General features: G+C 42.2%; 5 protein-coding genes across 12 annotated transcripts; 4 read left to right on the forward strand and 1 right to left on the reverse strand.

Moving 5' to 3' along the window:
• The first annotated feature begins 28399 nt into the window (after positions 1 to 28399).
• ABHD17C (abhydrolase domain containing 17C, depalmitoylase) lies at positions 28400 to 58719 on the forward strand. The gene is made up of 3 exons (XM_065688437.1): positions 28400 to 29759; positions 53150 to 53329; positions 57201 to 58719. Exons 1-3 carry the CDS (start codon positions 29227 to 29229, stop codon positions 57418 to 57420), a joined length of 933 nt encoding a protein of 310 aa, XP_065544509.1. The 5' UTR covers positions 28400 to 29226; the 3' UTR covers positions 57421 to 58719.
• Positions 58720 to 61878: 3159 nt separating this feature from the next.
• On the forward strand, positions 61879 to 118489 carry LOC136019045 (inactive cell surface hyaluronidase CEMIP2-like). 7 transcript variants are annotated; one of them, XM_065688794.1, is made up of 25 exons: positions 61879 to 61952; positions 62023 to 62118; positions 64198 to 64713; positions 68945 to 69085; positions 69206 to 69767; positions 69979 to 70148; positions 70613 to 70801; positions 71154 to 71323; positions 72139 to 72348; positions 76120 to 76325; positions 77911 to 77980; positions 78600 to 78728; positions 79748 to 79833; positions 81189 to 81320; positions 81439 to 81474; positions 82290 to 82442; positions 84235 to 84412; positions 90251 to 90466; positions 97960 to 98168; positions 109377 to 109559; positions 111469 to 111682; positions 112421 to 112522; positions 114528 to 114688; positions 115948 to 116057; positions 118139 to 118489. In XM_065688794.1, exons 1-25 carry the CDS (start codon positions 61928 to 61930, stop codon positions 118357 to 118359), a joined length of 4485 nt encoding a protein of 1494 aa, XP_065544866.1. In that variant the 5' UTR covers positions 61879 to 61927; the 3' UTR covers positions 118360 to 118489. The 7 variants fall into 7 exon arrangements, with proteins under 7 accessions (XP_065544866.1, XP_065544869.1, XP_065544867.1 ...); XM_065688797.1 differs by having other exon boundaries at positions 118312 to 118489; XM_065688795.1 differs by having other exon boundaries at positions 111469 to 111664.
• On the forward strand, positions 64721 to 180403 carry CEMIP (cell migration inducing hyaluronidase 1). Of its 2 annotated transcripts, none has more exons than XM_065688801.1 (29): positions 64721 to 68413; positions 125587 to 125694; positions 128657 to 128809; positions 129483 to 129621; positions 130420 to 130656; positions 131038 to 131217; positions 135236 to 135306; positions 136042 to 136137; positions 136767 to 136888; positions 139085 to 139226; positions 140040 to 140231; positions 149729 to 149904; positions 150478 to 150687; positions 155341 to 155546; positions 158774 to 158843; positions 159702 to 159830; positions 160408 to 160493; positions 163203 to 163334; positions 165203 to 165238; positions 165327 to 165482; positions 167012 to 167192; positions 168924 to 169139; positions 170027 to 170238; positions 170694 to 170879; positions 171569 to 171773; positions 172606 to 172692; positions 173010 to 173167; positions 175816 to 175916; positions 176830 to 180403. In XM_065688801.1, exons 2-29 carry the CDS (start codon positions 125619 to 125621, stop codon positions 176955 to 176957), a joined length of 4083 nt encoding a protein of 1360 aa, XP_065544873.1. In that variant the 5' UTR covers positions 64721 to 68413; positions 125587 to 125618; the 3' UTR covers positions 176958 to 180403. The 2 variants fall into 2 exon arrangements, with proteins under 2 accessions (XP_065544873.1, XP_065544874.1); XM_065688802.1 differs by having other exon boundaries at positions 172609 to 172692.
• Positions 180404 to 186281: 5878 nt separating this feature from the next.
• MESD (mesoderm development LRP chaperone) lies at positions 186282 to 195304 on the reverse strand. The gene is made up of 3 exons (XM_065688562.1): positions 195042 to 195304; positions 190637 to 190869; positions 186282 to 189759 (listed from the first exon to the last, which is right to left on the reverse strand). The coding sequence occupies exons 1-3, from the start codon at positions 195198 to 195200 to the stop codon at positions 189495 to 189497; spliced, it is 657 nt and encodes a 218-aa protein (XP_065544634.1). The 5' UTR covers positions 195201 to 195304; the 3' UTR covers positions 186282 to 189494.
• An 8573-nt stretch (positions 195305 to 203877) lies between these two features.
• TLNRD1 (talin rod domain containing 1) lies at positions 203878 to 207249 on the forward strand. Its single transcript, XM_065688278.1, has one exon. It carries the CDS (start codon positions 205401 to 205403, stop codon positions 206466 to 206468), a length of 1068 nt encoding a protein of 355 aa, XP_065544350.1. The 5' UTR covers positions 203878 to 205400; the 3' UTR covers positions 206469 to 207249.
• The last annotated feature ends 50649 nt before the right edge of the window (positions 207250 to 257898 follow it).

Here is a 257898-nt window from a genome sequence, read left to right on the forward strand (position 1 = left end):
GCTGTGGGATTCCTTCCTTCATGTAAATCACAAACAAACGTCATGACTTTGTGGTTCGAGTAATTCTGAGCTAAAGACATCAGGAGGCAATGCTGTACAGTGCCAGTGACTGAAAAATGGAATTATTGTTCATTATAGAATGGCACTCTCAATGGGTATGTCACATCCTCCCTCCATCACCTGCTCCAGCCACCAGGAGAACACAAAGTGCTCCGGGTGAGAATTTAGGGCTGCTTGAGGTAGTCAGTGCTGGGCGCTGGGTATGAGTGAAAGATGCAGTGGGAACCAGGAGTGAGCATGGAGCATCCCCCGTTCCGAAGAGGAATCTGTAAAAAACAGCTCCTGACCCCCCCTTGCTTTGTCCCCTTGGCACCAGTTCACAGCGATGCAGGAATGGACTCACAGTCCTCCCTGTGCTTCCTGTTCCCCCTGCACCCTCCAGTATGTGACTGCTCACACCCCGAGATCTGGCAAGGCTCCCATTCCAAAACAGAACATATGCTATAGTGAAAGAAAATCTCGGTTTGGACATTAATTTTACACAGCATCGTGGCCTCTTAATACCAGGCACATGTGTCACCGTGGTTGTCTTGTGCAGTCAGGAAGAGTTCTTGCCTGATGATTTATTCAGTGATGTAGGAAGGGATCTTTGTCATTGTACCCGTGAAGCTCAAACACTGAATGTTTACACCTACCCTGGTATGGTGTGGAAAAATGTCTTCATTTTATTCTGTGCAACCCTAAAACCAGACAGTTACGGCTTTATGAAGAATTTGCAGAACTGATACCTTCTGAACTTGAAGTGCTTCTCTTTCCCATTGTCTTGCCAAAAAAATTATTTGGTGAGGTTGAGGCAAAAAAGGTATTTATTGAAATCTGTGAAATTCCTATGAAGTGCGTTAGTTCTTGAGAAACTATAAAGGGTTGTGCACTTCCTTTAAGCCATATTGATGCCACCACTGCACAGAGATGCTTAATCTAGAGGACTTCTGAATTGGAGTTTATTTAGATTCTTAACATATTTTTTGTGACCTCCATGATTTAAGGGCAGAGACCTCAGCAGGGAGTCCATGCAAGTTGTCACTTTAATCATTTTAGTTCTAAAGATTCATCAAAGTTATGCAAATTGACCTAGATTTTCAGGCCCTGTTGAGGGAGGGGGGTTCTGCACTAACCTGCAAGGGTTGACCTGGATACATCATCTGGTAATGAAATACCTGAGCAAACCCACTGAAGTAAGTGTCAATTAGATTAATAAGGCTATTAAAAGGCAAAACCCCTAATTCCCTAAGTGGTAGTATCGGGTATTTATAGATCACTGTAGATGCCGATAACACTTCATGTCAGACCGTGCACCCACCCCGAGCTCGGGCAGCAGATTTCCTCTGTCAGGTCTGTAAAATGCCCATTTATCCCTTGCACCCATGTTCATAAGGTGTCACTTACAAAACATAAGGCACTTTTACTGTTTCAAAACCAGCCCAAGACTTCAGCGTTGAAAAGAGAACTTTATTAGCAGGGGTGGGAATATCCCATAACACAGTCCTGTTTGCTGTTGGGTTTGTGCTTGTTCTCCCATCAGGAGTATCTTTCACAGTCATTTAAACACTCGAGCTGAGCTCCCAGCAGCAAGTCCATTAATAACTCCTGCTTCCAGGAGGTTCTACTATTGGGTTAAAGATACCTTGAAGACTCAAATTCCTTTGCTGTTAAGGTCTGCCATCCAGAAGAGGAAATCTCTGTTTCTTTTGGCTGTTCCTCATGAAGAAAATACACTCCATTTTAAAAATCTTTCCCCACCACCTATGAAAATGAGTTAAAAACCTGTACTTTTCTCAGATGTGTCCAGAAATGCTGCTAAGATGGTTGCCACCTTCCTCTGTTCCTCACCGGCCTCAGAGCTTAGCAGTAACAGAGCAGAAGGTCTGATTCCTGAACCTTGGATTGCAGTGGGGCTTTGCAGTTACAGTCTGTGGCTCAGGAGGTTCAGTTTGGACATTTGGGAAAACTTCTTCACTCAGAGAGCTTGTGCAGCACAGGAACAGGCTGCCAGTGGGGTCCTGCTGTCTCCATCCTTGTCTGGACAGAGCCTTGGTTGACCAGGTATGAAGTTGAGGAGAGCCCTGCTTCACCAGCTTGGAAGAGTCCATGGGTCCTGTACCTCCAGTGTTCCTGGGATTCGGTGGGGTCAGCACCAGTGTTTGGCACAACCATGGAGTCAGAGGAGGCACCAAGACCCTTTGCATGGTCACTGACCCCGAGTCAGTTACAAAGTCCCATGGCCTCCTCAGCAGGTTAGAGCAGCTGAACAGACACAGCCTGCAAGACTATCCTGGGCTTTGGCCACCTCCAGTTCTCTCTCTCTCATGCCTTGACCCATCCTCTCCCTGTATCCAGAAGCCCTGAGAAAGCGCTTTGTGCCACGCTGCGTGTCTGATTTTGTGCTGTTCCCGCTCCCATCCTCCTTTGCAGAAGTTTGCTTTACAAAGAGCAGGCCAGTTCTCTAAAGTGACTCAAGCTGTTGACAAAAATCCCCTCAAGCTGCTGACAAAACTCCAGATACAGTCTATCAGCAAGGCCAGTCCCCGAGTTTTGCAAGGAACTTTTCCTTTTTATTACAGGCCCTGAGAAACCAAGGGGGGGAAGAAAGGAACCGGAGTGAAGCAACAGAATAGCTCTTGCCTGATTTGGAACATTTTTTGCTGGATGATCTCCAGTATTCCATCACATAAACCGATTATTAACAGCAGAGTGAAACACAAACAAGGCAGTTACCAGACGTAACAACAGTGGGAGAAGTAAACAACAAGGATGTCTAATGGGTAAGATCACAGTTTAGCTACCTGCCAAAACATCTTCCTGTAGGATTATTTCCATCGTTGTCACCCAGAAGTGACATGGATTGGTGAACACGCAGTTTCCAGGTCAGATGTGGTCTATTCTGTAATCTCGGTGTTATGGCAAAAGTATCCTGAATTGAAAGAATCTGAGAAGGAAGGCTCTAATTTCCAGTGGTGTCACAGGATAGGCCCTAGTTCAGTATCAGTTTAGAGTTTGATTTTTAACTGTCTGAGCTAGAACAAGAGCCAGTTCTTTCACAGTATGTCCAATCCCATCACCATGCAAGCTCCTGTTCAGGTGTAGTATTTGATATGCTCATCAGCTTTTTGGAAACTGATGCTTTTCAATCATTAGTATTCCGTTTTCTGAAAGTGAGTGCTGCTACTTGTTTGCTTTCTCACTTCACTGAGGATCCACAAAGCTGTGGTGGGCTTACCAAGAAGGCTTGTGTTCCCTCCCTGCTAGGAAAAGTGACAAACTTTTGCAGTGCAGTTACGGATGATCTCAGTTTGGAGCAGATAGACTTGTGCAAGACCATGTCAGATGCATCATTTCTGATTCAGAGACCAGCTAAGCCAAATCCACAAGAGGTGAAGACAGAGAAGAAAGTTATTGCCAGTGTATCCCTCTGCTGTCTTTATTTGATGACCCTGGGTGCCACATCAGGACCTTAGTCCCCTCGTGCCCCAGGACTACCACACTGATCCCCAACATCAAGCTGTGATGAGGAAGTATCTTTCTGGGACACTGACATACACAGGGGTTAAATGACTCTCTCTGAACACCAAAGCAAATCACTGGTGACCCAAAATTACAATGTGGGAGTTCCTGACTCCTAGGCCCATGCTCATTCCACTAGACCACACTGCCTCCTGAGAAAATATGTTTTAATGGTATCTGTCCAGCTGTGTAAACATGAAGAAACAACCATGTAAAACTGAACTGCTCCCATTATGCAAGTTATATTCTATTTTATTTGTAAGCACAAATCTTAAATCCCTCCTCCAAAACAATACTTTTGCAAACAAAAAACAGGGAAATGAGGAAAACCAAAATAATCCCTGAACTTTTGATGTTTGGGGGCTCTGGGTGACATGGCCAAGGTCACTTTCCCTTGAACAGGGAGCCTTTTTCCCTTTACAAGCCTCTAATTTCCAACCTGGCTTCCCTGAGACCTGGTTTTGGGGATGGATGGGCTGATGCTGATACAGCAGATGGGAAAGGCACCTTTCTTTTCACCTTATGAGGTTTCCTGGGGTTTCCTTAGCCATTGAACAACTCCTTCCCCGCTTACTGTAGGAATCAAAGCTACCAATCAATGAGTCCTGAACAACAGTGAGAACTGACCACCCTCAATGTTCAGTATGTTTTCTCATTTTGCCTGTGTTATGGGAAGACAAAGCTTTGCCTGGTGTATTTTGCCTGGATGGACACAGCCAACCACCCAACAAGAGATCTTTATTCTTTTATTAAAATCCTCCTTTTCTGCCTGAGCATTGCAGGGTACAGAAGAACAAGGGATGTATTTAACACCAGCACGACCCATCCTCCAAAACACATCTGATGCAATGAATTTTTGCTGGGTTTTGTTACAAAAAAGCCAGAGGACGGGTTGCTATTTACTACCACTCTGACAGGATCAAAAGCCGTGGTGTGGGGTAAGTGCAGTGCCCCAGCACTTGCTTGAGCTGATTCATCTCCCACAAAATGTTTCAGATTTCAGTGGGACTCATGGATGATTTAAAACTAAAATCACTGCTGTACTTGCTCCCTAGGTCACTGCCAAGGGCCCTTTGCTTGGCTGTGTAGGTGGCACGGGCAGTCCAGGACTCAAATCACTTCCCTTTGCTCCAGTGCGTGGCACAGCTGCATCAAAGAACAGTGAAATTTCTCACTTTCAAACAGTTCAGTTCAGGCTTTGGTGTTAAAGCAATCAATGAGTGACAGCATTTCCCTGATCCCACCATTCTGTACTCTGCTCTAAAGCAGCAGAAAGCTTCATCCACAGGAGCAGACTGTGACAGCGTGTCTCCGCTCTCCGCTTTGCTCTCAGGCATGTCTCGCGTTGTTTCTGCAGTTTATCAGTAGTATTTTCTGTTCCTCTCCAGCAGTTACATGCAGAGCTGGGTTCCCCAGAGAGGACCCCCTGTGTGGGGCTGGAGATCCAATATGCTGTTCCTGTGCTGCCGGCTGCATGGTGACAATGTGAAAGAGAAACATTCACCTTCTGTGTCACTGGCAGCAAGCTTATCCCACAGGGTCTTTAAGGTCCACAGAGGTCTTCTGGGGCTGGAGTCTGAATGACAGCAGTAAGTGATGAGCCGAGCACTGTGAAAAGCCTAAGCTCAGCTCAGCTCCTGCTCTGATTGTTGGTAATGTATTATTTCATTCTTTGTCCAGTGTGATTGTGTGGGAGCTTGCGAGCCCTGCTCCTGCTCTTGTTTTAGGCAGTGGACAATAATAATGAAAAGGCAGTCTCTGTCCCAGTGAAATAATTGAAAGGTGGTTCAGAAATTCCAGGTGTGTTAATTAAGCAGGAATACCTTAGTATGGGCAGGAAGAAAGGTTGAGTGCTGGAAGCTAAAGAAAACGCTGTGTTGGCAAGGCTGAGAGCGGATATTTCTCATAGAGCATATCCCAGGGAGGGAGTTTTCATGGCCAATTTCTTATCTGTGTTTTCCTGCTGGGACCATCGCTTCCATGATTTTCCCCTTTTCCTTCCCTCCCTTTTCCCATTCCCAGCCCCTTCTGGTCTGATCTGTCTCTAGGGGGTAACCCCACCCAGTGGGTGAGAAAGTGCCTTTCTGCCTGTGTTCAGTGTGATGTGTGCCCTGTGTGCAGGGATTTGGAGCTGATGTTGGCTGTGCAGGGCCCCAGCATTAGTGGTGCAGTGGATGCAACCTCTTATCCGGCCTTGGTACATCAGTAGAGTTGTTCAGCTCACCCAGGGGGCAGGTCTGGGCCTCTCCTGTATGTTATACCAGGGATAAAGATGAGCTTCACATGGTGTGAAGCCTTGCACAGTGGGATGGGGAATCTGTGCTGGGTTCACAGGGAGATGCTGGCTGCTCACCAGCCCCATCCCCACTGGGCAGCTGTTGGCAGCTGTTGCTGATGGGTCTGTCACAACCGGCTTTCTCATGTGAGGCTCCTCTGCTCTGCCTTACACTGAGGTTGGAGGAAGAGCACCCAGCTCCCTCACATGCTGTCCGAGGTGATGGACTGGCTCTGAATTTTGCTGACAAGGACTGTGGTGGAAGGTTTCTGTAGAGGCCCCAGCTGAGGGCAGGATTTTAGCAGGTGTTGAAGTCTCCCTGAGGCCAGTTTCCGGCAAGCTGAAAGCAGCCTTTCAGTGTTACCAGTGATGACATTGGATGAGAAAACATTTTCTTTTAAATAGTAGGTTCTTCAAAGCAAGATGTGAAAAGCAAGAAGTCCTTCCCAAACTAGAATTTGCTTCCTAGAGTAGAGCACCGACAGCTAATGAAAGCCAGATGCCTTGGCCTGTCCCAGGAACAGGAAAGGGAAGAAAAGCCGACCTCAGCAGCCTGAAAATCTACAGTTACAGGAACCTGCTCCTGGAGCCAGGGTCTCCCAAGCAATAGAGGAGTTTGGGAAGTGCATGTGTTTGTGACACTGAAGGATGGTGCATGCAGGCAGCAGAGGGGACCTGTACTGCTGACACAAACTGAAGCAGCTTCCAGCGGCTGGATTGCTTCCAGGATTTGCCTGTAGGGGAGGGAGGATGTTGAAAGCTGCTCCAGGGCACCCAGGGCTCTGCTGCATTAAACAAAGCTCCGGAGAACCCAAGAGCCTGGCCTGAAGGCTCGCTGTTGCAAAAACTCTGTAGGTGCTCAGGGTCCTTCCTGGATGGAGACAACAACTAGGAGCTGAGCTGTGACAAGCTGCTTACACACCATCAAAGACAAGCCCAGGTTGGCCATGCATTGCCCGGTACAGCTTTCATGTGGCGGTGCCAGTGTGAAAGGCAGTGCTGGGTTACGCTCCCACGGTGTGTTCATCCTACCCTTCTGCGTCATCATTCTGCAGGAAAAGTGGTGGGAGTTGTATGTTTGTGGATGGAAATACATGAGCATGCAGAAATGAGTCTGACGCACTTTCTGAAGGACCAAGGTCACCATACAAGTGTGTGTATATGCAGGAATACAAGTCTAAAGTAGGCATGTGTGCATGTATAAATGCGTACACGTGTCTGTGCATATATACACACTCAAGCAAAACTGGAATACGCTGGAAAGTACCTGAAAGAGTTACGAATAGTACAGTGGGCAAGAGAAGCAAGTGCCCCCTTTCCCTGGGCTCCCACAGCCAAAGACAATGGCAGGAAGCCAAAGTGAAAGAAAGGGATGGGGGGAGGCAAACTAGGCTGGGCATCCTCTGATTCACAGTGGGAGTACGGAAACACAGGGTTTTAAGTCTTTTTATGAGCCTTTCATCTGGACTTAAAGGGCTGGTACAAGCCATGCTCACTAGCCATGCACCTGGGCTTACATGCAGGCCTCAGACTGTGGATTTGATCCAGTCCTGCTGATTTTCTGGGTGGAGATGAAACACTGGTTTCCTCTCAGGAAAGCTTATCTCTTCCTTGGAATGGTTAAGTAGCGCTGACAACGCGTATACCTTCTGGGAGGAACAAGAGAAGAACAAACCCAGCCAGTTCCAGGTTTTGCAAGTGGTGCAGACATCAGAGAATAATCTTTAGTAATGAGAGACTGATAAGCACTTTGTTACAGCCGCTCAGGGCATGTGCTTGACTGATCCTGAGGTTGGTTATTCTGCCCTGGTGTCCTGGTTCAGACCACAGGAGGATGCCAGATCCAGGCAGCCACAAGTCTCTGTGTGCTCTGGATCTGGCTCATACTAATGCTGTCTGAGAGGTGGATCAGCACAGGCAGCACTTGGCATGGGGAGAGCCTCTTCCTGCTCCTCTGCCTGCCCCAGCTGACTCTTCTCACTGCACCATCCTGGGCTCAGCTGTCAGATTTTGATTAATGAGTGATCCATGCCAACACCCCACAGGTCCTTCAGTTACAGCTGGCTCCTAAAAGGCACATAGTCCAGTAGATGCATGTACGTTATTAGTAGTGCAAGTCCAGCAGAACAAACAGCTCTTCATCATATGCGGCTTTCACCAAGATATTATAGCACAGTTTCCACTTCATGGCAATTAATGCAGTCTTTCCTGTTCAACAACAAGCACTACTGTCACAGATAGATAGGTCTGTATAGTTTGAGAGCTTCTTATTCCGATCTGGAAACCCCAGAAAATTGCTATGCCAAAACATTTTTCCTGTCATTTAAGCATGAAGAAAAATAAAATATTTCAGGAATGTTCCATAAAGGGTTAATCTCTCCTCGGTTTTCTTCCCCCTTATCACTCTTAAATAAATATAGCAAGCCTAGTATCATGCAGGCCTAGTATCAAGCACATACTAGTGACTTTGAAATTAAATAGAAGTGGGATTGGTTATTGATGGTATTGATGGATACCGATGGATATCTGACAATGCTTCTCTATATAGCTAGTTTTTTGCAATTTTTGTCATAAATGAAGTACCAACTTGTATTGTTTTATATGGAGAGGTGAAATGAAACTGAACCTTTCTTGTGTACTCTTGTACAGGTTTGAGGAGTATAAAAGATATCAGTAAGAGGGGGAAGATCTGGCAGAACCTAATCCCAAACTGTTTTCTTTGCCTTGTATCTTACCAGGAGAGTCACTGGAGCAGATGCCTGGATTTAATGTGAATTATTTTAAGCCTTTTTTTTGAGGAAGCTGCAGAAGCACAGCTACAGTCAAACAACTTTTCAATGCCATCATCACCAGCAACAGGTATTTACTGAAAAATCAAGCGAACCCTTTTCTAAATATGTAAGTAAAAGACTTGCAGGCTGATAAAGCATGAGAAGTGGTGTTGCTCAGCAGGCTGGGCACAGGACTGAGTTTGAGATGACCTAGGTTCAGCCCTTGGCTGTGCTGTGGACCTTGAGTTTAGGTCCTTCTCTCTTACCCAGCCTCAGTGTTTATCTAGCTTTGTTATCTGTGGGAATTACTAAAGATGATGTGTTTAAGCATCAAAACCGTAAGTCAAATGAGCTATTGGGGAGGGAATGGAGGGCTGAAATTACCTGAGTTTCTTCTAGCTTTGCTGCTGTCCTTCCAGGTACTGGCTCAGTAAAGTCCTCCACAGTCAAGGACTGGACTTGGACTAGACCGGGCAGGTTGCACAGTGATCCCTGGTAGACCTGGCTAAATGGGAAGAGCCTAGCCCTTTAGCTGTGGGTCTGTTGGTGGAGCAGGCCCTATTTATTCATGTAGTTGGGTTCAATTGCAAGGTCTTTGCAGCCAGGACTGTTTTCAATCTGGTGGCTCTGCCCAGAATAACAGGAGCAGGATGTCAGTGGGAGCCTCTAGAGCTTCTGTAGCACAAAACCTGATCAGTCCCTAATAGATAATGTTTCCTGTCTCCAGCTTTTAAGGGAGCCTTGTGGGCCAAGCGGATGGAACTCTTCCTCTGTTTTACTGGTTGCGGTCTCCAGTTCAGGCAGGTAGAACAGGGAAGAGCCTGTTCTGCTCCCTCAGCTCTGGATGCTCTCCAGATGCCATTGGGGAGACCTGGTGGCTCCTGAAAAAGAAAATATGCCCACAAAGGCTCAATGGAGTGATTACCAGCTATCCCACACATTGGGAAGCCAGTGCTATCTGTGGCTCTGCCCTGATGAAGCTAGGTACTGGCTGGCAAAGGGCCAGGCCTGGGCAAAATGGTCAGGCAGAGTGCAACAAGAGCGCCAGAGGAAGGAAGTGAAGTCAGGCTGTGATCCACACCAGATGTACACTCTAGAGCTCATTACCCCATGACCATGCGCTGCCCTCATCTGCAGCTACAACTGCTGGGGAGATGCCAAACGTGGCAACGATCCGGCCCATTCCCAAACCTCTCTTTAGCCCTTTCCACAGGACCCTGTGCTGGCTAAATGGGTAATACAGAAATCTCCCTCCATGTCCAGCTATAGTGTAGTGTTGAAGCATGGTGATTTGTAGGGACCGGTATGATCCCTCCTGGGCTTGGTGGACAGCCAAGGCTGAAAATGTTGGGTGGGTAGCAATCACAGAAAATATTTGCATTGTTAATGAGCATATGAAGAGTCATGGGGTTTAAAGGATATACCCACCCAGTACAACCAGTAAGTAGTTGCTCAAGATAGTCTGCTGCTGGGACAACCAAATCATGGCTTCAGGGAGAAGAGGGAAGAAGATCCTGTTCCCTCCTGGCAGCAGCCTTCCCTCTGTCGTGAAATCCTACAGGACCGGGAAGACTGAGGCTCTGATCCTAGGGTCATGGCTGACGAAAGAGGAGGTGAGCTCAGAGAGGTGGCTCCACAGGAGCTTCTGACACCAGGAGATGAGGTGAAAGAGCTGGAGCTTGGCCTTGTCATGACTCTTAGTAGCACTGATTTGTTCGAAGAAGTAGCAGTTGGAAAGAAAGGGAGCAGAGCAGACACAGCTGTGGGGTAGGAGGCCAAAGAAGAAAGAGGCAAGACAAGGGAAGACCACTGCTAGGACACTAATTCAGCCAAGACAGCTGCACATCTCCTGGTGTGTTGTTTTGGTTTTTTAAATCGATTTTTATACTAACAGACAATTAAGCTGATTTTTTTTTTTTAATGTTTCTCTAGTTCTGAGTCATTTCCTGGGGGGCTGGAAGAAAACAGCATTTTTCTCAAACCTTTAAAACAAAGTTTTAGGGTTTGGGTTGAGGGTTCCTTGTTTCTTTCCTTTCTTTCAGTGAAACAGCTACATTTAAAAAATGTAGCGTGAAAACCAAACCCAAAGGTTGACAACCCTTAAACTTCTGCCAGAGTTGCTCTTCGCTCACAGCAATGGGTGTCCATAATGAGTAGGCCAAAGCAGCGTACAGGGTGAAAGATGAGACCTGCCAAAGCAGCCCGGCACCAGACTGCTGTGTCATCATATTCACCCGCAGAGGTTGATGCTTTTCCCAGCTCCTACACACGTCACTGGTGTTGATGCCTGTCTGCTCAGCAGCATGCTGACCTTTCTTCTGGTTTACACATCAAAATGGACTGCTTTGGCAGTGGTTTCTAGCTCAGTAAGCCACAAGCATTTGCACTGTAGTGGACATAACTGGCTATAGCCTCCAAAGCACATGTATTAGTAGATGCTGTTGGTCTGGAGAAGCCTAGTGTGAAACAATGGTGAGTCTGGATCTTTTTTTTTTGGCAGAAAGCTGGAAGTACAAAGTGTTAGTTAGATCTTTGACTAATAAAAGTGGACATCTGCAATCAAGCTAATGTGCTAGAGACTGGAGCCTAATTGAAACCAAAGAAGCAAAGGGGCTGCCAGCCTCAGAGCAGCACGCATTGACAATTAAGAGATGCGTTGGCTTTTTGAAAATAAACTGTAGTTAACCACCTTGAAGGAGAAGTTACATCACCCATGATGCTCTCAAGCACCAGTTCTGTCTTGTCTTGCCTGTGGATTTGGGACAGAAGAGCTATCAGCAATGGTGAAACGAACGGCAAAAACCTCCACTCCCACATCAGTGGGTCCTGGGCTCATTTTCTGGCCTTTTTTGTTACAAATGTCCTGTAGTACTTGGTGTCCAGAATGTTTTATACCTAGTTTCTTGACAGAGAAGGAAAAAAATATACCCTTTCAGAGTTATTGCTTGTACATCATGCAGTTAGCATGAGAAGGACCATTGCTCTTGCTTAAGCGTTGGTGTAATTAAGCAGGAAGTCAGAGGCAGTGCAGTTACCTCAGATCCAGAGAGGCTTATCTCACTGCAATATTTAGCCAGTTATCCTCCCTAAATAGTATGCAATGAAGCCAGTAGTGGGAGAAAACTTTTAAAGGTATGCTCAGTGATACAGTGAATATGGCAGAAAAATACAAAAGGTATGCTGCGACCATGCACAAAGCAAACTTGATCCTGCCTCTGCCACCAGTTTGTCATGACTGTCTTTCATGGCACTGATGCTTGCTTAAGACCCTTAGCACTTCATGATGTGTAGTAACACCTGGAATTAGATGCTAGCCTGAAGCACTAACCCTTGAAAGTCAACAAGCACATGGTCAACATCAGGCGCCTGTAAAATACAGCCTGGCTGTCGGAAACAGCTTGATTTCTTATTCACAACAGATTTTATTAACCCATTCTCCACTAAATTGGCAAGAGGCAGTGATCTGACATTTTAAAACAAAAGGAAGCAAGCGGATACTGGTGACTAATTTCCTCCAAACAGCGTCATGTGGGTCATCTTCCTCACATCTTGTTTGTTCTGCTGATTAGTCTTTAGGTAGATATTCATATATCAACTATTATTTTTCCTCTGTGAATTGTGGTTTTCTGCCCTGCTGCAAGTTCAGTTTCCAGTGTAACTGGGAAGCCAACTCCTTCCTAACTACGCAAAAGATGAACTGTGTTTCCTGCAACTTCAACGTCTCTAATGCTAGTGGTTGAGTAATAGCCGGACACAGCAGTGTCTTCTGTAAGGAAACATGCCAACAGTTGTTGCTTAGAACTGAATAAAAGTTACTCTTTTTTATAGTAAAAAAAAAAAAAAAAAAAAAAAAGAAAAAGTGTTTTGAATGATTTGAAGCTGCAATAACAGTCCTTTCCAGTCAAAGCTTACCCTTCACAACAACAGGATGCACTGCTCTGTTTAAGCAAGTAATAATATTGGTTTTAGTCACTACACACACTTTGCTTCCTGTTGGGGGTATTGCACAGAAAACTAGTTCATTGCGTACCAGATAACTAATTCATTGTGTATTTACAGATTTTATATACAGAGATGTTTTCTAATACCATCTGTGTGTAAAGAAAATGTATCTTTGCAATAAGTTAGCATGATCTGTTTATTGGCTGTATGAGCTACAACGAAATTAAGGAGAGGAGCCTCTACAAGTCTATGTTGCTTTGTTAGGATTAACAAGGCTGTGTGTATTTAGGGTCTCTATGCTTCTGACTTACAGTCAGAAAAACTGACTGTCACAAAGTGTTCATTCTGGTTGCACAAGACCTTTCACCCAAAAACTCCCAGTTGCTTAAAAGGCAATTACTGGGAGCAATGGCAAGATCTAGCCTAAGGGCTTCTGCATTTGCCCCCTGCTAATGATCTGCTGGAATTCTGTCATCTCACAAAACATGAGCACAGCAGCAGTAATTCTGATGTCTGTCATTGCTTCCTTACTTATATTAACAGTTTATTTCATGGCTGACATCCCGTCTTGCTAAGTTAGTTTCTCCATGTCAGGCTGTACTAATGAACAGAGAACAGATTCTGACCTCTCTCTTTTCCAGGGAAAAAAACACAAGCTCAGCTGAAATCAATAGAGCTGCTCTGCTTTGACCCGGGTGTAAGGAGAATAAGGAGGATCCTCATCTGCCTTCAGGTAAATGCCCTGGGGCTTTTCTTTCAGCCAGGCAAATGCTGCGGCTGACATTCTCCTAGAAACAATTAACATTTCAATCATCTTCGTATTTCAGCAATGCAGTTCCTGTCATAGCGCTGAAGCAATAAGACATGATAGGCGATGCCCCATGCCTCCAAACTGAGAGGCTGTTATGAGATCCCGAGGACTTCCCTTAAGGTGGAGGATAGGCTGGATCACCTTTAGAGAGACATTGGGGAAGGAAACACTTATCAAAGCTGGTGACAACTTTTAGCGTGCATATGTAAACCAAGGCTGTGCTGTGGTTTCTAGATTTGTAGAGAAATACAAAATTTTTTATCTATCTGTATGTCAGTGGAGGGTTTTTAATCAGAAAACTATCAACATTTGCAGATCCAGGGTTTCATTCATCATCTGAAGTCAGATTGAACATCTGCCAGCCCAGACAATTGTTTTAACATCTTCCTGCTGAGCTAGCCACTGCTGGGAAGAGGAAGGTGGTGTTAAGACACCATCTAACCCTAAGGGACACATTTCCTTGTCAGTGTAAATCGGGAGCCTCCTTTCAGTCCAGCAGAGTTAGAAATAAAACTGTGATCAGAATGGACCGTGCTTTTCCCCAGTGCCAAAATGGGAACTGGGTCACACTAAATAGTGCACATAAAGGGGAAAAGAGGCTCAAGGGGAACCTTGTCACTGAACTTCACCTTTATCCTCTTGTCACATGAATTACGGCCCCTGAACACTTCAGCTCAAGCCATGTTTAGCTCCTTTATCTCTTACACCCCTTCACCATCCTGTTTGTTCCTTTGGCCAGGTCTTTCACTGCAGTTAATTGACCTGGTTTCACTGATTTCTGTGAAGATCTGCCAAGCCTCTCAAGCTGGAGAAGTGGGTCACCATGCACCATGTACACCAGGGCTTTAAGGGGAGGTTGCCTTGGGTCCCTCTTAACTGAGGAACTTTTTTGTTGACACGTGAAGCTGCATTTTCTCCTCTATTTCATCAGACTATGATGCTTCCGTAGGAGGAATGCCTAGGAAGTGGCGTGAGGAAAAGGAGGCTCTGGTGACTCAACATCTGTGCAAATCCTGCGTATGTTGGTTCAGATAAATTTAACTCGAGACTTCTTCAGATTGAGAAGCTTCAAACAGAAAACAACAACAGCGGATTGTAGCTCCCCAATGAAGGGGTTATTGCCAAATGGATGCGCTACATCAAGCACTTACAAGAAACAAACGTATCCAAGAGGGAGGAATAATCCTTCTGTTAAAATTACTGCAAACAAAACTGTGAATGTTGTCATCTCTGTTGAAATTTGACAGAATGGAATTTCCATCCCTCAAAAAACTTCATTTTGCCCAAAGTGGAAAGCAGAAAGCTTTTTATTTAATAAAAATAAAATAAAATAAATAAATAAATAAATAAAAAGGATCTACCCTTCAAACCCATTTTCTTTTAAGGCCAGGCTAAAATTATACTTAGAGTTGTATTAATTAAGCTAAATGATCAGCTCTGAAAAGACCCAGTCCAGAAAAACAGGAAAGTAACTTAGTGGACAATTTTATTCATTGCAATGGAAGTACTGGACTGTTTCAAGCTAAGCACCAGATTAAGTACTTAAGCAGTTCAGAGCCAAAATTCATCCAGTTTCTGTAAAATAGAAACCAATCCCATTTCAGTAGAACTAGTGTGTTGTATCAGCTTCCTTCTGAAATACAAACCATAATAGCAATTTGTGAAACAGTCACCTCCCAGGCTGAATCACAGAGATGCTTAGAAATTAGCAACAGAATTCTGGTAGTGATATTTGCTATAAAACAAAGGATCCCAATGAAAATTATGTTTCACACAGGAAGTTTTCCAGTGTCTTCCTGAACTTGTCAGACCTTCCTCTTTTGCTTTTCAACTCCGCAATGCATGTTGGTAATGGCTATGGTTATACTGAAAAAGGATGGCTAAATGGTGCAGCAGATACTTAGAGCTACGTACCACTCTTGGTCCACCTAATTACCAGTGCCTTCACTACAGGATGTACCTTCAGTGACAGTAAGAAGCTAGCAAGCCCCTGGTCTAGAATGCAGCTCTGGCATTTAACATGATCACTGAAAGCCTTGCTGGTGCAAATCAGGCTGATTCAGAGGTGTCTTGATAACCAGCGCACACAGATCTGTCAGCCTGGTCACTACTCTGAAGGGATGTGAGGCATCATGTACTGTGGCATTTATAGAATCCAGTCTTTATTACTTGCTAACAGACTTGAGCACCAAACTTGTTTTACTACTCAATGATGTGAAAGCAGTGAGATACTCAGATTCTCTGGTTGTGGGAGAGTAAGGAATGTGTCCTTAGCTGTAGGATGGTGCTCAGCAAATTGTGATGGTCACAGAATTGTTCCAATTACACCATCAGTATATCTATGATTAATACGTGAAAGCCAAGGCAGGCAAACATATGCTTTGGGTTTTATCTTCTGCACAAGCCTCTAATCTTTCCTCAGGATATTACCATGTAGTTTATCAGGACCTTGGCACTAATTTTTAAAACCTCAAGATTTCAGCCAAAAAGATCTGGCCATTTGTTGTTTTACTTTCTTATAAAGGCAGTTGTTGTTGTTACCTCATTAACTATTTAGCATCCTGCAATGAGCTTAGCTTAGCAAAACCTCAGCATTGTAAAACCCTGAAGGGAAAATGTCATTGTTCTCCCTAAACTGATACATTTTGTATCAGTTTTAGTAGAGATTTAAAAGCAACAGTAACAAACCCTTAATAAGATATGGTTGGCTAGAAGATACAAAATGATTATTAAGCTGGTTTACATCTGTTGCCTTTTGCATTTATTTTGCCTTATCTAATTGCATACTTAACATTAATCTGCTATCACAGTAACTTGGATTATTCTGTTTCTGTGTTTAGCCTCCACGTCACTGTCACCGAATTCCATTACTGCTACTTCACCAGCAAATAATGAGTGTCTTTTTAGTTACATACCAGACTCCTTCAGTCAAAGTGATTAGCAGAACATCTCTTTAAAAACCTCTGTCAGACAGAGGTATGAAGAATGACTGTGCTAGCTCCAGTCAGTTCTGTATTGCCAGGGAGTTCAGATGCATAGAGTCTGGTAATTATATATAAAGTAGGATGATATTCTGAACGTTTGGGTACAAATCTGTGGAAAGCTTTATACGCTTCAGAAAAAAAAAATATCTTTTGAGCAAGCACATTTCCCTTAAAGTGCTTCATATATAACAGTGAATGTTGCACAGCAGGTTCAGCAAAAAACGGGGAAAATTCTTTTTTTTTTTTTTTTTTTAGTAGGATTGTAAATAATTTTGGATGGGTTTTTTTTTTATTTTCCTTTTCTGGCAAAGTTGAGTCAAAAAGATGGTAAATGTTTTTTCCCTTTAAAGGCACCTTCTGCTCATCATTTTTCAATGCTGAGGTGCAGAGGGCTCACTCATGGGGTATGGGCTGCAGTAGGATTGGCATTTTGCTACACAGAAGAGCACTTGCCCACCCACAGCAGTATAAGAGGCTCTCAAGGAGACCCTCTTAGCCATCCTGGCTGGCCAACATCCGTGGCAAGATATGACATTTAAAGACAAAATGGGGCCTGAAAAAAGAATATTAAGTGCTTCCTGAAAAGGGAGGGCTGACCTGAGCATGGCCTCTGTACTCAGCGCTGTTTGTTTGCAACTCTGCAGGTGCCAAGTGTGTTGATTGTATTAGAAGAGGATAAATGCAACCTGATAAGCACAACTGCAATGTTCTGTGTGTTGGTGAGAACAATCAATCGCAAAGAAATGGAGTGCAGAGCCAACAAAGCGAGCAGTGGTTGGCTGAAAAGGTATTGCGGTTGGAGTGGCCAGCAGTGTCATGCAGCTCTTCGTAACAAAAAAAACCCCAAACAACAAAGAGTAAAAAAAGGCAAACATCATACTGGGATAGATCAGTGAAAGTGTGTTCTATAAGCTGTGAGATCATCCTACTATTCTACTCAGCATGAGTAAGGCCACAGCTGGGGTGCTACATCGATCCTGGGGCTATGCACTTGAGGACAGTTGAGATCAGCTTAAGAGATGTGAAGAACAGGGATAACTCAGAAAGAGAAGTGACAATGAAAAGTTGAAGGGACATCTGAAGAAATGACTGACAGAGGCAGTGACAAATTTGTAAATATGAAGACGAAAACAGACTAATCTTAATGGCAATTGCAGGAAGGGTAGTGGTGGGGCTAAATAATATAAATATATAGCTTGGAAATTAAAAGAATTGCCAATGGGAATAATGGAGGCACAATGGAATAAGTTGTCTGAGGCTGCCCCACTAGACATATTTAAGAACAGGTTAAAACATGTTAGTTAGACATGGCATGGGTTTGCCTCCAAGCAAGACTGGGTGACCTCCTAAAAGGTCACTTGATTTTATTTTTTTAAGCTTCTGTTCTTGGCTGAAATTGTACTGTTTTTTTAAACGTTAGGGACCAAAAGAAGACTTTTCTAGGAAAGTTCCCCTAGATGATGAACATCAGGGCTTGATCTTTCAGAAACCACAATGACTAAAAGCCATGTGTGGGAATTCCGTTTGCCAGCAAAATGCCTGAGAGCAGGGCACTCTTTTAGTGAAGTGCCACCTCTTCTCCTCTCAGAAGGTGTGGAGCTAAAAGGCGCAATATTCGGTTTCAAGTAATGGCAACAGTTGCAGGGAGCTGGTGAGGAACAAAGCCAGAATGTGTCATTTCTGCTGCCTCCATTTGCTCTTCTCATAGAGAGGAGCATCTCTGCTCATCTTCTCCTACCCTGAACAGCTGCTTTTCCCAGATGCCTAATCCATTCAGCCACTGCTGCATACAGAGTACACTTGTGCTTACAGCAGCAGTTTTGGTAGCTTCATCTCTTCCCTCCAGATTAATTTTTGTCAGCATCTAGTGACAGGTAAAGTAACCCCCAGTAGCACCATGAGAGAAGAAGAGGGAATATGTTCCACAGTTCAGTTCCCTGCTTCCTTATGCACTGATAAAAGCATGTTTCCAGAACACAGGTTTTATCTTGGCTTTCTAGGGAGAACAGGGAGATAACAGCTTAAAGAGCAGGAAGGGAGGAGCAGGTAATGCTTGAGAATTGGGTGATCTGGTTTCCAGCCTCAAAGGCACACTCCAGGTGAAAACATCGGACCTGCTTTTCAGATTTACAACTCTTTCAGTGAGTCCAGGGATGGTCTCTGACCAATGGCATTTTTTTGTTTGTATGATTTGAAAAAAACAAGTTTGAATGATGTTGAGAGAAAAAGTCTATCTACCTCCAATAAGGAATAAAAAACCCCCACCCTTTGCACTTCTGTGCTTGCACTTTTAACAAATTAGAGAAAGAAATTCAAGCTGACTGTTAGAAGTTTATTCCAGCTGAAGAGTATGTTTCAGAGTTTGGATGCGAAAACTATCTTCATCTGACAGACAGCTGGAAGGGTACACATACTTCAGTAAAACACTGCTGATTTCCAACAGGCAGTCGCATGCATAAGCCTAAATATACTTTTCTATTTTAATTACATGACCAGTACTCATGAATGGGAACCTGAGCTTTATCTCCACTGACCCTGAAAATCACCTGGAGGTTTATGATGAAATGAAGCACATGTTTTCTGTGGGGTTTTTTTCTGGAAAATGAGGAAACACAGAAAACTTGTTCTAGTTTTTATTTTTTCAGGAAACAATGTGATACACCATCACAGCTTCATTATTGTGAGAAAATTTGGAGGTTCTCCACTTTGGTTTCTGTGACATACATGAGATTTGGCAGTTGTACACAGATACTCAGATCAAGATTCCATGCATGACAGCCTCTGCCCTGAATATCTGCATGAGTATAAACCACACGAGCAGTAATTCTGGCTCCTGCTGATAAATCAGATCATCTTAATAGATGAATTATTGCAACAAATGAAAATTCTGTCTACACCTCTGTCACAGTAATGACTGTAGTTGTGCCGAAACACACAAAAAAGCTTTTAATTGATAGCTTGATTATGGGTCTAGCCACAGTGATACAGAGCTCTGGCTCTGTGCAGATTTTGTCTGGGAGCAATGCCTCAGTGCTTACTCCAGTTTCAGACCTGAACAAAGGCACCTGTTATAGAGTGACAGAGGTCCTAAAAAGTCTTTACAGTGCGCATGCTACATGGACACTAAATGCGTGGATAGGAGTGGAGTGTGGATCAGCTTTCTCTGAAGGGCATCACGACTGCTGGGAGCCCACAGGAAGCCAGGGATCCTAGTGAGCATCCTGGATGTATCAGCAGAATAAAAATTCTCACAAAGGGATAGGATGGAAAATGGTGGACAAGGGACAAGGAAATGCATGCAAAGAGAAATACAGCTACGTGAATGTGCTCAGCAGGGACCAATTTGCCTTCCACCCCCAATATTAGATGACTGCATGGTAGGTAGAAAAAGTGATTTTGATGTGGTCTGCTACAGTTAGTATTCCTTTCTTTCCCACTCACCCCCGGGCTTTCTATTGTTGGGTTTTTTTTCTCAGTTTTTCTCTCTCCCTTATGCATTGTCTTCACATCCGTGTCTTAACTATTTTCCACAATTCTTTTCCCTAAGGCTTTCACTATGCTTCATCCCAGTTCTTCCCAATACAGCTATGCAGATTTACAAACCCTTTCATTTCCCATGACACTGCTTACATTCATAAGGCAAAATTCAGCCTTTTCTTGCCAGGTTACACAGCCATCCTCCCTGCCACCCCTGAATGGCTCTAGACTGCTGTTCCCTTGAGGACTAAACTAGATTAGGATTTATTAAACCCTTAGCCCCAGTTTGAATGATATATGGCCTCAGGCAGTAGGCACTAAGGTGAATGCACACTGCTTCTTTGTAAAGGTACAGTAAACCATGCTACAGAGTGCACTGCCCCAGGCATTTCTAAACTATCTTGTCCTGTGTCAGCAAGATGCCTTAAAAACTCTCTATAGAGCTTTCATTGCTCCATTGTCCCTCGGCTCCCACCCTGTGCGTTTAAATACAGTAAGGAAAGGACTTCATCCTTAATTGAAATTCCTTTCATCAGCCCTGATATAGTCTGAACAAAGATACTGACATGAAAAAGCAGTCAAGAACATATCTTTAAAATGTCAATTTGCCAGTGACAGGCATAAAATGCAGTCACTGCAAATCAAGACTCTAAACCCTCATTGTATATCACAAAGCTGCCACTTCCCCGTCTCCCTCCCCACCCTCCCATAAGTTTTGATGTTTGTACATCTTTGTTTTCCTTTCCACATTCTTCTCATACTGAATTCACAGCAAATCTGAGGCTAGCTGTGTCTTGATTAAACTCCTGCAAACCTTAGAGCAAGCCCTTTTAAACCCTGAATAGTACCATTTATCTTAGGTTCATACTTCTGAAGAAATTGATCGTTCAAGCTCTGTGGGTTTCTCTGCCTTTATTATTATTTTTTTATTATTATTCATTCTGGTAAAGTAATTGATACACTTTTGTCCATACAGACCTTTAAGTTTATTGCTACATGGGTTTACATGGGAGGAAATTGCTACGATCTTGCTCACCTGCAGCAAGAGAAATAAGAAATGAAAGTTTCTTCCACTGGTACAATGTAGGGAAGGATACACCCAACAGAAAAAACATAAATATGGGCCATCTACTGGAAGTTATATTTAGTTTGCTTACCCTGGGTGACTAATGTAGGTGTTACACCTCAAAATCTTGACCATACAGAGACCAAGGTCTGGGACTCTGGCTGCTTGTGTGATCGGAAACACCCACCACCTTCTTGAGCTTCAGGGCCAAGCTAAGCATGAGAACTAGCTTAAGCAATTTGCAAAGGAGGCTGCTGTGTTGGACTGCCAAGGATGGGTGAAGAGCCATGGCCCCAGTGCCTGCTTTGTTCATGGCAGCATCTTGACAGGGACGCAGTGCACTCTTGCCAACAGGGAGGCTAGTCTCTGCTGGGTGGAGGACCCGTCATATCCAAGGAGTAGCAGTTCCTCCCGTGACTCTCCCTTCCTCCTGGCAACAGAAGGATCAGCAAGGCCAGCCCCAGGGGACTCAGTGTCTGGCTCCCCTTCCTTGCTCTATCCCTTCCATCTACTCTCTGTTTCCTCTGCAGCAGTGGTTTAGCATTAGCCTGGCACCAGTTTGCTGGGGACAGCAATATTAAATTTTACACACTCATCTGAGAAACCTGAAACTGGCTTTGTGTTTCTGGAGAGCTGTTCACTTTAAAAGATCTTAAAAGTTATCAACACCTTTTTCTTACTCCTTATTAGTTATAGAAACAGCTCAAATTAAAATCTAATTATACAACTAAAGACAAGCAAATGGAAGAACACATAGAAACAACAAGATGCTGCTGGCCAAAGTGCACAATGTAGGTATAATTTTCAATACCTGATTCTCTACCAGCTTTGGCCTGGTTCAGTTTTTGCAGGTTCTCTCTTGAGGCCTCTCTAAACCATCCCCATCATATGATCCCTCTCTTTTTATTAACTCCACTGGCCAATGCTGTGCCAGTAGCACATCCCATACAGCACCCTTAACTTCATTGACAACATTTTTACAGTTTCTCACACAATCTTTCATCTTCTTTTCACTAGCCCTAGAGTGGTATGTCTCCAGTGAGTTCTTGATGCCACCATCTGTTGCCTGTGCATTGTCTTTTTCAGACACACCACTTCCTGCTACATCTGTTTCTCTTACATTTGGGAAGGTCCCCTTCCATCCCCAGAGCAAATTTTTTCTCTTTCAAATCCTTCCTTCGAGCACACCTTCACCCAGAAACTGCAAATAATGTGACAGCAATTTGGCTGATGACAGTACTGCCAAGTATGCTGATTAATGGTGCTTCGTTATTTCCCCACCACCTCAGTTTGTAGACTACAGTGTGATGTCTTGCTTTGTGCTTCAGCTTGGGGGGGGGGGGGGGGGGGGATACTGTATTTCAGTGTTGCTACTGATTTAACATGTTCTAGAAGAACATGTGAGTGGTGCCCCTCAGGGATCGGTGTTGGGATCGGTCTTGTTCAACATCTTTCTCGATGACACGGACAGTGGGATTTAGTGTGCCCTCAGCAAGTTTGCGAATGACACCAAGCTGTGTGGTTTGGTTGATACGCTGGAGGGAAGGGATGCCATCCAGAGGGACCTTGACACGCTTGTAAGGTGGGCTGATGCCAGCCTTATGAAGTTTAACCATGACAAGTGCAAGGTTCTACACCTGGGTTGGAGCAATCCCAGGCACAGCTACAGGTTGGGCAGAGAAGAGGTTCAGAGTGGCCCTGAATAGAAGGACGTGTGGGTGTTGGTCGATGAGAAAATGGCAGTGTGTGCTCGCAGCCCAGAAAGCCAACCGTATCCTGGGCTGCATCAAAAGGAGCGTGACCAGCAGGTTGAAGGAGGTGATCCTGCCCCTCTACTCTGCTCTCGTGAGACCTCACCTGGAGTATTGTGTGCAGTTCTGGTGTCCTCAACATAAAAAGGACATGGAACTGCTGGAACAAGTCCAGAGGAGGGCCACGAGGATGATCAGGGGACTGGAGCACCTCCCGTATGAAGACAGGCTGAGGAAGTTGGGGCTGTTCAGCCTGGAGAAGAGAAGGCTGCGTGGAGACCTAATAGCAGCCTTCCAGTATCTGAAGGGGGCCTATAGGGATGCTGGGGATGGACTCTTCGTCAGGGACTGTAGTGACAGGACAAGGGGTAACGGGTTAAGACTTAAACAGGGGAAGTTTAGATTGGATATAAGGAAGAAATTCTTCACTGTTAGGGTGGTGAGGCACTGGAATGGGTTGTCCAGGGAAGTTGTGAATGCTCCATCCCTGGCAGTGTTCAAGGCCAGGTTGGACAGAGCCTTGGGTGGCATGGTTTAGTGTGAGGTGTCCCTGCCTGTGGCAGGGGGGTTGGAACTGGATGATCTTAGGGTCCTTTCCAACCCTAACTATTCTATGATTCTAAGAGGCCTGGGACACACAGGTACTAACTTACATGTTAAGATATAGTATGTGCACTATTTGTCCAGGGAATATGCAAAAATGCATGGGAACTTTTCAGTCTGAATGTGGAATTTGTAACCAGTCCTGCAATCAGACAGCTGCACGTGTGCAGGTACTAGATGTGGACTGTTTATCCAGCTGTAACAGTCACAGATTTGGCAAGCAGCAGCAGGAAGTCAGGCATGGTTAATGTTTAAGATACATAATCTTCACAGTGCTGCTGCCAGGTGTCTTCTTTGGCTTCAATCTCACTGTCTCCTCTCCTTTTGTCTATCTAGGGTTCAGGAAAAGGAAGTAGAGTGTGAAGTGCTCTGCCCGTGCAACAGGGATGGTGACTACACAACATGGTCAAAATAATCAAGCCATAACCAACCACTGCATGCTCTACTTGTTGTATTTACCTTTTTGGTAACTATCTGAAAATTTTCCCTGCTCATCTGAGACATCTTCCTAGGTCCATCAACAGTTAATTAAAGGCTGATGGTAAAAGGCTCATAGACTACATGTCTTCCTGTGGGTTACTTCACATCTCTTAGTAGGATTACAATTTGTTTATTATCAAATGCTTATCTATTCCACCCTTGCAGGCCATATATTAATATCTAGTGAAGAAGCAGGGTACTTCATGAGCCTTAGTGTTGTGTTAGTTACAAGGCACAGCAGTAGGGACATCTTAATTTACAGATCATTAAAAAGATGAGTTGTGTGTTAACAGAATAAGCAGAAATACTTGTTTTTCCTGAGTATTTTCACAGCATTTGGTCAAGTGAAAACTATGCAGATGCCTGCTGGCTACAAAATGAAAAGGAGAAAAAAGAGCAAAGTATGGAGTTGGAGCAAAAGAGGAGATTTGAGATGAGGGACTGCTGGACTGAAGCAGTAGCTACAAGGGGAACACACAGAGGAAAGATCCAAACCAGCCATTCTTCAAGCAGTAATTTCAGACGTTGAGTACAATAAATATTGGCATACTCTATCCATTGTCTTTCTGCTCCCACCATAGCTGCATACCTGGACATAATGATATCAGAAGATCTGCACATCCTGGAAACATCCTCATCCCAGGGCAAGTGGAAGATCTTTCGCAGAATAGGTGGATGAAGAAAGGAGTGAGCAAGCTTTGAGGAACAGAAGCTATCTACAGTGGTAGAAGTACCCAGTGTGGTTGTTTTCTTACTTCTCTGTTCTTCTCATTCAGCATGATTTCTGTTTCAACCCCTCCTTCTTTACTTCTTTCTTCATTTTGTTCTCCGAAACTTTGTCAAATATTATCTTTCTGGAGGAGGCACCCACTGTGCAGGAACTCTTTTACTGTACACGAAAAGGACTGAGATTAATGTAAACTACAGAATACATATGATGAAAACAATGAGGAAACTCTAACAACTAATAAGGTTTGCATAGCCCAGTTCACTCAAGGAGCAGATTTCATGACACTTCCCCCTCGATTCAAAGAGGACACTTTAATCTCACTACTATAAACATGACCGAAGGAAGGACCAGGGTGGAGCATGGGAAATACTGTCCTTTTAATTGTCTATTCTTTGGAGAAGCAATCTAATCCTGATATAACAGCCTCTGCTGGCTCCAGGCAAGTCATACAGCCTTTGAAAGGCTTCTGAGAAATGTTAGTTTCAGTTGATGCTACATGCCCAAATTAGAGCTCTTATCTTGGCTTCACGGTGTGTGCAGTGAGACGGACGCATAACGGCAGCACTAGGCAGGCTTTACTTGGATATCATCAGCCAAATTACTTCTCAGGGTATATCCAGGGTTTTCTCAGGGTTGTATCAGTCTTCCCACAGAATATCAACAGTGCTTCTTCTAACAGTGCAGGTGGAGCTTCAGGCCATTTGTGATCCCCAAGGAATTTCACAGGGCTCCTCATCTCTCTCTTCTGTATTTTCTTTATTCAGGTTTTTCTATCGCATTCTATGGAGTAGGAGGCCCTTTCGTCATTTAATCAGATGACCAAACAGCCTGCACATTGGCTGTGTCTGCTACCTGAAAGAACCCAGCACCAGCAGGTAGGACTTGCTTCATCACTCTACTCGACCTCTAGGCCGTGACACCCTCCCAGAGGGACACACCTGGGACACGTGATAACCTGGATGTTCTATCCCCTCTACAGGAAACAACCCACCCATGCCAAAGGCCATGCTTTCAAGCTGGTTGGAGATATGCAGCCTTCATTTTCTTCCTTAACAATCAGTGTAGACACAATACAGATGGCTAATTCCCACTGTAAGTAAAACTAAATATTGATGTGGCTGGATGTCTTACTGTTGACAGTCTAAAGACAGCAATATCACACGCGACTAACTCTTCTGTATACAAGTTTTGAACTAATTTTCTTGGACTTGGCAAATATTAGCACTGAAGGAGTTCTTCTCCGGCTTGTTGATAATGAAGTGCTCACAGCTCAGTGTTCTTCTTGAGCTCTTGAAACATTTTTCCATTTAGGTAACCAGTTGGGTAATGGACACACATTAGGAGAGCTCTGTAATGCTCCATGGACGCCGTGCCTGAAGTCAGGGCACTAGTTGGATGTACATGAATTACACGTAAGTATGCACAGGCTGCACAGGTGTAATTTTCCGTATAATTTCACTTGAGCTACATCACAGTGTTTTGTTATTTTTTTGTTTTGTTGGTTTGTTGTTTTTTTTCTCAAGCACACAGGGCTACTTATCCATTCAGGGCTACAGTTATAACTTGCATTAACACATAAATACATCATTTGCCCACAATCATTTGCATTCTGCTCTCTGGGTCAATGAACGTGTTATAGAGACACAGCTCCACAACCACTTTGTGAACCACCACTGCTTCTGCCATATGCCCTAAATTATGTGCTGATTTACTCAATGAATTATTTGGTATATGGATTGTTATAGAATCAGCTAGGCTGAAAAAGACCTTTGAGATCACAAAGTCCAGCCATTACCCCAGGACTGCCAAGCCCAGCACTACCTAAACCATGTCACAAAGGGCAAACTGCTCCCCGCTCAGGATCTACCCTTATGGCTGCCCCTCATGATCTCCACTCCCAGCCACTCCTCATCTGCCCCCTATAAGTGGCCCACACTGTATGGCTGCCGCCCCTACCCCCCATGGCTGCCCCTGCTCTCCTCTCATGACCACCCCCCACATCCCATGGCAGCCCCTGCACTCCCCTCATGACTGCCCCTCAGCCCTCATGGCCACCCCTCAAACCCCACGACTGCCCCTGCTCTCATGGCTGTCTCTCCTGTCCCCTCATGACTGTCCCTCACCCCTCATGGCCAATCCTCACACCTCATGGCCACCCCTTCTTTCCCCTCACCATCTCCACTCATGGCTGCTCGTTCTCTCCCTTCGTGATCTCCCCTTATAGCCACCCCTTCTTTCCCCTCATGATCTCCTGTCGTGGCTGCCTCTTCTGTCCTTTTATGACTGTCCCTCAGCCCTCATGGCACTCCTCACACCTCATGGTTGCCCCTGCTCTCCCCTCATGATCTCCTGTCATAGCAGCCTCTCCTCTCCCCTGATGATCTTCCCTCATGGCTGCTACTCCTTTCCCTTATGATCTCCATTCATATCTGCCCCTTCTTTTCCCTCATCATCTCCCCTCATGGCCACCTCTCCTTTTCCCTGATGATCTACCCTCATGGCTGCTCCTTCTTTCCCCTCATGATCTCCACTCATGCCCGCCACTTCTTTTCCCTCATGATCTCCCCTCATGGCTGCCTCTCCTTTCCCCTCCCGATCTCCCCTCCTGGCCGCCTCTTCTTTCCCCTCACGATCTCCCCTCATGGCCGCCCCTTCTTTCTCCTCACAATCTCCACTCATGGCCACCTCTCCTCCCCTCTCATGATCTCCACTCATGGCTGCCCCTCCTTCCCCGCCACGATATCCACTCATGGCCACCACTTCTTTCACTTCACGATCTCCACTCATGGCTGCCCCTTCTTTCCCCTCACAATCTCCACTCATGACTGTCCCTCCTTTCCCCCCATGATCTCCACTCATGATCTCTCCCTTCTTGATCTCCCCTCATGGCTGTCCCTCCTTTCCCCTCATGATCTCCACTCATGGCCATCCCTTCCTTCCCTTCACGATCTCCACTCATGGCTGCCCCTTCTTTCCCTTCACAGTCTCCCCTCATGGCTGCCTGTTCTTTCCTCTCATGATCTCCCCTCTTGGCCATCCCTCCTCACCCCTCATTATTTCCCCTTATGGCCAGTCCTTCTTTCCCCTCATGTTCTTCCCTCACAAAATCATTGAACGGTTTGTGTTGGAAAGTACCTTAAGATCACGCTGTTCCAGCCCCCTGCCATGGGCACGGGGGACACCTTCCACTAGACTATGTCGCCCAGGGCTCTGTCCAACCTGGCCCTGAACACTGCCAGGGATGGAGCATTTACCGTATCTTTGCACAGCCCATTCCAGTGCCTCACCACCCCCACAGTAAAGAACTTCTTCCTTGTATCTAATCTGAACTTCCCCTGTTTTAAGTTTGAACCCGTTACCCCCTGTCCTGTCACTACAGTCCCTAACGAAGAGTCCCTCTCCAGCACCCTTGTTAGGCTGCCTTCAGATACTGGAAGGCGCTCATGGCCGTCCCTCCTCTCCCCTCACGATTTCCCCTCATGGCCGGCCCTTCTCTCCCCTCATGATATTCCCTCGCCAGCCTGGACAGCCCGGGAAAGTCGACGCTGACAGGCAACCCGGACGGCTGCTATGCTGTGAGGGGCTCGGGTGGCCTCAGCCCCAAACTGCCTTTTGCTCAGGGTGACCCCTGCGTGTTGGAGTTGCGGGGCTCGGGAGCGGCGCCAGAGGCTCCCGAGAGACCGCGGGAGGTCAGAAAAGCCCCCGCCACGTTCCCCAGACGCAGCGACACATATCCGGACATATCGCGACAGAGCCCCCCAGCCCCGGCCCCCGGCCCGTCCGCGCATGCGCGGGAGGTGGGCGGCCGTGACCGCGGCAGCGGCAGGGGGGCTCCCTTAAAGGGCCAGGCGTGCGCTGCCGGCTGGCCTGCGCGCTGCCGCTCACCTCCAACCGCGCCCCGCCCCTCCCGCGCACCTGCGGGCGGCCCGGAGCACGGCCTAGGGGGCAGCCGCGAGCCGCGGCGGGCGCCGTGGTAGCGCCGGGCTCCCGCTCGGCCCCGCCGGCACCTGCGGCGGGCGGTCGCGCTCCGCGCCCGTAACCCGGAAGCGGTGCGGCTGCGAGGAGGGGAGAGCGCCGGGACATGGCCGCTGCCTGCTCCTGTCTGCGCGCCGCAGCCGGCATGGCCCTGCCCGCGGCGACGCGCAGCTGAGCATCGACCTTGCCTTCCCCTTTTCCTCCACCTCCTCCTCCCGCCGCCGCTCGGACGCTGCCTGGGCCGGGGCGGGGCCGGTAGCATTGAGGGGGGCCCCTTGCTGCCTGGCGGGGGCCTCGGGGCCGGTGGCGGGTGGGGCCGGGCCGGGAGGGGGCCGCGTGTGGTGCTGGGGGAAGGGCCCTTCCTGGCGCGGCTGCATGTTCCTGGCGCGGGGGTGCCTGCGCTTAGTGCTGAGCGCTGCACTGCGCCGGGGGGTCTGCGTGTTCGTCTTGTACATGTACTTGCGATCTGTTTCCTTTGAGGGCATCTAGGGTGGTGCTTTAGAGTTGTATTTACTGTAGCAGTAGTTGTGGGGTTTGAAAAGGCTGGTTGTACTTCACTTATATCTTGTGGGGTTGTTTTTTTTTAAGTTGGGTTTTTTTTTATAGGCACGTTGTCAGGCTGTGAAAAGCTGAAGTATTTTTGCTGAACTGTAGTTCCTCCAAGGCTGTCATTGTTTGCATTTTGGGAGGGCAGCTGGTGGCCTTGCAGGAAGGCGTGCAGGTTGTGCTGGAGGAAGGCACTGGGTTGGTTCAGTTTTGATTTCTTTCCAGTATAGGTTAGTTTTTCTCCGGTGTCTCTGATGCCAGAACAAGGCCCCAGAATGAACGGTTTCTCTTTGGGCGAGCTCTGCTGGCTGTTCTGCTGCCCGCCTTGCCCCAGCCGCATCGCTGCCAAGCTGGCCTTCCTGCCCCCGGAGCCCACCTATACTGTGCTGCAGCCTGAGCAGCAGCAGGAGGCTGGGGCAGCAGCTGGGGCAGGGACCCCGACGGGATCAGGCACCTGCAGTCTGCACTTGAGTGAGCGGGCGGACTGGCAGTATTCGCAGCGGGAACTGGATGCTGTGGAAGTGTTCTTCTCCCGCACGGCTCGAGATAACAGGCTGGGCTGCATGTTCGTACGTTGTGCCCCCACTGGCCGGTACACCCTGCTCTTCTCACATGGTAATGCTGTGGACCTGGGCCAGATGTGCAGCTTCTATATTGGCCTTGGCTCCCGCATCAACTGCAACGTCTTCTCTTATGACTACTCTGGCTACGGGGTGAGCACTGGCAAGCCCTCTGAGAAAAACCTGTATGCAGACATTGATGCAGCCTGGCAGGCCCTCAGGACAAGGTAAATGAATATTTGGGCACAAGGTATTTCTGTATCTCTGTTTAATCCTAATGACTCCAATGTCTGCACAGTTGACCTGCTGAGAGGTGGAGGGGAATGGGTTTGTAGATGGTTTGAGTTATTTCGATGGCCTCACCAGATGTTCTGTCAACAGCTACAATGTGATTTGCTGGATGGCTTTATTTGTTAAAAGGTTTAGGGGTTTATTATACAGCTGAATATGTTAGTCATTGCTCTACCACTAAAAAGCTCCATTTTAAGCAAGAGGTACTGCACTGGTTGCAGTTTGAGCTTGCAGGGTACAAAAAGATCTTTTGTTTGAGACTTGCCCACCATGGTCTGTGCCTGGAGGTAACCCAGTGGAGCCAAAGCTTTGACTGAATTTGGTAGTAGCCTAGATTAGAGCTTATCAAGAAACTGCTGGTGTTCTGTGATGTGCCTGGGGTTTCACGCATGCTTACCCGACGTAGACATCTTTCAGACAACTGTTATCAACTGGGTAGGGTAGCAGGGTGGAAGGAAAAAGTGTTGACAGGTGGAAGTAGAGCCCGGGATTCTGCCAGGAGGAGGTGCCAAAGTAGGTGGCATCCAAAGGGGTGGAGCATCAATGAAACAGCTCTGGCAAGGTGGCATAGCCAGTAGAAACACGGAGGCCATGTGTTATAGGAAATCCCAAGCAGATATGCTGCCCCTGGCTCCTTGCTATAATTGGTTGTCATCCATGGGCCTCTGTTGCCTCTTCTGTCCACAGAAACCATGAGCTCTTCTTGCTGTTGCATAAGTGGTTCTTAAAGTAGGACCTTGCAGAACATATAAAGAGAGGGCTTTAAAAGGCTTAAATGGTTGTAATAGGACAGGAGAAAAGAGCAATGGAGGTTTTCTTTTCTTGGCTCGGGGGTTGCGTAGATGAACTTAGCTTCCATGAAATAAGTATTTAATGTCTATCTTAGGGATATGTGCCAGCTTCAAAAATAGTGACAGGAGTTGTTGCTAATTTAGATAATTGGCTTTTCAGGGATCTGGGGATTGGTCAATCATGGAGTCCAACGTCAAGAGCATGGGGAAGAAAGGTGTAGGGGGAAAGACGTTTTGTAGGAGGTGTTCTGTCTGGTGAGCAGGCCAGGTTCTGGGTACATTTTCCAGTTCACTCTCTCGTAAAAAAAAAAAAAAAAAAAAAAAATTCTTGTATATAAATAAGGAAAGAATTTTAATGTGCTGTATGCAGAATAAATTACTAAATGCCACTATTCCACATATGGATTGCGTAAATGATGTCTAGGGAAGGAACAGAGCTGTGGCTGAGCCAAGCATAGTTAATGTTTGTCCTTTAGTTGCTGTGTTTTCTGTCTGTTTCTCTTTGTTTAGTTGATCGTGTTTTTTCATGGAGGTATTCTAGAGCTCTGGAAGAGTGCTTTCACATCTGCCTTTAAGTGCTCCTTCTTGACAAGCATTTAGTACATGTTTAAGGTCTACACATATCCAGAAATAAGGGGTTCCTTCACATAAATATTTCAAGAAACCTGACCCAGTAGGTGATGCCCACACATGCCCAGCTTGCTCTGAGAGGATCAGGCTCCATCTATTAAAGTGTGAGTGGAGAAGTTTATAGTTTTACATTAGAGCTTTTTACGTGGTTTTTGCAAGATCTAGGTTTTGCTTTCCTCCTTAAATTGAGGGATTTTAAAAGTTCACCAACTTTTACTTTATCGTGTTTGTAAATCCCATGTCTTAGTGCTACCTTGAGAGTACTGTTAGAGAAGTTGTGTTATTGGTTAGATTTTCAGGAGCCAAAGGAAATATTACAGTATTTTAGGTGCTGAGTAAAGAAATTGGTTCCTGTAAAATGTAAGCTTAAAAAACCCCCCAAGAAGTTAATTGATTCTAAACAGATGGCAGATGTCTTTTGAGCAGGTATGAACCAAAACAATAGTCTTTCTGCTGATGAATTCTCTAAGCAGTAGTGTGAACTTTGATCATTTCTTAGCCCTTCTTGATAAGTCCAGGTGGCTCACAATTAAGTGAAATATTCTGCTGTAAGAATTCAAGTCTTCCTCTTGAGATGTATTATACCACCTCTGCTGCAGTGGTTCACTGATATCTTCCAAGAGTTTGTGTATGCTTTCATTCTTACTGCAAATTCCCAACATTTGGCCTGTAGCCATATGGTGGTGAACGGTAATGCAAAGTTGAAAGTGAAGTCTTAAAATAGAGGTTTACTATGCTATCAAAAGCATTTAGTCATCTGTGCTAAGTTCTGTGGGAAGCTGTTGTTCTTCTGAATCCACCAGACATTCCACATGGCAGTAGGAAGGAATTATTAAAATGTTGGAAGTCTGAGATACTTTTTTTGTTTTTTACTTTTTTTAAATTGTGCCCATGAAGTACCACTGATACTTACAAATATTAATTTATCAGTGTATTATGAAAGTTGCAGTGTTTGACACTACAAAAAGAGACTGCTGCCAAACTTTAGAAATGATAGGGAGCTGCATGTGTTTGCAAGCATAGCTGCAAATTTTGAGTGTATATTTTCAAGGTACTCAAATGAGGATCTCGTGATCCCATACACATTTAGATATCAAAGCTTACATAACAGATGATTATAAAACCATCCTTTAAATACTGGATGGAAAATAATAAATTTTGTCTGTTTTCAATTATCATCTGTCTTGGGTGATATCATCCAATTATCATCTGTCTTGGAGGAGAATCTGTCAACTGTACTCTTAGTCTTTGTGAAGAGTAACTTATTTTCCTTAGTTCTAATTAAAAGAGCATCTCTTCTCATGAATTAAGTACACTCTTAAATCATAATTTTACTAATTATTTAGTTTGAATGTCGTCTTTCAGCCCAGGTGAAGATGTTGATGTATAATTTTATTCCCTTGAAATGAGTTTTTATAGATGTTCCTTCAGAGGCCTAGCTGTAGCACCTGGAGTATTGTGTGCAGTTCTGATGTTCTCAACATAAAAAGGACATGGAACTGTTGGAACAAGTCCGGAGAAGGGCCACGAGGATGATCAGGGGACTGGAGCACCTCCCGTATGAAGATAGGCTGAGAAAGTTGGGGCTGTTCAGCCTGGAGAAGAGAATGTTGCATGGAGACCTCATAGCAGCCTTCCAGTATCTGAAGGGGGCTTATAGGGATGCTGTGGAGGGACTCTTTGTCAGGGACTGTAGTGACAGGACAAGGGGTAATGGGTTCAAACTTAAACAGGGGAAGTTTAGATTGGATATAAAGAGTAAGTTCTTTCCTGTTAGATTGGTGAGGTACTGGAATGGGTTGCCCAGGGAAGTTGTGAATGCTCCATCCCTGGCAGTGTTCAAGGCCAGGTTGGACAGAGCCTTGGGTGGCATGGTTTAGTGTGAGGTGTCCCTGCTCATGGCAGGGGGGTTGGAACTAGATGATCTTGAGGTCCTTTCCAGCCCTAACTATTCCATGATTCTATGATTCTAGTTCTAGTATAAACTGTTAATTGGTAATTAATTTGGTCTTTTATATATATTTATTTCCACTCAATGAACAAATTTCCATCTGGTATCTGAATGTTTCTCTGAGAAGTTTCTGTTTCATTGCTTCGATAACATTTTTTGTGCATGTGTTATTTTAGGCAGGTTGGTCTGGTTTTGTTCTGTTTGTTCCAAAGCCAGTACCATGTTGAAGAGAAGCTGTATTGGACTCTCTCTTCTATCATGGTCCATATGGTTTTAAGTTGCTGCTTTTTATTCAGATGTGATTAACTCTTATCCTGATATCTGACTGACTTAGTCTAACATCTGCACAGACTGAATTGATTGTTGTCCTCCCCCTTCTTTCCTGAATTCCACATGGGAAGGTTGAACTTTCAAACATGTTTACATTAAGACAATGTACAGTACTTAAAAACAGGATGCACTCTTTGGATCTAGGTACAGTGCTTAAGCACAAAACCATGACTGCTTTGTTGACTGCATGCTATTTATATTAAAATCAATTTGTATGTTCTCTAAAAATTTGGAGAAGCATTGTGAAATGTTTTAAACCCCCAGTCAAATGAAGAAGGTACTGCTTCCCCACTGTCTCTGCTTCTGGAGTAAAGTATCAGAGAGGAGAACCTAATAGTCCACCTTTTGGATATTGAAATGAGGAGAAGAAAAGATAGTTAATAAATACAAGAGGAAGAGCTGTTCTTGTTGCATTTAACAAAATACAGCTAGATGTATTTTCAAGGTATACAAAATAAGATAGTATCTTTCTTTTTTTCCTGTTTAAGCTTTTGATAAATGATAGATGTTACTGCAATGTACATTTTGAGAATGAGGGATTTATACATTTGAATTTGTCTTTCAGTTGATAGGAGAGCATTGATTCACTTCCATTTTTCATTATGGTTCTTGGCATGATGAAAGGAAATGGATTGTGAAATGGTATAGTAAAATGCAAGGGCTTTTGATCAGTGGGTAACAGGTAATTTAGAATGTTTAAATAGATTTTTAAACTTTCCCCCAAATATAATGTAAAAAAAGATCCAAAACTAAGCCTTTTATTATATATGAATTTTACTATTTGTGGTGCTGATTATTGGTCTCTTCACATGGCTGTTTCATTTGCAGAAGTTAATGGAAAAATATTACGGTTTTCTTTGGAGTAAAATTGAGAAACACACCTAATTGGATTAGAGCGATAACTAATCTTCTAGGGTTATGTCAGTTTAGTTTGTCTCCATTCTGATTTGCTGCAGTGGTTACAGCTTTCTAGGTGAATGATAGTTTCAGGTTGTTTGATTTGTCAAAATACTTATTTTGTACTTTAATTTTCTTTGCTACAGAATCTTCTTTCGCTATCACTGTATTTCTGAGCATAATCTAAACAGAGTTCTTTAGGTTGAATACTTAGAGGGTTTGGTAAGAAGATACCAACTAAATTCCTGATTTAGTCAAAGGCAGGGGTTGGCAGAGTCATGATAAATAATACAGGAGTAATAGGCTTCTCCCTGTTGATGGTTCATCACCTGGTAGATTTTTCTGTCATTGACTTTGATAGGGTATTTCCCACTTGCAGCTTCTTAATAGTTGCTATAGTGTCTGCAAAGGATTGTTTAAAGAGTCTGTTCCCTAAATCTTAACTTATTCTACCTGCCACGGTCAGTACATCAAGAAAAACTGCATACAACTTTGCAAAATAGAAACACACAGAATAGTCTCCTGTTGTTTATGCAGTGAGCAGAGATTAAATCAGATGATGAGCATCGCAGGGACAAATACCAACAACTGTTTAAAACAGGTGCTCTGATGTTCAAAGTTACTCAGAATGTTTACTGAGCTTTGGCGTGGTATTACATAGTTAAGTCACTGAAGTAAAAGTGGTTTTGTTAAATGTTTCCCTATTTCTGTCAGGACTACAAGATCAAAGCTTGGTTTTGTTTTTGTTGTTTGTTGTTGGTTTTTTTTGTTTTTTGGTTTTTTTTTTTTTTTTAGAAGATGATTTTTCACTGTCAAGAATGTTTTGCATCTAGTGTTAATTGGGAAGTAAAATAAGCTGCCAAAGAGCCTTTGACTAGCAACACTTGTTAACCCAGGTGTAGATAGTCCTGAAATTCAGCTGCCTGAACTGGAGATGTTGGTTTACCCTGCTATACAAAGGTTGTAGGACCTGGTGCTCAGTATCATCAGAGCATTGAACATGAAGGTTTCTAGGCAAACATGTTGTTAAATCCTACTTGCTGAAAGAGCCAAAGGTTTCTGTCTGCTTTTTAGCGCTAAATTGTGTGAAGCATACAAAAAAGAGAAAGGCAGCTCTTTCCCTTTCTCACTCTGCATAGAGAAGTGTGTCTTCTCTGGAGACTGAGCTGATGGTTGTTACACAGTGGCTGTTTGACCTGTGCATGCTGCTGGCAGCGCTTAGATTTGTTCACTTTGGTCGTAACAATGGAGCATGAGCTGTACTGTGTAAACCACAGTGTTTTTGCTCTGAAGCCAGGGTCAATCTTCGGTCTATTGCAACATCAAAACCAAAAAATCCCTTCAAAATTCAACCTTTATCCTTTGTTACTCTCCTGTTTTGGTGTGTTTCTAAGTGGTGAGGTAAGTTTATGCTAGCTCGTTACTTGTGAGCATAGGTAAAAAGAGCAAATTAAAAAACCAACAGAGAACAGTTCAATCTATGAAGGTGGGTCATCTGCCAGCAACTGGTTTTCTGGGGAAGACTGACACTTCTTGAGCAAACGGATATTTGTTTTTTTCATACTGAATGATGGAAACGAGTTCTTTTTTTTGATTTTTTTTTTTTTTTTGTATCTTGTTTTGCCCTGTGATGCTTCCTCACATGGACATAATCTAGTACAAAGGCAGTGCCAAGCAACTAGTTCTGTAGCATATGTTGAATTTTGTATTTCATTTTATGGTAATGTTTGTCTGGTGAAGAGGGCAGTGTGGTTGTAGTAACTTTTAAACCCTGTCCAAAACCATTTTTAAGCAAAATATCAAGAAGTTAGTTCTTCAGTTGCATCCTCTGTTGGCTTTAAAGCCAACCATCTCAAAATTATGTAGCACTAATAAAACTAAGTGAAGAAATATCGTAGCCCTTCTTTATCCCTAAAACCAGTAATAAATTTGATGAATAACTAACACTCCCTTCTGCCCTCCCTCACAAATATAAATCAATTACAAGGCTGCCTTGGAAGAAGTTGAAATGAATTGTAAAATAAGCTGCAGATGTGTTGTATCTAACATGCTTGTGCACATACATGCTTGCTTTTACCAACTGCTCCCTAAAAAGGGCAGAAATCTTTCTCTGCTGGTTAGGAGATAGTTTCAGTTGCCACTGCACTTGAGAAAAGTTGAAGGCACTTACCTGTGTGCAGGAGGATGGGTTCCTTGTGGTCTTGCATGCTCAGACTGACATCTTATGATGAAATTGAATTTCATTCCTACTCTTAAACTGTTCTGTTGCTGTGGGTTTTTAAATGTCAGGTTTTGCAAGCACTGGAATTGTGTGATTGTAAACCCAGGAAACTCTCTATGAACGCAGATGAATGAAGATGCTTTTAATAGAAGGCTAAGAGGGTTGGACTAGATGACCTTGAAGGTCCCTTCCAACCCAAACTATTCTATGATTCTATGAATATAGAGTGGGATGGGTAGTGCATAGTGTCATCTTAAGGGCTGAGGAACATCTTTGCGTTCTTTATTCCAAAGGATAATTTGAGAAAAATGGATTATTGTGGCATGTTTGCACATTAAGCTTTGCTGCTCACAAACAGTCACAGAAGGGTGCAAACGTCGGCCAGTTGTGTAGTGTTATACTGGTGTTATCTATATCCATATCTTTATATTTTTTCAACCACTATGCTAACTTTACAAACTTCTCCTATTGGCATTAAACATTGTGGTTGGATTTGCTGACTACAAGACCAAATAATACAACAGCACAAAATTGTGCTAAACAGGAGGATCTGGCTTAGTGCCCCCCCACCTTCCCACCCTTGTTTTCATGTCTCCTGATGAGCACATGCACATCTTTGAAAAAATCCCTACTATCATTAAATAAATCTGTAACATCTCAACTTTCAAAAAGGGGAATTCCATTTGGGTTCACAAATGAAGAATGGTGTTGATGTGGAAGATGAGGTTTTATGTTAATATACTTGCCTCAAAGTCCAGAGGGGAAAATTTAAATTAGAGGTAATCTCAAAATAGTGCCTCTGGTTTATCTGTATTGCATATTTGTTAGAAAAGCTTCATGTATGCTTTCCTGACGGTAATATTATTTATTGGTACAGTCTCTTGAAATTTTTTCTAGGTACACCTTCAAGACTGCTGATTTGAAATTAACTGTGGTTTAGACAGTTTTGGGTATGCTTCTAAGCAGATCTCTGTTACTGTGCCTGATTAAAAAGTCTTCCTTACATATAAAAATGTTACTTTAAGAACTTTGAGTTTTGTTTATCAGCCAAGGCATGCTGCTGGAAGAAGCTGCATACATCAGTGTCTGGCAAATAACCTTTCTCAAGGCATTCAGTGTCAGCCAGTAGCTCAGAGATTTTTATTACTAATTTTTTACAGGACGCTGCCAAATTTCTTGAAGTGCCAGTATGTTAGACCAGTGACATGGAATGGCCCTCTCTTTGTGTGTGCAGTAAATGACCAGCTATAGAGTAATGGATAATGGGATCCAACAAGTCTGAAAATTCTGAGACCAACTTCAACTTGTTTCTCAGGAAAACACCCTTAAAATAGTATGGCTTAAATATTTCTCTTTTAGTAAGGTTGTTTCGAAAGGGGTTTGCTCTGATTATAGGATTTTTCTGGACATTCCTCCCCTCTGCTGACTTTTAGTTAGCTTTGCTTTGAATGTTCTCACAGAAGTTGAAAAATGGTGTTCAGTATCAATGAAGAAGCAAAACCAGCTATATATTTTTTCCAGTATACAGATAAACTGAGATAAGCTTCAGATTATTTTGTCATTATTCCATGAATCTTAATAGCTATTTATAATAAAGTTAACAAGACACTTTATCTTAACTATTACACTATACAGTAAATTGCAAGCCTTAATAATATACAAAATAAAAGGGAAGCCAACAGCAATATGTGGGCAGACTTCTGTTGAGCATTTTGCAGCCAGAATGGTGTATGGAGCCATCTATACTTTAAAGGAAACTTTGAGTAGTTAACTTACTGCCTTAAGCATTGGACTAGTTTGTTTGTACAGATTTTAATCTTTGTCCCATCTCTGTATAGTCTTCCCCAACATCTGATGAATTTATTTTTGTAGGATGTTGGCTGTATGACAGCCTGGGGAAAGTGCCATCTTTCAAGAAAATGATCTTGCTTTTGAAGCGTGTTCTCCAGTGCAAATTTATGAAAGTCTTCTCCAGCAGGCTTTTTGTTCTTTATAGCTTCAGGTGTGTGTTTTGGTGTGTTGTTTTGGGGTTTTATAAATGAAGTAGCTAATTTGGTATATTTACCTTGGAGGTGTTCCCTGGACAATTCTTACCTTGAGGCAGCTCGGTCAAGAGCCAGTCAGACTGGAATGTACCTCAGTGTGTGTATTAAGTTGTATTACACATTTTTTTCATAATATCTTTTTGTTGTTCCCTACCATAACATTGTCTGTTTTTCTAGTAAAGCATGTTTCTTCACGTGTCTTAATAATTCTACAGAAAAATTTAGTAGTTTAGTATGGCTATGAGCATCTTACCAGGTTTAACTGACTATAAAAGTACCACAGTTTTAGGAAGAGGTGGGGTCAAGAAGTGTTTCAGCTTCAGTTTTGCTATTTTTATGCATACTAGTTTATGAGTATGTAACCTTTGCTTTGGACTAGTTAATAAGTACACTGTGGGTTAGCATACATTGCAGGCGTCTCTTTCTGATGCAAGAAACACCCTTCAGGAGTCAGTACAGTAGTTAAAGATATTACCTGATGTTTTAACCTCAAGTCTGACCAGGATGCCTAAAAGGTTTTGACTTTTGCTGAATCTCTGCCAGCTTCCAAGTTTCTGTTCCTCTGATACAGAAACCCTCTGCCCTTTCCCCTGAGCTCTTGCTAATTATGCATGGACTGTGATGTTCACTTCTAAAGCCCCATGCATGAAACCAGTGCAAGTAGTTCTTTATCCTGTTTTTGAAATTTGTACTAAAAATCAATCTAATAATGCAGAAACTATCTGTGAAGGAATACAGGCACAGATATAGTTGCCTTTAGAAAGAAATCCAAGAATTTTTTCTAATTTGTATTTGCATTAACAAAGATGATAGAATGTACTCAAATACTACTTGGATCCAAGTACTTGATATTAAAGATAAGATTGCCATAAATCCACAATGTTCACTCAGTTTTGGAGAGGGTGAAAGGGTGGTAAAGTCTCCTTGGTTTATCGAGTTCTTTTTTATCCTGAAACTAAGGAAGCTGGTGCCAAATGTACCACCCTTGCAAACTGGATGCCCTTCTGTCAAAGCTCATCTAAGATCTGAGACCATATTGTGTAGAGCATTGAACAGACACTATTGATATAAATAAGATCTGTCAGCTTCCAATTATTTTAGGAAATTACCCTTTCCATCCAAAAATCCACTTTAATGATGTTCATAATGAGGAACATTAAACCTAAGGATCTTGGATGTTTCCTACCTGGATGCAGTTCTAAACCTGTTGCATTTCAGCAGCAGGAAAAACTGAACTAATATTCACAGCAATTTTCTCTTGTTTTGTTTTTGTTGTTTTGTTTTTTTGGTGTTTTTTTTTGTTTTTTTTTTTTTTTAATTATGAAGTATGTGTTAATTCAGAATAAAGGAAGCAATGTTAGCTTAAACTTAACTGTGATTTTTTGAAGGCTGTAGTTAGCAGGCATTGTTTGCCATTTGTTATGCTGCTTTTTATTCCTTCTGCTATTCCCAGTGCTTCTAGGCAGTAGTTTAATGTGAGCTATGTTTTTACCTGCTCTTCACTATAAAACTGATCAGACTTCCTTTTTAAATATTTTTTAAAGTTCTCATTAAATATTTCTATTTTGCCTCTGTCTTAGAAACTTTGAGGTACTTGGACAAAGGGAAACACTGTTCATTTGAGAAATGTAATTGTTCAGAGATAGATATGAAAAACCTGTGTTGAGGAAGAGCAGTAGCTGGTAACTACAAGTACATGTCATGAGATGGTAAACTGCAGGAAACATACATAGCCAAAACATTACTATCCAGATGGCATTTGGCCATAATGTAGGCATTAATACGTGTACTTTTCCAAGCACTGCACTGTTATCTGCTATTTCAGAAATAGAAACTTCAACAGGACAAGACTTCTTTATGCTATGCAGGTTTACTGGTAGGCAGTTAAGTTACCGGTGTGGCCTGTACTGGAATTGCTAACATTTTTTCCTGCATAACCAGTTGTTCTGTGATACTGCAATCAAATTAAGAAGCCTGCTTGCTTTACAAGTACTGCATTGGAAACAGAAGCAAATAGGATGCTGAGTAACATCAGGAAACTGCTGCTCTTTTTTCTTTTTCTTGTATTATTTTCTTTAATTTTCTAAGGTGCATCTGCAGGTCAGTTTCTACCTTTACATATCAGCTGAAATAATGACCTTAAGTGCTTGCATTAACAATTAAACACTGTCCGTGATCCACAGCTAGTTACTTCTGCTTCTTGTCCAGAAGCTAACTGGTAATTGGTAAGCATTCTTTTTTGAGGGGGAAAAGGCTGACTAGCATGAAATCTTTTGCCAAAAAGACTACAAGAACAATTGGCCCCATTAACTAGGTATGTTGGCAGAAACTAATCTGCAAACATGCTGTTTGGCAATTGTCAAAACCTTCATTTGCACGGTATGGGCAAAATGCCTTTTACTACATAGCAGCTTGAATGAGCCCAGATAAGATATCTGGACAAGTATGTATGACCTGGATTTTCTGATATGAGGTTAGGAAAGTTTTGAGAAGTTAATGCTTTTCTAAATGTACAAAAATTGCAGTTCAGCATTTCTTAGATTAACATTTGTTACTTGAAGATAGGTAAAATTTCTGATAGAAAATATTTTTAACTATAATTAAATGCAGATATCTGTTTCTGTAATAAATTACTTTTTTGTGCTGTCTTTCCATGTTTCTGGAGAGCACAAGACGGGTTTCATGAGCACTTCCAACTGAACAGAAGTGTTCAGGAGAAACTTTGTGTCAAATTTTATTGTTCACAGTTCTTAGCAGTATTTACTGGTAGAAGGAAGAAAGGATTTAGCCCCTGGGTTTATAGTGATAAAGGCTTTGGCTAGGAAATTTGATTTTTAAGCTCTGAACTAGTTATCTGTGGTCTGCTGGTTTAGAACATCTGGTGCTGCTAATCCTGGTGACTGCTATATATTTTTTTTAATCAGCTTTATGTTGACTGTTGCTGGGGCCTGAGCATTCATTGTGCTAAAGTTCATTATAGGAACATTTGCAAGAGGAAAACAAAGTGTAAACCAGTGTGATAATGTATAGATTTTGTGGAGCAGCAGATCTGTAATCCTGGTAGAGTCAAATCAGACCATCTTTGAGCAACAGGAATGGAAGAACTTGAGGATGCGTAGGAGAAAGAGATTAACGAGTCTGATTTTTTTATTTTTAATTTTTTTAAATCAGAGTGCCAATACAAAAATGGCACAGAGAAAGAAAAAGCAGTAGGTTTCCTAATTTCTGAAAAGATGCTGGAAGAATATTTTCTAGTTATAAATTGCTTTTGTAAAATGTCTGTCTTCCATTTGGCAGTTATCGCTTTGGTATTAGAATATTTAATGAATCTAGTTGAAAATGGATCACTTGGAGAAGGCAGGAGGGACTCATCAGGAGGATACTGTTTCTCTTCGAGGCTGTGGATTTGCCAGTTCTTTGAAAGCAGATGCTGAAGTGCATACAGATTCACCCTGTAATAAAGCTCAGTGTCTGGAGCAGTTAGAAAATTGGTATGTGTTGCCTCCACTTACCTGGGGATTGAGGGAAAAATAAAGGTTACAGTGTCGCTTACCCAAGGAGGATTTCTTCTTATTTATGATTCACAAGACATGTCAGTGCAGAGGAATCACCTATTGTTCTGATTTTAAAATTAAAATACTGCCTTTCTTTGTTTTTTCAGTCTGTGGAATTGGTTAGAGTAACTCAAAGAAACACTAATCGTTTTCGGAGAATTAAATAGGACTTATCCAAGTGTGGTGGTCGCCTGGATAACACAGGCCTTGACGCTAGTTGGCTTCTGCGTACAGCCCTTCAGTGATTGAGATACTGCATATCTTTGAGAGAAGCCCAGTCTTATTTAATAACTTTCTTTCTTCTTCTACAGTGCTTGAGCATATTAATGTAGGTATATAAAGGAAAGAGAAATCCTACTGCCAGCTGAGTCATCTTCGTATAATGCTGGCTGATAAAATATTCATATACTGGGGACAGATGCATTCATCTGCAGTCGGTTCTTTTTAGGGGTATTAGACCTGTTCATTGGTACTGATCACTTTTGAATCAGGACCTTTCCGCTGTTCGTGTCCTCAATGTGCCTTTCTGCCCTCTCATGCTCTTTGTATTGGAGACTCTCAGATCACTGCAAGAGCTATACTAATGCTTCTGGATGGGAAGATGTGATGTGATGCATCCAGTTTGTCTGCCTCCATACTTGCAAGGGTTTATCCATTCCAGCTCCCACATAATCCTCTCAGACGCTGGCTCTGGTGTTCTGTAAGAGAGACTACATTCAGGTTTCCAGGGATCTTTGAAGAACTGTGTGAAAATGGCTTTAACTTTGTCTATTACAGTAGGATTTTGGATACAGACACCTGCTGTTTGTTGAGGTGGTTCAACTTTTTCTCTGTCCTCCTCTGTCAGCATTGTGGGGATGATACTTAAATCTTTTTATATCAGCCTGTTTTCTAGATACAGTTACGATTGTCTACAAGTGACATAAAGAAAATGCTCTATCACTGCCACATTTCACATTTAGGGGCTTGTAAACTGTATCAAAGAATCATAGCAAAACTGGAGAATTAAAGCTGTTATAACTTGAAAACATGAGGTTCTTTGTAAAATCTGTAGAGACTGAAATGTATACAAAATTACAATAAATCCTTAGGTTGGGAATACTTTTTTTTTTTTTAATTAAGTTACAATGTGTATAGCTAAGCAGCTGTGCAAACCTAGAAGTGTGAAATTTTGGGTGAGCTTTGCAGTTTGATTGCAGTTTAGGGTTGGTGTAGTTTCATTATATGTTTATCCAGTTGTAACTCAAATTTCAGAAAGTACAGCCTGATACATTTAAAGAAAACTGGTGCCATGTCTTTTTGTCTTGACTTGTGGTTTGTGTGCTTCAGCAATTATTCCCTGCTTTGGGAGCTGTGCCTGGAAAGAGGGTAGAAGTGTTGGAGATGGGTGGAGCAGGCAGCAGCTTGGGTCAGAAGCCACTGCGCCCCTCAGATAAGTAATCCTAACACATGAGTCAGAGGCTTAAGTCTTGCATAGGTGAGCTCATGACAATTATTGCTGCTGCAGGACAGCCTTGAACTATTGCATGGTGCTGTAGGTATGTAGAGGTAGGGGAAATACATCAGAAAGTGTTTGATGTGAAGAGGAGGCAGGGTAAGAGCAGTGCTCAAAAGTAACATGTCAGAGGTGCTCCAATAAGTAGGTGGGAGTACTAGCAGAATAATACTGTGCTCCTGAACAAAAATGCTTTGCGAAATGTTGGAGAGCAGCAAGATTGCTTCCTCCAGGCTTGTAAACCCTCAGTCTCCCAGTGCTGAGCCAAGGGTGGTGAGGAGGGTTATGTTGATGGGCTTGGGAGGTGAGCCAGAATGCCCTGGTTCACAGAATTTTCAGCCTTGGGATTAAGGCAAAGCACTCCAGTTTGGAAGTAACTGAAATTTAAGAGACAGCTATGAAGGCACAGAACTTGCGGAAATGCATAACCAGTATTAATATTTGCACATGGGTTTTTTTAATGTTTCCTAGGGAACCAGTTTCTGTGTTCGTTGACACATACTTGTTTTAACTGAAGTCTTTATATTAAAAGATACTGTGTTTAGGTACATGGATATCATCAAATCTTTTTTGTTCTTCATAACAGTCCTTAGAGGGTTCTATGAAGTAGTTTATTTTTTTTTCAGCTTTTGAGTGTAGGATGTCCAAAGTGAAAGTAAAAGGACTGGCAAAGATTTTTATGTCATGTTGTGAGGACTTTGCTCATGTGTCTTAGCTCTGCTGTATTATAAAACAGAGTATGATGTGTACAGCTGAAAACAAGAATACCACAGCAGGATAGAGATGAGGTAGAAGGTAGGGGTAAAGATAATGAATTCTTTACTCCAGAAGATATACTATAGGCTGAGCTTCTCTGTCAAAGTAACAGAAATTTCTCTGATGTCTCAGCTTATTTAAATGTACCTCAGAGGCTGGCTATATAGATTTTGTACACTGGTTACAGTAAAGAGTTTATAATAGAATGTAGCTGACTCAGTTTTTGTGAATTATTGATGCTGTGGTCATGAAGATAGTTCTTAGCGGCCAGTAAAAGTTTTCATCTTTGATAAATAAAGCTTAAGACTTCTGTATTCCATGTTTATTTGCTACGGAGCATCTCAATTAAACGCAAAATACTTTAACTTAACTCCAGTACTCTGTTTTTAAAATAACTGGAGTGAGAGATTCACTTTGGTATGCCATCAACACGTGTTCTGGGACTAGATGATGTAAATCAAGATTGCTTTGAGAAGGCACTTTGGGAGAAGGAAACTGAGGAGTAGAGAGCATGTGTGTATCTTCAAAACCAAAACCTTGTCATACAGTGCTGGCTTCAGAACTCTAGTTGATTACTAAGGTTGCTAAAGCAAAGAAAATTGGGGAGCAGGAATTACATTTGAATATATCCCAGTGTTTAACTGCTGTTTCCACTATTACTAGCTTCTTGTATTAAGAGTTTACAGTGGATTTGGATTGCATTTGCTGCTGTGATTAGGGAAATAAAATAAACCTCCAGTGTTTAGGGGTGTTTATTTAGGAAAATGCTCCCTTCCTTTCATTGCATGCATGCACACCAAGTATTGAAGTGTTACTCACCTTTCGTCATAAAGTAGAAGAACGATTGAGTTCAAACAGAAGGTTCAGCCGCATCATCGCTCGTTTTGCTGGGTGTCCTGTATGAGTCTGGTTTTGCTTGTCAGTGGCCTTCATGCTTTCACTCAATATGAAAGAATTAATGATTGTAGAGGCAAAGTTACTCTGTTCTCTTATATCAGTGTGCCCATGGCACAAGTTCCTACTTAAATTTAAATGTACATTTAATAAAAAAAGTTTCCTTTTTCCCTGCTATCTAAGAAAAACCCAAAACCCTAAAAACCTCAGTCAGACAGAAGCAACTGTGCCAAATCTGTTTGTTGTTTATGCATACAACTGCTGGTTCGTGTGGTATATAAATGAGCAACCCAGCATGAGCCAAACACCAAAATTTAGTATTCTGGGTTATTGTGGTGGTGAGAGTCATGTTAGAGGTGCAGTTGAGTTCTCAGTACAAAAGAAAACAAAAGGAGGTTTTACTTTGTAGCTCCCTAAGAAATAAGAAATAGGTCTGCAAGCACAGATTGCAGATTTTCTGCCTATTCTGTCTTTTGCATCACAGTGTTCTGGTACAGTTCAGTTAGCTTGGATGAGATCTACCCCAGAACACAAGTTTGCAGAAGCCTTTTTTCCTGGCTGGTGGTGCGTACTGTCTGGTTTGGTTTTGTTGGGGTTTTTTTGTTTGTTTGTGTTTTTAATGCTTTTATGTTTCATTTCTCTTTTAATTCTTGAAAACATTAGAATGGATAGATGCAGTCTGATTGCAGTTGTCAAATGGTCTCTGCTGTGAGATCATGAGCTATAAGCGGTTATGAGGGTGTAGAGCCTGATTGATGAGGCTCTAACAAAAGGATACCGCAGGCTGGACCTGCTACCGGCCAGGCTGCTTCACTGTAGCTGGTGGTGGTAAGTTGTCTCAAATGTGTAGTGGAAGTGCTGCCATGGTGTGGCTTGAAATCCTTCAACAAAATGGGTGTTGAAGAGGGAGAAGGAACTCATTTATAATGGTGAAGCTGGGGGGGGTGCGGGGGGGGGGGGGGGAGAAGATGAGTGGATTTACTGTTCAAGAGTGCTTGGTTTTGCTGAGCCTTGAGCAGATTTACATTAGTTAGGGAAGGTGTTTCCCACTTTGAAATATGACATCTTCAGGAGCCTGTGTTCAAGGCAGATGAGCACAAGGTAATTTAAGGCTAGATATGAAAAAGGAGCAACTTTTTAGTGGAATTAGTATTATTTGGATGTTATTAATAAAAAATAACCCCAAAAAACCCAAAACCAAAACAGCACTCAACCCTTACCCCAAAGCTACTCTGTGCAGATTAGCACAATTCAGTTAATTTGAATTTCATTTTCATTCATGCAATTTCATTACAGTTCATAGCAGACAATGCCATGAAACAGCCTTTCTTTACATACCCTGGTTCTTCAGGGCAAACTTGCAGTGGTTTCACTACTTGTCATTGTGTAGATCACCTGCTTTTGTCATGGGTGCTTGAGCTCACCAGTGATATTTAATATCCTCGTTTAGGACTTGCTTGAACTTCCAGCACAGTTCTCAGTATTTAGTAACCGATTGCTGTTTGTCACAAGACAGTAATTAAGAAGCAGTTGTAATGATTCATTCTTCAGTATAATTAAGTTACTGCAGGGCAAATGATCATTGTAAGAAGTGCCTAGAAGTTGTTTCTTTCCAATTGATCCATTTATTTATACGGAAAGAGGAGCGCACATCTCTGGATTAACACTACAGCCACATAGATCAGCAAGCCTGGAGCAGTGTGATACTTGCAGATAATGTCTTCCAAAATAACCTTTAAGAGGGCATTTTCAAGAGCCATAGGTTTATTCTGTAATTGTATTAGTTACCTTATATTGATTAGCACTGGGGTTTCTCTGTTGTGTAAGAAAATGTCTGGTGTGGCAGTGAAATAATAGTCATATAAAACTGTGGCAGATTCCTTGATTAAATTTCTCTGGCAGCCATTGAAATTATTTTGAGTGTGAACACATTTGTGGAATTACTTGTCTGCTCCTGTGACAGTGTGCTGGGATATATGCCAAAAAATTTGTCTTTTTTGCAGCTTTATAAGCCAGAATACTATGCAAACTGGTTTTGCCTCTTACTACAAGGAAAATGTGAAGTCAGAGAGTCTGCTGTACCTGAATTTAAATCACATAGTACTAGTAGACTTGGTCAAGAAGGAGGCAGAGGGGAAGAAGACATCTCATAATTTAAAGAATCGGTTTCTATTGTGCTAAGTAAAACAGTGAAGAATTTTAGACCTATGTTTTTGTGAATTCAAGGAAATTGGAGTGAGAAACTGGTACAGGGACTCTTGCTGTGTGCCAGGGTTTCCTGGAAATCTTGAAATAATTCTGTTTTTTCTCATTTGAGAGTTGTTGTTATTGTTAACCAAAAATCCTTCATCTAATGCTTTGCTTTCAGTTCAGTGTTGGCATTTAAGCAGAAAATCTGCTGTAATTTCTGTGGTGTTCTGACTGACATGCTGGAGTGGTGCTGAAGCACAATGTGAAATTCAGTGTTTTTGATTTTTTTTTTTCTGCTATTCTAAGTTACTTGCAATAATATTTATTGGCTGACTTTTGTTGAGGTTTTGTGGGGTTTTTTAACATAAGTGTCCTACAACATAAAGTCTCATTCAAGTTATGCAGTCTGCATGTGGGATTTGTACTTAGTCGAGGATTTTTGGTTTTTGTTTCTACCCCAAAAATTAAATTTTTAGGCTCATGCTGGACTAAATAACCACTTTTATCTGAAAATGTAGATGCATATCTTATGGAAGTGTATAATGTTGCTGTAGTAAAACCTATCTGTGTTTCTTAACAAGCAATCTAAATTTCTCTGGATTACAAAGTTTGGTGATAATGCATTTTGAAAAGGCAATAAATAGTATGTTGTGACAAACGGCATTGTATGAAGAGGAAGAAACAGATTTGAAGAATAGCTTATGAAGATGTTATTGTAACTGAGCAAATGTATGTTCTATTAGAAATACTCTAGAAGTCACTGTTTCATCCAAATGTGGCATGAATTTGTGTTGTTCCTGATGTAAGCTGGATTTTCTTTGTGTCTTGAAGATGAATTATTTAATTGGTGTTTCCCTTGAGGGGTGAGTGCATAGTTTCAAACTCATTCTCCTTGCAAGAACGTGTAAGCTAGTTAGCTTGTTTTCCTTCTTTTTTGTCTTTATATACTGCGTTGAAAGGAAGAACTTGACCACCAGTAGCTGCTTTAGTTTAGTAGCGTTTAAAAAGTAGGCTTCAACAGCATTATGAAATCAGGTTTGTTTAGTCAAAATGCTCTTCCTAGATAGTTACTGTGATTGTTTTTGAAAACTGATTTGTTGCTGTTGCTATATCCATACTGTTCTATATGTTTTTCAGTTTAGGTAAGGGATATTGGGACAGCAAATACACTAAAACTTAAAAACTGAAAATACAAGGTGTCATTAACTTCACTACTTCAGTAAGCCTGGAAAAAACCTGGCCTCATTATGAATATGTATTTCACACCTTTGAGGATTGGCACAAATGCTGTAGCTTTGGCTGTGAACATTGCAGGGCTTCAGCTGTATGACACGTGTGTCAGCAGCATTCCACTAGTGCTTTCAACTGAGCAAGGGGAGAATAAAAATAGCAATGGTAAACTTTCCGTCTGTTTCACTCAAAGCTGAAGCCCAGGAGGGGGGAGAATTGGTATCTTATAATTAAAGTTGTTTTATGATAATAAATAGTTTGTACATAGTGCTGTCAGCCAGAAAGTGTTAAGAACTTTACAAAGGCAAATGATACTACCATCTGTGTTGTCCCTCCTCAGTTTCCTCATATGTGGCCCAAGCCACAGCCACACAGCTAAGCAGTCTGAACTAGAAGTAACTGTGTCCCATCCTCCAGTTGTACTGTGTGTCAGCAATATTCCCAGCCTCCTCTGTCCCACTGACCTGTTGGTGTCGCTGAGGTCTCCACTTACTCAGTGCAGGAGTAAGTAGAAGAGTTTGGGGTGTGGATTCTTAATAGCCAACTTCTGTGTGCATAATTCATGCTAGCATAAGGAGACCAGAGTTGCTGGTAAACCTAATTTTTATGAATTAAGGCAGTAACACAGGGCAAAAATAAAATGCTCTGTTACTAGTGACTGGAGTATGTTGGTGCATTAGGTATACCTGGCCTGAGTTGGGAAGTTGTAGGTACAGATTCTCTACGGCGTGTGAATGTAGCTGAAGACAGTACGTAAGAAATGTTATCTTTAATCAACATAATCTACTCATAGGCTGTTGAGAAAAGACTAGGCTGGAGAATTTTTCCACCTGAAGAGTGTTTGTGGGTAAGGGGGAGCAGAAATGCATCATTTTGAACAGCAGATTTGCACTTATCACTGACTTCCCTTGAGGAAAAAAACAGTGCCTGCCTTTTTATCTCCCTTGTCAAACCAGTGTTTTGCATAGGCCAACAGTAACTGTTTGGATTGCTTCCTATTTTGGTTTTGCTGGTTTGGAAGCTGGTTTCGACATTGCAGTGTTGCCCTGCTTGTTTTGAACTCTGATGGTCTCCGCAGGAGAAGTGCAGGAACATCCCACCCAGGCATTTGACTTGGGTCTCCCGCTCTGTAGAATGGATCTCTGTTTCCACAGAGACCAAAGCTGGTGTGTTTCAGGGAAGATATTTTTAGGAGCTGCTGTTTCACTGGTGGAAGGACTTTCTTCCTTAATAGGAGAGCACGGTGTAACAGGATTCCTCTTTTCTCTTTTGCCTTTTTCTATGGCATTCTTTCTTCTTTTTTTTTTTTTCTGTGTCACTTAGTTTTCCTTTCATTGCTGCCCTCTTACCCAGGTGTGCTCTTCCTCTTGACTTTCTTTATCACTGTTCCTGTTGCATAACAATCTGATACAACAAGGGAGTTGGCAGAGAGTGGGGAAGGGTCCCAGCCTCTGCTTAAATGGAAATTTAAGTATTTTTAAATTATTTTAAGTGTTTTTAAATATTTTAAAGCTAGCATCCCCATATTGTACCACTGTTGAACAGTGCTTGCTGAGTCACCAGCTGGGCAGTGTTATGAAGACTCAGAGTATCACAGAGCCAAGCCTTAGCTTTCAGCTCCAAGAACCTCACATGTGTCAATTATTCATGGCCCTTGCTTATGAGTTGTCATATGGCCTTTGGCCTTGGAATAAATTTTAGATATAGTTGTTCCTGCTGATGTTTGTGGTAAGCTTGATGTCTCACCTTCTGATTGATGGTGTAATAGTAAAGGGCTTAAGAAGATAAATCTGTTACAGTAACTGTTCTGTCTTGGAAAGTTGGACTGTCTCTAACTAAAACAACCCCAGAGATCTTTTCAGTTGGAGTACAAAGTAGAAAAGACATTTGACCTAATGACAGGCTACAAGAGCACTAACTGAGTGTTGTCATACTTTTTATGATTTGGGGTGGTTTTGGTCAAAATTGCCATGTTGGCTTTCTGAGGAGTTAAGACACTGAGTAGTTGTAGCATTTATTTAGTGTTGAAGGGCCACTTTAAATTTAGAGATCTCTTGTGCTGGTTTTGTGGTTTTGTTTTGTGGGGTTTTTTTGTTTGTTTGTTTGTTTTTGTTTGTTTCTGGTTTTGTTGTTGTTTTTTTTTTGATGGTGCTATAGGTTGTATCTGATTTTAACTGGCATACAATGAAATCGGGGTTTTTTTCTAGAGTACCTGTTGCCACAGCAGCAAGGTGCTTCACTTACAATGAGAGTTGATTTCAGAAACAGAATAACATCAATAGGTGTGAATCCAAAGCAGATCAATACTGAAGAAAACTGCAATGCTAAGGCAGTTGTATGTGGTGAAGGAATTCTCTTGCCACCCTATGCTGTCCTGTTATCCTGTGATTGTCAAACATTTGTTTCCAGTTTCTACTTAGGTTGTAAACCATTTAGGGAGGATCCTTTATATTTATCATGACAGTAGGGTTCAGAATGGTATTGCAGAGCCTACCAGCATTAATATAATTTTAGCCCCACTCAAGTGCCATGTAAAGGATCTGATTCCAGTCCCATTTTCCTGTATTCCCTGATGTTGATGCATTTTTGCCAGTCTTTGTTACGATGCCACAGCCAGTAGATCAGCAGATCGAGTGCATATGCTGCCTTCAAAGGTATATACCTCCAGCCCTCCCCACCCAACAGCCAGAGTGAAGTCTGTGAGGACAAGGTTTTGCTCCAAGATCCTGTTAACATGCATAGCAAAATCATCTAGGCTGTACTGTGTGCTGAACTATTTCTAATAGTAAGGGAAAAAAAATTCTCCTAAAAGAGCTTCACAACATCTCTTTAAAAACATGAGGCTATGGCTGTGGTGATAGACCACCAACGTGAGCTGCTGCTTGGTTACCAAGAGGATAAAATTTTACTCCAGGGAGATATTTTTATACAGTTGCTTATTCATATTACAGCAGATGCCAAAAGCACCCTTATGCTCAGCAGTATAGAAAGTTCCAGTTTCACAGGGGCTACAATCCAGTCTAGTTTTACTTCCTTGTAAAACTAGGCAATCTTGACAGTCTGTAGTCGGATGTTTAGTATTAGTTTATTCTTTTGGTGTATTTTTAATTATTAATTGATTAGTCTTCAATTGTAATTTTCTCTCTTTTGCACATATATCGTCACTGAGCTGCTTGAAAGTCAAGTACTACCCAGGCCTGCCATTGCTGTCAGCTTAGTGAGGAAGTTGAAACATTCCAGGTGTACCCTGGGTATAGCCTAAACTGTAGGGTTTGATTTTCGTTGTCATGGCAGTGACAGCAGAACTGTAGACAGTGTAGACAGCAAAAAGACATGTTCTCATTATTTTCTACTAGAAATGTGTTCTTTTCTGCACTCAATTGTTCTTTATACAACTTGCAATAGGAAGTGGGGTTATACATGGAAATCTTCTGGATAAATATTTTGTAATTAACGAAGTAACAGCTTTAATTTGCAGCTTTCCTAACAAGTTGTGGTGGCCAAATACTTTTGTACTCCTCAGTCCTTCCTAGACACTGTCGCTGCTTCCTGTGCCCCTTCCAAATTCCCATATCTTTTGCACATTTTAAATAAAAACTGAATTAGTATATTCCTCAACAGCATACAAGCTAGGACAGCTTTATAGACTGGATGGGAATAGTGGGCAGCCAGCCAGCCAGGACTCCCTATGAACACTTGAGTTTTATGGAATTATGTATCTTAATAGTTACAAAATGAGCTTGATGTATTTTTAAACTGGAAAAAAAAAAAAAGAGGAATAATTTACACTCATTAGAAAATGGAAAAATGAACTGTACTATCCTTTCAAATTTTTATCCTCTTTAGTGTCTTCAGCTACACTAACAAGGCAGTATAGTCTTTTTGTTCCAGCTGCATGGAAAGGTGAGCAGAGGAATAACTATCTTGATTAATAGTGGAAAGGTTGTTACTTTCCAGAATATCTAGTTGATATTCTGGAGAGTTACTCTGCAATGGGGGGGATGAAGGGGGAAGTCAGATTTATAACTTGCTGTGCCGTGGAGTGAAAGATAAGAGATGTTCATGAAGATGGTGAAGATTAATGAACAAACCGGCATTCTTTCTTTGGGGATAGTTCTTCTCAGCCTGTGCAATGTTTTGATTGTTTACTTTACTGGACTGTTTTAAAGTTTAGACTTGTAAATTCACATCTCTTAGGAACAGATTTTAAAGAGCTACAGTGGGTAGGAGGGAAGGTTTGTTTTTTGTTGGGTTGGGTTGGGTTTTGCTTTTGTGATGCAAATTATGTTGTAAACTGGGTTTTTTTGTTTCTTTTCTAAAGGGATGTTTCTTGTCTCTGCAGGTATGGTGTTAGTCCTGAGAACATTATTCTGTATGGTCAGAGTATCGGTACTGTCCCTACAGTAGACCTGGCATCTCGGTACGAGTGTGCGGCAGTAATCCTTCATTCTCCCTTGATGTCTGGATTACGGGTAGCTTTTCCTGACACTAGGAAAACCTATTGCTTTGATGCTTTTCCAAGGTATGTATAAACAGTGCAAAGAGGGTTGTTCTGGACTCTGCACGCTCCTTAGGTGTTTAAAAAGGAACTTTATTGAATTATCACCTGCATTTTAAACTTTTGATATGCACACCTTTTAAATCCAAGCAGAGATTCACCATGTAAGAAAGAGGCTGATGTCAGTCTCAAACTGACATGATAGTTCAATGAACAAAAGAAGTCTTAGTATTTACAATAGGTTTTTCTCCTGTTGTTTGTGTTGTTAATATCAGAATTTTTGTGCTCTCAAGTTTGGAGTAATAGCTTACTGACTGATAATACTGAATTGGGTCCTTCAGGCTAATGACTCATTGGTAATTGTACACTCTTAATATCTCAGTCAACTTTGATTTAGAAGATAATATGATATCATGAAATGGATGTGCTGTCTTCAAGCTGCTTGTTGAAATATTTCTGTAGTTTTACCATATCAGCAGAGAAACAGGTATAGGTAATTGCTGCTTTTAAAGGGAGAAAACAAGACAGGGTCAGAGGCTAGAGAGTTGGACTGGTATGGTTCACTTTTCAGCTTGGTAATGCATTTCATGTATGATCTTAAGGAAATTAATTTAGTGTTCCTTTGCCTTTGGCCTGTGTAAGTAAAAATATTTTTACATCTTTGGCATCCTGTCATTATAAAATCACTAAAGGTAGTGAGACTTGTGCTTCCCTGATGGAGATCATGTAAGGTCCTCACGTATGTGACAAAAATAAATTACTTTAAGAAGCTCTAGAATATTTTAGGTACAGAAACCTATATATACAACTGGTTTCAAGATAAAACAGTGCATTTATAGCCTATTGTTTCATTTGAAAAGCAATTGCCACAGACCTAAATTAAAATATCCAACTATTTGAGAATAGTATAGGTCCTGGGAATAGCAGATGTTCTAGGCATCTTTTGAAACTTCTTATCAGACCCAGTTTAAGGGAGAATATTAGAGGAGGAAGACAGTCTCCTTATAGCAGTGTATGTAGACCTGGCACGGGGGTGAGAGGAGGCACAGATAAAAAGCTAACAGGTCTGTTGAAGGGAGAGGACAAGAGAGACACCCTGAAGTCTTGTGCAAAGCTTGGCTTTGCTTCAGAAGGTCATGTTTGCAGTAAGTGTAGTAGGGGATACTCGCAGCATTCATTTTGTTTTATTTTGGTTACAACAGATTAAAATTAGAAGGTGGGGAAGGCTGTAGATGTAAATCTGTATGCCAAAGCAGCTATAAGTAGTAGCAACCAATAGTGGCGCTCACAGTATCTGTGTCCAGTCCCCATGTTTAGAATCCTTCCAAATGGGTTATGAATTAAATAAGTAATTAAATTGTTGAAGATTCAATCAGGATTTGAAACCCTTATACTTATTTGAAACACTCATTCATGGTCCTCAAACCTGAAATCCAATATTTGCAAATGCTTCTGTGAGAGGGGAAAAAAACAAAGCCTTAAAAATAGCTCTGATGACAAAAGTAACAGCGATTAGCTGATACCAGCCAAATCAAATAACCATTTTAAAAGGAAAAAGTGGGAGGGGGGGAACAGTGACAACAGATGTACTGTAGCACTTGAGTATTTTGTTCTTACCCTACTGAGCTGTTCATTGCTGTCAGTCTGACTTCACTTGCACTGTAAGCAGTGAAAATAAACAGCAGTGCACTTTTATGAATGTGTGCAGCTCAACTGTCTGTCTTCATGGTGGGAGACAAAACAGTTCAGTGTGCACCTACAGTGAATCGCTATTATGTGCATTTTATGCTGGGAGTCCATGAGAATTGGGTCTCTGTAGATTTTTCTAGCTGCAGAGCAGTGTGGCTGAGAATACTAAGTAAGTCTAATGTGCAGTTTAAATACTGCCTTATGAGTTGCTGAGTTGGCAATGGGATGCTTTCCAATTTTCTGCAAAACACAAATACTACCTGGCTTAATGGTCTGTGGATATACGTGAAAAAATAGTTTTGGTATCTGAATACTGAAGTCAAAGGGATTTCCTGGCTTCCTACAATAAGTGAGAACTTAGTATCTAGCCACTAAAATTAGGCATAAACATCTCTAGCTTTATGTAGCTGACTTGTCTGTCACATGGTGGAGCTTGGGGGCAGACCCTTTATGGGCTTAAGACTTTATATAGTATGTTGATTGTAAAGGATTTACATTTGTCTATGATATTAATTTGGGTATGAAAACGGGGTGGGGGGGGGATCTGCTTTATTCCAATGTTTCTCTTACATTCTTGGGATATTTTTCTGTATTCAGCGTAGTTGTACACAACTCGACTTCCAGGCAGGAAAAGAGAAATAGGCTTCGTTTTAATTTTAAATAACACTTTTCCTCTTCAAAAGACATGAAGCCTGGGATTTTTTTTTTTTTTTTTGAGATATATTGAGACAGAAATGTGTTTACACTGAGCTGTTTACTGAAATACCAGTAACGGTTCTCTGGAATACTAAATGCTGAGACTTATATGCATGAGGCTTAGTGCTTCAGTCTACATCTTAATTTTTAATTAACTTTGTATTTTCATAAAGCTTCTTTAAACCTGTTTTTAAGTCAGTGTAAGTTGGCATCTATAATTTTTAATCATTTTAAGCAGTCTTGATTGCTTTGTAAAATCTCTAGTCTTACCAAAATTGCATGCTTTCTTGTTTTTCAGGAGCAGGAATATCCAAACACCTTTTATTAGATAGCATAAAGAAATAGACTTCAAGGCCAGGCTGGATAGGATTTTCAGCAGCCTCATCTAGTGGAAGGTGTCCTTGCCTGTGGCAGCAGAGTTGGAACTGGATGAGCTTTAAGGTCCCTTACAGCCCAATCATTATGATTCTGTCAGATGGAGTGTTACTGATACTCATTTTTCTACCTACTTCATCCCATACTCTGCATAATGCCCTGAGCCAGTTCATCCATTTGTTGATGAAAGTGGAGCTGGTAGGAAGCTGAGAGTTCATTAGCACTTGGTGTCTATATACTGGTTTGGAATTATTGGTAACTATGAACATGAAATTGCTGATTGGAAATAAAAGCTGGTGCCTACATGAAGATGGAGAAAACTACCACTTGGAAGTTACTTCATAATTGAAATTTTCTGGCCCAAACTCTTAGGTGTGAAGGTGCCTTTGTCACTTTTCCCTCTCCTCTGAACCTGTTTTCCTGTGAGAGGTATCCACTAGCCATATTGGTCTGCTAAGGTAGCTGGAGCAAATAGAAAAAAGTTTTACACCACTTTGCAGTGAGAGCTGGCAGAGAATTTGGTTACATGGAGTAAAATCCTGTGAGTTTTTTCTGGTTAAATATCCTTGTGTAGCGCTCTTGTCCCACAGCTTTCTCTTTCGTCATTTGAACTTAAACAGTCAGTGGAAAGAACAGATTTTCTCCAGCTGAGTCTACCTAATTTGGGGGTTCAAAGACAGGTTCAAACTTCATGAGCTAAGGCTTTTTTTTTTTAATGAAGTCTTATGGAATGTAGTTAATTACCACCTTACAATATAACAGATTAGGAACTGATGTGAAGAGTCCACACTGGCAGTATGTCCTGTGGAATCTTCCTTGCCTCTCAGTGTTTTTTGTGATAGATATACTCACTGTTTGGGGGTTTTTTGGTGCCAGACTTTATTTGCTGTTGCCCATTTGAGCTTCTTGTCATCAGAACTGGTGGGATGATGGGGATGGCAGTGCAGGCTCCTGTTTAATACATGAGTTTTGAGAGTGAGCCTTGTTCCATATCACTTGGGCACAATTGCAATGTTTTGCAGCCATTTAAAAGCATGCTGTGGTAACAGAATAATGTATAGATAGTTAAGGTTGCTTTCTTTATATGTAAAAGATAAAGCCACAAACTGAGCTGTGTTTTCTTTTGCATCCACAGCATTGACAAGATATCTAAAGTGACCTCACCGGTGTTGGTAATCCATGGTACCGAAGATGAGGTGATTGATTTCTCCCATGGCCTGGCCATGTACGAGCGATGTCCACGAGCAGTAGAGCCCCTTTGGGTGGAAGGGGCTGGGCATAATGACATAGAGCTTTATGCACAATACCTAGAGAGACTAAAACAGTTCATATCTCATGAACTTCCCAACTCCTGAAGAAGCCTACCTGATTTTACCTCAGTTACTGTGAACGGAAGAAATTACCTGGTTTTGCACATGCTTTAACTGGATAGCTGTAATAGCTTTATACTATGAAGAAATACCCTGTCGTCAGGGTGTTCTAATCAAACATCTGATGAAATTTGTCTTTTATATCTGGAAGTTATTCTACTAATGCACACAAATATGGTCAACTACTGTAATTCCAACAATTTTTAGCTTCGTTGCCCTGGAGGAAGTGGGAATACTAGCTGCTTATGGGGACACTTTTTACCTAGTGCTGTATTAATCGAAGATCGGTTTTCTCTGTCTCACTTCAGATTGTTTGTAATTCTGTCCTTACAAAGACTTATTTCCCCAGTGTTCTCGGTGTGGAGAACACACTGTTATGAGCTACAGCTTGTTCTGAACAATCAGTCATGGGTTCAATCCAAGGGAGTACTTTCTCTGTAAAGTTTCTAGCTGTGGTATTTTAACTGGAAAGTTATTGTGATGAAGTTCCCCCTCCTCCCTTCTAGTGTTCTTTTGTTAACTTACTGATCTTCCCAAGTAAATTATTTAAATATTACTTTTTCCTGAAAATAAACTACTATATGGGGCTAAACTCTGTAACGACCTCTCCATTTACCTGTATAAATGTAACTGGAATTACTCTTAAAGGAACTAGGGACAAAAATTGCTTTTGTTTAAAAATAAATGTGTAAATTTACTACTAGAAAACTCATTTTAATATTCAGATGGTCTGAATAATAGCCATAACAGACATTTCCTTCTGTAAAGCATTCCTGTAGACTTTTTAAAAGTACTGTACATATTTGAATTTACATTGTGCATAGATTCTTAATTGGTAGTTTTAATTTAAGTCTAGTTACAATAAACTGCAAAATTCTGGTTTGTATATGATTGAATACATTTTGTTAAAATGTGTTTTTATCCCTATATTATTTTGCTATTAAAGTTTTATAAAGTTTCCAGGACAAAAAAAAAATAATAAAAATTTACACATTTATGTTTTGATGAATTTATGTAACTAAACTTTCATTGAGCTGATCTTTTTAGTTTGGAAGTAATTTGATTCTTTGACACTGGAATCGCACAGATTATGCATCAGAAATGCAAGACACTTAAAAATTGTTACACTACTAGCATAGGTCTAATTTTTCCAAATTTAAAGGCCTTAAATGTACTGTAAGCCTCAGATTGTTGTATAAATTGATCGCGATTGATTGCAGTTTGTGTCCTGTTGCTAGAATGCAGCACAGTGATTGTAATGGAATAAAGGATGCATGGATTAGAGCTTACTGAATTTCTGAATCTTATTTGTCACATAATTTTCATGCATATGTATGTATGTAAGTATGAAGTACAGATTATTTGATAGAGTAACTTGAACTTCATTATTTAATTCCTTCCTTTCAAGGAAAACTCTCCTCAGGTACAAAGCCACATTCCCATGAAGCTTGGTAGGTAAATAAAATGTAAAAGAGGTTACTTTTACATGGTGTTCAGCTGGTTTTAAGTAATGAAAAATCATGATTCATTGCTTGGGAGAAATGTTTGAACATTGTTGTCACGAGTCTTTATAACAGGCCTGCAGCTAATTTTCAGCACTGCAAGTGTGTCTATTGTCTTTGATTATTGACTTGGCCTTGTTACTGTAAAAGGAGAAAAACTGGTATTTTCACTTACAGAGGGGGGGAAATGAGGACACCCATCCTGCCCCGCATCATCTGGATCCTTAGAATCTGGATCTGTGCATCTGTGTTGCCCAGTTGTGAGTTTTAAATGCCCAAGCAGCAGGGCCCTGGCTGTTCTCTTGGCAAGCTTTGCCTAATCACCACCTCAAGCTTGCTGCTTCTCCACTTTGTGTTCAGATATGTGTCTTATCTCTGTATTTGCTTTACACCTTCATAAATTTGCAGTGGATATGTTCTTCCATTTCTACATGTGTTCTTGTGGAAACAAAGCTGGTGTCTGTGGTATAGGTGTTCAAGGTAATGTTTGAGAGTGTCAGCTTGTCCATGGAGTCACTTGGGGAATTTCACTTAATTAGGCGTTGTCTTTTGATACCCACATTGAACTTTGTGCTGCTCTGAAAACTTAAGCCTATAATGTTTCTTCTCATCACCCCTTGTAGCTATGCTTTCCCTTCAACAAACTGATATCTTTAACCTTTTCGCTATAAATCAGTATTTTTTTTCAATTACTACTGTTCTAATTCCTGCAGTCATATTGTGACTCGTCTTTGCATTTGCTTTGCTTTTGTCAGTATTCTTCTGTTAATGAGAAGTCCAAATCTGGATTCATCATTGTCACCTATGTCCCATTGTCTCTGTACGTGCAGACTGAGTTCTCTGTGTTCTGGCTGGTTGTGAATTTCCACTTGTGCTGTCTTTTATTTGTCCAAATTCCTGCCTCACTAGTTCGCAGAGGTGCTTGGCTGTTCTTCTGGCTGCTGCATTGTCTGTTTGGCTTTGTGAAGTTTATCTACATTTAACTAATACAAATGTTTTGCTGTTAATTAAAATGTTAATGGCTTATCAGTGATCTGCTGGTATGGATCCTCTTCCCTCTAAGTCAATAATTCATTTATCTGTTTGGTCAGTCCCTAAAATAGTTTTGCTTGTGACCTTGTTCCCATTCAGTAGTTCTTAAATGAATTCTGAAATTGTTATAATTCTTTATATTGCAAACTTGTATCAAAGCATCGCTATTTGAGGCGTTTCAGAACACCACTGCTGGGCAGCAGTAGAATTGTTGGTTGAAAAAACCCAGTGGCCAGCTTGTGAAACTCCTCACAAGACAGTGGATGTCAGGTCCCAGTTATTTTAAAGAAGAAAGGTTAGAACAGAATTTTTCACTGATGATGGGAATAGGGGTGATGTGAGCTTATGGAAGAGAAACTTTGGGCTAAGAACGCCTGTTCCAGGAGACTGCTGACATTTTGGAGCTACCAAGGTGTCTGTGTAAAAATGGCTGGCTGTGCCTGGGTAAATCATGCAATGGGGCTTCCAAGACTCTCTAACATGTTTATTTGCTTGATGTGGATGCTCCATCCGTTTGTTTTGTGTGACTTAGCGTTGTTTTTCATATACTACAGCCATACGTGATGTACTTCTGGTTTTAGGGGAGGTAAGATGTGGCATATATGTCAGGAGTTGTCTGTACTTTTACAGAGGAAAATAGTTGTTACAACGTTAGAGGTGGCATTTTCGGAGGTGTTTGATAAGCATCCTTTTGAAATATATGTAGTTGTTACAAATTTAACTTACATTCACATGGAGACTTGTTGCCTGTGTTGCCTCTGCTGCATTTCAGTTCCTTGTTCTCCCATGTTGTTCCTGTAGTTTGTGGCAGTTGTGCTTTGGGCACTGGCCCAAACCTGTATTCACACTTAGTACAGTTCCCATCTTTTATAAACTCTGCATCATATATGCTTTTTCTAAATTATGCTAAACACAGAAGTAAAGAACCAATGTGCTTTCTTCCTCTGGTTATTCGTTCAGCAGTAAACTGTGATTGTTCTCATTTGGAAGATGTTTTCTTCCCTAGGTCTTTTTCATGAATGTAAATTAATTCTTATGAATGTAAATTAATGATCTTGTTTAAATTAATTTAACTTATTTCTCTGTATCCTTCCCTGTGTGAAATTTCTTGTGTTGCAAAGGTTTTGTACCCCTAGTGCTGGTTCAGGGTAGGCTGATCCTTTGGTGGGCACCCTTTGAGTGGGAATAAGGTCAAGCACAGAAACTACCTGCTTAGCATGTGGTGTTTTCAGATTCCAGCAGCAATTCTTAGATGGTGTAAATTTCGAAGCAGGAGGTTGTATTTCAACTGTGCTGTATTTTGGTCTCATAACTTTGCCACAACAGTAGAAAGCACAAGCTGGTCCTTGCAGCAGGAGTGTGAGCACTGCTCCTTTGGCACCATGCCTCTGGCAAGGTCTGGTTCAGGAGGTGGGTTCCTGCGAACTGATTTTGCAGAAAGTATTTGAGTAAAATGCCTGCTGGCTTAAAAAAGGAAAGAAAACCCAAGTTCACCTCTCCACCTTAAGCACCTCAACTGTAAATTGTCTTCTGGTTCCTGTATAGGTGAACACGCTTTGTGCTGGTTTCCTTGCAGCACGGCGGGGATAGGCAATAAGCCGGCACACGTTGCTTTTTACAATAGATCTCTGGGCTCCTGTAGGTCTGCCGGGCAGCGGGCACGTTCTGTACTGGCCCCTGTCCCCTGTGCTTGTAGCTGCGCTTGTGCTGCTGAACACAAAGGTGCGCTCATTCCTTCTGGTGTGGGACGTGGCCGAAGCCGTTCCCCTGGGCAGAGCCCGCAGCATCTCCGCTCTCCTGCCCGCGAGTGCCAGCCGGGCCGCGCTCCGCGCCGCACAGCCAGCGCTGTGCCCCCAGCTCGGGGTCCATCCCTCCCGCCGCGGCCCGCCCAGCCCCGGGGCCGGGCTGAGCTCCGCGGGGCTCAGCGCCCCGGGCCGGCAGGAGGGACGGGGGCAGCCATGCGGCCCCGCCAGGCCCCGCCGGGTGAGCCGCGCTGCTGGCGGGGTGACGGGGGGCTCCGCGGGGCTGAACCCTGACTCTGTGTCTGCTCCAGGTGCCCCGGGTCCCCCGAGGAGCCCTCCCGGAGCCCGGCTCCGGCTGATCCCGCTGCTCCTGCTGCTGCTGCTGCTGCTGCTGGCGGGCGGCCACGGTCAGTAGCGACGCGGGGACGGGCTCCCCGGGGGTGCCCGGAGGTGGGGTGGGCAGGGCGGGGGAGAGGAAGAGGAGAGGGGAAGGCGGTGCTGCAGCAGTGGGTGTCGGTGCCCCGAGGTCCTGGCTGTGCGGTCCCGGGAGAGGGAAGGAGCGTGGCTGTTGTCTGAACAGCAGACGGAAGGGGAGCGCGGCTCTGGTTTCCAGTTTGACTTCCAGACGCAGACAGATGGCATGATTTGGCTGGGGCTTTGGAGGTGACTGCATGCAACGGGCCTTTAATGTATTTTCTTCTTCAGTTCCTCAGGCCTTTTTTAGTGTAAGGGCTGCCTCTGAAAACAAGACATTGATCCAAAGTTTCGTTTATGCTAAATAACGTTTTACGCAGCAGTTTATTCTAGAAAGCTTGCAGACATACTTAAAGATTTAACACTACTTACATTTTAAGCCACTGTACTGCAACAGTGCCATTAGGTGCAGTTAGGGAGGCAGGCTTTTGAGTCTGTCCCAAAGCCCTTTTCTCTTTGGGTCTGCCCAGAGCCCTTTCCCTTTGGCTTACTGGATGGCAGGGGTGCATGCACTCCTCCTCGGCATGAATCATCCATCCCCCAAGATGTCTGTGCAGGAGGAGGGGGTAATACAGACCCCATATTGCTGGGGTCCTCCTGGAGCTGGCTCCTTCCTCTTCTCTCCTTGTTTGCTCCCCTCACATTAGCTCATCAGTAATCTAGTGGAACAGCTCATTGATCTCTCCAGGGCTTTACGAACAGGGCTTTTGGAATGACTATTGATTCCTTGGAATGAAAGATGCAGTGAAGATGCAAAATGCTGCTTTTGCTATGGCATGTCCCTGAGTTATCTGCTGCCATCTGCTCGTATCAGTCGCATTTTGTAGTTTCTAAGTAATATGTTATACTTCAGGGATGAATTACAGCCATAAATTAATAGAATACTTCACTAATATGATTACAATATGCAAGAAACCCCTGGACCATAAGTCACAGCTCCTTGCAGCTGATAACCTTGAGGCAAATAAAAATAAATACCTGAAGCTTCTGAAATGTGCTGGGCTGGGATCCACCTCTCGGAAATAGAAGAACATTCCTTAAAATCTTGTTCTCCGCTTAGAATTGAAAGTGAGGCTGCAGGCACATTCCAGGGCGCCCAGGACGTGACCTCCAGCCTTTAGCTGTTACGTTACAAAATCAACTGTTTCAAATACTTTTGGCAAGGTGCAATTACATTTGGGGTTCCTTTGTCCCTTCTAATTATTAGAGCCTTCTCGTGTGTTTGTAGCCCTACTCCTCGTCAAGTCCCAGCCTACTTATGTTGCCTTTAATTGTTTTATTGGTCAGTTCTCAGAGTGTAAATTCAACCTTCAGGCTCAGCCTGGATGAGGGAGAGCTGAGCATGGCTCCAGAGAGTCCCAGTTCTCCCATACCAGCACCTTCTTGTCCATAAGGTGAAGCTGCTGGGGCCTCAGAGCAGCTGCAGCTTAACCCTGTTACGGCAGGCTGATGATTTTAATCAGCAGGCAGAAACCAGAGACATCACCTAGAAAGCAAAACCAAGGCTTTCATTTAAACCTGACCTATATCTGTTGGAAACCTGGAGGCTGTGCTGGGCCCTGGGGCTGGACCCAAAAGGCAAATGGTCCAGAAGGAATGTAAACATTTTCTTGCTTAGTCTCATATCAAAAAGGCTTTTGTAGTCTTTGATAGAATAATTATTTTTCTCAATGTTTTCCAGAAAATTTCTATGAAATAGTACATACTCTTGGTGACAAGTTTTTTAGGAATCTGGAGTGTCTGTATAAGTAACAAAGATAGTTTTCCTGAGGATTACAAAGAAAAAGTAGTTTCAATTATAAATAACCAATAATTGTTATTATACTATAACATTTAAACCCCTATCTATTGCAAATCTATTGACTTGGCCTGTCAAAACATTCAGTGAGTTTGTCAAAGCAGCATAGGGGCCTGCACTGTACCCAGGGCTACAGCAGAACTCTGGTAAATGTGTGTATTTATAGGTATATTCTAAAGAAAGCCATTGGGATTCTTTGCTGTTTGTTTAATAGCTTTCACTGTATTTACGATTATTCCAGAAAACAGCCTGAATCCCAACACTTCTTTGTGGGATATGGATCATGAAAGACTGTTTCACAGTAAGAAAACCCTTCCTGAGACTGTGGGCTCCTCCAGCCCGCTCAGGAGCCGCTCTCTCCTGGGCCATGAGGGAAGGAAGAGCTTAACTCAGAACCTGGGCCAGAAACCACAAGAAAAGCAGCTGTCCTGTGACATGCTCCTTAAACTTTCCAGATATATTTTAAAGGATACCTTTGGATCTAGCTTGGCCTGGAATCTTTTTAGGTTTTATAACTGTGATCAAGAAGTTAACCTGCCCAAAATCCGTATCGGTACTCTCAAGGTGGTCCAGCACAAGGTGAAGCCGTTCTTGCTGCACAGGGTGCTGCAGCTCCTCAGGAATATGGGAGTGTTGTCCGAAGCTCAGCAGTCCAAGGCCTTCAATCTGCTCAAGAAGCAAATGCTTAACCCAAGGAAAGCACCACTGAAGCCTGAGAAGGAACAAAGTGGTAGGTATATAAGGAGGAGACATCGTTTTGGTATCTCAAATGCTTTGTGACGAAGGTTGAACAGAGCCATAGGGCCAGGCTCTGTGCCGCCAGTGCGAGGGGTGGATGTCACTGCTTGCAATTGGGTACGTAGTTGTCCTGGGCACTCAGCGTTCAGGCTGAGCTAGAGCCAGGCTCAGCCCAAAGCAGAAGTTCTAGGATGGGGCAGGTTGGAAGCAGTTGCCTCCTGCAGAGGAGTGCATGCTAGATGAAGGCTGGTATGGAGTCGTGTTAGACAGTCTGTGGGGGTCAATACAGGCACTGAAAGCCCCGTTGTGGTATCATGGGGCCCAGAGCATGGCTGTTGCAGTAGGGGTGTGTTGTCCATGGCTCCTCCATCTCCGGATGGAAGCAGGTGTGCTCTGTCCCCTGCTCCGGGCTGGTGCTTCCCTGTGGAAACACAGCTGCGGCGCGCTGAAAAGGTGAACGGAATTTAGAAGAACGAGTGGGGAATTGCGGGATCTGTGGCTGGGAGGAGAAGGAAAACCAGATCCGAGTCGTTAATTAACTAATGAGCGCCGGCAGGGGGCGTGGCCTCGAGGGGCGGGCAGCGGCTGTGCAAGGGCGGCCCCTCCCGGCAGGCCGCGGTACCGCACAGGGAGCCCGCGGAGCGCCTGTGCCGCCCGCTCCCCGTTTTCCCTGCGGACAAGCGGGGTGTGCGCCCGGAACGGGCGTCCGGGCGGCGCGGCCTGAGCTGGGACTGGCCCTGGCCCTGGCCCTGGCCCTGGCCCTGCTGCGGGCGCCCCGGGGTCATCCCGCGGAGCCTCTAGCTCGGTGGGAACGGGCGTTGCCCAGGGGATGCTGACTCCGCTTCTCCTTCCTTTCCCTAAGAGCAAGAAGGAAACGGGAAACCGTCTAGCGAGGGAGTGTGCCCGGGGGAATCATTCACAGAGGAGGACCCGTCCTCTCTATGCATTCATGCGCGAGAGCTGTTTCTCCTGGAAGGGGCGGCTGTGCTCGGAAGCCAAACCCTGAGCTGCCTTGTTTTCTGCTGTTTTGCCTTAAAACGGATCCTCTCCGGTCATTGATCCTCGTGACTGAGCGTTTTGGTCGTGTTTGGAAGCAAAGCGCCACAGTCACTGTGTCACGGGGTGGGAGAGGTCACCTCATGCCTGGCAGCCCCTTACAGAAAATGACCCGATTTTGTTTGTTAGAAAGGTGAACTTCAGTTTATAACCCACAATAACGCCTGAAGGAGGGGTTGGGTTGGTGATTTTTGTGAGGGAGAGTTTAACAGCTGTTTGTTTGAGGCAGGATTAGTCAGAATTTCCCACTTGCAGGTGTGAGGATGTCTGGGAATGTTCTTGCTCTGTGGATGCATCCTGTAGCAGAGCGTGGTGGTGTGAGCTTCAAACAGGCAGTGTATGCTTCAAACCAGTGCTGCTGCAAAACAGAAATCATCTTGCAACATGCAGTCTGGAAAAGAGTGGAAGGAGAATAGTCTAGCCCCCGAGCATCACTCTACAGATATAGGTGCTTCTGTGTTTTCCTTAAACAAAGACAGGAATCTTCAGAAAAGCAGGATGATGTGGCCAGTCTCATTTACTCTGAAGTCTTCTTCCTCAGGCCCCTGAACACTTGATACAATGGGAAATAGCACTGAAATAATTCTCCTGAATGTAGTTTTTTCAGGAGAAGTAGCCAACCAGTGTATTTCTGTGGATTTTGAGACTAAAGACAGAAACTGGCTGAAACAGTGCTCACACCTCAAAAATGTGGAGTTCTTGTTCAGGAAAGCCCCATGTAAAAAGGAGCGGCTTTGGCTTCCCTGATCATTTCACAAGGCCAGCACAAGGTTTAGTGTGAACCAAAGCCTGTGTTATGTTTATTTCCACTATTTCTATGTCAGATTAATTGTTGCCTTTTATTTACATTGCAAGTCCATGAAATCTTTTGCACAAAATACTCCAATTTGTCTTTTCTTGCCTGAAATTTCCAGTGGCAGATAAAACTTTCTGCCTCCTATACCTCTGATAACAGCTCTGCTTTCCCATGACCTGCATTCATATGTGTCATATTCAGATAAGAATGAGGTATGATGCTGAGTAAGGCCGCTTTTTTTGGAAGGAAAATGACAAAAGATATTTGAGACAGGAATAGAAGTGCCAGCACTAAATGATGGATGAACAGCCGGCAGCCGAGGTGGCAGCTCTGATGTTCCCCTGTATTTATGGAGTATTGAAATGAGGGAGGGTTATCTGATGTGTTTCTCTAGGCTGGATGCTTATCTTCACATTTAGCAGTGCTCTGGCTCACAGGACAGGGTGTAAGAGGGTGAATGGGTCATGTTTAACACAAGTGAACGTTGCTCCCTCTCTGGAGCTGCTGTGTGGAGCGTGGGGCATGGCTGTGCCCCTCACCCACCTCCTGCTTCCAGTCTGTTCCCATATTTTGTCTGACAGCACTTGCTCCTTATTAACATGACTATAGGCTCTTTGTGCCCTCTGTCAGAAGAAATCCTGCACCAGAATAAATTTCAGAGGTGACAGATTGGAGCAGTTTGGCCAGATGATGGCACACAAATGTCTCTGAGATCGGTGCCTGTGTCTTTGCACCCGTTTGGCTTTGATGATGGGCAGGAGCAGTGGCTGGCACTGTCACTTTACCACTTCTGGCCTTATCCTCTCTGCATGTGGGGCTCTGGAGTTGAGATGAAGGGCTCTGTAGACTCTGGAGGGAGAACAGCACTTACCTGTTTTTACGTGTCAGCTGGAAGCTCAGCTGAGCTGTATGGTATAGTTATTCTGGTTCATGGAAAACGAACCAGTGTCTGATGGTCCTTCTGTGGGCAGTGCCATGTCTTCTGAGACTGGAATCCAGACAGGAACTTGCAATAGTCAGGAACGCAGTCCTAGGTTGTGTGGGTTGAATCACACGGGTTTCTTTGAGCCCATCTCTTATCGGAGCACCTTCCAAGGCTTCCCCTCTCTTTCACCACAGGTTGAGTACAGGTTGATTTGTCAGGCTGGGAGGTGAAGTAGCAGATACCCCTCTGCTCACCCACTGTCACGGGAACTTTAGCAACTGCCAGCTTACAATGTTCTCCATAGATCTGCCAGACACAGGCAGCACGCTGCGAAACATCCCCACGGGAAGGTGGCAGAAGGGCCAGCAGCCTTCTAAGATGGGCCAAGGCATGCCAAGCCCCGGTGACCAGATCCGGGGCTGGGGCACCTCAGCCCCCTGCCCTTCCTGAGGGGCACCTGGCACCCCAGACACATGCTTTGTTTTGGGCTTTGAACATAGCCGGGGCTCCGCGGGTCTGCGCAGAGCCTTCGGGCCGAGACTCGCCCGTCACCCTGGGGCGTCCGGTAGGGACCCCGGGGGCTCGGGGCAGGGGAAGACTTTTGGTTGCGGGTAGCAGTACTCCCCCGGCCATGGGACCGCCGGTTGCAGATATACGTCCAGGCTGGAAGGATCGTCCCCGGCTGGGAGGAGCCAGCAGCTCCGCCGCTGTAAACAGTGCGGGCACCGCCAGCGGTTGGGAGATGGATATAAAAAGGGAGACGGAGGGGAGGCAGCCGGAGCGGAGTAGCGGGAGCTGCCTGCGCCTTCCTGCTGCTGCCCGCCCCTGCTTTCGCCGACGGGGAACCCGGCAGCACGGTCGGGAGCTCCCGAGGGGCGGCGAACAAAGTTCGAGACTCGGCGCTGCCGGGGATAGGTAAGCGGTCTTTGCAGCTCAAGTTTGAAACTCGATGTTGTCTCTCGTACATCCGCCGCTGGGGTTTTCTCCTCGCCAGCTCTCTGCTCTTGCTGCTGTTGTGGTTGCCTCGCCGTGTCTGGGATTGTATGGAGCCGGGGACGGGGGGGTTGTTAGTTTTAATCTCGCTACTTTAAGCGGAGAGGAGAAAAGAGGACAAAAATCCCAGAACACATCAAAAGCAAAACGTGCCTTTGCGCCGGCCCCGTGCGAACCCGCGGGAAGGAGCCGGCGCGGCGGCGCACGTGTTGCGGCGGGGATGCCCGCTGCTGTGGGCGGCAGGTAGCTGCTGCTGGGCTCCCTGGACACGGGGAGCAGCGGCTGCTCCTGCCTTCTGCTCCGGAACCGGACCTGGAGCCGGTCCGGGTCTCGGCGCCGCCGCGGGACGCATCGGGGAGCAGCGAGCGACGGCAGCGCATCAGGTTGGTACCGCGCCCCTCCGCGCCTTTCCGCGCCCCGCCGCGCCCCGCCGCTGCCGCCCGTCTCTTGCAGGGACCTGCCCGGAGGCCGACCAGCACCTCGTCCCGTGGCGACCCGGCTCCGACACCAGCCGCACCGCCGTGGTGGGCCGGGGGGCTGCTCTGCGCCTGGAGAGCTCCGCTGCCTTCCACTCCCTCGTCATCCGCGATGGAGGTAAGCGGGGCCGCCGGACCCCGGGCGAGCTGCCGGGAGGTGGCTGCCGGTGGGTGGCACCTCCCGGCCCCGGCCGTGCGCGCCCTCAGCCCCGCTCGCTCTCTCTTCCCTCGCCGGCAGGGATGCTGGTGTTCGCCGACTGTCCCCGCGGGCCGCCCATCACCCTGCGAGCCCGCTACATCCTCATCCACGACGGCGGGGAGCTGCACGTCGGCTCCGAGCGCTGCCCTTACGGCTCGCGGGCAACTATCTCACTGTACGGGCGGGCCTCCGACGGGGCGGCCGTGGAGGGCTTCGGGCAGAAGTTCCTGGGCGTCGGGCGCGGCGGCGTCCTGGAGCTGCACGGCCGGCGGACTCGCTCCTGGACTCTCCTGGACAAAACGCTGCACCCCGGCGGGCTCCGCTACGGCCCCTACTTCTCCGAGAGGCGGTGGGGCAGCCGCGGGCTCAACCTCCGCATCTTGGACGCCGGCACGGCGCGGGTGCTGGCGGCGGCGCGCTTCGACACGCACCTGCGGCACGGCGAGTGTGGGCGGCTGCGCTCCTTCCTCGCCACGCAGCCCCCCGGCACGGTGGTGGCGGCCGCCGTGGGGGACTCCGCCGCCCGCAGCCTCACGCTGGAGACGCGGCTGCTGCTGCGGGACCGCCTGGGCAGCGCGCACATCTCTCGCCTGCGACACAGGTAAGGGGCGGCGGGCGGGGGGAGCGGGCCAGCGGCAACACCATGGACAGCTCCGGAGCGCCGGGGCCGCCGCTCCCGCCCCGGGGGCTCGGAGCGGGCGGGGATCGGAAGGGTGAAGAGGGAGGGACACACTGCCCGGCAACCCGCTTCTGCTAGAGCTCCTCTGGGGTGGAGGGTTCGGGGTGTCACCGACTCCTTCCATCTCCCTCAGGCAGCCCTGGGCGCTGGTGGGTATCCTAGGAGGGGATCAGCCTTTCGCAGCAGAGGATAAACGGGAGTACCACGGGAGTGGAACCACGGGGTTAGCAGTAGCCCGAAGAGAATTCCTCACTTACGACGGGACGGGGTTTACAGTTACTGCTTTCAGTGGATGGATAAAAGGTTCAGTCTGCCCCGACAATTGCTTGTCTTCGGTTGCTTTGCTCTGCTTTTTCCGGCTGCTGTGAATCCAAACAGTGCAATGCTAATCATAGAACCACAGAATGGTTTGGGTTGGAAAAGATCTTAAAGCTCTTCTAGTTCCAATCCCCTGCCATGGGCAGTGACACCTTCCACTAGACCAGGTTGCTCAAAGTCCCACCCAACCTGTCCTTGAACACTTCCAGGAATGGGACATATGATAATACCATAGTCATGCTTCCATAGACGATGACCAAGCTAACGACACCACTCTTGCAAAGTAAAGTTTTGGCTGCCTACAAAGATTTACACTGGCATATTTAATGGCTAGATCCCTTCTATTACACCCAGTTACCTACATAAAAATTAAATCGATATGCTCTTCCACTAATTGCATGATTGTGTCACATACAACTGCAAAAATAATTGTTTGCTTCATTTTTCAGGAGTGCCTCATAATGGATTTAAAGTGGAAGCATCCAATGGAATAATTCTCCACTTGGTGGATGAGGTTACCAGTTGGTTACCTGGTGACCGGATCGTTGTTGCCAGTACAGATTATTCTATGCATCAGGCTGAAGAGTTTAATCTCCTTCCTTGCCCCGAATGTAAAAGCAATCAAGTGAAAATTGATGGTATGGAATATTTTTATTAAGCTACTTATTTGTGGTAAATATTTACATTGTCTTGTCTCTTACGTTTTACATTTACTTGTCCTTTTAGCTAGATTTTTGTCCCATAAACACATGAACACATACAAGAGGCGAAGCCCACAATATTATATTTGGACTTGAAAGCTTCACCAGAAGCATCAGTCATTTGTAGAAGCCAGGGGAACTGCTGATCTCCTCTGGGATTAGCTACTAGCAACTGGGCATGTCTCTGGACTTGGCGACTGCTTAAATTCAAAGTGTGCACTTGCTTAGAACAAGGCAGTAATGAAGATGCCATGCTCGCCCTGAATAAAGAGGTTTCTGATTTTCACAGGCAGCCCACTTTATCTTCACATTGGAGAGGTCATAGATGGTGTCGATATGAGAGCAGAGGTTGGCCTTCTGACTAGGAATATACTTATTCAAGGAGAAATGGAAGACTCCTGTTATGGACAAAATCAATGCCAGTTTTTCTCCTTCGATACATTTGGAGGACATATTAAAGTGAGTCCTTTTTTAATGCACATGCCTGTAGGTGTTTTCAGATGGTTCCTTTCCTGTTTTGTAAAACAAGCAATATAGTGCATGAAACTACCATTGTGTCTGGGGAAAAAGGTATACTTGTCTATGAAGAAGGGAATCTTGCAAAACTAGCCTTGCAATGAGTCTGCGCTGTTTTCTTCACTGTGTATGCAAACACATACTCTTCTCTGGGTTAGTGGGGATTCTTTAATGGCATTGCTGTCGGTAGGGTTGGTATGAAGTTACATAGGTCACAAGATGTCACTGTAGAAACTGTGCTTTCTGCAGAGCTTCCCCCACCCGTCATGGCTCAGAGAAGTGCTGGGTATCACCCTGTTGTGCTCTGTCTCCTTTTGGTTGTCCCATGTGTTCTTGGTGGAGGTGCAAAGCCTTGCTGTTGAAGGAGCTTTGTGTAGAATTACTTCTCTATCAGTGGAAATCAGGGAGCTGGGCAGGTCTGAACTCACTTGACAGAGATAAAGCTGCCAGGAAATAGAGGCTGGTGGTAATCACTGCCCCTTTCTGTAGCTGGCAGGAGTCCCTTGTCATACACTGCTGTTGCTAAACACTGCATATGCTGCTTGGCAGCTGGTCCTTGGCAGCCCCTTGCCCGTAGGTGTGCAGCCTCATGGCATGCTGCTCCGAGCCAGAGCATGGAGCTAGCACCTCCTTCTGGGATCAGGCCCTGTGTTACTCTGCAAGCATATTGCCTAATAAGAGAGAAAAAGGTGGTTTTCTCTTTGCATCTCTTTCTGTTTTAATGCCTACAATGTAATCATCTACATTTGTCTCAACAGATCCTAAAGAATTTTAGCTCCGTTCACTTGTCAGGAGTGGAACTGAAAAACATGGGGCAGCAAATCCTGGGCAGTTACCCTGTGCATTTTCACTTGGCTGAGGATGTGGATGAGAGGGGAGGATATGAACACCCGACGTACCTTGATAACCTGGCTATCCATCACTGCTTCTCTAGGTGTGTTGCCATACATGGGACTCATGGCCTTCTGGTAGGAAACATATTTTATTAGTACTGAGTTCATTTCTTTGCTTACATACTGCTAAACAGCAAGAACCATTTGTGATACAAGGAGAAAATAGATTATTGACACAAGCCATCTTTACCCCAAGTAATGTCCCGACTTGTCAACTTCATTTGACTGGTGTTCAGGTTAGGACTGTTGCTCTGGTAGTGCAGCTCTTTGGAATGAATTTCAGGTTCTTAGTATAGCCTAGTTAATATTATTAAAGGTGTGATGATATATAGTGAAATCTTTGCCATGTTATTCTGGACAGATTGCGATGATGGGAACTTTCATTTAAAATTAAAGTAATGGACTTTAGGACCTGACTGAAACAATGGGCCTTTAATTTGCAAAGGAGATAAAAAGAGACAGGGATTGTTCAAGTCAGAGCAATGTGAAGTATATACAAAGATATTCACATGACAATGGGAATGAAATACGAGAGGGACAGACCCAAACGTCTGCTTCAGTGCCAGAAAACCCCTCAGGAACTTGGCTCTGACATAGATCCTCACTAGGGTGTTGTGGAGAGAAACTCAAAAAAAACCCTAGAAAGCCATACATGTCCCAGCTGGAAAAGACAGATTCCTGCTCCAGTCCCAACACATCCAGTTGGTATGTGCTCTGCAGGACCTTGAACAGTGTTTTGGTGTCTGTGGGCATTTCCTCATTCACCTGATGTTTGCTCGGGCAGAGACACTCTCTGAACTGTCCATGACCTCCTGTGTTTTTCCTAAGAAGTTCTTCTCAACCTAGGACATGAAGCTGTGTAAGACATGAGTTAGAGGTGCTCAGGTGGGACCCTTGTGTGAAAGGGTACCTCCAAAAGGATGTATTCACAAAAGTGTGAGGCTGGCCTTATGTAACTGTGACATGGACAGCCCAGTGCCAGTTTTCATGCATCCTAAATTGCATTTGTATTGTCCAGATCACTCATAATTATTGATTGACTTCCTATAGACATGGTTTGCTCTGGCTGCACAGACTGCTTTTGTGTACAGAACCTTTAGGTGGCAGGAGGATCGCCCAGTGTGTGTGGATGTAGTTTAACTCCCTCTCTCCTCCCATTGGTATTAAACCTCTGGAGTTAAAAGAATCTGCCAGGGATGAAAAATTAAGCCTTATGCTAATGTTGGTTCTGAAGAACGGTATATGCTCTTGGTCTTTATCAAAAGTGAGATTGTCAGGGGTTTATCTGGATGTGTGGGATGCAGTAGCTGTGAGATCAAGAATCCGAGAGTGAGATACAGTCCCCCAGCATGTGACCACTGAGGTCTTTGAGTCCATAAATCAGTGCACAGGTTTTACTGTAAAAGTTAAATATGTGATCCTGTGGAAGAATCATGTGGTTTCAATACAGCCATTAAGATAAAGAGTAATTAAAATGTAATTAAAGGCCTTGCTTTAAAATAAATTACAATAAATTGCAGTTCCAGAGAAGAGCATGTGTATCGGAGCCAGGCAGTTAAATAACATAGATGGGTACCAGATTTAGCATCACATTATGAAACTTCATCCCTTGAAGCTACGTAAACCAGATAGGTGGGTTTATCTCACTCCCATCCTGAGGGTTTAGAGGATATAATTTTAGACATACATTGCTGGAGTGCTGTGGTTTGGGCTGTGCTGTGTACTGGTGTCAGACAGTGGTGTCTGCAAGGCCCTTCTCCCATCTGCTGCTCCTGTGTGCCAGGTTTGCATTGCGGTGCAGCAGCTTAGGTTACCCATTGCAGTGGGAAGCAGGTGGTGACATGCATCTCACTGCCCTGGCACACATCAGATGTACACCAGCTACTGTAGTCCTTCATGTCTAATGTTGCAGTGCATGAAGGTCACTCATATTGTGTTGCTGAACTATGTATAATTCACTGTGTAGGGTTACCTCAATCATCCAGTGTTGGACACACCAGTGGGGTTGTCACCTGTGTTGTGGACAGTGTTTCATGCTGTCACACACAGTAATATGCCACTGTCACAGTGCCACAGGTGGGCTTGTTTCCAAGTGTGTAGTTCTAGCTGTGATGTGCCAGAATTGATCAGTTATTGGGGTTTTGATGTAATGGCATGGACCCTTATCTTTCATTGAAATGTACGTGATGTTTAAATTACGTTAGTTCTGATGAGGAGAGTGATCAATACAGTTTCATGTATTTAAGTATTCAGAGCTGCCGTGCAATTACAAAGTTGTGATTAATCATATTAATCCAAGCTAAAACCTGTTTTTGGATACAAGGCTGTTTTTTAACGCAGCTGGCTGAAGCTCAGATTAGCCAAATTTCGGCTAAATTCAGCAGAATGAAACTCTACAGTTGAAATGCTGTCTGAAACAGCAAGCAGTTTGTTGTTACAGCTTCTTTCCAAAAATAGTCTTCTGTGGTCTCCTTAGCAGCTTCTGCGTGTCTTTTGAAAGGGTTGAAGTAGCCAGTCTTGCTGTTCTTAGCCGCTGGCAAGGACACTTGCATTTTTATCTAAATCCATTTCCTATCTGTATTTCCAAGCTGGCACAGACATGTTCAGCATCGCTGCACCTAGGTTCTGTGTTATCTTCCTTGTAGCTCATTTCAAGCCACTGTACCTGTGTGCAGGGTCTCAGTGGATTTCCCAAGCTGTATCAGTTAGCAGCTGGGTACCTGGCTGTGTTGTGCGTTATTTTTAACTCTCTCTTGCACACATCATCCAGGCAGAAACAAGAGCAGCAGATGACAAATTTGAGGGGTGACTGCCAGGAAAACAATGAAATCCAGTAGAGATATACCTATGGGAACTATACCATTTGTGACTCCAGATGTTATGTACAGTCGCAGCCTATTAAGGGGAAATCCCAGGATATTAATCTGGATTTAATTCAAGTATCCCCCAAGTATACAGAAATAACCACGTAGGTTGATATTAATTGATCTTGCAGTCTTACACAGACATAACTCTGACGTCAACAGGAATTTTGTATGCCTGAAGAGTGAATAAATATGCTGACAGGGATTATTTGAGTACAAAGTGAAGGTTTCAGTAAGATTTAGAAACAAATTGCTGGTATTTTAAGTAGCCTGATTTGGTATTTACATTTAAAAGAAGGATTTCTGAATTTTTATCTTCATAAGACTGTACATCAAAGGAGGCTTGTGCTAAGTCCTCTTGGTCAAATTAAGGTTTAATGCAAGATCCCTCTGCATGTCAATTAATATTAAATAGAGTGAAACAGTAAAATACCATCTCTGTCCAAGCTGATCATTACAGGAATGAAGTGGCTGTGCACCTTCTGAGAGTGAAGAAGGAACAGAAATCTTGTTAATATAGACTACTTCACACGGTGCATTTTAAAGACTTTCTTATTTTATTTGGGAAGCGTTGCAACTCATGAAAATGTCTTTATTACCATCCTAACTTGTTGGTTTATCATGCAAGATACACTTGTTGTCTTTATGCAGATATTTACTCCATGACACTGAACCAATTATTATCTTAGAGCTGAAGACAGTTTTAAATCCAGTATTTTTCAGTTTTCCTTTAATTATGCATGTGGTCTTTCCCTGAATAATTTTAATAGCAGCTTCACTGTATAGGAAGATCTGTCCAGAGCTATGCAAGCTGGGTGTAGTTTGAGGTAGCTCCAGGACTGCTGCCTATGCACTGCTTGCTGTGCAGAGGGGTGGCAAAACCACTCCATGAACATTTTGGGCATTTATTGATAAACAAAGCACATCAGTTATGGTTCCTGCTGTTAGCATTACAGTTGATTGCCTGTATACTTTTTCCCAGGTCAAAGACACCATTGGTTATGACACCCTGGGGCACTGTTTCTTCCTGGAAGATGGGACGGAGCAGCGCAATACATTCTATCACAACTTGGGCCTCCTCACAAAGCCAGGGACGATCTTGCCTTCAGATCGCAGTGAGGCAATGTGCCTCGCCATCCGCAGCAATGTCTATGGAGATTATGTTCCTGTGCCAAGCACTGACTGCATGTAAGTGCTCTGGGAGCTGTAATCAGTCTTTATTCTTTATAGCTGGGTCCTAAAGAAAGCTGGGGTGAAACTTTTGAAAGGGGCTGTTTGATATGAAATGAAAAATTGGGGCTTTTCCTACCATTTCTCATTTAAAATGATTTAGCTGCTTCACCATGTTTTACTTGTGGCGATATCTTTTAACACTTGCATGAATCCCAAACAAGGAATATTTGCTGCTGGTTATTCCTGTCTCTGTTTCCTAAGAATCATAAACATATTAGAGCTCTTTGCTCATTTCTGAAACCCTTTCAATTATTTTTTAAGTTGGATGTTGAATGCTCCATGAAATCTATCTGAAAAATAAAATTGCTTCGGCCCTGCTACAGTCTGGCAAAAACATCACTTACCACAAAGGGAGTTTTTGCCTTATTTCACCAGGGCTGAATTGAGGCTGGAGCATCTAGAGTAAATTGGTCAATAGTACATGAGTGCATGAATATCTAGAGTGCCTCAGGAGATGCAGTGAGAATGCACAGATTAGCCTAAATTACTATGAGTTTAATTCAACAATAAACAATATTCTGATCTAGCTGACCAATGTAAGCTTCTATTTTGGAGACTGATGATCTAGAACACAGGCACTCAGGGACCTAGACTAGTGTTTGCAAGCAAGAACCCACTTTAGCCAAGGAAATTGGTATTTTTATGTTTTCTGGAAAAGGATGCAGTAGCCAAACAAATTATTCTAATTTATGTAAACAATCCCACTTAATTACCATTATTGTCACTGAAATGCTAGGGTTCTGGGTATGGTTAATACAGGTCTATTTTGCATGTATTTAGTGGTTCTATTAATACAAGGGAGTGTGGGTTCTTGATTACATAGTGGTTATTGTGGATAAACCATGATTTAGATCTGCTTAGAATGATCAAATTAATTGGTATGGTCATGAGAAAAGTTTACAGTGTTTTTACATGTGGTCTTTATTATTGCAAAAGATGTTATCAAATGAAGCAAGTCAACAGATGACAGTTTTCATAACTATATCTGGCTTCTGTTTCTGCCACTGCTCATCTTCTCTCTGCAGCAAAAACTCATTATTTGAACAAACATCAAAATAATATGTCCTTAATCTCCTACTTAATGAGCCATTTGTGGTTTGCACAGACATTTGTTTAGTTTTCCAAGAAGAAGCTTCCTAAAATCCATAGAGAATCCCATACCTCCTGCCATTGCCCCTCAAGTTCCAAAACACAAACTGGAAGTTCACTTTGCAGCCATTGTACAAAGCTGTTTAACTTAAAAAACTAGAAATAATAATTTAAAAAAATATATTGAGCTTCCTTCAGCTGCAGTTAACAGAGCATGGATTTTGTGTTAACAGTCTCATATAATTTACGGAAGGTTCAGCATGTGGCTCCAGAAATGAACATATCTGACAGTACTAGATGATGTCTTTTCCTTAAAGAGTACCGTTAAAAGGTTGTGTGGAGTTTTAAAGTCAATAGGAGAGTTGTGGCTCAAGTCCAGTGCGGTGCTATGAAAATGTATCCCTTCCTGTTTGGTAACTGTTTAGGATCATTTTGATTGTGATTTTTTTAGGGCTGTCAGCACTTTCTGGATCGCAAATCCAAACAACAACCTAATAGAGAATGCAGCGGCTGGTGCTCAGGTAAAATCATTTAATGGCAAGAGCTATGCTTTGCCTCTGGTTCCCATATATTCTACATTCATTGATGTCATTAGCATGCAGGCAATGACTTTTTAGTAAGCCATTGTAAAATTGGGATATGTATTTCTGCAACCTTTGTTTCTGTTAAGAACAAGTATTTGCCTGCAGTTCTCACACCGATTTCTTTCACCATTGTGGCTGGGAATGGTGTGTGATGTCTCTTAGCAAATGTTGATTTTTATTAGTAGTTAATAGTTAAAAGCCCAATAAAGTTTTATATGTGTATTTATATATATATATTCTCTCCTTTTGTTACCTTTGACATTTCTGCAAATCGTGTTTGTTTAATATGCCTATATGGAGAAGATTATATTTTCTGACAAACCATCTGAGTTTCACCCACAACATAAGCATTTTTAAAACCCAAGGACCCACTGTGCATGCCGAAGGATTAGCTGGGAGGTTTAAGAGTATGAGCTAGTATGCGTCCCCTGGGATCTGCATGTTTGGCAGGCTCAGGTCAGAAATCTGGACAGCATAGTGGAAACCCTAAATCCCCAGGATAACCTGTGTCATTAATTGCAGTGTCCCATTTCTCAGACCTTTCTTTGTCTTTTAGGATGTTGGGATATGGTACATCTTCCACCGGGTTCCCACTGGACAGTCTGAGGGGCAATATCCAGAGGGACAGGCTGAATATACCCCCTTAGGAGTATTTTACAACAACAGAGTCCACTCCAATTTCAAGGCACGTGGATGGGTTTTTTATGTTTCTATCAATATAGTTGTATGACCTGGGGCTAACTGTGTGTGGTGCTCTGAAATCAGGTGGTCATGGGTGTCTTACATTTTCATAAAGTTTTTTTAACACTATATCAAGACAGTCAACTTTTGGGGGTGATGCTCTTTCTAATGAGCAAAGAGGGAGCTGAGCAGAATGGAGGTCCTGTTTCAGGCACTTCAGTTGGTGCCTGTGCTAGAGGGGATGAGCCCAGGCCATGGGTACACCTACTACTAAGTGAGATTTAAGGAATGACAGACAGGACACTGAGCACTGCTGTTGGCCACAGTGGTACAAGGGCATAGGGAGATGAGCAGAAGCCATTTGTGCCAGGGACTGCTCATCACCTTTGAAAAATAAGGCCTAAAATTCAAGAGTAATTCCAAGAAAAACACTCTCTCCCCCGAATACACTGTTGACATGAAAATGTAACCTGTAAGCTATAAAGAGCATTTTAACTTATTTCTCAGGATTCTAGATTGAAATCAGTGCTGTTCTGTGTCATGTATATTTTACATTTTGGTCCGTGACAGCTGCTGCTTTGCCCTAAGTCTTGAAGTTGGCTACAGCCGCTCATGTTCTCTTTTGACTGTCGGGGGACTCGTCACTCTTTATTTAAAATCTTACTTCTTAACAACACTCTTTTTCCACAAAATTATCAAGAGCTTGGCAGAGTCCCTTATAGCTTTCTGCAAGAGAGAGGGAGAGAGTGGGAGTTCAGTGCCTTGCTTTGGGTCAGAAGACAGCCCACGATGCTGATGCATAACATATGGCAGGCCAGGCTCTGTCCTGACTTCAGCGTGCTACATCCTGTGCTAATGTCATGCTGAGCGGTGCCAAGTGACACCTACAGGGAAGATAAAACCCAGGCTGCAGGGGCTGACTGTTCTCATGCACTGGCTGCCCATGTTCTTTGGTAAAAGCCTGGGATCTTGGGTTTTTATTCAGTGATCTGTTAAAATAATTGGAGTCGCGTGTGTTTTCAGGCTGGTTTGTTTATTGGAAAAGGAGTAAAGACAACAAGAGCCAACGCTGAAGATCCCAGAGAGTATCTCACTGTTGATAATGCCAGGTAAGCACATGCTGTATGGTTAAGTATTTTGGATCCTTGTATTGCTTCTTGGCTTCTGCACTGTATTTAGCAGATCATTAGTGCCTCATTACGGCTGGAGCATCTGAAGAAAACATACAAGCTCTCTCTGATGTGCAGAGGCAAATACTTCATAGCTATGCACTTAACTGTTTGTGTTATTGTGGATCAAAAAATGATAAACATACACTTGGGGTTATGAGGACTAAGCAGTGAAGTATGTGGAAGGGGATCCAGATCCCATTAGTCCATTAGCGGGTTTGTAATCGCCAGCATTTCTTATTAATTAATTAAAAGAACTTACATCTGAATGATGATGTAAGAGACTGCTGAGTCTGGTCTAGGATTAATGAGGAAAGTCAAGTAGCCTCAAAGCTTTTCGTCAGCTGCTTTAAAATCTCTGAGCTTCATTTCACAGAGCAGAAGCAGGTAAACTAAAGCCATTTTCTCGCTTGCTGCAGTCCTAGGGGTCTGTGTGAGGAGGCTGTGGCAGAAATTGGGCCCTGCTCCTGGTTGAGCTTTGGCTTTTTTCCTCCTCCATCATCCCCTTTCAATGTCACATACTATGCTCCCGTATGGCTGAAAGGGTGACTTTGTGTCCCTTTGTGAGACTTCCCCGCCAGGGTCATCCACTTGGGCATCAAGGAGACACATTCCCTAGTACAGCAGCTGGAAGAAGTAGGAGGTGAGGGCAGACTCAGAAAAAGCAATGGTGATATTTTCCCAAACACAGCACAATCTACCATTAACAGCCAGCATGGCAAGAAATAGCCTGCAAGTAATTGAGAAGCTCCCAGTTCCTGGGGTGAATCCTGTTTTCATATCATAGCTTCTCTTTCAGCAGACACAGAAGCATACAGAGGTCTGGTCTATACATGCAAGGAAAGCAGTTTCTATTACTCCATTATCTTTGCTGAACGAGATTCTTGAAAGTGCCTAATTGATTTTCTAGCATCAACCCAGGGATTCTCAATGGACCTTGTAAAGACAATTACAAAAGGACCCAAGTGACTTTGGAAGAATGTTTTCTATGCCTCTAAAATCACACTGAATCAAATTAGGGTGTAGATGTGGGGCTGTTGAAGTCTGGTGAGAAATCACTTGTTGATTTCACTGGGGCCAGAATTTCACCTTTGTGAATGCTTGTTTTCTGTTTTGTACCAAGGCACAGAAATGAAATCAAGCTAATAGCCTGACTCTCATCCAGGGCATATCACCTCTTTAGGCCCATCACGCTGATGTGTGGAAGCCAAACGAGGTCTGTCAGGCACAACCTCCTCTGTCTGAGGTTGATTCATATGTCTCCTGTGCTGCATTAACTAAGCTCCTTGCTTCAGGTTTCGCCCACATCAAGATGCTGATCCTGAAAAGCCGCGAGTTCCTGCCGTGATTGATGGTCTTATTGCTTTTAAAAATAATGACCATGGGGCCTGGGCTAGGGGTGGCGACATTATATTCTGCAACTCAGGGTAGGTTACTTTAACTACGTGTTATATCGTTACCCTCCTGGCAGACATAAATAGGCCTGTAGGCCAAACTCACTGCAGACATTTCTCATCATTTACACCTCTGTTTCTTCTGTCCCAGGTTTTCAGACAATGGAATTGGACTCACTCTGGCAAGGTAATTTCTTAAAACGGAACTTCTTCCCATTTTCCCCCTCAATGTAACAGGCTGAAGAATGGAAGCTGAGGCACTCCTCTGGCAATTACTGTAAGATACGAGAAACCTCACATTTCCCTCCCAGACCACATCAAGTCTTCCCTGGGCAGCCATTAATACAAGGGGCAATTTAGCCTTTCATTCTCTTTGCCTCAGCATGTCTGGGGAATACATGGTAATTGCCGAATATTTCCTTTTGGGCGGTAGGTCCTGAACCAGTAGACTAAACATCTGGCTCTGCGTTTGGGGAGGCTTTTCTTCTGCTCTATCCCAGTGGAGCAGTATCGCTTGTAGCTTGTGTGCTGTCAGGGCAGGGTGGCTGTGATAGTCCCATGTGGTGGCACAGCAAGTTTCCTGCCTCCTCTGCTGGCACCTGCCATGCTCCTGCTGCTACCATCTGCACCCGTTTTGCAAAAGACCTGCAAAACCAAGGCATATCCAAAGCCCACTGCAGGCAATGAGAGTCAGTGATATTTGGCTCTCACTTCAGGGATATAGCTAAAAATCTATAAAGCAACTCAGTATAGAGCAATTATATTATAGAGTTGGTTTTACCCAGGCTAAGTTACCTCTATTACTGATGCCTGAGTGCTAAGCTACCTCAATATTAACCTGCTGGTTTCTGAAGAGATTTTAAAGCATCCTTATACCAGTGAATGCGTTTTTTTCCTTTCTACAAATTAAGAAAGAAATTTTACTGTGTCTGTGATGTAATTAAGTGTTAATTCATCATTTCTGCGGTGCTGCATAGTTACCTGGTGTTTCTTTGCTTGTAGTGATGGGACTTTCCCAACAGATGAAGGCTCCAGCCTGGAGGTAACACGATCCATTTTTGTTGGAGAAAGCAGCAATTTTGGGTCCCAGGGAGGCCAAAACAGCTACTGGGGAAAAGGGGCAAATGGAGAGTACAGAACACTACCCAGAAACAAGTGAGTTTTTCTTCTGCCATTTCCTCTTGGTGTTAGTATAAGCTAGAAGCTTAAAAAGCCTCAGGAATGAAAGTGACTACCAATAAGTAATTTATACCGGGTGTTTAAATCATTGTACAGGCCAGAAATAATAAGCATCCAAATAAACTCACTCTTCAGGCCAACAGCTTGAGAGCATTCTTGCCTGAATGTGTTTGATTTAATTTTCTGCTTAATTTATTGGTGACTGGAGAATGGATTAGAGAATCTGAAAGATACCAAATGGCTTTTGTGTAGTACTTCAATAGCACAGCATCGAGCTGATGGTGCAGCTCCCATACACCAAGCTATCATCCCTCTGGTTTCACAAAGGTGAAACCTTTTGTCGTTATTGCATCTTATTTCTCTTTCAGTAGCTGTATAGTATTTTGTATTTTGATAGCAGCACACCCTCCTGTTTTAACAACCCTGGTCCCTCCCCATGTCCTTACAGCAAGTTCTGGTTCCCCAAGCCTAAATTCTACCCTCATCTGTTTTTGGTGATGCTTACCAATAATTAAACCCTCTATGAGGAATATAAAATTATTAATACTCAGCAGAAATGCCATGCACACAGCCATGACTATTATGTCTCAGCTATAAGTGACACAGGAATGGGATCTGCGAACGACAGCAAGTGTAATTAGAGCTATCATCAGCTATTATCAGTGTTGTAATTTTAATGGCAATTGCAAAAAAAGCTTCTTTGCAGTACAAGCAAGTTCTAATCATATTGTTAAGCAATGTACTCTTGGAAAGGAGTATGCCTAAACGTCTGATACCTGTCCTTGCACCATAGTACAAAGTGGGATGTAAGGGTTGTACCAAACCCAACTACTGAGATAACAGCTCTCAAAATTGACGAGGAATTACAGGGTCAAGAAACACTTTCTACCTGGTGTTTTCAACTGGCAAAGTGTTTCTGGATCTCTGGAGCCGACCAGTAAGGAAAACATCAGGGCTGGGTGCAAATCTGGGCCTTGGCCACGTCCAGGCTGGAGAGAGCCTGTATGCCCACTTTGTGTGTCTAAACAACTCTTTCTGGACTCAGTAGGCATTGACCTATACTTCCAAGGGGCTACTAGCCAGCTTCATTACCATCTGTGGAGATGGTGCAGGCCACCCTTTAATCAAACACAGCCAGGGCCAAACAAAACTTGGCACCTTCTCAAAACAAACCATGGAAGGGGCGGGCCCTTACCTACGACTCCAGTGGTGTCTCCTTCAACTCTGATGTCTTGACAGCCCATCCATGGACTGATACTTCAGAAACAGCTTTTCTGTATGAAATGCTGTGTACTAGGTCTTAGGGACCTCATGTGAAATGTCTTGTATGGAGAGGAGAAACTGCTGCACCACTTGGCACTTGCTTCCAAGGACAGACTTTCCTCCAGGGAGTCTGTCTGATCTGTGCTGATGTTTTCCTGGGAAACCTGTCTGCCCTGGAACAGGAACCTGATGGCAATGCTGCCACACAGCCTTTGGGTCTTCCTTATGAGCTCCAGGGCGGCTGGGGAAAACGTTTTTGAACTGCCTAACCCCAGATTACAAGACTTAGGCAAGCTTATGAGTCTTTTTCTTTGGCATTTGAGCCTTACCATGTAGAGGATGTTCAGCAGAGTTTCGTCCTTCCTTAACTGTGTGATGAGTGTGCAGATCCTAGTTTTGTCAAAGAAAAGGTGTTTTAGCTACCTGTCAGTATCTCTGTTTCAGGAGAACTCAGAGCTTGCCCAAGGTTTTCACACAGGACTGTGCTTGTTTTTAAATCTCACAGGACATTCCCTATTCGTGGATTCCAGATTTATGATGGGCCTGTCAGGATGTCAAAATGTACTTTCAAGAAGTTCACTCCGACTGTTGACAGATACTCAAGTGCCATTGGGTTCTTCATGAAAAACTCCTGGCAGATAAGCCCTCAGAATAATGTGTCACAGATCCTGATGGAGAAGAGTGTAAGTAAGAGATGCAGGAATATGTGCTGTTAGATGTGCAAGTTTCTGAGGATTTTGGAAGTGGTAAGAGGTCTATCCTGCAGCACGGATTTCCATGCACATTGGTGCATACCGTCAGTTCATTTTGCAACACATTTTTTTTAAAAATGAAGGTTATTTATAAGCTTGTAAAATGTGATTGTATATTATGCCTGGGCAGATATACTGTAATGCAAATTATTTAATGTAAGGTTTCACCTTGTAACCACAAGAGCTGGAGCACCACTCTTAACTGGTGCAGCCCACATGTGAGGACCTGCTGAGGACCTGGCCTCAGAGACTGAGAGGGATACTACTGAGATGGCAGAAGACAGTAAGCTGCAGTACAATTTTTATACAGAAATGGAAAATGCACTTAGAAGGATAATATGACCCAGTTTCTGGGGTCAGCAATGAATTTCCTGTTCAGCACAACAGGCATTTCCCTTAAGCAGTGAGAGCAGAATCGGCTCTGTATCTCTGCTTTGGTAGGAGCTGTAGGATGCTGATCAGTTCCAGTCCTTGTCCTGGATTCCTGCGGGGATCATGGCCCTAGGAAATGATAGATTCCACCTAGCTTTCTCTGAGGGATCATGAACTCTCCTTAGCTTTTTTCACACATCACACTTGTGATGATGTTCATGAATTATAGTAAATTTGGCTTGAAGTTTGGTTTTATTTTTAGTAAAATTTCCATTGCTGTAGGACTGACCAATATAACTCCCTCTGGTAAGCAGTTACTTTGTCACCTCTCTGGTGCACACAGACCAACAGCAGAAGGGTATTTCATGAAAGGGTGTTGTTGACTGCAGTCACTTGACTGCTCCTCTAAAGAAAACACAGTTCCTGCGCATTTCAATAAAGAGATCTTAGTTACTTTCAATCTTTAGGGGGCTTTGGAATGGGAATAAGGGCTTAATTTGATGCTCCTTGTTTATGTCCTCCGTTGAGGACATGGTTATAAGATGGTCATGGGGAACATGAATGAGAAAATCAACCTGGAACCGGGGAGGGGAGCTTAGAGAAAGACATATGACGAAATAGTTTGATCAGTGGAATGGAAGAGAGTGGAAATTTTCCTCCTGTAATGGCCATAGAACTCTGTCCAACAGAATGGCTTCAGGCAGATGTTATCTGTGAACATCATCAAAGGAATTATTACATCTTGAATGGCTGAAAATGCATCTCTTTAATACAGTTGCACAGTTTGAAGCCAACAAGCCTGTTAAATATCCTAGCATTTTTTGTCTGAGAGGCAATTTAGTACTTTCACCCCTATAAGATCTGAGGTTTTCAGAGTAAAAATGGTCAGAAGACTTGATGAATACTTCTGCAAAGTAAATTAGAATAGTTGAGCGTCAGCTTATTACAAAAAAATGAATGACATTATCCCAAGAATTTATTGTACGTACATTTCCAAGAAATATCTGTTTCTGAAGTTGGTATTTTGCCTACTTAAAAACCATTTATGATTGTAACCACCTGCATCTCAGCACTTTTCACTTTGATTCTGTTTCATCTGGGTTCAACCAGATGCTAAATCTGATTTCAGACTCAAAGGACCATGGTTAGCCTATTGTTTTGTTGCTAATTGCTCTATAGGACAATATGTCTTTGACTAGTTAGGATAAAGCTTGTAGGCTGTTGTAATTAATTTTCTGTCTCCAGGCTTCATTTTATGACTTTCTAAAGTGTAGCTAAGTACTAATTCCCTAGAGGACAATCATTTTAGGGCTGTTTTTTAGGAAGAAATTAAACATTACCGCAAGTTATGTAGGAATGACAAAACGATTAGTCATACTGGAGGAATAATTGTATAATTAATCAGACTAATCAGCAGATTGGTTAGACACCAAAATAATAAAGGCCGTCAGTTCTTGTTTGATTCCAGCATAAAAATAACAGTCGAGGAGAACACAAGACCTAAACTTTACGTTCCACAAAAAGTATTCTAGTGGCCTTTTCTTTGACAATTCTATATATTACACATATTACAATACACATATTAAGATAACTGTGCATTTATCAATAGCGACATCTTTGCTTGCTTGTTTGTTTTGAAAAGAGTGCCTTTAAGATGTTAATTCAAAGCAGTGGAAGCAGTTTTAATTCAGCTGAGAGCATGCCTGATGGGTTGGTGTCTTCTGTAGAATCATAGAATCATAGAATCATAGAATAGTTAGGGTTGGAAAGGACCTCAAGATCATCTAGTTCCAACCCCCCTGCCATGGGCAGGGACACCTCACACTAAACCATCCAACACAAGGCTTCATCCAACCTGGCCTTGAACACCGCCAGGGATGGAGCACTCACAACCTCCCTGGGCAACCTATTCCAGTGTCTCACCACCCTAACAGGAAAGAATTTCCTCCTTATATCCAATCTAAACTTCCCCTGTTTAAGTTTTAACCCCTTGTCCTGTCACTACAGTCCCTAATGAATCATCCCTCCCCAGCATCCCTATAGGCCCCCTTCAGGTACTGGAAGGCTGCTATGAGGTCCCCACGCAGCCTTCTCTTCTCCAGGCTGAACAGCCCCAACTTCCTCAGCCTGTCTTCATACGGGAGATGCTCCAGTCCCCTGATCATCCTCGTGGCCCTCCTCTGGACTTGTTCCAGCAGTTCCATGTCCTTTTTATGTTGAGGACACCAGAACTGCACACAATGCTCCAGGTGAGGTCTCACAAGAGCAGAGTAGAGGGGCAGGATCACCTCCTTCAACCTGCTGGTCATGCTCCTTTTGATGCAGCCCAGGATACGGTTGGCTTTCTGGGCTGTGAGTGCACACTGCCGGCTCATGTTCATTTTCTCATTACTGTCAGTCAGTAGGACTTGGGAGGGCTAAAAGGAGGTAGCCCCAGCCCAGAACTGAGCCATGCCCAAACAGGACACTTGTGCATTATTTCTTAAGAAGACCTGACGTATCTCTTTTTAGTCATAAAATAGCAACCTATTCATCCTTCTGTCCTTTTGCTGCACAGCTCCTTTAGAGTGAGGTGAGGAGCAAGAGGTTGTATGTGACCTTTTGGTCTCCCACGAATAAGGCCACCTCAGCAGGTACAGAAGATTCACAAACTGCCCTATTCACATCCATTGCTAATATTCTCTCTGGTTACTTTTTCCCTGCAGCCAGGAGCTTAGGGTGGATTCAATCCTTTTCTACTCCTGGCTGTGTCAACACTATGGTGTCTCTGAAATTACTTGTGCCACAGAAATCCCAGCAGCCTGTATTGGCTGGGTTTGTGGTCCCCAGAAATGCTCAGATGGGACTGCACTGTTTCCTGGCTATGGTCTAGCGATTCCCATGGGATTGCAGTCCTGCCTAGCTAAGAGATGTCCACTTCCTAATGTTGCCTTTACTATGTTTAGCCTGTGTGGCTTAGTGCTCGGTTTCTGCATCAAAGCAGAAGTTTGCAAACAGTTCATGATAGGGAAAAGAAAAGTAGACACTCATTTAAAGGGCAAGTCTGTTATTCTCTTAAAAAGAGGGCAAAAAGAAAACCCAAAACCAGCCCTAAAGAGACTCCTGACTGAAGGGAACTTGGCAGGGTGAGGACTTGCATCATTCCAGCAGAGTAAAAGCCATGCTAACAAGGGCAGAGTCCTTGGGTAGTAAAATAGAGGAAGATTCACACTGGATAAAAGTTCCTTAAAATGATACCAGTGTTAAAGTGATGTGGCTTTTTCTGGCAACATGTGCCAACAGTTAATTTTAGAAGAAGTTGCAGTTTATTATGATGTTTTCCAGTACATTAGTTATTTTTAATATAGAAAGTGTTTTCCACTGCAGTCTTCAGGACTACACTGCAGGTGTGTTAGGTGTGCTGCCTTTGGACAGCTTGAGTTAGCATATTCCTAAGAGATTATGTACTCATATAACCATCATCTCCCTGTCAGGCTTCAGACAGGTAATTCGAGTAACCTTTGTACCATACCACTCCCAGGTAGTCCACACCTAATGAAAAATAGGTGTCTGAATAGTACTGCGGTAGCTAGACATGACCTGTCTCTGCACCCTCTTGTAGCTCATTCCTGGCTCCACATGGACATATCTGATGAGCTGAGCCTTTGTTCATGTGCGTTCACTTAGAAAAAATATATATTGCCATTGCTGTAGCTGCAAACTCAGTGCACCTCTATGCCACAGTGTACCACAGTAAAGTACCCTTGAGACGAAAGACTTGACACTGCTCATTAGCACTAGCATTTTGTTTCTGATTTTCAGGCTTTTTAGAGGAGAATGTTAAGAGATCAGATTAGCTGTAGCACCAAAACTGTCTGCTGCTAGATGGAAACATGGGGTGTTAATCAAATATAAGCAGGACTAGCTGTGCTGTAGTTTAGTTTGAAGTACAGCTGACTATGTTCTCTGCAGTGAAGTGCCCTTTTTCATACTCAACTCCCAACTTTGTGCATTGTCACAAAATATTTACAATGGAGCTTTGAGCTGCAGCACAGTGTTTATATTTTATTTAATATCTCTTCTTTTATAAATCAAAATGAAATAAAAAAACCCTCCCAGCTTTTGGGATCTCTCTACTTTGCCAAATAGCCCCTTGGGCAGAAATTTCCTGTGGTGCAGTAAGAAAAGGCTTTAAAATACTCAAAAATACACATTAAATTTCCAAGCATTTGAGCCTCCTTTAAATGAGACTGCTTCAGCTGTTTGTTTATGAGACTCAGACAAGAAGGTGGCAGAAAAATGGTTCTAGGCTCTAATTTAATTTCAAGTAATAAAGACTTTTATTCTGTAAGTAGTTGTTGCTGCAGTGGTCATTCTTCTTAAGCCAGTGGGACTTTCCATCTACCTCAGAATCATAATGATCCTCGTATTCTCCTAAGCTGTTCTGTTTATTATTGTTAAAATAAAGCCTTTACAGCCCTTCGTAAACTTGCAGCCTAATCCTACTGACCCTAATTCTTACTCATTTGTACAGTCCAATTAAAATGAGTTGGACTAAATGGAACAAATCAGAGTCTTTTGAGTCGGCGTGATCCAATCGCTACTTATGCTGCCTGCTTTTACACACATTGCTGCAGGATTCAGAGTGCTTGACCTGGACTAATTATTTTCTTGACTATTTCTGAACTTAATAATCGCACAGTGTACTAATTTTACCTGCAGCCATTAAATATTCCATGCTTTTTTGTGGAACATCTACACTTCCCTTGTTTTGCTGGACAGATTCTTCTACTCAGCTACTGAAAAATCCTGATAAAGGAGATACGCATATTGATGATAATGCTGCTTCCTGTTATTTGCTTTCCCTAAAAAAATAAATTCTTCAGGGGAAATATTAAAATGTGTGCTAGAGCAAATTCTGAGAATTGCTGTTACTTTTATGACTTTAATAGGCTTTAGGAGGAACAATTAGAAAACAATAGCTCCTAAAGCCACTTAGAAAAATATATGAGAAAATATGTGAAACATCCAGGAGAAAATTCACCAAATATGTAGTAGTTTTTGTTAGTGATAGTTAGACTGTGATAGTCCTCAGTAGGTTTTGTAGGATTATGTACTTCGCTACCCTTTGAGTCATCCCCTTCCTTTTGCCACTGCATGACTTATTGCTGTGTGATTTCAAGGAATACACAGTTGTGCGGGTGCATTTCAAAGAATCAAAAGTCTCATTTTTGTAGAAATATCTCCTGGGATTAAGAAATGAGGGGAAAGCCAGTTGGAAATTTTTCTAAGAAGACAAGACAAAACAAAATTGTTTACTTTCTAGCTCTAGCTGTATTGCTGTTTTGGCTGTTAAAACACTGCAAACCCGAGTCCTTACTTAGACCTAACCGGTTTCTTCTTATTTGCTCCTGCTAGGTTGGTCTGAAAGTGTTTTTTGGCAGATCAGGCCAGTGGTTCGGAAACAATGACAATGATGGTGACAAAATGTCTATATTCCATGACCTGGACGGCTCGGTGACAGGGTATCTGGACACTTTCGTAGGCAGAGCGGACAACTACTTGCTGCGTCATCCTGGGTGTCTCACTGTCCCACGCTGGAATGGGTTGATGTGTACTGGGAAATTTGCACAGGTAATGGGGGGGTGTCTGCAGGCAACATTGCTGTGCGTGTTGGGTGAGTGTTCTCAGGTAGTCTGCTGAGGGGTGATGGAGTGAAGCCTACTCAACACTCCATAAGGAAAGAAGTGAATAATAAATTTGGCATAATTTTACTCCTCTCAGTCTTATCTGCCTAATTCCAAGGACTCAGTAAAGTTCCTGCTGTGCAGCTGCCTAGAACCTGTGACTGTAAGGAGCCCTGTCTCTTCCCATTGCCACAAGCAGCTGCATGTTGAAACTGAGTTGGGGAAAAGTGTTGTTTTCTAGTTCTTGCTTCGAGGCATTTGTCCGCTATTGTGGGGCTCTAGTGGATAAGTCTGGTGAACCAAGTTTCAGTAATGGAAGATTTTACTTCTCTGATACATCCCACTGTGTTCAGTATGGCAAAATGGGTGGCTGAGACACAAACTCACACTTATTTCCCATCCAGACATCACTGGGTGAGGCACGGTCAGTCAACACCCTGGTAGAAAGGGCTGCAAATCCCAGGTAACTTTTAAATAGAGAAAGAAAAGAGAAGAGAAGAGAGAAAAGAGAACAAAAGGAAAGGAAAGGGAAAAGAAAAGATGAAAGGAAGGAAGGAAGGAAGGAAAAAAGAGAGAAAGAAAGAGAAAGGAAGAAAGAAAGATTCTCAAAATCAGATTGTGGTTCATTTTATGTTGCTCAAATCTCAACACAACCTTTGTGTGTGTATAGAGCATACTGTAAATATGTGACTCACCACAGTTTTCACAGCCACATGTAAGAGATTGCAGATGGCTCTCCTTGCTCCTCCACTTCTAAAGAATATTGACGTATTTACTGAAAAGTTATCTAGGCCTATTTTAAAGGTGCAGTTACTTAGACATCTTGCCAGGTCTCCTCTTTATGTTGAGTAAGACAAAGATTAAGACTATGTGTGTTGGGCACATAGAGCACCATGTGGTTTGAGGTTGGAGAGTGAGTACTGGAAGCCCTCATGCAAGATGCGGCTTTAGGAAGGACCATAATTTTATTATGGCCCCTGAGAACAGCCCTGCACTGTCAAATAAAGTCTGCAGTGGGGTGCACTCAGAAGTGTTATCACTTATGAAGTGATGTTAAAATAAGATCTGAGCTCATGAGACACAGAAGGTGTTATTTATTTATTTAATAGGGAGCTTGGGAGCATGCGGCAGACTCTTATCCCATTGGGGGTCAGTAGACATGGCACTGACACCAGCAGTGTGGCACAGGATGAAACTCTAATTGAAGTCATTGAAGACCGGGCAGAGTTAAAATTGCCTCAATTGGAGCAGGCTATCAGGTTTCCTTTTCTAATATGCAGTTTTGTGAGTGTGGATTTTCCATATTGGGAGATTTCTGAAGGTGCTTTCTCTGTGTAGGCTGTGTAATAATGTGTTGGCTTGCAGTTTGACTAGTCAGACACAGCTCTGCTTTCTCCATGGAACTTTCTGCATGAAACTTTTGAGAATTCAGTTGTCTTTGAATGAGACCTCTATGCATACGTAATATTTGCACAGTTAGATCCAGATAAGTGTATCTCTCTAAGCTAAACAAAGTTGTATGGATTTGCTTTAGTTGTACTGCAAAGAGCAGGAGTTGCCATCTAAGTGCCTAGACGCTGGACTAGTAAACCCCTGGTTTCTGGTTTACTATTGACTGGGCAGAAATGGGAATGGGCTCCTACGAAACACTCCCATTGATTTAATTTTTTGTTCTTGGCACTTGATTTTGCTCTGTGTCTTTAGAGAAATGACTCTCCCTGCTCTGGAAACCTAACAGTTAAGTTCAGAATTGTAAACAAGTAGGCATTTATATTTTCATTTCTATTAATACCCTCCTGGTTATGGCACTCTACATGGTGAAGCAGTTTTTCCACCATAGAAAATTTCCTTGGCTAGGTTTAGGCAAGCATAAACATTTGTTTCTCTGGGATATGTTACTTAGAGTTTTTCTACTGATTAGCATCCAGCAGGATGAGTAAAGTTCATATTAAATGCTTTACTTTCTGGGTCTTGGGTAAGGAAATGTATGCATGCGAATGGTAGAAGAAATTGGTCCTGTGCAGCAGGGCTTGTTTTAATTTCGAGGGTGTAATTGTTGGAGTATTTCAGCTTAACCCTGATTCTCAGCACCTTGACTAACTGGCGATTTGTTTGTGTGCTAAATTCTGAGTGTCATACTTCAGATTAAAAGCCTAAAGAAGTGAATTCAGTTGTGGAGAAAGATGGTTTGCTTTGATCTCAGTAACTCTATTACAAAATCTGTTTTTCTTTTCCTTTCCATGTAGCTCTGGTAGACAAGAACTTTTATTCTTCCCTAGTGCAAGCAGGTGAAAATATCAGTTCAAGGAAACAGTGACTCCTATATTACTGCTGAAACTGAGCCCAAGATAGTCAGCCTAGGGATGGGCTACTTGGCATGGAGAAATGAGATCCAAGTCCTACAGCTAACATTACAGGCAAACCCTTTCTGAGTAAAGTGCTTAGAGTTCAGTTAATTACTTTCTGCTTGTTTTCTTGAATTCACTTTTCATGCTCTTCTTCTCCTGGATGTAATTTGCCCAGGAAAGGAAATGCCTAGGGAAAACCAGTTCCTCTGGCAGTGTCTTTAGCTCCACAACATCCTGGGGACAGACTTTTATGAGGGTTTTATCTGGCAGCTCAGGTTGACATTCCCACCTCTCTGCAGCTGGTTGATGGCCCTTCCTCCTTGATGTCTCTAAGAAGCATCGTGCCACTTTTCCCACATGGTGTCCAAGATCTTCCTTCAGCAAAGAGCACGAAGAAATGCCTCCTGCTTTGGCTTCAGTGTTGCCCTTCACTACCAAAGAAGGGTTCTTGGAGCAGCTCAAAATCATGAAATTTACACAGGCAGGAGCTACCAGGTTTTTTACTCCTCTTTTGATTCTGGAGCCTGCAGAGTTGTGTTGTCCAAACAAGACCAACCCTTTTGCTTTTTAATGACAGCTGAAACTCTCATGTTATAATGTAAATAAAGTGAGGTTTAAGGAAGAACAGTAGAGGAAGTTGACAGCACATCTGGCAATCTGTGTGAGTCACTGAGACCCTGTCAGCAGGGCACTGAGGTCCTCGGTGTATTGGCAAAGGCCAGTAATAAAAGAAAAATGTAAGAGAGGCTTATTCCGTGTAGGTGGGTAAGATTTCCAAAGGCACTGGGATGGAGACTCCTCAACACCCACGTTACTTGTTAAAATGCATATTAGATTCCTAAACCATTTCTGATTTTTATCTAAATTGTAAGACAAGTGCCTTGGCTCCCACCAGGCAGTTGAAGCTGTGCACTTACTGATTCCTTTGCAGACTTCACAGCAGCTCATCAGGAGAGGCTGTGAAACTTCTCTTTTTTGGTATTAGTCCTTATTAAAATAAGCAGAGTGTTTGGCAGTATGTGCTGTTTTCTTTTACAAGCTTAAAAAGGTGTTAGACATAAGGGACTACCACATAGATAAATTAGAGTCAGTTTTGAATTAACAAAAGATTGATGCCTTGCTATTTTAAAATACTTTAGGAAATGCTGATTTCTCACCAGTTCACTTAGTCACCTCTATACTGCAGGTGGCTGAAATGAAATTATTCCACTTCTCTATTCTTGCAGCAAATGTTTGCAATTGCACTGATCCTGCATCTCCAAGTCATATACCTTCAGCTGGTATTGTGTACTCAGTGCCTCTGCAGCTGCTTCTAAATGTAATGCTTCTAAACGTAAAGCAAGCAAGAGATGCAGTTGGTAGTGAATGGTGCTTCTCTAACCACAGGCAAAACCATACAATCCCAAGGTATCTGCAATGCCTGAGGGCTGTCAGCAACTCACAGAGTAGGTAGAAGGAAAAGCCTGCGAGATATTTTTCAGCTAATGGTGTCTGTATTTGAACAAAGAGGTCCAATTTTGATCTCTGATGTACACCAGCGGAAAAAACAAAGTAGTTTTGCTGATGTCAGTGGCATCCTGGCATGTCCTAGCATGTGTCAGAGAAAGAAAGACAGATAACTTTTTTTTCCTGTCTGAAAGAATTTTAAAGTATTTTCTTGGAAAGTTCATACAGAAAATGCATTTTTCCGGGTATTCACCTTTTTGGGACAAACAACCAGAAGGAGCGAAAGCATGTTTTGAGCTTCTCATTTTTTAAGGTATTTTGCCACAGCTTGACAGCTGACAGCACAGTGGGACAAAAGCAGTGTTGAAGAAATTAGAAAGCAAGAAGACCTCTTCTCAGAAACCAACATTTTCTGTTCCAATACTTTGCATGTTGCTTATCTTCATACTCCAGTTGAATAGCAGATCCCCCATGAATTGTAAAAGAACTTATCTTCTCAGTTTCACAATCTACTTGGGAAAATTGCCATATAAGCACAAGAAATCTGACACATCTTTTTAACATGAAGTGTTAAGCAGCTAAAATGACAACTGTGTCCATTAAGCCATCCAGGAAAGTAGAAGGCTTGCATTTTATAACACTTTAACTAGCTTTTCTTCTCTTACTACATTAAGCTGTCACCACTTCTCATATTTTAAAGTATCTTCACGACCCACTTTCTTCTCTTAAATATTTTGATAGAGCTAACCAAAAATTATGGAGGTGTTGCTAAGGAATTTTTCATTGTAGAAAAAAAATTAATCTCTTTCTCTCCTTTTTATTCTTCACAAATATTTTTCCCCTGCAAAGGTGGATACAAGGAAGAAAAGTGACAGCTTTCCATGTTCAGTTCAAGTGAGTAAAGGTGTCACAGATTAAAGGCTGAGGAAGAAAGAAGCTGCACTGTAGCATCCCAAGAGAAGATAGAGCACTATTCTGAGAGTCTCTTCATGTAGATATAGGCAATTACCTACTGTAACCCCCTTTAGTGATAAACATTTTTCAAGATTCACCAGTTACACTACTGTATTTCTGTGGGACAGAAAATCACATCCTGGAATACATTCACTCTGTCACCACTGCTGGTCATTGCAGGAGATAAAATCAGTTTATAGATATTTCTATCAACACAAAGTGGCATTATTCCTTGTTCTGGTAATTACTGTTTCATGCTCAAAACAGCTACCACCATCATCCTTAACATCAGACCTATGACTTGGTCCCTAGGCCAAAGGAAAATGTTACGAAAACTCTCTGACGTACTTTCCTCATCATCTTATTGAAGCATACTGCAAACTCTTTCAGCACTTTCTTGAAAACAATCCTAGTGAGCAGCTTAGGCCATGCATAGTACCCACTCTCTCTCTTTGTTAATTTTACACAAATACCTTAAAGTCTATAGGATTTTATTTTTCTTGGTAGTCTGTAGTTTAGGAACTTTTGGGGCTTGTTGAATGCATTTCCTTCCTTTCTTGGCTTATTTTATCATTGCTGTATTTAATTTTGTGGTAAGTGCACACAAGCTACCACCTTAACATTCTGTGCTTGCTGGAAACAGATGTTAGAAGGAAATAATGTCAAAGTTTACAGTGACAGGACAGAAAATCTTGCCTCTTATCAAGAAAGACACAGGTGGGCTGTTATTTTGCAGTATCAGAGTTCATTTCAACCATTCTTTGTCAGAAAATGCTATTTTGGTTGAGAACAATTAATACATTGATGGGATTTCAAGTCTGAAGGTACTTTACTGATCACCTGTTCTGACCTCAGCACTTATTATCCAGGTGGGGACAAATGAGATTGAAATCTGGTTTATTGTATTGCATGTTACTGACTCTCCAATCATGGTTTGAATATAAACTGAAAATAGGTTTCCCTCCTTGGTTTCATAGATAAAAAAGGTATTTTATCAGATTATAAAAATAATTTATTCTTCCTTTATTCATCAAGAATGAGCAATGGCCTGCTGCTCAGAGGCAGTTCGGAGTGAATTACTATCAATAGTTTTAGCCATCAGGAAAAATTTGTTTAATGAAATTCTGGGATCCACTTTAATCTTCAGGGGTCTGCAAATACCGCTCAGCATAGGTTCTCATCATTAAAATGCAATGATGTACAAGGAAGAACGGACCTAATATCCAAGAAATATTTACAACCACTTTTAAATTATTTCTTTGACATTAGAGCCAGATTTTTAACCTGAGCATTCAGCATGCAGCTGCTGAATGCAGGGGTGAGGTGAGGAGTAGGCAGAGGTGGCCTCTCCTTTAGAGGTCCTGAGGAGCTTATACTCGCCGCCAAAAGCAGGCACAAGCACAGACCTTCTGGGCGTGAAACTGGAACTGGGAGCTGAACTGGGTGCAAACCCCAATTAAAATAAGCTCATATATAAACCAGTGAGAAATAGTTGGGGTTTGCAGAGCTTTCGGTCTGCATAGATAAGAGGAAGAGAAGCACATATGGAAATGTGAAGGGCCCAGCTTTCACAGCCCTGCATTAGAAGGCGGATATCCTGGTAGATGGAGTCTTGCCCTCTCTGCTAGTCTTGCCTGTGCTTGTATCTTTGCCTGCAGTATTAAAATCTCTTAAGAGACTACTGCCTGCATTTTGATCTGCCTCAAAGACAGAAACAGAGTTTCAAAATAATTTTGCTGGATGGATACTCGTGTAGAAGCTTAGCCATTTCTGAGCTAACATGTTTTTTTATGTTGGATGTTTTAAGTTCTTGCAATGAGTGCTATTCTATACTGTGTGAGAGGGGAGGAAGCAGGATTATAGGTGTCCTCACTTGTCATTGGTGCATTTGCGACCCTTCAGGGAATATAATAAGCTGTCCTCTGTAATCCGGTGTGCCATGACAGATTCTTATGACTAGCTGTGCATCCTCCTTCTGCACTGGAATTTCTCACAAGGGGAAGCACGTGAACATCACGTGTTCAGCCTCAAAACTAGTGTTTGCCACTATGAGCTGGCCTTCATTTGAGTGAGGACAGAAAAAGCATACAACTGAAGTATAGTTTTGTAATTGGTGTGTAGAGTCGAACTACAGGCCAAGGGCATCTCTTGGTCCCTGCACAGAGGAGCTCTCTTCTGAAGCTTGTGGAACATGGTATTTAGTCTAAAAGGTCATATAGTCATGCCATCAAATTCTAGCCCCTGAAATTTCAGCCCAGACTCCTACTTGAGAGCAAAGATGTGGATTCCGTTAGATAACTGGACCTAATCCAAAGCCCATTGAAATAACTTAAGAGTTTTCTCTATTCTCAATGGAATAAGCGTGTTTTGAAAGTGTAGTTATTTGAATTCATAAAAAACTTAATTTGAGATACATCCCTGATTACCTTTCTCCCTTAAGATTTTAAATAGTGAACATTTTTATGGCACTATCCAATTCATATCTCCCTTCATGGTATCCCCAGCAATGGCTGAAGATGCTATTTCTGGTTTACCTTTTTATTTGAACTGGAAATGTTTCAGTGACTTTCCAACTGTTCTGAGTTCTTCATTGGCAAAAACCATTTATAGGCAAATGATGATCAAATGCACATGTTATGGCTGGGCCTGGCTTGTTTAATGGATATGTTTGCCATTTTCTTTTCACCCGTAGCTTTATATTCAGGCCAGACGCCCCGAGAATCTGACCTTATCCATTGCCAGAGCAACATACCATTCCCATCCCTTGCGGTTGCAAGGTGTGAACAGAGGAGCACCATACCAGCAGTACCAGCCTGTCGTCATGCTCGAGCAGGCTTATATCATCCAGTGGGATGGCAAAACACCCGAGGATATTATCCTGTACCCCATCAACTTCAACAGGTATGTTGTTAGCAAATATTCTATTTTCAGAGAGTCTGGAGCTTTAACAACTTCTCAGGTTGTTCACAAGTTTGTCCTTTCAAACGTCAGCAATTTCTGAGAGTGTGGAAGCAAAGTGTTAATAGCTGGCACTTACTGATGCAATGAGATTCCTCTGCTTTCGGTTTATTCCAGCTTATTTTGATGTGCAGAGACATTTCTCTTTCCAGAAAATTTTGAAGCAGAATCCAGCTAAGTCCTGGCCTGCTGTCCCTGAAATCCCTCCAGAAGAGCTCTGGCTCGTGTTCGTTTGTTTGTACTAGTTGGTGCACACATAATTTATCTCCTGTATGTATGAAGTGCAGAAATACATCAGAATCTGCACGGAACTTTGCATCTTCTGTAATCCAAACAGCACTGCAGTCACAGTTTCTTTTTACACAAAGTTATAAAATCTTAGGACTCGGTACAGACAAACTGAGGCTCTGCTGTATTTATTTCCCATGTTTTCTTGTAGTATTACATAAAGGCAGATTATATCCATTTCAGGTACTACTTTTCTCCCTTCCAATCTGTTTCATTTTGCACAGTTTCATTTATGGTTTTTAGGACTATTCTTAGTTTAGTGAAGTTACTTGTACTTTGCACTGGTACAACTGTTAGGGGGAAGTCCTACAGTCCAGGCAGCTTAGCAGTGACAGACATTGCCATGGTTTGCACAGATGAGATGTTGCAAGAGATGAGCTCCACAAAAAAACTCTGCCATCACCTTTGGTTCTTCTCCAGTTTATATCAATAGCTGAGGAGTGATAAAAGCACAATGTAATAAAAGGACAGAGGTGTGCAAATGCAGGCCCCCATGATTACACACAACCCAGCTGCGCACAGGCTCAGATTTGCAAAGCAGGTTTCAGATAGTTGACAAGAAAGAAGTCAGAGGCACTGAGGACATGAAGCAGCATGTACCGCTGGTAAATCTGGCGGGTTCCCAAGCACATCCAGTATTATCCACCAAACCCCACACCCATCCACTGCTGCTCCAGCAGAGCGTCACTGCTGTGGTTTTAGCTTAGGATAGCTTTGGCAAAATCTTGAGCTCTATTTGGTTCCCCTGAAACCTGGGGAAAAATACTGTCCTTAGTTCCCATTATGAAACCTCATAGGAATGTAGCTGAGAAAGGCAATGTTTCCTCTGTACACATGCCCATCATGGTCAGTGACATATACCTGGTCCTCTTGATTTAAAGATGTAGTAGCTATGGGGCATGACCAAGTCACTGGAGGATCAGTGTTTGGACACTCCTGTCACAGAGGAATTATTAGAATTAAATCACTGTTTTTGGTATTAATATATCTTTGTGCACTTTAAGGAAGAGGAAACCCCATTAGTCTCTCGCAGACAAGCTGAGCTTTGCAAGTATTACCTGTCTTAAAATAATTAGCTATTTCCTGATAAATGCAGAGCTAAGTCTTTTGCTGGGTAACTATCACTGTGCCAGTTAATACTTGCCAAAACTTTGGCCCATGATCTTCAAACACAGATTCAAATCTGAAGGCAGCACTTGGTCTTTGGTAAAACTCAGCTTGAAGTTAGGCTCTTGTTCAAGCAGCAACTTAACTGCATTTTACTAGTGAAAACCACAATGTGGTTGCGGTTCTTTTTGTCTTGTGTGAAACCAGTTGTTTGAACAGGGCAAAGGTTTATAGATTTTTCTGATCCAGAAACAGTTGGCAAGGTATGTGTTTTGAAGAGCTATAAACAAGAAATATACTGTACAAAGGAAAACCACAGTTTAACTTAATTTCATTTAGATCATCTTGCTAAGAAATAATTAGGAATGAAATGTGTGGCTGCCCTGTGTACGCCTCAAGTATGCTGGATGCTAGCTAATGCAAGACTTCAGGCTGATGCAATAGCAACAGTGAAATATCCAGACTATGCAAAAATATGGAGAAATGTGATGTCTGTGGAAGGGTAAAGGAATTGAGGTGAAAAATAGGATTTAGGAGTTTGAAGGAAAAGAGTGGCTGCCTAAGCAGTTCCACGTATGACCTTTATTAAACATTGTATGCCAGTCGTTTCTGGAATGGAAGAAATCTCAGATTGTGGAGACCAGAGCAATCGGGGAATACTTTTACCTGTCTCAAGTGGCTTTATGTTTTGTTTGTTCTTTTTTAATCCAAAACACTGAATAATCTGCCAAAAATTGCGCTCTTAACATAGTAACATCTGTGCAGAATATGCGACACAAATCAAAATATGTTAGATGAACTTTAATTGCAGTATTCTAGGATTAATAATTTCAGGCATAACCTGAGTGAGCAATTAAACTATTTTTAGTCTGGTCATTGTAAAATGATGGATAGATATATCCGGGATGTTGGCTTTCCAGCTAGACAGCCCTCATGCTTCTGGAGCAATTTGCTCTACACTGGCTAAAGGAAGGTCAGAGGGGAAATAAGGAATTTGACAGGGAGATGTGTACCAGGATTTGGATTTCTGTGGAGGTCAGGCATAGCACTGAAGTTGAATACTTGCACAATTAACACTTTCCCTTCCTCTGAAGCCCTGTAGAAAAACCTAATAGAACTCATGCCAGTTCAGATGTCTACTAACAGACCGGAATGTTCAGATTCCTGGGGTGGGCAGGAGCCGGGCAGGATGAATTCACATGACTCAGCTGAATTTGGCAGCGCTGCTTTCCTCAAGCTGTGAATCTTGTCCAGTGAGTTCATAGGCACTGCTTGGGTGGATTTACTCAGCAGAGGAGGACACCAGTTGGAGCACCATCACTAAGCAAATCTTTTTCTTTGTCATGGGCACCTGAAGCATTGCTGCAGTACTTTTGTCTTTCTCTCACAGATTCAAACTGTGTTTAGAGTAATTCTTCGGTTTCTTCACTTCCACCAAAATATGTACCTAAACCAAATTACGTCTCCATGTGCTGCCATCTGCAGCCATGTGGTGCAAATGAGCTGTTTAACATACATCAACTTCCCTTCCAAGGAGAGATATACTTGTTTGCATTCATCAGGGTAGCTGTGTTGCTAGCTGATTGATGGGCAATATAAAGCCTTGGTGGAGACCTACAGGCTGTGTTTTCCGGCTGCTGGGGAACATCGCTGTCTCAGCAGAAATGTCTTTTTAAGCTGTAGATAGGGTTGTCTGTCTAATGGCTGGGAGTTTCCCTGTGAGGATGGGCCGGCGGCTGGGTATTGATGCTTCTGGAAAGAGGTAATGCAGGACAAGTAATTTCTGAATGTTTTGGCAAGGGAAGAGAAGGAGAGCTCTGGCTGGAATTTTAATGATCAGGAGTGAAGTGTGCTTCAGAACCAGTCCAGATCTGCTGAGGACTGCTCTCATCAGGCATAAAGTGTGTGCAAAACCTGCATAAATGGAGCCTTTGGACCCTTTCTCCATGGGCTTCATCTCTTTGTTGGAGCACTTTCTGCCCCCTCAGAGCTGTTTGTATGTTTTCTTGGTTGTTCCATTTTTTTCTGTCCTGCTTCACAGAAGGTGAGAATTATCTGTAAGACGGAGTTAAGGGCTTTCCTCAAAATTACCCCCCTGAAGCACAAAGGCGTGCAGAGAGCATCAAGCTTGTTAAAAGAGTGAGGAAAGGCTGGTAAGCCAGGAGGAAAGAATGGAAAACACTGTTTGATTGTGAAGTAAGTGCCTCCCATTCAGGTGCTAGAAAAAGGTACAAACATTGGCCCTTCATACAGTAAGCAAAGTCAGAAATGAAGTCCTTCAATTTAATGACCTAGGCTTTGTGCCTGTGCAAATTTTCTAATCACAGGAGAAGCTAAGGCAAATACTATTATCACAGGCACAGTGCTGTTCAGTAAATCAGCTAGTCTTCTTTGTGCTATCAGCACATCTGAAGATAAGAATTAAATCTCCTCAAAGCACATATCTGGAGTATAGTGCAATAAGTCGTGTTGTTGAAGCAGCCTGAAAAGCAGTGGCAATTAGAATGAACATTCCTTGTTTTTAATGGGCGCAGGCAAATATCTCTATACTTGGTCTGTTGAGCCTCAGAGGGAAGGGTTTTCCCTTATTAGGGCTCTCTGCTGTGGTTCGACAGAGAGAATTCAGGGAAATGTGAGCATCTTATGGCATAAAGTGGGTATTTTTTTATACACAGATTGCCACAGTCCTGCAAGCAAGGGCTTTCCTTTGTACTGCACCTCTCCTGAGAGATGATGCCTCCAAGGACCATGCACGGCATCATTCCCCAGACTCTCTGCATCCTCTTAGCTTCACCTGGAGGGGTTCAGTGAGGCTTATCATATTAATGCTCTTTCATGTCCTGTTGCAGGATTTGGATCCTCATGAGACCCTTACAAGATAAAATGGCAGGAGAGGGCCAAATTTCTTGCCAACAGGGAGCAAAAGGGCAGATGTCTGTGTGTGCTCAGGCATGTGTCCAGCCTTTCCCCTGCCATGGTGTTTGTGCAGGGATGGGCAGAGTTGCACTGCTCAGCTCCGGTATTTGCTAGGCCGGAGCTCTGCGCTAGGACTTGTTGTCATATTCACCAGTGAATAATCTTCATTCCAAGCACTTGAATTTTCAGGTAATGAACTTGTGTTTAGATTCTTCACTAGAAGTAGTGGAGACTTTGGACACCGGGTGATAGGAAGCCTCCAGGATGCCACAGCCCATCCAAAAGTGGAGTTTTCAGTGCAAGCAAACTTACACAGCTCATGTGTGTACTGAAACTCGGGGGGACTCATTATATTTGTATTTGTCAGGGTTGTGTAGGTAGGTGTTTTTCCTACAGCTTCTCATTAAATGCCAGTCTGATTCATACTTTGAGCTACTTGACATTTTTGCGATTAAATTCCTTAGTGGTGATAAGTTCTGGAGGAAAGCAGATAACAAGACAAGGCTAGAATGTGCTTGTTGCAGGCTTGCCCAGTTTATGGATATTTCTTAAACTGTTTCTTTTTCAGATTAGTTCTAAATGAGCTTTTCCTCTTGCTTTCCAGATTGATAAATGTACAGGAAGGCAAAATTAGCGTTTCAAAGTGGAGCTAACAGTTTAAAGCTGTGACTGCTTTCTTGTTCTTGTACATAGATGAGTTCTGACCTGGATCCCCGAGATCTGGATGTAATACAAGTAACACCAGCACTATTTCCAATAATAATAAGAGCTACTTGGATTTCATACCCCGCCCTTCTGATAACATCTGTAGTTCAGAGTTAATCATCCACACAATACAGAAGTCAGCAGATATATTTGAATTCCCTTCTGTCTATTTAAATCCCTTAAATTACCCACAGGTCAACCCATGGACCAAAGCCATGAGATAGTTTGTTTAAAATTGGAAAAAAGCTAAACCATTTGCCAGAACACCAGTTTGCCAGAACAGCACTTTGCAGATTGAACCATTTTCGTACATCTAGGCCAAAGCAGGTGCTGACATCACCAAGTCTGAGTGATCCTGAAGCCCTCTTTGTTCCATCCCTTGCTGTTCCCTGTCCTCTATGGCCTGTGCCTGCAGCTGGCTCAGTGACAGGGATTAACAAGGTGACTCTGAGAGAGTCCTTCCTGAGCTGATCATTTTACAACATGAATTAGAGCAATCTGAGCACCAGACAGTCCCCAGATGACCGGGCAAACCAGACTGCTTGTCACTTTGAAGACTGGTACATGACACCTGAAAGTTTTTTCATGTTTTCACCCTTTTCCTAGCCTATGGAGTGAGGTTTGAGGCTACTCAGGGCCACCAGGCTCTCCTGACCTGACATGCATCCAAAGCACAAGCATCAGGAATATACAAAATGCACAACTGTCAGCAGTACAGTACTTGGAAATATATTAAAAAAGCTACAGATTGAATTGGGATGTGATTCCTCTGTGAAAGCATGTAGGGTGGGAAAAAAGATGATAAGACGATGTACTATATTTAAATGCATGATGTTCTTATTTTTGCTTGCATACAATTGTCTGTGAGCCAAATGGTGGCTGAGTCAGACCCTGGTTTCATAAGTATCAGCTGCAGTGTACCTCAGGGCAGGATCCCTTCTGTAATTTATTGAGCTTCACAAAAACCAAAAATCATTCTTTATTGCCTAAGGAGGCATGTGGGTAAAACCAAAAATTTTCATTTCTGTTAAGAGATGGCCTATGCTTTTGAGTTTTTAATGGCATTTCCTAAATGGCAACATTTAGGAAGGGCATTTAAATCCCAATACACAAAACTCTAGTTAGCTAAACACATACCTTATTTGTTGGTATCCCCGCAACAAACGGTCTTCCAGAATAGTGTATCCTTAATAACAAAGTCCTAGAAAAAATGGCTGGATTTTTGCCCAGAAGCTGTGTTTGACATCGCAGGGGGTTGGATGTGTTTAAAGGATTTGAGTTGAAGTAGTAATTTGAGTAGAAAATTAAAAATCAATCTAGAAAAAGAGAAGCAGCGAGCAACAGCATCAGGGAGCTGGTGGGAAATGTGGGTTCAAGGAGAAAACCTTAAACAGGGAGAAAGTGGTAATGATGTGGCGAGGTTCCTTACAACCCTTTCTCCACTCTTCTCAGCACCTGTGAGATGTGTGGGTATTTCTTGCTCCATTTTCCCTACCAGTGATGCTGGTTGGAGAAGAGGCGGCTTGTCCTGAAAACAGGTTTTATACCAGAGGAGATTCAGCCTGGTTGTGCGTAGGTTGTTGTGAGGTTGCGAGATGTTTTTGGAGAGGAAAACCAGCTGTATCCTGGCTGAGAGCAAGGAGCATTGACCTCCTATGATTTGTTCTTAGGATGGGTTGGAGGCTGAGTGGTGGCTTTGCTTTTTTTGTCTTTTGAAGTTCAACATTCAGCCTGTGAAAGACAAACTTGCCAAAGCAACACATGGGGATTTCTGCTGGGTTCCCATGTTACGAACAGGGAAGTTTCAAATGCCTAGTTGTCTCACTCCCTTTGAAACTTAAGCTCACATAGATGTTGACGAAAATATCAAAGGGGTTGTTTTTAAATAGGAGTAATAACAGTTGGGGGAGACTGACTCACTGGATGGAACTCTCTTGGATTTTTGAGCTCAAGGAAAAAAGTAAGTAATTTCTAGTTGTACTCTATGGCATTCCCTCATTAGCTTACCCCAGATTTTCATCAGTGAGATCAGGATTTGGACTGTGCACTTCCATGGTCATCAGCTATGTGACACACCATGTCAATAAACATGGTGGAGATTCATCAGCTTAGAGGTTCCCTTTGCTAAAATACAGCCAGGATTGGCACCAACATAACCACCAACCCAGCACTAGATCATACCCATTTGCCCATGACTGATACTTATCCAATGTAGTAAAGGGGTATTTTCTCAACACTGAACAAGTGTTATTTGTCCTCTCTCAGGCGGTGATAGTTCCAGACTGCACTCTTTCTATGTTTACTTGCAGCCAAATCTCATCTCCAAGTTATATGACTCATTTTACATCCCACTACTTGCAAGAGTCTCCCCTCCTTTGCCTGCTTGATCACGTTTTTCTGAGTGACTTTGCCTTTGGGAGCATGGGGTTGAACTGGGGGGTTGTTCTGAGGGTTGTAAATGAGGTATGTATGTGTGTACGTGCAGATCTGTATCTACCACATGTCCAAGAACAGGAAACCTCTTGCCTGCCTTTTTGCCTTTCCCTCATCCCTTTTTGCTTATCCCAGGAAGCCTGCTCATTGCCAAGACATAAGGATACTTTATTTAACCCTTTGATGTTTCTGCTTCACCTGAAAGAGCCAGAACTGCAAATGCCAATATTCTGGTGAAAAAAAAGAAAGGTTTCTTGGGTTTGTTTCATTCAGCCATTTCCAAAAGAAAACAAACAGGCTGAATACGTTCATAAAAATGCATGAAATGCACTGCAGGGAATGACAGTAACAGAGGGGCAGAATTGGCAGGTTTTATACATGCTGGTATCGGCAGACTCTCCACAACTTTCCAAGCGATGTCTGAAACTGTTAGGACCCACTAAAAACTGAGGTTTTGCTGGTGCATATTTAGCTTTTCTCCTTCAAATGCTTTTAAAAGTTTTTTATTTTTTGTAGAAACACATAGGAAAATGTTGGGCTGATTAAGAGCAAGAACAGAAGAAAAGGAAGATGAATGTTCCTTACTTATAAAATGAACTGAACTTTATCACCAGAAAAGGCTGTGAACACAATTACTTAGTTTTGGGGTGAGAATATCTTAAATAGCTCAAGTTTTTTCCTATACATAAACATGACTCTCACACTGACAGCCAAATCCAGAGTCAGACTTTCCACCTGAGAATATTTTTATTTGTTTCTCTTGCAAGAAACTCTTAAGAATGAAAGTTAAAAAAAGCAAGTGCTGTGTGTTGCTACCCTGGCCAGCATTTTGTTTATCGAAAGTCTGGCTTCTACCCCTTGTGTTTTTAATTATTCTTCCCCTTTTTTGGTTCTGGTCTTTAAGTATAAGAGTATCTAAAGCTACAGGTTCCCACAGCATTCAGGCATTGATGTATAATTACTTTGAATTTATAATTTGGGATCTAATATGAATTTGGTGTTTTCTTGCTGGGGCTGCGTGTGTCCCTAAGCCACCAAGGCACCTGCAAAGATCCCAGGTGATGTGTTGGCACTGACAGCAGCAGAGCAAGGACTTAATGTCCTACAGGATATTTAGGCTGGTTCAAATTTGTCTTATTCTGCCTGCAAATATTCACCCCAGAGGAGCAGCTGGTAAATAAGACACAACTGAGTTGTTTAAACAGAGAAATAAAGCAGAAGGCACAGTTTTCTGACCACCCTGAAAAAGGCTGCTTCCTGACCTAGCCAGGAAGTCCTTGGTGGCCAGTGCCGTGGCTGAGGAAGGCACACACACATCTGTTTTCCTTTGAATCCAATGTCCAGTATGTCCCATGGCTGATTACCGCGTCTTGCCTGAGGTTGCATTTCTCCCTCGGTTTTGGCAGTGGCTGGAGAACAGGCATCTAACCCCGATCCACAGGCCATCTGCAAGGCAGAGTTCTGTGGACCTTCCTGCAGTAGTGATGTCTCTTGCTTTGCTTTTTCTGGAGATGGTGGAGCCCAGTTCAGTCACACAGACTGGTATTTGGGAGGGTTTACAGTGGATTTTTTATGAGCTGAAGAAACGGAACTGAAGGAAACATCTAAATAGAAAGCTGCTAAAATACCACTAAATTAAAGAGAAAATAACCACCTTATTCTTTCCTATATTTATATAAAGGATAGCTTCTAATACCTTCCCTTCTCCCATCTCCTCCCAAACCCTTTGTTGTGGGAATGCACTTATTTCCACCCCTTCCTTCACAAACTCCAAAGTAAGTGCTTTTCATTTGATCTTTTCAATCTTGGTGTGATTTATTTCAGCATTTCACTCAGCCTGCTCACATGCATACTAGACTGTAGCACTTGTGCTCCCAAATGCCTCGGCAACTCAAGACAGTTGCAGCTGTGGGTTTTTCACACTTTTTTCCCCTTTCACCCTCCAGTTTCCTTTTCCAGTGCCTTTCTTATTCCCTAGAGAGGTGGCAGTCAGTGTAGCACAACTCCAGAGCTGGTTCCCAGCATCTGAGGGAGATGACAAGCCCTTTTTGTGATGGTGACTTCAGGGGATGAAATGTGCTAATGCAATGCAAATCACCCTTATGAAACAGCCAAACATCTTGGGACTCCATCCTAAAAAATACTCCACAAATATGGCTCTGGTGCATTTCTTTCATTTCCTCTAGTCAGAGGCCAAATAATCTGAAAATATATCCTTTTTCTAGCTGTCCTGTGTTATGACACAGCTGGAGTTGGTTAAAATCTAGAGGGCAGTATCTGGCTTAAGCTGATAGGTCTTTGTGTGGCTTTGATTTATTATTCTAGAACAGCCTGTCCCCTTTTCCATCCTGTAGATCGTTTTGTTTTGCTTTAATGAGAAAACCAGAAAAAGGCTGAAGTAGCTTTGCTTTTGTGCTCTTCGTGCGTAATGCAAAGTAGAGGTCTAGGAATGCAGATTCACAAACTTCTCCAAATCAAAGTGGCTCTGCTGGCAGGGATGGGTGGCAGGTCATTTCGGGGGAGTCCCTGGAGAAACTTTGTCTTCCTGAGTTCTGTAGGACGCAAAAAGACAGCTGATGAAAGTGGTATTTGTCTTTCTCTAAGACAGATTGAAATTCTCACATTTTAGCCAGGAAGCTATGTAGTTAAAAGAATACATTTAAAGCCTGGATGCTTTTGGTAATATAAGGAAAGCAAGCTAACCACAGTACTGGGTCAGGCTCCTTGGTGTGGCACACAGAGCCTGAAGTGGAAAGGAGTTGAAAAAAAAGAACTTAATTATCTTGGTATTCAGTTTTCTTTTCAAGTGTAAACTTCTTGTGGCTTTCTGCTTTGCATAGTGCAAGGACACCCCACAGACAGGAAAGAGTGTTGAGATCTTTAGCGGAAGATCATTTCCATCGGTACCTGAATTGCATCATAGCTGTACCCTTTGGCTCTGAGTCTTGCAACAAGGGTTTCTAGTTTGGAGCCAGTTTTTCCTCTCTGTGAGGTGGCAGTATGAATCACAGGATAAAGGAAAGCCATGGGGGCAATTTTCTTTGTGAATGTGCATAAAAAATTTGTGGTAGACAAGAGTTAAAAGACTATTTAACTTTACCCTTAGTTATTATAAACTGACATTGAAGACAGAGCTGGGGAGAGGGAGATTTTAATGGAAACCATAATAATAAACTCTGCTGTAAAGTGGAGGAAGCAGGTCTCTTTAGACCGTGGCTCCGGTTCAACTTGGAGATTACTTTCTAATTCCTGAATCTGTGCCCCTGGTGAAATGTCTGTTGGATGCCGGTTCCCTCTTCCGCAGCAGCTCCAGATGAGCTAAAACAAGCCCCGGCTGCCTTAGGAGACGTGAGTGGGTATGTGACTGGTTGTACCCCAGCTTTATGGGGCAAGGAAGAGAAAATCTCTGTATTTAAGCCATCCTGGCACCTGACTCAAAGTCCTCTGAGGTCAGCTGGGGTCCCTGGATCAGACCTTCATAATAAGCAGTCGTTTCCAGACAAAGCAAAAAAATCTGATTTTCTTTGGCTTTGAGGATTTGTTATGTGTGGTTTTTTTTATAAAGCAGGAAGAGAACCTCAAAGGGCATTTCTTTGTTTTCCCCTGAGAATTGTAGTCTTGGCTGCAGACCATCTCTCCTGTGCTCAAGCTCTTAAGTGTATTTTATTCTCTCTTCTCCCTGCCTCCCCTTTTTGCCTTCAGAGGAGACTGGCTGCATATTGCCCTCTGCTATCCCAGGGAAGCTGTTTTCCAGGTGGTGGCAGATATCTACCAGCGACGGACAGGGATGGTGCACAGTGTAAAGCACTACCTGGCAGCTCCTTCCCGGGCCAGCGCTCTCAATGGGACTGGCGAACGGCTCTTCTACTTCGACAGAGCATCAGGGTGAGCCCTTCATTACCCCTGAGTGCAGCAAACCCTCGGGGTCTTTCTCTTACCAGACCCAGCACTTCCTTTCACTTTCTAGTAGTTTAAACTCAGGCCTGTCCATCTTGCATGGTCTTCTTACTGATTTCAGGTCAAAATAGATTTACAGGCTGGAGTACCTGCGGTAGGTCCATGTCTGTATCACCGAGCAGTGATTTTCATTGCTGTTAAGAAAACAGCTGATTTCTTGGCTGAATTTAGCTCCTTTAAGGCATCCCTGCTGCTCAGACTGCTGCAGGTGTGGGTGCACAGTGTAAATAGTTGTTAAAATCCATTGTACCCCAAAAGGCCATGAAAAGGAGCCCTCTTGTGACTGCTGCAGTTCCAGCACTGAGGGAGTTTGGGACTTTTCAACTTCTTCATATTCCCATTAAGATATTTCTAAAATTATCACATTCTAAAAATTAGATTTTGTGATTAAAGGATACCACCATGGTGCATCTCTTATTTTGAAGGCATGAAGAGAGTCCTAGAGATCTTGCACTGTCTTTATAAGACTCGAGGACACCTTTGGTTAAAAAAACATATTACGAAACACTGTTTCTCCACCAGCTAAAACAGGGAGAAAAAAGTGTTTTGTGGTCTAACCATGGGTCCCATGATGCTTCACCTGACTAAGTAGCTGCTTCAGGAATCAATCCACAAATGCCAGATTTGAAAATAAGGTGGGATAGATTTATTCATTCCACCATAACACATGAGCAATCAAATCCCGGAATGCCTTCCCTGCTAACCAGGCTCCTTGCTGATGGCCAAGTCTCTCTCATCATAGGAATTGTGAAATGACAATTTGCTAATTAATCCTCCTTTCCTTTTTTGGGGAGGTGAGGAAGGGGAAGTTGCCCAGATTCTGAAAACAGGTTGTTTACTACCTAATAGCAGGGAAATGGTTATACCTGTGGGTCTGTGGGGGAAGAGCCATTAGCTGCCAGGAGCCACCTGGACCTGGTACATGCAGATTGATGGGTCTAATATAACTTCCGGCAGTATCAGCCTTTTGGTTCTCTGTTTAATTCAGTAGTGATTTTTTTTTTTAGCCTTTCAGAGCACAGAAGTTACAGGATTGGCTTTTTCTTTTCCTGTTGTTGTTTTTTAGACTTTATTTCATAATGAGTGGGATGTTCCCCTTTCTTTTTTTTTAACCCCACAAGCTGCGTCCTTGGAAAGGGGCCAAGCTTACTCATTCTTTCTTCTAGACAAATAGAAACAAATATTTAGTTTTAAAAGAAATTGAATGAAAAACCCCTTTAAACCTCACGTATCTGATCCTGGATCTGAACTGAGCTGTTTATATCATTTCCTCAGCCTGAATTGCAGAATCAACATGATTGAAAACATACTTAGAACAGCTAGAAGGAAAAAAGAACTCCAAAGGCCAGAAGACCTGGCTGGCTCCAAGCTTTTGTTGTGCATGCCTAAGGCTAAACTCTGCCTGCGGGCCAGACCGTGCAACAGCAGAGAGCTGAGGGGGAGATGCTGATATTTCCAGGCAAGCCTGTCTCCTGCACAACAGCCTGAGCTCTTTCTCTGGCGGATGCCACCATGCTTTGGGCAGAGTGGGGTGCCTGGGGCTGGAGAGTGTCTGCCCCACTCAATGCTTGCCTGGTGAAGGCAGCTGGCTTGGGCATATGGGATGCAAGTGCTGCAGGCCTTCTCATGGCCGGATGAGAGAGGAGCTCAACCTGCATCCTTGCAGGGCACATTTTGCAATGGGTGAGCCATGTTACACCAATCTAAGACACGGCTGGATTGTGATGCAGGGAAATCTGAGAGATAATGGAATTTAGCAAGTGCAGATCCTCCTTCCATTCAGCTTGTCCTCTAAGCACACGGTGACTCTTATCCCTTTGTTTGCTCTCGTTTGTAGGTACCTATTTGTTCACCTGCAAGCCCATGAAGCTCGGGAAGGACACAGCTACTGCTCTCAGCAAGGCTGCGAACGTATTAAGATCATGGCACATATGTACCCGAGGGACTCCTGGAGCTGTGTCCCAAACCCCTTCCCAGAGAGGCCAGCAACCACCCAGCGCCCTGTGTCCCAGCACCCAGCCAGGGATTGCACGGTGTGTGGGGCCCCGCAGGTACCCACCACATGAAACAGCATCCGGGGTTATGCAGTAGATGTGCAGCCATATTATTTTTACAACGTGTAAAAAAAAAACATAAGGAATTCCCACTCATGAGTCTATCAGCCCAGTGTCACATAGTATGTGTAGAGGGAAGGGGTTTGCTCTGAATTTCGGCAGCTATGTACTATGCTCCAAAGATAGCCTCAAAGAAATCGCCCAACTGGGGGCATGTGAATGCACATTCATGGAGCCTTCCCCCCAAAATTTCTTTCTTTTAAACAAGGAATACAAGAACTCTTGAGGGGCTCACAGTGGATTAGCTTTGAATTCCACAGTACAACACTGCTGATTTCAAACTGGGAAGTAATTCTGCTTAATAGGAATAACTGGGAAATTAGAGCCAGGATCTCTCCTCATTTACTATAAATTCACCCCACTATAAATCCTATAGAATTGTTTCATACAAGATTTGCATTTGAGTTTATAACCAAGCAAAATAGATGCAATTTTAAACTGAGTTAGTGGTAGGGTGACCATCAGAGGTCCCTTACAACCAGCATTGCCACGATTCTTTGATAAATGGTGTCTTAATAATGAGCATTTACTTGTGAACCAGGGTCACAGTTTGATGAAAAGATTCTTAAAGTTTTGCAATCCTATCTATATGAGCAGTGGTACCTGGTGTCACTTTGGTGATGAAAACCAGTTATCGAGCCGGTTGTTTTATTTCTGTCTCTGGTGTAATTGCAGCTTGCTATCACTAGCACACCCTCAGTCAAGTATATAAGGATTCAGATCCAGTCTCTCAGCAGGACGGACATACAAAACCACTTGACATCTGCATTCATTAAGGTATATTGTGTTTTACTGCATTTGAAATGGTGATTAATCAGGGGAAGCTTTATCTTCAAGGAAAGGTGATGCAAAATCTTGCTGAGCTTTAGAGGAAGGAAATGGGAAGTTCCCTTGGAAGAGGCAGATGCATTGTTCCTCTTACAATTAACTGTACTAAAGTCACTGGGAGTTTGTATTCTATTCAGATGAGGATTTGAGCCCTTAGGGAATAAAAAAGGTCTTTTATCAACTCAGAAGAAGAATTAACACCACCACTCTAATGTGGAGGAAGAGGGGGGAACAAGCACAGAAGTCATTGTTTACAAAGGATGGGGGAAAGAAAACCCGTTTGTTTTTCTGATTGCTGGCATTACACTAAAAGACAAAAGTATCTATATTTCACTACTGAAGGGGTATGGATCTGTCAAGCTGTCCCTACACATGCCTTATATGTCTGTCTAGATGTGAAGGGTGACTGAAATGCTTGCAAGGACATTATCCAGGCTTACATACTGGTGTGATACTGAATTATAATTAGTGATAACAAATGCCAAGCAAAGCTGGGACAGCATCCTTAAGGAGTCTGAGCAGCCAAGAGTTCTTGCCACATCCCTGACTGCATCCTCGAAAATGTATTCAAAACCATTAGGTGTTACTGGAAGCAGCATCTCACCTGTGATGAGGTGCAGAGACCTGTGTGTGTGCAGCAGTCGTGGGACAGGTGCAGTATCCTCAACTCTGCTTTGCCTTATCTAAAGCTTTAATGCAAAATACTGTTTTTTGAAAGAAGTTTCATTCTGGGCTAAGCAAATGATGAAGTTAAGGTCTAAATGAAAAGGGACCACAGGAGCCCTTCCTCGGTGGGTTTGCAGAATGCAGACAGAGGCAAAAAACACAGTGGGGCTGTTGCTTGTGCTAGCAGCCACAATTAGGTCAGTTTGCAATGATGATTGCTCTCTGCTCCGTATGTATCCAGACTTTGACACACTTCCCAGGCTTAGGAGCATGAGACAGCCAGGACCAGGCATTTAGTCTGTCTTTGCTCCTCCTCATTCCCCTCTGCCCATCCGCCCTCTGGGCCTCCCATGGCCCATACAGTCAAGTTTTCCTTACCCTTGACACCCTGTTGCATTCAGAATCCTCTGACAACTTGCAGAAGCCACTTTTTTAACACTTGATTCCCTCATTCATTCTGTCCCTATATTCCATGGAGGGATAAACATGTCCCAGATTGATGTGAAGTATCGAGCTCCCAGGTGTCTTTGGGCTATGGACAACGTGAATTATAGTGGCACATGTTGTATCCTGGGCTTAGCTTTCTGACAGCCTGATCTTGGTATGCTGTTGCTCTCCTTGGTGGTGGATGTGTCCTCCCAGGCTAAGCTGTTCCCCAGGATGATGGGACAATGCACCAGTATCGGGCACCTCAGGGAGTCTTTGCCTTTCTAAAAGCAAATATCATGGGGAACATCCTGAGAGGAGTAACTTCCAGAAGGAGCCCGTGTTGTAGGACAGGAAGAGAGTAGGAGCCACTTGTGCTACAACTTCTTTGAGGCACTGAGACCAAGAAGGAATATTTCAGGTTTGATATTTGCACTTCCAGGGAAAAAGTCCATGTGTTGCTTCTGTTCCCCCATCTGCTGTCTCAGCACCTCTCCCTTGCTCTGTGGTCAAATCTGCTTTGCCAAGTGACAGTAATTTTCCCCACATGGAAAGAAAGTGGTTATAGACTGAACTAAGCATTTAACTCCCAGGGTTTTCTGCTTCCTAAATGTATCTTCCTAATACACAAAAGGCGACCTCATTCCTCCTGGTTTTGTACCCCATTGAGAACATTTCCTCCCTTCTGCCACTGACCATTTATCAGTGCTGTCACTTCATCTGTACTAATTGTACATTTAAAATTATAGGGCGCACACCCTTGATAATTTCCTTGCTTATAAGTCCTGATGGAGAAGCAGGGTCAGAGTCTGAAGCTCCCCCAGTCTGCCTCCATAAAACTAACCTCTGTTTTTTATTGCAGATAAATGACACCATTTTCCTGTTCAATAGCCATGGGTTATTCTTCATGGTGGTAGATGCATGTTCGGGAGCTGTTGTGAGTAGGAGGCACTTTGACACAGTTACTGGTGAAAACACCGCCACTGCAATAACTGACTATGTTCAAACATCTATAAAAGAGAGGTAAGCAAACTGCTGGCAGCCCAGTTCATGTAGCAACACATGGCTGATAGACAGAGAAAGGAAAATGACCTACTTTCACAACCAAACCTGTGCTCTGAAGGAATCTGGCACAGATTAAATACATACAAATCCCAAATATCACCTAGATAATAAGAGGAGCAGGGTCTGTTTCCCAGGACTGCACAGATTAGAGCAGGCAGAAACAGGTTTTCTGGTAAACTGGCAATTCCTTCTAAATTAACCATACAGTTTCCAGCATGGAGTAGATAAGGTCCTTCCAAGGACATTTGCAGTCTTGCGCTTCTGTCCTGGTGTCCAGCAATTTCCTGGCAGTTGATGATTCAGTTTTCCATTTCTGAAACTGAGTCAATTTTTGTTTATTCTTACTCTTTTTGCCTTTTGTAACAGATGAAAATCATAGGTGTGCCAGATTTTCCAATAGGACTTTTCTTGGGTGAGCCGATGAATAGACCTGCCTGCCTGCAGGCTCTGTTACCTTGCATGTGTCCTGGCAATGGTCTGGATCATCTCCGCTTCTGTCTGTCCCACATTCCTTCTGGTTTTATGCCACATAAACATGGAACAACAGAGATTTATAGATAAATTCTTGGCTGCTGGTAGGAGCAGGTTAAATAACCAGAAAACAGACTTTCAGCCCAAAACATTTCTGAGCAGTTCATGACCAAAGATTTGAACACTCCTGAGCTATTACATCTGTATTTATGCACATGAGTACGTTCATGTATCAAACATGCATGAAGCGACATATATCCATATGATGCCTATATGTTTGGTTTGATTTTCTGGTAAGATGTGTATTTTGCAACTCTAGGCATGCAGCTAAATGCAACCAGTTGTGCCAGTAATTCATTGCAGGTACAATTCACTGGGGGCTGAAAGCACATCTTTGAGGACCTAAGCTGGGTGGAAGCTTGATTGAAAACCAGACCCAGAATGACTGCACAGCAACTGAATTTCTTCTGTTGCTGAATGTCCCTCTCCCATAAGGGGATGCACTTGCAAACACTCACTTGTGCTTAGTTTGGTTCTGTGAGAAGTACAGGTTTAATTTAGGAACATTTAAACAGAGGGTTAAACTTAGGAAAGTTTACATGGGATTGAAATCAAAGGAATTTAAACATATTCTTAAAGTTAAGCAAGCTCTTAAGTAGTTTTCTGAATTGGAGTTTAAAGGTCTTGTGGATTCTTAATGAAATAATATTTTGCAATCATGTGGTAATGACTTTCCTTCTTTTCAGATCACTTGTTCTCGTGTGCTCTAGAGATATTGCAGATGTGATGGGCAGCTCTGAAATGCCTATTTTTACCAGGTTAGGTTCAGCAAAGCCTATTGTCTTCCACAAGGAAGGTAAATGTATTTATTCTACCATTTTCTTTTGCTTAAGAATTACTGGTGTGTTTCCCTATCAAAACTGTACACATCCTTATATACTGCTTATTAATAGAATTCCTAGCACAGTATCCCAGTTGTAACCTAGTAAAAACCTCTTGGATGGTGAAAGTATGAGAGTTATTTCAGCGTTTTGACTCTACGTCACCAGTGAGAAGCAGTGTGCTTCAAATTTTTCATCCTAAAGGGAAGTTGTTTTTCTAATCAAAAACAGAAAAAAATAGTAATTTGATAAAGATTCCAAGTTCAGCTGCTCTGCAAGAAAAAACAATCATAAATGTTAATAAAAGTTAATGAAAAAGAAAATTACCTAAAGTGAAATAGGAGCTTTTATATATGTATACATAGAAGGAAGGTAAAATCACCAGTTTTGGAAAGTTCTCACTACAGTTTTACCTTGGATTGCTGCAACAAATCCATTGGTATCATTAGTCCAGAAAATCCATGCTAGGTTTCCTCCTGGAAGACTGGGGCTATTGAGTCCAGGTTTGGATGAATAACTTGGGTGATTGATAAGGAAATCACAAAAACAACCAAGCAGCCTGAGTTTTAATTTGCAGTCTCTCAGGAGAGATCAGCTGGAGAACTGGCTGTGTTTCCAGGTGCTTCCAGCTTCTTTTATTTTCATTTTTATTGGGGGTTTGGGGATTATTTTTTTTTCCTTTACTGCTTTACTGAAATTTGTATCAATTTCTGGTTCAAGCTTCAAGGTTCATTGCTATAAGCATTCTGGGGGAGGACAGCGTAGTCTTTTAAAGCAGGGACAGTGATTTCACTTTGGTGCCTGTTTGATTCCCAAAAAGCTGTTTTTATTTTCATTCTTTTAAACGCAAAACTTTGAAGTTTTCTCTTTTCTTGTTTTTGCCCTGAAACCTCATTTCTTCATTCCTTCGTCAAAGCCCTGAATACTTTCGAAAAGAATTTTTTGATTAAAAACAAATCTGTTTTGTTTGTTTTGTCAAACTTTGTTCCCTGAACCACCTTTGCCACTCACATGGGCACAGCACTTCCAAGTCATTTTGAAAGCTCGGTTCAGCCTCCAGCCCTGAATGCTCCTGGGCACAAAAAGCAGCAAGCAAGACCACCACCCTCCTGGGGGGGCATGCTAGTTGGCGGTCACCTCTTTGCTTTGACACTTTGGCAGGATGCTGGTGCCTCCACTGCTGGCTGATCACATGCAGCCCCTGTTTTGTTTTTCCTAAGGGCAGGGGTGTTCACCCATGTGTCTGCCCTGATTTCCAGTCTGACTAATTACATTCTGCTTCATGAGCTTTCTCCTGCTGATTCAGGTATGCGCACTATTTGACTTCACAGCTCCAAAAGCAATTGCATGCAGGACTGATCCGCACTGGGGGGGGTGGGGGGGCTGCGTTCCAGGGCAGGATGGAGCATTTCTCCCAAGTGCATATTGCTTCTGCCAAGGATAATGCAAAAAAACCCCAATCCGCTTGACCCCAGCAGGATCAGGATTTAGGGTCTTGTTGCCTGGTTTTGCAAAACCTGATTTAAATTAGAAGTGCTTACAGGAATAGACTCGATCCAACCAGCTGCAATAGCCTTGAGAGTCTTTGCAATGAAAAACATAATATAAACACAAGACAGTATTATTAAAATAGAAGAATACATAATGCCTCTGTACTTTGTGACAGGACCAGAGCACAGGCGACATGGGAGATAGTTTCAGCATAACAGGAAAAAACTGATGTAAACCAATAAAAGAAGGATTCAAAATGCCTAGCCATTTTCAGGTAGTCAAATATGAAAAAGTACCAGTCTTAAGTAAGAGTAAAGAGTAAATCAATACTCCTACTAACTGACATCTGGGAACCCATTGAAATAAATGATGCAGTGAGGTTCTGGCTTCAGTGAGGCTCACTCCCTCTTTCATCATCCTTTTTCTTTCCTAAATGTTCTGTTATTTTAATCCAGGAAAAGAAAAAGGCTAAGAAGTTCCCATCATGTGGAGGGAGCCTGTGCTGCGCTGCTAGTAAGTGAACCAACCCATCCAGAGGATCACTCTCTTTGTGTCTGTTTTTCAGGGAGTTTTGCCATGCTTGGCTATAAAGGACAAGCCAAACCCTCCTGGATTAAAGTCATTAATCATGCTGGTTATCAGAAAGCTGCTTCTTTACAGCATTATGTTCCCTTGAAGCTGAAAGAATATCAATGTCCAGCTAATGCTGATGAGCCGCTAAAATTTGCTTTTTCTCAGACCCACTCAGAATACATCTCTACAGAGGCTGCAGCTTCCTGGGATTAGCATCACTGGAGAACACCAGCCAGGCAAAGCCCGCTGCTGCCACCAAAGCTGCTCTTGTTTTCACGGGATTGTACCAAACCAATGGTGTTCACTTGTATACAGTATAACTAATAAATATAGTCTCATCTTACCCGCTGTGGTAGACCTTTATTTTGCAAACAGTGCCTCGCAGGGCAGAACAGGAAAAGCCTGTGGGCTGCCTTTCCCAAGGAGAAGCATTTCAATATACCTACGATTTGGTATCAAAAGGTAAGTTTCAAAGGCAAGAGCCTGCTCTCCAGTATCACAAAGATCGGAAATGGAATTTGGTGTGGAAGCTTTAGCAACATCCAGGAAAACAGATGAACTTCAGCAGAGGTAGGGAATTCTCCCTTCACTTCTGTTTTCCCTCCATTAATGTCTGCTTTTAAAACACCTAAGTGTCCATCTGCCATGGCATTTTAGGTGAACTCAATAACATCTGCTTTGTGAGCATGCAGTGATCTTATGATAATATCTTCTAATTGGACTGAATAAATAGGGTGCTCCAAGGAGTTATAAATGCATCTCTGTCTGTAGCTAATGACTGGTGAAATGATGTTTGTCCAACTGATGTGAACATTTAATTAAAGACTACAGGAATAAAACCCAGGATAAAGTATGTGCTGCATAAGGTTAAGTCTTGCGTTCCTTTCAGACAATGCTCGTATTGACTTTCTGCTCCCATTGCGTACTGAAATACTGCCAGTAGTAGCTAATTCTCTTTAATTTTTTTGTTTATGCTGCTGCTTTATGAAGTAAAGACAAAAACAGAACTTTGTATGCAAACTGAGAAACAGCTGATGACCTCACTAACAGTTTGAGTACAAATGATGAGTCGGTTTGGTTTGAACGTGATGTTACTTGGTGACAGCAGCGAAGGGCAAGCAATTACAGACTATCCATGTCTTTGTCACATGGGTTACTCAAACAGGTAGGTGAAGGCTTTGTTACTAATGTCCTCTTGTTTCTTTGAAGTTCTCAGAAATGGCCAAACAAGTTGTTACAGGGAAAGGTTAGTATTTTGTTGGCCAGACTTTTGCTCCCTGGTGAGTTAGTCGCTCTGGCATCCGCACACCGGCCAGCTGATATTGTGCCTCTGAAAGGGGACTGAACTCCTTGGCTGGGACACTTGCCTCCATCAGACACGTACTGCCCAGTGGTCCTTGGACGTGGGGTGAGAGGACACTTGAGAGCTTCACAGGCAGAGAAGGAGACTGTGGCTCCATCCGCACACCAACCAGGTAGGAGAGGTGTGAGTCGGGACCGGCTGGGGGAAAGTTCCTAGCTTGCTAGAAAGTTTGAGGAAATCACTGATACTGCTCAGTAAAGGTAAGATAAAGACTGATGCACAGGACATGATGGGCCTGTACTGGTCCCCATGGGCAGCAATAGAGACTGACGTACTCTGGAGATAAGAAGTGGTACAAGAGCCTGAGCAGCTCGTACTGACCCTCCTGAAGTCCATTTGAGCTCCTATTAGTACCTAATTGCCACGGTTTCTGATACTGTGCAGGGAAAGAGAAGCAAGATGTTTCTGGCTTGTGAACATAACCCCAACATTGGAACAAGTATTTTCAGAGCAAGCTTTCAGCCTCTTGGAGATTTATTTGATAATCTGTGACAGGTCCAGACCCTGGATCCCAATAGAACTTTGCAGGGTTCTAACCCCAGGCTGAGACTAAACAATTGGCAAAGGAAGAGCCTGGTGAAGGAAAGAATGTGCCTAAACGTCTGAAAAATCTCTATTCCTCCTCCTGCCTCAGAAGGAGAGCAAATGGCAAATGTCCTGGAGAGGAAGGCGTGGCGCCGTGGCGAGCCAGATGCAAACAGTAAAGTACCACAAAAGCAAAAAGAAAAATATTTACATCCTGATGCAGTTATTTGGGTAGTTAAAAGCAGCAGTTTGAAGAGGGTTCAGGATGCTGTGATCGCCTTCAGCCACTGCACACAGTTTCCTTTCCTTGGGAGGGAAAAAAGGCTTCAAAACCAGGGAAGTTTTGCAGAGGGTACAGTTCCTCCACTGACCCTTGGGACATTCAAGACCATGATTTCAAAGGCTAACGCTAACCTGGCATGCACCAGAAGTCTGTGTGGGTGAAGCTGTGGGGGTAAGTAAATGTCGCATGGGCTTTTTGTTCGTGGGAAGCTGTTGGGTATCCTGAGCAGGAGGATCCCCAGGAACTGTGTTTGTCCACATGGACCTGCAGCTAACCCAGGCATGTTCAGTACATCTAATGCATTCAGGATATATGTGTGCCCCGGCTACACCGAGAGCATGTCTGCAGTGGGGACACAGGAGCTCTGGCACCCCCTGAAAGCATTAGCTTGGCTATACTCTGAATTACTGTCAGCAGGCACAGCAAAGTCTGTGCATCCTGAACCTCAGCTAGTGGGTCTCAGCTTCCCACCACTTTGATGCTTTGAAAGTTTCATGCAGTGGATGAGGTTTAATTCACTGTAATGCTGAGCTCTTCGAAAGCATGTGGAGCTGTGAGTCAGTCAGCCTCGGATGGGTGGAGTGATGTGAATTGCAAATGATTTTGTTTTAGCTGAGCCAAAAATTGCTTCCTCTCCTTTTCCAGGTCTGTAAGCCTCTGTCAAAAAACCCAAAATTTAAATCTGAAAAAAGCATAGCTTCAAAATAACTCTTCCCCCCACCCCCTTTTATTTCTGTCTCAAAAAGACTGTGCCAATATCACAACAACTTTACAAACACCCTAGTTTCCTTCAATTTTTTCATTTTGAAAATTTCCTCTAACTCACGCTCCTCTTCCAGAATCCGTTTTTATGAACGTCAGGAATCAGGGAACTTGCAGTGATGTTTATATACGGAGTACGTGAGCAGAACCTTCTTCCTTGCAGGGAACCAAGGTTCATTGGGAAAAAAGTCAGAGTGCTGCTTTTGACTCCGGTATTGATTCCATTGAGAAAAGTCTATTCCTGGGTTTAACCCTCTACTTGCTAGTAAAAAAGAGCACAGATCAAGAGGCCACGCTGCTGTCACGTGCTGGGACTGGGAGAGAATTTTCATTAGCGATCCCTAGAAATACGCCTGTTCATTTGTAAGGCTGTCTGAAGGCTCTAGCTGTGCTTGTGGCTGGGTGTATGGAGGCTCCCTCTGCACAGGAATGTCACTATAGCGAGAGCTGGCATGTCGCTGGGTCAGAAAGGCAACTGTGCTGCTCAAATCCATCTTCCCTGCTGGGGCTAAAAAGCAGAATTCCCTGAGTGGGGTGAGAGGACAGTTGCTGCCACGCAATGTCAGCAAGAAGGTAGCAGAGGTGCTAATTAAACAACTCTTCTCTGTTAGGAATCAGCTTCCAAACTGGTGTTGGCTTCTTTGCATATGAATGAGGAAACACTGGGGCAAGGCTCCAGACCCAGCCAACAAACCACTAAAACCTCAGCATCTGCTGTGGCAGTGTGAGGGTCCAGGTTTGCCTACCCAGAGCACAGGGGTACACCACAGCTCTGGCACAGACCCATCGGGGTCTCCTGGAGCATCTTGCCTGGCAAAGGTGGTCCCTGGGGAACACATATTTTATGCACAGGTCACCTCAAGTACCAGTTCAAATTAGTGTCTGCTGAGAGTTTACTCCACATCAGGCTAAATGGCATCTTTTCCATATGAGCTTTTCCTGTTCTTCTCTGGGGGTTCCTCTGGACCCCTGCCTTGTCGTGCACAGGTCTGTGGTTTCTCTTCGTGGGCAGAGACAGCAGTAGTAGCTATCACATTTCTTGCTTCTGCTTGACATCTTTTTCAGGGGAGATCATATAGATGATGCTTTTCCCCCGTCCTTGCTGTGTTTGTAATGGACAGTCAATGCTCCCATTATGCCTAATTTGATATACCAGAAAGGATCCTTGTCTTCATCAGACACTGAAGGTACATCCTCCAAAGTATGTCAAACCAGTCTTACAAAGCACTTTAAAATATCCAATATTGGGAGCTACGTTTTTAGAGGTGGGCAGGGTGGCAAATTGAGGTTGGAAGCTGGTGTGTGTTTCTTGGATGGCTGGCTCTGCCACCCCAGAGAGCTCTGCTCTACCCTAGGGATTTGGGGTCTCCATGTGAGATGCTTAGGACAACCCAGCTTCCTCAGAGCATTTCTTCACTGTTTTGCTGTCAGGATTGTTTCCTCTGCATTAAAACCACAGGGAGGGCAGTGGATAGGGATTCCAGTCTGCACTTTCTAGTACAGTATCGCTGCTGACACCTGCAGTAGCAGCCAATTGAGAACTAATGGCTTCCTGCGTTTACTTTTAGCACAGTCTGCTGCTATTGTTCACTTTTTGGAAAGATCCAGCAGCTGGGAATCATTTCAAAACGTTTGCCTTGCCAGATCCAGGGATATGAGTCCCACTTGCCATTGCCAGGCAGCTTTTAATGGCGAGATGAAAAAGCTTTTCTCACCCAAGAGAGGAGGCACAGATGGTATTTGAGAAATGTTGGAGATGATAGACTTAGGAGGACACTTTCACGGCCCTTACACTCTCAGAGTGCCCAAATCTGCAGGGAGGTTTGTTGACATTGGTGATTACATCAGAGCTGAAGTCAGCCACGTGGCGCCTGTTCAAATGAGAGGTAGCATATTGCTGCCTGTATCCCCACGGGGCTCTGAATGCTGAGCTAACACACGGCTGGCTGGCAGCAGAGAACCACTCTGGAGTCCCCTCCAGCACGAGACATTAATGAAGAGTCACTGTCTCTTCCTCCTTTTCTATTTAACAGGAAAATCGAACATGTCACTGTTTGTGCCTAATATTTGGGAAAGATGTTTAATTGAGAGCCTTTGAAGGAAAATTCCTGAGATTATCTTCCAAGTAGCATTTTTCCAGTAGTGTGTTAGTCAGAGCTGAATCAGAGGAGTCAGATCCTCTTGGACCTGTCAGCTTTCAGTCTTTCCAACCCGAGTGTCAGTTAATACTAACACCACAATGACCCCGGGCTCGCTGCGAGCTGAATCAAACACCCTTCCTCAGTCACAAAGTAAGCAGGATATTCTTTGGACTGTGGCAGATCAGACAGTACAAAAACATTGGAGCCTGGCACACAGCTGACACCTCCAAAAATGACATGACTTTCCAGTGTCTGATGACTTGTTTTGGTCTCTCCTTATGAGGATGAATGTAATCAGGGAAGCAGTCCCCGGTGAGTAACTGGGGATGTAATACCAGAAGCCATTTTGCACAACCTGATGGTAAGTACTGTGCAGTTCTTGGCTCTAAAGAAAGTAAAAGCTGTGAAATTTCTTAAACTAATTTATTACCTGTTTGCTGTCAAAACAACATCATGAACTGGACAGAGAGAGATGGTCCTCTGAGTTTTTAATGGGCCAGAACAAAATAGCTGCTTTGCTACCTATAAAGCAAATGCATGCTATCACTGTCAAAAAATCAGTCACTTCTTTATATTTCTGTGAGCACTTACATGATCTGAATGTATTTTTATGATCAATACTTTATCAGTTGTAATCTGGCTTTGTGCAACACTAACATACAACTGTGTCTGTGCTGTAAGAAACATTATTTATCTGCAGTGGCCATCCTGTACTATTACCATTTGTTTAAATTTTCCTTTATCATTAAAGCAGAATCTACTGATAGGGTTTGCAGATTAGGCTGTGCAATAATCCCTAATAAATCTTGACATTTTAATGGTGACTGCTGTACTTCGGCCGTACTTGTAATAATGTTGCTTTAAAAGAGCCCTGTCTTATCAAATGTTGATGGTTAATGCTGTTAAAATGTCAGACACGTCCATCCTGGGTCTGGCACAAATTCCATGGTGACGGTATTGTGCTCTGATAATGTATAGCATTCAAAGTTATAGCATTCCTCTTTTCTGCTGTTCTGTAACAGCATTTCAGCACCTGATACACTGTACCAAGCCCTCAGTCTATGCTATTTCCAGAGCTCAGAGCTGTCAAATACAGTATACCAAAACAAGCAAACATTTTCCTGCTGGATTATTTCCTGACAAATCTGGTTCTAATGCTATTTTTAATACAATCACTGGATTACATGTGGTCTCAACATATCGTTGTACTTCAAGCTGTATCACCTTTATAAGTACAGGCATGTTTTGCATATGTATACTGTAAAATTTGCTCCAGATTAAATTCTAGCTTCTTGCATATCTTTTTGTCATGTTTTTGTTTGGTTTGTGTTAACAAGTGACATGAAAAATAGCATGTGGCTTTTGCCCTACGTATTGGGGCACCATGGAGTTGTTTTCAATCACTGTTTTTGCGTCTTAAGTAAGCTTTGTGATGCCTACGTTTATCCTATTTCACCATTGTGGTATGACATGACAGCTACACATAAATTTCTTCAATATTCCTCAGATACTGGTTTACATGATGAAACCTAATGGCTCCAAGGACTACATGTGAATTTTAAACAGTGCCTTACCAATGCAGAAGTGTGTGCCCCTGCCTCAGTTTGAGCACACATGTCAATAAATTGTCACGAGTGCAGGGCAGAGCTGCAGAATCAATCACTGGAGACTGGAAAGAATCACATTAATCCTAACTTTGACTTTCACAACACTGCTTGTTTGTTTTTGATGGGGGTTGGCTACTGAGGAAATGAAAACAACATTAGGTAGACTGGTTTCAAAAGCAGCTTTTGGTTTTGCAAGAAAATTCTGGGCTGGCACACTAAATATACAATGTTTTCTTGGATTTGAAATCTAAGAAACTGCATGCTTCAGATTGGAAGTGTGAGTACGGTTTATCTCAGGGGTGCACAAAACACATTGCTAAAAATGTGTGGGGAATATGAGGGGAGAGAGGTGCCACTGAAAGGTTACTTTGTGAGAATTTGTCACTCTGCAAACGCCTCCTCTGTTGTGTTTCGTTACCTTTTTGCACATGTGAATATGCAGCCCTAGAGAGTCTTGACTGGATGTGTTTATACTGCATTCCTAAGGCGTTTTTGGTTACATCTGGTGGTTGCTTTCTGAGTGTCTATTTGGATTCCGAAGTGGGTTTATCCTAAAGCAAGCAAACGGTGAGGAGCTGCCCGAGGTTTCTTGCTCTGCTTGGGCTGTTCTTGAACCGGCATAAAGGTGTTCTGAACTATAGAGCTGAATGGGATTGGAAGTTGCATAAAGCTGGATATAACATATTTTTTGTGCACTGAATGTTTTTTTCATGAACTGGATCAAAAAAGTGACATTTTCTTGCTATTCTTGCTTCACAGCTACCCATCCAGAGAATTAAACATCCTGAAGAATGGCTCTACTCATCTCCAAGTATCTGGCTGAAAATGTCATTTTTCTTCTGTTTGTAATCTCTTCTGTAAGCACAGGTAAGTTTTCCTGCCATGGGGAAAAAGGGCATGGTTTGTAATGTTATTTTTAAATAAAGACATTGCTGTTTTAGATAGAGCAGGTTTTCACTCTTCTTCATGTAACAAGAGTCAAGGGCAGAGTGAGAAAACTCCAGAGAAAAGCAGTTTTCTGATGTGCCAGTACTCTCTATCAAGGGCAGCTGGAATGGCAGCTTCCGAGCAGGTGAAAGTACCCTCAGGAATCCCTCTGCCATGTGTTCTTAAAACAAACCCAAATCCAACAAACTGCCACAAAGAAATAACAAAAGAAACCTCAGGTCCTAATGGCTGTGGCTGTGGGAGGTGAAGTCAAGCATTGTGCAGCATTGCCCAAGCCCAGATGTGGACAGCAAAAACCTTTAGGGTGGGACATCCCTGCCCTTTGGGTTTTGCCTCTTCCAAGTAACCCTTTTCCTAAGTAGTTAAAGGGGAAAAGGGAAACTGGGTCTACATATTCAAAATACAGCTAATTTGGGGGTTTGTATCTTTTAAAACAAAGAGACCATATGTCTTGCCCCATGCACTGCAGCTACACGAAGCAACATTTCATTGCCATGCTCAGGCCCTTTTGGTCAAGAAGCAAAATATGCAGTTAGTTCCTTGTGCTGGGTAGACGTTGCACTCATTTAAAAAATGCCAATGAGAGTAACAAGCAAGCTGGCAAGATACCTGGATCAGAAGATGCTCAGCCTTCCAGTGCCCTTTGTGCAGCAGGGGGTGGATGATGTGCTCCACTTTCCACAGCTCCTTCTCTCTGGTACAAATTAGTTAATGAAATTGGGAATTTGGTTCCTTTGTTCTGATTGTATTGGCTTTTGTTGGTTGACATCCCAAACATCAATGTAAATTTCTCCTGATTTCCCCTTAGGCTTCACTGCCTACCTCTCTGTTTCTAAATAATGAATGTGGGGGGCACAAGTAATCTTTTGAGACTGCAGAAAGCTCTTTTGGACACTAGCATAGCTAAGTAAATGGAAAAATGAACAAGCTTTTAGCCTGTCCACTTAATCTATCTGATAAATTATACCTCTACATTTGAATCAATTATTTTGGTTTTATTTAGCTTCTCATCATGTGCAAATTTTTCTATTATCCTTATTCTTATGGGAATAGCAGCTCATTTTTTCTTAATTTGTTTTAGTTATATTTGAACATCTACTTACATTGCAAGTTCCATTTCTTGCCTGAAAGATTCATCTTATTAATTCTTTGTGTCTTCTGGTAGGAAGCCAGAAACTCCTTATTATTTTCCTCAATTATTGCACATGAGAAAATCTGCCTCTGACATTACTGATATACTTTCAGCTTCCAGCTGGCACAAGTGGTATAAAAATCAGGTCCTGGATGTTTGTCAGTATTTGACTTGCTACCTGATAGATTATTAGCCATTTCTGATTTGATCATTCATGTATATGGGAAAAGCTTGAAAAGAGCCAAAGCATACGTTGCCCACGTGAAACGTCCCTTGCTTATATTGAATTGTTAGTATTTGATGGGTCTCTGGAGACATTAAGGAAGTGGCTGGTCCAAATCTATTTTCTTAAATGTCTGTTTTCTTAAGACATGAAATTGGTGGAGGAATCTGGAGGAAACTTGGGTGAACAGATTTTGCTCCCATTGCTGTGGAATTGTAGATGTCCATCAAGTTTCACAGTGGCAGCACACAACTGCTCGTTGTCAACTAAACCAGCACTGGGAATCCTTGCATGGATTCACATCATTGTCCTTTCCATTGTCTGAATGGATTAGTGTCTGCAGGGCAAAACCTATCCAAATTTACTATACTAAGTGTCAGAGACATAACCCTGTTAAAGTCAAGGTGTTTATCTCATATCTATTATCACTGATTTGTGGATCCTGTAGTTTTCTGATGGTGTTTTGGTTTTCAAGGATTAAAAATTGGACAGCTGGTGAGAACTCCCAACCCTTTCTAACTGCAAAGGCCTCATTGTTCAAACTCCCACTGACCTCAGCTTCCTAGGATTAGAAAGGTTTCTACCCTCAGAAAATATGCATCACGCATGGGACTCCCGCACTCTCTGTTTTGTTGATTAGAGCAAGATGTGAGGCTCACATATCGAGTGAGATTGTATCAGGGAAATATTTTATCTTAAGTAAATACTTACAACATGAGACTCTTGGGGTTGGTATGAGAGCCCTTTAGACTAACACGTCATGGCAGTCCGTAATCACGTTTGTGTGTGGATACTGGTGAGGTGTGAACTCAGTGCGAATGAAACCTGATTGCTTTTGCCTGGAAAACCTCAGAAACCCAGAGTTTCTCTTGTGAGATTCCTGTTGCTCTCTGTTATGATTTGGAGAATCATATGATTCCTTGTCTCAGTTACTGGGTGGACTGGTAATTCCTTGTTGCTTGGTGTTTTCATGTTAGTTTGAGCATTTTTACTTTCCAGTGAAAACACAGTACGCAAATATATTTTAACATCTTTACATTAAACAAAGCCTCTTAAACCTTGCAGATATTTGGGGGACATTTTAACAGGTAGTGGTTGTTTTATCCGTTAATCAACATTTCCCCCAGACTTGTGAAAGGCTCGTATCTGGATAGTATGAACGGAGTTAATGTCACTGCATGAAGGGTTCAGTTACACCCTTTCTAGGTTGTTTTCTGGAAACTGCATCCCGTGCAAGGCTCCTTTGCTTTGGGTAGCAGGTTTTTCCATGCTTCCTGAAAACAGGAACTCATGCAGCTTAAACTGTTCTTTGTTTTCTTTTGGTTGTGACCCACATGTGCTCTGCTCTGCTGAGGTATTGCTGTGTTCCAGGGAGTCAGCAAAGTGGGGTACCAAGAATGTGCTGTAAATATACTGCATGATATGTATGAATGTATTGCAATGATACTGCAAAGATGCCCAGATATGGAGCTTTCTGTCTTGCACTGAGCAAGTGGTAACTGTCTTCACTCTCCGTCTTTACACAGTAGAAGCAGCTGTCACATGTCCTGATAAGGATCCTGAGCTAGAAAACTGGAACCCAGGTCACAATGAAGAAAACCGCATTGAGATCAGTAATGGCAGGAAGTTCCTTCTGTCTTCTTCTGCGACTGTCCACTCTATCCACATCACTGATGGAGGTAAAATGTGCTAGCAGCAAGGCTGGGTGAGGTGTTCTTCCCACTTTGGCTATTTAAATCACACTTTAAAGCACTTTAATGCTGGGAGAGCTTCCTGCTTCATGCTGAGAACTGCATAGCTAGTGGACAAACAGAGCTTTAATTCAGTATAAGGGTGGGTGGTAGCTGAGATGCTATCAGTTTTTAGCCATTATAATCAACCTATTTTCTGTCCTTTCTTTAGAAAAGTAGCTCAGTATACTCATTACTTCTGTGATTTGCTTCAAAAACATTTCTTTTTACTAAATCATTGTCCTGATAACATCATACTCCAATAATGTTCTCAGGGTCTCACGACAGGGCAGATACATATGTGCCTCTCTTTCTCTAAGGACATAGTGTTGCTGGTGGCTGTTAGCATGAATAGCTTTTATTCATCTTGACTCTGAATTTCTGTCTCAGTTTTGAATGAGACCTCTTCCACACAAATCTTAATTGTGTTCTTCAAGAACTGGACTGAACACAAAACGTGTAATGTCTTTAGTATTTCTATTGAGAGCTGTTTTGGGGGAGGATGGGCAGAACTTTTCAAAAACTGAGATAGGAGCCCAGCACTGGGTTTAGGAGAATGGTATCACCACCTCTGATGAGCTCCGGTGTGTTAAATCAAATGTCATGACCTTCTTCTACTTAGGAAAACTGGTCATTAAAGATGAGGTGCAGCCTATCATTTTGCGTACTAGACATATACTCATTGAAAATGATGGAGAATTACATATTGGCAGTGAGATGTGCCCTTACCAAAGCAACGTGATTATCATCTTATATGGGCGGTACGTATGCATGATAAAATATTGTCTTAGAACTTTCTAGGGTCTCTCTTCCACAACAAGGAACAAAAATGTTCCTTAAAATTACATTTTCTCATATATACTTATCATCAGTGCTCTGTGAAAAATTTAGTAGATTTTTAAACAATTTAAATGGCCTGTAAAAAATTGATTCATTTTCGGCTCTGGTTTTCAAATCCTACTGGAAGATTTGGGCATGCCAGAAAATCAGCATGCATCTTGCCACCACTCAAGCTGTTTTTCCAGAATGGGCTTAAAATACAAGCAGTTCTTTTAATCTGAAAATTCTCCTCCCTAAACATCTTTTCTTTCTGAATGAGAGTGGTGAGCAAAAGGATAATGCACTTTTGTCTTGCAGATTGCTACAGGATCTCTCAGAATTTCAAGGATGCCAAACTCTTACTTAACAACCACTATCCCTCCTAGCTCCTGGTTAGGGTCCTAACTTCCTTCAGTATTCAAAAACACAAATGTGTTGTTCAGTCTGGGCTTCAGGCCTCCTCTGGCCTGAGTATAATAAATATAACATGTATAATCTACATTCTGGATTGCTGCTGGTCTCCAGTAGTTGCTAGTATTATTTCAAATAGTTTATTTTCTGTACAGTGTGGGCAATTGCTGATTCTTAGAGTAGTTGAAAGAAATGCATTGCAAATCATGAAATCATGACAGAAATGCTTGCAAATCATTTCTCCTTGGGCCACATCAGAACAAGGAAAGGGGCTCCTTGGCTGTCAGATACAAACCCAAACCTATTCCTTTCCTCCCTTCCTGCTGCAGAGCGGATGATGGCAGCCAGCTGAATCCCTACTTTGGGAAGAAGTATCTTGGAGTAAGTAAGGGTGGCACTCTTGAGATCCATGGAAAGAAAAAGCTGTCCTGGACTTTCTTAAACAAGACTCTTCATCCTGGTGGCATGGAAGAGGGTGGATATTACTTTGAAAGAAGCTGGGGCCATCGGGGTGTCATTGTCCATGTTATTGACCCAAAGACGGGGGCAGTTGTCCATTCAGATCGGTGAGTGACTTTTCAACTGTCTAGATGTAAGGATCTTTGGGAACACGTTGGGGACAGCGTCTTACCAAGCTCAGAAACATGCAGTTTAGTATCTTCTTCAAATGGGTATTAGTGCATATATATACAATTCTTTCTAGACCAGTAATCTCCAAAACCAAAGATTGAGTAATGTTACTATCTTGGTATTCTGCCAACTAGAGTTTAATCAATTTGGCTTAACAGAAACCCCTAATATACCCTGCTAGACAAGTACTTTTGCAATGAGAGATCATTACTGTAAACAATGCAGAAGAGTTATTTCTTTCTATCACTTGCTTTTCAGTACATAAAGCTGTGATGCCCACCGAATTAAATGGTTTTTGGGTGTTTTTATCACTTTAGGTTTGACACCTACAGAGCAAAAGAGGAAAGCATACGTCTTGCCCAGTATTTGGGCAGAGTTGAGAATGGCATGATCCTGTCAGTTGCAGTGAACGATGAAGGATCTAGAAACTTGGATGACACGGCCAGAAAAGCAATGACCAAACTGGGCAGCAAGCATTTCCTCCACCTTGGGTTTAGGTATGTGCCAGTCCTGCCAGTTCTCCCAGCACAGAGGCTTTATTATGCTCCTGAGATGTCCAAATAATTCCACTCTCTCAAAGGCACAAAGTTCTTTCACATGGGAAGAAAAAAAAAAAAAAAAGAAAAAAGGAAACTTCTCAATGTGAAGTTTTAGCAGTTAATTAGATAGTTTCAGATGCACGCAGGGTCTATATTGGGTATTTTTATTAGCAGATTGAGGAATAGCATATGATTCACATTTAAAAAGATGTTTTTCCAAGATGTGTTCCCATAAGTTACTTATTCCAATTTATTTTCAGGCCATCCCCCAAAGATTTAAGAAGCATATCTACACACAGTGGATTGGATGAGCTGAACATTAAAGAGGGTAGAATAATAGCCATCTAGCCCTTGCTGAATACATATAGACATGTATAAAGCATATCCTTCAGCTTGTCTAAATATATATTCTAATAATACTTGTGCAGCACAGAAATATAGCAAGCATGAATTTATGCTGTGGGTTGTAAATACTCCTGAGGCCGATACAGTGTCTGTGTTGGCACACATACTGTTGAGAATATTTGCTATTTACCCAACTGTAGCTAGCCATTATAGTTATTGTGTTTATCTGAATTTATGTAGGCTCTTTATTTAAGAGGCACTAAGAGGGTCACTGCAAAACAGAAAGGAAAAAATCTGCCTTGTAGGGAGAAGTGACTGGTTACAGCAGTCTGTGGGAAGTATCAGCTGGGCATGTGCAGACGGAGTGAGATCTGGGGGGCTGGCGAAGTGGTTTTGTCAAATATTACAGGGTTTCATTTGCATCAGATAACTCATTTCAAAGAATCAACCAAGGCTGCAGAAATAGCCTTCAAAACCAGGCTGCCTCCATTAACGCAATGATTTCTCTCAAATACCCAGACCCATATTAATGCCCAGTAACCTTCTGTGTTTCTTTTGAAAGACTGAAATTAGGGAAACAGAAGATTTTTAACCATTATACTATTTTTTCCAGTTGTGCAACAGGAAGGAATTGATGGGTTTGGCATATGTTTATAAAAGTAAAGGCATTGATATTTGTAGGCTGCTGTGGTGTTTTAATGCTAGTTTCTCACTTCTTTGCTGTAAATGCTTGTAATGGGAATACCATAGAAATGTATCCAAGGAAGTGTGATTTTCCACACTGCTATTGTTTGTAGTCAAAAAGCTAATCCTTACCATGCTGTTATTTGCAATACCACAATATTTCCTTATATAAATAAGGATGCTGTGGTTACCAAAATGTAGTAGTTGTTGGTAAATTTTGTCTCCTGACAGCATACTGATAAATGGAAAAATACCCGCAACTTGGTGCATTATTTAAAAGACTGCATTTTTAGGAGTGTTCTCAGGGTTTAAGTTCATCAGCTTTCAAAACAAACATTGGATAGCAGCTGGGACCAGACTTGCAAAGACAGTTGATGGCAGAGTGAAAGACAGGCAGCTTTGTCAGATGCATCCAAGATTTCCTCCTTAAGCATATTGAACTTCTAGTTCACTTTAGTGTAACAAGATGCAGACACATTGGTTTATGTTTCAGACACATCTATAAACACGAATAAGGATGTATACACCTGACAGGTGTTTTTTGGAATTTATCTTAAAATACAAGTGCTCAGGGTGAGAAATTTGCATACACACACATTTGCTAAAGCCAGGCTCTGACAGAGAAGAGTGGATGGGGTTTTCTTTCTAACATGGCTGTGTACATGCTCTTACCAGTCAGTGCTGGCACCCGGGTTTGCTGGCTGGTCCTGTTGACTCCTGCTCTTCAGAACTTTGCAGGTCCCTGCTGATGGCTGGGGCTGACCATGGGCATCACTGAGAAAAGAGCAGCGTAAGCCCCAGGCAGATATTTGGCTTAGAGAATGTGTATTTCACAGTTTGTAAGATGCCACAAGTGTCCAGCTGCTCAGCCATGGATTGGGCTTTTTTCTGGCTAGGGTGGTGGTTATATGGGCAATCTCCATATCTATCTCCAGTTGCTCCATATTCAACCAGATTGTAAAGCTGCGCAACTCCCACTTGCTGTAGCAAAGCTGATGAGCAATGCTGATTTATCCAAAGAGATGCTCCTGGCAACTCTTTGCTGAGTCCAAAACATTAGGAATGAAAGGAAAATCTTGCATTTCTCCTTTATTGTTTTCCTTTTCAAAAGTGAGTTTACTCTTTAAGCGTGAACCGATTCTTTTTTTATTTCTTTAACTAATAAATCAAAATATAGCCTTTCTGCACTTGATGACATAGTTATTCTCTTTGGAATCCCACACAAATATCACTGGTTTGGCTCTGGATTTACCAATCCCTTCATTTCATATAGCCTGAACAGATTGAATGTGTCCTTACGTTTCAGGGTTGAGCAACTTTAAAACTATTTTGTAGCAAAACCCAAGTATTTTAACATATGAAATAGGGCAAAACCTTGAGTTGCAAAATGGGATAGCTTCTTTTTTAGTTTATTTTTCGAGATTATTTTTGGACAGTCATTTTTTCATCCTTTTTTTTTGGTTTGGTTTTGTTTTGGGTTTTTTTTGTCATTTGTTTTGAATTTTATGACCAAAAAAGAAAATCAGTCTTGCCTGCTGAGTGATAGTGTCCTTCCTTCCTTCCTGCTCCCACCTCCCTTCTCTCCCTGGATGGAGATTCTAGTCCAGAACTGCCTTCAGCCATTGGCGCACAGACAAGTTTTCCAGCAGGAGCATATGGCTCCCTGGCAGGCTCCTGAGGCAGTTGTGCTGGCAGCTTCCACTGATGCTGTCCTGTGCTTGCGCCAAGGACATGCCACTGGGGTTGCCTCCCCTGGAGGTGTGCGTCCAGTGCATGTGTGGGGCCTCAGCACGGCATGGGATGCACCAGTGCTCACTCAGAACCCGCTCCTGCTGCCCCCAGAGCTGCAAAGCCCAGCAAAGTCCAGCTCATGCCAGTGGTGATTTGTGTGTGTCGTAGTGGTTATCTGTCAATGTCTGTATATGTTTTCTTCTGAAGCCCCAGAACGGTTTATAACTTCACTTTTACCAGCAGATGGTAAATGTAAGGTGATCTGCAAGACACAAGGGTGAATCTTGATGCAATTGAAATCACAGGGTATTTATACCTATAGAGATATGATTTTAATATATGGGACTGTTTGCTAAATTTAGGGTAGGGGTGACAGTCTCCCTATAACGCTAAAAGCACATTTTTTTATACTGTTAGTCATTAAGAGCAGATATGCCTGAAGTACTTCTATTTTGAAGATAAAACTCCCTCCTGACCCCTATTAATTGGGTTCACCTCCAAGGTTGGGAGGCACTTTAGTCTCTCTCTCCATTGCCTCCATGACCTCATCCATCCATGTAGTCATTCTCCAGTGTTGCTGATAGCTATTGAACCTACTTAACCAATAACCATCAGGCAGTAATGACCTTACTTCTGACATGGGATCAGATTTGAACACACAATTCAGACTCATAAACATTTATCTCTGTTCAATGTTGAAAATAAGGAAACTAAATACCCAGAGACTATCTAGGTATCTTTTATTGTCCTTTGCCAGCCAGTTTGTCTATTAGAAATTCTCATGGGTCATTCCAAAGACAATTGTGACATACAAGGTTTCAACATGAGCTAAATTTATTTAAGCAGAAGTGCTTTCTTTTCATATCCTTTAGTGTATGCGTGCACACACACAAAAGATTTTCAGGCTCTCCAGGGAGTTGCCAGTGTCCCTTAGGTCTACCACAAGCCTCTTTAAACATTCATTTAAAAGAGAAATATACACTTGTTATAGGAGTGTGCTAAGCAGGCATTTGTCTTCAAAAGTCCTTCTCTTTTGATGTACTTTACTGAACAAATACAGTCTATTAAGAGATTTTTAATTTTAACTAAGGTGTCTTTCACACTAATCAAACTGGTTTGAATCTGTTGCCCCTGAGAAATGCAAAAACATTGGGCCATAAAAAATATGCGGCTCATATATGACGTAACTTGATAATTTCTCATTTTCATTTTCCAGGCACCCATGGAGTTTTATTACTGTTAAAGGAAATCCCTCCTCTTCTGTTGAAGACCACATTGAATATCAAGGTAATTCATGCACAAAATGCTAGCTTGACATTATCTCTGGAAGGTACTGGATTTGTGGCTGAGATTAGTTTTGTTCATGGTGTTTTCACTTGACACTGCATTACATCAAAGCTGTGGGCAATTGATGGTTAGATATATTTGACTCGTATCTCTGTATATTATTCCTATCAATACGGTTGAAGCAGCTGAGTGTGTATGGGGGTATAACCTGGATTATCCAAACCCTGAGATTAAAGGGTGAGATCCTGCACCAGTGTAAATCCATGCAACTCCTTAGAACTCAGACACTGCCTCTTTTAGACACAAGGCTATGGAACAAACCCAGTCCACACCAGCTGAAAATTTAATCAGTGTATCCTGCATTAATAGCTTCAAAAACTGCAAAACCATTTTCTTGCAAGCTGAAGACTTTTGAGTCTGTGTCTTTTTGTGACATTTTCAAAAGCAGCTAACAACACAGCTTGCTACAACATCAAATAAAAGTAGCAATAAATTACAAATCACTGGTTTTGTATCCTCTCTTGATTTTTGAAGATTTTTCCTCCTGATTGTCCAAGCAGTTATAAAAGTGTCTGAAGCCTCATTCCAAGATCAGTAATTTTGTCTGGAAGATGTGCAGGGCTAGTTCAGGATAATGTAGCCAAAATATACCAACACACAGAGGAACCACTACCTTTCAGTTCTGACTTTTATTGATTGCTTTCAGGAATTTTACCAATGTTTGTTTTTGTACAGGTCACAAAGGGTCAGCTGTGGCCAAAGTATTCAAACTATTCAAAGCTGAGAATGGAGAACATTTTAATGTCTCTTCAACTAGTGAGTGGGTTCAAGGTAAGAGGCCTGTCTGCCATCTATCTTGGTGGTAAAGACTTGACAAATAGGGTGAATCATCCTTTTTATTGAAATACTTTTCCATTTGGGAAGAGTGGACTTGCTAGCTGCTATTTACATCGCCACTAACCTAAGTAAAGAACATGCACAGATTCTTTCCCCAGTTGTCTCCAGGACTCTCTGAATAACTGTGATCCTTTTTCCTTTACTGCACTGGGTATTAAATTCCATCTTTTATGATCTAAGAGATCACACAAAACCTCTTACTTCTTTTGACTGCATAGACATCATGTCCATGTTACTGGTAACATACAGTAACTGGTCATAACTTGATATCAAGATCAGAAAAGGCAGCTAAGGAGGACACAGATCAAAATCCATTCCTATTAATAATGATCATACTGCATACTCCAATTATGTAGCTTTTAATAACTCCATTCTCTCTTAGCTCGTTACACTTCACAGCATCATTTAAAGCTTCTGACAGACTGGCAGGAAGAGGCAGGAATCAGATCATCAGGGAAGAAACTTGGGAATAATACCTGAGATCATATTATGCTTCATGCATTTTTGCTACATTTATTAAGCTTGACTTACAAATTGCTTTTCTTGTTTGTACTTGTCTCCAGATGTAGAATGGACAGAGTGGTTTGAGAAGCCCAGTAAAGCAAGATCTAAGGACATGGAGAAGCTTTCTGACTTCAAAGCTGCTCATCCTGATAAAATCTGTAGGCAACCCATTGACATCCAGGTAGGCTTGCTTACCACTTGCTTTAGAGGGGCAAGTCCTTTTTTGGACTGACACTGAACCCCAGAGTAATTGTGCTTGTCAGTGATTTTTATTTCCAAATAAAAGACACCAATTATTTTACTGCTCTAATACATAACCAACAAGATCTGGTATCTTGTATCATTCTGAGACAACAGTTTAAAGAACTGAGCTCCTTTCAGTAAATTCTAGCTTCTGGCATAAAAAGGAGTACAGATGGGGTCAGGGACAGCACAGATGCTATCACAAAATATGTGGTTCCCTGATGGAAGATTAAAAGGAAAAAAAAAAACATGAAAATTTCAAAGTTTTTAAATGGTCTTGGAATGGACCCTCCCTAAAAAATTAATCATAGAATGCAATGAGATGGTAAAGCTACCAGCTGTGATAGGTAAAGCTACCAGCTGTCAGTGAGCTTGCAGCCATTTTTTGGAGTGAATTGTTTTGTCTCTGTGGAAAGAAATCTGAATTTTGTTTGGGGCTAAACATAATTATATCATCAGGCCACCAAGCTGATGAGAAATCATATTCCTTTCCCAAGACTGCAAAAGCCTCTTTAAGGGAAAAAAAACACCCAAAACCAAAATGACAAATACCAAGATTTTTTTTTGCATATGTTCACCATATACTGTATATGTCTACCTGGTAAAAGAACTATAGCAGAAGCATTGCCTAGAAAAAGACAATAAAAAACTTCATATCTGGTAGTCTGCATACTCTGAACTAGCAGAGTTGTCGTTATTCACAAGAATGCAGCTATTGAAGTAAACGGGAATGCTGACAGTATGAGTGCAAGTTTCCAGAGCCAGATGTCATAAAACATCTCCCCTTGAACAGAAAGGAAAAACTTGCCCTATAATTTTCTGCCAGGTCTTAGCAAATCCATATTAATTTTTGCTTCAATATACATATATTAGAAGTGACAACTTAGTTCGAACCAGGGGTCAGATGTTTGTTATGACACAGTCCCTTCTAGCACGCGTATTAAAAAGGAAACAAGAAAGATATTCTTTTCAAGAAACAAACTTTCTTTTTTCCTCTACTGTTGAATCACAGTTACTTTTTTTCCCCATGTATGTTAAAAGCAAGACAGCTTATTTTGGTTTATCCTGCAGATCTTAGGGCAAATCCTTAGGTAGTGTAATCTGGTGTTGCTCATTGCTTTCATAAAGTTACACTGATTTATAGCAGCTGGTCTGCTCCAGCTATGCTACATACAAGGAAATTGAAGATATGATGATAATAACAGAAGTGCTGCACAGCCAGAGGCACATTCCTTCAGCTGATGGTGCTAATCCCGTACATGGTAGTGGGGTGTATGCATTAATAAGGAAGGTCTACATGAGTGAGAGAATCAGGATCAGACCCTTCATTGAAAGATGGCTTATCTGTTGGTGCCTTGTAAAAATGCACGATACTTGGATTGCCCAATGCAATGCATCACATTTTTGTGAAAGGGTCAAGAGAACTGCAAGCTATAGAGCTGGAATGTGAAATTCAGCATGACCCTGAGGAGTGACAAGGCTCCAGCAGGAACACAGGCAAGGTCACATATTGCACTGCTTCTTATCAGGATAGAGCCTTTTTTCTCAAGGCAGCTCTACAGAGTGGCACTTTTACGTGAGAAAAAGCCACCTTTTCTTTTTCTGTTTGGAGCAATGGGTCATACAGCAGCGCGGTGGGTTTTTTTGTTAGAGACTGATCCATGCAAAGAAGAAATAAGACTCCTACCTCTTTCTTCTGCAAGGTTCAGACATAGCCTAGCCACAAGACATTAAATGAGTGCAGTGAAGAGGCTTGAAAACATTAGTTCATTTGGGTACAATCATCTGTGTTCAGTGTTTTCATCTACCCTCAAACCAATGGCAAGAGAAAATCTAGGGCACCGAGGCAGATGTTAGTGAAGCTCAGAATACTCCTCCCAAAAAAGCACATGGTCTTAATATAGATACAGAAGAAAGGCATGCACCTAGCAATAATCTGTGCGGCTTGCAAATAAAATAGCTGTGTTTGAGCACCAGCTGGAGTGCGGCTGCATAGCACACATAACAGTCATGTTTTGTTACACAACTGTTGTGCATCACCAAAAACAAAGCAAAGGCCTCTTCTGATGGCACCAGTGCTTTGATGAAATCCCTTCACCTCAAGGTATCACCTATTCTTCTATTCTCATTCCAGGCAATGACGCTTGATGGGGCTGATTTAAGAACTGAAGTGTTCTACAAGAGTGGCCATGATTACAGGTTTCTGTGCCATGGGAAGGACCAGACGGGCGAGGGCTGCCAGAACTACAGAGTACGGTTCCTGTGTGGCAGATCTGGTATGAGCCCCATGTCTGAAAGCTGGACCAGGGAAAAGCAGAAATAGTTTTCTGATGACTGACTCTTGTTCGGTGCAAGAATATCTTGAGTCAAGCTAAAACTTGGGCTGGGCTACTGAAATGAACACAGATAAATCTTCAGTACGATTTATCTCAGGAAAAATTCCTGAGCACTAACAAAGGCAACAGGGTGGTGTCTGAAAAACCCAGCAAGGCTATGGCAAATACTTGGCAAGTCCTTTCCTGTAATACCTTGTCTTTTGCTAAAGCACTTCAGGATGAGGAAGAATTAGTCAATCGGAGTGTGCGAAGACAACAGGTTTTGAAAGTAATACTTTATTTTGTCGTTATTGATTCCAGCACCACTGTCCCTGACCTCGTCATTAGACAGGTCATGAGGATTTGTTGGCGGGAAAAGGTGTGGAAGACTGTTGTTTTGCTGGAAAAAGCAGTCATTAGGTTAAAGACCACTTGGCTGCTGTAAATAACAGTGCCCGGCGCCCACAAGCGCTGCTGCTCAGTGGGTGTGGTGAAAAAGAGCCACTAAGAGCTACATTTAAATTTAGTCCTGGGACTAGTGGAAAATCCACCTGCCTGTAACTGAAGGAAAACACTTTCTTGTTTGCTCACTTTCCAAGCCAAAGCCAGTAAGAGCCATGTTTTGAAGAGTTAAGTATTTTTTGTTGCATGAGGAAATCATCATTTTTGGTTGCATTCCAGGCAAAAGGGGAAAAAAAAAAAAAAAAGAAAAAGGAGCAAACATTTTCTGATAAGATTAACTGAATTCTCCACCCTTCCATTCTGGCTTTTCAGTGAAACCGAAGCTTACGGTAACCATTGACACCAATGTGAACAGCACGGTCCTGAATCTGGTGGATGACGTGAGTTCATGGGAGCCCGGAGACAGGCTGGTGGTTGCAAGCACAGACTACTCCATGTACCAGGCAGAAGAGTTCCAAGTGCTGCCATGCAAAGCGTGCAGACCCACCCAGGTCAAGGTAGCAGGTAAGGTGCTTCATCTTATCCTGCTGGTGTTGCAGTTCACAAATTCTGTTTGTGCTGAGGTGACTCCATTAAGAACTGTGGAGAGCTGAGAGACACATGAATTTGATGGCTGGTTTTTAGATGCTTTGGGTAAACATATGCCTTTCATGCTTGAAAGTTGTTTAATTTGATTCTGATTCATTTCTGCCTTCCCTTTACGTAGCTGACTCCTGGTTTTGTCCTCAAGCACACTATTGAACGAATGTATGTGTTTAAGAGAGACAAATACAGGTCATGTATTTGAAATGTTCAATTTTACATAACTGCATTTGAAAACATATCACTTCCTAGAAAGCAGGAGATGAGCACAGCTGATCCAAAGAGTGTGCTAGGGCAGGAGCAGACCGTGAGAGACTGCAAGGCTATGAACTAATGTGCCGCTGGCTGTTTTCCTAAGAAAGTTACACTTAACAAGAACTGTAATCTTACAATTTAGAAATACTGTTTTGTACTACTGAAGCTACTGTTTCTCATTTGCCTTGTCTCCAGACGGCATTGCTTAGAGGTGATGTATTAACCAAACATTTCTGGAGTAATGAGGCCAGGGAGTTGTGAGCTCTCATGAACAAAGAGTTGCTCTTGCAGAGCCAGGTTAGGTGACTAGCTCAAATCCAGAACAAATTGCCTCTGATGAAAAGGCATTGTAGTCTAATCATTGTAAAATGGTCTTCAGATACTAAGTCCAATTGTGTAGCATAGCCATGGTGAAGCACAGACTGTTACTGATACGAGCATAAAAGTGAAATCCAGAGTGGTATTGAGTCTGTGAAGTGATCTGTTCCTTCTAGAGTTATGTTTTGGCATGCTGATAAGCAGAGCATGGAAGTACCACATGAATGGCCTCTTCCAGGAATAGATGAGGAATTTTTAACTTTTATAATTTACTCACACGTAATTTACTCAAAAGCAAAAGTTATTTTACAATATAGAGCTATGTAATAGCTGAGGCTGTATTTTAAAGGCAGCATCTGCCTGGTGGTAAATCGTACATGTTACATTATCTTATACACTGGCAGTTGCTGTAGGCAGAGGTTTTGTCTGTATTTACAGTAAGATCTTTCTGAGAAACCATGAGGGTATTTGGAACATGCAGTGCACCAGGGAGTTTGCTTAGTTCTGTGAAATGAACTACTTCCTCATTATCTCTGATGCAACATCTTCTGGAAGGTATGGATATGCTTCCTTTGGCAACTGCTTCCCCAGAGAGCTCTAGCCGTTCATTGTTGTTTGGCCCTGAAGAGAGATGTTCATCAAGCCAAGAAAAATGTTGTTCACAGTTTGAATGTATCATAGTCTTATGACTTAAAATGTCTAGCATTTTCAAAGAAGACACATTTCCAAGCTGAATATTTTTCTTGAGCAACTTTTGAGCTATTGGAAAAACTGTGCCAAGCTAGCATAATACAAGCCACATCATGAAGATGATCTTGGAAGATCGTCAGTGAAAATAAAGATGACAAGGGAATATTTCTCTTTAGGCTTCTCATAATCTACTGAATCTGTGAAATTCATGTAATTACAGTTATCTTCTGCAACGATGGCAATTAAGTTTAAGGAAATGAAGAAAGGGTTAAAAAAACCAAAAACAGTTCATGTGAATTTTAAGTAAAGAAACAGTGGAAACACTTGTTAAAGTAATTGTGCTTTTAGTCTCCAATTACTCTTTAGGAGAATTAGGACATTCTTTTTATTACCACAAATGACATGAACACTGGGGCCAAAGCCTGCCCTTACTTATATCCAGGCAACTCCATTGACGTCAATGGGATTTCACTGATTATATAAATCAAGGCAAAATCTACTCCAGGAATAAAAATTACATCCAACTTTCTTGTAACAAAAGCACATTCACACTAGAAAATAAAATAATCTGTCTGATTCTAAATTCGACCTAGATGAAATGAAACCTGGGTGGGGCTGAGATTGGTCCCTAGCTTCAGGAGCCAAGAGATCCCTGAGCTGCTCTTTCCCCAGCCATGATGTAACTTCATCCATTGCCCTGTGCCATGACATGCAGGTAGCCAAAATGAGCCACGGGGTGGGTGCTCTCTATGCCTCCTCCTCTCTATGCCTGTAGCTTCCCACAGCCTGCACAGCTCTGCAGGCAGGCAGCAGTAGCATAGTGATGGGTTTCAAGGTGTGTTCATTGCTGGAGGAGGCAAATACCACCACTCTGAGCGCTTGGCTTGCATTGAAATTGGTCTGCATACAGGTATGCGCATATAAATCCACTGTCCTGTGATCAGGTACTGACTTTGATAAAACTTTTTGTGATTCAGTTAATCAAGACTTCTGTTAAATCATAGAATCATAAAATGGTTTGGGTTGGGCAGGACCTTAAGACCATCCAGTTCCAACCCAGCTGTCACGAGCAGGGACACCTTCCACTAGACCAGGTTGCTCAAGGCCCTGTCCAACCTGGCCTTGAACACTGCCAGGGATGGGGCAGCCACAGCTTCTCTGGGCAACCTGTGCCAGGGCCTCAGCATCCTCACAGTAAAGCACTTCTTCCTTATATCTAACCTACATCCCTTCTGTTTAAGTTTAAACTCATCACCTCTTGTCCTATCACTACAGTCCCTAATGAAGAGTTCCTCTCTGACATCCTTGTAGGCCCCCTTCAGATACTGGAAGGCTGCTATGAGGTCTCCACTCAGCCTTCTCTTCTCCAGGCTGAACAGCCCCCATTTTTCTCAGCCTGTCTTCATACGGGAGGTGCTCCAGTCCCCTGATCATCCTCGTGGCCCTCCTCTGGACTTGTTCCAACAGTTCCATGTCCTTTTTATGTTGGGGACTCCAGAACTATACACGATACTCCAAGTGGGGTCTCACAAGAGCAGAGTAGAGGGGCAGGATCACCTCCTTTGACCTGCTGGTCACACTTCTTTTGATAAGGCTTTACTTTTTCCACTGGCGCATCATCCATTGCGTTAAGGGGGATTGGCCGACAGATCAAGCACAGAAAAATAGCTGTCAAAAGGAGTAGGCTCGCTTCTAGCCTTAGCACAGGTGAGCACAACCTGTTCTTGTATGGCCACATTAGGCTCTTAATTGCATGAAGATGTTCAACATAAATGTCTGTCTGCCTTTAGCTATGTCAGATATGCAAGGTTGCTTTGCTCCATTTGAGAAATAAACTTCACCAGATACATTTATATGTGGGGTCTCAGAGGAATGTAATTTGTAGTAAGTGGCATGTCTTGATTTTCCCCAAGAGGTTTAGTTTAAGAGCTGAAAACTCCAGAAGTCTGCCCTTTCAAAGACAAATGATAAAACCATTCCTACCCATGATGATTTATTTCCTTTTAATCTTTTCTCTTTTTTTCCCAATTTGTTTTTTGTTTGTTTGTTTTGTGTTTTTTTTTTTTTCAAACAAAACCTAAATGTCAGGTCTGAACTACTTAAGAGCCTCTATTTTAAAAAAGGCAGAAAACATTTGCTTTGGGGACAGACAATTCAGTGTTGCAGCCTCTTGGCATACTAAGGTTTGATTGTAATTGATGCTGTCATCGTTTCATAATATTTTGATAGACACAGTTTAGCATATTGTGCCAACTAAATCAAACTCATTTGTTAGCTCATGTCCTATTTATATTTGGTACTTTCTGCTGAAAACCCAAACTTTCTTTACATGCTAGGAATGGACTGATTAAAAGCTGATCTTTTCAAAACAGCTTAAGAGCGTTAATACTGAATTGCCATCAGGTTTTAGTAGGATTTAGTTGTCTAACTGTGGACTTCTGCAAATCACAGTGTAGAAAGTTGTGGAGGGCACCCAGGCACTGACCTTATGCCCTCCTTTATTGGAGTAATTACATTAATGTCAAAACTGTGGCTTCCATGAGTAAGCCTGGTTTGCATGAGGACTTAGCTCTGCAGGTCCTGCTCCCCATCAAATGGTCACTCACGTAAATGGAACGTTTTTTCTTGTCTTGCCTCCTTTGTTTTTTGCTTGTCATTTTTGTGCCTAGATTATTTTCTCTGTGGGAACAGATTAAAACTGTTTGATCTTCCAACTTCACAAGGTTTGGGGAGGGACAACAGTATAGGGCAGAGGGAGGGAGGAGGAAGGAAGGAAGGGTTGTGTTGCTATGATAGAATTGGATAGTAGGAAAGATCAAGTATTTTGTGTAGTTTCCCTGGGAAACAAGTCTTATCTTCATCTTGGTTGCTCTGTATGAAGTTACTACTAATGCTGATAAGTTTCACCATGGAACAAAAATGATGAAATGCTCTTTTGTGCTCCTATATGCTTTGGATAAAGCATAAAAAACCTGTTTGTACCTTGCATAATTACTTCAGTTATCCCACATACTGGTGAATCTATGATTACAAGCACACTTATCTTAAATCCTGCTTATTGGATTGCAAATGCTAGAGAGAGATAGAGCTTACAGTGATCTTGTTCATGAATAAAAAATGTAAATCCATAGTTGTCTAAACTTCACAGCCTGTGTTGGCATTCATCTTGTGCTATAAGGATGGGAGAAGTTACTCTGCTATCAAAATTCAGATACTTTTAGAGATTTAGGGGGGTTGTTTAGAAGTTGGCATCATTTTGGCTGGAACTTGCCAGAAACTCTTTTTTTTTAAGCCAACCCTAGTGCTTGAAGGCTGGGCAGGAAATGTTGTGATATGGCCCTTTCAAACAGTCTTTCTGAGCTCTTTCTTCTGCCTCTGGGTATTGCCTGGAAGCAAAGTTGACAGAAGCATATTCAAGTTGACATAGCGGTTCAGAAGAGTTGAGTTTGGGCCTGATTTAAGTAAGGAATTGATCTCTTTGTCCACTAGACCTGCCTAATCTTCTCATCCCAGCTACAAGAACTTATGTCAGCATAAGGAGAGAAAAAACCTGGACATTTGGAGAAGAAAACCCTAGCATTTACGCAAATATGTTAGTACATTGCCAAGTAGCTGCTCCAGAAAGAGGGTGTGAGATGGGACAGGAGTAGCCTTAGGAAAGAGTGTGACACTGCCGCTGGGATAAAACACTTACAGACCTCTCAGTGCTTAGTTAAAGCCAGCATGAGCAGATGCATTTTCCCTAGTCCACATCAGTATTCCTGTTGCACCAGTCTGCGGCAGTAAGATCCACTTGTTTCAGCCGTGAAACCAAACAGCTACGGAGGCTTTGATCCAATAGAGTATTTAATAATTCGCTTAATAATATCCATGTTAAATCAAGGCTCTTCACACTCCTACAACAGAGGGTGTATTTCCAACCTTTGCAGGATACCATGCAGGATCTTGAAGGAGAAAAGGGATGAAGGGCTGTAATAGGATGAGTTACTCAGCAGGAAAATATCCCCAAAAGACTTAGCTCTGAACTCCTTATCAAGTTTCATCCTTTCTGCTGTATGTTTTGCTTTGTAGGTTTTTTGGTTTTGTTTTTTTGTTGGTTTTGGGGTTTCTTTTGATTTTTTTTTTTTTTTTTTTTTTTTACTGTAAACTTAGTTTTCCATGTGAGAGTTAGGAATACAAGGAATATTTATTTGTTAAGATATCAGGTTGTACTGTATGACTCAAGAACCTGATCAACTCACCCAAATCATGCTGTGTTGCATTACAGGCTTGTGGCTTAGGGATGCAATAGCAAAGCTCATCAAGATTATTCAGAATAATGAGGATTTGACAGGATGTTTGTGTGAACATTTGTTGGTTATTAAATACAAGGAATAAGGGCATTACCACCAGTGCTGATAAATATCTGGCAAAAAACACTAAATCTGACAGAGGCCTGGGATGGCATCTACAATGAATTGCACTGATTAGAAAGATGCCCTGAAAGATTCACTGTCACTGGATTATATGGGTCGAACATACAAGTTTGCGTTTAACATTTCCTTTTAAAAACTCTTGTTTAGGAAATGTTAAAAGATCATGAAAGAGAAGGTCTTGGCCTTAGAGAGCCCAAAGAACAAAAGGGCCCTTTAGAGAAAAAAATAAATCCAGGAGCATCTTAGCTCCACTTTATCTTCACCAAAGCCAGACCTTCAGGTGCCTGTTTCACTTCTGAAAGGGAGATTTAGCAGTTTGTCGTTTAGAGCTAAGGCATTTAGGAATGTATAAGTGTACCTGGGAGGGTTGTCAGACATCTGTGTAATTCACCAGAGCTAAGCATACATCCACATCTGTAGCAGCTGAAATAGTTTTAAAATTCCACCCTCCCTAGGTATGATAAAGCTTGAGACCCAGGTTTTATGGCTATGTTTGTATGTCACGTTGTCCTGGAGCTTTGTATGGTTTGGAGAGTCTCTGCTTTGAATTGCTTTATTAGCATAAGCATGCCCTTGATTAGCGGATCATCTATGTTTATTTTAATGCATACTTTCTTTCCATAATTACCTTGTCCTTGCCAACAGTTGGTGACTTTAATAGTCACTGTCTTGAGTAATAAGCATGGAAATGTCCTCATATTTTCTGGATCAAGACTTCTACCAGGCCAGATCACACATTAAAGAAGCTTTTCACCATGAATTTATATATTGCTACCTGGAGGCACTGATACTACAAATAAAGTGGCAAACTCAGGGCATTTTCGCTAGTCCATCACATAGGCCTGTTATGGGGAGACATAATCTAAGTTACTGCGAGGCTTTGATGGGTTTAGATTATAACATGGCACAAACCTGGATTGCTGGCAGGGCAGCATCGGTCCATGAGGGATGCAGCAAGTGTGAGCTCAAAGAAGGACACAGTGAATCAGTGACCCATGGGTTTGTTAGCGGTTGAGCAATCACAGCTGTTGGCTTTGATGCTGAAGCAGCAGGCACATTCCTCCCACATCCAAAGCACAGTGTTGCCTTTTTAGTATCAAACCACTTCAGTAGGGGTTTGAAAACCCGTGGTTTGGGCTTGCCTATGGCCAGGTCTCAGGGTCTCAGATACCATGGTTGCTCTCTGGGAAGGCTCCCTGTGCTGGCAGCCTAGCTTCAAGTCTGTAGCTCTGCAGAGGGAGATACTCCTGTCCCCAGGTGAACTCCCTGAACTCATCATGGAGCAGCCTCTTTTGCTGGGTTTTTTTTCATGCCTATCACTAAACATGCCCCAGCAGCTCCCTGGAAGTGCCACGTGTCTGTAAAAGCACATTGTGGTGCTTCCAGCCCCATGGGAAGTTCCTGTTGCTGGAGCGCTGGTTCCTAGCTGCATTTACATCACCTAAGGGCTCCCGTGCCAGGGGCTGTCTCCCGTGATCTGTTTCAGGAGCACAGCCCCATTGCCATGGGGACCTTGAATTTCCGGCTGCCTTGAGGAGAGGTTTGTTTTTCAGAACTCTTTTAAAGGAGCTATTATTCAAAATCCACTTTTACGTTAGAAGGGAATTGGTTTCCATCTCTCCTTTTATCTCCAAACAAGCCAAGTCAGCAAAAGCACGAAGTGAAAAACACGCACCCAAGATGTTATATTTAGAAACTGGTTAGTCCGTATTTAACATTCCTGTCAGTGCTTACCCTATTTTACATGTCTGGACTGGTGTTAGATTAAATTAAATACATGCAAGCATGACATTTATTATTCTAGAGCTCAGCGCATGAATAACAAAACTGCCTATCCAATTTCACTGCCACAAATCCTGGAGATGTGGCTTCCAATAGGGTGTTCTTATGATTATCTGAACTTCTTCCTGCATTTCAGTAAATCAAGGAAAGGTCAGCTCAGGGGGAAATTGAAAAATAACAGCTTAAAACTGGTTTCACAACAAGACACTATGCTCCTTAGCAGACTTGTTCAATGTGTGGAGGGCACTTACTACAATGGCTTTTTTAATGTATGTGAATAAGGGAAGCAAAGCTGCTTTTTGGATGGTCTGGGTCTGGTTTTGACCACACATCCAATGAGGCTCACTGGCTTCAGGGCAGCAACACAGGGATGACCAGGACTTTCCAGGGAGGTGACTGCAAAATGGGTGAGGTGCAAACCCGTTGCCTCATGCAGCCCCCCTCATTTCTGGGGCTGAGCACGGAGCTTGGAGTAGCCTCATCTTCCCCCTGCAGGCAGAAAGCTGTGTCCAAATGTTCTGTCATCACCACTCCATTAGTTAGCAGAGAGTGATCTTTCACATAATTTCATAGTTTTAAAGGTGGAGGTGCCGAGGCAGAGGGCACATGTAAAGGTGTGAACCCTGTCCCACAACACAGCACTCTTGGAGCAAAGCAAAGTCCTCACCCTTCCCAAATCCCAATATTACCATCAAACTGCACTGCTCCCAGCTGCAGGAGAAGAGGGAGTGAATGGTGTGTGCTTATCTTCGTTATAAAGTCAAGCATCATGTTTTGGTTAAACACAAAACTGTTTCAATGTTCAAAAATCCCCCCCTTTAACTTGGCACCTCTGTTTAAGCATAAAGTGCTTCACGGCGATAGCCAGGCTTCAGGCTTGCCATTTGTTTCTAATTACATATTTGAACGGTTCCATTGAAATGAAATACATACAAGTGTAGCATTCCTTAAAGTTCAGTGTTTACTTAAAGAGTTTATTACTTATTTTTACTGGAATAATACAGAATGTAGTCAGTAAGATGAACCTTTTCCCAACTGCATTCTCTGCAGAAAGCCACGGAAGGAAGGAGGGAGTATGAATATGTTTGAATGAAATTATAGCAAAGAGATAATTTTGTTTTCTAGACCTTCACACTGCCTGGACTTCACCCCTTCTTGGTTAGGCCAGGGAAAGTTTTCTGTGCTTTTAACCTTTCCATGAAGCCAGGTATCTGTGCAAAGGATGGTATGAGTGACTTGGCCTAGCAAAGGGAGACGTGCACGGGGTAGGTGGAAGATCTACCAACTCCGACTACACCAGGGCAGTGAAGCAAGTTGGAGACATGCAGGTGGAACTGAAATTAAGAGGTTTGGGAGGGCAGGCAGTGATAGGTTTTGCAGCCCACAAGCTGGAGGAGGGGTTGCAGTTGTCCCAAGTCTCAATTTGCACAAGACTCTCTGCCCAGACCTCTCCTTGCTTAGATTAACAGCCATGGCATTAGCAAAACTGATGCTCGCCCATGAGTGACCTGTGCTGTGGGATCTGAGCGGCTCCCATTGTCTCACTGTAAGAAGTGCTGTGTTAATCTTGGGGACTGAGACTTTTCAGTAGCTACATCATTGGTTTTCTATGCGCAAAGTGTTCATACACAGCTGATTGGATCATTCGAGATCTTTTTATTTTGGATTACAGTCCCTTTTCAAGATAGGAAATGTGATTTGTCTGACAGGCTGTTAGTTTAACTCCCTGGGTAAATGAAGAAACTTTAAACCAACAATCCCACCTCCTTCATTGCAAGCATGTAAGCAAGGCCTTGGGTGACACCTGTGCTCCGGCCTTCTCTCCGTTAGGGAGTCAATCAACAGGTTATGCTGACTCAGTTACTCCTTTCATTATCATGCCAACCCCACCACAGGAAGCACAAGGGGAAACCAGCAACATGGGCAGAGTAACCCTGAAACTGGATCTTGTTCCTTTAGGGAAAGCAACATACCTCCACATTGGTGAAGTGATTGATGGTGTTGACATGAGGGCAGAAGTGGGGCTGCTGAGCCGCAATGTCGTGGTGATGGGCGAGATGGAAGGGCAGTGCTATGAGTACAGCAGCAAGTTATGCTCCTTCTTTGATTTCGACACCTTTGGGGGACATATCAAGGTAAGGCTAGAGCCCTCTCCTTGCACATTCCTCCTCCCAGCCACACCTTCACATACCGAGGAAGCCAGGATGCAGGAAGGGAGAAATCCCTCATGTCAGCCACTGAGCAAACAGCCTCTCCCCACAATACATCACATCACCCCCACTGCTGCTGCCTGTCCTTTGGCTTCGAAATGTACCTCATGCCCCTGCAGGCATTGCTCAGCCAGACAGGCTGGTGCTCAACCCACCTGAGATATAACCTCCATATCCCAATTCCAGTTTTCCGCAGATTCTGGTGGTGCTCAGCCTGGGAGTTTGATTTGAGCCCAGCTGACTGAAACTCATGGAAATATTAAATACATGTTTTCCTTCTAAATTTAAGTTAAATGTAGCCATTGCAGCAGTGGGGAGATCAAAAAGTAATCATGGTCCCTTTAGCCACCATGACCCTCTTTTCCCCACCCTACAGCCACACGCTTCCTTCCACACGGTAAATCTTCCTGGCAGATACAGTGCAACCTTTCCTATTCTTGTATTCCCCCTCCTCAACAGTCTTTCATGTTACTTGACTGACGTTCTGTTATTTTCCAGATTGGTCTTGATTTTAAGGCTACTCATATTGAAGGTCTAGAACTGAAATACATGGGCCAGCAGACAATGGGACATTACCCAATTCATTTCCATATGGCTGGAGATGTGGATGAGAAAGGAGGCTACAACCCTCCGACATATGTGAAGGATGTCTCCATCCACCACACTTTTTCCCGCTGTATCACAGTCCATGGATCCAATGGTTTACTGGTAAGAAGCCCCTATGTCTACTTTGCACATCAAAGCACCAGTTACAAAATTTCCTCATAGTATGACTACAGCTTAATTATTGAAGGATGATGTGTTTTATTGTTCAAGCTCATGTCTGCCTCTTCCCACTGTGGGTATATATTCCAGGCATATTTCAACCTGCATTCAAAAGGAGGAGGCCAGTGTGGCACTGTAGGCTGTGTGTGACACAGAGCAGGCAGAGCTTTGAGTTGGTGGTGCTGCAGACCAGCCCATCTCTAATGAGTAGTTGGATCTATCTATAGACAGAGAGGTTGCTATTTAAAGATGATAATCAGAAGGTTTAAGCGTGCTTCATCTTTCCTGTAATAAAGGTTTGTGTTTGCAATCCTATTCACAATGTTCAGCACTCAGAGAGCTCTGATTTGTCTGAGTTGTCCTCCAAAGCAAGAAATCCATTGGAAGGGAAAGTCACAGGCAAAATTATAATGCACCGAAGTTGAAGAGAGGGCATTGAAATTGCAGCTCCAGAAGAAGAGCAGCTTTTTATCTGCTATTTATGAAACTGAGGTTTTGTTTTGACCTCTATCCTTCTAAGTTTATAACATGATCCTAAAATCCTAGCAAGTGAACACAGCTTCTAAAGAAAAAAAAAACATTCCACTATATAAATCATATAAGGCATTCAGGGTCATATGGCATCCTCCCAGTTCGAAGGTACCAGTACAGTGGCTTAGTATGCAATTAATGTGCAGAGAGCAAGGGCAGCGTTGCAGGATTCATTTGTCACACTATCATGGACTGTTGCTAATGACACCATAAAAACTTCCTCTGGCTGCGCAGAGGTTGCACAGCTGTTGGTGAGCTGCAGGCCAGCTAAAGCCCTGCTTTCTCCAAGTGATAACTGTGCCATGGAGGATTAATGGGCTAGAGATCCATCCATGTGCTCAGGCTTTTCCAGCCAAGATGGCATGATGAAATTTAGACAGGCTGATGTAGCAGATGAAAGCAGCTTGGTCCTCCTGCTGTTACTCCACAGCCACAATTCACTAAATGACCATGTTTTGCCTCCATGACAAGGCACCCAAGAGAAATCTTAAAATTTGGGACAAATAATAAACATCAGTCAAGAACTGAATCCCTGTGGGTTATGGTTTACCAAAATGTGTGGATGCTAAACTCTACTCATAATATTTTACCTGTTTGTTTTCTATTTGAACTGTATGTTTATTGCTGATAGTTAAAAGAAAGTCCCAGTGAAATAAAACAACCTGAACAAGTTTGTTCAGTTGCGCCACAGAAGATGCGCTCCAAAGGCTGCATTCCTTAAATGTTGTTTCATTGCTCCTTGGTAGACATCTGCAATCAGCAGCTCCATGTCTCAATTCATCAGGTGATCCCACCACAATCTCCTCATCTGCCTTCTGACTCTAATTTCCTTCCTTTCCTCTTCCTTCTGCCCCAGATATATTCACAGACGCCCACATGGGTCTCTGATGATTACAACAGTTATTTGTACATTTCCTAGCTGCCTATTATCTTCTTACTTGGGCAACACTACCTGTTTCTACATGCATGATCACCGTTTTTGCAAACAGACAAGCTCTGTCTTTTCCCGGGTAACATTCATTCCCTCTGAGATCAGGCAGAACCAAAGCATACTTCACTGAGGGAGTATTTGCCTTGATGATGTGCACAAACCACATTTTGGAAATCGCTGTACAAAAAAATCTAGCTGGGCTATTAAACCTCAGCATAGCACAGCACTTAATGATGTGCTTAACATGAAGCCATTGATTTCAGAGGGGCTTATTGCAGGGCTGTGTTTGAGTACCTGTGCAGATGCTTTAACAAATGGAAGAGGGGCATCAGTCCTTTTTAAGTGTCATTAAAGCAGGCTGGTAATTTGCATACAAGCTTCCCTGCTTCCTTTGCTATCACTTCAGACACCTCATGTCACTTCAGAGATACTCATACTGAAAACACTAGCAGAAAACAGCGTCCAGTAGCTCCTGATGACAGAAATGTTTTCCTGTGGGTCTGCACACTGTGCTGAAAGTCACAATCTCAACATCAGCTCACTCCCATTGATGGGCTATTCTGCACTTGTCTGCAAATTCATATTCACTGGAGGACACAGAGGGTCCTTCTGGAAACAAATCTGTAGAAATCCTTTTCTCACCATAATTCTTGTTTGAAAATGCAATAATTACCCAATGTTTTCTTTAATACATTTGCCATAAAACCACCTAGTTGCGCCACTGCAATACCAGGAATGAAACTTTGCTCTGATTCCCACTCTCTCCACTCGATCCCAGTGTGCAAGATAAAATAGAAACAGCCACTGGAGAAGGGAAATCAAGAGTAAGTAAAAAAACCAGTCTGGCAGAATTCAGGGGAGAGCCATACTTCATTGAATATGAGGTTATGCTAACTGCTTCAGTGATATCTGCTGTTATTAATCCAGCTGTACTGCACAACAATTGTTTTACCAAAAGGGCATTAGCTGGTCATAAATTACTTAAGGTTAAAGTAAGATTATGGACTACTAGGAAGGTTTAAATCAAATTAAAAAATTAGATCCATTTGAGAAGCGATTTTGGAACAAGCATCTCATTTGCTATCCAACCATTTCAGTACTGGGCTTGTGCATGGAAACACACACAGGAAGCTAAGACAGAGCTGACTGAGAGATGAGATATGGGGAAAGTAATTTATAAAATGGAGAGTGACAAATGCATTGGGGACCAGGTCCCTGGCTGATAACTCCATGTTGTTCTGTGGGCTTTCAGGAATGAGTTAGGAGAACACTGTGCATTTGATGGCTCTGAGCACCTGTGCCAGTGAGTGCCTCTCTGCTTCACTTCTCTCACTATACCAGATGTGTTCCCCTGCAATGCTGCTCACACGAACGTGGGCTCAAGTTTGGTCACTACAGGTTTTCCTGTCCCAGTCTTAGTGCAACACTGTGCTGGAGAGATAAATGGCCATACAAAGTAGCTAACATTTCTCTAGGGAAACTGTTTCCATCATCTGAATGTTGCAGCACCATTACTTATTTGTCTTTCCGACATTACTGTTGTGTGAGAGAAAGCTAATAGGTATTGGTGGCAGTTTCTGTGTAATTCTGACAACTGTGTAGTTAAAAAACTTCCTCTACGTGTTGGGAAACTTCCTCTGAAGATAACTCATTCTCCTGAAATGCTCTTCTATCCTGTAAACCTTTACCATTACAAGGCTGGGATAGCTCATTCATCCAAGAAAGGACAGTTCTGTCTAGTCCATACATTTTACACCTAATTAAAAAAACCTAAACCTTGCTAAAGTTATCATCTAATTAGATCAGTGAAGTTAGCAGTAAGTTTCAGTGAGATAGCTTTAAGGAATGCACCACTTTGCAGGTCATTTTCGCTGTGTTTAATTTACTGTGATGTTCAGAGATTTGAGTATTTACACTGGAGCATGGATGATACATAATAGATGTGTGTGCAGATGTAAGCTTGTAATAGATTTGGCAAGCAAAATGTTCCTTCTTACGTGAAAACATATTTGTAATCATTTCAACACTAGTCCTGGGATTTTATTTGAAATTGGTTCTCCTTGCCTTGAGAGTGAGGCATAAATATGATTCAGGAGTCTCAGGCCAGCTTACAAAGGTAATTCAGGCACCTGAGCACCCGAGTCTCCCAATGACACCATAAAGAACAGGTCTTCTATGCAGTTCAAGATTCTCTTTTGCCCCTTGGTAATTGTTGTTTCATCAGAAGCACTTGTAGGAACACACAGGTGTCAGGCTAACCTTTGTCGGGAAGGTTTCCTAAGTCCAAGGTGGTTGATGGGTGATGTCTGATGGGAAGAGCAAGGAGGGAGCCCAGGAGTGCCAGCCATTCATCTTGCCAGTGGAGACCAGAAATTAATTTTCCATATCTCAGACACATCCACTAACTGACTTGCTGGACACGGTGTGTCCAAGGGCTGTTGTTTCCCAGCCAGTCCTAGCCTTATGCTTTGAATTCACATATCAGCTCCTGAAATTTTTTTCTCAGATCTATCAGTGATGTGATGGGTGTTGTTCTGCCCAATACAACAATGTCCCAATGTTAACAACATTCAAACCAAAACCAGAGCAGCATTAACACCAGCTGATATATCTCAGGGTCAAGTAAAGCTTCTGTCAACAGCTTGGAGAAAAGGATCAGGTCAAACCTAAAACAAGCCAGCCTGTCTGGAAAGCAGCTTGCTGCCTTTGTGATAGCCTGAAAAAATGTTTTTTCAGCTCAGCTGCATTTTTCAAATGCACTTTATGCGCTGCCCATGTAACTTCACATGAAGATGAATGAGCCCAGATGTGATTTGAACATCTGATGTCCTCCATTCACCCCCCACCCTGTGTTTTCTGCAGCCTCATGCTAAGGCAGTCTCTGATTTCACAAGCAAACATAAGAATGGAATGAGCATTTCCTAGGTGATGACAAATTCTAATTACGTGTTGGAATTATTGCTTAGACTGTGAGCTTTTAAGAGCAGAGAGTGATCTTGCTTTTGGTTTTCCTTATACACCCTGAGTTCAAGAGGGTACTGAGTTTCCTATGTGCCATTGCTGTAAAGTTTCTTATTATTATGCAGTGGCTGAAGCACGAAACCTGAACACTGACCTTTGCTTTGTACATGCAGGTGAAGGATGCTGTGGGTTATGATGCACTAGGCCATTGCTTCTTTACAGAGGATGGACCAGAAGAGCGCAACACATTTGATCACTGCCTCGGACTGCTTGTTAAACCTAGCACTCTACTCCCCTCTGACCGAGACAGTAGGATGTGCAAGCTGATCACAGAGGGTGCTTACCCAGGGTACATCCCTAAACCCAGGCAGGACTGTAGGTGAGTGGGGGCCTTCCTTTTTCTCTTTCTATTCTTTGCAGGACTTAGCCATAAAAGATGGCATTCTGTGTATTTGATTATGTAGTCCTCTGTAGAGGTCTGGGCTGCATGTCCCAGAGGTTGGGAGAGCAGTCTGCTCGGGATCTTTATACTTGTGCTATTCAGATGCTTACACACCTAGGGTGTAATTTTCATTTTACCATAAAGTCAATTGAGAGTGTTCCTACCTCAGATACTGAAAATTTCTTTCAAAGGACATGGTGATGCCTTGTGCCTTATGGACGCTTCGTCCCAATGGCTCAGTAAAAAGTTGCTGAGTTCAGAATGGGCTGAGTTCTGACATTTGTGCTCATCTCAAATGGTAGCTGATTTTGAAAATACTGCTGATAACTCAGAAGTCCTTATTTGTGAAGAATGACTCCTGTTTAATGCTAAAGCATTGGTGTTACGCATTCATATGGCAGTCTGCCCAACGGTGGGGTGAAACTAAAATGATATAATAAATGCAGTTTAGCACAGAATTGGAATTTAGTAAAAGATCAAAGACTGTATACACCCATTGGACCTCTAATAATTTGTCTATACATGAGCTCATTAAAATGTTTCTGAGAGAGCTTCTCAAAACTTCTATTTGCCACAAACACTGTTTTAAACTTGAAAAATGCTAAATGCCTTTCATCTCCCTTTTTTCAAGATCCTTTCCTCTAAGTGTCCTTGCAGATCTGCCAGATGAAGTTTAAATGAGTATTATAGAAGCATTTGCAACAAGAATGGATTTTACAAGTTCTTTTTGCGGTTCTGTTGCCTTGTAGAAAAAAATCGGATGATATGCAGAAGAAACAAAAACCAGCTGGGCCACACAGTTAAACATTATAATTCTTTCTTAGAGGAATTAATGAGTTCTTCTTTAGCAGTAATTTTTAAGCACAGGTTAGAGGATGCCAGTCACAAACACTGTAGTTGTAGTTGACCCTGTCGTAAGGTAGGGTATAGACTTACTGAGCTCCTGAAGGCCATTCTAGCCATTCTTTCCATGATTTGCCAGCTGTTTTTCTGCCCAAAACTCAAGGTGCACAACTTGGAAAATTATTCATTGTTAATTAATAGCTGCTCAGGGAACCTGCTCATTTTGATGCATATCAGGCGGTTAATTAGGTTTCTTTTTCTTCCCACATCTCCGTGATCCTTCTTGAGAGACCACTAAACTCTTACAGTGAAACCTGTGTACTTAGCAGCTAGGCAACCAGATCCCCAGCTGTAGTCCAGGGAGCATATCAAACGGTCTAGAGCAGATCTGTGGAACCACATTGTTCTCAGAGTGTTTTCTTTTAAAAGCTGGACATCAAACTTGCCTTTAAGAACTTGAAATTGATGGTGGATCATCTTGAGGACATGACTCCTTTGCAACAGAATGGGAGGTCTTCCACAGTGAAGATTTGTCTTGAGACCACAGAACGCTGGTGCTGTGTTGAAGCTGCTGGGAGACAGGAGCGCTTCTGCTCATAGTCCAGATTTTTCTCCAGGAATTTATTCTTAAAAAACACTAAAAAGCCATTATTCTTAAAAAAACACTAAAACCCACAAATTTCTGATCAACAAAAAGTTAGTGAAAAATTCTTTGGAGCCAGACTTCTGTCCTGAAAATTAGACAGTTAGAAGCTGATTGATGGCTAACAGTGAAATGTCTTCAGGGAATTTCTTTTATTTGGAAATACTCTCAATCTGCTGAACCTGTATCAGTATCACCCTTCTGTCCCCAGAACAAATTGGAGTTTTGTCCAAAGAAACATATTTTTAGCTTTGTAGTTTGGCAAGGGAAAGAGATGAATTCATGCAATGCTCTTTTTCACATCTGTGTTTGTTTATAAATTGCACTTAATGTCTCCATTCATAAAATAAGAGTTTATTGACCATTGTGCTCTTTTTCCACTGATAATCCATTTAATAGTCAGAGGGACATATTTTGTGTCATCTTGAAGACTGTTGTATGAAAAATGAATGATAGAGGTCTAATGAAAAGGTCCTACAGTACTTTGATCTGCCATGTTTTGCTATTTAAAGGAATTTGAGGTCTGATCAGAAAAATAGCTTATTTTGCACTGAGGTCATGCAAGTGCATGAGTACACTCACACTATCTGTGGGGCAGCAGCCAAGGCACCCAGTGCAGGGATGATGGATGAGCACCAGCTGCGGCTCCGTCAGCTTGGAAGAGGCAGGAAGGAAGCCACTGGCAGAAATTAAGACAATAGGATTGTGCCAAATGACACAGTAACCTGCTCAATCTACATGGCTCTGGGGAGCAGGACTGGGCTAAAAGACAGGTCATTGTGGAAATGTAATGTCCGTGCCCTTGCCTACACAGTCAGAGTAATCTCAATAATCTCAAAATGTTTCTAGGCCAGTTGCATGCCAAAAATAGAAAAAAAAAAAAAAAAAAAAGCTATGTTTTCATGATAAAATCACACAAACAGAACTTCATCTTAGGCCAGGAAAATCAGTTGGCCTAAAGCCCCCATGAAGTCCTTCATAGCAAAGTTAAAGTAGACATACGGGTTCCATCAGTTCAGCCCCTACAGGAGAACGAATCTCAGTCCAGACATTCAGGGAGCCAGTCTGCTGGCTGTAAGTGCTGGCTGTTCTTCTTCCAAAGTTATGTGCCTGTATGTCACAGGATGGACAGTGATGGATCTACCTTTCCTCCTTGATGGGAATCTTTCCATTAAGAGTCTTTTATGTGCATTAGACAAACTGAGTCCTTTTGTCCCAAAAGCAATGCATAGGAGGGTTGCAAATAAAGTTAATGAATCACAGCAGCTCATGGAAAAGTCAGGTACTGGGGTGCACTTGGAAAGCCCTTAAGAGGCTTTTCATTAAACGAGTTTCTGAGGGCTTATTTGGGGGCAAAGTTCCTTTCTGTGACTTGTGCAACATATTTACTTTATCATAAAACATGATTGACATCTGACAGCTTCATAGCAAGGTTGGAATTGCAGTTGAAATTCCTCATTTAATGCTCAGGGTTTTAAAAGATAAGGCCATGCTCTCTGTCAAACTGCAGAGGACACGTGGTATGAAAAGAGAAAGGAAAAACAACATTCCCTTTGACCCTTAGACAGGAACTCTTATCTGAGGAGGTATCTGCCCTGTACTGATGGAGTTGATCAGTGACTCTGGTGTGTGCTCAGAGTGTCATCTTTATGTTATGTTTTGTTTTCCTGACCTGCAGTGCCGTATCCACCTTCTGGATAGCCAACCCACACAACAACCTGATAAACTGTGCAGCTGCTGGATCTGAAGTGAGTGCAGAAGTTTTTTATTTGGGAACAACCCAGAGTGGTTACAGCCCTGCAAGGCTCTTGCTGGAATAAAACCTGCTTCTGTGACACAGGCATTTTTGAAATGCTGCTCAGTCGAGACAGATATTAACGTGGCTGGTGGCCCCAGTGAAAAAACACTTCTCCTTTTGCTCCACACTTCTTGTCCCTTGCTGTTTCTAGAGCTGGATGACTTTAACAAAAGTTCCCAGCCTTTGCACAGTGTGCAGGCTGAATAAATGAAATAAATGTGACTGTGGAGTCCCAGTGAAGTCTTTGGCAATGATTCTGCTGATGGCAGTACAGTAATGGTGCCCTGAAATTTCAATCAGCACTAGTGCCAATTCCACAGGAATTCTTGGTCACATCAGGAGCCTTTATTTTCCTACTAAGATAAACAAACAAGCTAAATAAGCCTTAAACAGAGAGATAGGATTTTTCCCAAACTTCTAAACCTGAATAATTGGATTCGGGCTCCTAAACACATTTTTAGGCAACTGAATAAAAATGATGTGATTTTTAAGATCCTATGCAGTGATAGGAGGATAGCAGTGTGTGTGTGTGTGTGTGTGTGTGTGTATTTCAAATTCTTGCTTATAGCTTCAATATAGATGTCAAAGCTTTAACTTAAGGCCCCTTGGAGATATGAGACTGTGAATGTGAATGTACATGCATGTCAAACACTTTGCTGCATATAGTTACACAGGTCAATGCTGCTAGCTGTGATTTGTCCTGAAATCTTCTGGCTTGCATCTTATGGCTTTACTGACAATTCCTTGGGCTAATGTAGACCAGCAAAGAAGTTCAAGCAAAGTCTCAGATGTCCATTTTCTTTCTCAGGAAACAGGCTTTTGGTTTGTTCTTCACCATGTGCCGACAGGGCCATCAGCGGGCATGTATTCCCCCGGCTACTCGGAGCACATGCCGATGGGGAAATTCTTCAACAACCGTGCGCATTCCAACTACCGGGTGAGTCTGCACGCAATGGGAACACTGCCCTCGAAATAAACACCATCTTCTCCTTTCAGCTCTTTGGGTCTGCAAGCGATTAATGCCTGTGCTTTCTGTTTCACTGAAAGTTACTGCAGGCTTGTTTGTGTCTGCAGATAAAGCAGCTTGCGTGCTGGCGCAGGAGCTCTCAGAGTTGGCCAGCACCTGCTTCACTTGACTCTTGGGCATTCAGAGAGGTTCTTCCCTCTGCTCATGCTGCTCCTCTGCTTCTGCACTCCTAAAATAGTGCCTCCAGGAGCATCTTTTGGCAGCTTGTCTAATTATAGACCTCAACTGCCAATGTTAGCAATTAACTGAACAGCTTCTGGAGGGATAAATACAGGCCACTGTGTCTAATTGTCTTCACTTTACTTATTTACCCATAGCATGCCATGTAGTGGGGCTGTGTGATAGTGTTGTGGGGTGCTTTAGGCTGCAGAAGCAGTTATTAGGCTCATGAGAGTTACTTCAGCTTAGAACAATTGGAGGTAGAGCCTGGAGATGGAAAGAATTGTAAAATATATAAATATACTGTAATATTGCATTTCTCTTTTAGGCTGGAATGATCATCGATAACGGCGTTAAAACTACTCCAGCCTCCGCCAAGGATAAGAGACCTATCCTGACTCTGATTTCTGGAAGGTAAAGTGTTTTGCACGGGAAACAAACCTTTTGGTTTGGAAAAGACTTCTCTACAGCACTGACTGAAAACTCTGAAATTGCCCCAAAGAAAGCTGACACGAATCATAGCAATGCCTCTGGGGTGGCTTTTATTGAGGAAAGGTCTTCACTTAGATTTACCACTTTCTTACTTCATTTTCTCTATTCCCATTCCTAAGGAACCCGCAGCATCCACATGCTTCCAGTTTTTCCTTCCTCTTTAGCTCTAGCTGAGCTAGCATGGATGATACATCTGCTCTAGGGTGTTCCACTAACTTTTGTCCCAATGGGACAGAACTGCTGCAAGAACTGCTAGGAATAAGAAATTAAAGTATTTCCTGGGAATGGTGTTGATTTTCTTTATTGTTTCAGAAGCTGCTTGAACAGGGAGTGCTTATGTAATGCAGCTCATACTTTGATTTCAAATTTCTGTCTTGCTCCAAATCTGCCACTGTAGTGATAGTTATAACTAAAACCACAAAGCGATGCTTCATCTCTTGTGCTGCGCACAGCCTCTGTGTGCCATAGTGGAGTTCTTTAGAAATACTGGAAACCTCTCTATAGAATGTATCTTATTGGCACACCTACCATGGTCTGGTGGTTTCTGAGAATCCTCCCTCTTTCTCTGAAGCTGATCCTATTGAGGAGGCTGATGGAAGCAGGGGGCTTCTTGCAGACAAGTGTAATAGCATAAGGACTGCACTTGCACTCTTTTATCTCATTAGAGGTTGTCTCTGGCTTTTAACTTAGTTGCCAATTCCAGGGAGAGAAAAGGACTTAAATATTCTCAAGTTTCAGTTTTCTTTCCTGGCAGACCAATAACCTCAAGTTGCACCCAACCTGCATTTCCCCACGACTGGGTTTCTGGACAGAAGAAACCATGCAGGGAAGAGAAACCCTCTGAAAATCTCTGCTCAGCAGGGAAGAATGGCAGCTCTTTCCTTTCTTCTTTTCCATCTCTGGAGTGTGAGTTACCCAGATTGCTTTAGTCATGCACTGAGCAAGCACTGCAGGAGTGGGATCAGTCCTCCTCCCCAGGGGAACACAGTCAGCAGCCTAGATATCAGTTATCCCATGGTCCACATCACCCCAGTGCCCTGCCTAGTAGCTGAAGGTAAAAGGTGTTCAAAAGTGACTATTATTTACATTATTTTAATGCTCAATTAATTGAAATTGTTAATTCAATGATTATAAAAATAACTAAAAAAATAACTTATCAGTCTGCTCTGCAAGTACCTCCAGATTCTCTTGGGAGCCTGATGCTGCTTTTCCATATAGCTTGGGAAACTGCCTGCTGCCACAGGCACAGTGAGTGATTACAAAAGGCAATTTGTCCCTTGCCGTACAAGGGCAGGAATGACCCTGGGAAGCCAAGCAATTCATAATGCAGTCATGTTTATGCTCAGGGATTACCCACCAGCACAAGCTGCACCTTAGATTATTGATGTCATTTTCCACTTTTCATGTGTCAAGACTGAAAGATCAAATAAATTATTATAGCTGGACTGGCTGGGGCGAACTTGGAGGTTGGCTGGACAGAGTTGGAGAAATTATTCTGCATTCTGCATTAAACGTCTGAGTCAAATTCTGTTCCCTGTAGTTTTCCTGCAGTTATACATGGATGTAAATGAAAGTGGAATCCATCTCAAAATCTGTATTTAACAATGTCTGGGGAATTCACAAGGGCTGATACTAAATCTTTCTCTGAAAGCAAATTCACAGTGATGAAACTGCCAAAGCAATATTCATTTACTGGAAAACTATCAGCCTGATGCTCAGTTTTAGATTGATATGACGGCTTATTAAGCAAAGCAAAGTGCTATTGAATATCTGTTAGTGATCTGACAGCTTGGCCTTGCTACTCATTGGTGAGGCATGAATTTTAATCTCTGGACCATCCGTTTCTGGCACTGAGTTGGATATTCATCTCTCAGGTTTTCTAAGCTATGTAGTATGATGGAAGATGCTCCTCCAGTAGCAAAAGGAAGAGCTGTGCCTCAGGATGTGATGAGCTCAGACAGCTGACCTCAGCATCACCACAGTGAGCCAGACCCCATGGCCCAAGCAGTGGCTGACAGGCAGCAGCTGAGGGCACACATTGCTGTGGTTTCCACTGGTGTCTTCTTTTTTTTCCTGTATCAGGCCAATATTTCATCATACTTGGGAACTTCAGAGTTAATAAATCTTGTACGTGTGTCTTGGGTAATGTATAGCGAGAATAGTAAAGGACATATGCTCCTGATGTTTGAATTCCTTTCCACTGCAAGGAAAATTTGGCAGTGGTATTCATTGCCACAGTACAGCCAAGGTTAGGAGATAAGAATGCTCAAAAGAGAAAACAAAAGGATATTTTGCTAAATAACAGGACTACGCTAAAGGATAACAGGGATTAAAAAAAGAATCTTAGACTTTTGGGAGCAGTAATAAACTTTCCATGCTTTCAGCAGTATATCAGCAACACAATAAAGAAAAGGTGAAAGGAAACTTGGAGTGGGTCTTTACAACTGCCTTGCCTGGACCATTCTTCCCTTGGCAGTTGGGTCTGGCCATCACTGGTGGACTAGACATGCTACTTGGATAGATCGTTGTCCCAGAGCTGCTGCGGAGTTAGCATAAACCAGATGTTTAGTGGGACCATGCACTGAGCAAGGCCCCCTTCCCTTGCCAACCCTTCTCTCCTTCTGGTTACAGATACAGCCCACACAAAGATGCTGATCCTTTGAAGCCCAGGGAACCTGCAATAATTGAGCGCTTTATTGCCTACAAGAACCAGGATCACGGGGCCTGGCTGCGGGGTGGAGATGTGTGGCTGGACAACTGCCAGTGAGTTTTGCCTTATTTCAACTCTCAGAGTTCAGCCTGGTGTTTATGATGAGCATAGCTGTGGTTCAAGCTATTTATATCACTTTGCACCTTTCATATGTCTAAGATTGAAATACAGATGAAACGTTGAATAAACACAGGCATTATATTACACAAACAAAACCTGCTTTGTCTCAGCTAAAGATCCCCCAGATTGTTTCTCTGTGTGATGCTGACCAGCATTTAAAAATAGTCACACACACACAGATAAAAATAACTAAAAATAAAACCTATTTTTTTTGTGCAGGGAAATGAGGTGCTTTGAAAAGAAAGCAGCAAAATCCATCACCTTCTCTGGCTGAGCCTGGTCACAGATCAGTTTTATGTGGCTTACTCTTATGCTGAATAAGCAAGTACTGACAAAGCAGACATAAAACTATGCATCACAGCAGCAAGGGAGAGAGTCTGGGCAAGTGCCTGTTGTGCTCTTTGAAGGCCATTTCCTGCACTGGTCAGAGCAGGTATTTGTTTTCCACTTGAAAACAGATGATCTTCTACAGTTCCTTGTGCTGAGCCAGGCTCTTGGTATCAACCTCAATGAAGAAGGAGGAAAAGGAAAAAGCTACTTTACAAGTAATATCATGGTAGCAGTAGTAGAAATAGCTGTCATGCTGCTATCTGGTGTCCAGTTCCTGGCCATAGCTGCCTTACCTTCGAGTGACCCGAACCTTTTAAAGCAACCAGCAGCATAGCTGGCTCTAGCAACCGGTCGGGTTGGCAAGAATGAGGCTGTAGCAGAACAGTCAGAAATGCAGTACTGAGTAATACAGTTTGTGCTTTTTATGAACTTATGAACCAGAAGTATCTAGCCCACTCCATGGCCAGCAAGTGTTGCCTTACAGATCACTCTCATGTCATTAAGACATTTACATTGCTCATGGGGCAAATGCAGCATAGGGAGGTTGCTAAAAGACCTAGTACTTTATCAGTTTCCAGCAGGAAACGTGTAAGCGTATGTGAATTCCAGGAAGCATCATCAAACTGTAATTGTCTTTATAGCCACAGGAGCTTCCATTCCTATTGCTACAAAGACTTATATATTACATTAGCAAACCAAATATTAATGTGGCATGCAGTATATGAACTACAGTGTGTGCCATTGCGGTTGGAAAAGGCAAGGGGAGGCGATACCGTGGGAAGGGCTGCCACCTACAGACAGAGGCAGGACAAAGCCGGGTGTGCTGTGCTGCAGGTCTCCGCTGATGTTTTCACTGATCAGTGTTAGACGTGTCAACCGATGTGAAGATATCATCAAGAATGACTCAAACTATCCTATTAATTGTACGCTTCCTATACGCAGGAGTCATGGACCAACAATTGTGATTTATCCCATCTAAAAGCTTGGAATTTCAGCAAAATAGAAAAACATTTTAATCTTTTTTTCTAATTCTTTTTTTAATAAGTAAGATCTGATCTCTATGTCCTGTTGATGAAAGAGAAGCCAAGCTTTCTGTTTTTCTAACAGTTCCCCTTGTAAAGTGAGAGAATAAGCATGATATTTTACCTAAGAGTGAAAAGAGCATGGTCATTAGACACAGGGAGAAAGCTTTATGAGACAAGTAAACTATGCCTAGTAATCACTGACTTAACCTCAGCAGCAATCAGGTTCACATCTGCTGCTTTATGGGACCTGCATATACTGCAAGATGTGCCAAAAGAGATCTTCTACAACCAGAGAACAAACCTGAAAAAGGCTGAGTTCCCCCATGACCACTGCTCAGTAATTAAGCCCTGCTGTCCTCTACCTCATTGCTTTAGCTATTTCAGTCTGACATGATAAACCAAACCAAACCCAAACCTCTTCTGAAGCATCTCTCTTCACTTTGCAGGTTTGCTGACAACGGCATTGGCCTGACCTTGGCAAGGTAAGTGTGGTGCAGAATGTGCTGCAGCCTGGGCATGGCTGGTGGGATGATGTGAGCACCCCCTTCACCTCCAGCCCTTCCTTCACAGTGGTGGGACTTTTCCTCATGATGACGGCTCAAAGCAAGAAATCAAGAACAGCCTGTTTGTTGGTGAGAGTGGAAACCTGGGCACCGAGACGATGGATAACGAGATCTGGGGACCTGGAGGTCTGGATCACAGAGGAAGGACCCTGCCCATTGGCCCGTAAGTTCAGCTCAGCACATCAAAGCACTCACTATTCCCACTCCCAGTGCAAGCTCCAGCCCAATGTGGTTTCTTCAGTGCTGTTCAGTTTAATAACCATTACACAGAAAGGATTTGGTTTCATGTCTCCCGATCCCAAAATCCTCACTGTGCAGCTGCTGCTGGCAGGTACATACTTGCAGGCTGCCAAGACAGCATCAAACTCCTCTTTCCTTCCCCCTCCCCTTTACAAACAGAGTTGAGAAGGCAGCAAAAAAACTGTGTGCTAGCTGGGCACTTCTGTGTATGTGGTCAGCAGTGGTTGAGCAATGTGGCAGTCTCCAGGCAAGCCAGCTGCCAGGAAGGGTCATAGAAACCCTTCCCTGGGTTTGAACTGCCCCAGATGTGGTCACAAACATCCTCAGAACTGCTGTTACTATTGCTGCTGTGCTTACAGGAATTTGATGCCTTTGTTAAATAGTCTTGAAATGGCCAGTGAACTTCATGTGTGGCCTCTTCCTAGAGTTTAGTCCTACGGATTGGGTTGCAAGTGTAATAATGTTTTGTTGTTATTCCTAAAAACACAGTTATCCTAACAGCAGCCCTACAGTGAGCAGCCAGCTGTGCTGATTTCTTTCCTGACGTATTATATGCTTCAGCTTTGCTTGTCAATGATACAGCAAGCTTATTATTAACTACAGTAATAATGAAAACCCCATCTGCTACAGCTCTGCTTCTAATATCCTGTATGTTTCTCATCTTGGGTGTTGTGTATAAAAACTCAGAGAGACAGAACAAACGTACAGGAGGAGGCAGGTCTTGTCTAAGGGAAGACATTCATATGAGGAATGAGGGATGAAATCTATTTATCATTAATGAAATGTGAAACATCTTATCTTAGCCTTTTAAGGAGTTTAAGCATCTCTTTCACTTAGTGTAAAAAATGGTGTCCTCTTTACCTTGCAGATGATAGCAGACAAGGCTGTTAACAAAGGTTCATTAGTCTGCCCCTTCACCTCTTTTCAACCCTATAGATTGTAAGACATTTTCTTCTTTTCAAATCCATTTTTTATTGCAGCTGAGCTGCACTGTTTCTCTCCAAGTTCCTGTTCCTTTGAAAGATGTGATGGGACTTCTTTTAGCCCTGCCATTACTCAACCCAAGGAGTCTGAGCGCTCTGATGAGTTTCAGGTTTCACTGCTGCAGAACTCATTTCTGATAGCAGACATGACTTTATTCATTTTTGGGTCAATGCTTTGGCATTGCTTTAAGTTCCTTCCCTGGAGAAGCAGAGAACAAATAAAGATGATCTGTTCAGACATGAGAAAACTTGAGCTGAACTTGCAAGGATAAGAGGACTTTACAGACCTAAAAAGGAGGGAAATCCCTCCTCTTCCAAAACATGAACTCAGGAGTCATCCTAAGGGATGTGAAAAATGAAAGCGGCTGAGAAACAAGTGCTGTGGGACTGTACATGTCTAGAATACATTCTCATCCTCATGCTATTGTGTCATGACCATGTCTCTCTGTCTCCTCCAAATATGTTTTAGAGATTTTCCCATTCGAGGGATTCAGTTCTACGATGGACCCATCAATGTCCAGAACTGCACGTTCCGCAAATTCGCTGCCCTGGATGGCCGGCACACCAGCGCCCTGGCCTTCCGCCTCAACAACGCCTGGCAGAGCTGCCCCAACAACAACGTCACCGACATTCATTTTGAAGATGTCCCTGTGAGTTATCCTTCTCAGAAAGGCCTTTTCCCCTTGGCTTGGAAATGGGGTTGTGGGCAAAAAAGGGAGTAGCAGCCTTTAGGAGGAAACACAAGATCTTCAAAAGGTTTCTTATTGTCTTTAGCAGAAGTTTAACAAAGAGGGCACAGCTAAGAAAGAGAATATTGGATGGATGAAATAACAGGAAAATCCAATTCTCTGACAGGTTTGCAGTAAACCAGAAGCAGGCATCAGTTTCAAACAAAATAATAATGACATTCAAGTGAAAATAATTTCCATTTCTGTATGTCTCAGAAACTGTGAAACAGGGAGAAGAATCTGAACCTTTATTTCCAACAGCAGTATAATATTAAAGCAACAACAAAATGAAGTCTCTTATGGAAGGTCTAACTCACCTAGAAGCAGAAAATACTGATTTTTGGAAACAGACAGTGAAACTGAGCCGATGCAGAGTAATTCTGCAGCCCTGCACACCAGGGTAATTCCATGGACTCCAGTTCTGCAGACATAAATGAGAGCAGAGCCCAGCCGAAAAGGGTCTGCCAAACTGTGAATTACAATATGAACTTCTGGGTGCTGGTCTGAACCTGTCCTGGGGTCTGTGCTTTTGAGTTATTTTTGTATTTGATTGCACAGATATGTCCTAACTGGTTTGCTGAGGTTCACCTCTAGCAGCTGTTAAATCCAACTGCCAAACATTGCAAACAAATAAATACATGTGGTTGGGACTGAAATGATTTGGGCTGCCTATCTTTAAAAAAATTAGCAGACTTGCTTGGATGTCAGGAAAAGTGCTGACTAGCAGTCCCTGTGCCAAATGGGATGGGAAAGGCAAAATTCCCCTAGAAGTTTTGGTTGGTCCTTCTCTCACATTGCACCAGGCAGCCTGGTGACATGACATTTATTTATGCTGGATAAAAATATCACTCAGAAGTTGCTTGAGCAGCCATTTCCCATGGGAGGTTACTGATTATTCCCAGAATCAGTGTGGGTTTGTGTGGTTTTAGAACCTTAAAAATATATTGGAGACAATGTGTGAAGTGGCTCTAGTGAAATCACCCCCTTTCCTGAACCTTCCTCCAGCATTTTAAAACAAACCTCATAGCTGAGGCTGAAATTCTGTTTATTTCACCCTGTCCCACATAAACAGAAATCTGTGTCTGCTCTGTCTGACAAATCAGACACACCTTTTAAGCGTGTGACCTAGCTCTACACTGACTTAAGGCTTAACAAAGAGATCGTATGCAGGCAGAGACAATCCTAATATGCCTGTACCAAATGACACTGATGTTCCAGCCAACTAAGAAGACCAGCTCCAGTCAGCTGAAAATGATTTTGGTGCTTCCATGTTTGGAGGGTCAGTTTCAGAATGTAATAGTTTTATTACCACATAAGTGGTATCTCAGAGGACTTACAACCCCAGCTTTATCTGGATTCATGGGGTTGAGCCATTGAACATCAAGCCTACAATGTCTCAAAGCTGAGCATCCAGAATCTGTGGCCATTTAAAGAGTGGTGATGTTAGTGCATACACAGATTTCTTCATGCACAAGTTGACACAGAAACCCAGCACTATTTCTTGTCCAAGCTACTTTTCAGTGCCAAATAAAGTCAGAAAAAGGGTTCTTTTTCTAGTCTAGCCACTCTAGTGACCATAACCATCCTTTGCTGTGTACTCTAAGTGATGAATTCCTTTGTGGAGATATAAACGTGTTTTGCTGTTTTGTCTAGATCACCTCAAGGGTCTTCTTTGGAGAACCTGGCCCCTGGTTCAATGATCTGGATATGGATGGTGATAAAACCTCAGTTTTTCATGATGTGGATGGCTCTGTATCAGAGTATCCAGGCTCATATCTGATAAAAGAAGATAACTGGTTAATCAAGCACCCTGACTGCATTGACGTGCCCGACTGGAGAGGTTCCATCTGCAGTGGACACTTCGCACAGGTAAAGCAGCTTATCTTGCAAGTATTGTTATCCCTTTATTTTAAATTTCGTGGCACTGTAAAGCTCAACCTTTAGAAATGGCCTTTCTTCAGGGTGCTCAGTGTTTATTTGTCTGCGCAGGTGGTTTTGCACATGAGGATACTGTGGTAAATTTTCAGATGCTTTGGTCTTGACTGCTAACAGCTCTAACAACTTCTGCCTCTGAGCTCCATGAGCATTAGGGGATTAATATTCATAAACCTATGGGCTGTCGGATAGTTATTTTTCCTTGATTTAAGGAGGGAAGTGTTAACCACAGCGTGATGGGAAATGTGCTGAGCAGTCAAAATTAGACTTTGGCTGTCATGATCTTTAATCCTGTTGTGTAACTACCAAACCTTTCTTCCTACCACACCGGCTCCGAATGCTGCTGCCTTGAGAGAGTCCTCACTTTGCTCTGAGTAGTGCCTGTTTTTGTCTTGGGTGTTGCAACTGTTGGGTTTTTAACCTGTGTAGTGCCACTAAAACCAATTTCTAACCACTGAGCTGGTTTTCATGCTTCTGAAATCCAGACAGAAGGGTCTTTGTTCAACAGAAGTCAGATGTCTGAGGCAGATACTGTCCCGCTGCTGAGGGTTGCCACTAACACTGAAATACTTCGGCCCTACTGCAGGCCTCTGACTGGCCCACACTCTGCAACTCCGTGGATGAGGAAAAGATCCTTCTTGTCTTTCTGAAAACAGTTTGATTTGTTGAAAAGGGAGCCTAAAAAATTGAATATAAGTGTACGGCATACAAGTCACTGCTGAAGCCACAGGCTTTGCACCAGTTCACATCTACGGAGTGGCTGCGCCTTTAATGCTTTGCTGCAGTTCATTAAAGCCTTAGTGATGTGTTTTTTCATCTAGATATACATCCAAGCCTACAAACCAGCCAACCTGAAAATGAAAATAATTAAAAATGACTACCACAATCACCCGCTCTACTTGGAAGGGGCTTTGAGCAAAAGCACTCATTACCAGCAGTATCAGCCAGTTATAACTCTGAGGAAAGGCTACACCATCCACTGGGACAAGACAGCCCCTGAAGAGCTGGCCATATGGCTCATCAACTTCAACAAGTGAGTGATCTGACTGAATTCCAACATTCCAGCCCAGTAATGTAACTGCACATTTTTAATGGGTGAGGTTATCACCTCATACGCTCTTCCAGAATGAACATGCTTGTTCCAGGAAGTCCATTGAGTTCACCATCTTTCCATTTGACATCCCAGATTCCTGTTTCCTCCCCTGGGAAGCCCTGCGAGATAACACGGTTCATTTTTAGAAGCCTAGAGCTAATTCATTCCTGGTGCATAGAAGTCACAGGTGTAGGAGTCAGAGGCAGATCCAACCCATGGCTGCTATGTCTAATTTACGTTGCATAGATTCATCCCAAACCATTAAAATTTTAACTGGCCAGGAAAAAAAAATAAGTTACATTTCAGAGTGAATTATGTAGTTTGGCTTCTAGCATGCTCAGGAAAATAACAGTCATGTGTAGACTTGTTATAATGTGGGTCTTTGCTATTTTTAGGAACGACTGGATCCAAGTAGGGTTTTGCTATCCTAAAGGGACAACATTTTCCATTCTCTCAGACATTCACAATCGTCTCTTGAAGAAAACATACAAAACTGGAACCTTCTACAGAACCTCTCAAATGGAGAAACTGGAGCACAGATACCCTAACAAAGGATATTACTATTGGGATGAGGACACTGGGTAAGGAAGCAGGCCTTGCCAATGTGCACACTGCTATGGCAAAGCTGCTGGAATCATGAGCTGTTTGTCTAATGCCATGAATAGGGAGCACAACAAAACCAGAAAGTCTTTCTGGGAATGTGACCAGTGCTTAATTTTCCTGGGCCTCACACGGCTGCCAGTCATTCACAGCCTGTGCTGCAGTGCCAGTTACTGTGGGAAACGCTTTGCCGACTGAATAAGAATTAGAAAAAAAAAGACAAAAGCAAAGTGCAAACCATGAAACTGAGCTGGAGACACTTCCAACCCTTTCTGTTTCGAACAGCAATGATTTATAAACACCACGACAGGGATGCACAGAATCTAAGAGTGTGAAGCCTGTTATTTTCTTTTAAAGAATTAAAATAATGGGAAAGAAAGACAGACCTAAAATGCAAAGCATTTACTTCTACATAAATGTACCATTACAAGGGGAGTTCAGGTGTCATTTTTGTCTTAAGTTCCCTGACCTCCCCAAACCATTTCTGAGATGTGTGTCCCCTTTTACTCGCATGTGGTATGTTGAGAACTATAAAATGTGGATGTTGGCACTGAGGGTTTGCAATGCATGTTATTGCAGGGCATTAGTAAGGAGTCACCAAAACTGGGAGTTGGTAATTTTTTGCACAGAAGTCTCAAGGATGCTTCTATCTTTTCTCTCCTACCTGAAGGCTGCTGTTTCTGAAACTTAAAGCTCAAAATGAGAAGGAGAAATTTGCTTTCTGCTCTGTCAAGGGCTGTGAACGAATAAGGATCAAAGCTGTGATCCCAAAGACAGCTGGCATCAGCGACTGTGAAGCCATGGCCTATCCCAAATACATTGAGACACCAATAGTGGAAGTGCCAATGCCTAAGAAGCTCACTAGTGCACAGCTGGTAAAGTAGTTGATTTCTTATCACAGAATTATTGCCAGTGTAAATCTGCAGTTCTGGCACATATTGTGCCCACAGACATAGGAGGACTTCGTACCAGGTTCAGGATAACCTATGCCTAATTTTCTGAAATGGTTCAGGCATGTGAAAGAGTGTGAAACAGATTCCTGCATGTGCAAAGAGCACACGTCCTCAAAGGACAGAACCACCCAAGACTTTGGTTGGAGTTGGATACTTAGTCTTTTGGGGCTCTGTTGTGATGTGCTGTGTTTAAAAGCACAGGGTCAAAAGTGATGAGCTGGAAGACAGGTTGGTCCAGGGAATGTGATTCTGGATTGAAACTAGGTTCCTTGCCTGGCCTCCAGTTCCTCCAGGCTATAAGAACAGCAGCGTCAGAGGGCAGACAGCATAGCTCAATGTCTCATTCATATAACGCACAACACTGTATATCTTATACCCAGGACAGTCTGGTTCTGGGGGAGGGAAGGTGATATTTATCTGGTTTGGGTTCTTTTTCTTGCACTTGTCACCCTTGGAGCAGAAATGTACAGCAAAGCCTCAGAGAGTTATGTGTCAGCTCTGAAAAGTGAGAATCGCTTATATACTGCCACTTGGTAAAACAATTTAAATGATGACAGGATGAGCAGAGAGGTTACTGTGGTGCCCAGTCTCATTAGCAATGTAATTTGGCAAGTCAGGGCTTATGATGCAGCTTTCTTGTTGATTGAATTTCAGGGTTTAAAATGCTTTCTGAAATGCAACGTTCAGGTAATGGACGGTAATGGACATCCTCACCAGAAAATCTCTTCTCTCTCTCTTTTTTTTTTGTAAACAGAAGACTAAGGACCACCTACTAGAAGTGAAAATAGAAACTTATAAGAAACAGTACTTCCACCTAAAGGATGACTTTGCATACATTGAGGTGAGCAGGTTGTCTTAGTGAACTATATGGGACAAAGTTCTAAGATACTTGCTTCGTTGTTATGGAAAACCTGCTTACGAAGTCACTACGGATAGTTAGATTCAGATCACTTCTGCTTTGTATTTTGCAAAAGACCAGATATGGCTGTAACTTCCCCTTGCTATTAAAAATGAAGGACAGCTTGACCTCAAAGCTCTGGAATTCTGCTGTTTGATATAAAGAGCAGTCCTGTGACTCAAGTCTATCACTGTTTCTTGCAGGTGGTTGTTTGCAATTGTGTAGCTATGATAGATCAGGAATATTTTTTCCCCATGCAGGTTGACGGTGTCAGGTTTTTCCTCACTGATGAAGGTATCCAACTGGTTGTGATTGATGGGCATCATGGAAAAGTTGTTGATCGAGTAACATTCAAAAACTCAATTCTACAAGGAATCCCAGCACAGATAGAAAATTATGTCAACAACATCAAAGACCAGTGAGTAAATAACCTGGTGTTACTAAGGTGCAATGTACAAGAATGCTGTACAACACTCATCTTTTTCCTATTTTTTGTCACCCAACATGGGCCAGACTGACCGGGCTAACAATGTCCTTTTGTGCCTGCCAACTCCAGTAGAGTCCAAATGTGAGGAGGACAATCAGGCAGCAAGCTCTGTGATTTAGGAACTGATCAAGCCTAGATAAACCGCAGAGCTACATTTGATTAATAAACTGCATACCTACATTTATGTTGTGGGTTATAGACAAACTGCAGACTTAAATTCACCAAGTGCTTACTGGGACAGATGTGCACAGTTTACATATATCTATTGCCTGCATGCTCTCTCAAATCACAGAAAATTCCACTAATAAAATACATTCCTCGTTGCACATGTTCCCTGCCCAGACCTAAGGGCTGGATGCTTTTACTCTTTACTTCTGGGGAGTCAGAAATACAGAGTTTTGAAAGTGGGTGGTAAGTAGCCAACACATGTTCCTTCATCCTGGAGGACAGCGGCTTCGTGTGCTGGAATGAGAACAACATCAAAAACCATTTAACCGAAGGGGTTGCTCTTGTATTTGTTTGTGGAGTGCTATCGGGAAATGAATGTATTTCATTGTTATTAAATCTGGTTTTATACATGACATGTAACCAGTATGATTGCTTTGTTGATGAATTATCTGAAATAGCAGTGGGCAGATCAGGAGGATATTGTTCTGGTATTTATTTTAGAGGCTTGGGGAAGTTTCAGCATAGTGCCACGCAGGTGGACACAGATGTGTGTCTTCTGTCTTACTTCTGAAGACTGCAAAACCCACACTGAGTAGCTACTGCAGGAAAGCATGGTAGTTGCTCACTTTTCTTTCATAAAAAATATCAAAGGGCTTTTCAGATAACCAACCTCCCCTCTGCAAAAATCCCATCTCAATCCTGGCTAAATCCAGCTCCTGTCTTCTTTCTTACTGTAGAAGATTGAATTGTAATTAGTGTTTAGGTGTATTCAAGTCTTTCTGAGCCTCATTGTCTTCTCTGAATTAGTGTTAGAAGAGGATTAGGATTAGAACCGGAAATTGACCCAACATGATCAGCACCTCTCAGGTCTCACTCAGCTGTGTCTTTGGTTGAACCCATAAATTACTGTTCTTCTTTCACCAAAAGACTTCTTTCACCCAGACCAATCCCTGCAGGCTTTTCCAATCTGATCAGGGATGAGCTTCAGCTACAACCATAAAACATCTTTCATCCATTTGCTGGATGAAAGTGTTGTTCGGGTTCAGATGCGGAGGACTGTACAGTCAGCAGCCTCTTGTCACCTTTCCTACTGCCATGCGGATCATGGACTGTACAGAGGTGGTGCTAATAGAGGGGAAGGGGCCCCACCAGCCCTACCAGCCTCCTGTGAAGAGACTGCTAAAGCAACTTTCAGATGTATGGATTTCGGGATGAGAGGTGTTTCTAGTAAGGACAAGCATGTTCAGTCAGTTAAGCAGCTCTTTGTGGGCCAAATTCCTTTTTTTGTTTTTAATAAATCCATTATTCTGATGAGTTTCTCAGGTTTTAAACCCCAAAACATCTGGTGAATTTATTTTAAACTTCCATAGCAGGAAAGGCTTAACAGAAAGCACTGATTTTAGTGAACTGAAGGAATCAGAAAGAGGTGATTCAGCATTTGCAAAGTACTCAAAACCAGCCTGCTGCTCTTGTAAGCACGGGAGCATTTTAACACCTCAGGTTTATCCTAGGAAAAGTCCTGATGACTCTTAACTCTTTTGCTTCTCTTCTTCCTCTGCCGCCACCCGTTGCTATTTATCCCTGAACAGTTCTAGTTCCAGCTGAGGTGTTAAGAGGTAACTGCTGTGCTCAGGCCTTGAGCTCCGCAGGAGTTCTTGCCTAATTATAGTGACTTGTGTCCACTGTGAAGCTGGAAAGCAGACCCAGCAAGGCTCTCGCTCCGTAAGACTGCAAATGCCATTTGAGTCAGGGAAGTTCATTCATGGAAACCCTGCAAGGTGGAATGAAATAATTCATCTAAGCAAGTGTTTGCTTAGTAACTGTCATGCAGCTTTAACTAGGAGGTGAACAAAGATGACTTAACTGCACTTAACAGCAAAACTTCCACTGCACTCACTGGTGAAATACAGTACATGCAAGTAAGGCAGTAAGAGGTATTAGTAGTAGTAGTAATAATAAAATAATAAAAATAATAAAATTTGTAAGCAGAAGCCCACTGAAAATGAAGGAAAAGCGTCAGGCCAGCAAGTCTTAAAGAAGCTAATTTCTTCCTGTCTAATCTGCTGCTGCTGAAAGAACAAGAGGTTACTTGAGACTTACTAAGAGCATCTGAGGGAGAGCATGTTCCTTTTGAGCAAAGCAGGATGGAATTGCTGGTTGGAAACATTTAAATAATTCTAGGAAACAGTGGGATTTTTTTCTTAAAAAAAAGATGCAATTCTCTCTGCTTTCTGATGGGTTTATATGACTGAACTGTTGGAAAGCATTGTCAAAAGCCATTAAAGCAGAAGCCACTGTTGTTTGTGGGTGTCTTTGAGTCGCATAGGCAGGAGTTACCGGTGCTGAAGGCAGACAACCGAGGAATGCGTTGTGACTCTTCATCTGTTTATAAATGGCTTTGTTTCTTTCAGCTCCATCATACTGGTGACATCTAAAGGAAGATTCATTTCAAGAGGACCATGGACTAAAGTACTGGAAAAACTCGGAGCAGAAGAGGGGTTTAGGTTGAAAGGTAACCCCTTTTCAAAACTGCAGTTTTAAACCCCTTTGATCTATTCCCCTCCCATGGTTCCAGCAAAGGGACCTCTTTTCTGCTTCTAAACTTTGCCTTGCTTGTTTCTATCAGCATGTGCTAAAACATCCTGGGACCAGTCACTTATTTATTTGGTAAGGTTGTACCCACTGCCGCTTTGGATAACAGTGCTCAATTTAATGCTGTAGTTGGAAAAAGTGCTCTGGCAGTTGTTCTTATAAGTAAACAATTCAGCTGTTTGATTTCCCATATTTATTTCAAATAAAAAAGGCATTTTAATAATAGGAATATTGGACTTTTTTCCTCCTAAATGCCCCAAACCACATTTTTTTACTTGTCCGAATTTATTTTTAGCTGGTTTTCTCTAGAAACAAAATACTGACGTGATGGCACAAAGCATAGCAATTTCAAAGCATCACATATTTCACTAAAATATTGCTTTATGTGTATGTTGTACTGATCAGCTCTTAACTGTGAGCTTTTGGCACGCTGTCCTCTTCTGTGTGTGTATGCTTTACTTGCCTGTTGTGCTGTCCCTTATCATCCCCTAACTTTTCCTAAGCAGGTTTTGAGTATAACCACCATGCCAATAATGACACCTTCAACAAATAGCTCAAGCTGCTTGCTAGGAAGGGCTTTTCCATGCTCTCTTTTTCCTCTGCTACGTACCACACACTGTTAATTAAGGGAAGCATATAACATGTAAATAAAATTTTAATTAAGCTTCATTAGGAAAGTAAAATATCTGGAGAATGTGTAACTGGCAAAGTTTGTGTGCGCTTGTATGATCCTGTGCATGTGCTCCCATCTAGCTATCAGCTGTAGCCATACCCACAGGTGGTTTTCTGGTGCAGCCCTGACACATTCCTAATCTATTTGCCTTGATTTGCAGAAAAAATGGCTTTTGTTGGCTTCAAAGGCAGCTTCCGCCCAGTATGGGTGAAGCTGGTCGCTAATGAGGACTCGGCTAAAATCTATCAAGCACTGCCAATTCCTGTGGTGAAGAAAATGAAATTATGAGGACACACTGCTCTGCCTTCTGGCTGCCAGCACTGCCCCGTGGGATGGACTACTGACTGCTCGCCGCAGGCACCTTGCCAGCCTGCTCCAGAGGTGTAGCATTTTGTTGTTGTTGTTGCTGTTCAAAATGAAACCTTACTGTAGCTAGAGTGGCCACATGTGACAGACAAGCCTTCCCCTGTGATCAGTGTACGTTCTGTGATCACCAGTTCCTCACTGGTTGACTTGCTCACTGATGCCGTGTTGACTCTTGTGTTACCAAGCAAGGTTTGACCTGGTTTACAAGGTACTGGTTTGGTCAGCACCCCTGTGACAGATTAATTTATGTGCTCCCTCTTGAAAGGGGAGCTCTAGGTCTGAAGGCCGTCAAGGATTGTTGCTTTTACCAGCCTCTAAGTTGTCCAAACACTTTTTTTTCCTAGTGTAATTAGTGCTAGCTAGTGTAACTAGCTGTTCACAAACACCTAATGCCAATTTAAAGGTTGGTTGAAAATCTAAGATAGAGTACATTTGAATTATTACTTAGATGCTGGGAAACATAACTGGACAGTAAGAATTTATCCTAAAGCTTCTGTGATGTTTCATCATGCTTTTTGGGATCTGTATTGAATATGCTAACCCATGGCACATAGTTGGGGAAGAGATGAGAGAGGAGTGGGTAAAACATGCCAGTGGAAACTGATGAAACCACATATTTCTGCTTGCTCAGATAATCATATTTCTCCTATGGATCAAGGTTTTTTAATAGTGGTTGCTCAAATAAGATGTTTTCCTTCAACAAGCAGCAGGAAAGCCAAGTCAGTTCGCACATGTATTTTCTCAGCTTTTCCCATATTGTCCCTACATACAATAATGTTCAGGATCAGTCTGGAGTGTTTGTGGTAGCCAGTCAAAGCCATCCTGTTCAAGGCTTCTAGTTTTTAATTGGGAACACTGAGACTTACCTTATTCGGCCTCAGACAGGGTGAGCAACCCTCGCTTTCCCAGGGAGGCCAGAGGGAATAGGACCAGACCACTCTCCTGTGTGTTGCTTTCCGATCCTGTCCTTCGGCTTATGGCATGAGTGTCTTGGTCCTGCTGGAAGGGTTATGAGAGATCTGGATGGAAGATGGCAGAGGTCTTACCAGGCAGCTGAAGAATCAGAGTGGGAATCCCCATACACTAGTTAGATGTTTGTACAGCCTTTCCCCCTTCTTCAAAGCAGTATCTGGGTAATGAAGGCAGATTAGCGTGAATCAGAACTCCCATGGGGACATCTATTGAAGCTGCGAATTTACATATTATTTTGTAAAACATTGTAAGCACTTCTGGTGTTCAGTGATATTTCTGTCTGTGGATCAGAAATGCCACGAAGGCATCTCTGAGGGCTGTGGCTATTGTAAGAAATCTGAGGGTGGGGGTAAAAGACAGGATGATGAGCTTTTCAAAGCACACAGAATATCAGCTTTTGTCAATAATATCTGGGTTTGTTTTCCCACTTTGTCTCTGCCTGTCCCCATTGGTACAAAATTCATTCTAGTTGCTGATGATTCATTTTGCTGTGGTTTAATTAATTCATGTAATTAAGTTGCCTTTTTCCCACAGTATCCAAAATATTATCTTGCAGCTAGCATGAAAGAACAAGGATTTTATGTCATTCCAAAGGCTCGGCAGGTTTGCAATCTGTAAACCTGGTTTGGATCAATCGCTCTGAAAGTCAAAGCAGCCGTGAGCAAAATTGACATAGTATTGTAGGTTACATTCCCCTCAAGCCTGTCCTGGGTTTTGAAACTGGAAATGTTCTTTTCAGCCTTATTCTATATTTGTTCTGAACTCACTGAATGTCATGTGTGTTGTATTTAGAAGACGAGCCAAGCTTTCCCTCCCTTACTTCTGAACAAGAGTCTGTTCATGAAGGCTCTTCAGGCATTTGTGCCATTTCCAGAATGAATGTGCAACCCTTGTAAGAGCCAAGTAAAGTGGGCTGTTTTTTCCTCCAAAGGCAAACAGATCCAGGTCCCTGAATTCGAGCAAATAGACTAAACCCAAGTCCCTTGAGTACGTTAACTTGGGTTGTCTAAACCTCTTCACTGCCTTTAGGCAATTCTGTTGATACCATTGCGCTGGTGTTACTGGAACACGCTTGCTCCCAAAAGATGGACCAAAGCAGGAATATTTCTTTCATAAGCACTTGAAAAAAATGGTGGGTGGGCAGGAAAGCCAGGCTCAGAATGTACCTGGGTTGGAATATGGCTTTGTATGACACGTAGGGTAGGGCTTGCCCTCTGCGGTGTCCTGCTTCACTGGGCCATCAGCCGTTTCTCTTCTCCTGCTCCCTGTAAGCACATTAATTCCCTGGGAGGATTATACCAGGTGGGTCTATTCCCTCAGCAGGTTTGTTCAGCTCCTGTGAGCACGCTGCCTTTGTGAAGTGTGGCATCTGATTTTACCATTTTGGGTATTCTCAGGGTGAAATTGTAAGACTTGGCTCTAGGAAAAACTTCTTTTTCTTTACTAAAAAGAATCTCATTAAAAGAAGAAAGCTTTTAAGTAACTTGTTCTAGCATGCAAATCTTGTCACATGGGGCCTGTTGGAGCTAAGGTGGGTCTCACGCTGTGAATACGGAGTACGGGATCACTGTAGTTTGTGAGCCTGAGGGACAATAGAGCATCATAGTGGGGCAGCCACGGCTGGGAAATGCAAAGGGCTTCCATTGGTCTTTATGGGATGAAGTCAATGTGTTGCTCTGAAGACAGAATGAAGCCTACCACCATCACCAGTCAGCAACAGTTTTGTGCCATAGGATTACTTTTTAATCTTTGACTGTTCTAGAAATTGCACACGCACATTTTGACTAGTGAATTACCTGCTTGTTCTCTGTACACCTTGTACAGTCCCTGCATAAGCTGCAGTTCCTCTCTATGTAAGTTTTTATTACTGCAGATGTTTCTATGTTTGCCTACGCAGTTGCCATTGGTAGAGTGGAAGGGTTTTGTTTGCATTTCGTTTGTTTGTCTATTTGTTTGTTTGGATGTTTGGGGGTTTTGCCTGTGTTTGAATGCTTGTTTTACCTGTCGCCGAAACAGCTGGTCCTTTTTCGGAGTTAGAAGTTTGTACATTTTCTTATAGACTTTCCAATGAAAAAAAAAGATATATTTTCTATTAATTTATTACAATGGCACTAAGACAACTAAATTGCAGACATGTGAAGCATTTTTACTGGAGTTTAGCATTGTCCAGGTTGTTAAGGAGGTCGGCAATATGTCTTTTCTGATAATCTGCTTTGCACTTGAAAGCTCTCTATGTCCGCAGACCGTGGTAATGCATTGACTGTCTGGGTTATGATGACAAGAGCTCTTGGAACATTGGTTCCAACAGATTGTGGCTTACAACTGAAATAACACGTAGTTGTTTGGAGTACATGATGTTTATCAAAATAAATATTCGATGCAAATTTCTTATTTTATTTTTGTCTCTTGTCTCTTTTGTGTCTCTCTGTACACTGAAATGGTGTTTGCTGGATGCACACACAGGACTTAGTACAGCATCTGGAAGGCACACCACTTCCTGCTTATTGCAAAAGGCGAAATCCAAGAACCCAAACCACAACTGTGTGCACTTGCTGGCCTGTCTGCAGAGACCACAGCACATGGCAGGCCTGCCCGGTCACACTTGCAGGACCTGAGACAGGGAGAGGGGAAGGGAAGGAGATGGGAGCGGGAAATGGGGGGAAAGGGAATACTGCAGTGGGCAGACATGGGAAAGGGCTGTGTTTGGGGCAGGTGGGGGCTATAGTATATTAAAACAAATCTTGTTCCCCTATTCACAAAAAATAAATCATTAAATAGGGTGAAAATGGAATAAAAATATATATGGAAATAATAGATAAAACATGTACACATTTTTTGTAGTGGGCAGCTGTTAAAGCTTCTGAGGATCTCACTGTTGGGTCAAGTGTGACTTTGTTTATCTTCTACCCTGGGATGGTGCCGGCTGGGCAGGCTCCATTACAAAACTTTCTGGAGGCTCCAAAACTCGAATGGGATTTTTTGGTGGTAGAATCAGCGTTTCTAACATGCAAGGATCTGGTTTTTAATCAGGTGTCAAAATAGTAGTTAGCACATCAGAGGAGATAACCCATCTAGCACCTTCAAGCCAGAAAACCTAAAATGCACCCTGTGTGTGCATTTGTGTATAAGGTGGGGGTGTGTGTGCGTATGTATGTGTGTGTGTGTGTATATGTATATGTGTGTGTGTGTATACGTATATGTGTGTGTGTATATGTACACGTATGTATGGGAACAGGGGGGTATATGTGTGGAGACTTATGTCTGTATTTGTGCGTATATGTCTGTGTCTATATAATGGGAAGTGTATTTGTGTAAGGGGTGTATTTTTGTGCATGTGCGTGTGTATTTGTGCATATGTGTAACTGGGGGAATGTGTGTGTATTTATGTGAGTGCGTGTCTGTGTGTATATATCTATGTATATAAGGGGAGAGTGTGTATGTGTATATTTCTGTGTGGATGTCTATGTATATACAGCCATTAGAACTAGTTTAACAACAACCTATACATAAGCATATACAATTCATTACATTTGTCCTAAAATTACTGTCTAATTTTTAGTTATATATGCATATTTAAGTAGAGACTTTCCAGCCATTGATATATAAAATACAATGTACATTGAATGTATTAGCTTCTGTATGCCAATATGCTTAATTTGTTAATAAAAAGAATAAATTATAACATGTTAATATGTATCATTTAGATAATTAAAAAGATTCTATAAATCATTAAATTGGTAACACAATATAACGTCATATATAATACATAGCAGAATGTACCATAACGTAATACAACATAACGTGATAAAACGTAACACTACGTAACGTGACGTTTCCGCTACCGCTGCGGGTTTAGCCGGCGCCCCGTTGCCTGTCCGCGCGCGCCCCCTAGCGGTGCCGCGGTGGTGCGTTTTGGGTTGATTTGCTGCTTTTCGCTGCAGAGCCGGGTGCGGGCTGCATCGCGCCCCGAGGAGAGGCGGGGGGGTTGGCTCCTGCCAGCAGGGCGGTCACAGCCCCAGCTGAGTGTCACACTCGTGCTTGGTCTCCGCTGAGCAGCCACTGAGGGCTCACAGCATCTGCTCAAAACTATGAGGGGCAGGGATGCCCCCTCCACTTCCAGAGATTCGATTCTCCCAAATCCGCTGGACAATGAGGCACAGTTTATGCGGTTCTCCAAAAGAGGTGGTTTTTAGGCCACCATTGCAGAGTTTTGCACCATCTCTTCCATCAGAAGCTGAAGCTGCTGTGATGTGTCCAGGCTCTTGCAGCCCCCAAAGGGCCATTCCAGCAGCCAGGTTGGAGGCTGTTGTGTCACCCCACCTTCTTTCTGACCAAAGGATGGGGGAGGGAGGTGTAGAAACCACTACTGCAGCTACACCCTTCCTTCCTCTTGCGTGTTGTCTTCACAAAACACACCCCCACAGTGATCCCTTAGCCATGGAGCTGAATCCAACACGTATGCTCGCTGTATAGCCTTAGAAACAGAAGCTGAGGGAGAGCTCCATCACTTTGCAAATAGAATAATTTGCAGTTTATGAGTTTGAGCCTCAGCTGGAGTCCATATTTCAGCAGTCAGGACACAGTAAGGGGTCCATGACGAGGAGCAGTGACAGGACTCAATGGGGAATCATTCTGGTAAAAAGCCCCTTACAAACAAGTATTTCTGCTCCTTTGGCAATGGTGTAATGGGAGATCATGGTGAAATTCCCAGCACAACAGTAACCTCATCTCCTCTCCTATAGTCTTAGTGCTGAGTGAGTAGTACTAGGTAATGTTTCTTAAAGCACAGATGCCTCACCTAAAACCCACAGGTCTGTCACTTGATAGTGACACCACAGGAAATTAATGCAGCTGGTTTGACTTCAATTTCTGCTTTCCTGTAGTATCCATCTCCAGTATCCAGCTGGTACTGCTCTGTCATTCGGGTATCTCTTGAGAATGGCCTTCCCTGTTATCCAGCTATAGTTGATTTTCTCATCCCAGGAAGTGAGACTGTCCTGGCCTATCACTACTGACAGGAATAATAATGTGGCTGAAATATATTTCAGGCCTTACGTGGTCTATTCAAAGATTGAGCAATATGGCTTAAATGGTGCTGCTGTCAAGGAACAAGGGTTGGGGAGGGTAAGATAGAAAATGGCCTTTCCGGGGTTAGGTTACACAGCTCTTGAGATCACAACAAAAAACTGTCTCCCACATTAAATGAAAGAAAGCTTTTCAAAATCTTCTACTCAACTAAGTGCCAAAACACGTGCTTATTTACATGCTGCTGCTTCCATTAAGCTCCCTGGCAAGTCCATTCTGTTATAACTGCAATTAGCTAAAGTCCACACAGTTATTTAACATTTTATGGCACCAGAAAGACAACAGATGACTGTCAGGGGCTGGGAAGTCACAGGGTATGGCTGTGGATATGAGTGGCAGGTTGAACAATAAAATAGTAATACAAAAATCTTGTGTGATTCAATTTGAAGTATGCACTATTTTGGATTGTATTTCAGTTTAGGTGAGGGGATGAAAACAGATCTTTATTTTACAAAAGAAGTTGAATAAAATAAAACTGTACTGAGGACAAGTTAGCCAAAAAACCCAAAACCAAACATGCAGGATGTTTTGTAGCCATGGACCTGGGAAATGATAAGCAATGCTCACATGAATATACATATTCAACCTTTATGTTATTTATTTGACTCAGGAAGTAAGCAATATATTTTTTTTCAATGCATCCTTGCAATACAACTGTTCACGTTTAACTCACTCACTCAGTGTTTCTCATTACAAAGAAGGCTCTATGTAAGTTACACCAAGATCCAGGTTACTTCATGGTGCTGTTCAGTGAACAGCTGCTTCTCATTACTAGTGAACGGCCTTGCACCTTGGAAGCAAAGGCTGGGACCTTGCTGTTCACCCCTTTCCAAAGCCCTCGAAGGCCAATGGACATGTAACACCACCATCAGTGACAGCACCTGAATCCATTTAAATATTAACGAGTCAACGAGTGCTCAATGCTCTGGTCTGTGGGCTACACAGAAATAGTGAGCACGTCACCAGCACAGCAAACCAGCCTATTTTCAGACACTGCTGACAGTTACCTCTAAAAGCAGTAGATATTATAGGCAGCAAAGATGGGCGCACAGTTTTATTTGGCACAATAATTCTGGGATAAGAAAGAAGAAACTTTCTGCCTCTGAGAAGTAAGTGTCAAAAACTAACACAGTCTCTCCCCATTTTATTCAATGCTCAGGACAAGGACTTTGCCAATAGGATTATTATTACAGCCTCAGCAGGCACCAAGACACCTGAACACTAGAAACTCTAACACAGGTCACCTCTGTGCTGCTGCTTCAGAGCCAGGACATGAGGAAGCAGCCAAACAGGATGAATTATAGTCTTCACAAGATGGGAATACTCTGCTATCACATAGTGAGTGGTGCAAGAGGTCAGTGGGTGAGCAGGGGCCTGTAGAACAAGGACGATCCTCTTTGTAACATGCTGCATAGCAAGACTGTGTGCTGAAGGAACATGTATTTATTTGCTGGCCTTTGCCAGTAACACTGGGAAGAGGTTGAAGCTCCTTTAATTGCCCCATATCTCCCGCTCAAAACACAAATGTCTGTGTAATAAACCGAAAAAAATACAGACCTGTGTTTTTAGAAATTATTTATTACAGTTATCACTGTTAATTTAAATGATAGGTAATGGATCTGTTGGTTTTGCTGTTACACAAATCCATTGATACAATGCCACTGATTAATTGATAAGTGAACGCAGCTGGCATTGGTAACAACAGTGAAAATACCAGTGTATTAAGTAGCATCACACAGGAAAGAAACAAAGCATTTACCAGCCAGCTTTGGATAAAGGCTGGTGTGCTGCATAATGCTTAGTTGTATGTCAGCTTTAAATACCAATCAAAAGCTACACTGCAAAGAGCTCTTTTGCTGGAGATCAATGGTGTGTCCGGCCCCTTCACATTGTGTGACTTCTCTACTGGAGGAGGAACCCCACTACCATCAGAGAATGCAAGTGGAATGTTTTTCTTTCATGAATCCAAACAGCTCTAACCTTCCTGGCAGTTTGGTATTGCCTGAATTCAGTGGGGCTTGTCCCTGTTAAAAATGGCACAGTACGACTGATGGGACATAGTGATATGCAAAAATAGTTTATATTTATAAAAAGAAATAGCGAATAAAAGTGTATCACCAGACATAGTAGGCTGGCAATCTTAAGAATGAGAAACATGAGAGTAGCAATGAAACAGGCAGTTGTAAAACCAGGAGCATCCCATTATACAGGCACAGGCTCTTTGAATTTCTATAAACGTCCAATGCGATTAAAAAAAAACAACTCTGGAAAAGGCAATCACTGTTACTCCTTGCACAGAAAAGGAAATGAGCCAGAGATAAAGACTGGAAATAATTTCTAAGCCTCAGTATAAGCCCCACAAGAACAGTGGCCAAAACTCAAACAAAAGTTCCCTACCTTAAAATGTTATTTTAATGTATGATTTCCTTTTTATGACACATCGAAAGAGTTCAGAAGCAGTGACAGGAGCATAGGGTCTTTTTGAAGTCAAGGCAGACCCAACTGTTCATAGAATAGAAATGCTTTAACCACTCACATAAAGGTCAGAAATCTTGTTGTAGTGTGTGTGTCCTAATAAAGTTTAAAAACTGGGTAATAATTGGTAATAACTGCAGCAACAAAGCTGAAGACAAACTAAAAGAAGCTGCAAAATTGTACCCACAAACTGTCCTGCTAGCAAGTGATGCATGCGGAGTGAGACTGTGCAGCAAATAGAGATAAGACTGGTAACAGGTGAGGTATTACAGGGAACTTGATTGCACCTTCACAGGTAAATCTTAGCAAATAAGCACAGGTAAATCTTAGCACAAAGTAATAATGGCACTTGCAATTCATTCTTTAAAATTATGATGAATACTGTTTACATTGCCTAATTAGGGAGATTTAATAGTTGGTAAGGATGTTTAGTTATAAATTCAACTGCCAACACAGAATCATAGAAACATTCATTCCTTTACTGCACATGGTGCTCCTCTTGGGTCTTCTGGGCTCCAGCCCCCACTTTAAATGCCCAATTTCCTACTTATTTGGTCAATAAAATTAAGCTCTCGAGAACAGGGGATGCACTTGTATTCTTTGAGGTAGGAATTTAAATTGTTTTAATAAGGCACACGCTATACATCTATCTTAAAAATGCCAAACAAAAAAAAACCAAACAACCAAACAAACAACAAAATAGAACCCACAACATCTTTGTCCTGGTATTTTATTACATAAAGAAGTTGATTGTCCATTGGAAATTCTTCACAAAGTGCAATCACATCTTGTGTAGCACCACTGCCAAACTGCTTTTTTCTGAGGACTGCTGGGTTAAAAATTGAACAGTAACTTAGAAAACTTCAGTTACGGCACTAGAACAGAGAAAACACTGAGCTGAGTGGAGAAAGACAGCAGGCACTTACTCAGCTGTCATGAGAGCAGATTATTTCCCATATACCTCTGTTTAATACTGAAAAAGAAATAGGGAAAGCTATAATCACCACCCCCCCCCCCCGGTGAAATTCGATTTAAAGGCAACATCTGAACATATATCTGTAAGTATAGCCAAAAATCTGTTACTGGAAGTCTGATGAGACGCTTAACGCAAATTCAACATCTGCTGGGGCACCTACAAAACATTAACGAATGACCTTAAGTAACTTTATGAAGATAGTTATATTTATACATACATATATAAAAGTGATATTATGTTCAGGTCTCTCAAATCATTACCAGCTAACATCTGCTAATGTAACACTATATGAGACAAGTCCTAGGGGCTCAAAGGCCTACCAGTTCCAAAAGTGAACGTAAGTTTGTTTTGGGAGTAGTTATGAACTGCAATACCAGAGAAAGACTGGCTGGGTGAAGTTCCTGCCAGGTTCACATTATACTTAATAGTTAAATATGCTATTTGTTGAGTGTAAAGCATGAAAAAGGGCGAAAAATGGAAGACAAAAAAAAAAGCTACTTGAAGGCAGCACTTTGTGTTTTGTATCAAAAAGCAACTCTCAAGTCATTACTCCTATTAAAAAAATAATGAAAAAATACCCCCAAAAACAAAGCACACTTCAAAATTTAAACTGAACTACATGCACAAAACACAGCTGCCTTTGGGACAGGCAACTTAACAATTCAGAACAGATTCAAAAATTCAGCCAATCAAAAAACCCAGTCAACTGGCTGGCCAAATTTCAACAAAATTACCTCCCTCCTTTTAACCATGAAGGGAAAGGGCTCCAACCTACTGTAAATTTGGATTTACGAATGACTAAAACAAGCATCTATTCTCAAAAGCTGGCCTTATAGCTATACAGCGTAGTAATTTTTCTCTCCTTCTTGGCTGAGTTGCCTTTGTATATTGGTTTACATTGCTTCATTGTTTAGTTCAGGAAGAACTCACTTTGACTAAAAAAATCAGGTTTATGTTTCCTAAGATTAGGAAAATTGCAGAAACTTCATTTCCACATGTTTCTGATCATAATCTGAATTGTCATCTCTATACCACAGATTTAGGTTGTAAAAAGAAACTCACTCATTAATATTTTGTCTTTATTGTTTCATCTGACCTTTGTTCATCTCTAAAGGTGAGAAGCAACATTCCTTAAAAAAAGGCAGGTGCAAGCCAAGAACACTTGACAAAATGTTAAATGAGTAATGAACAAGAAAAGGACTGCACATCGCGACGCAATGCAATATCCAAACATCTACTGAGACTCAACTCTGTTACATGTTTGGATTAATAGTACAATTTAAAAGTAATACAGTTAATCCTGAAGAAATACATGATTTCATTTTCTATTCAAACAGGCACAGACCTGTTTAACGAAGTGTGGCCAGAAAGGTTTCTTTAATCCTAAATTCATACAAATATAATTAAAATTAAATAAACCTGGTCACCTGGAACCTTCATCAACATCATTTAGTCCTTATGTACGGAAACCAAAGATGAATTTGTGTCTCTCCCGAATACCTAACTCAATGCATTAATTATTTAAAAGGCTTTACTACTCAGTGAAACAGTAAGTTTAGTCACATCTTTTATTTTAGGACAAGTACTCAACAGATCAGTTTCCCACTTTTGATACTGAAGTATTCCACAAGATTAACCATTATGGTTCAATTAGGACCTTTTATCCAAAACATTTGGATTTTAGCACCTTAAATAAAGAGTCAAAGTAACATCTTAAGTAGTACTGAATGAAGACAGACAATACTGTGCTCATCCTCTGGAAAATGATGTGGACCACACATACAAGGTGCATTTAGTCCCTAATAAGCAGTAAGGCAGAAGGGCAACAATTCTAAGTAATGAATTTGACAGAACACAATCTGAATAATAATAAAACATTCCCAATTTACGAAGTACGTCAAGGAGAAATTGTATTCAATCCCATACATCAAACCTCAGAGCACTTAAATCAATGTGGGTTTTTTTTTCCACAATCAACCATGTCAGTCAGCAATCTGTTCCCAAACAAAAAATATCTGGCTATTAAACATTAGGAAGGGATATGTCTAACTCACAGTTGAGCTCTGCACAGCACCTGGTAATTTTTCAAAGATTTAAGCAAACCCTTAAATCAGTAGACCAAATTAATTTCCGAGTTAAAATCCACTGTCTAGATAATAGGGCATACATAACATCTGCTTCCAGAGGCACAGTTCTTTGGCAGCAGCAGAAACCTGAATGCCATGAATGTGACTTTTCTTTTGCCCTGACACTGCTCATGCGGGTGCTGTAATTTCATTAACAGCCCAGCATCGCTTTGAAGGGTACAGAATCTCTTTTCTGCACTGATTTGGAGTGAATTAGCTGAGTTCTCTGCCTAGCTTTTATCCTGCTTCTAAGAATTTCCATGGATTTCTTGGGACAAACAGAAGAGGTTTTGTTTATTTTGAAGAAGCAGGCAGCCTAACCAGACATGTCCTAAACCCTGTAATTTCATGCATCTTTGGCCAGTGTACCACTGTTCTTCGTACTTTTATGCACTTTTGAAACTGACTCTGGCAAACTGACTTCCAAGAGAATCTATTAGTACTGCATTCTGCTGTCCATCAGCAGTCACGAATCAATGACCAACTTGCACAGCCAAGATATATGTGGATACTAAAGATGAGTATCAGTGTATTCTGAGACTGTTTTTTCTTTTCCACCTAATTTAAGTTTGCAATGTTAGACACACAGATTTGTATGTTAATTTTAACACAGAAGCATACAAAATTACAAACTAAAGTATTAAACATTACCTATCCTGCAACTAAACAAATGGCCAACATTAATAAGTAAACTGGTGAATTCCAACATAAGTCTTTTAACCTCAGTAACCTCTGCTTCCTTCCTTTCCCCCCAGTAAACCCAGGAATTGCATGGAAATTTAGTTTCCATTCAAGGAACAGTATTCAGTCTGGTTAACAAATCCATCATAGATCCTCTCTCTGTTTGGTTGCTCGGTTGTCCTCTTTGATGCTGTTAGATTTCTTGTCTGCATCTTTTTTCTTCTTTGTTTTTTCAGGTTTTGTTTTGTTTTTCATTTTCTCATTTTCTTCTCCTCCTTTGCCAGGATAAACCTGACCTTCCAGAGTAACATCCGCACACCTTTCTTGACTTATCAGGAAGTCTTTGATCTCCCAGGCGTACCCACCATCACGCAGCATGAAGATGGCACGATTTGAGCCAACAATAAACCTGGAGGAAAGATATAATTTCTGTTAGCTCTGTGCTTTTCAAGCAGTACAACATCTTGCTTAATTCAGAGCACCTCCGTGACTGAGGCATATATGCAAGAGCAAGAATCGTAGAATCATAGAAAGGCTAGGGTTGGAATGACCTTAAGGTCATCTAGTTCCAACCCCCCTGCCATGGGAAGTGATGCCTCATGCTCTAACATGTTGCCTAAGGCTCTGTCCATCCTGGCCTTGAACACTCCCACAGATGGAGCATTTAGAAGCTGATCTTGTTGCCTGGGGAGGAGGACAAGAGAACAATTTTCTAGCATATATAAGAATAATATGTATTAAGTTTGCAAATAACTAAGGGGGAGTCAGAATACAAAGACAACTTAGGAATTAATTTGGCACTATGTAAAACTCACTAATAGGCTTTATATTTGCTTTATACACTTACTATAACCCTTCCCAGCCTCAGTACAAGAGACACAATCTTCCTGTGTTTCGAAGTGATCCTCTCTCTTTCAGAAACACCACATTTTTTAGCAAGGGGAACAAAAAGCCTTCTGTGGCAACAAGTCTTCCAAGTGTGATGTTTTCCATCAAGCACATAAAGGCAAACTACTGCAGCTAAAACTGATAAACAGTTGAAATGTAATGAGATAAAAAAAAGAGGCTATACATACATCATTTGTAAGTGTTAAAAAGATCCGTGCACCATGCCAGAATTTTTATAGCACGACTTATAACAAATTGGCATAGAAACTGATACAGAAATAGTGACAGATGATTGAGGTGGGGAAGGGCACAGCATGAACAGTTGAAAAGATTCTCAGAAGGAAAGAAACAAGGCTTCTGTAAAAAGACAAACTTCATCCTTGTGTATAACAGCTTACCTTTGCACATCATAGTTTGCATTGAAGAGACTGCCCTGCCACAAGCTAGTGATTTCTTCTGTCTCTTTTTCTGTGGGATTTCCTGACACTGTGACAAACATCATCAAAGTCTTCCCCTTCTTCGTCAGCTTCAGGATACTTTCAGGCTTGCCTGGATCAATTTTTGAGAAATCTATTGGTGCTGGAGGCCTCTTGTGTTCAGGAAGATCTCCTTCTTCGATGTCATCATCTTTCTGTTTTGAAAAGGAAAAGGAGGCATTAAACTCAACTGTTCCACAAAGCTGTTCTGTTTTGAAATTTCCCACTTTGACAAAGTATTTTTTAGCTTGATAATGGAGATTCTCAAACCAAAACAAATAGTGAATTTTGTTTCAGGATACTTCATGAAGAGTATTCTTCCATTTATAACCCTCCCCTCAACACATTTTCATACTGACAACTAGACTCTCCTTTTGCCATATACTGAGAAACAGTTCAGCCTCGAGGTTAATTCAGTACAATTCCACACAGGTACTTCATAAAATAACACTTTTTCGTCACAGTTTCACAGAAATTTATTAAGCATACATGATAAACTGGGAAAGCTGCACTAAAAAGCCTCAGACACACATAGAAAAGTGTTCACCTGCGCATTGCTTTCCAAGGTCAAAACTCACCTCTAGGACTCAACTGATCACTTGAGAATTCAATTTTCCTGACTTTGCCTCTTTACCAAATGAAACCCACAAAAATTCAGAATTTCAAGGTTCATGCCACAGGAAAACTTATATTAAAGACTTCATGACTTTTCTAATGCACAGCTGCAGCTCACAGTCTGACAACATAATCGCCAGGAGTAAATTACTCCTAGAATAAAGAAAAAACCTCTTGATGCCTCCTGCTGAGGTTGACAGGCATTTAAATATTTGGAAAGGCAGAATTCAAACTGCTGCCCCTTAAAACAGCTCATGAGAGAGAGGAGTGAATAGAGTGACAGCTTACATTGAGCCAGAGCTTGATTTCTTCAACAGTATTTGTATCATATTAAAAAGTTAATACAAAAATACAACATAAAACCCTGGAAGTCCTACACTGGCATCCACCCAAGCACTAGTAAATCAGTAGGAATTAAGGCAGACATTTCAGGTGATGTTTTGACTTCAAGTGTTTTGTGAAAATATGCAGCACTCCATCAGGGGCATGAACTGTAGTAGCACCTAAAGATAACTCCCTTCAAAAGCCAAGCTTTATTTTTTAGGTCTAAGCATGCACTACCTTCTCATCTCTGCACATGCCTATATGCAAACTCGACATCATCCTTTGACAATATCCCACTACACGGAGCATCCCATACCCTTTAAAGGTAAGGTTCCACGCACATGATCTCTCTTCCCATCTCAATTACGTAGTTTGCTGTCTTTCTGACAAAGGAGTTTAAAAATTAGTTGCCACAGAATAGAAACTGTAGAAGCCTTAGATTTTATCCTTTCTTTCCTTACTAACTACATTTGCTTCAATTTTGCAAGGCTGAAGGACACTTTCAGATAGTTCACATCCCTTTGAAAACTCCTTATTAAGTGAATTGAGAGCAAAGGAGAGCCCCAGGGAAGTCCCACAGCCCTCACTAAGGGGGAACAATACTAATCTTAGAGGAAGCTGGAAAATGCTCATATTTGTAAAGCACAGTGAAAGTACAAAAAACTTATATGAGCCAATGAAAAATGTTCTTCAGAAGTAAAAGCAAAACAGTCCTAAGTTTAGAACAGTTTGGCTAGTGCAAAACCAGCTTATTTCAGTTTTGAAAGTGAAAGGCAGAAATGTTTCCACATAGTCCTTATGCAACACAGAAACTGACTTTGGTTTTAGTGACAGCACAACCTAACATATATTAACCTATTTTTCCTTTAACTATTCAGCTAAATGCTCATAAAGCTGTACTGCTGCAGTTTGAATAGAAATATCATAAAAAGCAGTCAAAAGCTCCCCTATACCACACTCCTTCTCCTGATCCTGTACAAACTATCATGCCGTTCTATAAATCTATCTATGAAGCAAAAGACTGGAGAAAAGTATAAGCTTTTGCTCTGAAATGTCTTGCAGATTCATTCCTTCAAGCTGTAACCGGAGGCTTCAGAGGGAAAGCATTACACAACACAGTAATAACTATGTATTTCCTATGTATGCCTTCTTTTTCTCCTCCCCTCTGCTCCCATTCTCACACATTTCTCATCAATGCCCTGAAATTTAAATTTTAAAACTATTAGTAACATATGTCACCTAATTCCTTGGCCTATTCAATCTCAGCTCACAGTCAAGCCCAAGAAATCCTGAGCTTACAACAATTATGAACTACTTAAAGAATAGAACATTTCAGTAACAGAATGACCACATTCTCAGTTCTGCTTTCAGCTCCTCTGGACCCATGGTGGCTGGAGAGTCCCTTTCCATGAGGGAAATCCCTAGGCAGTTTGCTTCAAGCTGTAGTTATGCAACTGATCTAATGAAGAAACCTCAGTTCCCCATCCTCATTTTCTCCTAGATCACTCCCCCGATTCATCAGGCATCCACACACATGGCTGCACCAGCATAGGGCAAGTGGCAGCACAAGAGCCTGCACAGAGGTGGCTGCTTGTTCTGGGAAGGCTGCTGGAGCCATGGCCTCAGCCTCACCAGGCTTGTGGCTGAACCCAAGGATGTAACAGCCACCATCCTCCAGTGCTTTTGACTAATCGCCAGGGAAATAAAAAGTATTAGGCGTCATCTCAGTTGCAATGAATGACACTTGATTCTGTACAGATCTGGGCCCTGTGCCCCTTGCTCCAGAGCATAATTCCTGCTCTTATCCAAATTCATAATGGCCCCTTTGTTTCTCATCCCACCCCATCAAGTCCACTCATGCTTTTCTTCTCCTCCATCTTCCAGCCACCACCCCCTTAAGTCTTTCATGTTCTTTTTATAAGTCCTGACTACCACCAGACAAAATGCCATGCAGCTGACCATCCCAAAGACCAAACAACTGCTCATTGTTGAGCCACTGCTTCAGTAACTTTTTCCTCCCAGGGCTGTGACTGGCTGCGAATTCCCTCAGTGGCAATGCCAGCCTGAGCAGCAAAGTCCCCAGATGTTCATCCACATCTGCACTCAATGTGGCTACAAACATTTGTGCAGCACATGGCGAAATGGATCGGGGACCTGCTCCAGGACAGAGGAAAAAACCCCGAACAGCCTCCTGCTTGCCACATGGCTGGAACAGAGTACACAGCTAGAGTCACGACAGCATTAACTTGAGTCTCCCTTTCATCCAGGCATGCAATTCAGAGATGTTAATCTTCTAAGATTTTCCCTAAAATGCTAAATTTCACTGAAGCTGGCCAATATTATCATTTAAGCTTTTGATTTTTCAGCAGCTGGGACCACCTGGTCCTTGGCTGATGCCACCAATGGAAAGGTGAATTTTGAGATTTTATATGATTTTATTTAGAATTTTAACTCAGCTTTCCAAGAATCTCTCTTCTTAAAGGGAGATACACAGTAACAGCCCCTGGGATGAACACGTTCATAATCTGCCAACGAGGCCCAAGGCAGACATCCTTACTTCTCACAAAAGTTGCTTTATCGATATTACACATACAAAGCCTACTTCTCCACCTTGACTTACAGCTGCAGATGGTGTTACAGGAGACAGAAACTTTTACACCATTATTTCCCCTGGGACTTGTGCAAAACATTCTGGGGAACAGCCTCATGGGAAAGAGCAGAAGACACTGATGAGTGTTCTGGGATTTATCAGAACATGATGGAATACAAAAATAGTGAACAGAACCAAACAGTGTCATGACAACCACATAGAGAAGAATGATGGGGAACTGTCAAAAGGAAGTTAAGGCAGCAGTGTGATGGGAACAAAGGGAGGCAACAGAGCTGGAATTAGAAGTCATTACCATGATGAGTGGCAAGGAAGGAAAACACCAACCAACTATGTATCTACTCTGGAAACCTGAAATAAGCATTTCTCCTGCTATCCATCCTTTGGTCACAAAGTATGACCAAAGAATGGACAGCAAGGCCCTTCATACCCCAACACAGCAGACACCCAGCTCAAGCCAGGCTGTGGCACGCATGGCCACCGTGTGCTCGAGAGGGCAGGGCAGCAGGGCAGGCTGCGGGGCCCCGGCAGCTCCCCAGGAGCGGCCGCTGTGCCTGCTCACCGCGATGTTGTAACCTCCCCACAGCGGAATCCGCAGCCTCGGCGGAAGGGCCCGGCTGCCCGCCGCCCCAGCGCCACCAGGCCCAGGATCCCCCCGCCCGCTCCATGCCAAGGCCGCAGCCAGGCCCGGGGGAAGCGCGGCGGAGGCGCGGGCACCAAACCTCCCGCCTCGCCCCGACCGCGGGGTGCCCCCTGCATGTCCCCGGCCCCTCCCCGCACCTCCCACTGCTCCAGCAGCCGAGCCATGTCCGCGTCGTTGTAGTCCCGAATGTCCTTCTTCTTGGCCGGCCCGGCCCGCTGCTTCCCCTCCGACTCGCCGGCAGCCGCGCACAGCCACAGCGCGAGGCCCAACGCGGCCCAGCCAGCGGCCGCCGCCATCTTCCCCCGAACCCCAGAGCCGCCGCGGGAAGGCGGCCCCGGCTGCCTTAAAGGGGCGGGGGCAGCGGCGGCTCGGGCCGCGGGGAGGAGGAGGAGGAGTTGGAAGGGGCGGAAGGGCAGCGGCGGAGGCGGCGTGAGGAAGGCCGAGCACCGGGGCTAGGCGTGGGGCGGTGCCGCCTGCAGCGGGGCCGGGCGCTGCGGGCGAGCCGGGACGGAAGGGATGGCGAGCACCGGCCTCCTGCTGCTGCTCTTGCCGCGCCTGGCGAGGCCGCAGCCCGGGCGCAGCGGGCCGTTTGGGGAGGTCGGGGTCGCGCTGGGTGCAGGCCCCCCAGACGGCTGAGTCAAAGGTGAACATTGTAGGGTGGCTTTAAATAACCCCGTATATGGAGCACCGCCTGCAATATGAACTGTGTGATGTCCTGTTGCTTTTTTAAAGCCGGACGATAGGTACCTGCGTTTGCCGTGAGATACAAACTGGGCTCGTAGGAGCAGCTTCTCGTTTTAACTACTAAGGTTCTTATAATAAGGCGTTTAAAAATGAAGCGGTTCATTACTACAACTCCAGAACACCTGGACACCACAAACATTAAAGAGATACGGCTTTTTCTTTGTACAGATTACTTTTCCATTTTCCAAACCAAATGACACAGGCTGGTGCCTGCATGGCCTTATTTCACTCTTCAGTCTTTATTATTTCCCCCCTCACAGCAGCCGTTTTAATTATAAATAGCACCATCTTCTTTTTTGCCTTTTAGACTTCGACTGCCAAGAAGTTTGAAGTTGGGAATTTAAGGAAGCGCCACAGTAACTGCATCCTGGTAGATACTAGCTGTGGTCAGGCTCGTAAGTGAGCAGGGTGCTTTTCTGTTCAAGTGGAAGCATTGGAAGGAAAGCAGGTTCAAAGCACAGCAACTAATTTTATAGAGTCAGCACTTCAACCCCAATTCTGTTCGTGTGCATAGTCCTATGATTAACCAGAACCTTACAGGCACAGCATACAAATGCAGACCAAAAGCAGCCAGTGGGCAGGGGTGTGGGTTTGGGAAGCTTTCTGAAGCCTGAACTAACTTCGAATGATAAAGACACTGAAAGGCTACATAGCTTGTGAGTGTTAGGGTGACATGCCACATGAAGCAGCAGGTTGCCAAGTGCACGTGTAGCAGAGGAGGATGTGGGATCCACAATTTCAGCACCCTCATAAACAACCCATCTGGCCTGCAGGCTCTATAGTGAAGGTTATCGCTTGATACCATTTCAGGCACTGCCAGTGTGCCTGTGAAACAGGAAGCAGCCCATAGCTATTCATAGGGCTTGTTACATGCACAGTAACTGAAACAGGGGTTTAGTCAAGTATCTTTCACAAAGCTGTCCAGTAAGTCACTAATGAGCACATCTGCTCAGTGATTTCTCATTAAATGTAATGAACATCAGATACACTATATCACATTGCCCTGGTTAATGAGGTTTTACTAAAACACATTTCTGGTAACTTCTGTTATTACTGGAGCATGCATACAGTCACTGGAAAAAAAAGACTAAAGATTCAATTTTGGAAAGCTGGACTTACAGTATAAAATATTTTCACTGAGTTTCTACTGGGAAATACTTTCTTCCATCCTGTTTTCTCTTATTAGAACAAACCAAGCCAAGGCTGACTTTAATATCTGGTGCTGCTTTCAGATGTGGATCTCAAAAGTAATCCAATTCCCTTTGGTAAATGAACAGGTTGTTCACTATATCCAGCACTGCACCAAACAACACCATACATTTCCTTGTCATGTATAGAAATGCTTTAATTTAAAAGGGAGATTTTTTTCATGCTTTCCTGTAACCTTGCAACTGTCTTTGTTCAGGCAGAATTCTGTGTCCAGGAAGAAGTTGTTCAAAGCCTGTTCTTTGCGTATCAGCTGTAGGACAAACATCTACCCAGCCTCTGCTGTTTTTTTCCCATGCAAGAAACAAAAGCAGTGCAGCTAGAAATACCTGTCACTGACAGGGGCAAATTAAATTGCATTTTCTTTTTATTGAAGCACACTGTTTTATTCAAGTATCTACAGAATGATTCAAATATGCTTTATATAGCTTAAGCATTTTCACATTCCTTAACAGTTCATATAGTCCTAGCAGCTAACACTGGTATGATTACAATACAGAACGTATCTGATAATAGTTGTATACATGCACTGTCAATTGCAAAACTAAGGTGTTTAAAACTTTTATCTTGTAGCTTAAAATCCCGTCTAGTCATGCCAGGGAATGTCTCAAGCTGTGGCTGTTACTTGGGCAACTTCCACGTTTTATTAGTAGTACTTTCAATAATAAAATTACACCTTATCAGACAGGCAAATCTACCTCCCCCTGTTAATGTAAACTGTTTTCATTATTCAGTAGGGTTGGGTCAAGCTGAAATCTGAGAGGATTCAGGGTGCTATAAATTTCTGTTAAGGAAGTTTGGGATTTGGGGATTTATTTTTTTTTATTTTAATATAACCTGCATTTTTGGAACTATATTTCTGCAGAATATATTTCCTATACCATTATTTCCTATGAGCTAAAAGAAGAATGTGGATATATTTTTGCTGCCAAAAGTCTCTCACTTCTTTGCTGGTGGTGGGGTTTTGGGTGCAGTTTTCTATTGCAAGGTGGATTCTCACTCGTCACATTTTACTTCTCTTTGCAAATACAGTACAGCAGGTTCTTAAAGCTTATCTCTTGACATTCCTTGGGAAGAACAAGGAATTTGACTTCGTCAAGGAAAGGGCAGTGCCTTCTTGGAAGGACATACAGACAATTAAGACATTAAACTAATAAAATCAGAAGATGAGCCCTAAGCATGCAGAAGGGAGAATGAATACGCATGGACTATCTGCTATCAACACATGACGCATCTGGAAGAACTGATTCATTTTGAGAACTCTACTAATCCAAGAGGATGTTTAACAGTGGCTTAGATGACTAAGGTGTTGCGAAAGGCAGCCTTTTAGGGATTACTTTGCATATCTAAAATGAGTGAGGTCTGGTATACAGCTGTGCTCTTTATACATACAACCCAATAGGCATTAGAATTGCTTTCACATTTACTGGCTTATTAAGAGACCAGGACAACACTGTGTTAAACAACACAGAAGACTTGCCAAGTAGCAGATCCCAGAGAACTTGATGCTAGTTTGGAGATGATGCAGAATTCAGAGTATCCTTACGCTGTTTAAAAACATTGTCATACATTCTACAGAAGTTCAGGATATTCTGAGTTATTTTCAGTAAAACATTCAAAATTAATGTTTTCACAGGTCAAATTATCTTAAGTACCCTAAATGTTCCCCTGCAGAGACAGTCTCATGCATGAGCTCTTGTGCAAAGACAGTGAATGCATGAATTCAGACCTCTGAATGCCGTCACAGAGAACAACTGAACATGTTCTCTTTAAAAAACAGAGTATTTCTGTATCTCAAGAAAGAAAAACTATGCTTTTTAGTACTGTTACTAGCAGCATAGCAAGCAAAATCTGCTGTAATCTTAGCATGAACATTTGAGTGATTCAGAATAATTTCAGTCCTCAAATTAACTGCATGCATAAAACAAGCACACTCACTTGCCATTTATTAAAAGAATGCAGATTTTTGTCCCAGAACTAATCAGACCTTGAATTCCTGGGTCCAATTCGAAAAATTCAAGTCTTTGAGTCCAAATTTTCCCAAATTAGGGGCTAATTACTGTGATTTGGACATGAAATTCTGATTCAGGTATTAACCTTGAAATTCATATTCCAAATTCAGTTTTGACCACAAAATAAATCTTTACCCTAACTGTATGCTACCCTGTGCATGTGCACTTTATCAATTAAAGCTTAATGACTGAAGGGAGGTATTTGACAGATTACATGTCAGCTTTGTATCATTACCTGTGTGCTCAGACTTGGGAAGGGAGCACAATGCCTGACTGCAGTAAAGGTGTAATAAAGCTCTACGCTGTAACCGTTAAATTCAGAAACACCACAGAATGTTCCTGTTCATACTCATCTTACTGCAAGATTTGCTACAAATCTGTGCTGGTTAAAACTATGTACTGCTTACACAACTTAAAGTTACATTAAATCAATGTCAAAGAAGGTTTACACGGTTCCCACAGGAATTCTGTTTATAGTCTAATTTCCACAATCTAAGTGAAATTAATTTTGTAGTCCCAATTTAATTTTAGGTTTACAGGTCAGTTTTGACACCTACATCTAATGTAAGTAATACATTACATGACCTTCTGGTGAATTAAAGGTGCTAGACTTACTTAAACTGGTAATGATCAGCAGCTCTCCACATAGAACACACAGGCACAATGGGTGTAGGATCAGAGACTCCTATGAAAACATCTGTTATATTTCTCTCATGATACATGTTTAAAAGCAAAGGAGGGGGAGGAGGAACCAAACCCTTCTCTGGAGTATTGCAGCTGCAGGGCAGAACATCTACCAGAAGTGCAGCTCAGGAAGGGTGGGCCCTTGCACATTTTGTTCAAAATACTATGTTCTCCTTTGATCTCAAACCCACCCCAGACCTAAGAGCCTGAAGGGAGGGTCTTGGATTCATGTTCGTGCTGGACCACTCTAATCAACAGCATTTACCACTCTGACAGCAGTTTGCTTCTCAGTTTCAAGCTGACTGACCTACAAACCTGTGCCTGGCCTTTCTTGCCTGTTGAGGAGGGAGAACAGACACAATGCCCTCCTAGGTGCTAGCCCCATGAAACATAAGGCATAGGATGAACATCCAGACGTGTATATGGTAGATAAGAACATGAAGCAGAAAGCCACTACTAGCTCTATCAACATCAAATACAGCAGACCCTTCCATTCTGTGCAAGAGGAATTTTGTATCTGTTTTCCTTTCCATAAAAGCGTGTCTGTTTTCCATGTCAATGTATTAAATATCCATGGTAACTGCAGGGGAGAACCAATCAATTATATATGGTAAGCGGTGAAAACAACAATACAATAAATGGTGAATAGAAGGACAACAAAATAAACCCACTTCTGCTGTATTACCTCTCAGTTGAGCAACTGGAGCTGACCAGTATTTGAGACATCACTGACATATTTACATTACTGGTACCTATGTAATAATTTTTTTCTTACCTTTGATGCTGTGGTTTTGATTATGCCATATATAAAATGAAACCTATCAAAACACCGAGGTTAAACCTGTCTGTGAAAGCCCACCTGTTACTCTAAAAGCTACTATTTTTAAACAAAGTCATTTTCAAAGAATTAAAAATAAACCCTGTGACTGTGTTTGCATTTTGCTGGGGTTTTTTTCTCCCCCACACAGCCCAGTCTCAGGTTGCATCCCTAGAGATTTACCCACAGTTACCTCTGCAGACCTGAGACAGACCCAGAGCTCACAGTTTCAGTCTCTCCTGAAGTAATGCCTGTAAGTATTGACCACGAAACACTTAGTACCAAACCATTTAAGACTAAATAGATCTTAAAAACAATAAACCAGTCAACACACTTGCCTTTCCTTCTGTCTGACTTACCATTCCCTTGCTGCAGAGAGGGTGGCCCAGCTTCTTACAGCCCCTTCTGCAAAGTCTGCTTTTGTGTTATTTCATCCACCAGTCTCTGCCGGCTTTATCCTCCTCTTGAGTTTTAGTTCTCAGCCTGACAAAGCAGCTGCATCCCTCGGAATTGGAGCTATCATTCTGTAATTACCACCTCATGGGTTTAGCCACATAGAACTGACACAGGGGAACCACTGAATTGCCTTTTATTCGTTCATCAGTGAGCTCCCCATTAAGTTAGATCGATACGTCTACACAAGAAAGTAATATGAAGTAGTATAACCCATTCCATAGTAACTTCCTCTCACAAACCTGGCCACATACAGAGTTCATAAAATTGTTACATTACAACTTGGTATTCTTCAGTTATTACTCAACACTGGCAAAATCAATTCCTTCTTCACAATAAAACCCCCAGATTTTACGAAGCAGTAAAAGGGCCAAGTCCTGTCAGGTGATTTAGGGAAAAAGACTTCGGCCTCTAGTTTCTCTTGTACTAAGCACAATGCAAAATAAAGATCAATGTGACGAAAGAAGAGCTCATACAAGTAAGCCAATCTTCTGTATACTACTAAGCCACATTAAAAAGCCTTTTAATCCCTTGTATCTGACAATGCCTGCTGGTTTTAGCCCCAGAGTTGGTTCATTCAGACTCTGTCAGTGAAATCTTTTTAAAGCCAAGCATGGCCAGCTGATTTTCATGTCTTCTAAGCCTCTACACCAATTCACATTGCTGCCTGAGTCCTGCAGGTCACCTTTGGACTCAGCAGCCGGGAAGTAAATGGGTATGCACGCATTCCCCTTGAAAGAGATGGGCAAAAGACTCATGAAAGAAATAACCCACCCCAAACATCACTGAGTAAAAGTTTCCTCCTAAATCACACAGATAACATCCACTGGAACTCTAAAGCACGTACCTAGCTGATCCTCCTTTCTACCCAATAGAATCTGCCTTCAAGGCTGCCTTTTAGAGTAAGAATCTGTGTTTATGGTCAAATAGTAAGGATAGTAAACCCAGACTGACAGTGATCTTGTATGTATAAGGCACCAACACAGTCTGCAGGAAGGCTCCAACAGGCAGCTGCTATAAGAAATGCAAAACGTCTGACTAAGGCGGTATTTTTGACACTATATTTTCAAACAGTACAAATCAGGTCACTCTTCATCATGCCTTTCACATGCAGAAGAGCTGGACACCCACAGCAAGGACTGGAGGAAAACAACACTTGGCAAGACTAGAACTGGATGATCTTTAAGGTCCCTTCCAACATAAACTATTCTATGATTCCAAGACTGCCCTGGAGACTGTCCGCAAGCAACACCTACTACATGACTACAGTGGTGACTGGTCTCACCCCTTGCTAATGCTGAGTCTGATAAGAACAGGATCAGTGGGTTAAAGGAGCTCAAAGAATATTTGCTTTGTATTACAGCAGTTACTAAGTGCTTTGGTGGCCCTATCAGCTGCTAGGAGCTGCCATGGGTTAAGGCCTAGCTGGTGATGGCAGCTGGGAGGAAGGCTGATGGAGGAGCCACAGCAGGAAGTGTCCAAACCCAGGATCTCTCCACTTTGTCCTTGGGGAATGGCACAAATCACATGGAGCATCATGGCGGGCAGCAGCATCTAAAAATGGAAAACATTATTAGGTCATTTAACACCTCTTCTAGCCAGGGGTCAGACCCACATTCTCCAAAATGAAATCTTTCAAACCCTAATTAAATGTAGTCAATCCTCATTAAAAATAAACTAGGTTAATATTTATGAGAGGCATTCTTCGTGCTACGTAATACCTCAGTGCCTCCTTTAAGGACATAACTGGAAATACTTTGAAACACAATTCCATCGGCTTCTCCTGCCCATTGATTTTTACTTTTCTGAGCACTCTGAAATCATCCCTATTTATAGTTTTGAAAACAAGTTGCTGGCAGTAAGCCAAAATTATTTAGGCCCAGATCACGACCTTCCTGTAAACTGCAATGATCTGACTCAAGTCAACACAGTTTCCCCCACAGGGTTCCTTTGAGGAAGGGTGGGTGGAGAAGTGCCATATTTCTGACACACCCAAAGACCAGTATCTGCCCCTTTCCTCAAGCCTGGCTTCATGGCAAGGGTTCCCCCCGCCCTCCAAAAGTGCACATCCTGTTAACCCTCCGCTTTCACATATGCATTGGTGCCACTCACATTCCGCTTTACAAGCTTGTAGAGAAGGGCAAGGGTTCCTCTAGCTAATGGCTGAGAACATGTACAAATAAACTTGTCTGAAGCATTTTAAATGGGCTCCGCTGGTGCCAGGACATTGTTGGCACTGGTCTGCAAGTCAGGAGTCTGGTCCAATTTTCATTTATCTCAAGGTCACTTTCATAGTACGTAGTATGGATGCAGCCGGACGTTAACGGAACTGCAAATTGGGACAAATGTATTCCTGGATTTCTGTAGCCTGCTAAACGCACTGTAAATGCCTGAAATTAAGAGGCTAACTTTAAAAGGGAAGGCTGGCTGGAAGCAGCAGCAGAATGTTATTATTTATTATATAATGTTATTATTAAGCTGCAGCAAAATGTTACAAATGTAAGGTGCGGTTTCAACATAAACTGATTAGCAGGATTATGTTGATGGTGATACTGCTTAACGAGAGAGAATCTGATGTGTGGGACATAAATATCCTCATCACAATAATTTCCCAAGCTATATACTCCCTTTAGTAGCATTCCAGGCAGCATTAAACCCTTCTTCTTATAACTTGTTCCAGCCCAATTAGTAATCTTGATTTTATTATTGTTCAATGGCATTTGAGGCCTCTGATTTAGTGACAGTAATGTCTTGCTTTTTCAAGAGCCGTCTAACAAAGTTCATGGTGTGCTGCAGCGTGGAAGCGGACCAGAGAACACTTTCTTCGCAGAGGCTCTCCGTGCCCAGCCGGTGTCCGTAGGTTTACATATTGCCTGCTAAATTCTAACAAATGGTAACCAGCCTTCAAAAGCAATGACAGAAACACGAGAGAAACGTGCCAAGTTCATTCTCATTGGCTCAAAAAATGGGTCAAGACCAGCGCCGAGGGAAGTATGTAAATAAAGATGTAGTAACAGCCCGTACCGTGTGTGCAGCAGCATTAGGTCGGGGTTTAACTAAACGCACCCAGCCTGGGGAAGGCCAGCGGGCTTCATCGCAGCGGCGCCGCCATCGCTCCGTTCCACCCGCCGACAGCCGCGCTCCCCCCGACCCCGAGTTGTGACCGGGCATCGAACTTACCGGCGGGTCAGCGGCACCGGGACTGCTCCTCGGCCCCCTCCTCCCGGCATCCGCTCAGTGCCCGGTGTCCGGCCGCGGCACGGCGCTGCTGTCCCCCGGCGGGGCGGGGAGGAGCGAGGGGCGGCGGGTGCGGAGCGGGGCGGCGGGGGGAGGGCAGGATTTAAACGAAGGGCGGTGACACCGCACAAAAGATTTCGATAGGCTTAAGTGAGGTTACAGCGAAGGCAACAGGGAGGGGGGAGCCTCCCCCAGAGCCATGCAGCGTCTGGCTGGCGGAGCCGCCGCAGTCGCCTCTTCCCAATAGTTTGAACGCCTGAGAAAGGGAATTTAAACCAAGATTTCCTCTTTTCCTTTTTTTTTTTTTCCTCTTTTTTTTTTTTTTCCCTGGGAGTTGGCGACTCGGCCGAACATGGCAGGAGCAGCGCAAGGCCGGGCGGCTCGCAGCATCCGCGGCTGCAACCCGGAGCCACCACCCTTGTTTGCGGGAAGAGCCTAAGTTGGCGCGGCGGCAGCGGACGACACAGCGGACGCACACAGCGGGAGCCGGGCGGAGGGGCATGGGCCGCGGCGGCGGGGAGCGAGCTCGTAGCGGCCGCGTGAATGACCGAGGCAGGAAGGAGTGAGGCAGCGGCAAAGGAAGGGGAACGGATCCCGCCCGCCCCCGGCACCCGGATCCGGTGGATCTTTTTTTGTGCTTTTCTCCCCTCTTTTTCTATCCCCCCCCCCCCCGGCCCGGCTCCCCGCGGCGCCCGCTCTCCCCCTCCCCTCCGCTCCTGCTCGCCGCTCCGGCCCGCGGCGGGGCTGTGGCGGTCGGGGCGGGCCACACCCTCCGCGGCGCTTCCTGCGAGCCGGCGGCGCGGGGCCGCGGCGGGCGCCGGGGGCGGCACATGGTGCGCAGCCGCCACCGCCCCTCGGCCCTGCGAGCTGCGCCCGGCCCGCACACCGCCCGGGGGAGCCGGGGCACGGTGCCGACTCGGAGGGGTGAGCCCCGAGCACTGAGGGGTCCCGGCCCGCGAGGGGAACTTTGAGCAGGAGGTGGTGGAAGGGAGCGGAGCCGGCGTGCGAAGGGGGAGCAGGAGAAAAAGGAAGAAAAAAGAGAGTGTTTTTCTAGCTAAGCGATGCCGGAGCGGGGCCCCGGGGCTCCCGGCGAGCGCCGACCCGCCGCGGGAGCGCCCTAGGAGCGGAGGCTGGCGCCCGAGCGGGGCGGGCGCCCCGGCGGAGCTCGCTCCCCGCAGCTGCGGCGGCCCCGGCGCCCTGAGCCCCCTCTTGCCTCCCGGCGATTAATGGAATGATGTTGCGGAAACGGCAGAGCGATCCTGCCGGGCTCAGTCGGGACTGCGCGGGCGGCAGAGGCGGCGGCAGCGGGGTAGCGAGCGGCATGCGAGTGCCCCCCCGGCGCGATGGCTAGCGGCGGCTCGGGCAAGTCCAGCAGCGAGGTGTCCGGCGGCGGCATCCCCAGCAGCGGTTCCCTGCAGAGGAAGAAGCTCGTCTCCATCTGCGACCACTGCAAGATCAAGATGCAACTGGTGGCCGATCTGCTGCTGCTGTCGAGCGAGACCAGGCCGGTGAACACTGAGAGCCTGTCTGTCTTTGGTGAGTCCTTCGAGAAGTGTAGGGACACGATCATCGCCAGGACCAAAGGACTCTCCATCTTGACCCACGACGTCCAGAGCCAGCTCAATATGGGACGCTTCGGGGAGGTGGGGGAAAGCTTGATGGAGATGGGGGAGCTGGTGGTCTCCCTGACTGAGTGCTCTGCCCATGCTGCCTACCTGGCTGCAGTGGAGACTCCGGGGGCCCAGCCTGCCATGCCTGGCTTGGTGGATCGCTACAAGGTGACCCGATGTAGGCATGAGGTGGAGCACGGCTGTGGGGTCTTGAAGACCACCCCTTTGGCAGATATGAGCCCTCAGCTCCTGCTGGAGGTTTCCCAGAACATGTCCAAGAACTTGAAATTCCTGACAGACGCGTGCGTGCTGGCCAGTGAGAAATCCAAGGATAAATTTGCTAAGGAGCAGTTCAAACTCAGTGTCAAATGTATGAGCACCAGCGCCTCAGCTCTCTTGGCATGCGTCAAGGAGGTCAAGACTTCACCCAGCGAGCTGACCAGGAACCGGTGCGTCTTGTTCAGCGGACCTTTGGTGCAGTCTGTCTACGCTCTGGTGGGCTTTGCCACTGAGCCCCAGTTTTTGGGTAAAGCTGCCACCATTAATCCAGAGGGCAAAGCTGTGCAAACTGCCATCTTAGGAGGAGCCATGAGTGTAGTATCCGCTTGTGTGCTCCTGACCCAATGCCTCAGGGATATAGCCCAACACCCCGAAAGTAGCACCAAAATGAGCGATTACAGGGAAAGGTTGAGGAACTCCGCTTGCGCCGTCTCGGATGGTTGCAACCTGTTATCTCAGGCACTAAGAGAAAGATCTTCACCCAGGACTTTACCGCCAGTGAACTCCAATTCTGTGAATTAACCCCCACATCTTCTGTTTAGATCCCAGTCATTGCTAAAGGAAAATAATATCCCACCTCCTCACCCCTTTTTTTTGTATACCAAAGAATTTGCTTGGATGAGCCCAATCCTTTGATTTCATGTGGTGAAGAAGGAAAACGTATTCAAACTCTGCCTACTAATAAAGGTAGTTGGTTTGGGCTTCTTATTTTACTTTAAAGTCCAGCAAGTATCTGCAGATAAAATTGTCCTTTAATCACCAAGGTCTTCACACCAATAGTAGTATCAGCTGTTTAAAAAGTATTTTCTATTTGGGGAGGTGGGGGTGTCTTAAAAACTAAAAAAGGAAAAAAAAAAAGCTTTAATCGCGCTGGGTGCGGTTTTTAAAGTTTGTCTTGTCTCGTCTTCCAAAATTTCCCCTCTAAATTTTACTGTTTGTGCAGGAAAAAGGTTACCTCAGTTCTCACTCATTTAAAAGAGAAATGATTAAAACCCCACCACCACATAGAGGATGGATGTAGCTACTATTTTGTTTGTTTTAGTTTTGTATGACTTTTTTATTTTGCATCAAGTGTTAGGTTAGAAGTGCATTTGGTGTGTAGGAGTGGAAGGACTGGAGGTTGTGATTATGTTTTCCATGTGTTGATTTCCAAACTGGGGGAAAAGCTACTGTGAGTGTTTAAACAAACAAAAAAGTTACACTATAACAAAAAGTGATTTTTAATTTTTTTTTCCAATGTCAGTTTTTATCTTGCATGTACTGGAGTATTTATTTCATCTATTAAAATGTTATGTTTCTCAGATGTCTTCCCGTGAATCTCTTAATACTTGAATAATTGAACAGCCAGGCCTGTTTGCATTGTATGTCATTTCCCCCAGGGAATGGGTGGTACAAATGTAACTGTAGTTGTAGACAGCAGCATAGAGGCTTCAATTCAGTTCTTTTATTTTCATAAATACTGTCCCTCCCCCAGTACCACCCTCCTGCTCCTCCGGCCGCCTCTGAGAGATAGTCTAGTTGTATTTATGGGAAGCTGGACAGTGCTGCAGGCGTTGGGATCGCCCTGTCTGCTTGCTGCAGCAGGGCACCGGCTGGTGTTGTCTCTGTCAGCATTCTGTGTTATCTTGTGAGAAGGTTTTGTGTTTTAACTCCTGCAGATGTTGTGGGCTATCTGTGTTAAGCCTGTGAGTTTCCATGTTAACTTAGTTCTTGAAGAACTTGACCCTGCTGGATAGCCCTGCTTGTTCCGCGTGTCTGCTTAGGATTGTGCAGGTTTGCCAAAGCGGGCCATTTGGTTCTGCAGAGGTTTGTGTTGGAGCTCCTCAGTATGGATGTCTGTCAAAGTAGTTTGAGTTTGATGACAGAGATAGTGGGAAAAATTAGCTTTCCAGGCCACCTCCATTTGAATTCTTTGGGAATGTTGAGTGGACCTTGGAGTACATGGTTCCCATAATTGCAATGATGGCTTTTTTCAGCCTAGTCTTTGTTGACCTGTGGGATCTGTTGCCTTCTATATGTTCCATGAAAAGTAAATAGAAGAGCAAGTCTTCTGGCAAGGAGGCTTTGTTTGTCTGCCCAGCTCCATTGCATAATTGGATTATTTTTTTAGAAGTCGGCAGATTGTTCAATGTTGAACGCTATTGGAGAACATACCTTTAAAATGTTATCATGGTTTAAACCTTCACTGTAGAAGCATTGTCCTGTTTAATCCTTTGAGGAAGCAAACCTTTTGGGTTTGGATATGGAACAGTCCTGGAATAGCAAAAGGAGTTCCTTTTATAGCATTATTGTTACTCTTGCACATGATGCTTTTACTTAATTTCAAAGGGGAGTCGAACTGCGTAGTGGACAAAGCTTAGCTTATAGGTCTTCAGGGTTAGAAAAAAATAATGCATTGATATTAAGTGTAAAGGACCCCAGTACTAGGTTTTGTTTATTTTTAAATGAGATTTTCCTGACTTCAGTAAATTGCATGATTAGGGCTTTTGGTGAAAAACTCAACCCAAGCTGCATTGCTCTGGGGTATAACATTCTCATGATGTTGACTCTGATGGAGTGTATGCCTGGCAGTACATGCTGCAGAGGCCTGGAGGTCCATGTCTGTGTTGTGTAGAGCAACAGTTCTCTCCCTGTTCTTTCATATATAAGTACATACACATGCTGTCCTACCTTTGACTTAGATGCCTCCACAGGTATTTCCTCAGAGGTGCTCCACATATGTGTGTGGACACACATTTTTGCATCTGGATGGCAGAAACAGCTGTAGGACTCTGGAGGGATTTGTAGGAGGCCAAGGACATCTACAGTGAGGTCCTGTGCCTCTGCAGTGTTTGCGGTTGTCCGCTCAACTACCCTTTGTATCTCCCTTGTCGCATGTCCCTGTGGGAGCCGAGATACTGTCCCAACCTACCCGTCCTTCTTTTCTGCAGTTGCACTGAGGGGAAGGAGGAAAAGGGAGCTGAAAATGTAATGCTTTCAGGATGTACTATCTTCTGTGGCTGCAGACAGGAGGTGCGGAACTGGCTCCACCCTTCCTTTGCATAGATCCTGGATGGTGCAGAACTTCGTGTGGGACGTGCGGAGATGGTGCTGAGGAGGCTGCAGGGCAGTGCTGTTTTGGGAGGGAACTGGTGCTAGGGCGGCATCCTTCAGCTCTAGGTCTTTTAAGTTACCATGACCTACATCGGAGGCCTGCTTCCAGATATAAACCAGAGGATTCTGAAGGGCAGCTCTGCAGCGTGTCTGACAAAGAAAAAAAAGTAACGTCCCACTGGCTCTTTTCACGTTTCTACTTAATTTTTGGTGCTGCTGAACTAATTAGATTCCTTTTCATTCATTTATACATTATTGAGGTTGTATGGATCACAGTGCAGCCTCCTTATTACCTCTGCATGTGAAAGACAATATATTATTAATGGTGGTAGCGCCGATTTCTGTTGTGGTAAAATTTTGTTTTAAGTGGTTTAATGTAGTTTTTGTCTTAACAAGGATACTGCAGATTCTTCCCCCCTTTCTAATTACGTTTTAAAGTGAACTATATGCATACATATTAAATAAGTATGTATCTTTTCCCTTTTTTGACACTGAAGGAAAGCAAACTGGGATCTCCCTTTGCTTTTGAGGAGTGTGAGTTTTGGGGGCAGGGGGTGTTCGGTTTTATAAAATCAAACGTGAACTATAGCTAGGCCATGATTTTAGCTAGCAGGCTGGTGGAAAAAAATATACACAAATGGTAAATTCACGAAAGGAACTTACTGTAATGTTTTAAAATAACAGTAATCGTAACACTTCAAAATGTTCAATCATTCCTTTCCAGAATAGAACTCGCACAAAGGGAGCCCTGCGTTCCCTGGCCTCGGCTGCAGAGCGTATCTGTCAAAATCCGTGCCTTTTGTATAATAAGCACAGCAAAGTTCACGAAAAAAAGCCTTTTGATGCAAACAAATACAACTATTTTTATGGACTCTGAGTAAATAATTAATTAACAGGAAAAAGCCTGTATATACATATGAACGCTGTGGGATTTTCTGAGTTTAGAGTGTGGTTCCACCGCTAAGCGTGAACATCATAGATATATTCTAAATGCTGTAGTGCCACATTTGCAAAGACTTCATGTACATTGTGATAGTTTATTTTGGAATGTGTTCCTAGAGAGTATTAATTCCAATGTAAGACATTATTTCAGTAGGTATATTCATGTTCATTCACTTTGTACTCTCTGGGGCAGAAAAAAATACATAATGGATTAGTTTTCAGGGGGCAGTTGCTGGCCACATCGAGGTCACTGATGATCACTTAGTGTCATACTTTAGGCTCTCGTTGCCCAAATGCTTATACCATGTAGGTCAACAGGTAGTGTCACTATTTCAACATAGGCTCAGACAAGCATAAGACATGTTTTCTGATCTGAAACTCTGGTGATTTTGAGAAAACTTAGTATTTTGGTATGTTTATATCACATATGTCATAGATCTGCTCTAACTGTGTTTAATAAAGGGGTTAACCTATTTCTAAACACATTATGCAACGCAGATTTGTAGCCAAAAATAACACAATCTCCACCAAAAGAGAATTAAGCTTATTTTTTAAATGTAAGAATTATTTTAACAGGGAAGAAGTTGTCACTTTTGTATTGTCTGTGAATTTGGTATTACCTTTTGGTTGCGGCTTCATCATAGTGAAGTTCATTGTTGATCTAATACAGCAGTTGAATCTCTTGAGTTTAGTATCGGAGCAATGTGTTTCCTGATTCTAAAAAAATAATAAGTTCTGTAAGACAACCAGTAAACTAGCAGCAAAATGCAATTGGAAAACAAGCACATTACTAAAGGGAACTTGCAAATGTTATTTTTCAAAGCTAAGAAAAAAAATGAGACCATGGGTCAGATAATTCCCTTCACTTTTTACCACAGGAAATGATCAAAGTAGCAGAAAATCTGCTCTTTTTGGCCAAACTTCTGTCAGAGACAGAAGGGGTCTAGCCAACACATGGTGTATGCAGCCTTGCAGCAAGAGGGGATGTGGCTGATGGGAAAGGAGGTGGAACCAGAGGAAAATCCGTAGGGTAGTACCTCCTATTAAACCCACAGGAATTTTCCTATTCTAGATGGAACAGGCTGATCCAGTGAAGCAAATCTCAAACAACGAAACCTTTCTTTCTGTGCTGTTAAGATGCTTGTGAGAGAAGATGCGGGACTAGAAGCATTGGGGATGCTTGGCATTGGAGGGGCATAGGAGCATTGGGGATACTCGGCATTGAGCGGCTGTATTGCTGTAGGGAACAGAAAGCTTCCAAGTTGCCCTGATATATGTTAGAAGTACAGGCAAAACTGTGTACCTGCTGCGGTACAAACTGCCACAACAGTTTGGTGGAAATGAAGGGGTTGGCTTTTAATGGTTTTCTTTCTTTTTTCTTTTTTTTTTTTTTCCTATTAGGCTCTTTCTAGATTTTACAAGCAGAAGCAGATGGCATGGACCAGTACATTTTACTTCTTTGTTCTTGCTGTGTGTGAAAGGTGCCAGATGGGCAATGATAAAGATAGAAATTCTCTTCCTGTAGCTCAGGGACAGCAAAAATGCAGGGCTTCAAGGCTGCCGTGTCCTCAGAGATTAGGTTAACATGACAATATTTGTGTTTCTGGGGGCTGCACTGGTTTCACTCTCTGACTTTTTCCCAAGAAACTGACAGTAAACCCCAGTGGCAACTTGACAAGGGCATCAAGACCATTACAGTACTTCACACAGGCCACCAAACCACCACCAGGTCTGGTTCACGCACAAACAAGTGAAAAAATACATAGAGTAGGTAGGTATGAAGTGCAGGGCCAAATCCTGCCTGTGAATAACTTGGGAAATTAAATACTGTGTCCTCTGAGAGGTGTTTATTTACTTGGGAATTACCAAAATTTTTACATAGGAGTAGTTCAAAGGTATATTAACATAATTAGCAGTATTCTGAACCATTTTCTTAATGAAGATGGACACCTGTGGACAGGCAGGGCCTCATCCATGACTCAATGAAGTCTGTGTAATTAAATATTAATGTTCTCCCCAAGTGATATTAAAATGTTAGGGGATCATTTTGTGTTGCAAAGTGAGGAGTTATATATTGATTTTCATTAATCTGGATCTTTTCCTGGAGCTGGTTTTATTGCACTAGAGTCCTTTGAACCTAACTGTTTTGTTTTTTTAAAACCACACAGTGTATGATGCTATATTCCGACCAAGTCAAAAGCAGCATTTCAAGATTAGTGCAGAGATTCCTGGGGTCTCTTGGCAGCTCACCAGGCTCTTGTTCCTGTTCTAACTTAATTTTTTATAATTTCCTTTTGTGTTAATAAAGGCTTCTTGTGGCTGTAAAAGTTGAAGTTGTCTTACTCCATAGACAGCCTGGTTCTTATGTAGATACTATTTAGATTATTTAGAAGTCCTGCTGGTTGCCAGATGGAGCTCTTTTGGGTTTTGTGTTAAATACTTGGAAAGCTAAATAGCTTGACTTTTCCCTCCTTCCCTCCCTTCCTCCCCCAGCAAAATAAATAAATACTTGAAAAATGATTACTAACAAGTTGCTCAACTTCAGTTTTAAAATCAATTAGTTAGAAGTAAAATGACTGTAAGTATGAGATGCGTCAGAGTAGGAGAGGTTTGATGGGGTTTGACTTACCTACCATGATTTTAAACCCAACGGTTTTTCTCCAGGTTCATTTGGGCAGCAGGAACTTGAACTTCAGTTTGACGACAGTGAATCCTGAAAAGCATAGAACACAGCCCTGAATCTTGCAGTAGCGTTTCTTGCAGGGTCTGAACTTCAGATGGAAACCCAAGGACGCTCTTAAACTGCAGTGGCTGTTAGGATTGCTGGAAATAACTTGCAGGGTGTGGTTCAGTGGCATGCTAGGATGCTGTGAGCTGCTGTATCCCTGCATTAGTTTAACCATCCTTTGGATAACCAGGAGTCTCTGTGGTAGCTTCTGTGTCTTCCACCTCCTTGGTCTGAACGTTTAGGTGAAGCAGTGAGGAGGAGAGATTTGACATCAGGTTCTCCATCACCAATATGCTGCTCTGTTTATAAATCATACATTTGGCACTGTGAGCCCATACAGATACCAGGGTGGACTCACCATGGGATGGTTTGAAACTGCTTTTATTCCCCTGGTCTTTGGAGTGTGTCACTCTTTAGCCCATTCAGTCGGTTGAGTTCACAGGGGCTGTGTTAGTGTGTGGAGCATCAGCAGCAGAGCTGGGCCAGGTCTGGTTGGCCTTTGTCTGGATTTTAGCAATTGTGAGGCCTTGTTTGGTTGATACTCAGGTACATTGCTGAGGTCTAGGAATGCTTCTTAAAAGAGCAGAGCCTGTTGGGCACTGTGGTGCTGATGAACTGAGGGACCTTCTGTGCCATATTCAGTGTATACAAAGTGTTCCTCCAGCTCATGCAAAATGTGCTTGGAAACACTGGGAGTCAGTGTCCTACTAATCGTAATTATTTTGTCATCAATAACCAATGGTCAAGACAGTAATTTTGGCCTCCAGGGTTATGGTTTTAAAGTACAGAGGAAAAAAATTACCAATTCCTAGTAATTTTTTTTCACTATCTATTTATTCTGCCTGGTTTACATTAAATATAGGAAGTCTGTTGAATTAATAGGCATGCTGTTCAGGTGTGCTTTGGCCTGTTTGCTTTCTGAACATGCACACTATGGGGAAAAATATGAGAAGAGTCAGGTAGATCTGTATGTGCAGTGTGACAGATTATAGGCCCTGTAGCAGTTCTGAATTGGCATGCAGTTAACGCTCTGTTCTTATTTAAATGCTTCAAATTTAGTCAATGTTTAAAAATTTACTTTCTGTTTAAAAAATTACTATGGAATCAATCTGTTCTGGCAGTGTTAGAGTCATAGTTCAAAAACTTTATCCCCCTTTGTCATCTTAAAGTAGCTATTAGCCTGAAATGTCTCAGTCTCTGGGTTTGTCTTTAAAAAAGAAACAAAAAGGAAATTAAGGCCTGTATTTCAGTTTTAATATTTTTGAGAGCTTTAAAGCTAATGGGTCTGCCTATTTTTACATTACAGAGCATGGAAAAATACTGGGTGTATTCTTTTTGATGCTGAAGTGAGCCATTGTTTCTCTGCTCGTAATTAAAAACTTGCTTTTTAGAAACTGGGATTGGTTCTAGGCATTGTGAGAAAATCTGTGAGCGAAGCTATCTGCATGAAATTTCCTTAATACTGACTTTAGGCATGAACTCATTCAGAGTCTGTAATCTTGCCTACTCTTGTGACTCTCGTATTAGAGCAGTTTGTCTCAACAGCCTGTAAATGGAGCTGGTAGCATCCGAACAGGCTGAAGAGCAGTTGCTGAAGTGAGTGGTACAAGCTCCAGAGACATGAGTACTATCTTTGAAACTTCACAGCTATGCGCTGCTGGCTGGCGCACTGCAGGATGTAATAGTCCTGAGGAGTTACAGTGAAATAGAGGGCTGAAAAAAGCTACGAGCAAGGGAGGTTTGTTTCACAGTGTGGGCACAATTTATGGTTTTCAGGGGGCGGGGGAATAATTATTTGGTCAGAACTGTAAGAGTATTTAGGGGCTTAACTCCCATTGATTTTCAGTGGGAGCTATATGTTTACATGTTTTGTGGACCTGGTCATTTGTGATGAACTTTGAATGCCTGTGGGTTTAGGATTAATTATAGAATGTTGTGGTAGAGTTTTACTGTCACTCTGTAAAGGTAGAAAATTTGCAGCTGAATTATGAACATGGGCCATAATTCTGTTCTTGCCATCCTGACCTTTCCATATGAGTTAAAAGCTCTTGTTACCCTTGCCTATGCCCTGGCTGACAAGCAGCCAGAAGCCCAGCTCTACCTCATTTGTCTCTTCCGCTTGCCAGATGCCAGCATCGTGCATCTTACCTTCATATCAGAATCACAGATTTCACCTCCTTCCTTCTGCTCTCCGCTCCTGGTGCGACACCCAGATGTGACACAGAGCTCCCTTGTACTGTGTTCATGTTATCCTCAACAGGCCATACAGATAAAGACAGTTCATGCTAATTGAGGTCCAGACTGCATCAGGAACATACCTGTTCTCTTTGTATGCAGGTTCCAACTACCTCAATATCACATACATCCTTTCAAAACAGGTCTTGAAGAGCTGCCTGTAATACATATTCTTTGGAACTCTTTCACACACAGTTCATCAAACAGCTCTAATGAGATTCAGAAGAAAGGGTGATATGTCTTCAGGTATTTATGAGATGTTTTTTTAGTTAGGGAGGGTGGTGGGTGAGCTGGATACTTTGAGACATAGGTTAGTGTTGAGCTTAAATTCGTAGCAGCTCTAGGTGCCCATTTCCCAGTGGAGTAGCATTTGGGCTTTGCGTGGCATTTTCTGCCTCTTAACTATTTTGTTCTGCTAACATTATGTATTCAATTAATCTGCAGTTTTGAAGTTCAGTAACAGGGAAGTAGCATCTGGATTTACACTGCTCTGTAAAATCTATTTTGATGACTTTCCTATAACTTTTCTAAATTGGACCCTGAGGCTTCTTTTAAAATTTCTTGTCTTGCCACAAGCTTTTTCGTTATCAAAATTACCTTCATTTTCTCTCCAACTGGGGACAAACAAACAAACAAAACCCTGGATAACCCTGGTGTATTTATCCAATTCCCTGCACATCTGCTTTTATGGACAGTTTCAGGATAATTAGATAGAAATCACTTTCTTTGAAAAATACTTTTACTCCTAAATTTCAAAGTCATAGTCTGAAACTGGGGAGCATTTTGTTTTGTATGTGATTAAAACCACATCTGTTCTTTGGGGTAGAAGAGTAGAAAAGGAATGCTTCTCTGTCTTGGTACATGAGATAACAAAAGGCCAAATGTTTGGTGCACTTACATGATTGTACTGTAGTATACAGAAATGCCAGGCTGCATCAATATTGCTGTTCTAGGCACTGAGTATCCTTTTGATTACAGGCCAAGCACTTTGCTGTCGCTTGTATTGGGGAAAAAAAAAAAGTCTGTTGAAGGCCCCTGTTAGTACATTATAATGTTCTGTATTACGTTTGGTTTTGTTTAAGACAAGAAAGCTCAAATTGGAATTATGTGCCAATTCTTTATAAGATCCCACTCATTTGGCAAAGGAATTGCATTAATTACATCTTGTTTTCTGTACTGTGTCATTACAGAAGAGAGAGCACATGCTGGGCTTGTAAAGGGATGAAATAATTCACTCACATCTTTGAAGACTTTGCTGTATTATTCCCTTGTCCTTTGAAAAAAACTTTCCCTGGATGATAAATATGCTTTGCAAATGTACAGTGGTGCTCAGAAGCTTGAGTAAAACAAGACTTTTAAAAACTAGTAAACCTATCAGATAGAAAGATGATTAAAAAAGTCAAAGTACTTTTTCAAAGCTTTTCCCCAAAGTATTGTTTTAGGCATAGTTTTTACCTGGTTTTGTTGTTACATTCATTTTATATTATTGTTGGACATTTGCTCCTCTATGAAATGATTTTATAAGTTCAACTGATTTCACTTACAGAAGATGCAGTTGCTGGCTTGTCCTGGATCCTTAAGGCTGTGATCTGTGAGATATTGCATGTCCTTCCTTGTAAGACTTCTTTTTACTAATGTGATCTGGAGTTCACATGAATCACTAATGTCCAGGGAAAATCGTTCCTGTCAAGAGAATAAAGCATAAAGAATGTTCAGACGATGTCTACAGGGAAAGTCTGTTAGATGGACATCTCATTTTCAGTAACTCTGTCAAACTAGCCCCTCTTCCTCAAGATTATGAATTGGAAATTAATGAGAGTACTTAAAGAATTTTCAGCTGCCAAAAAGCCTGATAACTTACATGACATGTGAAAGCCTTCCTTCGTGTTTTGCTTCTGTTCATGTCTATCTGGTCTGTCTAAAAATAACAGTTTAAATGTATTTTTATACCAAAAAATAGCAGGGTTTTTTCAGCAGAGAAAAAGGAAAGCCTCTGTTTTGGTTTTCAGAAGTGGATTGCAAACCGATCAATATCCCTTTTGCTCATTAGATGCTGTGTAACTAAGTTATCCCACTGCTTATTGCACTCTAAAATACCTTTTACTGTTGATGTGCATTGACATCCTACAGTTTCATTTTAGAAAAGTGCTCAGCTTGTTTATGTGCTTCAGTCATATTGACAGTATATAAATTCTTCCCCAGAACCAAATAATCCTTGTTAATGACAGAGTGAAATGATACTATGTTTATTTCTAAGGGGAAAAAATAGTGCTTTGCATAAGTCAGATTGATGAGAGTTCAACCTGGTAATTCTAAAGGCTGTTGCATTTGTAGTAGTGTGTTTGAGGACTCTTACAAGCCTGAAGCATACTATTTTCAAACTGTTTAATTTTATCACTATTCCAGAAAGTACAGAATTACCTCTCCCAGACCAGGTTATTTGGGAATTAAAGCCTTTTAGACTATACTTGGCAAAAATGATCCTAGTTAGATCTACTTTGCAGGGTGGGTTCTACCTGCAGATACAAAACCAGGATGTACAGGTTGAACATGTTGTAAGGGGGTTGTTTTAATGCTAGTTAGGAACTACATTGCCTGAGATCAGGGTATCTGTGACTTTTCAAGGAAACATGGATTTTCGTTTTTTAGAAGCAGCCTTTTAAATTTGTTTTTATGGGTGAAAGCCCCAGAAACAATGAACTTTGCCTTGACCTCAGTAATCTCATAGGGATTCTTTCAGACAGATAGGGATCAGGTGTGGTAGGTGCAGGTATGAGGTATACAGCTATAAACATAGATACAAAGGGGACTCCCTCCTAAGACTTGACCTTTCTTCCCCACACACTTCTCTACAAAATAGTATGATTCTTGCCTTCAAAGAACAGTAAGTACTGTTGGGAATACAGTTTGCTCGAGTTAATCATTAAACAGGGGCCCTGGATAGACAGCAGATCTACTAAATAATACTTAAATAAATTGCTAAAAAACATCAGAATTAGCAGCTAGCTGAGAACTTCTGCTTATAAGCAGGGACCTACATGGAAATATATTTAGTAATAAGGTAAATGTTTGTCATCCTCATGCCTTGCCAATGATTTTGGGTCTCCGCATGTTAAGACTAGGGAAGAAGGTGGAAACTTGTTTGGTTAAAAAGTATGTATCAGTTGTTAGGAAAGAAAAATGTCCTTCTAGAATTAGCTTGGATTAAGTTAGTGGATAGAGAGATGCAGCTCTCATAATTAAGGGATTTGTGGAGCACTGTGAGTCACAGTACCTGTTAAGGGCATTTGGGCCAAGTCTACTTACAGTGATCCTTTCTTCATCAGAATGAAAGCTTTATTGTCTACCCATGGGCTGTTACATATCTTCTCCTCTCCATATGCAGAGGGCTCTGCCTTTTCTGAAAAAAGAGATAAAAAATAATGCACCTCTTTTCCATGAAATGTGTCCCACCAGTCACTGCTGTCGTGGTCCTGAGCATTTCACAATGTAATACTGTCTAGTGATGCTTTACTTCTGTCTTGCTTTTCGCATTGTCACTCACATACTCCTTAGTGCACATCATCAGGCTAGGAGCCATTCCTCACCTCTGATTCTCCTCTAATGCTTCCAAAAATCTCTTGTACTCACTTACAAAACCAGCTGGAACTGCAACATCACTCCATTTTAAGCTCTGAATTGTGTTAGCCATTACATTGGTTCCACATGCTGCTTGGGTGGAGACATCAGTTAAAATTCCCAACACGGCCAGTCAGGCCAGGAATTGCAGTCCTGTGTAAGTGGTGGTGACTTTCTAATTCTTGATTACATTATGCTAGAAAAGAGGATTGTTCCCAGAGCAATTTACCAAGAGGGGAAAAATGGAAATACTGTTGAGGATGACCTTCCACCCCAGTGATCTATTTGGCTGGTGTCTGTTATTGCTCAGCTTCTCTGTCATGGGTTTCGCAGTAGTCCGGTGCTTTGTCATCGCTACTAAGTGGAGAACTCCTGAGCTCACTAAACAGTTTGTGAGGGGTTTGTGTAATGGCAGAAGGGTTTATGAATGCAATTACAGAGCAAAGTATTCATCAGGGTTACCTGAAGTAGATATGTGTCCTATCTGAGCAGACTTTAAATGCATCAATTCTAAAAAATTCTGCAATCTAAAGTGTTATTCCTGTGTCTAAGATCCTGAGGTAGACAGAAGGAGAGAGGAAAAAGAAGGGAATTACTTTGCATCACTCCAGCATGGGAGCAAGAAAAGTGTTGTTGCGATTGTCTCCAGGAGAGAGGCAGTGCTGTAATCCTGTTTCATTTTCGTACGCAGAACTTGAAAAGATTTTTCCTAGAAATGTGTAATGGGACTGTCAGAAAACAGACCACTCCCCTTCCCAGTAGTTTCCTGCTGAAGTCATTTAAGGCCTCTCACAGCTTTCATCTGTGTAGGCACTGAGAACTCGTGAGCCAAGATTCTTTTTTTCAAGCGAAGTACAGGCAAAAATGAAGCACTTTAAAAAAAGTCATTAGGAAAGAAAGTTGGAAGTTTCTCTGCATGTGAAGCTGGCTCACCACTTAATCAGCTTCTCATTTCCTTTCTGTTTCTGTCAATCCCATCAAAGTGGAGCTAGGTGTTTTTCTTGTTTTGAGTATTGCTAAAAGCATGTATGTGAGCTGCCCAAAGGGGCGGAGAGAGAAGTTGTTCCTTACTTCACTTCTGGGACTGTCTGTTCAGGGCTTTACACAGGAGGTGACTTGGAAGGGCTTGTGGATTCCATTTACTGTGCACTCAGACCTGATGATCGCAGTAGGCTGAACATACAAAACCTGCTCTTCAGTCAACAGCCCCACTGCAGTAGCTATTTAAAAAGAAAAATTCCCTTTGTGGAGCTGGCAGATAGCCTGCATTCACAAAGATGGGGATTTCTGTTGGTACATATGCCATGTTTAACACAAGGCAGCGTGCTTTTAGAAAGAAACCATTACTACCCTGAATAAATGGATGCTTTTTGGGTTGCATTCACATGTCCCTCAGACAAATCTGTAATGTGGGTTTGTTCCTTAGATGAATGATACACATTTCATCTGATTTCTTTCAAGTTGAACGCTGCCTGGCATAGGAATGTTAAATGTTTTTTTCTTTCTTCTTTTGTCTAGAACACCATGTTGTACTGTGAAAGATGAACTTCATTTCCAAGACAGGTGAACTGCATTCAGAGGTGGATTTACTGGTTCCTGTTTGTAATGCTACAGCAGTGCCATAGGCAACTTATCAGACAGACATATATTATGGTAGTATTGAGCTGTTCCCTGCATCAGCCCTTTTGTAAAGCTTTAATTGGAAGTTATATGTCCTTAAAGCCTAGAGGAGTCTAGGAGTCTTCTCTGCAGGGAATGAATTTTCCTATTTTACTATTAGTCTTTGGGGTAGTGATGTATATGTAAGTATTTCAGCCTTAGAGCATAAGGAACTTCCTGAAGTTAGCTGGCCATTATAAACTACATATGCGCTTAGGAAAGGAAAATGCTGGTATTTAAGTAGGCTGCCAGCATGCTGTGAATGCAATCCACTATATTGATATGACACTTCAAGTTTGTATTTCCATTTGCTATGAAATTGTGCATACCTGATGTGCAATTTTTTGGAGTTGCCTTGATCCAGTTGCATAGGGAAGCTCAATGAGATTGTGTACAGCCTGAAGAACAACTTCACACTGCTTTGAATTAAACTCCCGATCAGGTCCCAGGATCAGATTTGGGACTGATGAGCTAACTGGCATACTCAGATAAAACTTGAGCTTACCCCAAGCACCTGGCCCTTACCCTGCAGTGACACCAGGCTCTAAGCATTACCTGTCCCCATCACCTCTCTGCGTCCCATCTGCCCTTGTGATGAGACCATATGTTTGAGGCTAGATAGTCAAGACGTCCTGTGGCCTTTCTGATAAGGGCTAACATAGTGTCATGTGAAGACACATGGCACTTTAGACAGTCTGGATTCAGGCTGTCTGCAGGGGCCGCCTGGAAAGAGAAGATGGGTCGTGTCTCAAAACCTCTTTCTAGAAGTTGCTGTCTCAGGTACAGTTTAAGCAAACCAGGTCCTGTTTGTGCTGAAAACTTGCTCAGTCTTTCTAAGGCTTTCGATCTTCACCTACTTACTAAGGTATTTCTGTTTGTCTTGTTACTGGCATTCTTCTTGCTGCTTAACTACAGTGTTGACAAAAGTTCTTGTCATACTGAAAACAAGATTTGAACTGAATCCAAAGGCTGTGGAGTCAGTGCAGCTGTGTGATGGGGAGAAGCTGATACATGCTGTCAACGATTTGAAACTATTAAGCATATATGCAAGGAAATGGCATCTGAAATGCTTTTATTTCTAGTGATAACTGATAATTTTCACCATGGACAACTTTGATTCTTATAAACTCTTGTATCAAGAGTGTGATCTAGCCAACCCTACTTTTGTGAATTAGCAGTGGTAATTAGAGATGCCTGGTCTATTCTGTTGCAATACGTACACACACTAGTATATGTTGATAACAGGAAGTGTGTCATTCAGAAGCCATTCCGCCAAAATCTCTGCTCTTTGTCCCCTTGTGTAACGGATGGCACCAGTCACCACAAGTCACCGGTGGTGATCTAATGGCCAGTCCCCACTAGTCACCACCTAGTCCTAGTGCAGCAGAGTTTTTATACAGAATCCCTTTCTGTGTGTAAGTGCCCTTGTAAGAATCAGCAGCACACAGCTGGCAGTGTACAAAGGCAGTAAAAACCTGTACAAGCACTATAAGCCTTACTTCCTAACAATAAAACAGAGTGGCTGGCAGAAAGTGGTGTCAGTGGCTATGTAGATTAGGGAAGGATCAGGTGTCTTCAGCAGGGGAATAGTGTTTGTTTAGGTTTTCCCTCCTGGGACTAGTTTAGTATTTCAAGCATGTTTGGGAACTTTTTTCTCCCAGAGAGCTAAGATGCAAGACAGTGTGTATCGACAGTGTGTATGGATCTGAGACAATAAGACTTAACAATGCTTCATAAAAAGTGGTTGCATATCCTATAATGCTAGCTTTGTCTCTGGGTGTCTGTATAGACTCTGTCAGTATTTGTTTGCTGACTTTTCTTTCAGCTTAAAATATGCAAGATGATGCCTCTTTCAGCCTGTTGGGGCTGACAAAATACTAAAGATCAACAAAACCATAGAGTAAAATGCAGCTGAACCCAGTCCTGCAAGGAGAGTCCCTATGTGTGCTGTTATCAGAGGGAACAGCTGGGATCTACTACTGACAACACTACTAAATCCACATTTTTTCCCGTCTGACTGTATGCTTATTTTGCATGCCCTGTCCAGCAAAATGGAGAGCTGATACTTTTCTCCTTTTTACTCACTGTCTGCTGGAAGATTATTTAGAGCAGCAATGTCTGAGTCACTTTGTCACAAGCTAGTTCAAAAGGCATATGCTGTATGTAAAACTGCTCCAAGAAGATGAAGAGCAACCACAAAGGGACACAGTTGTGCAAATCACTATTCAGAGATCTTGAAACATAAAAACACATAGCTCTCAAAGAGGCCAGGACCCCGAAAATAATTGGCCAGGGTAATGGAAATTGTTAAAAGAATGAATGGTAGCAGCCACAACCATTGCCAAAATCACTACGGTCATCAGGCTGAGAAATGAGCCTGGTGGCAGTACATCTAGATTGCTGAACAACAGGATTTACTGGTAATCCATCCATTTGCCCAAATGGAATCTCATCTACCCACCAGCTCAGAGACAGATTCCAGAGTAGTCCCAAACGGGCTTCCAAAATCACAGGCGCTGAGCTCCTCTCAGGCTCTTGAGGGAGACTCATCCTCCTCAGCAGTTAGACAACCACCAATGAAGCCACAGGTTCGGTGGAGCCCTATGTACAAACATTGCATCATGATGTTAACAGACATTATTTTTGAACACTGCGCATCCTGTATTCCATGTGGCTGGGCTTAAATGCTGTGTATGCTGTCAGTATGGCTAAATGTGTGTCAGCAATTAAGGACCCCGGGAGGTCTCTCTGAAAACTGATGTACAAGCTTGTTTAGCTCTCCTTGCAACATAACCTTTTCCTAGCAGAATATGATCGCTGTAATATGGAAGGGAGCTTTGCTCTACACATGCTAAGTACCCTTATCTGTCAAGTGGCCTAACTAACATAACTAGATTAAACTAAGAGGAATTGGGCCAACCTTGGATTCTGACGCTCCTGTTCAGGCCCAGAGAAAGGTCTGAGTGCAAAAGCCTGCCTGTTCCTTCCAATGATAGTAATTGATCTAATAACAATTTTAGATGTACTTTCTCTTCATACAGAACGATTACTAGCTCCATCCTGGAATGATCGGCATGTATATAAATCAGAATAAAGGAATCTGACTTGAACTCTTAGCTAAGTTTAAAAAAAGCCAAAGCTGTTGTGTATTAATGTGAGAGCTCTTGGCCACCTGACTGAGGAAGAAACCCCCTTCCCAGTAACTGAGCACTAGGGTTGTGAGCCTGAAGTCACTGTCACACACAGGATATGGGAGCACATGGAGCACGTCCTTTCCCATAAGTCAGTCCATGGCTACGAATGTAATGGAATTTGCAGGGTTTTGTGACCATTTCTGTTCCTCAGACCAGCATTAAGAACAGTACCTGACTCCTGTGGTGTGGAAGCAAATCTGGTTCTACTTCAGAGGCAAAACCCAAGGAGATGGAGAGGGGTCCTGGAGTCATAATACGAAAATCACTAGTTCACACTGACATGAGCCAACCTGGTGGGGGATAGATTAAGCAGCAGGTGAAGGAAATGCAATAAACATAGAAAAATGAAGCTTCTGCTCATCATGTCTCTTTAGGACGAGATTAACAGGCAGAGTTTAAGCTTAAAAAGTCTGAGATGGAAATGAATAGTGAAAATATTATTTTTTCTTTTTTACTTTTGTAACAGCTATGGTTCTTGAGTTCTTCTTTTGAAAGTTGTCATTAATGTGGCACTATTTTTTAATACAGGTCAAAGTCAGATCCAGCTGGTTACCATAATACTAAGTTATCCTCTCCACAATTCACCAGTTCTCTTAAAGAGACAACTTTCTCCATAAGGCATCTGCCTTATTTTTAGACAAAACTGTAGCTATTAAATGTCTAGTTCATTTTAAAAACTACTGTCAAGGTAAAACTAACAGACAATGACATTGCAGTAAAATCTTTTCTATGCTACTCATATTGCAATATTATTTCTTGTTTACACTGACCAGCATCCTGATAACCAACTGCAAAGACGTGATGTGGTAACTATAAACACTAGAATATTCGAAAGTGCCCTAGATGTCCATCTGCAATACATCAGCGAGGCATGTGTCAGCTGCATTGACAAAGTAAAGGTGCCAGGGACTACTTCTCGCTTCCTCTCCTCTTTAAGTAAACCTTTAAAAGACAGAGAAATCTCTGTACTACAGAATGATTCACACCAGGTAAATAAATGCATTTCATTTGCAATCATTCCTTATTGAGTTGAAGTGGTATTAAGCTTCTTTAATCTCATCAATTCGAGAAAACATGCACAAATGAAAAGGAGTAACTTTAACACTTTAGGAGGGGGAACTGAAGCTTGCAGAGAGACCAAGCAAAGGAACAGGAATAATTGTATGATTACTGGGCTAAAATCTACACCAGTTCACAACTTCTGCTACAATTAATTTGATTTCTTTGCTTCATTCCTGAAAAATTAACCTCACATGATAACCCTCATGCATTTCATCTATCTGCAGTTTTCACAGTATTTGCCACTGAAGAACTCAAAATACTTATAATGCTTTTCTAGTTCAATCTGATTGCCACTAGGGCTCCTACCCACTTTCACATGGAAATTTAGCTTTTACTCCCATCTGCAACACCAATCCACCTTAAAGAATATCAATGAACGTATGCAACAAATCTTCTGAAATGGTCATGCACAGATGCATGCATAGGAATACTCCCTACCTAATGCTGAAACACAACCACCTCTTCAGTGAGCAGTGTAAGTAATACAACAGCTGGTAGCAACACTACATAATCATATACTTGGCCTACAGCAAATATTGGAGCAGTGGGAATGTACAACATTTGAATCAGCATTTGTTGGGAAAACATTTCTCTTGTGACATAGAAACCTTATTAACTGCAAATATCCAGAACTTTGATGGTACTGTACTTAAAGCTGGTATATTCAGCAAAAATAACTTCAGCAGTAGGATTGGGACACAGATTTTGTTAGCAGCTGGAGAGAGCTGGCCACATGAGTACGACCATTGTTCCTGCTGATAGTACCTGTGCACTTCTGGGAAGATTTCTACTCATAAACACCAGCCTACTTCTCTGTGAAAATTCTTCATGTGTACAACAGGAAGCTCCAGTCCTGCAAAATATGTATTTTCTGATGCGACTGTAGTCTGAGATGGTACAGCAGTCATGACACTGATTTGTCACATACAGTTTCTACATTCTGCCTGAATTAATTTCTCTTTAGACTCGGCTCCATAGTGAAAACACTTTGAGGTCTGAATTTGTTCTTTCCTTTTGTTCTCTAATACTCCTGGAGAGATGAGATCTGATACTTCTGTTCATGTGAAATAGAATCTATTTTCCCAAACTCCCCTATTAATTTGAGCAGGATAATTTGGCATTAGAAATACCATGCAAATGTTTCAATGAGCATTTCTGAGGTTTTGTCTGTGCTGACAAACAGTTCTGCCAGGGAGTTTGCTCATTAAACAGAAGTGAAAAGCAAATATGGGTGAGACCTGAATACACTTAAGTTTTTGAGTTGCTTAAATAACAACAACAAAAAAGTAGATAATTTTCCTGCATTATTGTTAATAACACAAAGGTGTATTTCTAACTATTTAAAATTCAGTTTTTCATTAGGTTTGAGATCTCTAGAAAGTCCTTCCCTAGTAAAAAGAGAGAAACAGAAAATCTCTGTTTTCCCAGTGGTGCTCATTACTGATGCAGACTTGCTGTCAAATTGCAACTACACTGCGGAAAGATACACAAATCAAAAGCCTTCATATACTGGAAGTTTAACAATTTAGCAAGCAGAATATACAATTCATACAGCTAAGACCAGAGAGTAAGCACCAAAAAAAAAAAAAAAAAAAAAAGAAAATATCTTGTCAGTTTGAGGAGTTTTAATAGAATTTAAGAAATATAAGAAAATTATACATATGAAATATTATTCATATGTATGGCCAGATTAGCCAAATTCAGTTCTACCGCCAAAGCTGCCTTCTGCTTGGAAAAAAATACATGTTAAAACATTGTAATTATCTAAATTATTAATTTTGTAATTGGAAAACCTCACAGAATGAGTTGCAATTGCAAAATTTCAGATCAAACTACTTAAAATTTAATTCTGTAACTAAAAAGTATACATGTACAAAATTTGCAATGTTGAAAAGCTGAAGCAGATCCATTTGCATAGTATCCAATTGTTCACTAGTAAATATGCTCCACCTTTCTGCTAGGAAGCAGCAGATGAATTCTTGCAATTCCCTTTGTAATTCTGATCCAAGTCCTTCTGAAGCCAGTGGAAAGATTTATATTAAGACAGCTTATTAGGGCTTTGTTTTACATGTGTGTGTCTCGCTGAGATGTTTTTTTCATCTTGGTTTTTTCAAGGTTTCCAATCTCAACTGTACCGTCTGTGAACAGTTTTTTTTTTTCTTGAAACTGAGATAATATTGAAGAGAAGGCTGTTGGGTACCAACATTCATTTGTTACTGGTCCATGAAAAGATTCCCAATTGTATCAATTCAGAATGTACTTTGAAACAAATTCTGAGATAACAAATCATACTGACCACAAAAATGTCCTTAGGTGACACCGGTGAAGAGGGAAAGTCACTTTTGACAGGCAATTCTTGCTCTTGCAGGTGTGTTCTCACAAGGCTGGCAAAGTCTTTATTTTAGGGAGTTTCCATGGAAATGTTGGCAGTCCTGAATGGAAACAAAAATATTTAAAAGAAGATGTTAAAAAAAAGAGGCATGATTCAAATGTGACTGAAGTTTGTATTTTTGTAAGAGTAGAAAGTAGAATGATTTTGTCTATGGTTTTAAAAACTTGATCTAAATGAAATCCACAGAAAATTCAGGCCCAGTTTTACAAACTGTTGTGGGTTTGACATCATAAGGAACACTTTAAGGAAGGGCTTTTAAGAATCTGCAAACATGAAGTGTCTCCTTTCATGTTTTGTTTTCTGAGATAGGCAGATGTTTTCTACAACTTGAATTTCCATACAATCAAAATAATCTTTGCAAGGGTGAAAGTGGTCACTTCCAAAAGTACGTACCACAAAAATCCAAGAAGGTTTTATTTACTTTAGAAATAGCCTTTAAACATTTTGAATGCCTAAAACGAAATTTTCATTGCCATTTTAAAAAGGAGTCTGCAACACTGATGGGAGCTTGTTAAATTTACTTTTTCTTTTTTTCCTGCAAATGAAGTTCTCTAGGAAACTCTGCAACTGCCTTGCAGCAGAACAGATTGCTTTAGGGAGCGTTCCCTGTCACAGAAAGGAGAGCACAGACTGCAATGCAGTCATCATTCATTACATGTTGCAGAATGACCCCTGGAGCTATAACCAGGCATGAGGCACCAGCCAGTTTTGTACAGTCCCATCAAGAGCAAGAGCCAAAATGACCAAGAAAACGATGCAAATGTGAGGGCAGTCCTGGTGCTGCATTAATAAGACATGAACGTGGCACAGATCCCCAGGGACTTCAGGAAAAGACGAGGCAAGCCACCTCCTTGCTGCACTCACAATAGGTTGGGAAGAAGGCCTGAGGAAGGAAAATGTCATTATGCCTTTCACTTTGCTTGCTTTAACTTACAGTGGAAGACGAGCAGTCAGATGGCCCAATGCTACAGGAGTTTCAGGGACCTGCTGGCAGTACTATTTATACACTGTGGTTGAAAAATAGCACTTGAGAGTGCCTCTGTTAAAAGGTCTTGGTTGAAAAAAACCAATTCCGCATCTGTGAAAACTTCCAAAAATTGCTTTCCTTAGTGCAGAAACCGGATATATATTTGTTGAATCAGGCTCTTAATTAGGTAGGATACAAAGGCCTTTCTCCCCCCGTGATACTTCCTGCTTGACAACAGCGTTCTCCCTGCCTTCTGTGAATCCTGCTAAAATTTGATGTGGTTTTTTGTGTTGTTACTTATTTCCACAAAGATACCATAGCAATGAGCAATGATCTCCTTTTTCTTCCCCTCCCCTTTTAAATTCAATTTTTTCCAGGCCAAATTTCTTCCCGCTTACTTGAGCTGGTCTTCTCATTAAAACACATTCTTCAAATGACCCCCAATCATTTGCCCTTCCTGTCCATTCTTGGTTATGCCAAAAGTGTTAGTTCACAACAGGAAACCAATAGCTTGTGCTATCAGGAGACATTTCCTTCACAGCACAAAACGTCTGAATAATAATTTCAAGCAAGGCTTCACCCATTTCCTGTGAAAGGAGGGAAGTTTGCCTATCCCAGTCCCTCAGAGCTCTTTGTTTCCATCCCTTCGTGACGTAATGCTTTCTGCACAGGGAAGATGGATCATTTTCCCTTAACAGGAATTCAATATCCTGTGCAAAGTTTGATACTGCTCCTCAGCAATGAAACACGTAACATTTACAAACAGTAAAAAATTACGCTGGAGTTTATACTTGTGGTGTCTCTTTCAAAAAATAAACTGAACTTTTGGTATCTGGAAAATTGCTATAATAAAAACATGAACTCCAAAGACAGTCTGCTTTATTAAGTGTTGTACTTGCAGGTTGTTTCGCGCTACAGCTCTGACTACTGTGTATCGTCTCAGCAGATAGGAGAGCCCATCTGTTGTAAACTCCTGTTGAGCACCAGAAAAGCCCCAGACTAAAGTGTCCACGTAGTGTCAATTTGGCACTGCATTGTACAGGTGTACTGCAGATTCAGAAACTGTCTCAGGAACAAAACACATCAATTAAGCACATGCTTAACTTCATCCCTATATAGCAAAACATTCATTTAAGCAAATACTGAAGAGTGACTTTAAGTGATATGCTATATCAAAGCCTTAATATAATAACAATGCTAACTTGTTAAAATTGGAATTATCAAGCAATACACATTAGCTTTTCAGTGCTGGAACATTTAGGGATATTTCGGATGCATAATTTTAGGCAAAAAATGTGTTAAACTATACTTTATCCAAACAAAGTAGGCATAGAAATCACTACTTTTTTTCCATTAAACCCTACATTTAACCTAAGTTTTGTTAAATGATGAAACCTAGAATCAAGATATTTAGCTTTCTAAATTTTTTTTTTAAAGCTTAATAAGGGCTTATATGATTTTTTTTATCACCTGTTGTATAAAGCAAGAAAGCTTAAAAGGAGAATATGTCAAAGAGTTTCAGGACCTTTAAAATAGCTCTTGTCACAGTTGCTACTATAGTGCAGTCTTAATTACATCATTTGCTGTCACACAAAAGCCATAATAAATCTCTCTAATATTCTGAAGACAATACAATTTATTATGTGTCCTCTGTGTCTTTGTCATTTGAAATGTTTGAGCCAACATGAAATATTGGATCTCTTATTCTAATTCACTTGTTCCAATCAAGAGGCCAAGCAGAGTCAATGTACCGTTTCTTCCCTCCTTTAACAGACACTACATGCATTTCCTACTGTTGGGAATGCCCCCTCAGCTAGGATGCCACAGGTAGTAAGCACCTTCCTCACAGAGATACTAGTCATGTTTGTGTTCACTAAATAAACATTTTTAACACCTCTCCACTAGAAGGTGTGCTCACAGCAGCTTTGTGTTCCAATGTCTCTTGCTTAAAAGGCAGGCATGTGATTTCCTTGCTGAAGGTTGGTGGGACCTTTGCATATTGTGTTTTCCAGTCCATTCCCAGAAGTACTATCGTCAGTTACGGACCCAAGCAGCAGAGAGTCTCTGCGCTCAGCAGATCTCATACACCCTTACCACCTTCCAGTTCTCACTTTCCCCATCAGTGACTAAGATGTGAGATGTCAGTCTCTTTATATTTGTTTCAGAGGAACTGTGAAGATGAATTTTGTTTCACTTCAGTTGGAGCTGAGGAGGGTGTTTTGCCCTCAGTGTCTCTCTCAGATAAGAAACTGTTTCTGAAGAAAAAAAGAAAAAACAACCTGTAAAATATCATTCAGTCTTTTTCTAATTGTTCAACCTTAAACTGGGACATCTTGCTGAAAACATTCTTTGAAGATGATATCCCAAGGCTACTGTTGCATGTTGCTTTTCTTTTATCCCTTCTGAGTTTTGAATCCCTTTTTATCTGGGCATTTGGGTATGGCCCAGCTACATTAATCTGTGTAACAAAATCCCAACTGGTTGTTCATTGGGGGTTTCCAGATTTGTAGGGCCAAATCTGGAAACCGTTTGTTCTGGCCGTGTGTCTCCACAGTACAATAACAGGTGAGCTGGAGGATGTTCTGAGAAAGCAATGCAAACAACTGATGCCCAAAGAATCAGCTACTGTACGACTGGGCATGCTGAACATGTTTAGTTGTGCCTAATGGCAAGAAAACCTAATGACTGTTATTCTATTGGCTATTAGAGAAGTACAAATGCCAAGGTATAGACATGCATACTTAAGAAAAAAAAGTCAGAACGATCATCAGAGAAAGCTTCCTGTTAATCCCATGTTTTAATATCACAGAAGCATCTCTTTTAGCAACTGTGGGAACACAATGTCCTTTTGAGCTTGTAAAACTACATTTGCAAAATGCTCTGAGAAGGTCTGCGGGTAATACCACAAACTGGCAAGAAGTGTCATCTAAATCCCCTTCTTCCTATTATTAACTTGTATAATACTCTATGTACTTCAGTACACTTCACTACAAATCCCACAAGAATGGGAGTATTTATATTTTGCTATGGAATAGATCACAGAACACTGTCCATCTGTCAAAACACAAGAGTAAATCATGCTTAAACCTAATTCTCTGGTTGGTGAGCTGAGACCCAGGAAAATTAGGAAACTTGATGAAGACCACACAGGAATGAATGAGAAAGAAGAGGCAAACATACCACAGTCTGTTAGTCATTACATACTGCAATTGCATGTACCAGCTTCTGTGACCCATCACACATCTGCTAGTGTGCAGATGGTTCTAGACTGCTCTAAACTATACATATAAAAATTGGCAGAGAAGCTTAGTGTACTCACTGCAGCAGCAATGGTAGTCTCTGATACGGCTGGAAGGAAGGGAGGAGAGGTGGTGCAGAACAACCCTCCTAGAACAGGCAGTGCCAGTAGCTGGGAATGATCAAATGTCCCTACTAAACTTGCAGAGGCATGAAAGGAGCTAATAGCTGACATTTTTAACACTGGAACTTTCAGGCAAGTGAAATTATAATTTTACCAGAATAGTGATATAAACATTGTATCATATATAACTTTTGGCCTAAAGTCCTGTTAGGCAACAGAGCAGTCTTGGAAACTAGATACCTTTATAAGCTATGCCCCTTAAATAGGTTAAATCCTTCTAACACCTTTCATGCCAACATTTCTTCTGTGTAGTGCTCAGGCTCTCATTGTGTTTGACATTTTATTTCCACTATTGAATTGTCTGTTCCTTGTTCTGCTCATTCACAGTGCATGCTGGCCAACCTACAAAAACGTAGTTTGAATGTTTTAAACTACACTAATATATTTTGACTGTATCCTCGCTGACACAGAGGACTGTAATGCAGACAGATGTTCATTGTTACTATGTTAAATAAAGTAGAACTCCCTTGCCATATTCTATATAAAGTAACAAATGATGTAATGAAATTCTGGTCAAGTGAAAATTCTATCATTATACCACACAGCATCCCCATAAGCAGTCAGAGGCTAAGTCACCTGCCTGAAAATCCCCATGAACACATCATCCTTACAATCAGAACTGTAACTGGTTTAACCTGACATACTGCTAATTGACCATGTCCAGTAATACAAGTATACTTTTCTCTGCACTGGTGAAAAGACTGAAGACTTTGCTCTGTTCACATGATATGTATACATCTGTACACACAGGGTGTGAAAAGCTGATTAGAAGAAACGTGATCTACAAGTGGCAGGTGAGACTACTGTCCCATGACAACTACTCAGGTAGGGAAAGGCAGAGAAAGAGGGAGGGAAAGCCATGCTTAGAGAGAAGGAAGATGTATGCTCTGAAAGAACTCGGTGCAGCCAATTTAACAAGTTTCTGCTCTCTTCCTTCCTTCCCTCATCCCCACCTGCATAGCTGTTGTATCATGTCAGTGACTGAGTTCCTAACACAAGCCCACACACAGCTGGAAGATCACAGCTAAAGAAACAGAGAAGTGTAGAGTGCAAGTGAGACCAAATGCAAACTGTATAAGTTTATATCAACATTGAAACCAGCTTCTCACAGAGCTGTGTCTGGAAGTGTGAAAAGAAAAGAAGCAGGGACAGAAATGAGGGAAAAAAGGCAGTGAGCTTTACCTTAGGCACTGTCTGACTACAGACAGACATTTTACCCTTGACTTAGGTGACTGTGGATCACCTCTGTGACTTCCCCACATGTACCGGGGTGGCGAGATGTACAACACAAATGGACTGGGGAAAGCTGAGAGAAGCAAATGGCCTGTGTGTCCCCAATACACTTGAGGAAGCAGGAAAGGAGGGAAGAGCAACCACCGCTTTTAATAGGGGAATTTTCAGGCACGAGAAACCAAAGAAAAGATAGCAAACTAAATCTAAATTTTAGACTTTACAGATGGGTGCCTAGTCCTTCAAAGGACAACTTACATGTGTGGGTACCATCCAGCCAGTCACATGCTGCACAGGAGCCTTGGTTGTGGAACTGAGTCCCTTAAATAAGTAAAATGGCTTTGGAAATTGGGCACTACAATAAACTGTAGCTGAATTCAGTGGAAGACAAAAAACAGTCCTGAGAATTCTGTACTTCTAATAGATTTGAAACGTTTATCTCTCGCCCTTTTTAGAGCCCGTACAACACACTATGGGTAGAGAGCAGATACTCTCTGGAAGGTGGTAAGGCAGAAAGAAGGAAGTTCTGGATTAGTAGGGTACCTGGGGAGAAAAGGACTGAGAGCAGCCATTCCCAGCAAATGCTGGGGCTTCCAGGGCAATCTGGCATGATGCTGGGCTTTGGAGGCTTTCAGAATAGGACCTCTAGAGCAATATCATGAGCACTGCACCATACCTGATTACAACGGTAGTCTCTTTTATTGGAAACTGAATTACCAGGAGATCCCTAGCACGTCCACTGCATGACCATAGTTCAGCACTGCTAGCAACACTGAGGGTTGATTTCTCTGGTGGGACAAATTTGAGTTTGTCTCCTGTTGAAATGAAAGGCAACAATTAATTGGAGCATTTGAAGAAAATGAAGTTAGGAGAAATCTTAAGAATGCATGAGGATAGCAAAGCTTTGTGCTCCAGAAAGCAGAACTTTGAGTGCTACCACCATTTGCCTGAACAAGGCAGAACAACTGTACCACGCAGAGCATGGCCACACAGACATATCAGCCCATGACAATTAGTCTTATGCAAAGCACCACTGACACAACTGTATTGCTTCTGGCTCTGAGGAAAGCTTACTTGTATATATACACAAGTATCTACTTGTATATCTACTATGCAATGCAGACATACCCTAAGAGATGCTATAAACAGGTTAAAGCAGCCTGGATGCATCTCTGAGAGACTGAAGATGATGTTTCTTACCACGATTCATGAAAGACAGAAACAAAAAGTTTGCAAACACCAGTCCCAGGTAAGCTTCGCCTGATTAAGGGTTTCAGACAAGGGATAAACTCTCATCTGAGTTTGAGCCTTGCTATACTGCAATTTTGTCTAGGTGCTTATTTGTTCTCTCCTAGAGGATTCACTGCAAAAAAAGCAGTGAGCTTTCATTAGGAAGTATAGGGAGGAGGAAGAGCACCATATTGCATTTCCCAACTGTGTTCATATCACATGCCTTTTACATGTTTACATTCCTTTACCATGGTATGAGCCCAACTTTCAGGCTAACCTTGAACCCTGCAAACTACATACAAGCCTGCCAGTGCAGCTGAAGCAGGTGGGAGAGGCAGGTAACACAGGATCAGCTCAATCCATGGTGTCTTAAGACAGAGAACATTGCTCCTCAAGATCTGTGCTATTAGAGCTACCCTGCTTGCTACACAGACAAAACTTTGTTCTGGAAATGGCACTGAAGTGTGTTCACCACCACGTATGAAGCTGAATGCAAAATTTTGTCAGTTTTATCACCCAAATAGTGTACAGGATAGTGACACCACAGGACAGTGAGAGAATGCTGACTGATGCACTCTTGCTTCCACCTGAGCAACAGCCGTGGGAACTATGGAGCAGAAAAACCATTATACGGGTCTACTCCTACTCCATAATCTGCCTGGAGAAAATAAATACACATTCCCTTCCTGTACCCTGGATGGCATCTGCTGTGAGCAGTGCTAAAGCTGTCCAACTCCCACAGAGCCATGTCTGCGCTCTAGCTCCCAGTGGAGCTGCTGACCCAATTGCAGCACCTGGGGGAATATTGCGCTAAAATTCCCATGAGCAGACACGACTGTGAAGCTGCAGGCTGTCATCCAGGATCTGAGCCTTCATTAAGCAGTTTTGTTTCTGCAAGATAATTAGCAGTGTAAATGAATTGGCAAGAACCATTTTGCATGAAAGGCCAATAAAATGATTCTTGATCTTTAACGTGGCCTCTAAGATTGTATAATCATAAAATACATTTTCTACATAATCTTCATTTTATTTTCAATTCACTTCATTTTGAAACAAGCTCTCCTCCCCACTCCCCCTGGAAGACAGATAATATTTTATGAAGTATTTTGGCAGAAGACACCATTATATTTGTTGGTGACAGCAGAACAAATTAAAGTAAAGGTGAAAAAAAAATTAAAGCTGTTAGAAAGAGGTCAAATTCCAGCCATTTCTCTGGAGTAAAGTTCAGTTTTGAAGCAATTTTTCAAAAGAGGTCTTGCATTTACAAAATCTAATGAGGTTAATTTGAAAGTGAATGAGCTAATCATTGGTTTGATACCCTGGACACTGCAAATGTATTGCTTCCCATGGTGTGATAACATTAGCTATCATCTTTCCTCTGCTACTCTGTCAAAAGAATAATTTCTGTTTCAGACAGAGGCTCTGACTTTCATATTCACGAAAGCTTGCGTTCTTCCATTGTCTTAACACTGGAAAAAAACATCTCTGGAACAACAATCTGAGTCAGTAAAGGTGGAAAATAGGATGCTGCCAGCTGAACATTACCTGCTCAGGATATCTATGCTTAGGCTGTGAGTCTTTCCAGAGAATTGAACATGAATTCTACCTTATCTAAGTTGTTTGGTTCTTTTTTTTCCTTTATGATTTCTGTGGCCTTTCTGGCATCACTTACAGAACAACTCGCAGGAGGTGCTGAGTTTAAATATTTCCAAAATTGGCTGGTTTCACCCTGTGGCTTTGAAGCACATATAAATTCTACAAGGCAGAAAAAGTGAAAATAATGGCCTGCCTCCCAGCTCTAGGCCACTGAGCTGAATCATGCTACCTTGTAAGAGCTGTTCAGTGGCATACTTGAGTAGTGCTTACAGTTTCAGTACATCTCCTAACTTAGAGATGTCAACATCCAAACTCCTCTCCTGTCTAGCTCTACACAGCCAAAGCCCTCAGGCAGAGCTTTAAAAAGCAAGTGAGAACTTAGAGGGACAGCAGCCCTAACACAGATGTTTACTATTCAATTAATTAACTCTGTCTTGGCATTAAGCACTTGCACATTGAACGCAGAGAATAGAAACATACAGGATGAGGAGAATATAACAGGAAAAAAATACATAGAAAAAAAATCTATTTTAATATTAATTCGGAGGGGAAAAGAATGAAATTTGGAATCCAAAACTCTGTCCCCAGTTCAAAACTGACAAAACCGCCTCACAATATTGCTGGCTTTCCTCTTCGCACTGAAAAAAACTCCATACATAGGTATTACCGTGGAGCAAGTCCTGTGAAAACACAGAGTAAACAGTCCTCCTACCCTTCCCTCGTGTCACACGTCTCAGTGTATGTTCCTTATCACAAGGCTTCAGCACTAAATAATTTCCCCCTTTTCTTATTCCTGCCCAACTCACAGGGCCCAGTGACCACTCATGAGCTAGCCATCATCCCCTTCCACCTCCTCTTTTCAGAGGGCTGGTGAGAGACATGGGCCTATGTGGAGGAACTGCTTTACTGTTGGGTATTTTACTGTCTGGACCACAGTGTTTCGAGCTGCTGCTTCTTAAGCTGTGAGAAAATAACTAATGTAATACAATGGCTATCTCTACCCTAAGGCTTGTGATTTACCAAAACCACAAAGTGACTACATGGCAGCCACTGTCCTTGCTTTTAATATATATTTATGCATATATGTATATATATTGATAAATTTATATTTGTATTATAGTATATTCATACTTCTTAAATGGATAATGAATGAAGCTACTGATTAGAACTTATACACAGAAAATGTTGGTGTAGGCTACTCTGGATGCAGGCTACAGAACTCCAAGGACTTTGCTGAGAGGAAAAAACATCAGAAAATCTCTCTGTTACACAATTAAACACACTTACGAAACACTGCCTAACCAGTGACTTTTGTACATTGACTTGAAAGTACAGCTGCAAGCTGTACAAAGGAAATGACGACAGGATATAAAAGACTAGGGAATATTCAATATTTACTAAACAAAGATCTTAGTCTGAGCATGTGTCCAGTCATACCCTAAGCATCTGAAAGAAACAGCTTGCTGTGCTTGGACAGATCGGAGAGTCATTGCTGTCATTTTGCAGTGCATATGCAATAAATCACCTTGCATTAACGTACTTGCAATAGCTGATTTTTAACTCCCTTCTTAAATTATGAACTCAAGCTAGAAAGGCTTTAGCAAGCCAAAAGGCATTGATAAATACTGCAACAAAACCTGAAACCCTGAAAGGCTCACTATAATTTTGAGAAGTTCATTTCACACCGTAGTCGTTCAAAGGAATTCTCTCCTGAGAAGGCATTCCCAAGGTCAGACCTGAACTCATGTAAAATCACACCAACTTGTTGAAAGGGATTTTACAACTTTATCTGACTTCTGGGGTGACCAGAGAGCAGTTCAGAACAGTTCTAACATAACCAGATGAGAGTTGTTCCTTTAACACAATATGTTATGTCTTCTACTTGGGAACTGAAGAAAAAGGCTATTGTAAAACATAATTATTTATGAACTGCGTTGTGGTGTTTGCCAGATGACAGTGTGCAAGGGGCCCCATGTTTAATCAGGCTGTTCAGAGTTTAGGCACTGTACTGACAGACTGCCACTTTTTAGGAGCCTTTAGTCTGGAGAGACAACAGAGGCAAAAGGTCAGACATTACCATGCTGGAGATGGCCAAAAGTGATTAAATTACTTGCCCAGCTTCAGAGAGCAAAATCTGTGGTAGAGCAGGAAACAGTTCAGATCTCTTGAGGCCCATGGTTGCACCTCTGATGTGCTGTGACTCACAGCTAACTCATGGTCGATTTGCGATAGTTTAAATTTCAGTTACCACAGATTACCCATCTCCTCTCCCCTTTGCATAAATTGTCTAGGATCACGTAAGTGGTCACATTTCACTGGCACTTTTGTTTGTAGAAATTACGTTTGAGGCCCAGATAACTAAGCATCTGCAGACAACTCAGTTCACAAAAGATGATAAAAGACACAAGATCTGTAATCCCATGTCACTCATCTGAGTCAGTCACAAGCAAGTAGCAGTCCCAGTTCTGACAAGATACATTTGAAAGGACCTTTGCTTTGCTAGCTGTAAATTCGTGGGAACTGTGATCACTTGTGATTAGTCCTTGACAAGGGTAAGAGCTACAGTCTTAAAACAAATTATTTGCTAACACCCTTAAAGTAGACTGCATTGGAAGGGGGAGCCCTGGTGGTCCCACCTTTAAGATGGACTTGCTTCTGCTTGCAGGTTTTCTGCTCTCATTGAATCAGGATTCTCTGTCATCATTGCATTTCTTGAACATTCCCATCATTGATTTACTGTTTTACTCAAACACGTCCCAACTTCTTTTCTCAGCTGCTGCTTATGCAGTGATTTGAACAAACTGATAAGCAAACATTTGCTAGATCACTGTAAAAATGGTTTCCTTGATTCCTACCTGCTAACATGGGTGATAGATTGAAGAGAACCACACATTAAAAAAGGAGTGGTAAGCCAAGCTTTTCACACCTTTTGAACTGTTTGAAATGCGACTTGCTCTCCTTTTACCTTCATAGTTCATCTAAAATTGACTTCTGAAACAGGTCTCTTCTTGTTCAACTAAAGCCTGGCTCCTGTCTCAGATAGCAATAGGTTTTATACCCCTGCACTCACCATTCAATCCAGAATCAATATCAACTTCTCTAAGCTGGCTGAAGCTTTTTATTTTTATTTCCTATTGTGAGCTGCAGGAACGAAAAATTATAATGTTTAGTTTCCCTCCAAGTTTCTTAGCGCTGCTTATCTTTGGAAGAGGGTTTGAAAAGCTTTCCCTGCTTTAAGGGAAAAAAGACAGAGATAGGGAAGCAGTGTTATTTGTGCCATTAGCAGCATTGCTAATTTTCTCACATTGACACCCCAGAGTAGGTGAGAATTTATTGTAGGATGCTTTTCCTTTTTTGCCTTTTCTTTTCCCCCCAGTACCTGTGCAAGGCACAGAAAGCATCAGAAACAGCTGCATAGTGTCTGGCTAGCAAACCTTAACAAAGTCGTGTATGTCAGGTGTGCTTGGTGTTGCTGTACAGGGAGCCCAATCATTATTTGGTAGTTAACTTTCTCTTTTATGATCTCATTTTCCCTTGTAACTATGAAAATGAAAGGGTTTTGCTAAATCCTAGCAGCTTGTTCCAAAGTCAGGGGAGACTGCATGCAGTATCGAACACCACAACATCATGTCACGGAAAATAAATGAAATGGCTTTGTGCTGTTAGCTTGTGAAGAAATGAGATGAAATATTTTTTCCATGTGCTGAATGAGCCCAGACAAAATCTGTCTAGATACTAGGCTCACTACAACCTGCTTGTATCATTTTTTTGAGGAGTGAACGGTCTGTTTTATGGCAGACACTCAACCATGCTACACACTCTGAAAAATACTCCCGTTTCTGAGAATAAAATTCCATAGCTAGATAAGACAGACTGGAAGTTATTTGGTAGAGTCTTCTGGAATAGCAAACACTTGCTGTGATTTTATACAGCACTAATATTTTTTTCTTATTTTCTAACCCCTCTTGAATCAGAACTAAATGAATAAACCCCAATAAAAAAGAGAATTCAAAAAAAGCAAGTGCCTGTTCCAGGTGACCTCATATGTTGGAGAGCAGCTTCTGGGTGATTGTAGGTTACTGGAAGTCTATTCTGGGTAGAAGTATATGCAATTTTATTCTTTTTTTTCCAGGACTAGGATGTCTCTGAGCTTCTATTAAATTGATTCCAATTAAATACAGATTATTTAAGCCTCAAAATTTCAGTTCACAGGAACTTCAGATTGTTGCTTTCTAATAAAAAACCAAATCCAAACAAAACCAAAAATATCCACCCTAAACAATAACAAAAATCCACACCCACCCCACAACAAACCAACAACAAAAGCTTCATGCTATTCCAGGATTATCCATATGTAAAACATGTGTTTTCCTGTCTCTATCTACCCACATTCCAGTGAATTTCATTTACTATCAAACCACTGTCAAATGGCAGAGACAGCATTTTCTGTAAATAACAGCCTGTAAGTCTCATTTTAAACATCGAAAAGATAAATGTCCAGTTTAAGTACAGCAAGAAGAAGGAACTTTCAGGATAAGGTTTATATGAAGATCCTGCAGCCTCCTTTTTTGGGGGGAGGCAGTATAAAGAAAGTAACCTTTTTTTTTTCATTTAAACATACAGGTGACAATTCCTACGTTTTCATTCATAGCTTCTCAAACATTGAGTATATTAATGCCCCTAAAACTGCTTATTCCATGGCTACATTCCAAATACTAGCAAGACACTTACTCATTGCAATAACCAAAAGCACCACCCATTCTCACTGTATCTTTCAGGCCACAATCGCTGGTGTCAGATATGTTTTTACCAACGGGACTGTGGAACTGCTAAGCAGAGAGCTTTCCCACCCTTCCCTTCTCCCAGGCATCCGACAAGCCACAGTTTCAGATTGGCCACACCCTGCTTGTTATTGTTGAACTGAAATATTAAAGGTGGGTTCTTTTATATTTTCCTTAGCCTTTCACATTTATTTAAACCAGAGTGCATTGAAGGGACATCTGTGTTCCTGGCAACATCATCACGTGAAGGAGATTTCTATAAATAACTTTGCTATTAAATAAATGACTGGAGCACAGCACTTACTGGCTCGATGAAGTCAGCATTGTATTATTTATTCTTGGTAGATCTGACTGCTACTGAAGTGAATATACCTTTATTTTCATTTTGAAATCATAAATTAAGGTGCAAATAAACTTGAAATGCAAGATTCAGAAGATGCTTTGCCAAAACTGCTAAATTTCCCTGGTGGAACTGCTAAAATGACTAACATCCAAACTGAAAAAGTAGCTGCTGAATTTCTGCACTTATGTTTTTAAAGGGAATTTTTGACAGTGTGGTTTTTAGTCTCTTTTATCTCTGTGTTTTTCAGCTATAAAGTGATGTTAATAACACTTTGCTAGTTCACAGTAGTATGATGGTTGAAACATTCACGTGAGTAAAGTACATTACGTTTCCTGACTGAGACACTACAATACAGAAATTATTTCAATTTGAGATGCTTGGCATGTGAAAGATCAAAGTAAATGCTAGATCATTTTCTTCTGCTTTCACAACTGAAAAAAAAATGAACTCTATAAAACAGATGCCATGCTTTCAAAGAGCTACAGAACATTCATATACATTCATAGCACAATGTAGACATACCCAAGCCAGTCCTAAACTGAACTGGTCAAGGTCTAGTCAATGCTGTAATTTGCTGTGGAAATTAGCTTGACAAACTTCTTACTCCATTTCTAAACTATTACTCTTAAATAAGCTACCTTGGTAAACCTAGCTTGAATGTTTATGCTTACATACTAACAAGTTTACAAGAAAATCATGGATGCAAGAAATTCATGCGAGTTTGGGACAAGTATGAATAAGGTTTTGTGTTGCTAGGAGTTCTGCTTACCAGTGAAAATATGTTCCTCCTTATCTTCCATCAGCTCCCCTTTCTCTTGGTGAGGTCAGTCTTTTTTCCTCAGTACCTCTGGCCCACTACCTTGGGTGGCAAAATGATTTTATGCCAGCTGTTGATACTGCTGGTTTGCACATCCAGGAATCATGACAGAATTGTCTCTAACGCTCCACTTTTGGAGACAGGATGTTGGACTAGATGAACCCATGGGCTGTAAGGCCATTCTTATTTTCTAACAAAACTAAGTCACGTGTCATTTTACCCCTAAAAAATGCAAATACAAAAATGCTGCGCTAGTACAAGTTCGTTAGTGAATGTGTTCCAGATCAAGAATTAAGACTGTAGTTGTAACAATCAGTTAATGTCTGTTATTTGTTACATTTTTCATGTATCTACTGTGAAGACATGAAATTAGATCTTCATGGGTCAAGTACACTGGAAAAGAACGTTTTCTTCTGGGCCAGTCGCTGGGAATAATGTCCCATGTCATTAACTGGAAGTGGTATTTGTACTATTTTGCAGCACCGATTGTCTGTACTCTTAGGTATCCTTAATTGGGACACAGTATTAAAACATTGAATGCTGAAATCAATAAGGTTGGTGGCATACAATCGCCAAGTAAAACTGAACAGAATTAAATGTAAATTTCTACTGTAGAGCTCCCATGTGTTGCTATATGAGCCTTAGGAGAGGAGTAGACAGGTTAGGTCTAACAGAGACTTGTTTTCTTTGGCCAGTAAACAGCTAATAATTTTTTTAACTTGGCTCTTGTTTCAGATATCATGTTCTATGACTGCCCCTTTGTTCCCCTCTTTTAAGTCTTTTGAGTTTCTTTAATATACAAGAGCTTTTAATTTAATATCTTTTTCTTGCTTACATACAAAGGCAATCTACTGCATGATATCATACATGGAAGTCAAATATTTTTGGTGACAACTCAACACCTAAGGGTTCAAATCCACCCTACACTAATGCTGGTTACCCTATCCTGTCTCTCTCAAGCCACACAGATTTTTGATTACAGTGCAACCACAGTCTTGCATAATAAATCAGTCACTACAGTAAAACACTAGTAATGACACATTCAGAAGTGTAACTTGTGGCATCCAGCCATCAGTTACGGGTCTATGGGGAGCTGCAGTACCCCAGGGAGGGAGGGTGGAGCAGACACCATCCCTTCCAAACCAGCCTCACAGGATTAAGGACAGTGAAGTTTGCACTCTCTGTTTTAAGTTAAGCTGACTGACAACTTGTTACTGGCATGACTGTAAAAACTGATTTAGAGGCACTCAGCAAAATGACTGTTCAGGAGCAAACTTTCATGGTTTACCTCAGGCTGAGAGTACAAGCTCCAGCTGTGATAGACTCTTGCGAACTCCTCCAAGGTGCTGGACTGTGGTGAAAAGCTGGTTTTCCTTTATCCTCTCCCAGGGCTGTACATTTTTGACAGCATGTCAGTCTTCTGATGGCTTTGCTGTGCCAGATAAGAAAGGAAGGTGCCAACTGTTTTACAATTTGCCTTTCAAAGGACAATTACCCTTTGATTCTTCTGAGCCCCCCGGTTTGCCGACTCCTGTCACCCATACAGATTCAGGTGGGAGGCAGGCCACTGTTCTAATAGCACTGCTCACTTGGGAGATCATTTGTCCAGACCCACAGTATTTTCTGAATTTCATTTCTAATAGCCATCCACTAAACAAAAATCAATACATCCACTCAGAAATACCCAATACATTTGTATAAGATCTTTACCAGTCCATCCAGGTTCCACATGGTATTCCAGTGGCTGCTCTGGATTCGTGGGCTACTACCTAACAGCTTCACACCTACCACACCTATAAAAACCACTAACGTGATTGTAACTAAGCATGAGATAAGCAGATTGATTAATTCAGAACAAGCAGTATGCATGTCTAAAATGCAACTCATATACCATATTTTGTTTACAATGAATGCCTGTTCTAAAGTCAGATGCTGAAATACTTCAGATATGTTATAGTTAAATATGCTAACACTGCTGGACTGTTGCATAATAGGTCAAGACTTCTTGAGACACATCATTAAGTGGTCAAGTTTTAGCTAATCATATCACATGGGAATAAATATGAATACACAGAACATTTAAAAAAAATCAGCACTGCAGTTTTAGGAGGAATCCACTAAGTTACACATTTCATAATGAGAGTACTGTCATGATTTATGAGTGTACAGTAGAAACCAAGATATTTAAGAGTTAAAAGAGCATTTCAAACTTTTCAAACTATATTTAGTGTTCATAAAACTTGCTACAGCTCATGGACCTGTTTCTTCCATCAGGTAAATTCATATTACTTTTAAAGAATGGCTCCCTTTTCTTAGTTTTAATAATCCTGGTTTTCTACTAACTGAACTTCCATTGAAACAGAGCAGTCTCTAAAAAGCAGACTGGCACAGATACTTATTTGCATTAAAATTTTCATTTTCCCACTTCACTTCTTTACACAGAGGCTTCTCTTGATTCATTTTTATTTCACTCTTACTTGGCTCTGTCTGTGCTTTCATTGATTTTTTTTCCCCTCCTTTTTGCCGTCTCTCTGAAACATAATGAAAACATGCTGCATTAAAGCCAACTTGGAAATAGGATTGCTCATCTCAAATATAAACACATTTCTTTTCCTACAGTTATCTGACACCTCCTCCTTTCTAAAAAAAAAAAAAAACCAAACAAAACCAAAAACCCCAAACCAACCAAAAATGATTCCTTCAAAAAAAACCAAGCAAACCCATAGAAATAGAGTACTTAAGAGTGGCTGTCACTGTGGTCCAGTAGATTTATTTTAAATTGTAATGTGACAACTTTACTGCAGAATTAATGTTCCATTATATGCAGAAAATTCATTTATGTATTTGTTATTGAATCATTCACACACATATATATTAGGAGCTACCTGTTAACTGACTGTAGCTGCTGCTACAAACTCATGCCAACAATTGTTGCTGAAAGATTAAGTTGATAAGCTGAGTCTTCACATGCGTTTCTTTAACACAAAATACAGTTTGCAACAAGCTCTTCAGACCAAACACATCTTAATAGCAGGAACTACACTTTCAGTGCACTGTTTGGGAAGTTGACTGCACAGCTTGCATTGATAAAGCACAATATCAGAGCTTTTTAATAGCACTTTGAGGGCTTATAACTTAAAATAATGAAAACCAGCCTTTTTTTGTGGAGCAAGAACAAAATGTTACACTCTACATTCATTTATATTTCTTGATTAAAGATAACAAAACCAGATTAACTTCTGAGTGTTCTCCTTTTACAATGGTCAGACTTTATATGTGAATTTAAGTGAGGTTGCCCAGCCTCTTATAGATCTGATTCCATACAAGAAAGACAGATGTTGTAAAAGGAATCAAGTGATTGCTCTTGACAGGGCAGTCAGGTTGGAATACCAGACACACAAAAAATATGCAACCAGAGAACTTTGGCTTCAATAGCAATCTCAGATCATTCTAGCTGCAATCACACTTAGCATCAGAAAAAAAGTACAGCAATGATAATATTACGCTCAGGGCAGATTTGTTTCACCTACTTATATCAAGTCTGCATTTGACACTCAGTGTTCTAGTAGTCAGCATTTCATTAATCATGGGTATCTGACAGCATTGTTGAAGATCTCAGATGACATCTATTACCAGTGTATAAACTGCATTTACTTTATGGCTCACTACAACTTGGAAAAGAGAAAACTGGCTTGCTGATATTATACGGCTATATCTGCAGTCTAACTTTTGGACAAACCCCAAAAATTTCACAGCACGGAATCACAGTATACTTACAATGAAGTACTAGCTCATCTTGGAACTACTGAAAAACATCATTTCAATTAAAGGCATGCATAGCTAATGTTTGTCAGTTTATCAAAAACAAACCAAAAAGAATTCTCCAAAGAATGATGAAACAGTAACAATAGTTTGAATATTGAACATCAGCAATATCTGGTTTCACTCCTTCTTTTGTTTCTGCCACAAGAAAAGGCAAAATCGTGCTACCATAACTACAGACTGTTTTCTCTCCCACCTAAATCCAACTCTGGCAGAAGGTGAACAGGGTTTTTGGACTGTGTCAAAGGGGTGAGTAGGGAGGAAATGAAAATAGCCACTCTGCCTCATTCACTGAACTTGCTGTAGGAATGGAGAAGAGCCAGTTTTTCTTAAACAAGGTGATCCCCTCAAAAAATCTGGCATCTAGTAGCTAATCTACAAGCAGCCAAGTTAAACACCTGTATGCCAGACAAAACCAGCTGTCTGTGTGTCTCTGCCAATGCATCTGCTCAATATACCTCCTACTAGTAGGTTGAGATCTTTCAGAAAATACTCAGTTCAAATACAAGGTTGTTTTTTTTTTCTTTTCTGTTCTATAATCTTCTTTAGAACTTCAGTTTTCAAAGCAACCATTGATTAACTACAATGATACTACTACCTTTATTATCACCAGCAGCTGGACATCAGCTCCATTTTTACTTTACTGCTGAGATAGAAGTAAAACACACGCACTAATTGAGCTTCCATTGAACTGCTGTTGCCTTTGTCACCCACAGACACACAAACATTGCATTGCTCAAATTTTGCCAAAAGAGTTAGGAATTTAGGGTAAGACTATGCTCTCAAAAAACATCTTTTAAAGTATTCAAGAAGGGATTCTGTAAAGGACTTAATAGAAAGTTCTTTTGGCTGTGTCCAGCATCAAGACAAAGAGTACCTCATGAAATAAAAAGTAAGTTAGCTGCCATTGTAGCATACATATATTTTAGAAAGGATTCTATAGCTGCTTGACTTCAGGAAGGAGAAGGAAAACATACTAAAGTTGCCTTTCATTTCACCCATTGCAGCTCCACAGTACACACAGCTGTTACTAACCATATCAGAAGCTGAATTTTTATCCAGGGAAGAAATGACACCCATGCTCCCTTCTCAGCACAAAATAAACCTTTTCCAATCGATAACAAGAAATAGGTGTTTATAGTGCTCACATTAATGTAACAGCAGCTGCAGAGAACCTCCAGCAAAGTCCCACAGAAACAAACCTTGTGAGAAGTCTCTGTTACCAGGCCTGAACACGGCCCATGATTTGTTCTAAACACACAATAGCATTTATTTCCCCCTCCTTGCCCAAGGACCCACTTTAGCCTTAGTTCCCAGGTTAGTTTCTCCATCTGTTTTGGGAAGCATGTCAGTGTTTGTCTGGATGGAGAGGGTCATTTAGAAAGACTATTTATAATAATTTCCATTTCATTTACCCCTCATTCAGTTATTACTATTTTGGAGGAGGAGGAGGGTTTAAATTTGTACCAAAAGGGCACTTACCTATTTGTGCCTGGAGAGGAAAAACATGCATCCACCTTTGAAATGTTCCTAACATCTCTGCCCTCTCCTTGCTCAGTGCAGAAAAGCTTCTTTCTGCAGGGAACTCTTCATTCAAATAGACTATTTTCAAACTGGTAAAGCTTAACTAGTGCTACACAAGATGTGCCTGACGACAGAAGCTAATACAAACCAGCAGGACACTTTTGGCATTGTGTACATTCCCTTTAGATGATGTCAGTCTTACTGCTTGACTGGGGGAAGAGGGAATGTATTTATATGATTTACTTTTCTAAAATACATAGGCAAGGTACATAAACTATTTGAAAATTGTTAATTTCAACCTATTTTCTGGTGCAAAATACATTAGAAGAGGTAAGGCAGAACTATGTCCTCACTCCCTTCCCAGCTAGAAAAGCTGTAAAGTTTGTGGCTATCATGAACTGAAATTTATATATGAAGCTCCATCTTTTATTTAAATAAGCTGATGCCAAAAAGATTTTGGAAGTGTATCATTGTATTTCTTAATTGTACAGTACCTATGTAAATATGCACATCTCATCCAATTTCAGTGTAAGCTCTGTTAAGTAAAAGTGTTCTTCTTTGGATAGCGTAGTCTGGAATAATAAGCTTATTATCAGGAATTAATAGTCAACTCTTCTGCTGATACAGATGCACATGTCTTTCATCCTTCCTGATTCAGCTTCTCCAAGTCATGGGTGTGGAGAAGGAGCACTCACATTTTCTGAAGAAAGAATTAATACGGTATTTTGCAGTTTTATATGTATTATTTCATCATTGGATCTTCTTAGCAGAGAAATGGATGCATGTCCCATGGATGAGAACCATCTTTCAGAACTATTAAAGGAAACTGGATCTTTCCAGAGGGAGAGGAGGAGAAGGAAGGACATTACAACTGCTGGTACAGCTTGTCTTCATAGAATCACTCATGGCAAAGTGAACAATGATTCACTGAGCTCAGTCTCAGGCACAGTACTATAGATAAGAGACTGGATGATTGAAGTTCTTATAACAGCTGTTATTTTGGGGTGTTTTGAGGTTTTCTGTTTGCCTTGGGGAGGAAGGGTATCATCTTCATCTTAGAGCTTGGATTTGTGAAAGCTGGTGCCTTATTTTGGGATAGAGGTACTACTTCTTACTCTGGCTTCTGCTCCCTCCAAAACTGCCCTACTAAGAAATGTCACCTCAGGTCCCGGAAAAGATGATGCTGAATCGCTCTTTACAACCAACCATGAAAAAGTAGCATCAATTTCATGTTCAGTCTGGCTGTAAATGCTGATGGTTCAGCAGCTGCACCACACATCAAGGAAGGACAGCAGCCATTCCAATGTGAGCTGTACTCTTTGTACTAAAATCTGTGCTGAATTTATATTCCTTTTATGGAATCTTGGATTTATGTAATCTATGGAATTTATGGATATCTAACCCTGGATATATAATCCTTTATTTTCTCCCTTTTATTATTGTTATTTTTAATTAGAAATATTTGGGAATAAAACCATCTGAATATATTTTACAGGAAATTACTTATGTTAGTGGTGTAGAACTGCATTACTTGTTTAACTGTGGGTTGATCCCATTAAACTTGAACTGGCAGAACTCTTTAGATTAAGGCATTTCTGGGAAGTTCTGTGTAACTATGTCCAAATGAGAGGTAAAATGCAAATTATTTTAAATTTGGACTCAAAAGTAAAACTATACTCTTGAATTCAGATTCACCATCAAAAATGTGGGGTGGAATGATTTTGAGTAGAAAGGTACATCTCAACTTCCTTTCTGTTTTAAAGTAATGTTTGCCTTGTTTGCTACTGTCAGAGTGGCAAGAACTTAAGCAGAATATCCACATCAAGGTCAGAGTTCTCAGTTCTAACTACTGATTCGTGTGAGGGAATGTGAAGAATTTAATACAGGCTGCAAATTGTTCCATTTCCCTTAATTATTTTCTCTGTGCCAGATAGAGTTCTTTGGTGGGTGTTTGTTTTTGCAGCCATAGTGATGAGATATATTTGCTGGTTGCAGTCAAAATAATTCCAAACAGTTATCTACTGGCATAGTTTTTATCCAGCAAATCCAGACATTTGTCTGCTTTACACCCAACGGGTAGGAATTCTGAGGCTATACTCCCAGAATAGCCTTTAAATTATCTTTCTAAATCAGACCAATAGTTTGTTGGAGTTTTTTCATACTTTCCCACAAAAAAACCAAGACTGCTCCTCACATGAATGCAAAACTGCATCTATTCAATATTTTCTTATAATTCTATTCTTGAGGAAAAAACACAGATCACATTTAAATCATAATTATACATATTCTTCAGAGCAACTTCCTTTATAACGTGTACCATAAAATCACTTTTTCCACAGTGCTGCTCTGCTACTTCTCCTCTTGGTGTGAAAAACTGTCAGTATATGATTTGACAAACTGCTGACAAAACCAGCTTCATTTTAGAACTATATAGGAATCAAACACTCACTGGGAGATAGTAATTATCTGGCAGCAGTGTATTTAAAATCGTGGGTGTTTATGTACATAAATACACATTGGGTAGTTGATTTTACTGACCTTGGATATAAGCAAAGATTTTGACAGATCCATACTGCTCACAGCTTGAACCGAGTTTAACTGCCTGTGATTAGATTGGAGGCTCTGATGACAATTTTTCATGGAGTTATGAGCGCCAGTGGCATAATAACCTTTTCAGCTGCTGAAGTCAAAATCCACCAAGGGCTGTGAATCAGACCCTTCAGTAACTGCTGCTCACAGGAAAATAAAACCTGAACTTTATGCAACTTGCTCTGCTACACTAGACAGTGGCTTCTCAGGACAGTAACACTGCCTAGCTAGCCACCCCTCCCACTGGCCTGATAGCATCTAGCAGGAGAATAAGGGAGAGAACAGGAAGCAGAAATCTCTTTAGTCATGCCAGCATGAACTGGCAGGGCTTGGGATTCTAAGCACGTATTCACATGAGCAGGCCTTATTCTCAGAGCTGGAACAGCCCCATTGATTCAGCATATACAAAGTAATTGGATTATGAAACAAAAGTAAATTCAATCCTCATGTTTTCTCTGTATCACTTCCTATTGATATGTGGTGCTTTCCATTCTATTTTCAAAAAGTTATAGCCACGGCTGCAATATAACTAGCCTTATAGCTAATAGTGCGGCAAAGCCTATGGACTGTGAAGAGCTGAATATGCTGGTAGAAAAGGTAGAATGTACTTGATTTGGAGAAATATCAGTGGTTAATACTGTTTCAAGTAACACGGGACAGGTACCCAGCTACTCTGAACCACACAACTGTCACAGAGCAAGCAGTTATTTTGCTGATTGTCCTGGGTTTGGCAGTGGCAGTCATGCTGCAGTAACTGCCCCCGGTTTATATAATGGGCATGACATGCTGTGGTATGGAATACCTCTTTGGCTAGTTTGGGTCAGATGTCCTGTCTCTGCTTCCTGCCAGCTTCCCCTCCTCCCTGGCAGAGCATGAGGCTCAGAAAGTCCTTGGCCAGAGTAAACATTACTGAGCAACAACTAATAAATTTGGTGTTATCAGTGCTGTTCCCAGGCTGAAAGTCAAAACCACAGCATTGCACCAGCTACTAAGAAGGAGAAACATGACTGCCACTGCTGAACCCAGGACACTGATAGATGCTGGCCACCTCCAGGAGCTGCTCTAAGCTGTTATTGAAAGTAGCCAAGGCCTAAAGTTTAAAATTTTTTTGTCAAATTACAAAATTAGGCTGATTGTTGGAAGAAGACTAAGGCATAATCTTGCTCACATAAACTGGAATCAGCAAAAACTAGAAAACTGCATGTCTCTGACACACAGTTTGAATCCAGCCTGAGGACAGACAATTTTAGGGGCTTCAGCCTGTTCCCTGATTGACAGATTTCCAACACAACTTTCCATCATGAAGAACTTATTGTCACAATGACTGTAAGGAAGCCTTTGTGCAGGGCTGAGTTTAACAATAGAGCACTGAAGAAGCAATTTGTTTCCCTTTCATTAACGAAGATGTATAGGACATGAAGTACTAGTCACTGACTTTGCATCGTTTCTGTTAGAAGAGATGACATCTGCTGTTCCCAAATTTAAGCAGGAGTTGGGATGACTATAGGAGCAGTTGATGTCCTCCAGGATGGGTGTTGCTAGTGAGCATTATTGTTTAAAAATAAAAATAGTTTCTAAACAAAATGTTGTGGGAGGATAAAAGTTGGGCAGTGGCCAGCCTGGGTTTCATGGAGTAATTGCTAATTGTGTAAGCTCTGCCCAATGCTCTGTTTACCAAGGATGTTTTGCCCATTTTAGCTGAGGTGGGGCTCATTTCCTTAACAGACACAGAACAGAGCTGCAGTCTGCTCGGTATCCTGCTCGACAGAGCATGCTCAGATACTTAGGCATTCACAAAAAGTAAAAGTAACTGCCCTCCTCCGTGCTCTGTAGTGGGCTCAGATAAAAGGATCAGGATTTCCCTCAGGTTCAATATTTATCTTGAATTACTTGTATATTTCAGAAACATTCAAGGACAAGTGCAATTCAGCATTTGCCCCAGTTAATCCTTCCTGTCAGACCCATTTTAAACGCAGCATTCCCAGTATTCCATTAGTGCATGCGAGTGCATCATTAGTGCACGCGAGCAGTCTAAGAAACTGAATGCACAGTCTCTGCCTCAAGTTTGTTTAGTAACTCCTGCTCACAATTAATAACAGTACAGCAAGACGCTATCAAACCTCATCCTGACTGAAAGTAGAAGAAAGCTGAAATTTATATACTGTAAAAACTTGCTGTGGGTTACAAGCTCTACAGTGGGTATTAGTGCATTCATATAAGTGATTTATTTCTCACAAGAGCTACTAGCTGGGAAACCAGAGTGTAAAAACATTGCTTTGACTGTTAATGAGCTCTTTTTTCCTTCATTATAAAGTTAACTGAAGACTGAAACAAATAAAGAAGTCTTTTACCATAACATAAAAAAGCATGTAGTACCTGATAAAATAAATGGTTTTGGGATACACCAAATTATTTGCCAGGAATCCAGGAACAAGAGCCACAATACTTTTGCAAATCAGTGCCAGGTCAGAAGATTATGATTTTCATTTTACTATGATTATTCTTCTCATGCCACATTACTCTGGTCATTTCTGCTACACTTGCAATTAGGGCATCCACATCTACTTTGCTATGTTGTAAATGCCACATTCTTAGAAATTTTTCAGGCATTTGGAGTACTTATATAGTCACATCCTAAATCAGAACACTTTAATATTAATATTCTTCACCAAATACACAGAACTCAGGAGGGACTGGATGGTCTGTGTAGCTGTATTACACATAATGGCACTGGAGATAATTATGTCTGCAACAGCAGTCTTAACACTGGCTCCTTCAGCTTTTGCCAAGTTACATCTAGAACATGAAAAACCTGAGTATGATCCACATACATCACCCTCAAAAACAAGGAGAGGATTGACTACATCAGTCTTTCACTTTTAACAATGATGCTGCACTAGAGAAGGCAACAGATACCAAATAAAGTAATTCTTTGCACCCTGTCCCAAATCTGAGTCATAGCCCTAGGGACCTCAAGGCCTCTGAATAGTATTTCCTTTGCCTGTTGTCTTTAGCTTATTAGCACACCCATTTGACTGAAGGAGACTGCTACTGGTTATATATTGCCTTCAATAGTAAGACAGGGTGGGTCCTGGGGGGAAGGATGTGTGCAGTGCCATGGAACAGAAACTGTGCAGCAAAAACTGTAAGCAATACTGTTCCCTAGGGTTTAGACACACTGACCTGCATACTAGTGCCTGAAAATGTGGTGCAACTGCTCAAAGGAAGGGACAGACAATTAGGCAAAATCTGTGGAAAAGAAAGAAAAATCCTGCCTTCCAGGAAAAGCTACTTTCTGTTGAATTGATATTCACAGCCTACAACATACCCTTGGCAAGTTCTGTTTACAAGAAGTGGCATGCTTTGTGTTTTCGGCCAGGCTCACTGCACATACTGATACTAGGAGGTTTGTTTCCACTCTTCCCTACTCCCACAATTCTCTACAGCAGGGTTTGGCTGTCATATTTTGCAAGATTTCACAGAGAGTGAAAACTACATGCACATTACAAAATACTTCAGTCCAGTGGTTCTGGATCATGTTGGAACTATTGAGAATAGTCATATTAGCTCTACAACCAGCTCTGTGATGCTGCCCAAACCCCATCTGACTTAATTGCAGATGTGCTCTTGTGTTCTGAACATGTAACATGAATGTATCTGAAATCGCCAAGCTGCATAGTGTCTCTGCCTAATCTACTGAACATCCATAAATCATGGACAAATGTAGAAAAAGGCTCAAATTTCTCCAACAAACGAATTTCCAGATGGAAAAAGAAGACATACACATGGAAATCAGACATATCAGACCCTAATGGGAGATTCCTCGAAATCCCAGTCCTCTCCCTCGTCAAGAAGGATGTGAGCACACATCCTCCCCTTTTTCTGTCAGACTTCTGATCCTGTGATACAGAAGTCAGTCTTTCAAAGGTATCATGCCGATGAACTGAAGAAAAGACCTTACCTAATTAGCTTGGCACCAATTTTAAAAGAATGTTTACTATAAACAGGGCAAACAAGAAACAACCTACCAACCCAGAGCTCTTTCATTACCTTCTGTTTTCCCTTTAACAAGAGACTATTTTCTGCTTACTGGAACTAACCCTTCTATTATCCTCCTCAATTAAAAACAAACAAAAACCAAACCATCAAACAAACAACTCAAGAGCTGTATCTCATGGTGCAGTTTCACAAGAAACTGAGCGAAGATTCTGTTTTTGGCCTTTCTCATGCCATTCCTCCCTTCTCTGCTATGGTCCCGCCCTTGCTCCTTGCCTCAGCCATAGCACGAATCAAGTATTTGCATGAAACAATTCAGTTTATTAACTTAGGAAAACCCTGCCCTTTTCCTGGGAGAGCAGGTTGAAGTGGCTCACAGAGGAGTCTGTCAAGGGCTAGACCAGACAGAGAGTAAGCGCTGGGTGTGGTTAGCTGGGGGCAAAGGAACAATTTCATCCTTTTAGCAGTTGTAAGCTACTGGATAAGCTCACCTTGCCTCATGGAACCACAGGCTTAGAGGTTTACTTCTAAACTCTTGTACTTCTAAACTCTTGTAGCCATGTAGATAATCCACTTAACCCAGCATCCTTACAGAGACTCTGGAGAAAGAACATGCTTAGCCAACAGGATCAGACTGCTGTATGGACCCAGAGAAAATTACCAGCAATTCAGAACTCCCTCACCTGTTACTGGAGGAGGAGAACACCATCTTGAGAGCACCTCTTTGTCCAGATCTCAAGACATGTCTGTATTTACATTCCAAACATCAGGAGCAACTGTTCCTTTGGTAGATACCTAGAAGGAGAAGGAGGAGAAAGAGGAAACCAAATGAGAAACTAAGTGCATGTCCTTTCCCCTGCTTGCCTTCTCTTTTTGTTCGTCTTCACATTTCAGCATTGTAAGTGGTAACAGCAAAGCAAATTTACTTTAAATAAATTGTGAAAGGATTACTTTTGGGTTTCACTTCTCAGTAACAAGAAAGGTTTGAAAAATAGCCTTAATTAGTAAAACAGGCCCAGTTTAGAGTAAGACATTGCTGAACAGCTACTCTCGAGTTCGCCCACTCCGTTCAGCTGTCTCTCCATAGAACAGGCAGTAACTAAAATACACGGAGATGGCAATAAAGAAACTACTGCTATTTCATGATCTTCGAAAGTAAATAATAGCTGAAATTGTAATTAAAAACATAGGAAACAGATGTTCTTCTGACAGCTGGATGAATCAGTGCACACCTGAGAACACCATAGCACATAATCTCTACACTATACTGGTTCTGCTGTTCTCTTTCATCTTTGTCTTGCTCTACATCACACACTAGACACATAACCTGTAGTAATTCCAGTGAACCATTTTTCAGATGAAGTCATGTTAATGTGTAGCATATAACATTTCAGAAAGATTGATTCCCAAACAAATATGTCTTTAAAAAGTATTAAGGAGCATGGCTTCCCAGGAAAGAGAGTAATTTCATTTTCATGCTAACAAAATCTCACTTCATTTTGTTTGAGGTGTTCGGGTTTTACAACACAGGCTCGCACTTACCTCAGGAAATAGCTTCCGATATCAGAAATTCATCTATTTTATCTAAATGGAAAGCAAAACTGTCTCCCAAATGTTTGAAATAAAAATATATGGAAATAGAAGATTACCTTTCAGAAGAATTTAGGGAGAAATTCTGCTTTTGACCATAGCCATGTAATATATGAGCACAAAGTAAGATTTAGTTGATTATGTTGGAACGAGTCTTAATGTTTCTATCACTTATGCTACTTGTGGTTTATACAGACTAGCAGCAGTTATAGGCCAGTACATTGCCACCTGCCTTATTCCTAAAGCTTATAATTTCTAAAATTACGTTCCATAATTAAACAATACCGTAATATAAGAGCATTAGTTTTAATGAAAACCAGTTATATATCAGTCTTGAGCTTAATTTGCTCTTCACAGATCCCAGAAATAAAAGGATTAACTATTGCAAATCCTTCTAGTACTTTATATTTAATCACAAGCAATTTATGATAATTTATTCCACATGCTTGATACCACTGAAAAAATTTGCAAATAAAGCTTGCTGATGCCTTCAGGAAGTGAGCTGTTCATTCTGTTCTAATATTAGCAGCAGACTGCAACAATGCAACACGCAGCATTCATTCCAGACCCCCAAACATTGTGAGCCACCATTTTGCGCATGTACAAAACGAGTGTCTGACAGTGATTGGGCTGAGGATATCTGTCACATGAGTACTGAAGGACTACCAAGAACTGAAAAAGAAACTTTGCTGAAGTTTCTATCCAATAGCAGAGGAGTATCAGAATTAATTTGCTTCTTTTTTCATCACTGAAGGAGATCTCAAAGTAAGAAGGTACTTTTAAACATGACATACATTTTTCCTCCTTGAGATTGCACACACCCACCCACAGTGCTGGGTTTTTAGCTTTCATTTGGTCATTTTTTAATCATGTAGATTTCTGAAAAACAAAGATTTCTTTTTAAACCCAGATGCTGTAATAGAGGGGTGGACTGCTACAGTACTCTTGTCCATGACTGGCTGACAAACCCCTTGTATGGCAACCAGCAGTTCACAGCTCCCACTGAATTTGACAGCGGTGAGATACTATGGGCTCACTGATTAGCTCTATCTTGACCCTGGATGAGGCCAGGACACCTGGCTCTCCCTCAATTGACAGTTCAGAATTAACCAGGTAACTCACTATTGGCACACTCAACTTCTAACTTGGGAAAAGAAAATACTGTCTGACAAGCTTGCTAGGCTGCTGACCCTGCTCTGCTTGAACAATGCAAATCATACTGCTCTGCTCTGCATCCTGAGCTAATAAGCCCTCCCTTACCTTGCACAAATCCTTTGAAACTGATCCATGTGAAGAGGAACCTGTGTAACAGATCCATGGTGTCTTCTCATAGTGTGTCCAGATTTAGGTGTAGAAATTGGACATTGTGATGAGATTTTTTTTCCTGAGATTGTTTTTGCTTCCATGTGAAAGCACACCATGGAAGTGGACTTAGCATTTTGGGAAGCTTTCAGGTTCTGTTAGGCAAAGTAGCGCTCACTAGGAAAGAGTAGTATGAAAATGCCTGTGTAGCAGCTGCCTCCATGGCCTCCAGTTCTTATCAGCAGACAAAATACATTAAAGTGAGTATTTAGACTGCAGAGAGAAGCCAGGTTGGGTTTTATATTTAGATATTCATTAAGCTGATAAATTAATGGCTATTTTTCCTTTGTCTGTATTTTGAAAACGTTTCAAGGCTGGCTTTTTTTTTTCCTCCTTCTAGAAGCACTTGTACTCTATCTTCCTAACCATACCTCTTCCCTGAAGGCTGCAAACCTAATTATGAAAGGACTAAAAAAACTGATTAATTTCCCAGTAGCACCATGTCTTCAGTCACCATGTGTATTATCTTTTTAAACCCATGTTCTGGCCTGCAGAGACCAGCGGTGCCAAGCACTAATAGTTGTCTGGCCGCAAAAAGTACTATTGACCTTGAAATTCAGATTAATAATTCATTTCCAGTACTTGTTGCAAGAATTATTTTTCAGATGATATAATGTCTTACTATAAGAGGTGGTAGGATCCAAGCTGGCAAAATTCAAAGCAATCCTGCATTATTAAATGCCTTCAATCGTTAATAAGTAAATCAGTGTCTTCTTGAAACTAAGCTAAAACTGCAAAGCAGGTTTAAAAGGCTGGAAGTACTTGTACCACTGGGTAACAAAGCATGAATTCTGAAAAATTGAAAAGATAAGTTCAGTTTTCTTTTTTACAAAGATGGCAAACAGAAAACCACTGATAGTCCTGGAGATCGTGGCTTATCCACAGTAATTCTTATTAACATTACTTTGTAACAATAAGTATGTGAAAACTGAATATTTAGAAAAGATCCTCTAAGTAAAACTCAGTTACACTGCAGTTTCTGACCTTTGGTTAAAGCCATTCATGGCTTAGGTGTGATTTTGGGCAATCTGTGGATTTTCTCATTCCAGTCCATTCATTTCAGAATTCCTTTTTTTTCATGTTGCTGTCACCTGTCACCCAGAGGGGTTTGGCCAGTTCAGTTATTTCTGCAGTAGCCAGACAGAAAAGGTTGAATGTTAATAATGATATAGAAAAGGTAGAATGCTAATAACATTATGGCACTGCCAGGAAATAGTAATGAACGGTGAATCCAAGGCTATACTAGAAAAAAAACTGTAAGCAGATTTCAGATGAACAGTTTTAATGGAAATAGATGGCATATCCTAAGTATTTCAATTAGTACCCAGAGACAGAGGGAATTAAGATTTAACAATTTGAACTTCTGCTCATGCCACTGCTGCTCTGACACAAACAGGTCACACACACATTAATTTTAAGAGTAAGATTTAAAATAATCATTAATTTTCTTCAGAAGTGAGAAAGAATGCCAGCCCCTTGAGACCTGTTTGGTATGCCACCCCTCTATGATTCTTTGACCTTTGAAAACCAGCAGCATTGTTACACATCTGATTGGGGAATATCACAGTTTAATACATCTGAATGCAGTGGGTTGAAATAGAAGTTTCAACTTCTGTTCTAACAAGAAATTCCTGCTAATTCTGTCACCAAGGAAAGTTCTCAGGCATGTAAATCAGTAAAACTGCCCCACATTCCAGCAGAATTCATGTCATGTTTACAAGAAAATATAAAATAAGGAAATCCTTCCCAGATACAAAAGCT

Source organism: Lathamus discolor, chromosome 8, assembly GCF_037157495.1.
Source record: "Lathamus discolor isolate bLatDis1 chromosome 8, bLatDis1.hap1, whole genome shotgun sequence".
Classification (NCBI taxonomy): Eukaryota; Metazoa; Chordata; class Aves; order Psittaciformes; family Psittacidae; genus Lathamus; species Lathamus discolor.

Coding starts and splice junctions, on each gene's coding strand:
- LOC136019045 (XM_065688794.1), top strand. CDS start 61,928: ATGCGGCCCCGCCAGGCCCCGCCGG. Junction 70,149..70,612: donor TTTCAGTGGATGGATAAAAG/GTTCAGTCTGCC, acceptor TTCATTTTTCAG/GAGTGCCTCATAATGGATTT. Junction 98,169..109,376: donor TACCCCATCAACTTCAACAG/GTATGTTGTTAG, acceptor TTTTGCCTTCAG/AGGAGACTGGCTGCATATTG.
- TLNRD1 (XM_065688278.1), top strand. CDS start 205,401: ATGGCTAGCGGCGGCTCGGGCAAGTCCAGCAGCGAGGTGTCCGGCGGC.
- ABHD17C (XM_065688437.1), top strand. CDS start 29,227: ATGCCAGAACAAGGCCCCAGAATGAACGGTTTCTCTTTGGGCGAGCTC. Junction 29,760..53,149: donor TGGCAGGCCCTCAGGACAAG/GTAAATGAATAT, acceptor TTGTCTCTGCAG/GTATGGTGTTAGTCCTGAGA. Junction 53,330..57,200: donor TGCTTTGATGCTTTTCCAAG/GTATGTATAAAC, acceptor TTGCATCCACAG/CATTGACAAGATATCTAAAG.
- CEMIP (XM_065688801.1), top strand. CDS start 125,619: ATGGCTCTACTCATCTCCAAGTATCTGGCTGAAAATGTCATTTTTCTT. Junction 165,239..165,326: donor ATTGGCCTGACCTTGGCAAG/GTAAGTGTGGTG, acceptor CTTCCTTCACAG/TGGTGGGACTTTTCCTCATG. Junction 169,140..170,026: donor GCAGTGGACACTTCGCACAG/GTAAAGCAGCTT, acceptor TTTTTCATCTAG/ATATACATCCAAGCCTACAA.
- MESD (XM_065688562.1), bottom strand. CDS start 195,200: ATGGCGGCGGCCGCTGGCTGGGCCGCGTTGGGCCTCGCGCTGTGGCTG. Junction 190,870..195,041: donor GGCTGCTGGAGCAGTGGGAG/GTGCGGGGAGGG, acceptor TTTTCAAAACAG/AAAGATGATGACATCGAAGA. Junction 189,760..190,636: donor GCAAACTATGATGTGCAAAG/GTAAGCTGTTAT, acceptor TCTTTCCTCCAG/GTTTATTGTTGGCTCAAATC.